Below are 288,358 nucleotides of genomic sequence, written 5' to 3'. Positions count from 1 at the left end.
ATTGCACTTTCAGAAGCTGGTATTGTCTAGTCTGGCAAAATTCATTTTCCCTATTTTAATAGCTGCTATGTATAGTGTACTTTAGACTAATTCAGACTGATTTTTTTAACACAAGGGAGCAGTCATTTTAGTTAGCAGTGTGCTTAAATCATGTAAAATTTCCAAAAGTACAATATCCAAAAGAAATATCATTCACATTACATTAATGTAGTATAGAGGTATGCCAACATTCTCTCCACTGTGCATGTTTTAAATGCGATCTACTTCACCTTACATACGTCACTCTCTCAAAAGTACATATTATCTGGTGAGCTCCACCATAAGGGCAAGTAATCTGTTTTCCACAGTTTCTGGCATGTCGTATCCACTTGCTTCGGGTGTCGCATAAGCAGTTTAACCAAAGCAAAGACTTTGTAGAACACAGATGGCTCATAAATGTATACATTTGTAGCGCCACATTAGATACACCGTGTTCTCGTGCATGAAATTCTTTCAGTTTACCAATGCACGAACTTTGGCGATATTAGACGATTCCTTCGAAGGATCGATATCACTGCGCTCGGTAAACTACTATCGAAATTTCCCACAATGACATTAAATGTCGACATCGGACAGACAATTTTGATGTACTTCCTCTTAACGGAAAGGCGTCCAAATATTGATTCTAGTACACTACGTAGAAAACCTGCAGGTGCTTGTTCTCATACTGTCTGGGCCGTTGTATCGTGCGTCCGGTATTTGGGGTAACGAAAATTACGAAAACGTCCTTCAGACAAGTAGTCATTCCAAGCGTTTTCGACATCTTATTTAATTTCACATCCTTGCAATCCTTGCACTGTCCTGTCCCTATTGTCATGCAAATGATATTTGGTCCCTGCAATCTCTGTACTGCACTGTCCGTATTGTCATGCAAATGATCTTTGGTCCCTGCAAGCTCTGTACTGCACTGTCCGTATTGTCATGCAATTGATATTTGGTCCCTGCAATACTTGTACTGCACTGTCCGTATTGTCATGCAAATGATATTTGGTCCCTGCAATCTCTGTACTGCACTGTCCGTATTGTCATGCAAATATCTTTGGTCCCTGCAATCTCTGTACTGCACTGTCCGTATTGTCATGCAATTGATATTTGGTCCCTGCAATACTTGTACTGCACTGTCCGTATTGTCATGCAAATGATATTTGGTCCCTGCAATCTCTGTACTGCACTGTCCGTATTGTCATGCAACTGATCTTTGGTCCCTGCAATCTCTCTACTGCACTGTCCGTATTGTCATGCAAATGATCTTTGGTCCCTGCAATCTCTGTACTGCACTGTCCGTATTGTCATGCAAATATCTTTGGTCCCTGCAATCCCTATACCGCACTGTCCGTATTGTCATGCAAATGATCTTTGGTCCCTGCAATCCCTGTACTGCACTTTCCGTATTGTCGAGCAAATGATCTTTGGTCCCTGCAATCCCTGTACTGCACTGTCCGTATTGTCATGCAAATGATCTTTGGTCCCTGCGATCCCTGTACTGCACTGTCCATATTGTCATGCAAATGACCTTCAGTTCATGCATTCACTGCAGTGTACTATCTGTATCGACATGCAAATGATATTTGGTCCGTTCGTGGCGACTTGCGAATATTCTGTTCTCTTTGTTGAAAAAGGCTTTTCAAAACCACCCATTCTTCGTACCCAGAGAGAGAAAGCGTACTTGTGACAGCTGCCGTAACGATCTAAATCTTCTTTTGTCCCAGTCGTCGGTGGGCTCAAAGACCCATTCAGTGAAATCGGTGACGAGTGTTGCCTCCACGAAATATCTTCTCTCCTCCGCCCGGGAGCAATTTTACAGTGACATAATACACGTTTCTTGTAAACTTTCGATATTAAAAAGAATGAATCCCACTCGATGATCTCGTTAATAATTGTTGTTATAATAGATTGTCCAAAACCATTTGTTCGTTGTTGTATTGCGAATCTAACACCGATAATCGAAGTCGATGACATGATAAAAGTTATTGATTGTTCCTGTCCTGGATATACATTAGCAGCAGCAGAGAGGGTGAACAGACCACTTAAGGGAAGGGTCACCCTTGTGTTTAGACCAAAAAAAATAGTGACCCTTCATAGAGGTCAATACCACGTCTACGATTATTGTTTGTCCCAAACAGAATTGTAGACGAACCCCCTCTGCTGCTATCAATCTTGGGAATCATCATCTGAATCATGGGAATCTTTTGTTTTGTTCTTCAAGTAATATTCAAGTTCTGATGGTGGTTTTTCTATTTTTGGATTTATGTTCTTTCTTTTTCTGTAATAGTTCGTTAAACTTCTGTATCGATCTCCAACGCAATTTTTGCAAATCTGATATAATCCTCTAACGCCGTTGCTACATCCAACACAACTTCGTGGACCAGCATGAGGATTTTTCTTTAAACTATAATTATGTTTTTTTACAATATTCTCCACGGCACCTTTTGTTGCATTTATTTGTTGTTCCTTGAACTAACCACGCACAGTTGTTCATTATAATAATGATATCTGTTTAATTAAATTTAATTTTATCATCCAAATATTTTATCAAGACCCACACGATATCTTGTTCTAGGATCATGTAAATTTATTGTTATAAATGCATGCGGAGTAGCTTGCGCTCGTAAAAAGAAGTTTCTGAATTTAATTATATCCGTGTCACCGCTGCACCAAGTTTGACGAATATTTCGCAGCGTGTGTGTGTCTACGCCATTAAACACAACTAAAATATTACAATTGTCCCTGATTATTTTTGGTATTTGTGTATATCGTTGAGTAACCTAGATAACATCTGCATTTTTATGTCTGCCGCGAGAAAATATCCTGGCTGGATTTGATTGTTTATCCAGCATCACATCATCATATACAACTAAATTATTAATAAATCCGTCTAAAGTATCAACGGACGGTGCTTCATCAAGATCTGTTATAAACTCCATAACATAATTATCTTCGTCCAGTAATCGCGCGTTTTCGTTAAAATCTTTTAATACTTCATAACATCGTTGATCATCAGCGGATGGTGCCACCAAATACAACTTATCCCATTTCAACCATCTCATTATTAAGTAATAACTGCGTCTTACCCGATCCAGATGGTCCTATGATAATCATTCTGATGGAATTAGGTAGCGCAGGATGATGCTTAACAGGTTCTCGCTGCCGAGTTGCTGAGAAATCAATTATATCCATATATATTATAACATGAATTTATATTGTTTACGCTGTAGAGTTAAAACTCCGACTACTGATTTAGCTACAGTTATAACAAAAAATAAAAAAATAGCGTATGGTGGAAAATGTTCTGTATGCGGTAGAAAGAAATTTTCGTTTTTACCTAATAAGCGCGGTGGTGATATTGCTAATTTGATGTCAAAGTTTCCAGGTACTCCATGGGCTAAATACCCAGGAGAAAAACATCTACCAGGATATAGTTATTGCGGTCCTGGTACTCGACTCGATATCAGGCTCGATAATCAAGATCAACCAAAACCAGGCGAGGACCAGTAAACGCTATTGATCGAGCTTGTCATATTCATGATGTAGCTTATAAAAGTAAAAATCTACAGGATAGGCATATTGCAGATGTGAAATGAATTCACGCGTTAAATTCCATAAAAAATAAAAATATCAGAGAATCATTAGCTAGTTGGTTAGTAAGATCTGCGATGAAAAGTAAATTAGCGTTTGGGGCTGGTAATATATAATGGAATTAATTTATTATTCACCAAGAGGATATTAGAGAGGCAAAGCAGCAATTGGTAAACTCGCTGATGCAGCAGCGGTTAAACATTCTACTTCTAGCGCGTGGTTATCCAAACAGGCAATATGGCAAATTTATCTACCACCACCGAAACGAATTCCATGTTAGTGTTCCTAATGAAGCTCATCAAGCTGATATTCTGTTTTTACCACATGATACTGTGCATGGAAAAACGTACAAGTACGCGTTAACTGTAGTTGATGTTGATGTTGCAAGTAGATATAAAGAGGCAGAGCCGCTATCAGCGAAAACATCATCTGAAGTAGCCGATGCGTTTGAACGAATTTATCAACGAGGTGGTGGACCACAAGGTGGACTGCGATGGCCACAGCTGCTACAGGTTGATCCTGGTAAGGAATTTCTTGGTCCAGGATCATCGTTGATGAAACGACATAATACCAAAATACGACGAGGTCATACTGCAATTCACCGTCATCAGGCAATTGTTGAGCGATTTAATCGAACACTTGCTGAGCAGTTATTTGGATATCAATATGCTAAGGAATTTATTCAAGATAAAAGATCTCGTGAATGGGTTGCAAGATTACCAAGTGTGATAGCTGCATTAAATAGCGAGATTACACGAACAACCAACATGAAACCCATTAGCGCAGTCACAAAAAAAAAATACCAATACAACGAAAGGATATTGAAAAACAAAAAATATTGGGTGATGTTACAGTTAGATATTTATATGAACCGGGTGAACTTGAAAGTGGTAGCGCGAGAGCGACTGATCCTATTTAGAGTGTTACCACACACAAAATATCCACCGTGACAAGATCGCCAGGTAGACCTGCAATCTACAGATTAGATTCGGCTGCTCCTCAACGTGGATTTACACGTGAACAACTACAAATAATCCCCACGGATACACAACTACCACCGCGATCACTTAACTAGCACTAGTGCCAGCACCCAAGGCACTGGCGCCTCTACGTCGATTACACTCAAGACAGGTCAACATGGTATTTTCTCGTGTATGACCGCGACTATTATCTTTTCTGTCTACGGTAAATTGTCTTGAATCATTACTCGAATACCTCCACAGCATTATACAATTGCAACTTGTGCAATGCTTATTCTGCTGCTGTTTTAACTCAATAATAAATTCAACATCAAGATCAAAGTCGCGTTTATTTTTTTTTATCGGATTGCTTGTATCCGATTAATTTTTTTCTTATATCATCATCAATGACGTTGAATTTATTAACGATTTCAGGAATTATAATTCTACGTAATTGAGATACATTTCTTACCCTCGATACCGCTAAATAAACTAAATTTGACCACTCGATGTGATCGTCTACAATCCAGACTCGTGTGTCAGAAATAGTTAATCCCTGAGACGAGTGGATCGTCTCTGATTATTTTTCTGCTTGCTACGATCAAATCGTTGGGTCTCCATAAATTCAAAAAATCACTCATTGAGGTCTCTGAGATCACTCCGCGTATTATTTCACACTGAATTTTGTTTGATTGTAATCTGATTAATTTTTTTAATTCCTTTAAATTTGCATCGAGAGCTCTATGATCATCATCTATTTCTTCGTAATAATCAACGAAATTTTTTAACTAATCATGTGGAGATGGTCCAACAAAAGGCGGCGGTTGATCATGATCGCCACACACCACCACAGCGGTATTTTTCGTCAGCAACCAATCAAGAAACAGTTTTAATGTATCCAATGACACCGTACATATCTCGTCCCAAATAATTATTTTAGGTATATACTTTTCTCCCATTCGTTCAGGAGTCCATGTATCCCCGCGCCACCGAAAGAATCTATGATACGTACACGATTGTACTTGCCGTTGTTTCATCTCGCGTGCAAGTCTATGTGTGGGTGTCAGCAGGATCATATCTGAATTTCTAAAAACATTAATCGCTCGAGCCGTCTTGCCGCATCCACCAGGTCCATTGAGATATACTGTCTTATATCTAGTTATTGGATCACTCAACGATGGCGCTTCCGACATTTCTGATATTTTATTACACTTACGATAAAAATGTCTCATCGGAACATCTGCTGATTCTGTATAATTGTGTAATATTTCCTTTTTTATTCTCCACGAACTCCATCGTTCATCATTACTTGTAAATTTCATAACAGACTCTAAATATTTAGTCGAAATATAAAACGAATCTGTTGCGACTCTGACTGCGGTTTCAGGAAATCTATTAATCATCGATAATAAATTTATAGAAACATAAGCCAACATGGAAGATCTCAGATGAGTATACTGTGGGGAGATATCATTTATGTAACTAACGATCGTACCCAATTTTGTTCCGTCGGATAAATAAACACTTTCTCGATTTACAAATATATTTCTCGCTGTTGTATCAGCGATTATAAAATCGTACTCGGCATCATCTAAAATTAATCGTGTGTGATGTCTTTTATGATCATATGCACCACCTTGAGTAAATTTACCTATAATTTTTCTACCGAGATCTTTTGCGGTTTTAAGTTTAATCTCGAGAATTTTAGGAGCTTCTTTGATAATATCATCTTCGGAAACATCAGGACATTTTTCCTTAAACTCGCTAATAACTTCATCAGCACTGATAGAATCTGACATGGGCAACCAAACTTCGGTCTGTGCATGATATGATATAATTGCCTCACTAACCACCAACGATGTCAGTACCGCACAATCTAGCATATATCGTAATAAAACTATAGGCGCCCAACGTGTTTCACAAAAATGTCTACCAAACCAAACATAACAAATCTTGTGAAGATTTTCCTTAAGCTCGAATGATTCAACACAAGCGAATCCAGTCAGATCAAAATCAGGTAATGGTCCATTAATTGCCACTCGCGTCATCTCGTTTGTAGGGTGACCGAATCTTTTAAAGTATACAGAACAATCTCCGTATCCTAGAAAACTTCCTGGATAACATGCAACCATATCAACCGAAATAACATCGTTGTAATTATACTTGGTATTCCACAATCCGCCATGTCCGTATTCGACGCAACTTGCGCGTACATCCTCGAGTAAATCAAATCGTGTTGGTTTACATGAATTTCTTTCTCTAGCGAAATGAGTAGCAACAGATGGAACGGTAAAACAATTGGTTAGTAATTTGTCAGTATTTTCCGCGGATTGCTTGCACTCTAAAAACTTCTCCACGAGATTTTTCATCTCGTCGTGGAGAGATTCTGTTCGATATATTTCACCGTTTGGTCTAACAAACTGATCAAATTCACCTTCCTCATTACTTTTAAATAACCATACCGATACAGGATCGTTTTTACTTATTTCGTTGATAAAATCAAACATATCTGCCCCAGAATTATCTGGGAGGTAAAATCTAACAGTTCGATCACGTGGAAATATTGTTACTGCGTTAGTCCATGCATGCGCGTTATGATCAATAATATTTATTGAAGCTCCTTTCGATTTATATTTCGATTCGTACAGTACTTCTCCCGTTATTGTCGCTACGGTTATTGGAAATTTTAATATTTTTCCTAACTCAGCAACATCTTTTATTGTAGCACCGGTATCCTTAACTGAATCAGCCCACGAGTTTATTTTTTTACGTCTTAAATCAGTTAATCCATTTCCACGCATCGCGTTTGTAAAGTGTTCTATTACTCGCTCGGCTACACAATTTAACCTTGAAAATTTCATGGGTGTCAGTTTATCAACGTTGGGTTTTTTATTTATCTCATAGATTCCATAAATAACCGCTGTTACAGGATACGCTCGCTCATAATACGGTTTGTCAATACCCGTCAATAGACCCGGTCTGGAATTTTTACTTAATATGGCACTTTTATTATTGCCAAGGACAGGATCATATTTGTCACGGATAATCCAACTACCTGTTTCTGTTAATACAATAAATTTTACTCAGAAGAAATATTTTTGATTGCCCTCATACTCAGCGATGTAGTTAATGATAGTTGCCGCTCGCTTGTCATTCATTGTGGCGTCCTTGACAGTATTGCGTATAATCTTGAACGTTGACCATGTATGAGATGCACCATCCGTGTAAAATTCTTTCTTGGCGTCGTGAATTTTATTGATCAAACTTTTATTTTTCGGATCAACCAGATCTCGTACTGGCAAGTCTGGAGATAATCTGTCGAGGTTGAATTTATATTTAGCAGGCCTAGTTTGGGATAATCTCTCAAACTCATTCATATAATTAAAACAAATATTTAAATAAAGAAAATTATATATATACAATGTCTCAATGCAGATGGTTGATGATCGGCTCAGTAAATCGATGCAACAAATCCTGCAGAAAGGAATTTTGTTGGATGCACTTACAAAGTATACGACGAGGAAGTCTAGGACCAATACCGTGTCTGCGATGTGGTATTGGAGTGCGAGGAAAAACAGAATTATGTGGAAAGTGCGGTAGAAAACGGTTCAGAGAACTTAAAAGATATTATGACAAAAAAATTAATAATAGTGAAAACGCTATAAAATCCGTGGAGGATTATATATCAAGATTTTAGACAAACAATGATTTAAACAAATAATATTATTGCATATATGGAGCAAAATATATTTGTCCCACTTCCCACAAGAACAAACTATGAATCAGATCGTAATGGCATGATCAAACACTGTAGGTTGAGGAGACCAGTTGGCCATGTCATTAATTCTGGTTATCTAGCGTTCACATTTGAGGGAGGAAAGAAAAGCTATCTCTGTCATCGATTCACGTATGAGTGTTTCTTCGGAGTGATCAATGACGGTCTTGTTATTGATCATGCTGACGGGGATCCTCAAAACAATAATTTATCCAACCTTCCTGTTGTCACACAAAGCGTGAACTCTGCATGTGGTAATACTGGAAGATGTAAAACAATCGGAAAGAGGACGGTAAATTCCACAAGCACAGAAACTGGCGAAGTAATTATATTTCGTTCGATACGTTCTGCTGCGAAATACTTTGATATTAATCCGTCTTCAGTACAAAGAGTATCAGAAAATATAACCAGATCTGCTTTCTCAAAAAAAATATAAGCAGAAAATCACCTTTCAGTACTGTTAACTATCATAACCACCTCGAATTATATTTATTTTTGGGGGGGTCAGAAATTGTCATTATTATACTACTTATTTTTTGACTCACGAAAGGGAGGTAATTTATGGTCATAATCATATACAACATCCAAGGTCTGTGATGCCTGGTGGATACAGAAAGGATTTATGATTTCTAACTTACAAAAATATACAGTTCGTGTATTTTTCTGCCCTATTAGAACAGCGCAACACATTGAATACATGTATATTTCATCTAACCTACAGAAAACCGACATGTATATTCCAGCCTACTGATTGGATAATCCAGCGTCTAGTCTGTATCGTGTGGCGGGTTAATTTTAGATCCAATGTACAATGTACTGACTCATAGGTCCACGATATTGTGTGGAATTAAAAATCAGTTGCATTTTCCTTGTTCAGTGCAGAAATATAATGCGAGATTGTGTATGTATGTGTGATTATTTATTTATCGAGTAAACTCCCTTTGACCAGTCTAGCAATTAGATGATCTAGACCGGATGTTCTATCATACATGGCGTGGTATAGTAAATAGGAAATTCCTTAATTTAGCTTTGTTTGGTGAAAATATATCATATAAACGTATTTCTTGAATTCAGAATTGTATTTTGAGTAAATATATTCGAAATTAGTTCCTTTTCAATGATTATTAGCTATATATCAACTTTCGAAATATATGTTTGTAACAAGATTTGATAGCTCAATCGGTATCGTATTGGACTGTGACGCTCGCGGTCCAGGATCGAATCCCCATGGCTGACAACATGTCGGTGGTGTGCGCATAATTGCGATTTTTATAATAATTGGGGGCTCCGCCAGATCCCCCCGCTCAGCAAAAATCAATCACGTATCAACCGGTGGTTGATACATATTTTCGTATCACCCACGGGCTTGATTATTGTGGGTGGGTTTTTTCTGAGCGTATATGTTTGTGCCGTCCTTTTTTCAATTATTCATTGTATATATTTCATAATGAACTTGCTAAAAAACTCGTTTCATAATATATGTTTGTAATGTCCTTCATTCATTGTACATACCCATTTCATTGATACTTAATGAACTTGCTAAAAAAACTCGTTTCATAATATATGTTTGTGCTGTCATTCATTGTATATACCCATTTCATTGTACATACCCATTTCATTGTGCATACCCATTTCATTGTACATACCCATTTCATTGTATATCTTCACCAAACACACCCTCTTGGGCCTCTAGACCGTTGTTTGACGGGTTAGGGGCTATCATAGCGGGGTAGTGTTTCGTGTACCTGTACCTTCAACTCGCTAAAGTCTCGATAGGGGTTCATATTACATAATTACATATATTATATAATGAACCATGAAAATATCAAAGACATTATTTCTGCTATTAAAAAACTAGAAGAAAACGGAATTAATATATCTGATGAACTGAATCCTGAAAAAATAATATCTGATTTTGAAACGTTAGAAGAACTTAAAAATGAAAATAAGTATGTTCTATCATCTCAATATAAGTTCATAAAGCGGATTCAGGCAGCTATGTTTCAGTCACTGGCTATGGTGAACGATGATCAAGAAAATGAATTTATTCCTCTTTCTGTTGCAATAGAAAAGATCAGGTCGGAATTATCCAGCGAATATGAAACAAAAAAAAAAAAAAAACAATCAGTAAGATACTTAAGAAAAATTATGTCAGCGGGTAACGACTGAGTAGTAGTATAATTTCCCTCACTGTATATCACATCAGAATTAATTTGCATAAAAAATAAAATATTTCAGAATAATAATAAAATATTTTTTGGAAAACTGATTGATTTCTATACTTTTAAGTACCAACATGAAACTGAATGATTTGTATACTTTTAAGTGGCAATCACCCTATCAGAATTAGCACACTAATTAATTTGTATACTTTTGAGCAGCAACCACCCCATCAGATTGATTCATAAAAAATAACATCTTTCAGAATAATAATAAAAATATTTCAGAATAATAATACAATATATTTTTTGTAGTATTTTTTGGAAAACTGATTAATTTGTATAATTTTCAGTACCAATTACCCCATCAGAATTAGCAAACTGATTGATTTGTATAATTTTCAGTACCAATTACCCCATCAGAATTAGCACACTGATTGATTTGTGTAATTTATCCCATCAGATTGTACAAAATTGATTAATTTATCCCATCAGTGATTATATTTATTTTTTTAAGTTGATCGACTTTAATACAGGAGTGTGTATAATTTAGAATCTGATCTCGATAATATGTTCTCGGCGGAGCTCATCTAACTGTTCTCGCTTCCGTATTCATCAATAACTAAATTAACGCTAAATTGCTCTGTGTTTTGAAAACACTGTTCTGATGGCGTTTTTCAAGTGTATAAAAAACAATCACGTGCTGGTACATTATATAACATTTGCTGGATTAATTAAGATTTCACATACAGATTTATCACAAGCTCTTCTCCACACATGTCAATTAAGCGATTAAGGTGGTCTGTGAGCTTAAAATTTATTCGTGTTAACATATTACTGTGACACCGCAGATACACAGGATTAGTTGGTTCTTGCACGATTAAACTTCCAGGGGAAACTTGTGGTGTAAATGTGTATAGGATGTATCCTTGTTGAGCCTGATTTGATTTTCCGAGGTCTATTTGATAGCTGCCATCCACTACGTCACAAACCAGATTGACCACAATCGTGCTGGTTATATTAACGATTCCCAGAGAAACGTGCCTGCCGCCGCCGTGTGGATCATTATTATGTCTGAGAACAGTTGGAGGTGGTGTTAGTTTTTTCCACGCATCGAGTATTTTAGGAAAATATTCATCAATGACATCACTGACAGATTTTCTCCAAGCGTCTGGGTCTGGGTCATAATCGGGAAATTTGAACGTCGGTATATCAGATTCCTTGATTTTATATTTATCAATTAAAAACTTTTTTGGAGCAGGAGATGATTTTAAAATTATGTCTATAATTTTGTTGTGAGTGCGTTCCATAGCTTTTGCGAGACAATTCAGAATTTCTATTTGTTTGATAATTTCCCCTCGTGTCTCGTGAGATGTTATATCGAAAAGATACTCAGTGAGACGTTCACGTAGTTTATTTAGTTGATCTTTAAGATCAAGATTGGAAACGTCAATAGTTCTTTCAATTTCGTGTTCATGAATATGGCCAGGGGTTTTATCTTCTGGTAAAGCTGAAAATATGTCACCACCATAACCAATTAAATAATCCAAACTATCATCCCAAGTTCGAGGTCCACGCCACCACCACCAAAGATCTCTCATTGTAACTTCGTGACGAGATCTATTTGTTGACGTAAAATCAGATTTTTCGGTTCTGGTGGTCCTTCATACACCGGGGGAACATCCGGCCAACCTAGTACGGATTTTATCGTGGATTGATAGATATCAACGGCATAATCAGGAGAATGTATCTCAACCGTCGAGGACAGCGTCGGTTCATGAACGTTAATTGATATTTTTGCTTCTTTTCCGGCTATTGATTTTATTCTACGTTGAAATTCCTCATTGATTTGTTCGATCTCATAACTACCAGTGGGTATTCCAACATCTATCCAGTCAGGAGTACCATCTGGTTTGTTCTTGTTAGCAAATACAAGCAAATTATTTGCTGGTGTACCATTAAATGATTTTGATCTGATATTTGGCCAGCTGTAATATTCCCGTAATTGAGCCAGTGCTATTTCTTTTACTGGAATTGCAGTAGGAAAGTTAATACTAAATTCAGGATTAGTTGAACTTACCGAGATCATCGTTATCTTTGGCGGAGTTGTGTATGCGACCGTCGCTGTATGCAATCTTATTATGTAATCGGATAATTTTTCATTTGTGCAGGTGCATATTTTTTTTGTGATGATATTGAGCACACCTACAATCGTTGTTGCTGCTGAAATACAAATAGTTACGGCTGCTGGTGCCATCATTGTCACCGCTGATAATATCACACCGGTTCCAGCAACAACAGCGGATACTGAATAAACAATCACATCAACGATAACTAATCGTCGTCGATATTTTTGTACTTTTACTGTATATTGTTCGACTCGATCTTTTAGCGCCGCCTGCCATTCACGCGCTTGATTGTATCTGTATTGTGCACCGTCCATATATTTTTATGCAGCAACCAGTTGAGGTGTTTCAGCTACAAATTCCAAACACCACCAGTAAGATGTTGCGGTTAATTTCTTATCATCTGCTTCCAGGATAAAAATTTCTTCGGTTCCGCTATTTAATATAACAGATACAAGTCCAGAAACTCTATCCGTTGAATGACGCCATAGATACTTTGTAAATATTTCAAATTTTGCACCACTGAACACAGACAACCTGTACACGCCAGTGACTGTTGCGGTATATTTGATGGTTTTATTTTCTGCGACCATGTTGCGAATCCCGATGATACAGTGCATACGATGTTTGTGATATGCCCAGAAGTTATTCCGGCTGGAATTTTAATCAAATTGGTTTTATTAACGATATCAGGAATCCCCGCTACGATGTTTTGCTGTGTTTGTTTGATCGTGTTGATGTTCGTCTTGATATCAGAAAGTTTCATGTCAACGGAGTGCGGAATGCCGAAGAATTCTTCTGCGGTTCTTTGATGGTTTCTGCGAAATCTTCCAAAAGCGCCCACGTGAACGTCATACTCGACCCGCAACGTGGATAATTTACTATCTACGGTGTCGACGTATTTTTTTGTTGCTGCATCTTCGTCGGATGTTGGATCTCTTAAAACTACTATTTTATTTCCGCTCATGCTGAGTTCACTCGTCATTGTGTCACCGGTATTTTTCACGCGATTAGCAACGCTTCTTGCAATTTCATCTCTGATGGTTGTAAATGATACACTTGAATCTCTGATTCTACCACCGTCAGTAAACACAGGAATATTATCTGTAGCTGCACCAAGTACTCGTCGAACTATATCATACCATCTGATATTGCTCGTTTTTAGTTTACCATATCGATCTTGAAAAATAACGACCTCATCTGGATCAACTCCAGCCAGGCTCATGATATCAGCGAGTTCATCTTTAGTCGCATACTTCGACAGATCAACATCGCCGGATTTTCTCTTAACGCGGGAAGATCTTCTTCCGTAAATATCAACCATTATATTTTAAGATCCAAGATCTATTTAAAACGCTTTACGCGCAACGAATCGGTTGCTTGTATAATCATGCACAACTTTATGTGGCGGTTTGGATGATTTTGATATAGCGTCGAGTACATTAATTACTTCACGTCCGCATATTGGCGGATCTATCATTGTTTGTGTGGGTAGCGTTGAATACCAAACTTGCGCGTGGAGTGGTGCGACATACTTGATAAATTCAGCAGGTGGAGCTAACCCGTACGAATCAAAATAAACGATTCCACGTGGATCAACCGCGTATGATACCCAATGAGTACCAGGTCCGGAACGTTCGTCGAGATTAATAATACCTGTTTCGAGTTTGTTTGGTTGTTTTGGTAATTGATCTCGCATAAAAACACCTCTAAAGGCTTTTATTTTTATTCGTTTATCAGCATCAAGTAAATAAAAATTTGATGCTGAAACATCTAACGTGGGAGCCTTAGACCGCTTCCCCAGCGATATCCCGGTAATCTTAGACCGCGTCCCTTTTTTTTTTTGCTATATCGTCCACCAGTTGCTTTCTTTAGAGCCATTCAGGCACCTGTTCCAACAGCACCTAACGCGGCTGCTTTTGCTACGGCTGGAGCGGCAGCGGCTATTAACGCTGGAATAGCCGCAAGAAGTGGAAATATACCACCCGTTTTAACCATGTCTTTGATGGCGCTCGGAGAAAGACGTAATTGAACTCCAGTTTTTGATTCTAGGGCTTTATTGAAATGCTTAATCTGATTATTTGTCAACGATAATTTGTTTGGACCACCACCCATCTGATCTCGTTTTAGTGATATTTTAGTTCCGCATTTGCTGGTGGTTTTTGATTAAAGCTTTTTGACCTGACCGGGAGTCAGAGTAACACTAACATGACTATACGACATTTTTATATAAATAATATTTTTCTGAATAATTAGAGATTTTCCACTGGTGCATCAAAGACTCTCATTCGACCACTACCACCTTCAAGTAACATGGCTTTTTCGCTGAATATGACCGCGATTGCTCTATAATTAGCACCACCTGTATTCAATATTGCTTTAAGATGTACATCAACGACAGATTGTTTTGATAGATCAAGATGTTCCAGTGAAAAATAATAAATCGGATACAAAGTTCTGAAATCATATTGTGATATTTGCAAACCGGTATCAACATTTTGATCACGTCCCATGAATGACATAAAACGATGATATGCACGTCCTATACGATTCTGTTCATAATTTAGTTGTACATTTTCTGTTGGTTCTTGTTGTCCGTTTATCCGTAAAGAAATATCTGTGATACCTAGTTTATCAAATATCATATGAGAGTGAACTTGTGAGCCTAATCGATTAGTTTCCTGAAACGCAACAAAAATATGTCGCAGTGCAGAAACACCCTGTTGTGATGCTATATGCCATGTAAACTGACCGTTAACGTTAGTTTGCATACTATCTGTGCTTGTTGTTAACCATGACAATAAGGATTTACCACCAGTGTCCATGAAAGAAATTAATTTTTGTTCTACTGCGATCGTTGGAGTCATTATCGGCATCCACAGTGAAAGTTTAGACAATATTACTTTACCAGCATCACCAACAGGTCTCCACAGAGCATCGTTATCATCACCTTTTCGCACAAGAACAACCGTGTGTCTAGCTCCAAAAATAACCTTTCTAAAATTTCTACAAAATCCAAAAATATGCGATAGTGGAATTGCACATGAAAGTCTTCTATTGTCTCCGAGTAACATACCTCTACGTGCTGCAAATCCCAAGTTGAAATTTTCGCTAGAACCATGAACCACTGGGGCCACATCAGCATCAGCGTTATTGGCAAAATTTCTTGGTCGTCTTATATTATACGGAAGTAGTGAAGGGAGGCACCCTACGGACAATGGGAATTAGCATTACAAAACCCCTTGGGCAAATCTACGGACAATGGAAATTTAACATGGAGAAAAATCGTGGGCAAATCTACGGACAAGGGGAATTAACATGGGAATAAATCGTGGGCCACTTTACGGACAAGGGGAATTTAACATGGCGATAAATCGTGGGTCACTCTACGGACAAGGGGAATTTAACATGGGATTTTTTTTTTAAAAATTTTTTTAAAAAAGGGGTAGGCAATTCAAAGACTATCTCTTTTCGAGAAATATGGCTGGCCCTGAAAAGGGCCTTTGGGTTTTCTTCTTCTAATTTCTTCTTTTCCTCCACCAAGTTCTTATTTTATCTCCTACACTCTTCTTCTCTTTCTTTTTTTCTTCTCCTCCTCCTCTTCTTTCTTCTTCTCTTCCTCCTCTTCTTTCTTCCTCTTTTCATTTTCTTCTTCTTTTTCAATTTTTTCGTTCCAATTGCGTATTCTTATTCTTTCCTCTTCATCCTCCTTCTCCTCCTTGATCTCTTTCATTACACCACTAATCTTGTCCTTTGCTTTCCTTAAGTTATTAATTTCCATCTTCACACGATGGGGACTATAGGAATAATGGTCTTCAACCAGTCTTAATAGCATCTGTTCCATTATTCCTAAGTTGTCTAAAACGTCTTGCAAGGTTTGTATTTTGTCCATTTGGTTTGACGCCATCTTCTTTTTATTCTTTGCAGAATGGTTTGAACGATGAATACTGTGGGTTATTATAGTGAAAGCGCGGACGTGATGGAAAACATCCCCTAAAAACATAAAATTAATCTTACCTAGATCATGACCCATCAACGCGCGTACGTGAAGGAAAACATCCCCCTACTTTTTCATTTCATATAATATAACCCCAACTATACTCTTCACATACTCTAAGAAACCCATAATCTACTATCCACACCAACCTACTTTATCACTTACAAACACAAACACACAATCACACAAACACATACCCTCACATTTTTATAAAAAAGAGTTAGTGTTTATATTCACACTACTCTACCTACATACATTGGCAAATTGATCGTTATTTCTTTTCTAGAGTATTGGGTAGCCCTGAAAAGGGCTGTTTTGTTTGGAACTTCATGGGCACCTGGTTAATGGTGGCACCTTCCAGGCCTGGCGCCACATACGCATCTTATCCCCCAGTTACTTTTTACCTTTTGGGGGGAGAGAGCAGAGGCAGGATATGTCGCTTCAGAATCCCAATTTTCGCTCTCTGGGATTTTGAAATTTCTTCTCTCCTTTTCCTCCTCCTCTTCTTTGTTTCTTCTTTCCTCTTTATATCTTCTCTCCTCCTCTTCTTTGTTTCTTCTTTCCTCCTCTCTTATCCTTCCCTCCTCGACAATGGCTTCCGCGGCCAGTTCATTTAATATGCGCCTGGCATATTCCAGATGCACATGAAGCTCCAACAGTTTCTCAAGTCTCGTGTTCATTTTTTTGGTGTTGATCAATCAACAAGGGTAGCTGGACTGCCGAACGAGTTTCAATTTATACTGAAAGCGCGGACGTGAAGGAAAACATCCCCCTAATAACATAAAATTCATCTTACCTAGATCATGACCAAAAAAAACAACAACGCGCGGACCTAAAAGAAACACTCACTCACTTTTTATGCTACCCATCACTATTTTAAAATTTTTTTATAAATCACTTCAATTGACTATCACATAAGCAAAGCAATCCAATCTAACCCCAAATATACACCTCAAACACCAAAAAGACATAATTTTAATCTACTATCCACACCAACCTACTTTATCACTTACAAACACACAAACACACAATCCTATACACAAACACATACCCTCACATTTTTTGAAAAAGAGTTAGTGTTTATTTTCACACTACTCTACCTACACACATTGGCAAATTGATGGTTATTTCTTTTCTAGAGTATTGGGTAGCCCTGAAAAGGGCTGTTTTTTGTTTGCTATGGCATTCTTTTTAGTTTCTAAGAATGCGATGTCCTCTGAGGATAGACTTTCTGGCGATAGGTCTGCTTCTTCGAAAAGAGAAGAAGAACTCTTTAGTGTCGATACGGCAATCGACAAAGCCTCTGTCAGCTTCAGGTTGTTGCTGCTGTTGCTGTTGCTGCTGCTGTTGCTGCTGTCTCTGAAGTCTGTACTTCTCTGTCCATTCTTCTTTTTCCCTGTTCATTTCTTCTCTGAAGAGCTCTTCTATCAGGTCTTCAGTGATTTTTAACATTCTCACATTCTCTATTTCTTCTGGCTTCGGTATCAGACTGTGTCTGACCCTATGCAAATTCACGTAGGCTTCATTGAGCTTAGCTAGTTTGGAGCACATCTTCGTAGGAGGATGAGTCGACAATGGATGGTTAGACTGGGAACAACCCGGTTCTTAAAGTCAAAGCGCGGACGTGAAGGAAAACATCCCCACACGGTTTTCGAGCCGCAACGTTTAGTGAGTGTCATGAGAGGGATAGTAAGAAATGAAAGAGCATCAATCCAATATTCTTATAGCTAAACAAAAGATAAAGGCATTTTTTCCAAACACAACATTTTTTTATTCAAAAATCACTTAACACTAAACAACAACATTTCTAACATTTTTAACAATAATCCAACACTATAACATCAAACAATTTTTTTCAAATCACAAACATTTTTTCTCAATCTACAATCTACTTTGAACAGGGCTGACAACGTTGTGAATGAAATTGTGATTTCCACTGTTGGAAATCATTAGGCCATTGATGGACACTACGTTTCCTAGCTTGAGACAAAAGATAAGCATAATGGTCACAAAACCATCGATCTACTTTCACATCGTTTCTAGCAGAAGAACGAGGATCGAAATGAGTCACTAAATGTTCTAAGGAATAGCCCAGGCTGCGATGATGCAGAAAATACACACAGTACTGTCCACACACCAAGGAATCTGTGCCTTGTAATTTCACGTTATTGAATCGGGTGGTTTGAGCATTTCTTCTCATAAAGTCGATGATATCGTCTTCCAAAGGGGGCAATCCGTACGAATCGAAATATTCCACACATCCTTCTTGAGGAAAGTAGACGGCTACCCAGTGGGTTCCTGGGAGATGACTGTCGTCCGTGTTGATCACGTAAGCTTGATGGTCTTTAGGTTTGCGATGAGGGAGTTCATCTTTAGCACAGACGACAGGATTCCAAGAAGCCGTATACGAACTGTGGTTCAAAAGGTAATAAAGTTCCCAGGTATCCATTTGTGTGGTTTTTTTCTTCTTCACAGGTAATAATACGTCGTCAATTCGATCCTGACTTTTTGCTTGAAAATGTCTGACGAATAAATGGTTATTCGTTCTGTTTCCTCACTCTGATTCAGGAGAGCTTCGATACGATGGATCTCTTGAGTGGTTAATGGTGGACAAGAATGTTCACGCAAGTCTTTATACCACTGGTGCAACACGTCTTTGTCCGAGATGAGACTCCAAGCTTCGTCCAGATACTCGTCCAATTTTTCTTCTTGACTCAACATCAGGCATTTATCGTGTTGAATTTGACTGGGATGATCGTTTTGACATCCATAGCAATTTTTCTTGATCAATTCCGTCATTTTGTCGACCAAGTGTTTGGCAAAACAGGAGACTAAATGGGCTTCTTGTTCTGGCCATCTCGATTTCATCATGATCACTTCTTCTTCTTTTTCCACGGTCTCCTCACATTCCATCTCCAAAGTTTCTCCACTAGGTAAAGAGGGATAACAGTCTTCCATGGCTTTCTAATAATCTAGAATGACTTCTCTCAAACTGTTGATTTCTATGGTATTATCGAATTCTGCATACAGGATGACGTTCACTGTCTGTTTCAGTGGTTCTGCAAACTGAAGTTCCACACGAATCTGGCCAGATTTTATAGGGTGGAAATGTCCCTCGTCGCTGCCTTGGTCTGGAGTGAAATCGAAAGCCCACAAAGCATAGCCTCCTGCATAATCTTCGTACTCAATGCCGTGACTGGTGTTGGTTCCTAACTGGCCGGTGGCTTCGTACAGGGACAAGTACGATCTCAAGTAATTGTTGTTGGTAAAGTCAGGTTCGAAAGGTCGGGTACACAAGGTCTTGCCATCCCGACTGACTTCGATTTTCTTCACGTTGAAGTGTTGAAAGTTGAAAGGATTTTCTTTGATGGCTCCGTTGAAGGCTGAATTCAGGACCATACCAAGGATTAAACGCTTGGGTAACTGTCCTTGGAACAGATGATCTTCGATCATGGATTGCTGTCCAGTAGGAATGGTGAACGTTTTCACTTCCACACGTCGTATGGGATACTTGGCGGTTGTTCTGCTCAACGTTTGACTGATGTCGTTACCTACTTTGGGTAACACTTCTACGCGTCGTACGTAGAGTTTGGCTTCTTGGATTATGCTTTTAGGAGCCTTAGCAATATCAGCAGCCTGCAAATGGAAAGTGGCACTGCTGCGATTCAGTCTCAAGCGGACATTGACCCCGTTGAGCAAATATTTCTCTTGCAACCACATGTCCAAATGCAAACGATCCATCAGTTCTAAACTCTTTTTACCTAGGATTTTGTTTTCTCTTGCCTCAAAGCCTTCATTGCTTGTATCTATTGTGTCGAACTTGTCCGGTGTGTCATCTACCCACAGCACACAGGCATTGAGATGACTTGTCTTGGCATCTGTTCCGTACGTCAAGAGATTTTCCAGGTAGGCACGGTAAGGGTAAGTATCCATGCTGCTGCTGACCAGTTTGTTATTCAAGTACAAGTCCACTGAGCTGAACAAGGAATGCATGAAATTGTTGACGGGAGCTATATCGTCATCGTCTTCTACTCCTTTATCATCTTTTTTTAGAACTTGGACTTTCAAGTACAAGTAACTGCTATTCAGATCGATGTAATCTTCGGGCTGTCCTTTGATTCAAACTCGATCGGAGCGGAATCGGTCAATGAGGAGACGGGATGAAATTCCACCCATTGGGATTCTTGCATGGTCATCATGGTGGGGGGCATGGCAAACAGATCCAGTTCCGTCTTGGAACAAGCGCAAGACTCTCGGTGCATCATTTTGTTCTGTGTTTCAATAATCGGAAACGTCTAAGTCTCGAACGGTTCTTCTTTTCTTGGCCTTTCTCGCTTGAAGTCTAGTGAAAGGGTGTTTTCTTCGTCGTCTCTTTCTGCCTTGTCCTTGCTGAATGCCTGATTCGGTAGCGTGCAGGGCATTTATAGGTGTGTCTCGTCGGCCCAAAATGTCTTTGCCCGTTTGCAGCAAGACATTTTTGCCTGCCCTCATGAAGGCTTCTTTAGGGTTTTGTTTGTCGATGATGACATTTTGGAGAAATTCTTTGCCTTGTGTCAGTGCCGCATCTTTCAAGGCGTGCAATCCTCGTGTCACCATCGGTTTCAACACTGGGGCCACCGAACGAAAGGCCGATTTTAACATGTCTCCTAAACCGTGTCCTCGTTGTCGAGCCACCCCTTGGTACACTGGATACATGACTTACTTACGAGTCGTGAGAGAACCGTTTTCGAAAATGGAGTTTCACCGTGACTTTTCCTTTGGTGAATGGAATATTTTGTCCCAAATCTCCTTTTATAGTAATGTTGACCGTGTCCAAATACGACTTGCTCACAGGCAAATAGTGAGGATGGACAAATTCGCGGTGGACGTGATAAGTGTTTCCACCTTCCTCGTCAGCGTTTGTGGCAGAATCCACTTTGAAAGGAATGACACGCAGTAACGGCACGGAGGTGTGTCCCACCACGTTGTATTCCACCACATCGGAGTACACGAAGATCAAATTCAGTCCTTGGTTCAGTTCTACCGGGAAACGAAAATACTTGGCAAAAGAGTCGTTGTCATAAATGACTGGTAATTCGGGGGATTTTTTTTGTTCTCCTATCTTCCTCATCTCCGTGTCACCGCCCAATATGTCAAACAATTCAGGACAAAATAAGAAAGACATGAATTTTTTGGACCCCTCAGAAAATTTCATCAGAAAGCGACGAGCTATTTTGTGGTATTCCAGGGTGACACTTTTTTGGACATTCCCCAAAGCTTTCAGAAACACGCCATTAAACTTGGAGGCTATGGCGCTGACCAAATGATGACCACTGAAATAATAGCCTGGGAGAATGGACAAGTTGTAGGTCCACGTTTTAGTTTTGTCATCATAGGTTTTATTGGTATATGTGCCAATCTTATCCAACTCATCTTGCAATTGTTTGTCATGAACTTCTACCTTAAAATAATTTTGATTGGGAATGACATTGTGGACTTGGGTTGGGTGAATCATTTCCACTAAAGCCACTTCCCAATGGGCTTCGTGATCTAAGGGGATGGCTTGATGTAATTTGGCCGTGTAACAGCACAACGTATTGTTGGGAAACACCTCCATGGAACTGTCACTGGGTAAGGTTAAGTAAAATTGGTTTTGGTGACTCATAATTCCAGAGTTCTGTGGCTGTCCGAGGGAATATTAGTGGATGTCAGAGGTGTGTCTCCGCCCAAAATGGGGTTCTGGTTGTGGTTGTTGTTGGAGTGGTGACTGGCACTGGCACTGGACACAACGTTCCCGTTCGAGGAGAATTTCAGGGAGGGATTGGGAAGCAGGTAACCGATGCAACTGCTCAATAAAATGGTCCACAATTGTTTGTCTCCTTGTTGCAAACTCAAATTGGCGATGGCTGCCCCGATGACACAATACACCACGAAGATTTGGCAGAAAAAGACGATTTGCGTTTTAGGCACACGTTCTCCACACCACACCCACAAGGGTTGTTTTTGTAAATCTTGCACAGAAGAACTAGGGGAAGAAGGACTGGTCGACGTAGCTGCGTCTGATGTGTGAAAGGGCATGATGGTCACTTCTTCTTTTTATAGTCGATGACTTGCGAAGCGTCGATCCAAGAATCGAAACTGGGTGGATATCCTTTCCAACGTACTTTGACTTCTTTGACACGTCGTTTGCCCACTTTACGGGTTCTGCGTTCGAGAATGCTTTCGATGTCGTACACGTCGTCTTCTTTTTTGGTGACACGTTGTAACTCGGGCAAATAAAACGTTCCTTTGAGCACTTCTCCGTTCATGTCTTCCAATTTATAGACGGCAGGATGACGGCCATGCACTCGTCCAGTGACGCGAAACAATTCGGTCGTCCAGTTAGGTAAGTAACCTTTGTCGAAAGTGCGTTTGGTTTTGCCAATGCGCACCCAATCTCCTACGGTCAACTCTCCACTTTTCTTGGGGACAGCCCTTGTCGGGGACGTACCGAACAGGCGCTCAAACACCAGCACTTCGTTGTCGGGAGTCACGTCTTGCGGGGCACGTCCGATGCTTCGATGGTAAGATTGGTTGTACGCTTGCACCAGGTGCGGTAAGATGTCGATGTACTTCAGAGTGTGGTGATGCGTAAAATATTTCCACATGCGTTCTTTCAAAGTGCGTTGAAAACGTTCCACGATGCTGGCTTTGGTTTCGGGATTCTCGGTGGTAAAAAAATGAATGTCACGTTTCTTTAATTCTTTTTGGAAAGCTTGGTTCAGAAATTCGGTGCCTTTGTCCGTTTGCCATCGAAGAGGGTGACGACCGCTTTGTTTCAACACTCGTTGCAGGGCTCGCACTAACTCGCTGCTGGATTTGGAAGTCAAGGGCACGACCCAGGCAAATTTGGAAAAGACGTCGATGACACAAAATAAATATTTGTAGCCGCGATTGTAGCTGGCCAAATGAGAGACATCGGCTAAATCGGCTTGCCATTGATGATCGATGCCTTCCACTCGGGTGCGACTTCTGGCAAACTTACGTCGAATGGGTTTGTGTAAAGTGTAGGTAGCTTGTTCTTGTAACCATCGTTGCACTTGAGGTAAACGGAGACTTTTCAGTCGCGTTTTGGCAGCACGATACAATTTTTGAACTCCTGCGTAACCTGCAGGATGCGAGGGATCGTAGTAAATGCTGGCTAAGACTTTTTCCATTTTTTGTGTTTGTGTGTTAATAAGGCACCCACTCTTGGAAGAGGCTACTCTTTTTCTCTTGGGGTATTTTCTTGGATTGCAAGGCTTTGCGTGTGCGACCGGCAATAGGTGTCGAAGAGGAGGATGTCTGAGCAGGGGATATCGGTTCTTGTTTCACTTCTGTCTTCACTTTCTTTTTCTCTTGTGATGAAGAAGGGGTGGCCATCATCTTTTTAATCCATCCAATTCTGGAGGTAGGTGGTGTTGTTAACTTGCGTACTTTTTCTGGTGGAGTTTGAAACCCTTCTTCTTCTTCTTTTCCTTTTTCTTTCTTGACCACTGGTACCGGTACTGGTACTGGTACTGGTGATGGTGCTGGACTTTTCATCAAGGTCTTAAAATCTTTCAAAGTGGGTAGAGCTGTTTCGTCTAAAGCTTTCTGGTGAAAGAGTTGCAGTCGTTGCAAGAGTTGACCGTACTTTTGCGATTTTTCTGTTTCGGACAAATCTTGGCGATCCATCAAGGACTGCAATTCGTGTTGTAACTGGGACATCTCGCTCAAATTGGGATTGGGAGGTAAATGCGGGGTGCGTTGTTCTTGCCACCGATGGTATTCCATCCATCGTTTGTAAGGCACTAAAGCTAGTTTTCGTCCTTCCATGGGGTTGTCAGGGGTGAATTCTGAGATCTTGGGACTTTCGAGGGCCTTTTTATCTTGCTCCCACTAGTCCTCCCAACATGGTTCCCAAGACTCCTTTCAGTATGGGGCCTAACAAGAGGGGCAAAATGCCTCCACGTTGCACTAACATCTTCTTTTTTTGACGAATGGGAATTTTCTTTCGAACCATTTGGCGAAGAACGTGACGATGTTTGCTTAAGCATTGTTTCTGGTGTTTGGACAAAGGGATCGTGCCTTTCAAAACGTTCAAACAACATTCGCACACGGTATCGATGACCTCTTTGGAGGCCGTTTGAATGAGTTTTTTTCGTAGGGGTGGAGAAGCTTTGGACAGGACAGATAACATGTCCCCATGTTTGGCTAAACGTGGTGGCAGTCCTTTCCTTTTCTTTCCTTGGGGTTTTCTGGAGGGTGACATCTTTGAGTCTTCAGGAGCACCAAAAAAACACTGATACCCTACTCGGTCACAGGCCTTTTTTATACTGGAACGCGTCGCCATTGATTGTCTTTACGGCGTATCAGTTTGAGGACAGGCATGACACGTCGTGCAGAGGTACGTAACGGACTAAATCGAGCCAGTTCTTGCTTGGACAAATCCAGTAAACTTTGTAACATGCCCGATCTTTCATGGACTTTGATTTTGGGAGAAGGTACTTTGTGAGCAGCAGCCACTGCCGCTAAATGGGAAGGTCCTGCCACTGGGGAAGTTCTTTTGGGGGTCATCAACGGAGAAGTTCTTGGTGTAATCAACGTCTCCAAGTACTCTTCAGTTCCTGGTGACATCAAAGGAGAAGTGGACAAACGTGAGGCTGTCGGAGACGCTGTGGCAGGTCGTGGTTTGCGAGTGTAAGGCTGCGTCCTGGCCGCAGTGCCTCTCTTGCGACTAGTTTTCTTCTGTGGACTTTTCTTTTTCTGAGGACTTTTTCTCTGTTTCTTTTTCTGGGGGCTTCTTTTCTTTTTTCGGGGTGGTGTCTGGTAAGAGGAGGGTCCCGCCACTGGAGAAGTTATTCTTCTTGGGGACCTGGTCTTTTTCTTTTTCTTCTTGGGGCTTCGTTGGACTTTTGTCTTGGGGATAACTTTGGGGGCATTAGGATCCCATCTTAAGAGTGAGCGAATGATGACCCCTCCTAGAGTACCGCTCCCTCCAGGTTTCAAAATGATTTGTTTTTTGGTTTGAGTGTCGATGCGGGGATTGGCCAGTTGGACCAAAGCGACTTTGTTTCGATCGAAAAAGCGTTTGGTTTGATGAGGAATCTGAATGATTCCTTGGAGTAATTGACGTGCCGTCACCGTGAACCATCGTAAGACTTCTTTGAGACTAGCTTCTAAGACACGAGCTCGTGTTTGTGGATCTTTTTCTCGACTGATGCCATACAAGGCACGAATCAATTTGACGGGAAGATGCGACTGAAGGGACGTCATGTTCGCACTGAGAGTGAGACAGACGAAAAAGGGTCTGAGGTTTTTATAGATTTTTTGATGGGGAGTGAAATGAAGTCGAGGACGGAGACGTGTACAGGACAGGCCCTCCGTCTTGGCACCAGTGGTGAAACAAGTGGGTACGAAATCGCAAATCCTCAGGAGTCGTAGGTTTCAAATCGACGAGTAAATAGGCGTGTGGCGTTTGAGTGGCATCGTCGTACGCCTGAGTCAGCCAAGGCGTTCCTAACTGTTTGGCTAAGACTTGCACTTGCGATTTATCTCGAGGGCTTTTAAACAAGACCACGTAATGCGCATTGAGACTGATGGTACGATGGGCTTTACTTTGTTGAAACAAATTTTGGGTGATGTAAACGACACTGGCATTACGGTGATGCCCTTTGCGCGTGAACCACAATTTAATTTCTTCTTCGTCTTCTCCTAACATGTCGTCGAAAATGACCAAATGGGTTAGACGGGAGAGTAGTATATGGGGCCACCCTAGCGACAATGGGAATTAGCATTACAAAACCCCTTGGGCCACTCTAGCGACAAGGGAAATTTAACATGGAGAAAAACCCTGGGTCACTCTAGTGACAAGGGGAATTGAACATGGAAATTGAACATGGGAATGTCACCTGGGGATCAGTGGGAATTAAACATTGGTAACGTCATAGGTTTATAGGGTCAAAACCTTTTATAGGGTGAAATGTATTTGTAGGGACAAAGGGTTGATAGGGACAAACATAGACATACAGAAACAAACAAATACACATTGAAACACACAGAAAAGAGGACAGAAATATTCTAAAGAAAGACTCACAGATAGAATAGAGACTCGATAAAGAAAAGTCTGTTGTATGGGTTCAAAACATTTATTCAAGTACATACATGGGCTCTCTGGCCTGTGCTTTGGTCTAAGCACTATCCATTAAATACATAAACATTTGAACATAAAAGAAACATATTTACGAGTTGTTTAGTTATTGACTCTAGTAAACTAATGTTTAAAATTAACGTTCACTCCTTTCTAAAATCACTTCGTATGCAACGAATTTACATTAAATGTTCGTTTATAAGAAAAAGTCAAAACAAAACAAGTAACAAACAATCAAATAAGAGAAAGTTCGTGTTTGTCTCTCTATCCGTTACACACGTTGTTTAATATCTGGTCAGCTACCACTTGTGTCCCAGCATAGATGTTTCCGATCTCGTATTCCCTGTCAGTCGTAAATCTGCTGTTACGTCCATCGTGCTAGGTACACTTATCGGTAAGCAGATCAAGAGCAGTGATCGTCTTCTTCCCATGGAGGTGCAACATATGCCATATGAATAGTCACTTTTCCATCGGTGATGTCAAATTTTTCTCTCACCGACCGCACGTCTTCAATAGCCCTCAAAAGTTTGGAAGAAGTTATTTCTGCAGGTGTGCTAAATCCGAGACATACAGGCGAGTTCAAACTGTCGTGATACATAGATAGGCTCAAACGACCTTCATCTTTGACTTGGCAATGACATTTGAATTCCTCTAACAGTGAGTCAAGTAGATCCGTAATGAAACCTGATACTTCCTCGGCTAAAACGTCAGACGCGAAGTCTTTAAATTTCATCGTGTAGGTGTAAGTTGTCGTTCTAAATTTTCTCGAGGTCGCTGTCTGGGTCATTTGGATGCTAAAATACTCCTTTAGGTCTATTGAATCCTTTCCCTTCTTGAACGCACTTTGCTGTGACGGTATGGTGGTGAAAGAGGTCAATGATGTTTGTTCCTTCTCTTTTTTCTTCTGCGTAGAGTTATTCATCTTTCTCGTCGCTTGTCCTCGCAATGAAGTGTCGTTCTTGGAAGTCGTCCCTTTTTATACTGGGTGATATCAGCATGTCCATAAGGTAAAGTTTTGTGGTCTGGAAGTTTCACTGGTTGCACGTAGTTTGTCATGGCATTAGTACATAACAACTAAGATGTGGTATTGCATTGGTGATGTGATCGTGAGGCATAGAATCACACCCGAGTTTCTCGTTGGACTTGAGTCTTACGCTCTATACTTGCTGTTTGAAAGGATTCATTTTTGTCGATTAGTCTTGGTAGTGACAATGAACTATTGGTCTTGGACGTTGTCCCTTTTTATATGCTGACCAATATCGATGTGACCGTACGGCAACGTAAAGTGATTGGGAAGTCTCACTCGCTTCTGGTACACGATTTGATAGATTTTTTCCAGGGGTCGATTGACGATGTGGTGAGTGGGTAAACGTACAATCTTGTTCGGTTGGTGAGTGGTCACTTTAAAGTTTCCATCCTCTCCCGATTGCAAGGCTTCTTTCAATACCCCAAAGTTGACCACTCGACTGGTACGATAATTCAGAGTCAGTCCTTTCACTTTGCACTCCGTGTGCACTTCTCCTTGTTTGTCCCGGTATTGGTAGCCGTAATTTTTAGGACCTCCACTCGCGAAACTTAGAATCTTGTCGTCGGGATGTTCGTCTGTCCAGGCTCCTAAACGATTTTCTTCGATGTTAGGGTGTTGCTGACCCGGTCGATCGATGTAGATGCAACTGTCCGTGTCAAAGTACAGGACGCGTTCCCCTAACAGTTCTAAAGCTTCGTACAATTTTAAGCGAGCATGAGCTGTCACGTAAGCCGCAATGATGACATTTCCAAAAGGGTCGTCTTGTACAAAGTCCAGATCTTCTTCGTAATTGATCAAGATCAAATTCTCTCGAACGACGTCCACGTGTTTCATGTATTTGGTTTTGTCGTGAATCATCTGGAAGTAGCGGGAAGGTTCTGTCAAATATTCCGTCTTGGGTAAACACGGTCGTTGTGCCATTTTACCCCACAAGCAATTTAACATCACTTTGGCAAACGATCGCCTGCCTTCGTTTTTCTAGATGTGGTCTAAAGAGATGCCTTCTTGTTCATAGTATTTCTCTTTGAATTGTATTTGGTCTTCGGGAGTGTGACACCAGGAAGGATAGCCGCTGGCTTCTTGTTTCAGTTTCAAAAAGGCATCCACGTAGTCAGCGAAAATGCCTTTCTGACTGGGATCACCCTTGTGGTATTGTTGTGTCTTGGGAAAGTGGCAAATTTCGTACACTTCTAACAGTTGGTATCCCATGTCCAGAGCTTTGAACAATTCTACGCTGACCCAGGTTCCCGTCAAGGCCCGTTCTTCCTGGCTGTGCTTACAAGGCTGATCTTGGTTGCACGTTTCGGCACAAGTACGGCACAAGGGAAACATCAATTTGCCTTGACAATGGTGAGGTAAGACGGGATGGTATAGGTTCGTGGGAGGCAAAACTTTACACTTGATCAAGCCTTCGTATTGTCGAATGTTTTTCAGGTCGATGTGTTCCGTTAACAATTGCGGGTGCCCTACAGGAAAGCGACAATATTTGCACACGTAGGGATACAGCGAACACACGTCCAAGTATTTGATTTCTTCTCCTTTCTCTTCGTCGGCTTGGTACAGCAAACAGGTGGCATTGGTCCTTCCTCCGTACAAACTATCCCTCGGGTTCAGCGGGTCCATGAACTGGTAACTTTCCACGAGGCGTTTAAACTCGGGATCGGTTTTCAAGCGGTGATCGTATTCGTGTTCCCACATTTCCACCACTTGGTATCCTTCCTGTTCCAACTTTAGGCGTCGCTGACAAGTGTCCTGGTACAAGTCTTCCATGGTTCGTTGTAAAAACTGATTTTTAGTGCTACGATCAGGGTAACAGACGGGACATCCGTGAAATAAGCAACCGTTAAACTCGTACACGATCTTGGGGTTTTCTAAGTCCCAGCCATCTACCGAATATGTTCCGATGGTCTTTTCACCCCCTCCGTTGCGGGCATGCTGAATCCATTTGTTTTCCTTGTCGCACAAGTAATGTAACCAACGTAGGGCTTTGACCGAGTATTGACGTTTGACAAAGTGGGTCGTTTGAGGGCTGATGACAGCCACGGTGTTTTCAGGCATGAATCGTTGTCGATACACTAAGGAACACGCTTTGGCAATGGTGCAAGCTTCTTTCAAAGGATCGACCCCTCCGTGTTCCATGAACAGTTCTCGAAATTTTCCACAGCAACGTCGTAAAATGTCCACGTCGGAACGACAATACTTTAGCATTTCTTCCTGAAAGTCGAAAGGGTCCGAGGCGTGAGCCTGGTACCAAGCGTAGAAAGCTTCTCGTTGTTCGGTACGCATGTTGTCGGGGTCGTAATAGTGAGCCTCAGGTAAATGGGGTAGAACAGCGTGTTGATTGGCTTCCGTATTGAAAAAGTGTGGAAAGTAGCCTTTAGCCATTTCTGTCATTCCAAACGTTTTAGGCATTCGACTCAAAGGCATGGCCAAATAGCTCATCGAATCTTTAAACTGTACTTGTCCCACTTGCATGAAAATGATTTTGGCTCCGTTCAAAGTCACTTTAGGACGTTCGGTGCCATGTTCCGTATAGTATCTGAGAAGAAACTGTCCATCGTATCCGGAGAAATTGTGAGCCATCACCGTGGCATGACGATGACAATCTCCGTAACGTTCGATGTCCTCTTGGCTCCACGTCTTGTCGATGGGGTCTAAGACCCATCGAGCGAAATCGGCTAGCGTGTTCGGTCCCCGAAAGATTTTTTCACGTCCTCCAGGAATCTTGCTGCAGTGAGGGCAATGACTGAAGATAGGTTCTTGAATGCACTTCTCGCACGCTAGATGAGCCACGCAGAAATTAGGAATGTGAATGCCAGTCTCTTGCATGCATTCGAAATCGAAAAAGATGAAATTGCTTTTCTTCTTGTGACCATCCTCTTTCTCTGATTGGGGTTGGTATTTTTGCACGTAGCATTGGTGTTTCAAGTCCACGATGTGATGACAAATGTGACATTTCTTTTTTCCTGAACATACGTGTGCCTTGGTACTATTGGTACGTATGCCTTGTCCACACGTAGGGCACAATCTCAGGAGTTGACAAGCACATTTCTGCTGTGAACCTTGCGTCTTCAGATGTTGTTGGTAACAGGCAGGGCTGATAAACGTGCGCAGACAAGCAGGACAATGCAATGGTTTTTGCCCTTCGCTCAGACAGGGTGGAGAGGCCAAACATCCTCGGCATTTCGATCCACAATGTTTGTGTTGCTCTCGATTATTATAACCACGGTCACATTTCTCACAGTAATATCTGTATCCCAGGAATCCGGGGATGGCGGTAATGGTATCGAAATGTTCATCGTGATAATAGACATGAATGTATTTTCCGTCCTTAAAGTCTTGGCCTCGAAACAACAGAGGTCCGCGCACTTCTTGAGGGTGCACTTTCAAGGTGTATCGTGGAGCTAGGGTATCTTGCAATTTTTGCATCTCAGGAATGCCACAGGGTGTGTCTTTGGACAGTCCGGCTTGTTGTAACAGGAGTTCTGCTTCATTTCGTTGTTTGGCTCGATCGGATCGTTGAATAGTTTTCCAGGTTCTTTTCCATTCTACCGTGTCGTTCTTGTTGGCATAGGTTCGTCCCACCACGATGGCACGGGCTAAACACATCTGGTCTTGAGGGTTGTTAATTCGGACGAGACTTGTTTTGGTGTTGCGAAGGTCGTCCACCAATAAGACCTTTTTGCGTCCAGTCCCTTGAGGAGGAGAGACGTGGGCCATTTTCAGTGTGGCTTTACCATCGGTGATGTCAAACTGATCATTAGATTGTTGTACGTGTTGAATCTTGTCCATGACTTTGGAAGGGGTTAGTTCTGCGGGTCTGCTAAACTCGATCCAAACAGGGGATTTCAAGCTGTCGTGATCTATGGATAGTGTCAAGAAATCGTCTTCTTTGGGTTGACATTGTTGCTTTAGTGTGGTGAGCAAAGAATCCCACATCTCGGTGATAAACCCTTCTGCTTTCTCCAATGGTACGTCGGACTTGAAATCTTTAAACTTCACCGTGTAAGTCGTGGTTCTAAATTTTCTAGAGGGTCGCTTTTCCGTCTCTCGAATGTGATAGTACTTTTCAGGGTTAACTGGTGGACTTTGGTTTGGAGTGGGCTCTCTATGTCTGGTCGCAGACGTGGAAGGTGTTGGTTCAGGTTTGCTCATGTCTTCGTTTTGAGCGAACACTTCTTTTCGTGTGTGAGGCGATACGTCACTTCGCTGCCTCTTACGTTCTTCTTCTCTCTCACTGAAATCGTGCGATCGTTTCATCTCGATTGCTGATTCAGAAATGATTTAACCAAGTTCATTCTCTCCATATATACCCTCTCTACCTCTTGTTGTCACAATGACTTGGTATATTTCACAAGGGCAAGTGAAAGCCAAGCATATAGGAGCCCAACGACAGCGGTGCGTCTTAAACACCTCATGCATCTTGATGACCCTTCGATTCAAACCCTACCACGAAAGAAAAAAGTTGCAAGAAAAAAACCCAGACAGTTGGTGTCTTCAAGAGAGCTAGAGACGCCGGCACTGTGTCGCTGGGACACGTACGTACTCCAGAAAACTACGCCACTCGACAACCTTGTCTCCTTCTCTCAGTCACTTCTACTTTGTCGCTGAATACATTCTACCAACCCTGTTTTAACACACGTTTCTTCATCTGATATTTTTAAAAAATATACTAAACGCATTTTTAAAAGAACTACCCTTTTTCGACAGCAGTGACGGCGTCTCCTGCTGCTGTTACCACTGTTGCTGCACAAAGATGATCTTTCCTTAAGATCAAAATATGAGACAGAGCAAGTAAGTTGTGAAGTTGAGCGGAGGTGTCTAAACAACAACTGTCAAGCCCCTATGTTCCATTTCTGTTTGTGATAATAACTTGTGATACTTCACATTTTCTAAAGTGGAAATCTTTACAAACCGTACAAAAGTTATATGACTTTGGCTTCTGACAGTTGTACAGACTCTTCACTTTATAAGTGTCACGAGAAAATAGTGTATCCAAGTTTTACCATTTTCCAAAACACCCACACACTTGCAACGTGACCAGAATCTGTACTTCTTTATTTGTGGATATCCAACAGACCCGTCCCAGCATATATAGCTGGTTAAGAACTGTAGGAATATCACCTCATTTTTTTTCCAGAAATATCAAAGCTTTTATGTGTATCTTCCCTGTTCCACCCTTTATTAGTGCTTAGGTATATTCCCTAAACAACACAAACAATTTGGAACAAAATTAAATTTTGAATTAAGGTTTCTCTCTGTTTATACATTTTTTTTCAAGTTGTTGGTACATGGCATATGACATCCAAATACTTTCTCAAACTGAGAGGCATTTCTACACATGTCATTGCCTTTGTTAAATTCGGTTTTGTTGGTTAGTCATCGTTAATCTTTAATTCTATTTTTATGATGTATTTCTTTTTTGCTAGAAGATTTAATTTATTTATGTTGTTTAGTCTGCTGCTGCAAAAAAGAAAATGCATGTATCTATAGCAAAGTGTTTCAGTTTGTTCAGTTTTTTATTTCAAGCTCTACAAAAGGTACCAAGTTTGTCTTGCAAGGGGATTGAAACTTTAAGTTACGCGGACGTGAAGGAAAACATACCTTTGTTACTACAATTTGCTGTCTTTGTATTCGTTCTAATCATGCTTGCCTTATATCTTTTTGTTTTAGGATCATATTTCTTCTGATGTAAATACATACATCAATGGATAGACAGCTTGGGTTATCATCCTTGAGGTTCACTGTACTTTTAGTTTCTTTACTTCATACAAACCCCAAAATCACTAGCTTGAAGGGAAAAAAATAACAAAAAACTGACACCTGGTACTGTAACACATCTGTCTCTGTTGATGTGAGTGTGCTTGACAAAATGTTTGAGTAAGATTAAAAATGTTTGTCAGTTTCAAAACTCGAACCAGTACTGTGGCCGTTTAATATTTTCATGTGGCAAGAAGAAATGGTACAATACGCAACAAAGGGATTGTACATTTACACTCCAATCTGTCTGCACTGCAATGGTAACAACGCTCTTGCGTTGACTTTTGCCACACTACCTAAGAGAAAACAATTCATCACTCATCATAAACGATTTCATTGGCTATACATATTTTCTTACCGCTTTCGCTTCGAATTGACTTCAGTACCTTTTCGCACAGTGACAAGATCGGACGTGTTTTTTGCTTTTTTTTTATTCTGCGGCTGGTCGCTACACTACTTGCTCTGAATTTACAACCAAACATTGTGTTACGCATTGTAAGTGACTTCATTGGGCCAACCGATATTTTACACTTCTGTCTCTATTCATATGAGTGTGCTTGTCAAAATGTTTGAGTAAGATTAAAAATGTTTGTCAGTTTCAAAACGCGAACCAGTACTGTGGCCGTTTAGTATTTGATCTGGCAAGAAGAAATGGTACAATACGCAACAAAGGGTTTGTACGTTTACACTCTTCAATCTGTCTGCACTGCAATGGTAACAACGCTCTTGCGTTGGCATTATTTTGCCACACTACCTAAGAAAAAAAAACAATCCATCACTCATCATAAACGATTTCATTGGCTATACTTATTTTCTTACCGCTTTCGCTTCGAATTGACTTCAGTACCGTTTCGCACAGTGACAAGATCGGACGTGTTTTTTTTATTTTTTATTCTGCGGCTGGTTGCTACTCTACTTGCCCTGAATTTACAACCAAACAATGTGTTGCACATTGTAAGTGACTTCATTGGTCAGTCGATATTTTCCACCACCTTAGCTTCAAATTGGTTTCACTTGTTATTCGCGATAATCAGACGCGTTTTTCTGTACCTGACCATTAGTCACTTCACAAACAATAAAACTAACACACAAATGATCACGCCATGGGCGACTCATGGAAATTATGTTAGTCATGTTACGAAATATATCACGACTTGTTTGGATGTACTTTTCTGTGGTCACTCTTTGATCACATGCGTCTTCAGTTCACTCTTGTCATGTTTTTTAAAGGGTGTATTTTTTCTATGGATGTGATTGTTATGTTCTATATGTTCTTTTATGTTTTCAGTGATTTTACTTTATATCTGTATTTTAATTTAGATGTATAGACTATGTAGTCTGAAATAAAGAATTCTTATCTTATCTTATGTAAGTGGAATGAGTGTTTCTTTGAAACTTTCATAAGGCAAATATACCGTAAAAAAACAAACGTACGTGTCGTGATATTTTTAAAGTAGGAATACATGCTTTCTCTCTCTCTCTCTCTCTCTGTGGTTTTGATTTATACCCTAATGAAATATGTTCCCGTTTGAAGATACCTCTCCAAAATTGTGATCAGTGGTCACCATAATTACGCAAACTGTTCCGTTTGTCATCTTATTTTTTTCAAAAGTTTACACTCTAAAAAATTGTAGAACGATTTTTTTTTCTTCCATCAGTAAATCTTTGGATAAAATAAAAGCTTGAGTTTGCACAATTCTGGTATCTTAACTTTATCCTATTTTGGAACTGAAACATGTCACGGAATTTTTTTTCTTCTAACATTAGATTTACAGTTTTTCAGAAAAAAAGACAATCACACGGCTTTTTCAAGAATGAAGCAAGCGACATTGCACTGTATAACACTGCCTATGGTTAACTCTGAATTCTAAAGTCTAAACATGGGTTCAGGAAAAAATGTAACAATGTTCGTCCTATCCTCCTAAGACGAACATTGTTACATTTTTTCCTGAACCCATGTTTAGACTTTAGAATTCAGAGTTAACCATAGGCAGTGTTATACAGTGCAATGTCGCTTGCTTCATTCTTGAAAAAGCCGTGTGATTGTCTTTTTTTCTGAAAAACTGTAAATCTAATGTTAGAAGAAAAAAAATTCCGTGACATGTTTCAGTTCCAAAATAGGATAAAGTTAAGATACCAGAATTGTGCAAACTCAAGCTTTTATTTTATCCAAAGATTTACTGATGGAAGAAAAAAAAATCGTTCTACAATTTTTTAGAGTGTAAACTTTTGAAAAAAATAAGATGACAAACGGAACAGTTTGCGTAATTATGGTGACCACTGATCACAATTTTGAAGAGGTATCTTCAAACGGGAACATATTTCATTAGGGTATAAATCAAAACCACAGAGAGAGAGAGAGAGAGAGAAAGCATGTATTCCTACTTTAAAAATATCACGACACGTACGTTTGTTTTTTTACGGTATATTTGCCTTATGAAAGTTTCAAAGAAACACTCATTCCACTTACATAAGATAAGATAAGAATTCTTTATTTCAGACTACATAGTCTATACATCTAAATTAAAATACAGATATAAAGTAAAATCACTGAAAACATAAAAGAACATATAGAACATAACAATCACATCCATAGAAAAATACACCCTTTAAAAAACATGACAAGAGTGAACTGAAGACGCATGTGATCAAAGAGTGACCACAGAAAAGTACATCCAAACAAGTCGTGATATATTTCGTAACATGACTAACATAATTTCCATGAGTCGCCCATGGCGTGATCATTTGTGTGTTAGTTTTATTGTTTGTGAAGTGACTAATGGTCAGGTACAGAAAAACGCGTCTGATTATCGCGAATAACAAGTGAAACCAATTTGAAGCTAAGGCGGTGGAAAATATCGACTGACCAATGAAGTCACTTACAATGTGCAACACATTGTTTGGTTGTAAATTCAGGGCAAGTAGAGTAGCAACCAGCCGCAGAATAAAAAATAAAAAAAACACGTCCGATCTTGTCACTGTGCGAAACGGTACTGAAGTCAATTCGAAGCGAAAGCGGTAAGAAAATAAGTATAGCCAATGAAATCGTTTATGATGAGTGATGGATTGTTTTTTTTTCTTAGGTAGTGTGGCAAAATAATGCCAACGCAAGAGCGTTGTTACCATTGCAGTGCAGACAGATTGAAGAGTGTAAACGTACAAACCCTTTGTTGCGTATTGTACCATTTCTTCTTGCCAGATCAAATACTAAACGGCCACAGTACTGGTTCGCGTTTTGAAACTGACAAACATTTTTAATCTTACTCAAACATTTTGACAAGCACACTCATATGAATAGAGACAGAAGTGTAAAATATCGGTTGGCCCAATGAAGTCACTTACAATGCGTAACACAATGTTTGGTTGTAAATTCAGAGCAAGTAGTGTAGCGACCAGCCGCAGAATAAAAAAAAAGCAAAAAACACGTCCGATCTTGTCACTGTGCGAAAAGGTACTGAAGTCAATTCGAAGCGAAAGCGGTAAGAAAATATGTATAGCCAATGAAATCGTTTATGATGAGTGATGAATTGTTTTCTCTTAGGTAGTGTGGCAAAAGTCAACGCAAGAGCGTTGTTACCATTGCAGTGCAGACAGATTGGAGTGTAAATGTACAATCCCTTTGTTGCGTATTGTACCATTTCTTCTTGCCACATGAAAATATTAAACGGCCACAGTACTGGTTCGAGTTTTGAAACTGACAAACATTTTTAATCTTACTCAAACATTTTGTCAAGCACACTCACATCAACAGAGACAGATGTGTTACAGTACCAGGTGTCAGTTTTTTGTTATTTTTTTCCCTTCAAGCTAGTGATTTTGGGGTTTGTATGAAGTAAAGAAACTAAAAGTACAGTGAACCTCAAGGATGATAACCCAAGCTGTCTATCCATTGATGTATGTATTTACATCAGAAGAAATATGATCCTAAAACAAAAAGATATAAGGCAAGCATGATTAGAACGAATACAAAGACAGCAAATTGTAGTAACAAAGGTATGTTTTCCTTCACGTCCGCGTAACTTAAAGTTTCAATCCCCTTGCAAGACAAACTTGGTACCTTTTGTAGAGCTTGAAATAAAAAACTGAACAAACTGAAACACTTTGCTATAGATACATGCATTTTCTTTTTTGCAGCAGCAGACTAAACAACATAAATAAATTAAATCTTCTAGCAAAAAAGAAATACATCATAAAAATAGAATTAAAGATTAACGATGACTAACCAACAAAACCGAATTTAACAAAGGCAATGACATGTGTAGAAATGCCTCTCAGTTTGAGAAAGTATTTGGATGTCATATGCCATGTACCAACAACTTGAAAAAAAATGTATAAACAGAGAGAAACCTTAATTCAAAATTTAATTTTGTTCCAAATTGTTTGTGTTGTTTAGGGAATATACCTAAGCACTAATAAAGGGTGGAACAGGGAAGATACACATAAAAGCTTTGATATTTCTGGAAAAAAAATGAGGTGATATTCCTACAGTTCTTAACCAGCTATATATGCTGGGACGGGTCTGTTGGATATCCACAAATAAAGAAGTACAGATTCTGGTCACGTTGCAAGTGTGTGGGTGTTTTGGAAAATGGTAAAACTTGGATACACTATTTTCTCGTGACACTTATAAAGTGAAGAGTCTGTACAACTGTCAGAAGCCAAAGTCATATAACTTTTGTACGGTTTGTAAAGATTTCCACTTTAGAAAATGTGAAGTATCACAAGTTATTATCACAAACAGAAATGGAACATAGGGGCTTGACAGTTGTTGTTTAGACACCTCCGCTCAACTTCACAACTTACTTGCTCTGTCTCATATTTTGATCTTAAGGAAAGATCATCTTTGTGCAGCAACAGTGGTAACAGCAGCAGGAGACGCCGTCACTGCTGTCGAAAAAGGGTAGTTCTTTTAAAAATGCGTTTAGTATATTTTTTAAAAATATCAGATGAAGAAACGTGTGTTAAAACAGGGTTGGTAGAATGTATTCAGCGACAAAGTAGAAGTGACTGAGAGAAGGAGACAAGGTTGTCGAGTGGCGTAGTTTTCTGGAGTACGTACGTGTCCCAGCGACACAGTGCCGGCGTCTCTAGCTCTCTTGAAGACACCAACTGTCTGGGTTTTTTTCTTGCAACTTTTTTCTTTCGTGGTAGGGTTTGAATCGAAGGGTCATCAAGATGCATGAGGTGTTTAAGACGCACCGCTGTCGTTGGGCTCCTATATGCTTGGCTTTCACTTGCCCTTGTGAAATATACCAAGTCATTGTGACAACAAGAGGTAGAGAGGGTATATATGGAGAGAATGAACTTGGTTAAATCATTTCTGAATCAGCAATCGAGATGAAACGATCGCACGATTTCAGTGAGAGAGAAGAAGAACGTAAGAGGCAGCGAAGTGACGTATCGCCTCACACACGAAAAGAAGTGTTCGCTCAAAACGAAGACATGAGCAAACCTGAACCAACACCTTCCACGTCTGCGACCAGACATAGAGAGCCCACTCCAAACCAAAGTCCACCAGTTAACCCTGAAAAGTACTATCACATTCGAGAGACGGAAAAGCGACCCTCTAGAAAATTTAGAACCACGACTTACACCTACACGGTGAAGTTTAAAGATTTCAAGTCCGACGTACCATTGGAGAAAGCAGAAGGGTTTATCACCGAGATGTGGGATTCTTTGCTCACCACACTAAAGCAACAATGTCAACCCAAAGAAGACGATTTCTTGACACTATCCATAGATCACGACAGCTTGAAATCCCCTGTTTGGATCGAGTTTAGCAGACCCGCAGAACTAACCCCTTCCAAAGTCATGGACAAGATTCAACACGTACAACAATCTAATGATCAGTTTGACATCACCGATGGTAAAGCCACACTGAAAATGGCCCACGTCTCTCCTCCTCAAGGGACTGGACGCAAAAAGGTCTTATTGGTGGACGACCTTCGCAACACCAAAACAAGTCTCGTCCGAATTAACAACCCTCAAGACCAGATGTGTTTAGCCCGTGCCATCGTGGTGGGACGAACCTATGCCAACAAGAACGACACGGTAGAATGGAAAAGAACCTGGAAAACTATTCAACGATCCGATCGAGCCAAACAACGAAATGAAGCAGAACTCCTGTTACAACAAGCCGGACTGTCCAAAGACACACCCTGTGGCATTCCTGAGATGCAAAAATTGCAAGATACCCTAGCTCCACGATACACCTTGAAAGTGCACCCTCAAGAAGTGCGCGGACCTCTGTTGTTTCGAGGCCAAGACTTTAAGGACGGAAAATACATTCATGTCTATTATCACGATGAACATTTCGATACCATTACCGCCATCCCCGGATTCCTGGGATACAGATATTACTGTGAGAAATGTGACCGTGGTTATAATAATCGAGAGCAACACAAACATTGTGGATCGAAATGCCGAGGATGTTTGGCCTCTCCACCCTGTCTGAGCGAAGGGCAAAAACCATTGCATTGTCCTGCTTGTCTGCGCACGTTTATCAGCCCTGCCTGTTACCAACAACATCTGAAGACGCAAGGTTCACAGCAGAAATGTGCTTGTCAACTCCTGAGATTGTGCCCTACGTGTGGACAAGGCATACGTACCAATAGTACCAAGGCACACGTATGTTCAGGAAAAAAGAAATGTCACATTTGTCATCACATCGTGGACTTGAAACACCAATGCTACGTGCAAAAATACCAACCCCAATCAGAGAAAGAGGATGGTCACAAGAAGAAAAGCAATTTCATCTTTTTCGATTTCGAATGCATGCAAGAGACTGGCATTCACATTCCTAATTTCTGCGTGGCTCATCTAGCGTGCGAGAAGTGCATTCAAGAACCTATCTTCAGTCATTGCCCTCACTGCAGCAAGATTCCTGGAGGACGTGAAAAAATCTTTCGGGGACCGAACACGCTAGCCGATTTCGCTCGATGGGTCTTAGACCCCATCGACAAGACGTGGAGCCAAGAGGACATCGAACGTTACGGAGATTGTCATCGTCATGCCACGGTGATGGCTCACAATTTCTCCGGATACGATGGACAGTTTCTTCTCAGATACTATACGGAACATGGCACCGAACGTCCTAAAGTGACTTTGAACGGAGCCAAAATCATTTTCATGCAAGTGGGACAAGTACAGTTTAAAGATTCGATGAGCTATTTGGCCATGCCTTTGAGTCGAATGCCTAAAACGTTTGGAATGACAGAAATGGCTAAAGGGTACTTTCCACACTTTTTCAATACGGAAGCCAATCAACACGCTGTTCTACCCCATTTACCTGAGGCTCACTATTACGACCCCGACAACATGCGTACCGAACAACGAGAAGCTTTCTACGCTTGGTACCAGGCTCACGCCTCGGACCCTTTCGACTTTCAGGAAGAAATGCTAAAGTATTGTCGTTCCGACGTGGACATTTTACGACGTTGCTGTGGAAAATTTCGAGAACTGTTCATGGAACACGGAGGGGTCGATCCTTTGAAAGAAGCTTGCACCATTGCCAAAGCGTGTTCCTTAGTGTATCGACAACGATTCATGCCTGAAAACACCGTGGCTGTCATCAGCCCTCAAACGACCCACTTTGTCAAACGTCAATACTCGGTCAAAGCCCTACGTTGGTTACATTACTTGTGCGACAAGGAAAACAAATGGATTCAGCATGCCCGCAACGGAGGGGGTGAAAAGACCATCGGAACATATTCGGTAGATGGCTGGGACTTAGAAAACCCCAAGATCGTGTACGAGTTTAACGGTTGCTTATTTCACGGATGTCCCGTCTGTTACCCTGATCGTAGCACTAAAAATCAGTTTTTACAACGAACCATGGAAGACTTGTACCAGGACACTTGTCAGCGACGCCTAAAGTTGGAACAGGAAGGATACCAAGTGGTGGAAATGTGGGAACACGAATACGATCACCGCTTGAAAACCGATCCCGAGTTTAAACGCCTCGTGGAAAGTTACCAGTTCATGGACCCGCTGAACCCGAGGGATAGTTTGTACGGAGGAAGGACCAATGCCACCTGTTTGCTGTACCAAGCCGACGAAGAGAAAGGAGAAGAAATCAAATACTTGGACGTGTGTTCGCTGTATCCCTACGTGTGCAAATATTGTCGCTTTCCTGTAGGGCACCCGCAATTGTTAACGGAACACATCGACCTGAAAAACATTCGACAATACGAAGGCTTGATCAAGTGTAAAGTTTTGCCTCCCACGAACCTATACCATCCCGTCTTACCTCACCATTGTCAAGGCAAATTGATGTTTCCCTTGTGCCGTACTTGTGCCGAAACGTGCAACCAAGATCAGCCTTGTAAGCACAGCCAGGAAGAACGGGCCTTGACGGGAACCTGGGTCAGCGTAGAATTGTTCAAAGCTCTGGACATGGGATACCAACTGTTAGAAGTGTACGAAATTTGCCACTTTCCCAAGACACAACAATACCACAAGGGTGATCCCAGTCAGAAAGGCATTTTCGCTGACTACGTGGATGCCTTTTTGAAACTGAAACAAGAAGCCAGCGGCTATCCTTCCTGGTGTCACACTCCCGAAGACCAAATACAATTCAAAGAGAAATACTATGAACAAGAAGGCATCTCTTTAGACCACATCTAGAAAAACGAAGGCAGGCGATCGTTTGCCAAAGTGATGTTAAATTGCTTGTGGGGTAAAATGGCACAACGACCGTGTTTACCCAAGACGGAATATTTGACAGAACCTTCCCGCTACTTCCAGATGATTCACGACAAAACCAAATACATGAAACACGTGGACGTCGTTCGAGAGAATTTGATCTTGATCAATTACGAAGAAGATCTGGACTTTGTACAAGACGACCCTTTTGGAAATGTCATCATTGCGGCTTACGTGACAGCTCATGCTCGCTTAAAATTGTACGAAGCTTTAGAACTGTTAGGGGAACGCGTCCTGTACTTTGACACGGACAGTTGCATCTACATCGATCGACCGGGTCAGCAACACCCTAACATCGAAGAAAATCGTTTAGGAGCCTGGACAGACGAACATCCCGACGACAAGATTCTAAGTTTCGCGAGTGGAGGTCCTAAAAATTACGGCTACCAATACCGGGACAAACAAGGAGAAGTGCACACGGAGTGCAAAGTGAAAGGACTGACTCTGAATTATCGTACCAGTCGAGTGGTCAACTTTGGGGTATTGAAAGAAGCCTTGCAATCGGGAGAGGATGGAAACTTTAAAGTGACCACTCACCAACCGAACAAGATTGTACGTTTACCCACTCACCACATCGTCAATCGACCCCTGGAAAAAATCTATCAAATCGTGTACCAGAAGCGAGTGAGACTTCCCAATCACTTTACGTTGCCGTACGGTCACATCGATATTGGTCAGCATATAAAAAGGGACAACGTCCAAGACCAATAGTTCATTGTCACTACCAAGACTAATCGACAAAAATGAATCCTTTCAAACAGCAAGTATAGAGCGTAAGACTCAAGTCCAACGAGAAACTCGGGTGTGATTCTATGCCTCACGATCACATCACCAATGCAATACCACATCTTAGTTGTTATGTACTAATGCCATGACAAACTACGTGCAACCAGTGAAACTTCCAGACCACAAAACTTTACCTTATGGACATGCTGATATCACCCAGTATAAAAAGGGACGACTTCCAAGAACGACACTTCATTGCGAGGACAAGCGACGAGAAAGATGAATAACTCTACGCAGAAGAAAAAAGAGAAGGAACAAACATCATTGACCTCTTTCACCACCATACCGTCACAGCAAAGTGCGTTCAAGAAGGGAAAGGATTCAATAGACCTAAAGGAGTATTTTAGCATCCAAATGACCCAGACAGCGACCTCGAGAAAATTTAGAACGACAACTTACACCTACACGATGAAATTTAAAGACTTCGCGTCTGACGTTTTAGCCGAGGAAGTATCAGGTTTCATTACGGATCTACTTGACTCACTGTTAGAGGAATTCAAATGTCATTGCCAAGTCAAAGATGAAGGTCGTTTGAGCCTATCTATGTATCACGACAGTTTGAACTCGCCTGTATGTCTCGGATTTAGCACACCTGCAGAAATAACTTCTTCCAAACTTTTGAGGGCTATTGAAGACGTGCGGTCGGTGAGAGAAAAATTTGACATCACCGATGGAAAAGTGACTATTCATATGGCATATGTTGCACCTCCATGGGAAGAAGACGATCACTGCTCTTGATCTGCTTACCGATAAGTGTACCTAGCACGATGGACGTAACAGCAGATTTACGACTGACAGGGAATACGAGATCGGAAACATCTATGCTGGGACACAAGTGGTAGCTGACCAGATATTAAACAACGTGTGTAACGGATAGAGAGACAAACACGAACTTTCTCTTATTTGATTGTTTGTTACTTGTTTTGTTTTGACTTTTTCTTATAAACGAACATTTAATGTAAATTCGTTGCATACGAAGTGATTTTAGAAAGGAGTGAACGTTAATTTTAAACATTAGTTTACTAGAGTCAATAACTAAACAACTCGTAAATATGTTTCTTTTATGTTCAAATGTTTATGTATTTAATGGATAGTGCTTAGACCAAAGCACAGGCCAGAGAGCCCATGTATGTACTTGAATAAATGTTTTGAACCCATACAACAGACTTTTCTTTATCGAGTCTCTATTCTATCTGTGAGTCTTTCTTTAGAATATTTCTGTCCTCTTTTCTGTGTGTTTCAATGTGTATTTGTTTGTTTCTGTATGTCTATGTTTGTCCCTATCAACCCTTTGTCCCTACAAATACATTTCACCCTATAAAAGGTTTTGACCCTATAAACCTATGACGTTACCAATGTTTAATTCCCACTGATCCCCAGGTGACATTCCCATGTTCAATTTCCATGTTCAATTCCCCTTGTCACTAGAGTGACCCAGGGTTTTTCTCCATGTTAAATTTCCCTTGTCGCTAGAGTGGCCCAAGGGGTTTTGTAATGCTAATTCCCATTGTCGCTAGGGTGGCCCCATATACTACTCGGGAGTCAGAGACGATGCCGTCGTCTTCTTTAGGAATGCCTTCCACAAACACGATGGAATCGCCTTGACTTTCTCGCAAGAGGTTGTACGCCGATTGCCACTCTTTGTAACACCACACGATCCGTTGAGGGGGTCGATCGATCAAATGATGTTTATGTTCGATCAAACGTTTGACGAATTCGGTTTTGCCTGAACCGCTAGGTCCAGCAATGAGCATGTTAAAGGGATGGCGAAGATACAAAGCCTCCCAACTGGCACGATCTAAGTGTTCGTCGATGACTTTGACAGTAGAGGAAGAGGGAGCAGAGACAGCAGAGGTAGCCATGGTGTGAGAAATGTCACTTGTGACACGAAAAACAAACAAGACAAGAGTTTATATACTTTTTCAGAACACGTTTATTGAATGTTTCAAATATGAACACGAAAGACAAAAATACATACAACCCAAATAGTGATGTACAGGAATATAAAACACAGCAAAGCGATCAAAGTGGAATATAAACAAGTGTCTGTACAACATGTTTTGGGTAACCAAGATGTCCTAGGGACAGTGTGTAATGTTCTTACAGTCTCTACATGAGGTATTGTCACACAAGTGTCCTCCCGGAATGACCTTTCAGGAATGTCCATGACAGTCCTGTCCTGAAGCGAGTGGTTGTTCTCGGTGACGGGTTCTTCTGGCACCGTCACTAACACAGGTTGAAAAGTAACTTTTTTCCTTGAACAACTCTTGTGCATACTGGGCCACTTCTTGGGTCCAAGCCTCAAAACCCCCCTTTTTCCAGTCACGAACATCTGTCCAATGAGGGTGTAAGTCACAAGCTACACACACATCGTCATACACGTCTTGGGTAGCTAAAAGTTGACGAATCTTTTTTTCCTGTTGAGGTCGAGAAGTATCCAGATGAAACCGCAAGGCTTTGAGCAAAAGGAGTTTTTCGTGACCATTTAAGGCCATGGAGGTGGTAAGTACTGATCGTAAAGAGTCCACAAAGAATCGGCTGGTAAACGAAATCCCAGAAAACAAGTCACTAAGACACACACCACTTGTCGTCCCAAATTGAATGGATACAGTTCTTGCAATAATCGATGGTGATGATCCACGGTTTGAATATGGTCATTGAGTTCCTTCCACGGAATCTGTTGGATTACATACGACATAAGTCGTGGCATAGCTGCCTGTTTTTATAGTCTCTTTGTTTCGAAAAGAATACACGTACTTTCTAGCCAGTGATCTTCGTTTTCCAGTGGGTAATGTAAATCTTGCATACTGTAACCGAAACGTCAGAGTTCGATTAGAAGTTTCCTCTTCCGCTAAGTAGATTCCACGTAAAATATGTTGGTAATCCTTTACCTCGTCTTCCTCAATGGGTTGCTCTAGGTGAATCTCGAAGTAACCAAAATGATCAACACGTGAATCATCGGGGGCCTGGAAGTATTGAACAAGGTCTGACCACTGAAACAATTTCTGACGAATCAGTTCTCTTATACCCTTCAGGTACCAGTGGTTAAAGATCTGGTGACGTAGCGGATGCAACTGTTCTTTACGTTTGACTTGTATTTTGACCAGCTCTCGGTAAATGCGTTCTCTCAACTCCACAGGCAAAGCACGAATGTTCTCTTGTAAAGTATCCATGAATAGGTCATACTAAATTCTCTTTGGTCTGACACAAGAAATGTACTCTTTGCACAAACATGGTTTTACTTCAGTGTCGAATTTAAATCGTTGAGTCACTAATCTACACATTACAATTCGTTCAGAAGTTTCCTCTTTCACCAAGTTGACATTGCGTTCAAGATGTTGGTAATTCGTTAACTCTTCCTCTGGAATTCGATGCAGTACGTTTACAATGATGTAGGTAGAATCGTCCATAACAAACCAATCCTTTTTAAAACTAGAGGATCGTTGATCAATGTCTGTTCGATGGAACACTTTCAATTGAATCAATCCTTGTATAGCTTTCAGGTACCAGTGGTTCAAACACCGGTGACGTAACGGATGCAATTGTTCTTTACGTTTCACTTGTATTTTGACCAGTTCTCAATGAATGCGTTCTCTCAACTCCACAGGCAAAGCACAAATGTTCTCTTGTAAAGTATCCATGAACAGATTATTATGGTAAGAAGTTACTTCAATGTCTCGGTCCCACTAAGGGTAAGTAATGACAATTCGGTGACCATCGAGCATGTTCTACGTAGGCCGAATCTTGCGGTTCCCAGTGGTGAAGTGACACACCGCAACTGAAGCACTTGACTTTATCTCCTTCGCCCAAGTAGAAAAATCCGGCTCTGGCTAATTCTTCGGGGGTCGGTCCTCCCAGATACTTTGGCCATTTTCCTTTGAACGATTGAAGACGATTTTCAAAGTCGCAGTATTCCGACAAACGCACAGGAAACGAATATTCGTCTTTCACAGGTTCGTTTCGATGAGGGTTGGGTGACATGAACAGGAGTTTGCTCAGGGCTGGATGACATCCGTAGGGAGGTAAACGTGAAGGTCGACATTCCCCTTTAAACCCGGTAAAATGTCTAAGAGGACGAGCGGCATCGCTTTCGCATCCCTCAGGTTTGACACGCACAGCATCACTTTCCATGATAGGGGCAGTGAGAACAAAGTTCCCATGATGCTTTACGGCATCGCTCAGGTCACAAGGTACAGCATCGTATCCATCGCAAGGCTCACAATCGCACTCGTCTGCAAACTCCGTTACGCAATTACAATGGTAACCACATGGACAATCGCAGTTTCCTTCCGGACATTTTCCGTCGCAAAGCATGGGTCTTATCCATCCAATATTAGTCACACTAGAGGAAGATACAACTTTTTTACAATCCCCAAACTGGAACGATGCCTCTTTCAAAGTATTCATCTTGTTCGCTCGGTCTTGGTAGTCACAATGAACTATCGATCTTGACCATAGCCCTTTTTATACTAGTCGCAATGCAGTCTCCAGCTTGTACATCTTTCCTTTTTTACGTTTTTTATGTCCTGTTCTGGAAGGTATCGTCTCTAAGGTACCGTCAACATTGTACCGTAGTGTGATGGGTGGAAAGGCCATAGAAAGGTAAGGGCAATGCGGAGACCATCGAGTATGCTCCAGAATAGCTGAATCTTTATAGATACATAGATCCATTCGTAACTTCAGTCCGCAAGCGAAACACTGTACCTCGTATCCCAATCCTGACTCAGGTCCCAAGTAGACAAATCCTGTTCTAGCTAAAACATGCGAAGAAGGTAATCCTTCCCTATCCGTAGGCCATTTTTGAAACGTGTCCAATCGACGGGCACAATCACAATAGTCAGGTAAGAAGACTGGAAAATGGTTGGGTTTGAACTTGGAGTTCTCATCGGGTTTCTCACTCGATTCTTGCTGTGGCGAAGTCATCTTTCGTGTGGGTGACTATGATCTTACAACCAATGTTTTATACCAACGTGTCCATACGGTAAGGTGAAATGATTGGGAAGTCGAACTCGCTTCTGGTATACAATTTGATAGACTTTTTCCAAGGGTCGACTGACGATGTGGTGAGTGGGTAAACGTACAATCTTGTTAGGTTGATAGGTGGTCACTTTAAAGTTTCCATCCTCTCCCGATTGCAAGGCTTCTTTCAATACCCCAAAGTTGACCACTCGACTGGTACGATGATTCAGAGTCAGTCCTTTCACTTTGCACGTCGTGTGCACTTCTCCTTGTTTGTCCCGGTATTCGTAGCCGTAATTTTTGGGACCGCCACTGACGAAATTTAGAACCTTGTCGTCAGGATGTTCGTCTGTCCAGGCTCCTAAACAGTCTCCTTCGATGTAAGGGTGATGTTGAATCGGGTGATGGACGTAAATGCAACTGTCCGTGTCAAAGTACAGGACGCGTTCTTCTAACAGTTCTAAAGCTTCGTACAATTTTAAGCGAGCATGAGCTGTCACGTAAGCCGCAATGATGACATTTCCAAAAGGGTCGTCTTGTACAAAGTCCAGATCTTCTTCGTAATTGACCAAGATCAAATTCTCTCGAACGACGTCCACGTGTTTCATGTATTTGGTTTTGTCGTGAATCATCTGGAAGTAGCGGGAAGGTTCTGTCAAATATTCCGTCTTGGGTAAACACGGTCGTTGTGCCATTTTACCCCACAAGCAATTTAACATCACTTTGGCAAACGATCGCCTGCCTTCGTTTTTTTCGATGTGGTCTAAAGTGATGCCTTCTTGTTCGTAGTATTTCTCTTTGAATTGTATTTGGTCTTCGGGAGTGTGACACCAGGACGGATAGCCGCTGGCTTCTTGCTTCAGTTTCAAAAAGGCATCCACGTAGTCTGCGAAAATGCCTTTCTGAGTAGGGTCACCCTTGTGGTATTGTTGTGTCTTGGGAAAATGGCAAATTTCGTACACTTCTAACAGTTGGTATCCCATGTCCAGAGCTTTGAACAATTCTACGCTGACCCAGGTTCCCGTCAAGGCACGTTCTTCCTGGGTATGCTGACAAGGTTGGTCTTGGTTGCACGTTTCGGCACAAGTACGGCACAATGGAAACATCAGTTTGCCTTGACAATGGTGAGGTAAGACGGGATGGTAGAGGTTCGTGGGAGGCAAAACTTTGCACTTGATCAAGCCTTCGTATTGTCGAATGTTGACCAGGTAAATGTGTTCCGTCAGCAATTGCGGGTGCCCTACAGGAAAGCGACAATATTTGCACACGTAGGGATACAGCGAACACACGTCCAAGTATTTGATTTCTTCTCCTTTCTCTTCGTCGGCTTGGTACAGCAAACAGGTGGCATTGGTCCTTCCTCCGTACAAACTATCCCTCGGGTTCAGCGGGTCCACGAACTGGTAACTTTCCACGAGGCGTTTAAACTCGGGATCGGTTTTCATACGGTGATCGTACTCGTGTTCCCACATTTCCACCACTTGGTATCCTTGCTGTTCTAACTTTAGGCGTCGCTGACAAGTGTCCTGGTACAAGTCTTCCATGGTTCGTTGCAAAAACTGATTTTTAGTACCACGATCAGGGTAACAAACAGGACATCCGTGAAATAAGCAACCGTTAAACTCGTACACGATCTTGGGGTTTTCTAAGTCCCAGCCATCGACCGAATACGTTCCGATGGTCTTTTCACCCCCTCCGTTGCGGGCATGCTGAATCCACTTGTCTTCCTTGTCGCACAAGTAATGTAACCAACGTAGGGCTTTGACCGAGTATTGACGCTTGACAAAGTGGGTCGTTTGAGGGCTGATGACAGCCACTGTGTTTTCAGGCATGAATCGTTGTCGATACACTAGGGAACACGCTTTGGCAATGGTGCAAGCTTCTTTCAAAGGATCCACCCCTCCGTGTTCCATGAACAGTTCTCGAAATTTTCCACAGCAACGCCGTAAAATGTCCACGTCGGAACGACAATACTTTAGCATTTCTTCCTGAAAGTCGAAAGGGTCTGAGGCGTGAATCTGGTACCAAGCGTAGAAAGCTTCTCGTTGTTCGGTACGCATGTTGTCGGGGTCGTAATAGTGAGCCTCAGGCAAATGGGGTAGAACGGCGTGTTGATTGGCTTCCGTATTGAAAAAGTGTGGAAAGTACCCTTTAGCCATTTCTGTCATTCCAAACGTTTTAGGCATTCGACTCAAAGGCATGGCCAAATAGCTCATCGAATCTTTAAACTGTACTTGTCCCACTTGCATGAAAATGATTTTGGCTCCGTTCAAAGTCACTTTAGGACGCTCGGTACCTTGTTCCGTATAGTGCCTCAAAAGAAACTGTCCATCGTATCCGGAGAAATTGTGAGCCATCACCGTGGCATGACGATGACAATCTCCGTAACGTTCGATGTCCTCTTGGCTCCACGTCTTGTCGATGGGGTCTAAGACCCATCGAGCGAAATCGGCTAGCGTGTTCGGCCCCCGAAAGATTTTTTCACGTCCTCCAGGAATCTTGCTGCAGTGAGGGCAATGACTAAAGATAGGTTCTTGAATGCACTTCTCGCACGCTCGATGAGCCACGCAGAAATTAGGAATGTGAATGCCGGTCTCTTGCATGCATTCGAAATCGAAAAAGATGAAATTGCCCTTCTTCTTGTGACCGTCCTCTTTCTCTGGTGGGGGTTGGTATTTTTGCACGTAACATTGGTGTTCCAAGTCCACGATGTGATGACAAATGTGACATTTTTTTTTTTTCTTTCCTGAACATACGTGTGCCTTGGTATTATTGGTACGTATGACTTGTTCACACGTAGAGCACAATCTCAGCAGTTGACAAGCGCATTTCTTCTGTGAACCTTGCGTCATCAAATGTTGTTGGTAACAGGTAGGGCTGACAAACGTGCGCAGACAAGTTGAACAAGGCACTGGTTCTTCGCTCAGACAGGGTGAAGAGGCCAAACATCCTGTGCATTTCGATCCACAATGCTTGTGTTGCTCTCGATTGTTATAACCATGGTCACATTTCTCACAGTAATAACTGTATCCCAGGAATCCAGTGATAGTGGCAATCGTATCGAAATGGTCATCGTGATAATAGACATGAATGTATTTTCCGTCCTTAAAGTCTTGCCCTCGAAACAATAGAGGTCCGCGCACTTCTTGAGGGTGCACTTTCAAGGTGTATCGTGGAGCTAGGACATCTTGCAATTTTTGCATCTCAGGAATGCCGCAGGGTGTGTCTTTGGGCAGTCCGGCTTGTTGTAACAGGAGTTCTGCTTCATTTCGTTGTTTGGCTCGGTCGGAACGTTGAATAGTGTCCCAGGTTCTTTTCCATTCTACCGTGTCGTTCTTGTTGGCATAGGTTCGTCCCACCACGATGGCACGGGCTAAGCACATCTGGTCATGAGGGTTGTCAATTCGGACGAGACTTGTTTTGGTGTTGCGAAGGTCGTCCACCAATAACATCTTTTTGCGTCCTGTCCCTTGAGGAGGAGAGACGTGGGTCATGTCCAGTGTGGCTTTACCATCGGTGATGTCAAACTGGTCATTAGATTGTTGTACGTGTTGAATCTTGTCCATGACTTTGGAAGCAGTCAATTCTGCAGGGGTGCTAAACTCGATCCAAACAGGGGATTTCAAACCGTCGTGTTGTATGGAAAGTCTCAAGCGATCGTCTTCTTTGGGTTGACATTGTCGCTTGAGTGAGGTGAGCAAAGAATCCCACACCTCGGTGATGAACACTTCTGCTTTCTCTAACGGCACTTCAGCCTTGAAATCTTTAAACTTCACCGTGTATTTGAAAGCCGTGGTTCTAAATTTTCTAGAGGAGCGCTTTTCCGTCTCTCGAATGGAATAGTACTTTTCAGGGTTGACAAAGGGTGGTGAACTTGGTTTAGAGGTTTCGGATTCTGGTTCACTCATGTCCTCTTCAAAATCACTGGCATGAATTTGTGCCAAGATTTCAGCCCTGGTACGAGGCGATAGATCACGTTTCTGCCTCTTACTTCTTTCTTCTTCTTTCTTCTCGAATGAATGGGATCGTTTCATCTTGAAAGCAAAAAGTCAAATGACTCAAGTTCAAACACCATAAACTACTTTATAGTCATAGCAGACCAGCGTATATAAAAGGGTGTGTGTCTTGTCCTTTCACTATTCATTTCACTCTCAAGCCGAGCACAACGATGGAAGAGACTAACCAGATGGAACGTTTCGTCAGAGCTTTGCGAGGGGTCATTAGAAAATTCTCTTCAGACCAGCCGACGGACTACTCTCCTTCCTTTAGAGATAAAAGTCAAGATACTTGCTATATCTGTCAGAAGAAAGGGCATTGGTCTTCAGAGTGTCCAGACCGTCAAAAAAGAACAAAAACAGGGACTAAAAAAGACAAAAGTCAAGACACCTGTTATTATTGTCAAGAAAAAGGACATTGGTCTCCAGACTGCCCAAAAAAGAAACAAGAGGAGTCAGAAGAAAAGAGGAATTCTTCAGAAGAAAAAGAGAGGGATTCTTCGGAGGAAGAGAGGGATTCTTCTGAGGAAGAAAGAAGACAGGTGAAGAAAAAGAAACAGGAGAAAAAGAGAAGAAGGGAAGAAAGCGAGGAGGAAGAAGAAGAGGAAAAGAGTGTGACGGTGAAGAAATTCAAAAAACAGAGAGACTAAACAAGGAGAAAAGAAGAAATCAATGAACTTTTAATTAAAGTGTTGAGTTGTGAATTGTGAATTGGATTGTAAAAAATGGAGAAAAGAATAAATGAATGATATAAGGTAAGAGTCTTTGAGTTTTGATTTTAAAATAAGAAGCTACACTCACGCACTCATACACAGACACGTACTATAAGGGTAAAATGGGTGGGTTTTTTTTGAGTTATTGGCAAATTGAAATTGTATTTCTTTTCGAGAAATGTGGGTGGCCCTGAAAAGGGCCTTTTTTCTTCATGGTGTAGGGGTGAGTTTAAGCAATCAACTTTAACTGCCTTATGCCTTTGCCACGGCGAAGGCCTACTTCTGGACTGCGTAATGTTGATGATGATTGGGTTGAAATCACTAAGGGTGGTACGGTAGGCTTAGTCACAGGGTTGACGTGTTTAGCTCGGGAAGGTCGTATTCTCTTCGGTCGTGATAAAGAAGTCTGATACATTTGTTTCAGACTTCTTAACTATGCTAAAATGTCCAACAGTACCGTGACCGTTTGATTTTCACCCTCTTGTTTCTTTGCTGCTACTTCTTCTTGCTGTTGCTGTTGTTGTTTTTTTCTTACCTCTTCTTCTTGTTGCTGTTGCTGTAGGAGAAAAGCCTGTTCCGCTTCCTTTTGTCGTTGTATAAATTTCTCCAATTCTTCTTTCTGTCTCTGTCTAAAATTTTCCACTTGCGGTAATGAAGAAGGTAACGAAGGTTCAGGAACAAATTCTTGCGAGGAGAGAAAATCCACAAAATCCCAATTCACCTCTTCTGAAAGTAAGTCCGAGTTCCCTTGGGCAGTCTCCCCTGCTGGTGCACCCCAATGGATCGTTTTCTGAGTTTCCGTCATGTTGAATCACTGTCGCATAGATTGACTGCACACAAGCGCTAGCGAATCTATATAGACTACGTGACGTCACAGACTGCTCTCTTCGGATTGGATGCGGGCTGACTGAATTCTGTAACGCGTGTTAGGATTGGTGAATGAACTCAATCCGTTTCAATCCTTCCTATCCCTATAAATAAGCGCCGTTCACTGCATTGATTCACCTATTCTCGGAGCCTCAACATGTGGACAGACGTTGAATCTTCAACCCTTGTGTCAACAATGATGTTCAGGACGGACATGCTCATGTATGTCCGATCCAAGTGGACCGTTGTCCACAGGACCAACAGCAGCCTGTGGATAAGAAGAGTCTATATAGAGAGACAAGGTTGCCTCAAGAGGACTCTGATGTATGGCCCTGCTGTAAGACGAAGTTTAAGGAAAAGAAGATGTCGCAAATGCCCTTTATGTTAAGGGCATATTAACATAAACCAAAGGCCCTTTTCAGGGCCAGCCATATTTCTCGAAAAGAGATAGTCTTTGAATTGCCTACCCCTTTTTTTAAAAAAATTTTTAAAAAAAAAATCCCATGTTAAATTCCCCTTGTCCGTAGAGTGACCCACGATTTATCGCCATGTTAAATTCCCCTTGTCCGTAAAGTGGCCCACGATTTATTCCCATGTTAATTCCCCTTGTCCGTAGATTTGCCCACGATTTTTCTCCATGTTAAATTTCCATTGTCCGTAGATTTCCCCAAGGGGTTTTGTAATGCTAATTCCCATTGTCCGTAGGGTGCCCCCCTTCACTACTTACGGATCGCTTTCAGGGTTATTGGAGTTGTCTTTCACAAACATCATTGTAGGACCTGCTGATTTTGTATAATCATCAGAATATCTTGCTAATCCTATTATTGTTGTAGCAACGTCTACATCTTTCTGAATCGATTCAATATTTGTTCCATCGATCATATAATTGGCGCTATCAAACAACGCCATAATCCCATTGTTGACAAAACCAGCTTTTACTGCACCTCCGTAATTAGTGTCATCCGTTTTTATAATTGTACCTTCTACCTCAAGAAAAGCCTCAGCGGGTAAAAAGTATCTACTTGTATCATGAACATGTAGTTCAGTTCTTCCACGTTGATCTGGTATTCGTGCCTCGTAAGAATAAAACTGATAATCACGTACCGATTCATCTTTAAGGACGGGTGCCTCCATATCAAATGCTTCATCGGATTCACGTTTAAACATTTTATTATAATTATTTTCGTCTAACACGAAAACCGTGTTTGGAAACTCCACTTCCTGATATCATGCTGGAAATATTATTTCCTGATTCACTGAGTCTTTGATCTGCTATCAAATTTGATGTTATATTTCTTTCTGCCTCTTTAGATAATTCCGCCAGTTTTTGATTTGCAGCCTGATTTATATTTTACTTACGTCTGCGGGCATAATTTCAGTACTTGCCAGTTTCACTGGTGGTTGTTGTTTTCGTCGCAATAATCGTGCTAGTCTTTCTTTGATTGCCGAAAACGCCTTACCAGCAACATTGACAAATTGCTCCAGGAGCTTTTTCACGAACAATATCGATAGCTTTCATCGATATTTGTTTTGCAATAGGTGCTGCTTTTGGAGCTATCCTTGTGAATAATCTCCGCACAACATCACTAAGTCCATCTCCGTAAGTAGCTTTGTAGATGGGTAATCGTGAGTTCACCGCTCTGACCTGTACAGGTTTACGATGATTATTATGTATGATCATCTTTTTTAATTTACCATTTATCTAACAATTAGTCATCAACAAGTTCATCGATAAGTTCTCGGTAAACTCCGATACAGAGGCGTAGCTGGGGGGGCAGGGGGGTACATATGTCCCCGGGCGCCAAGGTACAGGGGCGCCAAAATGAGGCTTACAACGTTACATTATAATAAGTAAACAAGGGTAATATTCAAAAATGTGATTAAACGGGGAGGGGGCTGGGGCGCCAGTTTTATAGTTCGTCCCCGGGCGCAAAATATCATAGCTACGCCTCTGCTCCGATACCCATGATACCACCTTGAAATAATCGCCGACAAATATCAGCTGCTTCATTAATTATTTCTGGTGAATTATTTCCGGTACGTTTTCCTGCTATGAGAACTTCTAACCGTGACACATCATTAAGGATATTATCAGGACATAAACCAGATCCTGTTTTAGGTTCATCTTGAGGTGTTTTAAATACTGGTGGTTGCATCACCAGATAAAGTACTTCAGTGGTGACCGGGGATATGCTAGGCGAGTCACTTATTCGAAATCCATGTGGTGAATCTGTCGGTGTAAATGTCATTACCGGCGCAGAAATTTTTTTACGTTGTAAAGGTGGAGGAAGCTGATACTGGGAGAGTTGTTCTTGTTCTTGTTCTAGTCTCTCTCTACGAAGTATTTCTACTTCTTTATAAAGATCTTTGTATTTCGAATCATCACTTTTAACCTGTCTTTTGTTTGCATGCATGCGATATATCCATTTAATAAGATCTTCATTTTTTGCTTTTTCATGACGGGGTTTTAAAATCCCAGATTTGTCAGATATATAATCTAATATTTTTTCGGGTAATTTTTCTATTTCAGTATTCCTAATTTCTTCAACAACCCCTTCCTTAAATTTTGAAATTAATTTTATATTTTCTTTTACTGGCTTGAATTTAGGTGCATGTTCTTTTTGCACGTCGGCGACTTCAGTACGAAGTTTTCCAATACTTTCAAGTATTTCCTCACCAACAGGTGGAGGTTGAGCCGCAGCTATTTCCCTGGCTATGCCAGGTGGAAGATCTCGTAAAATCTTCTTTGTCTGTTTAGTTCTTCTTGCTATTTTTTCAGTTTGTTCTGCTGTTTGTTTTGATACCGGAAGAAGATCTTCTTTGATGACAGCTGTAACCTTTTCAGTAGCTGCAGTGACGGGTTTAAACAGTTTTTTAGTTTCTTCGTACTCAACTTGTGCTTCTTGCTGCGCTTGTAGATTTTTTCTAAATGAGTCTCTGACAGGAAGAAATTTTTTAATTGCTTCTAATCGTTCTCGTGCTATTCTTGCAGTATGAGATTCTGGATGTACCATTATTTTAAATATAACAATTTTTTAATTAATAGCAGCAGAGAGGGTGTAAATTTAATTAAACAGATATCATTAATATAATGAACAACTGTGCGTGGTTAATTCAAGGAACAACAAATAAATGCAACAAAAGGTGCCGTGGAGAATATTGTAAAAAACATAATTATATTTTAAAGAAAAATCCTCATGCTGGTCCACGAAGTTGTGTTGGATGTAGCAACGGCGTTAGAGGATTATATCAGATTTGCAAAAATTGCGGTGGAGATCGATACAGAAGTTTAACGAACTATTACAGAAAAAGAAAGAACATAAATCCAAAAATAGAAAAACCACCATCAGAACTTGAATATTACTTGAAGAACAAAACAAAAGATTCCCATGATTCAGATGATGATTCCCAAGATTGATAGCAGCAGAGGGGGTTCGTCTACAATTCTGTTTGGGACAAACAATAATCGTAGACGTGGTATTGACCTCTATGAAGGGTCACTATTTTTTTTGGTCTAAACACAAGGGTGACCCTTCCCTTAAGTGGTCTGTTCACCCTCTCTGCTGCTACATTCAAGGTCTCGATTTGGAACGGAAGCTCTGTCCACATTTTTTTTGACAAACTTGTAATGTTTACAAGCGATCTTCCTTTGTTCGATTTGTTTCATTCGATGTCGGTCGTAACAAGACTGATGCACAAATATGTGGAACAATGAATATGTACTTTTACCTCGGGAAGACAAGGACTCGACGCCAAGCAGTGACGACGTCTGTCTGTCTGAATCTGGGATGTAAATGTTGCTCCCAGTTGTTTAATGCATTATCACATACTTCGTAATATTATAATTATCCAAGAAATCATTTAATATTGGTAATAAAGTCAATATGATTTTGGTTATGGTACACGTGGATGTATTTTATTTTCTTCCGTTCTAAGGATCGGGTACTCAAACCCAGAGATGTCCTTACATAACTTATGAACTTTTAAGGTATAGCGAGGGTATGAAACCTCTGGAATTTCATGCATCTCGTAACGATATCATTCGACCTCTTTAGAAATACCTGCTTATTCCAAAAGAGTCACTAATTCTTTACTTTGCTTGCACAAGTGCGAGTTTCTAACTCTCACCCATAATCATTATCATCCTGACGTATCGATTTTGTCTGCAACTGCTCCAGCAACCCCGATGTCGCTAGGCAAACATGTGTCGTCTTTGCCGTTGTCAATTTTGACTATACTTTCATTGCGGGTCGGAAGTTGATCAACCGGTGACGCTTTTCAACCATCGTCCCTTACCTAAGAAAGGCGACATGTGGATCAGAAACACTACCACTGTTCAATCAGTGATGTCAGACTTATCATTGGATTATTGCCCGTCTTGAATTTGTTGATCATCTTTGAAGCTGTTAATTCATCGGGACTGCTAAATTCGATCCATAAGGAAGATTTCAATCTGATATATGTGATACGATGTCGAAAACGATCTCTTTCTTTGGCCAAACACGGTCTTTTCAACACAAACAACGTTGAAGAAAACAAATCAGTGATAGAAACAAATGTTTTTTTTTTTTTTTTGTTTTTTTTTTGCGAAGATCTCTTAGAAGTCCTGAATCTGGGAATTTAAGTGTATGTTGTCGATGACATTTCCTGAAAATCACATTGCTTGCAGTTTAGATAAGGCGATAATCCTCAGTGCAAAAATATACGTTTTTTACTTAAACAACAATAACTCTCTCGATATGAGTAGTTGCAAATGGTTAGATTACACTTTTGCCAAGACTACCTACATTTTAGTCGGGTCACAAAGAACATTGTTGACGTCACCGTCGCTTCACTTCGAGCTTCTAGACAGAGTTATATGATAATTCCATAATGGCATTAGCCAAAAGGGCACGGTTTTATTCGACTGTTTTTTTTTTCTCTATATAAAGACCCAATGAAATAATGTTACACCTTTCAGTGCAGATGATGGTATGCAAGAACGAGTATTTGTATGTAAAAGTGTGATTTAGACATCTTACAATATCATGCCCTTGTTTTACAATACAATGGTTTGTAATGATGAGTGTCCGTTTGTAAGTATTTACGTTAGTTATCATGCCATAACATACAAAGAATATTGCTAAAATAAAGATATTTTAATTTCTTCCTCATTTCCCAGCTACGGATAAAATCATTATTTTTTTCACAAGTACAGACACTCGTCGCCTACCATTGTAATCTTTTGCTTGTTGTTTAAAAATAAAACTTTAAATATACAAAGAACTCGAAATATTACATTGAATTTGAATTTGTTACCTTGTTTTGCAAACGTGCAGTTTAAAAAGTTAAAATATTTCAACGCCAACAAAATCCATTGGGTGGATATTTTAATTTCCCTTTCTCCCCATTGTGGCTCTACCATGTCAAAGCCCTACTGTGCCCCACCCATTTTCATTGTCCTACAGGACCCCATAATAACCCGTCCATGATCAATTAAGAGAACCGGCCATAATGTTAAATTCATGTTAAGCTCCCAATGATGGTCATAGTGTTTCACTGTTAGCTGAATCATATGCATAAGAACCAAATCCGGGCCCAAGAACCATCAAGATTCCTTGTGGGGTCTGCAACAAAGCCTGTTGATCGACAACACTTTATGTGTGCTGCGACTCATGCGAAGTATTGTATCATCAAAAGTGAATGGTCATGCCAGATGCCGTGTTAAAATTATCTATAATGTAAGCTTGGATTGTATTCAATGTGGTTTGCCAAATTTCTTTGCTGGTATATGTGACACATTTCTCTTCGATATCAGTAACAGTTATCCCTGCAATAGCGACAGCACCCAAGCTGACATTGAGATAAGCTTCAGCAACCTAGTTGCTACTTCATCTCCACACAAGCGGCGAAGCACCTCTACAATACTTGGTCCCACTGGAATTAGAACTGACTTGCCAATGATAATCCTAGTCATCAACTACCAATCAACAAAGGGGCCTGGAGACAGAGATTACTGAGTAATGTTATCTCTACTCAAGCCACCGTTGTTATTTGTACGGAATGATGGCTAGACAGCAACATAAGTTCATCTTAAGTATTCCCAGCAAACTTCATGTCCTACCGCAAAGATTGTCCAGAGGGATCCCATTGGGTTAGTGTATTTGTCATCGTATCTGACCAGTATGCCAGCTGAAAGCCAGAATAACATAAAGCTGACAAAAACTTTGAGATAGTTTGGGGCAAAATCAAGGTTAAAGGGGCAACATACCTATACATGGGCGCCTTCTATAAACCTCCGTCCTGATCCAAACTAGCAAGAACACCATCACTCGTGCCTTACAAGAATCCCACGCGGTGCGCACCTATGGCTAGGAGGAGACTTTAACATAGCGGATACTGACTGGGAAAATATGTGTCCACTACCACAAGCCATAAACAACGCTCATTGCCAACAGCTATTAAATATCATAAAGGACTCATTCCTGAAACAGGTTGTAGATGCAGCAAAGCGGGTAACTGAATTTACCTCATATCTGTTTGATCTGTTCTTCACAACAACAAAGCATTAATCAACAAATCTAATGTTATACCAGGAACTGCTAACCATGAAGCAGTTTAGATATAGTCCAGTCTACGACCAATGAATACAGGAATTACTGACCATGAAGCAGTTTATATAGTGTCCAGTCTACGACCAATGAATACAAGAATGAAGACTATGACTAGATACATGAAGAAATGAAAACGTCACAAGAGTCATTCACACACGAAACAGATAACCGTTCTGCAAATGACACATGGAAACTTTTTGAGAAGATCAAACGGTTAATGAATAAATTTATACCATCCAAACCCATATCTGGAAACAAGACAGGAAACGCAAGAGATCGGAATCTATATCGTGATGCAAAAGCAAGACCCCAACACTTTCAACTTAAGGCCTGCTGGACATATATTGAAAACTTGATGGAAGTTGGAAATCCAAATCAAGAACAACAATCAAACAAACAGAAGAGATTTTGGAACTACGTAAAATCCTTACGTGGAGACAACTGTGGTGTGCTCTCCCCCCATCCCCAAGGAACACGGGGAAAATACATTCAGACGCATCCGACAAGGCCAAGATACTGAATAGTCAATACCAGTCAGTCTTCACACAAGAGGACAAGAGTGACCTACTCAGCCTTCATGGAGATGGTTACCCATCAATGCCTGACATCCAGCAATTATCGAACTGTCTTCAGTACAAGTATCTGCTTCAAAGTGCTTGAACACATCATAGACAACAACTTGATGCATTATCTATATCATTTCAACATCCTAACAAACTGCCAACACTGTCTTCGCGCCAGACGAAGCTTAAAAACGCAGCTCATAACCCTTATGGATGAGCTCACCAAATCCTTAGAGAAAAGCAGTATGACCTTGCGGTCCATGACTTTAGTAAGGCTTTCGAGCGTGTCCCCCATCAAGACTCCTTCGTACATTGGATCACTATGGCATCAGGGATAATACTCTGAAATGGATCACAGATTTCCTGACAGACTGATCGCAAATGCTTATCGTAGACTGAGCAACATCAGACCTCGCAACGGTTTGTTATCGGAGTACCTCAAGGGAGTGTTTTGGGACCCGTACTCTTCTTGGTGTTCATCAATGACATACATGTGAGTGTCAAATCCAACACAAGATTGTTTTCAGACGACTGTATAGTCTACATGGAATTTAATGCCCCCAAGGACGTCCAGATCGTACAAGAAGACTTGAGCTCTCTGGAATGAACTTGGAGTATATCCTTCCACCCAGAAATATGCAGCATTCCAAGCTTTTACAGGAAGAAATTATCAATCCTGTCTACATACACTCTTATGGGACACATGTTAGCTACTGGGCAGGCTGCAAAATATCTTTGGGTCGAATTCTCCAGAGACCTCTCTTGAAAAAGGCACACAGACAAGATAGTGAAAAACAGGAATAGTAACCTTGGTTTCCTGCGCCTCAACCTCTAAATCAACAACGAGGAAGTAAAAGGTGCAATAGGGACTTGCAATAAATTAACGTCAATAACTGCAGAAGCTCCAGACTTGGTATCCTACCAGCAGGTCCATTCCGAAGTTACATTCAAATTCTCAGTGCTGTGCAGGTTAAGGTTCTATCATTTCATCATCGCTTAGGTCAACGGATTGGTCTGAGGATGAAGGGACGTACACGTAGAATGACACTCTTTTACTCACTTCTGCCTTTTCTATAATTACTCTTATGTCTATTGCTACCTTCCTTCCTTTATTCTAGACTACGCACCTCCCAATGCTTAATAGTAAAGTGTGACTGCATTAGCATATTTATAGACAGAAGAAAACTAAAAGAAATTCAATACGCAGAGAATATACGATTTAGAGTGCCGGCTGAAGGCAGTAATTGTCCAACATATTCATAATTCAGGATACTGATCTTTCGTTTTATTTTTAAATATTTTGCCTCTTTGTTTGTTTATTTGGTTTAGAACTAAATGATGATCTGCATACAATTTTCGGACAAGTCGAGCATTTAAGTTGACTTTTCTGACAACTATAGCCAATACATTCCCGAAAATGAACGCTAGTTTTCATGCGGCTAAATGGTCACCAAATAATTAGTAGATAAAACTGGTCGATGATCAACATATATAATCAATTTAAAGAGGATGCTGAAAAATAACAATGTTGTTGCTATAATTTACGAATTCAGCAAATTTGGTCATCCAAGAAGCTAGTTCGTACATATTTTTCAAAAGCTTATCGTTACATCCTTTGCCATCTCTCTCTCTCTCTCTCTCACACACACACACACACACATCGAAGCAATTACGCTTCTGTCATTTAAGTTTTGTCTGATGTCCTAAAAACACTCTCATCGATCATTATCTTTAAAACATCTATGACACTAAAGAAGAAGAAAGGAAGAAATGAAAACATGATCAATATGATGACGATGACAACTATAACAAAACCTTAATCAACGATGACACGCAAATACATACAATTCTGGCAAAAGGATGTTGTCAATCAATTGTGGAAACTCTGGTGTGCTATTTTGCAAAAGGTTCATGGTAGTCCCTCGGTGTTATACTCTTTCTGTGTTTATTTGACCATGTCCGATTATAACGCTCTCCTGAAAATTGAAAAACAGCTAGGCTATTGACTATACCAGTATTTATCCATTAAAAAAAAAAAAAAAACTTTTATATTCCACAATCGTTCGAGGTAATCCATTCCATGTATCCTCTATTTTAAAGCAGAACGAGTATTTCCTGTTTACTTTCATGGTCTAAATTTATACAACTGTAAATTACGTCCCAGTCATGTGAAATGTTCCGACAGATGAAATGTTTGAGTTTTCTTTCTTTTACTTTACTGAAGATCGTGCATGCTTCTCTTTAACTAAAACTGTCTTAGGCAACTCTAATAGACTTGATTTCTTGCGGCTTGCCTTTGAATATTTTCAATCATGTAGAAAATGGTGTGTTTTGTACGGATTTCATGACGATGAATTTCGTCAGCAGTGCATTATGTACCAGTTTTCAGGTTTTATAGCGCTACTGTGACCAAGCGTCTATTCTACTCAGATCAATTGATCTTAATCAAACAAATTCTTACGAGGGAAACGTGTAAAATCAAAACACCAGTATTAATAATTAATCTGTCATGCTAAAGAGACAAACATTTGACATTTCCAGGTTTATTTAAAGGTACAGTTTATTTAAATGTTATGTATCCAAAGATGTTGTTTCTTTATTTATGACGTATATGTTGAATCCAATCTACTATTCTAATGCAGCACCAGTTTTCGATACATATTCAGAGAATTTGTATTATTTATTTGGAAGCTTGGACATTGCAGTGATATATTCTTGTCCAGAAACTATTAATTGCACAGCAATTTCAGAATCTCCTCTCTCTCTCTCTTTTTCTCTCTCTTAAACTCTATGTTCACCGGGGTCATAAGCAGTAAACAAAGTCCATTTTATTAACACTAACTCAGTTCCGCTGCGATAGGCAGCTGTGACTATGAGAAAGTGTGGTGAGCAGAGCCATTATTCAAATGAAGCCACAGCAAAATGTGTGCAGAGATAGTGGAAGGGCTTTTAATCCCTTCCTTTGCTCTCACTCTCACTATGATGAACTGTGCTGTTGAACAGTATTCTAAACAAGGTGTTGACGGTGCTTTGTGCAGCAAATGTTTTTTGAATTTTAGAATAAATACAAATGGAATGTTTTCTACATAATCCATGTGTGCTGATTCTAAAAATGAACTCATCTTCATGATATCTTTTCAGATAAATTCACAGGAATCATTCAGATACAGTTCACCGTTTGTCATATTGGTCTTGGTTACTTTTTGCAAAATCTTGACCTCATGTTATCTCAAGCTGACATTTGCATATTTCTTACATATGGTTATATAGCAATGGTCGATGAATATTCAGCTGTAAGAATAAATAGACCATTCCTACATTCAAAGTACTTCGGAAGCCTTCTATGCCTTATTATCAAGTGCCCCATCCCCATGCTTGTATGAAATACTATATTCTTGAGTCATACACATGTTGAAATGATATGTTGCTCTTAAAATTTAATGCTTTATGCATAATTTGTGTGTGCAGAATTCAAAATTGAACTCCTCTTTATGATATCTTTTCAAATAAATTCACAGCATGCATTGAAACAGTTGCACTGTCCACCACTTGAATATTCATCTTTGGTTACTTTTGCAAAATCTTGACTTCATGGTTATTTCAAGCTGAAATTTGCATATTTCTTACATATGGTAATATATAAATGTTTTGTGAATATTCAGCTTTAATAATAAATTGACTTTTTCATTGTTATGGGTACTTAAGCCTTTTAGTGCCTTTTTTAAACAGCCTCCCACAATCATTTCTCACAAAAATAAGATAATGACGAGTTGTACACAAATTATGTCTTACTCTCAGAATAGTTCATAATCGTTATAATATTCTTGTACATATATGTTGATCTGAAATCACAGTTTAGTAGACAACAGTTGCCACTTGAGAATTAAATTATTATAAGATATTTTGGTCAGTTTTCGTCTTTAAAACTAAAGACAAAATAAACAAACAGAAAAATAACTTACATTAAATACTTTCAAAATTCAACAATGTATGTCATTCACATGGACAGAATTCTTGAAAAATCCCTCATTCACTCTTTCATACTGTACAGGTTTTCCACTAATTTATTATTACAGCAAATCTGCATTTCTAAGGTGTAAACTGTGTATGTTGCAGCATTTAGTTTTGGATATCAAGTTTATTATATTAATAATTCTAATATATTTTGAGCACTATTATACAGTTCATGAAGTAGTATTAAATATTGAAAAGATAGAGCAAGAGAAGGAACTGGAACAAAATATTTATGATTTTTTATTGTTGTTTTTTTAAAAATAAAGTGATATGGTACAGATTGATTGCTTGTTCATTATAATGTCATTATTCAGAATAATTTATTTTCACAATGAGTTCCATGACTTGGTGTTCTTTTCTTCAAAATAATTAAAATTTTACATCTTTTTGCCTATAGTGAACATGAAAATTTTAAATTGAATTTGCCTACCAATGCCTCTTGGTATCACTCGTCATTTGTAAATAAAGTCCAAGTCACACCTTGAAAATACATTACACTACCAAACATTTTTAATACATTTAGTATAATGAATGAAAACGTGTATAATCTGATTATTTTTTTAATAAATGTCCACCTTATTATAATGAAGTTTTTGTGTTTTTTACTCAATTTATACTGTATTGTTACCATTGCTTACATTGTTATGGACCAACATGTTGGGAAGAGTTACTGTTCTTGCTAGCATGGCTAGCATGGGTGACTTATTAACAGACATAATTTAGGGGTTTTCCACAAATATTCACACAAAATGTAGCATTATTTTCGTAAAATGATCTCCAATGTATTTTAAAAGTAGGTGAAGGTCAGCTTATATATTTATTTATTTAGTTTTCCTTCATTTTGAAAAATAATGTTCTCATTTATTTCAACCGAATACGAAGGCCCAATATCAAATACACCAAATATAAGACAGTTGACTTTAAACCATGAATATATTTGGATGTAATAACGTCGGCTTTTTGCATAGAAAGAAGAGAAAGTTCCAGGGCTAATGAGGTTGCCATTTTGAGAAAATCTAAATACTGATTGCAGGCACTCTCTAGCATTGTCCCAGGTTGCTACTTTGAGGCATGACTACTCTGGCCTCTTCCTGTTGCATCTGTGAGCATCGAAGTGTTATGTCAAACCTTACTGGTTTTATTATTTGGGTATTAAACTTCCTCTCTGACATGGAATTGTAAAGTTTGTATAAGAAACATTCATCTTGTAATTGTCAGATTCTATAATATATCCTTTAAAGTTTTCATTTGATTTTAAAATTACTGATACACAGGTTTTGGGTCTGAGTAAGTTTTTTTTAAGGAATTAATCCATAAAATCTTAGACATACATATAGTTAAAGAAAGATGCCACTGCATACAAAGGGAGCTGCAGTAGCTCATTTGATAGAGTATTGGACTTGTAATCTGCAGTTGCAGGTTCGATATTGGCCTAGGCTAGCCAGAGTCGACTGCATTGGTTTGTGCTTGGGATACTGGCCTAGGCTAACCAGAGTCGACTGCATTGGATTGTGCCTGGGATACTGGCCTAGGCTAGCCAGTCGACTGCATTGGTTTGTGCTTGGGATGCTGGCCTAGGCTAGCCAGAGTCGACTGCATTGGTTTGTGCTTGGGAAAGGCACTTAGCTCCCATTTCCAAGTAAGACAGTTTTAGAGTCTCCGACTCTCATCGACTAACTGGTATGTGTCTTCTGCAGTCCTATTACTTAAAGTCAATAAGACTCATGCAGACATATTCTGTGCTGCAGGGTGTCTTGTTGCTTGCAGGAACTGATTGAAATATAGCTCAGTTCAGTTCAACATTTGATAATTGTAGCTGAGCACTGTGCTAGATATTTTGGCTGAACAACTTTTAAAACATTAACATCATTATTATTATTATTATCTTTCATGTTGATTGCCTGTATATAGAGATGGTTTCGTAGCATATTTCATTTGCATGACCACAGAACAGAAACATTGTGATATGATGCAGTATGCAGCATACTTATAATCAGATGTAGTCTTTTCTTAAAAGACTCTTTAGAGGCCAATAATAGACCCAGTCCCAGTGAAAATTATTTTAAAATCATGCGTGATTTGCTATTTTAGCAATATACTCATGATAAATGCTCTAATAATCAAGTTTTTTTTACAGGCTTACAATTACCCTGAGAAATCCTTGGGAATATGTTTGTTACATGTACTACATATTTTTCAGTAACGAAGAGATTTAAAATCAGTAAAATTTGTGAAAATACCGAGATGTATTAAGACTGTTTTATACTGATAATGTATATAGTTTTTTAGCATAACTTACTTTGTTCCTTTTTGATAGTATATAAAAAATAATGCATGTATTAATATGATAGATAATTTTCACCAAGTAAATATAAATCAGTAATGTAAAATTTTATATTTTCAGATCCTAGTGATTAGAATTACCTGCAAACATGGAAAATTTTGTTCTGTATGAAGAGCTTGGAAGGGGAGATCACTCAATAATTTATAAAGGAAGACGAAAAGGAACTATTAATTTTGTTGCCATTCACTGTATTGAAAAATGCAAGAGACCAGAAGTCACAAATACAGTAAGTTGTTCAATAATTTACATTTAGATTTGCCTTCTAATATATGATCCAGCAATGGTAAATTGCATGTTTATCCCCTAATTTTAGTCTTACGATTTTGCCTAGTTCTCAGCCTGTCTGTTCATCTGTCAGGGCTTGAAATTTGTCTTGAAATGTGAATTAAAATTGTTATTTCTGTGTCGGTCTTCTGTGCTATATATATATATATATATATATATATATATATATATATATATATATATATATATATATATATATATATGTATGTATATATATATGGTTAACTATATTTAAACAAAGACCTAGCAATGATTGGCATTACATGCAAGACCAGTCTGATTTTCACAGTTTACAAAAACAGGATCAAGAGTAAAGCTGTCATAATTTTAGAAAACTTCTACTGGGTACCTGTCGATCATAATGATTGGTCACCCGGATACCCAGTCAAAGGGAAATGGTATTAAATGTGTACAAACCTCAAGGTAAGTCCACATTTTTTAAATTCACAGTATCACTACCTAATGCATCTGGTGCAACATGCAAGGATTCAGCTTCATTGTCCGATAAAGTTCTAAAATCCTTCATGAACATCTAGTAAATTAATGGGGTCTAGTAGTAATAAATACCATCTGACTCCCTTTCCTTGGCCTCAGTGTTATGTGCGGATGCTTATTTTGTGACTGAGTTTTTGCTTTGTAAGTAACACTATGATCCTACAATTTGTGAAATCTATTAATGGTTGCAACTGAAAACGTCATCTGTGTGGCAAGATCAAATAACTACCCTATGTTACTTCCCACTGTACCACACTCATGAAAGAATTGTCAGTTGGGAGAACAAGCTGTGGGATTAAAGTCAACTATTTATAGCAAGAGGCAGACCTCTGCTTAGCACTGAAACATTACATGTATTTTGTGGCTCAATCACAGGATTGTCAAATTGAAAACAAAATGAGTGCAGCCTTTACAAGCACTGGCAGAAAAGTTGTTTACGGTAAATGGATACCTATGGCTCATTTTATTACCCGGGGTATTATCAACAGGTGGGTACCCAAGTACCCAGGATACCCATTTGAATTTTTAATCAAGGCTACCATGGATTATTGTCTTATGTTAAACTTACATAATAGAGAGCCATTATAATATTGATATATCTTATAATGGTCTCCACTCTTCCACCACCTACGATATTATAGACACACAATTTTGCTTATTTTCCTCCTAATGTACAAGGATTGTTTCCTGCAACTTTCTGTCATGTATCATCCCAAATTTTGACTGCATCCACTGGGCAAATTTTTTGGTGAAGACAAAATTGCCTTCTACTTTTCAATAATGCATTTCTTTCACTGTCTATCTTCGCTTTAGCAATGATCAAAGTTGCTAATGGCAATTAAAACTGTAAACTGGCAAATAATACCAATTTTAAACAAGATATTTGGGGATTTAAACTATCAGGGTTTATGGTATAGTCTGCTGACTTGCATTGTAAAGTCTTTGAAGGCCACAAGTGTATTATATTTTCAAGGATGAAAGCGCACCTATAGATACAAAGGTTTAATTTATTTCAAGGTTGAATTAATGAGAGAAGAGACTAAATTTATGCAAATATGCAATTTAATCACTGAATTACAAATTTTAAAAGAAAAGTAGTTCAGAAAAAAGTTGGTATATATTGAAGAAACACTAAATGAAAATGAGACCAAGATCCAAAGTGGAAAATTCCATGATGCAGCTTCTTTCAGGTGAATCAGATGTTCAAACATATTAATATTTTCATGTGTTACTTGAGCACATTATAAAACTTTTGTTACAATAATGTTAGTATCCACAGAAAAGATGATAGTAAAGTGCAGTCTGCAAAGTTATGGTGACAAAATTTCAGAGAAATAATATTATCTCATTGTGTTTTAGCAGTACTTGTGCATTAAGTACTGTGTAGCGTTTTCCATTGTCCCTTTGAAAAATGTTGTGTGTCCCCCAGATTTGAAAGACAGACAATGCAGTGTCCCCTGCCCCTGGGATCCTAGGCACAACACTGCTTCTTTTTCGCTTGAAATTTCACATATCTGCCTATTTTTTTCAGGTGCGGATGACCCATGATATTAATCACAATAACATGGTTAAATTCTATGAGTGGTATGAGACAAGTAACCATTTATGGCTAGTGGTGGAACTGTGTACAGGAGGAAGCCTGGACACCTTGATACAACAGGACAAGTTCTGTCCAGAAAGCTCAGTCCGAACATTTGGCCTTGACCTTGTTACTGGGCTTCACTACATACACTCTCTGGGTATTCTTTTCTGTGATTTACGACCATCAAAGGTAAGTTTCAGCTTGAGGGAACATCATAATTTTAAAAAAAATACATATAGGATTTAAAATGTAATGATTTAATAGTGAATTTATGAAATGATTTGAATAATTTCCATCTTTTACAAGCCATAGTGAGGAAAAATTGGAAATTGTGATCTTAAATCATTACTCATTTGAGATTCTGTTTATCACACATTTGATAATTTAAGATATAAACATAAAGAGATAGAAGAACAAATGAATTTCCAAAATATATATTGCTGCCTTAAACGTTATACATGCAAATTACAGTGCAAAGAAAAAATAGTCACAGGGATGATAAAGTACAGTGCAAAAAATAAAATAGTCCCAGGGATGACAAATTACAGTTCAAAGACAAAATAGTCTCAGGGATGACAAATTACAGTTCAAAGACAAAATAGTCCCAGGGATGACAAATTACAGTGCAAAGAAAAAATAGTCACAGGGATGATAAAGTACAGTGCAAAAAATAAAATAGTCCCAGGGATGACAAATTACAGTGCAAATCAGTTTCAGGGATGACAAAATTACAGTGCAAAGAAAAAATAGTCCCAAGAATGAGTTGATATTACATACTATTTAACAAATTAAACGATGCTTTCAAATAGCAGTTATTCAAAATAATACTTTAAGAAAGAAACTTTCTTTAATGTTCATTGAACAATTAACCAGGAAATGTTATTATAATGTCCAACACTTTCATGAGGATTTCCTGGATACACAACTTAGTTCAGACTGCCAGGTAAAGGACTTGTAGGGCCCTGTACATCTATATCAGTGTGACTTTTCATGAAAAATGTGTGTATTCCACCACAAACATTGACAGCAGTTACACTTATTGATAGATACAATTGCATTTTTCACTTTCGAGATATTGGAAGTTATGGGGTAGCCACTGAATGTGGAATGAAAGAGAGTTTGCTTGTGTTGGATTTTACTTTGGATGGTCATATTTATTGACTGATTAGTTTTTTTTAATGGCCAGATATCTGCATTATGTGATTTAGCAGTGATTAGTTTTTTTAATGGCCAGATATCTGCATTATGTGATTTAGCAGTGATTAGTTTTTTTAATGGTCAGATATCTGCATTATGTGATTTAGCAGTGATTAGTTTTTTTAATGGCCAGTGATCTGCATTATGTGATTTAGCAGTGATTAGTTTTTTTTTTGATGGCCAGATATCTGCATTATGTGATTTAGCAGTGATTAGTTTTTTTAATGGTCAGATATCTGCATTATGTGATTTAGCAGTGATTAGTTTTTTTAATGGCCAGATATCTGCATTATGTGATTTAGCAGTATGCAGCAGTCATTGATTTTTTAATTAAATGTTTCTTAGTGCTGTGGTTTTGCAAAATGTTTGCTGTGGAGAGACCAGGATTTACAGACACAATTTTTATCAGCATGTGAGTTTGTTTGATTGATCTTTGAAATATTTGATCAATATTGTATGCTACTAGCATTACAGATGCAGGATTTTCTTGGTTTACCCACATTTCTGGTTTAACTAGGCAAATGTCTCATGGGTTTACTCTTGTTTTAGTTTCAGATTATCATTTGGTGAACTTTTTGAAGAGTAAATGAGGAAATCTGACCTACATAACCTATGCTGTTTGTTTCTACAATAGTCACCAATGTTTTTTAATGTCCACTCGCTTATTGATTAGCAGTTGATTGTAATAGATTGCTTCAGGTAGGTAGAGTAATAGAAATTCCCATGGTCACGGTCAGTCACTAGTGAGGATAGTAAATTCCCATGGTCACGGTCAGTCACTAGTGAGAATACTGAATTCTCATGGTCTTGGTCAGTCAGTAGTGAGAATACTGAATTCCCATGGTCATGGTCAGTCGGTAGTAAGGATACTGAATTCCCATGGTCACGGTCAGTCAGTAGTAAGAATACTGGATTCAGATGGTCACGATCAGTCAGTAATGAGAATACAGAATAAGGATTGGCTTAATTTTAATTGGACCAATAAAATAATTCAGAGAAAGTGATATGTTTAACAGATTGAAAATAATAAGCCACAAACACCATATGTAAAGTGTACCAACATTGTGGTAAGCTATATTGAAAACGGATTTTCTTGGAATATTAAGTTGTTAATGAGGCCTATATGCAAATATTTGATCAACCTGGTATTCATGAGGCCTGGTATTATTAAGGTCTGGTATTTATGAGGCCTGGTATTTGTGAGGCCTGGTATTTGTGAGGCCTTGTATTAATAAGGTCTGGTATTGATGAGGCCTGGTATTAATGAGGCCTATATGCAAATATTTGATCAGCCGGGTATTCATGAAACCTGGTATTAATAAGGTCTGGTATTAATGAGGCCAGGTATTAATGAGGCCTAGATGCAAATATTTGATCAGCCTGGTATTCATGAGGCCTGTTATTAATAAGGTCTGGTATTGATGAAGCCTGATATTCATGAGGCCTGGTAACAACAAGACCTGGTATTAATGAGGCTTAGTTGCAAATATTTGATCAGCCTGGTATTCATGAGGCCTGGTATTAATAAGGTCTGGTATTGATGAGGCCTAGATGCAAATATTTGATCAGCCTGGTATTCATTGTTCAGGATTAAATTGCTGACATTGGGAATTGCATGCTGTTGAAATTGTTTATGTTGAGATTGGAACCCAATTACTTGTGGATTGGGATTATATTTAGCCCCTGAAGACAAACCTGTGGTGTAGGTTGGAACTGCTTGACACCACTGTGGTGTATGTTTGAACTGCTTGACACCTCTGTGGTGTAAAAAAGGTTTGACCATAATAAGCAGAAACAAAAATGAAAGGAATGTTGTTATAAAAACCAGTAGTTGTCAGTAGAACTTAAGCAATCAGAGTTACAATTTGGTAAAATGTTCAAATTTACACATATTGTGTTCGCTACTTGGCTTGTGTTCACTACTTCCCATGCATTGATTGCTTGCCCTGTATTCACTGCTTGCCCAATAATTACCACTTGCCCTGTATTTACTACTTCTCTGTATTCACTGCTTATCCTGTGTTCTCTAATTGTCCTGTATTGACTACTTGACCTGTATTGACTGCTTGCCTATAGATTATCACTTGGCCCTGTACTGACTACTTCCCTGTATTCACTGCTTACCCTGTATTCACTACTTGCCCTGTATTGACTGCTTGCCCATTAATTAGCACTTTGCCCTGCAATTGACTACTTCCCTGTATTCACTACTTACCCTGTATTCTCTACTTGCCCTGTATTCACTACTTGCCCATTAATTACCACTTCGCCCTGTAATGACTACTTCCCTGTATTCACTACTTACCCTGTATTCACTGCTTACCCTGTATTCATTACTTGCCCTGTATTGGCTGCTTGCCCATTAATGACCACTTACCCTGTATTCACAACTTGCCCTGTATAGATTACCACTTGGCCCTGTATTGACTACTTCCCTGTATTCACTACTTACCCTGTATTCACTGCTTACCTTGTATTCACAACTTGCCCTGTATAGATTACCACTTGGCCCTGTATTGACTAGTTCCCTGTATTTACTGCTTACTCTGTATTCACTACTTGCCCTGTAGTCACTGCTTGCCCATTAATTATCACTTGCCCTGTATTGACTACTTCTCTGTATTCACTGCTTGCCCTGTATTCACAACTTGCCCTGTATTGACTGTTTGCACAATAATTACCACTTGCCCTGGATTGATTACTTCCCTGTATTCACTGCTTACCCTGTATTCACTACTTGCCCTGTATTGACTGCTTTTAGATCTTGCTGGATGGACCAGGTATCCTGAAGTATGCAGACTTTGGTTTGTCAAAAGTTGAAGGAGAAAACCTTGAGGAACTCTTCCAAAAGTTTGCAGAGGCTGGGGAGACTTGGGCAACTGAGGCACAGATGGAGGATAGAAAACTAAAGACCACAGGTATTTCTATTGCACACAGATAGGAATGACATCTAGCTCTAGATTTGTTTGTATGTGTTTGTGTATGTATATGTGTGTTTGTGTGTGTGTGTTTTTTAACTTCAGAGCTTACTTCAGTTGGATATGATGCCAGCCTCTTAATATCATGTACCAGCCATCAGTTAAGTGGTAACATGTATTGTACAAGTATCTTTTTAGTAAATTTAACCTATTCTTGTGTAGAATCTTTATTAGTTGGATGTATTTGTTCATTCATATAATTATCCAAATTTGCACATGGTTTGTACATTTGCACATGTGCAAATTCACACTTATATATTAGCAAATTTGCACAGCATTCACATGCATTTTAATGTACCATTGGTAGCATCAGTATTGATAATGTGCCATTGATAGCATCACATTGATAATCTATCATTGATAGCATCAGTATTGATAATGTGCCATTGGTAGCATCAATATTGATAATGTGCCATTGGTAGCATCAGTATCGATAATGTGCCATTGGTGGCATCAGTATCGATAATGTGCCATTGGTGGCATCATTATTGATAATGTACCTTTGGTAGCATCAGTATTGATAATGTACCATTGGTAGCATCAGTATTGATAACGTGCTATTGGTAGCATCAGTATCGATAATGTGCCATTGGTGGCATCAGTATTGATAATGTGCCATTGGTGGGATCAGTATCGATAATGTGCCATTGGTGGCATCAGTATTGATAATGTGCCATTCATAGCATCGGTATTGATAATGTGCCATTGGTAGCATAAATGTTGATAATGTGCCATTGGTAGCATCAGTATTGATAATGTGCCATTGGTAGCATCAGTATCGATAATGTGCCATTGGTGGCATCAGTATTAATAATGTGCCATTCATAGCATCGGTATTGATAATGTGCCATTGGTAGTATGAATGTTGATAATGTGCCATTGGTAGTATCAGTATTGATAATGTGCCATTGGTAACATCAGTATGGATAATGTGCCATTGGTGGCATCAGTATTAATAATGTGCCATTCATAGCATCGGTATTGATAATGTGCCATTGGTAGTATAAATGCTGATAATGTGCCATTGGTAGCATCAGTATTGATAATGTGCCATTGGTAGCATCAGTATCGATAATGTGCCATTGGTGGCATCAGTATTGATAATGTGCCATTCATAGCATTGGTATTGATAATGTGCTATTGGTAGCATCAGTGTTGATAATGTGCCATTGGTAGCATCAGTGTTGATAATGTGCCATTGGTAGCATCAGTATTGATAATGTGCCATTGGTAACATCAGTATTGATAATGTACCATTGGTAACATTAGTATTGATAATGTGCCATTGGTAGCATCACTGTCGATAATCTGCTATTGGTAGCATCAATATTGATAATGTGCCATTGGTAACATCAGTATTGATAATGTACCAATGGTAACATCAGTATTGATAATGTACCATTGGTAACATCAGTATTGATAATGTACCATTGATAGCATCAGTATTGATAATGTACCATTGGTAGCATCAGTATTGATAATTTGCCATTGGTGACATCAGTATTGATAATGTACCATTGGTAGCATCAGTATTGATAACGTGCCATTGATAACATCAGTATTGATAATGTGCCATTGATAACATCAGTATCAATAATGTGCCATTGGTTGTTGTTGTTGTTGTTGTATGGTTTGACACCATTATTCAGCACACGATAGACTACATGGCAGCCAGTATTAATGGTGGAGGAAGAACCCAGGAAAACCCCGGGAAGAACCACCGACCCACGAGAAGCTTCTGGCAAGCTTTCTCACATGCCCACATGTGCCATTGGTAGCATCAGTATGCACAATGATCTCAATATTTTCTTTCCTTTTTTTAAAATGCTTATATGTAGTTCAAAATATCTCCTCAAAGTTTATTAAAAGTCTGAATGTAAGAAATAGATAACAGTTGTACAGACATTTCATAAATGGGAAAATCCCATTGAATCATGTAAGAAATTCTATCCAGATTGCTGTAGTACAATAATGCCAAAGCCTGAAAAATATTTCTGTGTTTGTCTACTGTTTTTGCTTTCATATTTGTATTATGGTCCAGTCTTCAGTTAAAAATAATATGAACATATTCTGGCTGTAAAAAGTTTGGTAATCTTTTGGCCATAAATTTTTTGTATCATTAAACATTTCTGGCTGAATAATTTACATTGCATATAATCAAGTCTTTTCCACATGATTGGACAATTTTTAAACAGCATAAGAGGATTTTTGCGATGTTAAACAAAAGCACCATATAAACAGAATCACATCAGTTATTTTTCAAACGGCATGTGGACATTCAGTACATTAACACAGTCTTCGATGTCTCACAAAATATAATATGTTCATGCTAGACATGTTTGTTTTAGAATTTGTTGATTTTTTAGGATCACTGAATTACTCTGCTCCTGAAGTGATCCAGGGAGGAGAAGTTACCATTATGAGTGACCTGTGGTCTCTTGGGTGTGTCTTCTATGAGATGTTCACAGGTACAAATAAATAATTTTGTATGTAGCATGTCATTTGAACAGGTTGGGTTCATGGGCTTGTATAGCTTAAATATTTGGGCTCCCATCTAGAATTAGCGAGGTTCATGCCCTGGTTTGACCATGCATTTTTCTCTGCAGTTACCAGCAATGAAAAGCATAATGAAAATAATAGAAAATTGTTTTCTGATTGCTCAGTTTTTAATCATAATGTGTTAATTTTTATAATTGTATCCATGTTATAAACTTACTATCTCACTTGTGCATAAAAAGGAGGTATAATTTAGATATACAAGCTAAGAATATAATTTGAAAGGAAAATCTGACACAAATCTTGGCAGTGGCGATTAGTGGAGGAGGTCCATGATCTGTAGAATACCACAATTTTTACATAATATTTAAACACTTTAAACAGTATCAACTTATTCTGAAAGCTATAATGGTTTTGCATTCAGTTAAATCATATTATATAGCACTTATTGATATTATGGAAATGTGAAAAGACATAACTCTCATAGAAAATCATACTGGGCTCTATATCCACAATATCTAATAGTAAAAGACATGGACTTTTGCAACAAAACCTACATGTCTATTTAAGAATCTTCTTTCTTTCTCATTGAAGCAAATCTAATGGTAAAATAGAAAAATACAGTCATAAAGACTCTATGAAGTAAAGATTTAATTTCCGTAGATGAGCACTGATCTTATACAATTAATCATTGTCTATGTTTCCTTTAAAAGGGCATCCCCCATTCCTTGCTGAATCTGAAGAACAGCTTAAGGATAAAATTCAGCACAAAGACTTTCCACCTCCTAAAGTCAAAGGTAATTTTTGTTCTAGAAACAATTAGCAGTGAAGGATATTTTATTGAGTCAAGGTCATTGCAAGTGCTTGTGTCATGGCTTTGATTCTTAATGATACATACTCTTTTGAATTTAGAATAGAAGTCAACCATTAGTACAGTTTTAATTTAGAATAGAAGTCAACCATTGGTACATTTTGAATTTAGAACAGAAGTCAGCCATTAGTACATTTTGAATTTAGAATAGAAGTCAACCATTAGTACATTTTGAATTAGAATAGAAGTCAACCAATTGTACATTTTGAATTTAGAATAGAAGTCAACCATTGGTACATTTTGAATTTGGAATAGAGGTCAACCATTGGTACATTTGGAATTTAGAATAGAAGTCAACCATTGGTATATTTTGAATTAGGATAGAAGTCAACCATTCGTACACTTTGAATTAGGATAGAAGTCAACCATTAGTACAATTTGAATTTAGAATAGAAGTCAGCTATTAGTACATTTTGAATTTAGAATAGAAGTCAACCATTAGTAAATTTTGAATTTAGAATAGAAATCAACCATTGGTACATTTTGAATTTAGAATAGAAGTCAACCATTGGTACATTTTGAATTTGGAATAGAGGTCAACCATTGGTACATTTTGAATTTAGAATAGAAGTCAACCATTAGTACATTTTGAATTTAGAATAGAAGTCAACCATTAGTATGTTTTGAATTTAGAATAGAAGTCAACCATTGGATCATTTTGAATATACAGTATAAGTCAACCATTAGTACATTTTGAATTTAGAATAGAAGTCAGCCATTGGTACATTTTGAATTAGGATAGAAGTCAACCATTCATACATTTTGAATTAGGATAGAAGTCAACCATTGTTACATTTTGAATTTAGAATAGAAGTCAACCATTAGTACATTTTGAATTTGGATAAAAGTCAACCTTCAGTACATTTATAGAGGTGAGTTAGATAACTATTTACAAATAATACAAATACTAATATACAGAATTGCATTTTTTGTGAAGGCCCACTCATTTATTATTTTTCAGAAATTACTTAGTTGTGCACATTAAAATTTGGGATTAAGTTTTAGAGTTTCTAAATAGGTCAGAACATAATGTGATGTGACTTTGTAGAAAATACATGTGATGCATCTTTATAGAAAGTACAGTGACTTAATGTGGTTTGTCTTTGTAGAATGTATAGTGACCTAATTTGATGTGTCTTTTGTAGAAAATACATGTGATGTATCTTTATAGAAAGTACAGTGACTTAATGCGATGTGTCTTTAGTTAAAAGTACAGTGACTTAATGTGATGTGTCTTTTGTAGAAAATACATGTGATGCATCTTTATAGAAAGTACAGTTACTTAATGTGATGTGTCTTTTGTAGAAAATACATGTGATGCATCTTTATAGAAAGTACAGTGACAATGTGATGTGTTTTTGTAGAAAGTACAGTGACTTAATGTGATGTGTCTTTTGTAGAAAATACATGTTATGCATCTTTATAGAAAGTACAGTGACAATATGATGTGTTTTTGTAGAAAGTACAGTGACTTAATGTGATGTATTTTTGTAGAAAGTACAGTGACTTAATGTGATGTGTCTTAGTAGAAAGTACAGTGACTTAATGTGATGTGTTTTTGTAGAAAGTGCAGTGACTTAATGTGATGTATCTTTGTAGAAAATACATGTGATGCATCTTTATAGAAAGTACAGTAACTAAATATCATGGGTCTTTGTAGAAAGTACAGTGACTAAATGTGATGGTTCTTTGTAGAAAGTACAGTAACTGTTGATGACAGGTCTTTTGCAAAAGTGTTCATGAATTGCATTTAAAATTCCCAAATGTGTTCATGGAACACAAATGACATGTCACAATGACTCAAACTGAAAACCATTGGGCAGACAGGCAGGTGGATGAAGAAGCATTAATACTTTTTATTCATTAAGGATGCGGCTTGAAAATGAAACATCCAGCCTAATTGTACTTAGCTTTATTGCATGTATAGTAAACCAAATACATTTTTTTAGGAGCAAGATTTTCAGCAAAGCCATCTCCAGATTTTCTCAGTTTGATTGAAGGTTTATTGACGAAGGATCCAAACAAAAGGTGAGTTTCTAGTTAACGTGGAATATATATTTCTTTTATACATTACATACACCATTCCCTCATTTTAGCACACCCAAATAACTCCTGGAGCTTCTTATGGTGGGTATGGATCCTATTTGTTCCTGATATTAAATGCCCCAAATAGGCCCCTTTTTGCTGAATGCCGATAAATCTCAATTTGACCAATTGTAACAGGATGATCAGGGTTGGGATTAGAATTATAAGAAAAATCAGGGTTGGAATTAGAATTATAAGAAAGATTATAGTTGGGATTAGAAGTGTAAGAAAGATCAGGGTTGGGATTAGAATTATAAAAAGACACTAAGACCAAATGTAACAGGATGATCAGGGTTGGGATTAGAATTATAAGAAAGAGACAGGGTTGGGATTAGAAGTATAAGAAAGGTCAGGGTTGGGATTAGAAGTATAAGAAAGACACTAAGACCAATTTTAACAGGATGGTCAGGTTTGGGAGTAGAATTATAAGAAAGATCAGGTTTGGGATTATAATTATAAGAAAGATCAGGGTTGGGGTTAGAATTATAAGAAAGATAAGGGTTGGGATTAGAAGTATAAGAAAGATCAGGGTTGGGATTAGAATTATAAGAAAGAGACAGGGTTGGGATTAGAAGTATAAGAAAGATCAGGGTTGGGGTTAGAATTTTAAGAAAGACACTAAGACCAATTGTAACAGGATGATCAGGGTTTGGATTAGAATTATAAGAAAGACATTAAGATAATTTCATAAATGAGATGTTAAATTGTTTAATTATAATGTGATTGAAAAAAGATTAAATCTGACACCAAACATATGCATAAATTCCAACAACAGATTTAACAGAGTGATGTGCACTGAGATAAACAACTGATGTAAGGAAAATGATATTGTTAATGACTTTAACAAATCATAGCATGTAACTTAAATGAGTAAATAACAAGAATTAATGAATAGAAGTTAAACAAGCATGATTTATTTATGTATCTGTCACCATGAGTGATCAATGTTTAGAAATTAAACAAAAGTAAACAGTTATTAATATACCACTTAGGGTAATCAAACTGTGGATTTACAAAGCTGTAAATAATATTTATCAAGGGTGAATGAAGTTTGGAATTTATAAAAATATGAATTATACTTGATCCACAAGTGGGGCATATACAGATATACATGATTTTCACTCAAATAGTGATACTGTTAAATTCAAAATAAGGAACACATAATTTGTGGCATCCAGTTGACAACCTCCAATTATCTTTTGTCCCATTGCTCTGTTGGATGATCAAAGAGCTATCATACATGGTCTGCTCCACCCAGTTTGTCTAAGGATTCATCAAGAGTTCTCATTGTTCACTGCAGACCATTTGTACTGAAGCATTGGTACCTCAACATGAAATAACCACTATTTTCCTCAGAGCCAGTGTCCTCAGGTTATACAACAATCCACTGAGTACCAACCTATTTTCCTCAGAGCTGAGTACCAACTTATTTTCCTCAGAGCCACTGTCCTCAGGTTATACAACAATTCACTGAGTACCAACCTACTTTCCTCAGAGCCAATGTCCTCAGTTATACAACAATTCACTGAGTACCAACCTATTTTCCTCAGAGCCAGTGTCCTCAGGTTATACAACAATCCACTGAGTACCAACCTATTTTCCTCAGAGCTGAGTACCAACTTATTTTCCTCAGAGCCACTGTCCTCAGGTTATACAACAATTCACTGAGTACCAACCTACTTTCCTCAGAGCCAATGTCCTCAGTTATACAACAATTCACTGAGTACCAACCTATTTTCCTCAGAGCCAGTGTCCTCAGGTTATACAACAATTCACTGAGTACCAACCTACTTTCCTCAGAGCCAGTGTCCTCAGGTTATACAACAATCCACTGAGTACCAACCTATTTTCCTCAGAGCCAATGTCCTCAGGTTATACAACAATCCACTGAGTACCAACCTGTTTTCCTCAGAGCCAATGTCCTCAGGTTATGCAACAATCCACTGAGTACCAACCTATTTTCCTCAGAGCCAATGTCCTCAGTTATACAACAATTCACTGAGTGCCAACCTATTTTCCTCAGAGCCAATGTCCTCAGGTTATACAACAATCCACTGAGTATCAACTTATTTTCCTCAGAGCCAATGTCCTCAGTTATACAACAATCCACTGAGTGCCAACCTGTTAGCTCTACAGCTAAAGTCACACCTCCAGCTTCCAGGCACATACAGATGGACAAACAGCTATACAGCTGCCAAATATAGACAGCATACACAGACAGCTTTACAGTTCTACAGTGGCCAAATAACCATCCTTACAGCCAAACACAGACAGCTAAACATATCAGATAGATCAAGACTTCCAAAGCAACCTGATGGACATCCTCTCCAAACAGTCAAACAGTACCTATTGGCTGAAAATATAATCACTAAAGCCATGTAGTATATGCAACATGGTCATGTGCAAAGGAAATGATGTATGTTATGCATGCATGTGATTCTGTGACAATACTTTCCACCTTAAAAAATGGTGGCAACACTTTTAGAAAATCCTGGTTTGTGAACAGAAACACACACTGTACATTATATTTACAGAAACACACACTACATTATATTTACAGAAACACACACTGTACATTATATTTACAGAAACACACACTACATTATAATTACAGAAACACACACTGTACATTATATTTACAGTACTAGAATTACATGGTAAAATGATCTACCAATCACATTCTACTTCTGACCCTCTGATCACTTTGATCCAGAAAGGGTATGTCTGTGTAATCTATTTCCAACACATCGGTCTCGAGTTTTGCTTTGTTTAATTACATGAGATCGTGATGGTCTATTTTGAAGGACCAATGCCCTCCCCAAAAATGTTCTTAATTCCCACACCAGTACAGACACTCCTTGTCAATCTTGGAGTAGTTTTGCATGCATGGCAGCAATTTTCTACCTGCAGTATGTTATGTATATTTGATTTAATTTATATTTGATTTAATTTAATTGTTTGTTAGTTTTAATTTTTTTTTATTCCATTACATGTTGTTGTAATGTAACTTTATTTACTGGATTTGACATTTTCCAGAAATTCAGTTCAGCTCTATTTGACCTGACTGTTTTTCGTAAACAACTAATAATAGAAACTTTGTATCTAATGTTGACCTAGTTCCTACCTTGATTTAGAATCAGTAAGAGTTGAATTAAACAACTTTTTAAATTTTTTAAAAAATTCTTTCTCAGAGTGAGATCATAAAGTGAAATTGAGACCATACTTGGAGTATGTGACAAATAATGTGTATCAGTTGGGTTGTTCCAGTGGATTAACCCACATCTGGGCATCTGTTTTGTGTTGTGGCTAGATTTATTATTGATGTTTTGAGATAGAATCATCATTACTTGCCTTAACACTGGAGATTTTATGTTGTGACCAGTTGTTTTGGCTAAATATTTTGTTTTGTTCAAATTATTTGGTTTCCATGAGATTATTTTTCCCTGGAAATACTTGTGCTCTAAATTAGTTATTGGACAAAGACAGTTATCAAAATTTACACAGAATTCAGTATTATTTTCTATGACTCAACAAAGAATGGCTGAAATAACAGTCCAATGCTGACCACAGCATAGGACTTCTACTTTTTAATTCTTGGATTATTCTTCGATTATTTTTTGGATTATTTTTTGATTTGATTCGTAAAACCATAAGTTCTTTTTTTCATTTTTACATTGTTTTTCTTGGGAAATAATTTATTTGTTAAAATTTTACAAAGCTTGTTGTCTTCACTCTTTTCTTGTTGCATTTTGTAAGAGCCTAAACTTAACAAGTAGCATTGGGTGACTTCTCCCCCTCTTGCTCCTATAGCAAAATTGCACTGATCAGTTTTCCTGTACGAGCATTAAAAGCATGAAACCCAAGATACTTTATTCACTGCCCTTTCCTAATTAAGTCTGTCAGTGGACTAGCTACAGCAGCTAAATTCGGAACAACTCTACTAAAGGGGAGTTTCTTTACTCTGGTCTATTTCCAGGTCATCTTTGGACTCTTCTATCACCGTGGTACATACTATGTTCAAAACTTTTTCAAGTTTTATCGTATATCACAGAATTGTGATATATTAGTAATTTGACCTTGTTAGTCATCCTTTTCCTACAAAGTGACTGAACCTACTGGATACATGCACTGTTCTAAGTACATGGTATCTGAATTTCTGGTGGACTTCAAGTTGAAAAAACTTTTTCCCTCCAGTGAGGTACTTGCCTATATATAAGCCCTTTATTTCACATGAATTTCAAGCTTGCGAGACTTTTACGATATTTCATGGTACAGAATTTTCTCAGTAGATGTACTCAAGGATGCACCAGCTGTCAGTACGCTTGCCTTGGGGGAAAAACAAGAGCCAGTCGATTGAATAGCATCATGACCAATCTGCATGTGTACTGTGGAGTTATATATCTTACTCACATTGTTGGAATTATCACACTGAAAATCATCTTTCAGTTTGCTCTTCAGGAGTGCCTGTCTGAGCATATCGTAATGTAGCACATTTATTATATTATGGACTGATTTTGTGGATCAGGCATCCCCATACCTGTCTCAACACAAATAATGGCACAATGACATGAAAAATAAAATGGCACTGTTTCATCAAAAACCAGACTGTGCCATACGTCTCAGATCATTACAAGTCACTCCCATGGTCAATCTTATCATGTAGTCAAAAGATGGAAGGTCTTTGTTTCAGATGTGAATCAAATATTTCCTAATCCATCTCAACACACTTAATGGCACAATATTATGAAAATAAACTGGTTCCATCGAAACTGGATTCTGCCACATATTTCAGATTGCAAGAGATCACTACCACAGTTGATCTTACAATTTAAGCCAAAAGACAGAAGGCACTTTTGTGGATCAGCCTGCTGATCAAGACACTGCATTCACAGGCCTTTGTCACTAAAAAGGAACACTTGCTTAGTGATCAGATCCCAGTAAGGATGTTCGGTGAGCATTTTCTTATCGGCTGATAATTTTCTTCTACTTTATCTCAGATTGCATCAGGATTCAGGATTGCCACATTCATGCAGACAGGACATAGTATGCTCACAAGCTCATCTCATTGACAATAGAAGACTGCTTCTGAGTGTCAGTCAAGGAATTCTTTTACTTTTTGGCACCAGAGTTTTTGCTCTTCTCCTTGTTTTGTTAATATGCTAATCAACAAACACCAACTGGCATTCAACTGTTTTCATTGTTGGGTCAAGTGACTGACTTAGAGAGCATTACAGACACATAACAGCCATTTGGATTGTGAAGCCATCATCAGTAAACACCTCAGATGCCATTTTGCACAGTGCAGTAGGACCAATTTTTTAGGGTATATATGCTAGAACTTGCATCAAGGAATTTGACAAAGTTGTGGAGGATACAATGGCCCTGTTCAGTAATAACAAATCTGATCTGGCCTAATTTGTTGAATTATAGGTCAGCTTATGTTAATCAACATCCTGTATGCTGTCCAGACATTATTGCACTGGCACTTTTTAAAGGCTGGGTCTACCCATAGTGCCACAATGCACCCAAGTCACTCCATGGCCAGTTGTGCTATAGTATCTACTTAATGTGGGTGGTTCTCAGGGGGAAAATGTCATGAAGGTCCAGTACACTTCAAGGCTATGGTTCTCAAGAATCATTGTTGATAAAAGCACAGAGAAGGGGATCGTTCCATTGTTGATAAAACTTAAAAGCACAGAGAAGGGGATTGTTCCATTGCAGATAAAAGCACAGAGAAGAGTATTATTCCATTGTTGCTAAAAGCACAGAGAAGGGGATAATTCCATTGTTGCTAAAAGTACAGAGAAGGGGATCGTTCCATTGTTGATAAAAGCACAGAGATGGGGATCATTCCATTGTTGATAAAATAACAGAGAAGGGGATCATTCTATTGTTGATAAAAGCACAGAGAAGGGGATCGTTCCATTGTTGATAAAAGCACAGAGAAGGGGATTGTTCCATTGTTGATAAAAGCACAGAGAAGGGGATCGTTCCATTGTTGATAAAAACACGCAGAAGCTGGTCATTCCATTGTTGATAAAAGCACAGAGAAAGGGATCGTTCCATTGTCATTAAAAACACAGAGAAGGATGTCATTGCATTGTTGATAAAAGCACAGAGAAGGGGATCATTCCATTGTTGATAAAAGCACAGAGAAGGGGATCGTTCCATTGTTGATAAAAGCACAGAGAAGTGGATCATTCCATTTCTCTCTATGCCATCAGATATAGATCACACAAAGTCAATATCATGAACCCAGTAGCTTTCAAATATGACTGCAGGGATGACTTACGATGATCTAATATCACTTATCCCATCCCTGCATCTGTACACAGACTCTCACTGGAGAATACATACATTTGGTGGAGACATAATGTATTGAACATGATGGTAACGTGCCATTCTTTGGCCACTTATCCTGACCTGAAGGCCTGGACAGTCAACTCTTTTTCCTTAGAATGGAATGGTTTAGATGTATATATGCTTACCCTCCAATACACCTTTTTCCAAATGTGATATGGAAAGCAAGAGAATTGGAGCATTGTTTTACCCTGATTGCTCCACTCAAGTTGGAAAAATCATGATTCAGTGACCTCATCAATATAACATCCAAAATCCCAAGGAAAATGAGACAAGATATTTCCTGATCTGTTCAAGCAGTCACGATAGCAAGCAATACATCCCAGACCAGAGTAACTGATCCCGCATTTCTGGATCATGTTAAACAAGCCGTCATTAACAAACAGTTCTCTTGCTAAGTGGTGGAGAAAGTAGATTGAGTGAGACAGCCCTATACTTGAAGTATACGAGAGAGATGGAGAATTTTGACACAGTGGTGTGAGCATAAACACATTGCACCACTGTGCACTTGCTTACATGATGGATTGAACCTGTAAAGGCAGTGGAGCTGTGCACTTGCTTATATGATGGATTGAAGGCAGTGGAGCTGTGCACTTGGATTAACTCATACATATCCACCAAAACCAATTTAGGAGCAAGGCACCTGCTTTCCAAGTTGACCTGAACTGCTTGCAGTTCCAAAAAGATGGGACTGTATAACTCATGATGGTCCCTGCTTTCACTGCCAAGAACAGGTTCATGGGGAAGCAGAATTTTTTGTGAAATCCCTGTCTACTCTGATGTCTTCATCTCACGGTCTTCTACAGGACCCAGTGCAAGCTCTGAAGCTATACTTAACAAGGACTGAATCAGTGCCTTGAGGGAGGTCATGCCTCTTCTTACCCCTCACAGAGGGAAAGGACATATTGACACATACACTTTTGTCCTGGATGCAATATGTTATACATTTGGCACACTGGGAAATAATCTCAAATCAAATGAATCTGCTATGCGTTTTGGTTATTGAAGTTAGGGCAGTTGTCACAAGCATTGAGAGAAACTGTTATCTAACTGATATTATCCATGCCACTGTCCACTTTTATCTCAAAGATTTTGTATCGCAAAAGGCTCAACTTGACTGTTTAGGAACTATAGCCATAGTGCAACAGGTTATTTTCCAATGTCATTCAACATCTTCATAAGTACATAGATTCAAGACTACCACTTTGTGTAAGGATAACAAATTTCAGTTCCAAAACTGCTCCCCAACAGATAGTTATCTTGAACCAAATTTTTCTAGTAAAATATGTTTCTTCAATAATACTTACCCAATCATAATACACATACACCCTCTTGGCCTCCCCGGTTACTTCCATGTAGAGAGCATGCCTCCTGTTCAATTAGTAACTGAAGTATTCATAGGATTTGTTGACATTTCTAGTATCAAGGGGAGATCACTCTAACTGCCTCTAACATTTAGCTTTTTAGTTTTAGACAGGGAGGGCAGGGTTGATCAGGTAGTAGTAGTTCTTCTAAAATATTATGATTGGATAAGTATTATTGAAGAAACATTTTACCGGCAACATTTGGTTTCTTCCATGTGTGATTGTTGTTTGCAATACCCTAATCAGTATTCAAGAGTTGACTTGACTCTTATGGTAGACATAATATCTTTACCTTAACTGCTATGTCAAAGCAACAAGATGGATTATTATGCATCATCTTTTCCATGTACGTTTTAGATTTTAGTAACTTGCTAAGAATAATGGCCAACAGGCAGTTCATTTAATTGATAAAGCATCTCAGTAATCAAACTATAAATCAAAACCATCAAAGTCTCATTGCCTGGTTGGGGTGTGACTTTGATATGCTTAGTTGTCAAAAGCTAAACTTCAATCATTCCAAGAGGCATGTGATTGGATTTTTTCACAAATATGCCAGTTATAAAACTGATTTAAGGAGCTCTTTGTTAATTTTGTAGATTAGGACAAGGATAAATCACAGAACTGTAGATTGGTGGCTAAAGTGTTTTTTGCACTTGCTTATATGATGGATTGAACCTGTAAAGGCAGTGGAGCTGTGCACTTGCTTATATGACAGATTGAAGGCAGTGGAGCTGTGCACTTGCTTATATGATGGATTGAAGGCAGTGGAGCTGTACACTTGCTTATATGATGGATTGAAGGCAGTGGAGCTGTGCACTTGCTTATATGACAGATTGAAGGCAGTGGAGCTGTGCACTTGCTTATATGATGGATTGAAGGCAGTGGAGCTGTACACTTGCTTATATGATGGACTGAAGGCAGTGGAGCTGTGCACTTGTTTATATGATGGATTGAACCTGTAAAGGCAGTGGAGCTGTGCACTTGCTTATATGATGGATTGAAGACAGTGGAGCTGTGCACTTGCTTATATGGCAGATTGAAGGCAGTGGAGCTGTGCACTTGCTTATATGACAGATTGAAGGCAGTGGAGCTGTGCACTTGCTTATATGATGGATTGAAGGCAGTGGAGCTGTACACTTGCTTATATGATGGATCGAAGGCAGTGGAGCTGTACACTTGCTTATATGAAGGATTGAAGGCAGTGGAGCTGTACACTTGCTTATATGATGGATTGAAGGCAGTGGAGCTGTGCACTTGCTTATATGATGGATTGAAGGCAGTGGAGCTGTGCACTTGCTTATATGATGGATTGAAGGCAGTGGAGCTGTGCACTTGCTTATATGATGGATTGAACCTGTAAAGGCAGTGGAGCTGTGCACTTGCTTATATGATGGATTGAAGGCAGTGGAGCTGTACACTTGCTTATATGATGGATTAAAGGCAGTGGAGCTGTGCACTTGCTTATATGATGGATTGAAGGCAGTGGAGCTGTGCACTTGCTTATATGATGGATTGAACCTGTAAAGGCATTAGAGCTGTGCACTTGCTTATATGATGGATTGAACCTGTAAAGGCATTAGAGCTGTGCACTTGCTTATATGATGGATTGAAGGCAGTGGAGCTGTGCACTTGGATTAACTCATACATATCCACCAAAACCAATTTAGGAGCAAAAGATAAATAAAAGAATAAATATATCATAGTATGTTCTAAAACACTAAAAATTGAAACACATGGGTTTGTGACAGAAAACAATTCTGATTTACAGAGTCATGCAAAATAGATGTTTACAAAAGATGTTTAAACTAATAACCCTTTGGCAGAATTTTTGACATATGTAATAGTAACTACTGATAACCAAATATTACCATGAAAGAAGCAGTGTTCTGTTAGATTTTTCTCATAGTAATGCAACTGATCATTATTTTTTCACTACAGGATGGGTTGGCCAAAACTAGTGACACATCCATTCTGGCAGGACAAACTGACACACCTGGCCAAAGATCTGATCATGTCGTCTGAGCTTCAGGGCAGTATGGTTACCACTGCACGAAGCAGTATATTTGTCGAGGGCACTGCCTCTACTTTTGGCAAAATCAAGACAGTGGAACTGCGCAGAAGTATGGAGCGACCAATGACAAATCTGGATGCTGTAGATGCTTCCGTATCTAGACCAGGTGTGTTGTATGTAAGGCAAATCTAGGCCAGATGTGTTGTGTGTAAGGCAAATCTAGGCCAGGTGTGTTGTATGTAAGGCAAATCTAGGCCAGGTGTATTGTATGTAAGGCAAATCTAGACCAGGTGTGTTGTATGTAAGGCAAATCCAGGCCAGGTGTATTGTATATAAGGTAAATCTAGGCCAGGTGTGTTGTATGTAAGTCAAATCTAGGCCAGGTGTGTTGTATGTAAGGCAAATCCAGGCCAGGTGTATTGTATATAAGGTAAATCTAGGCCAGGTGTGTTGTATGTAAGTCATATCTAGGCCAGGTGTGTTGTATGTAAGGCAAATCACTTTGATGGGAATTTAATTAAACAGAACAAATTTATTTTTTCATGATTTCACAGATTATTTTAATATAGGACTTAAAAGCTTGCAGTTTTGTGATTGATAAAACCAAAATCTTCTTTCTTTACTAAATTTTTATAGCACCATCATGTACGTTTGTGAGGTGTTTATAAGGTTCCAATAACTCACCTGATTTCTTATCACTAGTGAATCTTATAAGGTTTCATTTCTTTTGTTTCATTTGTTTGCCGATCTATCCATTCATTATCCAGACTTGTTTCCACTACAGAATCACAAAACCATTTTTGATATCTCTATAGTTTTGATACATATTTTAAACTGCTCGTATAAAAGTGCCATTTGCAGTGCATGTTCTTAAATGTCAATATTTTTTGTTTTAATCTGTGTTTATCCATCCATCACACTTTCATTTTCATAGCAGAACTCCCAAACCATTCAAGATATCTCTTTGACACTTGGTACACATACTAGCCTAGTGGCCATTCTTTGTAACTTTGGTACACATACCAGTTTGGTGGCCTTTATGTGCCTTTTACTATTCACAAGTCTTCATTGTCAATATATTTCATGTTTTTGTTCATTTGTCTTTCCATCCATCCATCCCTTTTCACACTTTTGTTTTGAGGTCAAAACTACAAAACTATATATAGTATCTCTGTATCATTCCAAGAAACATGACACTGGGATGTGGCCACATTGAATATTGTTTTGGTTGCTACAGAGATGTGTCATTCCCAGAAACATGATAATGTCATGTGACTACATTGAATATTGTTCTGGAATTGATAAAACCTGGTAGCAACTTCACCTGAAGTGAATAATTTTATATTGTTAACATCTGAAATTAATTGTTGAGATCAGAATAGACATCTATTGCATACGTTATGTTGGTCAAGGTATACATCGACTTTAGCTGAGAAGTAGAAATTTTTTTGGGCCCAGTATCAAGATACAGGAGCCTTGTCTGTCCATTCACATTTCTTGTAAATACCCAAGCTCTGCAACTTTTACAGCAAAATTTGATGCAATTTGGTAGGTGAATTGCAGACCTGCCAACTCTTATGATTTTGCTGTAATCTTACAAAAATTACCCTTAAAATACATACTTATGGCATACTAGCAAAATATACGGAAAAATGATCGTTGTCAAAAAATCCGGATATTTGGTTCATCCGTGTTTTATTTGGATCTGGGTTTCATTTTTGAATTAGTGAATTAGTCAGGGAACCAGACTAACTTTACAGCAGCACCCCAGATGCTTTAAACTGCACCTATTTGTTCATGCGAAGCGTCTGCATAATCATACTGTTGATTATAGAATTTTTAAAAATGGCATCCAGAAAGCAATGCATGTTTAAGGTGAAAGAGAAAATAAGCTTCTAGAAAAGAGTTAATAATCAACACAGAAGAATAAAAAGGAGTATTCAGATTCTTGTAAATAAAAGCAACAAGCCATTGAGTTGCATAGGGTTTGGAACTAGAGTTTGTGCAACTGTACTAGTGGTAAATAAAGTCTACGCATACGTTACAAACGTTTCAGTTGAACATAATGTTATCTTCAAATGCGTTGAACTTTTAATTACATTTTCCAGCTTTACAATAGCAGTTATTGATATTTTGTTACACCTTACTAAAACCTGGTCAATCTTACGAAAAAAATCAACTGGCTCACTGGGATGGACTCGCCAGGGTTGGCAGGTCTGGAATTGCCTGAAATAGGTAGGTGTGTGCCCTTTAAAGGTTTTGTCTTTTCAGGTCCAAATTTATGGAGTTATTGTCATTCTTCCATCAGTTTTAAATCTCCACTTTAGCAAATCATAGCAAGTGTCACAGGTCATGTATAATTCAGGATATTCTGAGTTTAGTTTTGCCTACTCCATTTTGGAAACAGTTATGTCCCTTGTCAAGCAATGTATTATTTTCACATGGAAACTTGAAATGTGTCTTTTATGGCTTTTGTCTCCATTGCACTGTTTGGGAAAGAGTCATGTCCCTTGTCATTTATCTTGTAGTCAGCATAGTTGAAGAACCTTTCAGCATATTTTGATGCTATTTGATGTGAACATAATTTCATGGACATATATGTGTCTCATCTACTCTCTTTTGGACAGATTTATGACTCTTGTCAATCAACTTCCATTCTGCCTTCATCTTCATTTAGTGGAGCAATTGCCCCCAAATGCCAATTTTCTCACAACTTTGGTTTCACCATAGAAGTCCTCTCTTTAAGACCCAAAGGAACAAACTGTAGTGAGCCAGGTCAATTGTAGCACACCCATTGTATGTAGTGAGCCAGACCAATTGTAGCACACCCATTGTGTGTAGTGAGCCAGGCCAGTTGTAGCACACCCGTTGTGTGTAGTGAGCCAGACCAATTGTAGCATACCCATTGTGTGTAGTGAGCCAGGCCAATTGTAGCACACCCATTGTATGTAGTGAGCCAGGCCAATTGTAGGATACCCATTGTTATTAGCTTTAGTTTTTCTTAAATATTTTGTATGATGGACCTTTTGGGAAGGCATATAACTGAGATGAAGAATCTTTTAAAACAAGTTTATTTTCAGCAGTCAGTATTTTCACCCAAGAAATATTACATCATATTGATAGAATAATTCTATAATCTGGGCTTATTTTTTATTAGTTTTTGGTAAAATTTGGTACATAAGCTTATGCCATTAATATCCATGCATATTAATGAGGTGATCTTGCATTTGATTGGCTGAACTTATGAATATTCAGATCAGATCTTGATTTAAGCTTACATCATTATGGTTTTGAGTGATATTTATTATGAACAGCATCTACACATATTAGTGACATGATCTTGCATCTTAAATTGCTGAACTTGCGAATACTCTAGTGATCCTATTTCCATTTTATTGCATTTGGGATGTAAGCTGCTTTAATCATCAGAATCTTCGATGGGCTCACTCATGAGTGAGACCATGCATATTATCTATCTGGTGATAAGACAATGCCTTAACCAGTGAACAGTTTCTAATTAATGAATTAGGACCTAGTCCCAGGGGCAGGGAGAAATCCAGGGGATAATGTTGGTTGAATAAATGACTTGTCCAATTTATGCAGAGAATGTGATCCTGTGTATATGGGGAAAGAAAGAGGATAATTTATTTCCCCTCAACAGTTTTAATACATGTGTGAATTTGCTTTCACAAACAGACATATGTCAGTTATCCGGATGAGTGATATCAGTCACACTTATGTTTCTTGTTTGTTCTTTATCTAAATTTGTGAAAATGTGTTTTTAAAATGTATGTGTAACAGGATCATATATTTTACATTATTAATGTTCATTTGTAAGTTAATATTTCTCTACATCATCTAGCACTGCCTATCAACTTTTATGTAATTTGGTAACACACTTAAAAAAGACATAAGAATTTTTGGTTATATTTTACAGGAACTGCTGTAGGTGAATTTCTCCGTCCAAAGACTGCCCCAGGGTCAGATGGTGGAGCTACACTTTTTACTCTGAGGTGAGTAATATATGGGATTTCTTTAATTCATAGAAAATTGTTCTCTTCCCATTTCTGGTGAAAAGTTTGAGACATAGTGTTGATGTCATCCTTATTCGACTCAGCTTGAACTTAGTATCCAGGTTTTTGTGCAAGCTCATAACTCAGCTTGAACTTAGTATCTAGGTTTTTGTGCAAGCTCATAACTCAGCTTGAACTTAGTATCCAGGTTTTTGTGCAAGCTCATAACTCAGCTTGAACTTAGTATCCAGGTTTTTGTGTAAGCTCATAACTCAGCTTGAACTTAGTATCCAGGTTTTTGTGCAAGCTCATAACTCAGCTTGAACTTAGTATCCAGGTTTTTGTGCAAGCTCATAACTCTGCTTGAACTTAGTATCTAGGTTTTTGTGCAATCTCATAACTCAGCTTGAACTTAGTATCCAGGTTTTTGTGCAATCTCATAACTCAGCTTGAATTTAGTATCCAGGTTTTTGTGCAATCTCATAACTCAGCTTGAACTTAGTATCCAGGTTTTTGTGCAAGCTCATAACTCAGCTTGAACTTAGTATCTAGGTTTTTGTGCAATCTCATAACTCAGCTTGAATTTAGTATCCAGGTTTTTGTGCAATCTCATAACTCAGCTTGAACTTAGTATCCAGGAGGTTTTTGTGCAATCTCATAACTCAGCTTGAACTTAGTATCCAGGTTTTTGTGCAAGCTCATAACTCAGCTTGAATTTAGTATCCATGTTTTTGTGCAAGCTCATAACTCAAGAAGAAAATGAAACAGTGACTTACAGAATCATTGTGATACTATGTTTGGTTATATGATTTATCTTTCAATCGTTTTTAACTGTTATGTGCTATTCCCATAATGTAATGGCTAATGTGCATAAAATTCTACGTTAGGTGAAAACTTGAGGGACTGTCTCATTTTTCTGTGTTTTAAGCAGGTGTCTGAGAAGACTGATCATTTTAAAACTTTTGTAGACCCGCCTTTGACATTTGTGGAATATTTAATTACACCTGGCTTGTATTAAATAAGTACCATCACTTCACTGCAGATTCAGGATATTTGGCTGTTAGCTGTATTAGATATGCTATTAAAAAAGAAATGTTAACCGCGTTTAGGGCGATAGCCATTTGGAAAATATGTGACATTATATTCACTCACCGAAGAAGGGCTCAGATATATTGTTGATAGACTATGTTAATATACCAATATTTGTTGAGAATTTGTCCTAGATGATATCTTTGTTTAGGTACATATGTTTTTGAAAGGTAAGTATTGTTTATCTCTCAGTCATTGTAGAAAACAGATTGCTGTCATGAAATTGTTTTGGAATGACACTGCAATTGTGGGGCCCCGAGTGGCCGAGTGGTCTAAAGCGCTGTCCGTTACGGATCACTGCCATATCACCTCTGTCTGCGTAGGTTCGAGTCTCCGATTCAGCCAATGTGGGTATGTGAGAAAGCTTGCCAGTAGCTTCTCGTGGGTCAGTGGTTCTTTCTGGGTTCTTCCTCCACCATTAATACTGGCCACCATGTATAGCCTATTGCATGCTGAAAAATGGCGTTAAACCTACAGCAACAACAACAACAACACTGCAATTGTGGATGTTATCTGCCACTGCAATCGTGGATGTTATCTGCCACTGCAATCGTGAATGTCATCTGCCAGATTAAAACTTACTATACAGGTTGTTGAAGAGTAGGCAAAGTTTTGTCATTGACCATTGATTTTTATGATTTGGCTAAAAACATTTGACCATTGCATGTGTTGTCTCCCTTGACAGTGCCAGACCACACACAGCTGTGCCACCAGATACCTCCCCTCACAAGGCCACACAGTCACCTCTCTCCACCAGGGAACCAGTTGGAACTGGCCAGTCAGAACCAGATGAAATGAAGAATGAGATTCTAGACCTAATCTACCATCCCAGTGATTTTACCATTACACCAATTGTTGATAATCCAAAGGTAGCTTCATGTGCTTTATGATTTTTGTCTTCAGCAAAATTTAGTCACTTATTACCAAAAACAATAGGTGCGCTGTAGGAGCAAAACTATATCATAATATGAAATAGACAAAGGATAGGAAGCAATTTCAGCTGAACTTTTCATTATGTTGTGTATGTTACCTTACATTGCATGATACTATAGAGATTTGTCACACTACCACAGATGCACATTTCTAGCCTGAACAAGGGACTCATCTGTCATTGCATGGAGTATCAGTTGATACATTTTCATTAGTGTACGTTTGTTGTACATTCAAAAATAGTGATCAGTTTATTCTGAGCTGATGGACTGGTTTCCAAAATAGGTATATGCTATTTGGTCACTGGAGAAGAAAACTGAGATCAGGCTAATTCATTTAATTCTGTGTTATTCTATTTTTGTGAAATACCAAGCACAGTTACAGTTTCATTTCACTGTAAGCAAACTTATGGTTGACAACAAATTTTCAAACCATCAACTCCTTAAAATCTGGTATGCATGATTTTAAAACCTCACTTCATTTCACTCATGTTGTGATGTGAATTTTGCCAATTGTTTCAAAATAAAATAAACATTCCTTACATTATTACCAGACACAAATCATACCAGATTGTAAACCTTAAGGATATAATTTTTTTTCTTATACACTCACCAGAAGCTGAAGCATGTTATTGTGTTGACCTTCTGTATCTTACCAATGTAATTTCTGCACAATAACTCAAGTTCTCTGTTGTCTACAATTACTAATATTTGTGGATAGCTTGCACTTGGGATAGGGAAGAATCATAGTAATTTAAGGGTGAAAAGGTTATGGGTCAAGGTAATTGACTGTAAGAAGAGAAGTGGTTACCATAAAATAACTTGGGTAATTTACCATCTACAGTTATCAAACTTTGTGGATGGCTTGCACTTGGGTAAGATAGAACCCTATAAAAAAAAATTGGGTTGAAGGTCAAGATCACAATGTCTGTAAGAAAAGGAATGGTTTCTGTACAGTATGATTAGTTCACCATTATATACCTAGAACAAACTTTGTTGACAACTTGCTCTTGGGGTAAGGAAGAACACATATGATTCAAATTAAAAAGGGCAAAGGTTAAGGACACTGTGACTGTGCATAATAATATCATTTTTCACCATGACCTAAATGTTTCTAAGAAAGATGCCAGTTGATTTTGGAGACAAAATGATCAAGGTCACGGCCACTTTGACTGTTCTTATAGAATAAAAAATACTTTGGCTAAGTTTATGCAGGGCTTGAACTTAAGGTATAGAAGATGCCTAATGATTTGGGGTCAGAAGCTAATAGGTCAAGGTCATTGTGGCTGAAAGAAAAATTGGTTTGGTTTCTGAGTAATATCCATGACCAAACTTTGTGGATGGCTTGCACTTAAGGTAATGAAAAACCTATAGATTCAGTGATCTGATCAGGTAAATAAGAAATTAATGGTTTGTGTATATTAAATTCAGTGAAAGACTGCATACCTTGATCAGAGATCAAGGTCATTACATTCCTTACAAATGCTTACATGGAGAACTGTTAAACTGTGATGAAAACCCAAGTCATCCATTTCTTACAAATGCTTACATGGTGGACTATTAAACTGTACTATATGATGAAAATCCAAGTCATCCATTTCTTACAAATGCTTACATGGTGGACTATTAAACTGTACTATATGATGAAAATCCAAGTCATCCATTTCTTACAAATGCTTACATGGTGGACTATTAAACTGTAATATATGATGAAAACCCAAGTCATCCATTTCTTACAAATGCTTACATGGTGGACTATTAAACTGTAATATATGATGAAATCCCAAGTCACCCATTCCTTACAGATGCTTACATGGAGGACTGTTAAACTGTACTATATGATGAAAATCCAAGTCACCCATTCCTTACAAATGCTTACAAGGAGGACTGTTAAACTGTACTATATGATGAAAACCCGAGTCACCCATTCCTTACAAATGCTTACATGGTGGACTATTAAACTGTAATATATGATGAAATCCCAAGTCACCCATTCCTTACAAATGCTTACATGGAGGATTGTTAAACTGTACTATATGATGAAAACCCAAGTCACCCATTCCTTACAAATGCTTACATGGAGGACTGTTAAACTATACTATATGATGAAAACCCATGTCACCCATTCCTTGCAAATGCTTACATGGAGGACTGTTAAACACAAAGTGGGTGTGCCATTCATTGGAGAACTGTTAAACACAAAGTGGGTGTGCCATTCATGGTACTCATGTTTTGAAAAAGGAATGATGAGATATTTGAGCAGTCCATTGTTTTCCTTGGTTAGACTTCAAATTTAGGTGATTAAAGTCACAATTATAATTCTCTAGGCTCCACATATAGATTTTGATCAAATCAGAAGGCAGAAAAACTGAGTTTTCTTTTTTGCTAAATCACCATTATTACTAGTTTCAAAATATGAATATGTTAGGTCTGAACTTAATTTTTCTATAACATTGTTTACATTCATGTTCATCACTTGTAAATCTATGAAAATAACTTGTGTCTAATGAGGATGAGTGATTGTGTGGTTTATTTAATTTGCTGGCTCTCAGGCCATAAGGCCAAGTGAGCTTATGGTATGGCCCTTGGTCCATCATGTGTTTGTCATTCAGCTCTCATCAACAATTGCTATTTTCAACAGCCAAACTAGTTTCAACTAAACTTGGCACAAAGAATCCTAGTATAAAGGGTTTTCACAAAGCATCCTGGTATAAAGGGTTTTCACAAAGTATCCTAGTATAAAGGATTTTCACCAAGCATCCTAGTATAAAGGGTTTTCACAAAACATCCTAGTATAAAGGGTTTTCACAAAGCATCCAAGTATAAAGGGTTTTCACAAAGCATGTTTGTATAAAGGGTTTTCACAAAGCATCCTAGTATAAAGGGTTTTCACAAAGCATCCTAGTATAAAGGGTTTTCACAAAGCATCCTAGTATAAAGGGTTTTCACAAAGCATCCTAGTATAAAGGGTTTTAAAATTCTTACAGATGATGTTGATCTTCCATTAAATGGCTGCAGTTGCTAAAAATAGAAAACCTTTTCAAATGACTTCTTTTCCAAAACCGCTTAAGAAAAGCATCCTAGAATGAAGGCGTTTTAAGTTGGTACAAAAGATTCTGATTCTTCTGAAAGTAAAATGAACTTTAAAAGGCTTATGCTTCAAAACTGCTGATTGATCTCAATCAAATTTGACATAAAGTGTTTGGGACTGAAGACCTTTAAAGTTTTAGAAATGATGCCATTCTCCTGTCAAATATGGCTGCCATTACCAAAATTAGAAAACCTTTCCATTGTCCATCATCAGTTGTTATTTTTAACTTCTTCTCAAAGCTTTCTGACCACTTTCAACCAAACTTGGCATAGAGCATCCTGGCATATGGGCCTTAACAGATTTATACAGTGATGCTGATCTACCAGCAAATATGACTACCATTACTAAAAGTAGACAAACCGCTAGAGATTTCTTCTCCAAATGTGCTAAACAGAATTAGATCCGATTTAACAGAAATCATCCTGGTATGAGTACCTTTAGGATTTATGCAACAAACGCCACCCCTATATCAAACATGATTGCCTTGCATTTTTCTAAAAACAAGAAACCCTTTAAATGACTTCTTCTCTAAAATCACTAAATAGAATTTTACCAACTTTGACTTAAAACATCCTGGCATAGGGGCCTTTCAATATTGGACAAATGATGCTGATGTCTGAACAAATATGAATGAAGATACAAATGCTAGAGAAATTTTAAAATGTTTACCACATGTGGAATTGACAGGGCTGGAGATATTTCAACAGAAAGCATTCTATTGACTCAGGTTTCTTGGTTAACTGCTGTTGCATTAGGCTATTCAGCAGATGTCAGTCAGGAGACAGTCTCAGTTCCACTTGGACCTCTTGTTTAAGTACATATAGTATGAGGAAGAAAACAAACAAACAATTAGATATCCAATCTGTAAAGTTTGGCAGTCATCTACTATGTCTGTTATGCATAAAAAACAATCGATATAAATTTTTGCTACTTTTTTCAGATACAGAAACTGTCATCAGCAAAGTATGATGCAAAAACTCTTCCTGTACCACCATTCTCAGGTATAAAACATATGCTTTCAGGATTAAATTTATATAGTCAGTGATTTTTGGCCTTAAGAGTTTATGTGATGGTCCATCCAGTATATGTTTGTTATTGTACTCATCCTAAACGTCCCAGAGGATTGTCACCTAACTCTACAGGCAAATTCATTCCAAAGTCTAGTTGGTCCTAAATGAAAATGGTGTACTTAGGATGTCTAATTTTGCTGCCACAGAAACCATTTTGAAAGTCTTATTATTTCTCCTGAACATGTTGCCATATTGAAATGGGGGTTTTCACTAAAATACTTCTTATGATGCTGAGCTGGACATAAAATAAAATTTTGCCAATCATTGCTACTTTTGATTGGAGGGTTGTGTGAACATGGGTGTTCACTAAAAGACATCTTAAGATATTTTGCTGGTTCTAAATGAAAATTGCTGCTTATCTGACCTCCAGTATGGCCACCTTGATGATCGTCTTAAAAATCTTGTTATCGCTACTCCTCCTGAACAGATGTGGATGGCATGCATTTGGAGTGAATAGGAAGCCTGTCGATTTTGAGGTGAGAAGGTGACAGGATAATGTAAATGACTAAAAGTAGTAAAATGGTTTGCTCATAGTAACTTTGAGTTCTCCATTTTCTGCAGTTATCAAACTGTGAATGACTTGCACTTTGGGTTAGGAAGAAGACTATTTGATTTTAGGCTCAAAAGTTTGGAAGTCACGGTGACTGTGACTGAAAGAATAACTATGATTTCCACACAATAACGTTAGTTGCACATCACATGCCAGGACCAAATTTAGTGGACAGCTGGCACTGGAGGTAAGGAAAATGTTTAGTGATTTTGATATCAGATGTGGCTGAAAAAAGAAAAATAATTTCTCTATAATAAGATTAGTTCTACATCACCAACCTTGACTAAGCTTCGCAGATGGCTTGCACTTGTAATAATGAAGATGACTATTGATTTGGGGGTAAAAGGGCAAGTTAACTGTGAGGTCTGGAAGAAAAATAAATGGACTCTGCGCAAAAATTTCAGGTATCTACATAGAGGACTTTTAAGCATTGGATTGGTGTATTATGTGTCAGTCATGGGACTCTTGTTTTTATTTGTCTTTTACTTTATGTGCAAAAATTAAAAATTGTTCTAAGCAGAAGCCACATTACTAATCAGTTAATTTTTGTTAGAATTTCTACATGCATATGTAGATGAAATAATTATAAATTAGTGCCACGTTAATTAATTTGTCAAGTTTATTACTTTACTAATTTTGTCATCCTTGTGTAATGTCTTATTATCATTATTAATGTACAGCCTTTGACTTTTTTGGTAGTGGTTGGGCTATATTATATTTTGCAAACACAAATCTATTTCATCTATCGCTTATTAGAAATGATTAGAATTACTGTATTGTTAAAATTCTTCAATTTCTATGTCTGTAGTTGAAAAGATCCACAGCCTTGCAGAAAAAGAACAGATCAAGCATCTGAAGTGTATTCTAGACACAGTGACAGTCGTAGAGAAAGGACCACCATCTCAAAAGCGGATTAATCTCCTACATTATATAGTCACTATCAGTACCAGTAGCCTTGTGTCCACTCATTTGGTCAAAAACAATGTGCTGATTGTACTGGCCAAACAGCTGAAAGATGTCACCCATGTGGAAGTGTAAGTCACTACATTTAGCATAATTTCTATATTATCTCTAATTATTCTTGCCCTACAATTCATTATGCATCATCCAAACATCAAAATCAATTACCATATTTACTGTATATATTGGGACATAACAAAATAATTATTGTTTTCCTGTCCCAGAACTTATGGTGAAACTTTTTCACCTAGGTCACATGTCCCAAAACTTATGAAATGATACAAGTGTTGAATTTACACTGCCCCCCCATTGCAATAAAATAAACAAAAACACTAATTTGATAATAAAATGGAAAAAAATAACATTGTATTGTTATCATTTATTCTTCTTTTTTTCATCATAAGCATTACAAAATTAAATATATCCATGAACTCCACTTATTGCAGAATGTTCAAATGTCTTGTTGCATGGTGAGTTTATGTGCCAAAGTCCACAATGACATATTATATGTGTCTCATTTGCATAACATGTTCATTGATTGCAATGTATGTGTGAAGTTATCTGAAGGATTTTAGTCCATGGTTTTGCAAGAAATCTTGGAGAGATATGTCAAGACATGGACAGTGGAAAGTGATATAACTTCCAATAGTGCTTTGGAGTTAAAGGGATAGTATCCTCCCTTGTTTTAGCAACCCAGCGTTCATAAGTTCACTGACATGTCAGAGCATGGCTTTAGGGCCAGCAAGTCCTGGCACATTGGGTCCCGGCCGTACAAAGCCATCCACCAGAATACTCCAGCCATATAGCTGGAAACCATCACTTCAGCAAACCATCCCATATACAAGCCAGCTGCATCATGGGAAAACAGCACTGTACAGAAATCTGGTTAGCTGATCTGCCTGTTTTGCTGCATGGTCCTATGAGATGGTAACAGAGCCAGCTAACCACTGGGATATCAGTCCATCTGCGAGCTAAGCCATCCATCCAGCTAGCAACAGTGCCATCCATTCAACCAATAGCTAAGCCATCCATCCAGCTGGCAACAGTGCCATCCATCCAACCAATAGCTAAGCCATCCATCCAGCTGGCAACAGGGCCATCCATCCAACAAATAGCTAAGCCATCCATCCAGCTGGCAACAGGGCCATCCATCCAACCAATAGCTAAGCCAGCCATCCAGCTGGCAGCAGGGCTATCCTTCCAACCAACAGCTAAGCCATCTGTCCAGCTGGCAACAGTGCCATCCATCCAACCAATAGCTGAGACAGCCATCCATTTCACTTACTGGCAAGAGAAACCATGGAACTTGTTATACTGTCAATGCAACCACCTGCTCAATTCATTACAGCATTGGGAAGATACCACTCTGTACACAGACCAATTATTCACAACATATCTCTTAGCTGTATACTGTGCTGCACTTGAAAAGTACCTAATGATGACATAGAAATAACCTCAGTCAGTATGTACTCTTATCTCATTATGGAGTGCAGAGATAACCTCAGTCAGTTCATATACTCCTGTCTCATAATGGAGTGTACGAAGTGCAGGGATAACCTCAATCAGTTCATGTACTCCTGTCTCCTGATTTTGGACAGGAGAGTGGAGAGATTAGATGCTCTCTTTTATGTAATCTTTGTTATGCCATTGCTGTTTGCCTGTAGAATCAATACATAAGAAGCAGTCAGCACAGGATCTGCTTTTCCAGTATATATATATATATATATATATATATATATATATATATATATATATATATATATATATATACACATCATCCATTTCTAGCATTGTGGTGTAATAAGTCTCAGCAGAAACATGGAGACAGTTGTAAGCAAAAAGAGATTAAACTCACACACCTAAGTAGCTGTTTTGACCTCATTCTAATTGCAGACAGCAATAGGCCTCTCAGTTCCTGAGGGACTTGAGTAAAGAGGATAGGAAACAAGATTTCAATTCCCAAAGCCTCTTAACAGTTGTCATTGATTTGCCACTCCAGCCGTCTGTCTATAATGTGCCTGTTGGCATCAGACTCTTTCATTTTCAGCACACTTGTACTTAACTTGACACTGTGAAGGACTTCATGATGACCCCACTACACCTCATCAAAATGATGTAAAAAGGCTGACTGCAACATTGACATCCTTTAATAAAAGGAATGAAGGGCTGCAGAGTTGCTGTTCTGCATTCTTCTGAGGTTCTGATTGAGACACAGATGCATCAACAGATAAAGAAAGTGAGGACACATTTGCTGGTCTTGGAACAGGTTTTATCTGTATGTCCATCACAAACCTTTAGGGATGGTTTGGAGTTGTTGATGGAGTGTCCCACTTATTTAGACAGCCCAGTACTATCAACATGACCTTCAGGCCTGTAAGTCTGGGCACATGGGTTGTTGGATCTAGATAAGCCATATCACCATTATTTCATGCCGTAAACCACAGCTCTGATTTCCAACCAGCCAGTCCAGCCTGTTCACATAAATATTGTCTAGCAGCCAGAGATCTGTGACTTTGGCAAGACATTGCTGCACATTGGTTGACAGTACTAGGGTATGTGGAAACACAGTGATCAGTTTGACTGAGATGACATTCCTGAGATGATGATCCACGCTGCCAACAGCCATGTATATTACAGCTGGCCACTGTGTTAACTATGCAGCTGGCCATCCATACCAGCAAGACATGCCATGACATTTATCCTGCTTTTGATTCTGTTATGTGTTTAGGATCGAATAAACAGTAACACAGAAAGAGTGAAAACAACAAGCTTTTTAAAATTTAACAAATAATTTATTTTCCTGGAAAAAGTCTGTAAAACTGAAAAAAAGGGGACTTACGGTTTCCAGAATCAAATCCAAAAATAATCTAAGAATAATCCACAAATTATTTTGCAAAAGTCCTAGTAACAAATTTTCTAATAATTTCAAGTTCGAATCCTGATGGAAAATCCAAGATGGATGATGATGACGTATGCTGTAGTCAGTACTCTGCTTGTCTACAGTTCCTTGTAGAAATACAAATAATAGCACTCCGGTGTTGGAATTCCAGATTAAATTTGTAAGCAATGTCTTTCCAAAATTTCTGTGTGAGCACTCCTCAAAATATTTCCAGAGAAAAAAGAATTAATCCTTTTGAAATCCAACTGATCTGAAGAAAATTATTACTCAGAATCTGGCTACAACAAAATAACTTGACATCAATATAGAAAGCTCCACACTGAGATCTCTCTCTCTCTCTAAAACAAAGGTTATATTGTATCATAAGACACAGTATTGAAATTCCCCCAAGTTGCAAAATCAGAAGGGGGGGTCATGTGATCATGTTTATATCACATACACAGAATATGCCCTTGATTAAACCAATAATTTCTCTAAGAAATAAAAATGTAAAAAAAGTTGTTTACATCTTAAACCCAAAGCTCCATCATGACCTTGACAACAACCAATCATTTTAAAATAAAAATAGAACTTTGTTTACTAATTTTGAATCAAGTTCTGCATCCAGGCCAACACTGGGTGTTTGTGAAAAGAATGATTCAGGTCAACCAATTTTCTGGAAAAATGTCATCTCCAGTAAATAAATTTACATTATAATAGCATATAATAGAATAAAAATTTAAAACTGACAAACAGTTAAATTAAATCAGATATGTGTAACAATTCAACCAGCAAGTAATTTGTTCATGGCCAGTCCATTCAAGGGATACTGTGACACATTTACAGATGATAGAAATGCCTTGTCCATGTTTCTTGGAATGTTCAACATAGACTTGAAGGTAGTGCCAGATGAGAACAACTTCCACAGTGAGTGTGAGGATAGCCTCAGTGACTTAGCAGGCTCCACAAAGGAATGAACTAAGTTGAGGAAATATATTGTAATTATGTCTTTTGAATAACCTCCAGCACCAGATTTAAGCTGACTTGAGAGGTGTAGAGAAATATCCTTTCTTCCATCTACTGCTGCATTCACTGAATATAAAAGAAGCATAAGAACCTTGAAATATTCTTTTCTGGAAGCCAGCAGCCTTTTCAGCATATTGGTATTGAAAACATATTGGACATGTTTACCACTGATCTTCAGACATTAGATCAAAACACTGTTTTATAAGGTGGATAAGAAAATTCTCCATGTCACCTATAAGCTCATACATAATATTGTGGCTAGATCTAGCTAGATCTTTTTGTGACAAGGTGGAATTACCTTTGCCTCTCCAGTCCCTGACAAAGTATCCTAGGCCTTATAAGTCAGTTTTTAGGGGTGTTACACATATACCTAGACCTGCAGACCCTTGGTACAGAAATCATAAAACAATTGAGGGGGCATAACTGCAAAGTGATGCTGATAGCCCCTCACAGTTGACAAGTCCTGGGTAAACAGTTTACTCATTCTAGTAATAGACTTTACCAGGAAATCCCAAGTCAGCTAAAACAGTTATGGTCACAGGTGTTTCATGCCTTCCCAGACACACTTCTCCTTCATGCCTGTTTCTTGTTGAGAGAGCCTTGCAAGGAAGGGAATCTGAGACTTTCATCATTGAACAAATTTCACAAACTAAGAAGGCCCTCCACTTTGAAGGCTTATGGGGGAAAGTAGCAAGTTTTTAGGGGCATGGTAAGGATGATTCAACTGGGCTTTATAATGAAGAATAGAGGCTGGGAAAGAGGCTTAAGGGGGTAGTATGCTTGGCATACTCTGAAGTCTCAGAAGATCAGATGTCTCAATGAAGATTTCAGTTCATGAGATTAGAGTGATCTCTGATTGTGACCTGAGACATAATGGAAGCTGTTGGTTGGAATGCACACAACCTTCTCAAGTGTGTGGATTTAGCACTTTCAGTGGATTCATTCAAAAAATTTATTGGTAAGAAAGATGAACATTTTTCATTTTTCAGTGATTGCTGAATTCAAGAGGTAGCAGAACTTTTTTTTGTTAATGTGATTGAGCAAGTATTCTCTGAGAAACATAATTGACAAAAGAATTTGCTGTTTTGAGATTTCAATTACTAATACATTTAACTGTATATGTGATATAAATCTGTAATATTGCGTTTGAAAAATAGTTTATTTCTTCTTTTAATACAGAGTATTTTGCAGTGTCATTTGAATGGGATTTTTCATATTTAAAGAATAAATACAAAATTTAAAGTAAATTGTTTTATTTCTGATGCACAGTCTGTATATAAGATGACAGGTGATGGCCATAAATGATTTGATTTTTTAAAAATTCACCTATATTTTAACTTAAAGTTCCCCAATATGTCCCTATTTTTTATTTTTCCTATATTTACCCTTATATTTTGCCAACAGTATAGTGGACACACTGAAGATGTCTTCAGTGTTATATAGATGTATTTTATAGATAATTAAAATAAGAATATTTAGATAATTTACTGGTATGGTAAAAAGATGAACATTTTTTCCCTTTTTTAGGAGGACAAAGATTGCTAGAGTGATAGGATTGTTAGCCAGCAATACAACGGAACTTGAGGAAACTTTAAACTTATCTGAGGTATCATCTTTTATATTGTTCTAATAGAAAGTAATTTCATTTATAGGAAAGCCACCCATCAGACACAGTTGCAATTTTATGGTGGCAGGGTGGTGGGGGAGGGGGCTAGTTTTCATGGTAGGGTTTCATAAACATACAATCAGTAACCTTTCTTTTCTTCTTTGACCTTCTCCTGCTGCTTGACAATATGCGATGCGAAGCAAAATTGTCAGCTTCTGTTTATTAAGTGACTAAAATGACTATATTTCAAGTGAAAGGTTTTATATGATAACATCTTTAATTTAGGAATGTTGTTTGTTGTGTCTGTTGTGATGACAAGTAACCCTACAGAGGAGAAAATATGCCCCATAATGTTTTGAATCTTTGAGTCTTGTACTTGAGAATAAAAAATGTCCTCTTAATTTTGCCACCATAACAAATGCATTTTTGTGTATGTACAAGCCAGTTCTCCTGTTTGAATTTTTTTATGTCTGTCAAAGTGGAACATATAAAATTATGATGTCCATTCATTCATACGTACTTAAATTAGTCTTATCTGTGCATCCAATTATCTGTTACATAACGTTGATTATATACTGTCTGCATTTACCTAACTTTACGAATGGCTTTTATTTATGACAAGAGAAAAGTCTATTTGATTTTGGAATTGAATGGTTCCAGGAACAAATCACTGTGACTGAAAGAAGAATAATGATTTCTGCACAGTAACATTAATGCTGCATCACACTTGTAGACCAAACTTTTGGGTTGGTTTGCATTTGAGGATAGGAACATTTTTGTCAATATTTTAATTAAAAGGTTAAAGATCAAGGTCACTGAAAGACAATAAATTGTTTTATTCAATAACTTAGGTTTCATTATAGATGTGGAGTAAACTTTGTGACTGGCTTGAATGTGGAATAAGAAAGAACCTTATTGATTCTGGGGTCTAAAGTCACACTCACATTGGCTGAAAAATGAAAAATGGTTTCTGCAGAAAAACTTCACTTTTCTCTCATGTGATTTCACTAATAATAGTTAAAGTTTGTAGATAGGTTGACCAAAAGTCAAGGTCATTGAGATCCAGTGGTTGTTAATTTCCATAGAGTTGACCATGCTGGCATATAATGCAGATCTCACTGTACTCTGGTTTTTTCTGTATTATAAAGTGGACATTTTTAATTGGGCATGTGCAACTTCTTACACAGTTCTTGCTGGATAAGCCATTTTTAAAGTCATGCTCTATGATTTAAATAAACAGATAAAACCAGGTTGTGGGCTGTAGTTTGCACATGCTTGCTTTAAATTATAAGCCTATTTACTGTAATAATCATTTATATATTCATGTAATATATTTTAGGTTCTTGCAATTTTAACTGAGGTAATTCGTGAAAATTTAAAAAACAGCAGGCTGAAGCAGGGACTTCTTCCAGCCATTGGGGAAATAATCTACCTTATAGCTGTACAGGTACATTATTGTTTTTCTGCTTAGTTAGCATATTGAATATGTAGATAGCTTTCTCTGATTCACATTATCATATATACTTAATTATAAGTTGGGTCCATATGATTTACATGTGACTGTATATGGTACACTTGAATTAAATTATTTGCATCTAATGTCATTTTCTGGCAAATTCATTTATTTTCAAGGGTGTCATTTTTTGTGATTTTGCAAAAAATAATTTTAAAAAATTTATTGATTGGAGGAGAGGTTTATTTGTCTTCACAGATGGATAAATTCATGGTTCTTTTAATTTATGGTTTGTAAAAAGCATGAAATCTATGTAAACTGGATACCATATGTATTAATTTATCATACATGGCAACTGCAAACTGCATATATTCAGATCGGCTGTTGCTTTATATGCTGGAAGATCTGGGTCTACATAGATAGGAGTAATCAGGAGAACAAGCAGTTCTTATGTATATTTGATTTAATTTATATTTGATTTAATTTAATTGTTTGTTTGTTAGTTTTAAATTTTTTATATTCCATTACATACTATTGTAATATAACTTTATTTACTGGATTTGACATTTTCCAGAAATTAGTTTGACCTGTTTTTTTCGTAAACACCTAATAATAAAAACTTTATACCTAAAGCTGACCTAGTTCCTGACCTTTATTCTGAATCAGTAAGAGTCACAGTAAACAGCTTTTTAAAATTGTTTAAAAATTCTTTCCCAGAGTAAAAATCATTGGTTTTAGTCAAGGCTATACTGGGAGTATGTGATGTTAGGGATGTAAAAAGCTTTTATGTTGTTCTACCGTTCCGGTGGCCTAGTGGTTAGAGCATCCGCCTCGGATGCAGGAGGTCGTGGGTTCGATCCCCGGCTAAGTCATACCAAAGAAATGGTACTAACAGCTCCCTCGCTTGGTGCTCAGCATTAAGAGGTTAGTGTTAGGACTGGTCAGCCTGGTGTCAGGATAATGTGACTGGGTGGGACATCATGCTACATGTCTGCGGCATGATGTCCTAGTGCTAGACATCACTATAAACTTCCACATTGCAGACATCATAGTGATATGACTGAAAAATTGTTAAAGCTATGTTAAAAATACAAATCACACACACACACATACGTATATTCATATACTTGTGAGGACCTTGACATATGACTACATTTTAAGGACCATAAGAAGGAATGAAAGTAATGTTAGAAATTTGAAGGGAATCTTAACTGTAAGCCAGGCAGTATCTGTATCACTTCATTTTTGCCGTATACTTCTTGAAACATTAAGAGGACTACTCTTTCTATACCATCATTGTGAGGACGTCATTGTGAGGACTAATTACACATAATCAGAGTCTACCATAAACCTGAGAACATGATTTTTTTAATTGCACCTGTCCTGCAAAAACATGAGAAGATATTTATTTAAAAACCTAGGAATTAAGTATACCAAAACACCCCTCACCCCCACTATGTTGTTCTGGAAACATAATCACATGACCCTCATACGGGAATCTGTTTTGTGTCTTAAATTAGTGTATAACTATATTCTATAGGAATTTATTCAGTCGGGCTTTAAACCATTGACACTTAAAAGTGCTTTGTTGTGACCAGTTTGAGTTGAATATTTTAATTTTTGTTCAGATTATTTGGATTTCAAGAGATTATTTTCCCTGGAAATACTTGTGCTCTAAATTAATTCTTGGACAAAGACAGTTATAGAAATTTGCACAGATTTCAAACACTGGAGTATTATTTTCTGATTCAACAAAGAACTATTGACCCATCAGTACGACACTGACCACAGCATATGTCATTGCCTGCCATTTTGAATTTCATTGGGATTTGAACTCAGTTTCATTAGGACTTTTTATTACTAGCACTTCTATTTATTAATTCTTGGATTATTTTTGGATTTTATTCATAGAACCATAAGTCCTTTTTCTCATTCTTACCTTGCTTTTCTAGGGAAATAAATTATTGGTTAAATCTTTTACAAAGCTTGTTGTCTTCGCTCTTTTCTTGTTGCTTTTTGTAAGAGCCTAAAATAACACAATATAGACTGATTTACTGATGCAGTATACAATGCCAGATCAGGGTCTATGTTGTTTGTAGCTGGATTCAACTTGTAAGCTAGTATATATGTTATACCACGAATGAAAGTGAATTTATAGTTTATAATATGCCTTTATTCACAATATGGTTTGATGTGTGATCCCTTTTTAATTATTATAGAAATTTTATTATTTAAATTATTCAGAGCAAAAAAAGTTATTCTTACACACATTTCATGTAATACGTAGTAAATAATATTTTATGAGACTGATTTACAGTTAAGCATTGATATAATTCAGTAATTGTATAGTAGCATTGTAATTATTAGACACCTTTGATTAGATTTGACATTACAACCTGATGAAGACAGTTCAACATCGTGAATAGTTTTGACTAACTTGGTAAAAATGTTGCAAGCTGCTAGATTACAGCAGTGATGCCAAGCATTTTTTCAGCACCATTACAAATGACTATGACTTTAGTTTGAACAGTGATTTTGGAATGTTGTATATGACAGTATGAAAATTCATTAGAATCTACTCTTAAAGTTCTACAGGGCCCATTATTTCATGCAGAATTTGTATTTTATCACAGGAGGAGAGGAAGAAATGCTGTGCTGTAGAAAATTGGAGTGTACCCTCAATGATTTATACTATCATAATGAGAAGCTGTCGAGATGGGGTAAGGATATCAAAAAGCTGACTAAGCATATCTAACTTGATGACTCATCAAATGATACAGGTCATATCAAACTTGATGGCTTATCAAATCATAGAGTTCATATCAAACTTGATGACTCATAAAATCATGCAGGTCATATCTAACTTGATGACTCAAAAAATCATGCATATCAAACTTGATGTCTCATAAAATCATTCAAGTCAGCTTACTTGATGACTCATAATCATACAGGTCATATCAAACTTGATGACTCAAAATCATACAGTTCATATCTAACTTGATGATTCATGAAATCATACAGGTTATATTTAACTTGATGACTCAAATTCAAACAGATCATATCTAACTTGATGACTCATAAAATCATACAGGTCATATCTTACTTGATGACTTATTAAATCATACAGGTCATATCGTACTTGATGACTTATAAAATCATTCAAATCAGCTAACTTGATGACTCATAAAATCATACAGTTCATATCTAACTTGATGACTCATAAAATCGTACAGGTCGTATCTAACTTGATGACTTATAAAATCTTGCAGTTCATATCTAACTTGATGACTTATAAAATCATGCAGTTCATATCTAACTTGATGACTTATAAAATCATGCAGTTCATATCTAACTTGATGACTCATAAAATCATACAGGTCATATCATACTTGATGACTTATAAAATCATACAGTTCATATCTAACTTGATGACTTATAAAATCATGCAGTTCATATCTAACATGATGACTTATAAAATCTTGCAGTTCATATCTAACTTGATTTATAAAATCACGCAGTTCATATCTAACTTGATGACTCATAAAATCATACAGGTTGTATCATACTTGATGACTTATTAAATCATACAGGTCATATCAAAAGAGTGTTTCATATTATATGAAACTGATCAAGTATATCACACTGACAGCAGAATGAAGAAACATAGCAATACAATTAATTTCAGCTTTAATAAGTAATAATTGTGTATGATGTAAATAAATAATAACAGTTATGATGTAAAAAAGTAATAGTTGTGTATGATGTAGATAAGTAATAATTGTGTATGATGTAGATAAGTAATAATTGTGTATGATGTAGATAAGTAATAATTGTTTAACTTGTAAATAAATAATAATTGTTTATCTTGTAAATAAATAATAATTGTTTATCATGTAAATAAATAATAATTGTTTATCTTGTAAATAAATAATAATTGTTTATCTTGTAAGTAAATAATAATTGTTTATCATCTAAATAAATAATAATAGTTTATCGGGTAAATAAATAATAATTCTTTATCACGTACCCATAATATGTTATAGTTATCTTGATACATACTTGGAATCCCAAATGATAAATTTGTGAATCATGAGTTTTCCTTGTGAAGTTAGAGTAGTTGAGTTAGTAAAGCATTAGATTCCTAATCCAAGGGTCTCAGGTTTGATACCCACCCTGACCAGCCTGAGTTGGCTTCCATGGTGTATCTTTGGAAAAAGTACTTTTCACCCATGTTCAGATCATGATATACCATGGCAGTAATTAATGTGATAAAGTGCCATTAAAACCAATCCAAACATAAATATTTCTTACTCAGTTTGCAACCTTGTGCCATATTTGCAGGAAGATCCTGTAGTCAATCACATTGCTGCCAAAATTGTTGAGAATGTAGCTACCACAAAAGGCCAGCATTCACAGGTAAATAATGGTAACATTTAAGTCATTATAACTAATAATGTATGTTTAAAGAATACCTGTACAACATTAATAAAAAGAAATTGTTTTTCCTTTATCTTGCCATATAGAGCAAGGGACATTGTTCCCATTTCTATCATAATTTGGGGTTGGTCTTTCCATGTTATAAATTTGTAAAAGGAATACTTGATGCCAGGTTCTGGTATTGTCTTTATTCTTTTTCAGACAAGATTATAAAATATAAATGACCAAAGATACTGAAGTCAAAGATCAACACCCAAAAAGTATTACATGTGCAGTGTAATTCATATCAATATTGCTTAATTCATTTTTAGCTCTAATAGTCATAGAACAGAAGAGCTTATAGGGTGGCCTGTGTCCATCCATGGTTCATCCATTGTCCATCCATTCATTAGCACAAGTTATTGCTACTCCTAAACTGTTTAAAGCATTGCCTTGAAACTTTACAGATACATTCATCCCATGGTCTGGTTGGTTCACATGAAAATGGTGGTGCTCAGGTGTCCATTGTGACCACCATTGTAGCCATCTTGAAAATCTTGTTATTGCTACTTCTCCTGAATTGATGATAATATCAGCATGGGGTTTTCTAAAAGACTTCTTAAAACGTCTTGTTGGTCATAAATTGAAATGGTGCTGATTTGATGTCTTGAAAATCTTGTTATTGCTACTTATCCTGAAACAGTGGTGATATCAGCATTGGGTTTTCACTAAAAGACTTCTAATGATGTTTAGTTGGTCCTGATGAAAATGGTGCCAATATGGCCACTGTGACAGCCATCTTGACTATCTTATTATTGCTACTCCTTAATGGGTGGTCACATCATCATGATCTTTTCACTTTTAGACTTCTTATTATGTCTAGCTGGGTCTATAAAAAAGTGGTCAATGTTGCATCCAATATGGCCACCATGGCAGCCATATTAATTTTTTTTTTAACATAACTCTACTTGAACAAAATATTATATTGACATGGAGTTTTAAGGAGAAGACTTCTTATGATGTTCAGTTGGTCTTAATGAGAATGGTGCAATCTAACTTCCAATATTGCCACCAGCCATGAGGAAAATCTTGTTATTGCAAATCTTCCTGAATGGAATGTAATATCTTTCATATAATGTTATCTCTACTCCTCTCCAAATGGATGGCTAAACCAACATGGGGTTTACACCAGTAGACTTTGTATGATATCAAGTTGGACCTAAATGAAAATGGTGTCTGTCCTATATCAAAAAGGACTGCCATGATGACTAGCTTAAAAATCTAGTTGTCACAAGAATTTCCACTTGACAAATAAAATATTTACTTAAGATAACATTTTTTAATTATATATTTTAATGGATGATGCAGTTTTCACTAAAACACTTCTAATGATGTCTACTTCATCCTAAATGAAAATGGTGCCAAGCTCACACCCACTATGTGCACTAAAGGAAGAAATGGTCTTATCTTGATTTCCTGGAAATTATTTTTGCCTAGTAGAGTGTCAGTCCCTTCTAGGGACACTTGTTTATATTTAGTTTTTGTTTGAACATCTTCTGCATGTAAAAAGTATACATTGAAGCTCATGATGGTTGCATTTATAAACTGCCATCATGTTTGCCATGTGTACTCATTTATAAATCTGGTCCAGCTGCTAACAACATGGACCCAGATCTTACATCACATTATGAGTTGGCAGATCAGGGTCTATGTTGTTTGTTCTACCACTGACAAGCTGCAAAGACCCAGATCTGCCAGTGCATTATGACCTATCTGAATCTTGCACTTGAACTCGACTTATATGCAGCTATAAATGGTATATGACATTTGTTAGACATTATGACAAAACAAGAGAATTAACAATAGTGTGTGCCCAACCACAAATATTTTAGGGCCTTATATGGAATTACCTTTGTTTGCAAAATGTATGTATGTCTATCTATAGCCAGTTTTGCAAATAGATCAGTTTCTCAGGTACAGTACAGGGGCATTTCTATTCTATTGACAAATTTCTTGCTCATTTAAAAAAAACACCAAAATATTTTACAGTTGAATCTACTTGAAATGAGCAGTAACTAACTGACAAATTTAGGAACTGAATCTTTTACTTTACCTGTGTTGCATAATGTAGTTTTTGATGACATGTTTTTGTAATTATTTTAAATTGAATATTGTAACATTCCAACAAACAAGAGTTGATAGTTTGATCAAGTGTTTTAATTTCTCCATTGAATACATTCCCTGGTCACATAAATTTTAGAAAAATATACTCCAATAAAGTCCAGCCTCGCATGGCAAGACAAAAATGTTGTCCTTCAAACCTACGTACCATAGGGAAGCAACTTTTACCCCATTATGTCCAATTATCACTGTTTGGTGGTTGCCTGTTAAGTGTACCAGTTTAAGCTTGACTTCTTGGGATCCAAGGATATTTTCATTATTTCTACCCATACATCTTGAAAGTGGGCATAGACTTGCGTAATAATGCATTTGCTGTGATTATTATTATTTTTGTGATTTTGGGGTCTATATTTATGCAGATTTTTCACACTTGTGGAGTTTACATTATTTTGATTTGTGCTCCAACATGGTATAATTGTTGCACATTGTTGGTTGTTTATTTAGGCACACTACTTGTAATTTTTGCTTGTTTATACAACAAGTGTTGCTATTGTTACAAGTATTGAACACTTTCAGGTTATTTTACAATATTTTTCTTGTTTTAGTCATTCATTTTCAGTAATATACATATATAAAATATACCATGTGCCTAAAATTAAAAGCCATTCAGGACACACATGAAATGTGCCTCTCTTACACACAGGAAATGTGCCTCTCCTACACACAGGAAATGTGCCTCTCTTACACACAGGAAATGTGCCTCTCTTACACACAGGAAATGTGCCTCTCTTACACAAAGCATTCATCAGCTTATAGCTGCTGTGTGTCTTTTGCATGGTCAGGGTTGGTACAAAGTTTTGCCAAAAACTTGAAGCGCAATGAGATGGTTAACGTGGATATGTGACATGTATGGAGTCCTCCCCCAAAGATATCATCACTTGCCAGTGTAGTGGGGATGCCATGATGGTCTCACCCCCTGTCCCCCTACCTTTCGAATAATTGATGTGTACAATGTCTGCTGTGTCTTTTATGTCTGGCCAACATGAAAAGATAAACAAGGGGTATTAGAGACTCTTCCCAGATGCAACTGGAATCACAGATATAAAGACTGGTACAATAAGCCATGACGCTGTGCTGGCCTTAGGGGAATGTATGTCCTTATGTTCATTGCACATCTCCACTGGTGGCTTGGAGTTAACAGGAGAGTGTCCTCCCTTTTATCAAGAGCACAGTGAATGTAAGTACCTTTAAATGCCTAGGCATGTCCTTTCGGTCTGTAAGTCTGGGCACAAATTGGTGTGCCATACTGCATATTTTCTGGCCATTCCATGATTTGCAGGGTTATTTGGGGATCCATTTTGCCTGTCCATCCATTTTCAGATTCAACCCAGGAACTTCCTGAGGTGACCAGTAATGTATGGCATATCCATTGGGTAGATACAATGGCAGACACATGGATGATGACACCAACTAATCATACCACAGGTATGTTCTAAGTGAAATGAAAATAAAACATTGGCCATCCAAGGAATCTACTATGTTTTGCCAATTTCTGAGTGCTGGCCACAGCTATCTATAAGCCAGACCTGTAAGGTTAAGACTTTGGTAGAATTTAAGATGAGAACCAACATCTTCCTTCCATCTATAGTCACAGTAAGTGATGATCAACAAGTTCTCCAGTTGTTTGCCTGACAAGATCCAGGACCCAAGAAACTCAAAGGATTTCTTTTAGAAATTCCAACTCACGGTGTCTTATTATGCTGGTACCACATTAATTTAGACACTACCAAGTTATGTACCTTGGACAAAACTATTGTGGCAGTTAAATTGGCAACACTGCTGTTGTATAAGGTGGATCAGAATATTTTCTGTGCCACATTAAATTTAGTGCAGCATATGGTGGCAAATTGTTTATTGCTTGATCTGGCATTTCTGGTGATTGTTTGCCTTGCTGAAATTTTGGCAGTGATTATACATGTTAGTTCATGGCCAATATTGACATGGTAATTACCAGGGCCATGTTACTTTATAGCTAAGGCTCTGATAGCTTCTACTTATATGGATCTGATGAGATGTCTGTCTTCTCGGAACACACATCATTTCTTGGCTATCAATGTATCTGTTCATTTAATATACATTTTATGAAATTGTAATGTTTATATTTTATATTTTATTCTCTAGTCCTTGATTTTACATTTTTCAGGAGGGTTTTTTGACCTACATTTTTGTGCAATTCATATTTTCATTTTTTTAACATTTGTTGGCACTATGTAGCCACTTTTGTGCTAAGTTGGTGTAAAACCATATTACATATATGCATACTAATCTAAAGTCATTGGTATGCCATTGCTGTTCAGCAGTAGAATTGAGAATGTATGACAGCAGGCAATACAAGAGCTGAATCAGTCTCAGCTGCAATAGAGAGACAATTGTTATCAAAAGAGAAGAACTGGAACACTGTCCAACAGCAACAGTTTTGACCTCAGTATAATTTCGGGTGACAAAAGAACCCTCAATTCTGGAGACATTTCAGGAAAGGGGATAGGAAGACCTACAGAAAATGAGGGGTCAGAACTCCAGAGTGATTGTGATGGCCTCTATGTCAGATGGGGCAAGTCCTGGGCAAATGATAAACTCAGTCTAGTAATAGAATATTCTGGTGAGGCCCAGCCTGCTCACATGGACACAGTTACAGGTGTTTCACCCTGTACAAGCTTCTTGTCCATGTCTGGCTTTTGTTAGGATTGCCATGTGTACAATGGAATTAAAAGCTTTCATACTGAGAATCTCATGAGCATGAAGGCTCTCCACTTTAAGGCTTACAAAGAAATGTGTCTGGTTTTCAAGGAGTGTACAAGGTCCTAGTACTATGGCTGAAGTAGGCAATAGACTGTGCATGCTGAGATCTCAAGAAATCATATACGCCTCTTGAAGATTTAAGCTCAGAACAGTCTCTGCAAGCCTTGTATTCAAATGTATTGTTTTGGTTAGAGACACAATAGAAACTGTTGACCAGAATGTAAAGTCAATCTTCTAATGTTTCCGGTGTGTCCAGTGTCAGCAGCCCAGATAACTATAGAGCCAAATTTGCATCATTCCAACCTCACAGTGGGTGTGTGCCTGGTTTGTTTCTTAGGAAGGAAGGTAATTTTTTCTTCTTATTTATGTATTGAGTTTATGGTTTTCCTTACATTTAGTTGTGATGTCATCTTGTTAAAAGAGCAGTTTGTCCTTCAAAGACTCCAGCCATTTCTCAATTGAAAGATGCCTGTGGTAGAGTTTGGGTGCTGAAGCATTTCCTCTTCCCATTTGTATTCAGTGGAGAAAGTGAATTGTTGGTAAATTATGTTTCTTCACAAATACTTACTTGATCTAGAGCGTGTATTCGCTCAGCTGCTTCAATGGGTAAACATCCAGTTGTTTGATCGCCACCTAGTGGAACAAGGCGGAGGTAATGCATAAGTTTCTTCCCTTATCTATATGGTATATAGGTAGGAAAGATGAAAATGTTGTCTTTCTAGGAAGGGCTGGATTCAAGAGGTATTGATGTTTCATTTGCTACTGTTAATGTGATTTAATAAGTATTCACAGAGAAACATAATTAACTAAAGGTCATTTATAATTATTGACTGGCCAATTTACTATTTTCTTCTTGCAGAAATTTGGTACAGCTGAAATGGGCCAGTCCCTCTGGTTTGTTTTCAAACATTCCACAGTAGATGCTCTCAGAATCACAGCACTTTCTGTAAGTACTTAAATGATATACATATTAATAGAGGATATCAAATAGGTAATATATCAGTGATATATTAATAGAGGATATCAGATAGGTAATATATCAATGATATACATATTAATAGAGGATATCAAATAGGTAATATATCAATGATATACATATCAATAAAGGATATCAAATAGGTAATATATCAATATATACATATTATTACAGGATATCAAATAGGTAATATATCAGTGATATACATATTAATAGAGGATATCAAAAAGGTAATATATCAATGGTATACATATTAACAGAGGATATCAAATAGGTGATGGTTGAATATTGAATTTATGAAATGAGTTGAATAATTTTCAGTTTTTGCAATCCTTGGCAAGCGAAGGCCAGAAATTATTCAACTCATTTCATAAATTAAAAATTAAATCGTTACCCATTTGAAATTCTGTTTATCATATAGTTTTAATTTTAGTGGAAAGGGTCTAGATAAATAGAACAGATGACTTTCAGTATTTCATTTTATTCTGGTTCATATACTGCGCTTTTCAATTCTTGCATGTCCAAAGATAATCCCAGATGTGACTCGAAGCAGTAATGCACAATTCAGTAAAGAGTAACAGTTGAAAGTAGAATTTATTTGTATATAAATTATAATTCAAAGAGCAAATGTCCCTCCAAATCAATAGAACATCTGACTCGGACAGTATAATTTTTCAACATGGGATCTCCAGTGGAAATTCCTGTGTGATGTCACATAGTTTAAGTAGGTCATGTCAGCTGGAGTAGTTGAGGTGCCATATACTTGGATTTCAATGAGACTGTTTACAATGTTTACACCAAAATGTGTCTCAATTACACCATGGACATTCACTACAGGATACAGCAGAAAATAAAGCATTCCACATGTTGGATATTCATGTTATGGGATGATTACAGAAATTGTAATAAATCTAGAAGAGTTGCTGAGTATAGAGGACATGTTGGATATTCATGTTATGGGATGATTACAGAAATTGTAATAAATCTAGAAGAGTTGCTGAGTATAGAGGACATGTTGGATATTCATGTTATGGGATGATTACAGAAATTGTAATAAATCTAGAAGAGTTGCTGAGTATAGAGGACATGTTGGATATTCATGTTATGGGATGATTACAGAAATTGTAATAAATCTAGAAGAGTTGCTGAGTATAGAGGACATGTTGGATATTCATGTTAAGGGATGATTGCAGAAATTGTAATAAATCTAGAAGAGTTGCTGAGTATAGAGGACATGTTGGATATTCATGTTATGGGATGATTACAGAAATTGTAATAAATCTAGAAGAGTTGCTGAGTATAGAGGACATGTTGGATATTCATGTTATGGGATGATTACAGAAATTGTAATAAATCTAGAAGAGTTGCTGAGTATAGAGGACAGGTTAAGCCATTTCTGATTTGTTTTCGTATGGTTCTAGTGATTCCTAGAATTAATGTTTTTGTGATTGGATATTTGCATTATATTATATGGATTATATTATATGGAAGAATACTGCTTTGGTTTGCTTGATCAACAGAGGATATGCTACAGTTCTGCTTGCACTTCTGCACTGCCTCCGTAATTCTTCTCCATTCAGTCTGTAGCTCCAGTATGGATGAGACTCATAATTCTTCTCCATTCAGTCTGTAGCTCCAGTTTGGATGAGACTCAATTCTTCTCCATTCAGTCTGTAGCTCCTGTATGGATGAGACTCATAATTCTTCTCCATTCAGTCTGTAGCTCCTGTATGGATGAGACTCATAATTCTTCTCCATTCAGTTTGTAGCTCCTGTATGGATGAGACTCATAATTCTTCTCCATTCAGTCTGTAGCTCCAGTCTGTAGCTCCTGTATGGATGAGACTCATAATTCTTCTCCATTCAGTCTGTAGCTCCAGCATGGATGAGACTGCACCAGGTGGAGTGATCTTGTTCAAGACCTTCACAAGACTCAAGGTCATTGTTGAAGTGTTTCATTGATGACTTGAGGGATTCTTTAAAGAGTTTCTTCTGACCACCTCATCTTTACAAGACTCAAAGTCATTGTTGAAGCGTTTCATTGATGACTTGAGGGATTCTTTAAAGAGTTTCTTCTGACCACCTCAGATTGCTTTTCTTCCAGCTTTCTGTCTAATATCTTTGATAGTGACTCTTCTGACATCCTGGTGATGTGGTCCGTCTATCTCAGCTGTGATTTGTTCAAAAGTGTTTGTATCCTTGGAATGTACAAACACTAAATGTAAAATATGCCTGCTATAAGATAATAATGTTTGTGTACTTTATAATATGGTTCTAACAGTAATAGCAACAGTTACTCAGAGGGGATCAGCCATTCATTTGGTGGCTATTTTGCACTGATCATTTGATACAATTTCCTTGTCACACCATAATTTGTTGTTCAAAAGCATAATACTCCTCACAGTAGAATAATGTTTATTAGTACATAATAATCAGAGATGGAAGTAACTTTTAATATTGTAATATTTTAATGTTATCTTGTAACTTGCATTTATTTGTAATAGAAATGTTCTTTAAGCTGTAGACATTAAATTTTCTCACTTAAGAGAAGAGGCAGTCTGTCAGATGAACAGACAGACAAACAGATGAATCATATTGGGAGGCAAATCCTGTCATTCTTAGTGTACATATTTGGTTTGACTCTAACGATCCTTATGTCTGATTTCCAGGCATTATGCAGAATCACATATCAGAACCCACATGTGTTCCAGGGAGTGATTGACACAGTTGGTCTCTCCACACTTCTGTCGACACTATCATTTGGTATCACTCGCATACAGCAGTCCATTATCACAATGTTTGGGGCTCTCATAGGCACAGGTGGACATCTCAACAGACTAATGCAAGACAAGGTATATTTAATGTAAAATTTCTTTTCTTTCTTGTTGAAGATTCTTTAAGATAAAATGTCACATGGGGTAGAACCGTTACCATCTGCAAAGATTTTAAAAATAGCACTAAGATAAAGCAAAAGGCCGTTATTGTTTGGACAAGCTTACAGTCATTTAGAAGTGTTATAATATTCTTACATCTTTGGTACAAAAAATATTTATAGTGCAATTATGAATAAGTACCCATTCTAGCATGATCTGTATTTGCATGAAATGATCTCTGAAGTATAGAAAAGGGAATAATGTCTTAGTCAGATTTTGTATTAGTCCCTGTTATATCATTTGATACTAATGGAAATGAAACATCACAAGTGACATATTCAACACAGATGGAAATTTCAGAGTTAAGGTCTGAATGTGGTCATTAGGATACAAGTACATCTCAAGGCATCATATTGTCAGACACCCTATTTGACATAAAACTTAACAGCATATTGTCAGACACCCTATTTGACATAAAACTTAACAGCATATTGTCAGACACCCTATTTGACATAAAACTTAACAGCATATTGTCAGACACCCTATTTGACATAAAACTTAACAGCATATTGTCAGACACCCTATTTGACATAAAACTTAACAGCATATTGTCAGACACCCTATTTGACATAAAACTTAACAGCATATTGTCAAACACCCTATTTGACATAAAACTTAACAGCATATTGTCAAACACCCTATTTGACATAAAACTTAACAGCATATATTGTCAGACACCCTATTACAGTGGTCCCCTTCTTATACATCTGCCCCTTCTACATCAGGAAAGTGGCCATATGAGACGGCTGGCCCTTCCAGAGGGGAACTATATTTGTGAAAAGAGTATGTGTGTGTATGTAGTAAGAAACCTAAATGTAATTTCAGAGCATTTAGTATCTTCATTTAAAAGTACATTAATTATTAAAAAGTTCTTCCTGTCTTAAGAATAGTCTTATTTCAAGTTAACATACATGAATAGTTCTTGTTCTTAAGCGTGAAATGCAAATGGGGTATTGTTGCCTTGCAAAACTATTCAAAAACATAATTTAAATCTTGTTGCATACATTGCTTGGCATTTAGAATAAAAAAATTTCCATTTACTCCATTTCCCACTGCTGGAGAGTATTCTCCTTGTCTGTTATGGTATTGTTTATTGAATCTTCCCAACATAAATTTCTTGGCAAGAATTCTTGAACTCTCCCCATTTTCATCAAGTTGAATAACTTTTACTTTTCTTTTTAAAGTATTAATTCTCCATTTACATGATGACATGTTCGAAGTTTGTAACGAATTATTCCTATGTAGTTTAACTATGTAGACAAAACTTTTTTAGATTAGATGAAATGCCTTGTTTATAAAGAAAGTGATACACATACTCTCACATTATTGTTTGGTCTTTGTCTGCTACTCTGTTTTGTTCAAGGTTAATTTCTGTCTGTTAATCCACAGAATCTATATTTTGCCATTGCTGACCATGTTATGATCTTGATAGTTATGTCCAGTCGTAATCATCAAAGAGAAGAACTCGACTGCTTTATCAAAGCTCAAAACAGTTTCACGCCATTGTTGACCCATTTCCTGTAAATTATGCCATTGGTAGACAATTATATAACATTCACTTTGGTAATACATTTACTTTAGCCAACAGTTCTTTCATTAACGAAAACTTGACATTAGGAAACAGACATATGTATAGATAATTGCATTACTTATCGCATGAAACAGATGTGTACATCGATATTGGGTGTAGCCAGGGGAGGTTGGGAAACAGTTAATTTAAAACTGTATAGGAACAATGCAGATTCTGATCTTTGACTGACTGGAGTTTATGGGTATGCTTTGACTCCATATTGATCAAACTTATAAAATTAAATATTTAGTTCTCATTAGTGAAGAAACTAGTTTACATATAAGAGATTTGAAAACTGATTTATTCTGTTGAATAGAAAGTAAGGTGGAATAAATTGGAATCAGAATTTGAATTTGGGTGTGCACTCAGGCTGAGAAGTTAATGTAGCCTATTTAGAGTTCATGAAATCTAGTATTCTCATATGTAACTGCACCTCTCCCTCGATAATTAGGGGGAAGTAACTACTACTATGCAGTTCACAGCTTTTCTTTAAAAGGTTTAATAAAGGCTAAACTCGAAAAGTCTTTAGGTCTTGAAATTTGTGACCATTTTGTTTTTTTAACCTGTGATGTTAATTTTACAAAGTTTGGCATGTTGATTCTTTGTTTCAGGATTTGTTACAGAAGATAATACGGTTACTGGAAAGTCCCTCTACAGTCATAAGGGCCAAGGGATTTGTAGTCCTGCATGAGGTCATCAAAAACAACCATGAAATGTTACTCAGCAGCTGTCAGCTTAGGTAGGTTACATGAGATGCTTACCAGAGCTGTAGATAAGCTGCATATTTGCATAATTTTAGGCAAATTTTTTATTCAGAATGCTTAAAGAATTGTTTTTGCATTTAATGTACACATAATAATTTGATTTTAAGTTTTTAATGCAACATTGTCATCATTGACAATGCGTCTTCCTCAGATGTTGTCAGCATATTTTTCCTGCTCTAAAGAGTCAGTGCTTCTTCCTCAGATGTTGTCAGCCTATTTTTCCTGCTGTAAGGATAGTCAAAGCTTCTTCAAATGTTGTCATTGTTATGTTTTAGGCGCTTTACAGTAACAAGAAAAGAGTGAAGACAACATGCTTTGTAAAATTTAACAAATAATTTATTTCCCTTGAAAAACAAGTTAAAAATACGAAAAAACTTATGCTTTTACGAATCAAATCCAAAAATAATACAAGAATTAAAAAAATAGAAGTCCTAATAATAAAAAGTCCTAAATGAATCTGAGTTGGAGTCCTGATAAAAAAATCCATGGAGGATGATGACGTATGCAGTAGTCAGTGTTGTCTTGATGAGTCAACTCTTCCTTGTTGAACCACATAAAGTAATATTCCAGTTTTAAATTCCGAATAAAATTTCAATAAATGTCTTTGTCCAAGAATTCTGTATGAGCACTTTAATATTTTCCAGGAAAAAGAATGAATAATTCCATAAAATAGAATTTCAACTCAAACTGGTCATAACAAAACACCTTTAAGTGTTAATGGTTTATAGCCCAACTGACTAAATTCTCTATAGAAAAAGGTTCTACACTAATTTAAGATGCAAAACAGATTCCCATATGAGGGTCACATGATCATGTTTCTAGAACAAGATAGACATTTTACATGCCTAACATCACATACTCCCAGTATGGCCTAAATTTCACTTTATGAATCTACACTAAGAAAGAATAACAAAATAAAATAAAAAAAGGAAGTTGTTTACCTCAACTTACTGAATCTGAATCAATGTCAGGAACTAGGTCAGCTTTTGATACAAAGTTTCTATTATTAGGTGTTTACGAGAAAACAGTCGGGTCAAACTAATTTCTGGAAAATGTCAAATCCAGTAAATAAAGTTACATTACAATAACATGTAATGGAATAAAAAAATTTTAAAACTAACAAACAAACAATTAAATTAAATCAAATATACATAACATCAGCATATTTTTCCTGCTCTTCAGATGTTGTCAGCTCTAAGTGCAGTCTGTTTTTTCTTTAAAATACATTACCTGATAATTACATAGCTTGCAAATCCAGCAAGCAAAGTACTTAAAGTTGTCTCTCTTGCTACAATTAAATCCGACATGGGTGATCCCACATTATACAGAGGTATTATTGGCAAATTCTGTCCATTCTGCAGTTAGGTTTTTTTAAAACCCCTATTTCAGATGTATTATGAATCAAGTCAAAATGATGAATTTTGAGAAAGCTAGCTTTTTGTAGTTGGTGTCCAGATCTCTAGATAGGCATCATATTTGTATATCTTACACACAGAAATTGACTGAAGTTGACATCTTTTTTCTCCCGCTTTAAGTACAGTCCATGTTGTGTGATGGCATGTTTGATTAACTATGCTGTAAGCTCAAGATCCAGAAGATAGTACTTGATTACTTTGAGAACATTGACTCAGATGGAGCAGTTCAATTAAAGACACCCAAGGGTATCATGGTTACAAGTCACATTCATAATGCTGAATCAGATTGGTATATTTAATATGTGTTAACCAATCAGCTTTTGTGTATCTTCATTGTTTTTCAACGTGCATGCTTAAGTAAAAGTGATGGACAAACATAAGCAAAAAGAGCCCTTCAAAGTTTCAGAACTGGCTACACCCAAGAATGACTCTATATTATAGCAATTTCCAATATCGTCTCATCCCAACATTTTTCCCACTTGAGTATCGCCTTAAAAACTCATGTAAACTGTGTCTGTATCCCTAAAAAATATGCACTTGGCAAACCTCTCCAAAGTCTCTACTAACTTCTCAAAGAATTACATTTCCGACCATGAACTTCTTTGCCTGTTGCTTTTCATTGGTGCAGCAATAGATTTAATCATCTTGGGTTGCTAGTTTATGGGACCAATGAAGCTGGTCGTATTTTTCATGCACAATGCCTGCATTATCAAGCTGTATGTTACATAGCATTTTCTAAAAGCGGCATCCAATAAACAAAACACAAGAACATGAAAAAGACAATAAGCCTGCTAGCAAGTTTAAACAATCAGCACATATGGAAAGGAATATTCATATTTTTGGGGAAAACAGGATAGGCAACAATTTGTTTATTGGTGTGTTATATATATTTAATTTAATTATTTGTCTTCTAGTTTTAAGATTTTTTATTTCATTATGTGTTATTGAATGGTAACATTGTTTGCTGGACTTGACCTTGTCCAGAATTGAGTTCAGTTCTGTTTGACCTGATTGACTTTTTTTTTATTTTTATTTTTTATATCATTGATGTAAACAACTAATAATAGCTTTTTATTATGTATGTTTAAGAGCCAACTATTATTCAGGTAAAGATGATTTTGGTCAGGGTTTTGGAGAATCCAAAGTCAGTTTTATAGGCTGTTATGTTTTAAATAAACAAGGCTCATTAAATCATGCTAGAAATGTATTTTTCGTTAAGTAATGGTTGTTTTTAGAAAATGCTAATTTGTGACCTGAGGTCAAATAGAGAACTATATTATCTTGTGATTGTCAGAATTCTACCACTTGTGCTTTAACATCTAGCACTGTAAGTTGTGTTATGTTGTGACCAGTTTGGGCTGAATTTTATTTTCATCAAATTATTGAATTCAAGTGATTACTTTCCCTGGAAATACAAAAGTGCTTTGACAAAATTCTTGGATAAAGACATTCAGTGGAATTTATACTGAATTCAAACCTGGAATAATATTTCTGTGATTCAAAAAGAGACTGTTGACACATCAGTACTATGCAGGCCATAACAGACACGCCATCACCTTCAAGTTTAAATCTCATATGGACTTGAAATGCGTTTTATTCAGGACTTTTTATTACTAGGACTTGTGTCTTTAATTCTTGGATTATTTTTGGATTTAATTCGTAATACTGTTAGTTCTTAATTTCTCTTTTTTCACTTTATATTAGGGGGAAATAAATTGTTTGTTAAATTTTACAAAGTTTGTTATCTTCTCTCTTTTCTGTTACTTATTTTAAGAGCACAGACTTGTAACAGAAAATTGGGTGCTCATCCTTGGGATATGAAATTTTGCTAAAATATTTCAGAAAACTGAAATTTAAATTCCCCTAGTTTCAGAATTTTTTCAATCCCATGTATTATTTCACAGTTTAGAAATCTTTAGTGAAATCAGCAAACTTTTTACAATGTCATCAAAAGTGGAGATCTTTATTTCAAATCCAGCCTAGGAGCAGTTTTACAGTTTGAAAAAAGATGAATTGCTTCAACTTGCCAGAAAATTGGGGTGCTGTTCTTTTAGATATATTAATTTTGGCTAAAATATTTCAGAAAACTGTTTTTTTAAAATTTAAATTCCCAAATCAACAGGCTTTTTTTTACAATGTCATCAAAAATGGAGTTTTTTCTATCAAATCCTACCCAGGAACAGTTAGACCTTTCGATAAAAGATGAACTGATTCAACTTGCCAGAAAATAAGATCTTTCTGAGGCAAAAGCTTCTTTAATGAAGCAAGAAATAAAAAATATTTTTGGTCCAGTATTTGATGGAAAAGAATGTTTTGGATAAAAGTGCTTTTGGTTTCTGTCAGTAAGTCTGTGTCAGACTCTGACATAAAAGTAAAGAAATTAAAATTACAATACAAGATAGAATTTGAGTTAAGAAAGCTTGAACTTCAGAAAGAAGAAAAACAGATGTAAAGGCAGCTAGAAGCAGAGAAAGAGGAGAGAGAGACAAATGCAGTTACCAAAACAACAAATGCAGTTACAGAAAGAAGAAAAACAAATGCAGTTGCAAGCGGAGAAAGAGGAGAGAGAGAGATGGATGCAAATGCAAATGCCAAAAATGAAGGAAGAGAGGGAATATCAATTTAGAATAAAAGAAATAGAGCTGGCAAGTGAAATGCACTTTCCCACTTCACATACAAATTCGGGTTTTTGATGTTACAGAGAATATTAGGTTAGTGCCCCCTTTTAGAGAAAAAGAAGTAGAAAATATCTTCCTTAATTTGAAAAAGTTGCTAAAAATTTAAAATGGCCAAGGGCGCATTGGACACAGTTATTACAGTGTGCACTTTTTGGCAAAGCCCAAGACATCTGTGCATCCCTGTCAGTGCAGCAGATTGCTGACTATGATCTGGTGAAGGAGTGCATCTTAAAGAGTTATGAGTTAGTCCCTGAGGCTTATCGGCAAAAATTCAGGAACTATAAAAAAGAAGCTGGACAAACTCATGTCAGATTTGCAAGAGAATAAGAGCAGTTATTTGATAGTTGGTACTTAGCCAAGAAAGTTGATCAAGATTATGAAAATCTCAGACAACGCGTATTACTTGAAGAGTTCAAGAACTCTGTCCATAGTGACATTAAGACTTATCTTGATGGGCATAACGTCAAAACCTTGGAAATGCTGCTCGTACTGCTGACGATTATTCCTTACCTCATACATTTTCTTTCATAACCAATCTTCCACTCAGCAGTCTTCTGGTAGAAAAGTATTTCAGCCTAGTACAAGCCTTTCTAAATTTCTATGTGACACAACTGTTAGCAATCAAGTTTCTGATAAGAATGATCAGAAATCCTTATCTCTTCCATCATGTACCTGTTGCAAGAAGAAAGAACACATTACTTCTGATTGCTACAAATTTAAAAATAAGCAGCAGAATCAAGACAGACCTATTCCAAATGCTCTTATTTCAAAGAGATCAAGGTCATGGTCATGTATTGAAAGCAATACATTTATTGGGTCTAATAAACCCCAGTCTGATTGTATTATGGGAAATTATGAACCATTTATGTCGAAGGGTTCTATATCAATCTTGGGTGATTTGGACAATCCCATCCCAGTTAAAATTTTAAGGGACATGGGAGCTTCTCAGTCTTTTATTATCAGGTACTTTGCCTTTTTCTGAGGAGTCTTCTTCTAATGAGAGTGTTCTTATTCAGGGAGTAGAGTGCGGCTTTGTTTATGTTTCTCCCCATTGTGTCAATTTGTCATCAGACTTAGTCTCAGGACCCGTGACAGTCAGAACAGTGTCTTCTTCACCCATGGAGGGCATTCGTTTATTATTAGGCAATGACCTAGCTGGAGATAAGGTTGTGGTTAATCCACTTGTAACTGACAAGCCTTGTTTGGATCAGAATGTTGATCCTATTGAAAGAAAATTCACTGATTTATACCCAGCTTGTGCAGTTACTAGAGCTATGGCAAAGAAAGCTCTTGAGAATGATGTTGACAAGGAAAGTATTCCTTTGGCTGACACATGTATTGGTCAGGCTTTTGATGAGGTCACTTTCACTCCTTGTTTGTGTCATTCAAAAGGTATTGATCACAATGGTCCTCTTTTAATGACTCATTCTCTTTATTCTAATCAGGGTGACAAATGACAATCACTTGTCGTTGAACAGGAAAAAGATCCTGAGATCTCCTGTTTGTTTCAAAGACCATTAGTGAAACTGAAGCCACAGAAGTACCTGTTTGTTATTTCATTAAAAATGGGATTCTGATGAGAAAATGGAGACCTCCTGAGGTACCTGTTGGTGATGAGTGGTCAGTGAACTATCAAATTGTAGTTCCAAAATCATACAGACAGGAAATACTTAGTCTGGTCCATGAAACTCCTTTGGCTGGTCATTTAGAGATTAATAAGACTTATCACAAGATCTAGAATCACTTTTTGTGGACACAAATTAAAACTGATGTTTGTAAATGCTGCAGATCTTGTCATACTTGTCAAATGGTAGGAAAACCCAGTCAGAAGATACCTAAGGCTCATCTGCAACCTATTCCTGCATTTAACGAACCATTTAGCAGAGTAATGGTATATTGTGTTGGTCCCTTACCTAAGACCAGGTCAGGTAATAAATACTTGTTGACCAAAATGTATGCGTCAACAAGATTCCCAGAGGCAATTCCTTTGAGGAATATTAAAACTAAAACAATAGTAAAAGCCTTGATAAAGATTTTTTACTCAATTTGTCATTACCAAATCTGTCCAATCTGATCAAGGGTCAAATTTTATGTTTGTAATTTTCCAGTTAATGCTTGAATCTGGCATTCAGCAATTCAAGTCAGCAGTGAAATTATGGTTTGACAGAACTACAATGGAGAGAACTTTTGAGTCTGGTGATACAGTTCTGTCTCTCTTGCTCATTCATCAAAATTTTCTTCAGATTAGGTATTATGGCCTTTACAAAGTTAAGAAGAAAATCAATGAGTTAAAGTATAATAATAGTACTCCTGGGGTCTAAATAAATTAAAGGAGTACCAATATGTTGAGAGAGATAATCAGGTTAATCATGCAATTATTTTATTTGTACCTGTCCCACTTACTGCAGATTTAAGCAAAGGAGTGCTTTCAGACTCAATTGATTTTGGAGTGACAAATCTTAAGAATTCTGAAATTATTTTAATCTTGACCAGAAACTTTAACATTTGCAACAGCAAGAAAGGAGTGAACTTAACCAGTTTTTACTTGAATATGAGCACTTATTTCCAGATGTTCCCACAAGAAGAAACAAAATCTACCATGACGTTGAAATATTAAATTCCACACCTGTGAAACAACATCCATACAGGATGAGTGCTCTCAAACAGGAATACTTGAAAAGAGAAATTCAGTATTTGCTGGAGAATGATTTCATAGAACCGAGTAAAAGTGGCTGGAGTTCACCATGTATACTTGTTTGGAAACCAGATAAAACTTTCCGCACTGATTTTAGAAAGGTTAACAGTGTGATTAAAACAGATTTATTTCCTTTACCAAAAATCGATGACTGCATTGATAAAATTGGAAATGCAAAGTATATCACCAAATTTGACCTTCTGAAAGGATTTTGGCAAATTCCACTGATGACAAGGGCAAAGGAAATTTTGGCATTCGTGACTCCAGCTGGACTTTATCAATATAAAGTGCTGCCTTTTGGGATGAAGGGTTTGCCAAGTACTTTTCAACATTTAATGAACATGATTAGGTCTGGTCTAGATAACTGTGATGCTTACATCGATGATGTCATCATTTGCAACTACACCTGGAAAGAACAATTAGCGACAGTTCTGATATTCTTTGACAGACTCACTGATGCAAGTTTGACAATCAATATTTCCAAAAGTGAGTTTTGCCGTGCTAGTGTAACTTTTCTAGGACATATCATGGGACATGGACAAGTTAAACCTATAGATGCTAAGGTCAAGGCTATCTCTGAATTCCCTGTGCCTATCTGTAAAAAGCAACTGATGTGATTTTTGGGTACGGCTGGATACTGTCGAAAATTTTGTTCCAATTTTTCCATAATTGCTGAACCCCTGACAAATTTATTGAGCAAGAAAATGAAGTTTCATTGGACTGAAAATTGTCAAGAGACTTTTGATAAGTTAAAGGCCATACTTAAGAGTGCACCAGTTCTTACAGCTCCAAATTTTAGTCAATCATTTAAATTGTCTGTTGATGCAAGTGAGGTTTGGGTTGGAGCAGTATTGATTCAAGAAGATAAAAATGGTGTTGATCATCCAGTGTGCTATTTTTCTAAGAAGTTAAATAAGCACCAAAGAAATTATTCAACAATCGAGAGGGAATGTTTGGCTTTGATATTGGCATTACAACATTTTGAAGTTTACATTAGTTCAGCTTCTTCATCAATTATTGTGTTTAGTGATCACAACCCCCTTACTTTCATCGTCAAGATGAAAAACAAAAATCAGAGATTGTTAAGGTGGAGTTTGTTGTTACATCAAGGCAAAAGACAACTGAATAGAAATATATTATTTCATGTATACTTTTTATCATTCATAAGATTTCTTTTTGTTATTTTTTTCTAAACCACCTGTATAATTAACCTATTATATAAATCTTTCTGTTTCTTATATGGTGGAAGTTTTATATATATTTAAATTAATTATTTGTCTGTTAGTTTTAAAATATTTTTTATTCCATTGCATGTTCTTGTAATGTAATATTGTTTACCGGACTTAATTTTTTTTTCAGAATTAATTTCAGTTCTGTTTGACCTGATTGACTTTTTTAATTATTTATTTCATTGAGGTAAATACCTAATAGAAACATTGTGTCTAGTTGCTGACCTTAAAATTAGTGACAGTTTTGGTAAACAACTTTTTTATATTTTTTTAAAATTCTTTCTCAGAGTAAGAATCATTTAGTTGAGTCTATGTCATGCCTGGTCTATGTGATGTGAAACACGTGTTAATTCATAAACAAACTTCAATTTTTTCCAGAAAGATGAACTCTTGACCCCCATCCAGGAATTTGTTTTGCGTTTTGGTTAGTTTTATAGATGATGTTATAGTTATGATACGAATTCTATCAGTCATGCCATAACATTTGAGATATCAAGATTGTTTTATGTTGGGTCCAGATTGGGGCTGAATTTTTATTTTCTTCAAATTATTGAATTTCAAGTGATTGTTTTCCCTGGAAATACTAAAGTGCTCTGATAATTCTTGGACAAAGATCTTTACCAGAATATATACAGAATTCAAAAACTGGAATAACATTTTCTGTGATTCAACAAGAGACTGTTGACACATCAGTACAATGCTGACCATTGCATACGTCATTACCTTCCATTTTGGATTTTCATTTGGATTCGAACTGTGCTTCATCTGGAACTGTTCATTGATAGGACTTGTGTTTTTTATTTCATGGATTACATTGTGGATTTTATTCGCAATACCATAAGTTCTTTTTCTTATCTTTTTACTTTGTAGTCTATTGAAATAAATTGTTTGTTGTCTTCACTCTTTTCTGTTACTTATTTTAAGAGCATAGACTCGTAAAAGTTAGGACTGGTCAGACTGGTGTCAGGATAATGTGACTGGGTGGCACATCATGCTACATGTCTGTAGCATGATGCCCCAGTGCTGGACATCATTATAAACTGCACCACAGCAGACATCTTAGCAATACACACACACACACACACAGACACACACGCACACACACACACACACTGACACACACACACACACACAGAGTGTATCTTACTAGCCAATATGCTTAAGCATAAAATAAAACTTAGCATTGAGATATAATTTTCATTGGATTTTTCTTTACCCCAGGTTGGTGATGTATCTAGAGAGGGACAGTCGAAGACAGACTCCACGCGTTACAAAGGGAGACAGCACTGATGATTGGGACTATCTTGGTCGATGTTTAGATCTGTTGATCAGTTATATTGCTGATGCTGTTCCAAATATATTTAGTAGGTATTGTTGTAATAGATTGACTTTGATATGCTGCTATTCCAAATATATTTAGTAGGTATTGTAGTAATAGATTGCTTTTGATATCCTGCTATTCCAAATATATTTAGTAGGTATTGTAGTGATAGATTGCTTTTGATATCCTGCTATTCCAAATATATTTAGTAGGTATTGTAGTAATAGATTGCTTTTGATATCCTGCTATTCCAAATATAAGTAGTAGGTATTGTAGTAATAGATTGACTTTGATATGCTGCTATTCCAAATATTAGTAGATATTGCTTTTGATATCCTGCTATTCCAAATATATTTAGTAGGTATTGTAGTGATAGATTGCTTTTGATATCCTGCTATTCCAAATATATTTAGTAGGTATTGTAGTAATAGATTGCTTTTGATATCCTGCTATTCCAAATAGAAGTAGTAGGTATTGTAGTAATAGATTGACTTTGATATGCTGCTATTCCAAATATATTTAGTAGGTATTTTAGTAATAGATTGTTTTTGATATCCTGCTATTCCAAATATATTTAGTAGGTATTGTAGTAATAGATTGTTTTTGATATCCTGCTATTTAGTAGGTATTTTAGTAATATATTGACTTTGATATGCTGCTATTCCAAATATATTTAGTAGGTATTGTAGTAATAGATTGTTTTTGATGTCCTGCTATTTAGTAGGTATTGTAGTAATAGATTGACTTTGATATCCTGCTATTCTAAATATATTTAGTAGGTATTGTAATAATAGATTGACTTTGATATGCTGCATGGCGTTAATCTTGATCCTATGTCCGTATCAAAGAATAAATAAATTTGTAACTGCTACATTTTATATTTTCTGCTCATTTTTGCATACAAATTAATCAAATGGAGCACCAGAAAATTGCAAGACCTTTAAATTAACCTGCACAACATACTTTAAGTTTTTTAATTCATTTTTCAAGAGCTATAAAAGTATTATTGATTGATAATTCACTAATGAAAACATTGCAGTGCAAATCAGGTCTTCATTCATAAAAAAAGAAAATTTAATCTAAAATTTATTTTGAGTCTTAAATGCTTACCTTTAAAATGGAGTTTTAATCTTTGTTTCATTCAGATATAAAAGAAATTAAAATATCTTGTTTAGTATAATGTCCTATCTTCCTGGCAGTTTTGTACCCCTTGTCCCCATTTTTGAAATGAGAAGCTTCAAGGATATAAACAATGGATAAAACTTACTTATATTATTAATCAATATATAATTTCTAGCCTGGTTGTTGCCATCTCTAACACTGTCATCTTGTTCATGTTTCAAACCAAATGGGAGCTTTTAAAAAACACACCTGCCATATTTGCACGGTCAAATGTATTTTTTTGAGACAGCAGGAGTTCATTGTCTTCTATAAGGTTTGAAAAATTCCCTAAATGTTCATAACTTAGGCTGTTACATCCATTGGATTCCATGTATGAAAGACTTAACACTGTTTGTCCTATTATTTTGTTTAGTTTATTTGAGAAATATTAAAACTATACGTCACAAATATGGGCTGCAGACAACAGTTTTTTAACTTTTTCTGTATCACTGAAAATAAACTTTTCCAGGAGCCAGAAAAGGACAGCAAATAGGCTGCTTATTTACCGTGAAAACTTTGTTTAGCTTGAAAAGCAATCAAAATGAAAGTGTTAGGGATTCCCTAGCAACAGTCAGGTTAGAAGTTATAAATTTATAAATGAAATGACTAACTTAGTGACATTGTTTGTACCTTTGATACTTTTTGTTTTAAAATCACAAGGAGTACAAAGTGCCAGTGTGATAGGCACATATTTGGCAGGCTGTTCGATTTTTAGATTCTGTGGCTAGTTCATGTTAAAGTAGCAGATTGTAGCAAAATTAGGATTATAGAGTAGTGTTGTGGGCCCATAATTTTGCTTTGAGTTTTCAGTTTTGTTCATGTTTTGGAGTTGGAATCAAGAGAAGGCAAATATGTCTGGGCTAAGCAAGTTTTCATGGTGAAGTGAAGAGTTTGATTGATTGATTTCTTCTCCGAATACATTCCCCCATCACATTATCCTTCTGAAATAAGTTCTGCTACTTCTTGAATCCAGCCCACCCAGAAAGAAAACATGCTGTATTTCCCATCTCCGTATACCATTACCTACCCTTACCACTTGTTAGTTGGCTACCTGTCAACTGGATGTTTACCAGTTTAAGATTTTGCTAGGTAGTATCAGCATCATCCTGTTGCTAAGTAGTATCAGCATCATCCTGTTGCTAGGAAGTATCAGCATCATCCTGTTGCTAGGTAGTATCAGCATCATCCTGTTGCTAGGTAGTATCAGCATCATCCTGTTGCTAGGTAGTATCAGCAGCATCCTGTTGCTAGGTAGTATCAGCAGCATCCTGTTGCTAGGTAGTATCAGCATCATCCTGTTGCTAGGTAGTATCAGCATCATCCTGTTGTTATGTAGTATCAACATCATCCTGTTGTTAGGTAGTATCAGCATCATCCTGTTGTTAGGAGGTATCAGCATCATCCTGTTGCTAGGTAGTATCAGCATCATCCTGTTGTTAGGTAGTATCAGCATCATCCTGTTGCTAGGTAGTATCAGCGTCATCCTGTTGCTAGGTAGTATCAGCGTCATCCTGTTGCTAGGTGTATCAGCATCATCCTGTTACTAGGTAGTATCAGCAGCATCCTGTTGCTAGGTAGTATCAGCATCATCCTGTTGCTATGTAGTATCAACATCATCCTGTTGGTAGGTAGTATCAGCATCATCCTGTTGCTAGGTAGTATCAGCATCATCCTGTTGCTAGGTAGTATCAGCATCATCCTGTTGTTAGGTAGTATCAGCATCATCCTGTTGCTAGGTAGTATCAGCGTCATCCTGTTGCTAGGTAGTATCAGCATCATCCTGTTGCTAGGTGTATCAGCATCATCCTGTTACTAGGTAGTATCAGCATCATCCTGTTGCTAGGTAGTATCAGCATCATCCTGTTGCTATGTAGTATCAACATCATCCTGTTGTTAGGTAGTATCAGCATCATCCTGTTGCTAGGTAGTATCAGCATCATCCTGTTGTTAGGTAGCATCAGCATCATCCTGTTGCTAGGTAGTATCAGCATCATCCTGTTGCTAGGTAGTATCAACGTCATCCTGTTGCTAGGTAGTATGAGCGTCATCCTGTTGCTAGATAGTATCAGCATCATCCTGTTGCTAGATAGTATCAGCATCATCCTGTTGCCAGGTAATATCAGCGTCATCCTGTTGCTTTTGATATAGATTAAAATAAGCATTATATCTACTGATCCATTTTGAAAGTCAGTATAGTTATTCTTTATGAATGCATTTGACACATGTTGGTCTTCAGTATTATTATTTTTTTATCTGTCTTTGTGCAATTTTTTTGCAGTTTGTGGGCTTAAGTTTTTTAAAACATTTTGTTTATCATTGGTGCTAATTGTCGTTTGCTTCGTCCTGCTTTTAGCCCCTTCTTTTATTAGTAACAAGTGTTATAAGTGTTTTATGTGAACACTTATAGGTTCACTTCCATTGTTTTTGTTGTTCATGTGGTTTCATTTATGACAACAAAATGTTCAAAGTTGACAAGATTCAAAGTCAGCAAGGATACACATTACATGTGTCGTGTACACTAAGTGTTTATCTACTTCACCATGCATTGTCTGCTCAGAGTGGTCAGAAGGAGTTGAATCCACAGTTCTGAACAAGAGCTTAAAGAGAATAGATTGATGGATGAAGTTAAAATCAACAGAAAGCAACATCTTGAGCCTTGCCCTGAAGAGGTGGATGAAGTCAAAATTGACAGAAAGCAACATCTTGAGCCTTGCCCTGAAGAGGTTGTCCATAGCAAACATGAGGAACACTATTATGGTCCCTCTTATCCTTTGAAGATTGTGTGTACAATGTCCACTGCGACTGTTGTATTGATAGCTTGAATTGGAGGGGTAGTGTGCTTCAGAGATGCTGCATCATTCCCAGATGCTGCTTGAGTCACAAAGGCAGAGACTTTTGCAGGAAATTATCCAGTTGCCTTGGGTGAATTTCTGTCCCACTGCTTTTTCACTTGCAGTCAAATCTGCCACTAATGGCCACTTGTTGTTGTTGTTGCGGGGTTTAACACCATTTTTCAGCACATGATAGGCTATGCATGGCTGGCCCATAGTAATGGTGGAGGAAGAACCCAGGAAAACCCCGGGAAGAACCACCGACCCACAAGAAGCTACTGGCAAGCTTTCTCACATACCCACATTAGCCGAATCTTAGACTCAAACGCACGAAGACAGAGGTGAGATGGCAGTGATCTGTAATGGAGAGTGCTTTAGACCACTCAGGGCTCCCTCTAATGTCCACTCATGGGAAAAGATAAAACAGGCTGTTGCACAAAGGTGACTGCTGTACACAGCTACACCTTTTAAAATTGGTTCTTCAACAAATACCATTCATTAAATATCAACATTATTATTATTATTATTGTTATTATTATTATTATTATAATATTATCAAGATCGTTTTATGTGCACTGTACAACAAAATCATTATTACAGGTGTATCTTGTTCTCTCCCAAATTTATGTTCCACTCAAGTTTATCATCAATATCAAAAGACAGTAGGCTTATGTAAGAAGTTTGTGATGAACAGAAAATCAAAAGAAGCCATATATGGCTATTTGTTATGACCAGTGAACTGACACTTCACCTGCTTTTACAGATATGTTTTGAATATTGAATGACCCCTGACCATAATGAAAAGGGATGTTGCTTGTATCACTTCGCAAAGATGCACTTTTTTATTTAGAGAGAGATAGTTTTATTTCAGATAGTTGAAAATATCTGACTACATGATTAGGGTGACTTCCATTTCCATTGCAATAACACAACTTCTTTTCCCACCTGTGACCTAGCAAACAAATTGCTTCCATGCTCTATCCTAACAACTGCTTTACTTTTGAATTTGACATATTGACACCTTTGAGTTACTCTAACATGACTGGAGTTACAAGTACAGGTCAGATATGAAATGGTTGAACATCAATTCACATCATTTTTCTTTATTTAAACAATGCCTTCCTCAGGAATCAGACATTAAGTTTGCATACATAAACTAAATGGACAGTGTTGATTTGCTCTAGTGACCACTTATAGCAGTGTTGATATGCTCTAGTGACCACTTATAGCAGGGAGAAACCAATGTTTGGTTAGGAAACACTTTGCCGCTGACTGCAGAAGGCAAGTGATTATTACATATACGACATATGTGTAGGAAATTTGGGGGAGGGGAATAGCCATTGTGAACAGGTAACTTTTGAGTAAAGGTGACCATTGGGACAGGTTTGATTGCATAATGGCATGGAGTTGATGGAAAGGTGACCATTGGGACAGGTTTGACTATATAATGGCATGGAGTTGATGGAAAGGTGACCATTGGGACAGGTTTGACTGTATAATGGCATGGAGTTGATGGAAAAGTGACCATTGGGACAGGTTTAACTGTATAATGGCATGGAGTTGATGGAAAGGTGACCATTGGGACAGGTTTGACTGTATAATGGCATGGAGTTGATGGAAAGGTATCCTCCAATTGCCCAGTGAGGACAAGTCCCTTTCACTCTGCAAGCCAGCCAACCAGTCCAGCTGCCTGTCTAACCATGTCTTCTCATTAGTGACCAAATATCCATTATGTCAGTGGGCCATGCCACATACTGGCCAGCCGTTGTGCTGTATACAGAGTTTTACAGGGACCTGTCAAACCAGTCTGTCAACTTTGCCACCTATACCAGTTGTCAAGCCAACAGTCCAACCAGTGTCTGAACCAACCATCCATCTACCCATCCAGAACACTTTTCGGCTACCCATGTAACTGGCCATATTGGCTGTGTCGCTTGCCCAGTAGCCAGTTCAACCAGCGGGGAGGCTTATCTGGTGGGTGGATACAGTGCCACACACAGAGATGATGGCACTGCTTCATCTGTATTGCCGGTCTGATCTGTGCAGACATAGAAGTAATGCCAAAAGAAGACAGCCCTCGCAGTGAGTGGGTGAACAGCCTCAATCAATAGGTTAGTCCAACCCACACTGGAGCATATGGTGTTCAGCTTCATTGGACAAATTTACAGGATTGTTACACTCTCAGAGTGTCAATCACTGCCATATGTGAGCTAAGCCTATAAGTTTAAAGCTTTGGTAGAAATGAAAGAAGAGAACAAAATCCCTTCTTCCATCTACTGCCACTTAGCGATCTCTTATTGTCTGTCACAGTCCGTGGAAAATGGAATCCAGAGGAGAAATCACTCCACATCAAAATCATTTGGAGATGAAGGCTGTAGTGAATGCATTTGATTTGGAAGCATCAACTTTGCAGGAGAGTGCTCCTCATAGTTATTAGTGGTGGTGTCCTAATTACTTTAATATCAGGGGAAGAAATCGCCCAACCTATGCCTTTAGGTCTGACAATTCCTGTGTTCCATGTTTGTAGCTAAAGATCACATTTCAGATCAGATACATTCCTGGCAGACTCAGTTTTCCTAGTTGACTTGTTATTGAGATGGGGTCAGACTATTCAAACCAGGTGGTCCATTCACATGTCAGTCTTTCAGCAGATTTGTGCACTTTGATTGGGTGTCCCTTGATAAATTGTTTTGTGATGAGGCAGAACCAAAATCTGCCCACCTTCATTTCTCCAGTCCTGGATCCCAAAGTCTGGTCAATGGATACTCTTTCAATCTGTTGCAAGATGGTTGGAGGCTATGCCTACCCACATGTTCTGGTTGTTAGGGACTGGTACAAAACAACATTTCTTTGAACCCTCAGCTGGTTAACTTTTTTCTCTAGCATCTTGAGGTAAAAAGCTTTGTCTTATTACTGTGAGATATGATTTCTCCATTATTCCAACACATTCATGCACTTTGGTTGAGAGAATATAAAGATCTGTCAGAATCGCTTTTATAGGCTTTGACTTGCTAAACTCCTATCAGTTTGAGCCTTTAGCTACAATCTTCCTGAAGCTACTATCATATAAAATACAATTTTCCTGAAGCTACTGTCATATAAAATACAATCTTCCTGAAGCTACTATCATATAAAAGCCTTTAGCTACAATCTTCCTGAAGCTACTATCATATAAAAAGCTTTTAGCTACAATCTTCCTGAAGCTACTGTCATATAAAATACAATCTTCTTGAAGCTACTATCATATAAAATACAATCTTCTTGAAGCTACTGTCATATAAAATACAATCTTCTTGAAGCTACTGTCATATAAAATACAATCTTCCAGAAGCTACTGTCATATAAAATATGTTTTCTGACAGTCTTATGTTCCACGTGCATGGTGAGCAAGTTGCATGCCTTTTCAATGAACCTCCATTTCAGATAGAATGGCTTTATGGTCCTAATCCTTATGAAAATTCAAGCTTGTGAGATTAGAGCATTTTTGTTAATGTACCAGTCTGCAAACTGGTAAACATCACATGGATGCATTGTTATCTTGCAAGAACTAAGGGGAGGTAATGGATAAGAAATTATTTCCTTTTGTCTATTTTCATGTTTTATGTGGGATGGAAATAAGAGGTAGTGGAGCTATTTTCCTTACATTAAGGAGATCAAATAAGAATTCTCAGAGAAACATAATATACTAAAATTAATTTATTTTCTGGTTATTGAAGTTTTAATGTATTAGTTATATAACTCCTTAGCATGATTTATTTGGTAAGTATAAATTGTTGTATTTGATAAAGAGGGGGGCTTTAAAAACTTATATCACGCTGCATGTGTGAAAGAAAAACTATATAATTACCTTATCCAACCAAAGGTCACATTTGAATATTTTTATTCTGCACTGACTTCTTTCTCTTGGAATCATTGTTATTATTGTTTTAAAATGTGTTATTATTATTATCTTCATCATTACTGCATTCTCCATTCCTACTGGGGGCCACAAGGGGCTGAGAGGTCTAAAGCGCTCTCCATTACGGATCACTGCCATCTCACCTCTGTCTGCGCCGGTTCGATTTTCAGATTCAGCCAATGTGGGTATGTGAGAAAGCTTGCCAGTAGCTTCTCGTGGGTCAGTAGTTGTTTCCACCATTAATACTGGCCACCATGTATAGCCTATCGTGTGCTGAAAAATGGTGTTAAACCCCACAACAACAACAACCATTCCTGCTGCAGTTATAAAGTAGCATCATTAGCCTTACACTGTGTATGCTATAACACATCTTCAGGACTTAATGCCCTCATTTTAGGCTATTTCAGGAAGACTGGATATGAAATCCTGGAGATCTAGGATGTTTATAAAGTTTCCATATGATTGCTTTGGAACAAATATATCACTAGATATTTATTTCATTGGGATAATTTTATTTAAAGAACAAATGTTGCAGATATTGCAGACGTGAACATTGGTTGGTCAGTGAATAGTACTTCGACATCTAGGAAAAACTGTATTAGACACCTGTACACTGAGAATAAAATCTGAATTTACACTTTAGTTATATCATTGTTTATCTAATTATGATTACAATTTATCTTTGTAGGTGAGATCTTGTCTTCATTGGATGCTGTTAATGGAAGAAAACATCCCAATGCAGTTCAGTCAAAGCAGTTAAAGAGTTCCCTCCCTTTAATTCACATATTTCTTCATCTAGTCACTAGTCAGGTAGCTACATTTACTTCATAGTCTATATGACATAAATTTAGTGTTATATTAAGGATTGAACTCTCATATATTTCAATCCTGGAGATGCTCTTTATTTTCATGTATTTAGAATCTCTTGGTCCCCTGTTTTAGAAGTTAAGTTTATCACTAAAGCCTTTAGAAACAAGAACCAGTCTAGAAATCTTATGGAGTGTGTGTACATGATCTGGAAGTGGGATAGAGTGATTATAATAAATGAGTACCATGATCATAAAATATATAAGTTCATTTCAGTTTTGAAACTCATACAAATGTTGTGTATGAATTTGAATTGAGTACACAGTCTAGCAAACCATGTTGGTTGAAAATGAATATTAAGTTTAGCTGTAATCTGACATGTCAAATGTAATGACTTTAAGCTTTGTAAAGTTCAGGATCACAATTGCAGTCTTTTTAATGACTGTAAAGTATGTGAACTATTGAGAGATGTAGTAGGCAATGATTATTTTCACAATGATAAATAATATTATAAAATGCCAATTTGTGATAAATAACATTATAAAATGGCAAGAATTGAATTTATGATAAATAACATTATAAAAGGCTAAGCATGGAATTTATGATAAATAACATTATAAAATGCCAAGCATGGAATTTATGATAAATAACATTATAAAATGGCAAGAGTTGAATTTACGATAAATAACATTATAAAATGGCAAGAATTGAATTTATGACAGATAACATTATAAAATGGCAAGAATTGAATTTATGTTAAATAACATTATAACTGCAACTTCTGTAAGTGTAGAAAGATAGTTTTTGTGAATATGTTGGCAAATTTTCTGATTTCTTTTGATTCTAATAAGAATTGTACAGATACAAACACCAGTGAGGATGTCATCACTTCTCTGGCAATTATTATGTTCACCGTAACTGGCTTGTACGGAGTGAAACTTGGCAGCATCAATAATCTGAGCCTGGACTATCACGTAAAAGGAGTTTCACCATGGAAATTTAGTGGCAGCCTAAAACTAATAAATTTTCAAATTCACTCATGAAATGCATTTGCAATTTGTTCTGTTTTTGTATGTAATTATTCCTTCTGCATTTTGTATTCTCACCCTCAGTTTTCTTCAAAAGACATTCATCTTTTCATTTGTGTTTGTTGAGCATTTCATTTGCATTCATTCATTATTTCATTTACATTCATTCATTATTTCATTTGCATTCAACTATTATTTCATTTGCATTCATTCATTATTTCATTTACATTCATTCATTATTTCATTTGTATTCAACCATTATTTCATTTGCATTCATTCATTATTTCATTTGCATTCAATGATTTTTTCATTTCCATTCAACCATTATTTCATTTGCATTTGCATTCAACCATTATTTCATTTGCCTTCATTCAGTATTTCAGTTGCATTCATTCTGTATTATGTTTGCATTCCACTTTCATTTTTGCAGGCAAAGTTATCTGTTTTAGTGTTTGTAATTCTAAGTTCCTTTCACCCTTGTTTGCATTGGAAAATCTTTCCAGTTAGGTACAAATGTTAAAAAATATTTATTTTGCAGATTTATTTTTATTATCTGTTTTCATTGTTTTTCATGGATATTAGTTCATTGGTTTTGAAGAAAGAAGAAGTTTTCATACCTCCCATCCCAGTATTTTATATAAATCTCTATAAAATTCTTGTTTTTGGGTTACTTTTGATGATCCCTATATTTTTCTCCTACAGTTTTCCCAAATTCTTGTAATATCTCAATACTTGAGGGGGTTGGTGGTGGTGGGGGGCACATGCCAGTTTTATTACATCTTTCTCTGGAAAAGGATTAAAAGATGGAGAATAATTTGTTATGTTAGATTTACTTAGTACTTGTAAATTTGTGAGTTCTAATATGTAATTTTGAATTATTTTATCAGTGATATTTGGTTCTGTTTTCTTTTGAGATTTTCCGTCCCCGCATTGTGAATGAGGACTTTGTCCGCAATTTAGCCACTCTTCTGACACATGTGAATTGCATAGAGTTAGGGGAGACCAATATTGACACAGCTAGTGGTAGGTACAAACCAGATTTTACTTCTTTCCTTTTATTGTTGCTAAATACTGAAAATCTATATTTTTTTAATGTGAAATGTTTTCCATCACATATGCTGTTATTTTGTTCTTACAAATCTGTTATAGTAATCAACTATATATACTCGCTTATAAGTTGATTTTAACTTCAAACAACATTTACCCGGATCTGCTGTTGCATTATCTGCCAGTAGATCAGGGTGTATGTTGTTTGTTCTGATGATTACTCGTAAGAAACTGCAAAAACCTAGATATGTCACCACTTAATATGATGAAAGATCTGGATCTTGGCAGTTTGCAATTGGACTAGACTTGTAAGTGAGTATGTATGGTAATTTGGCAGTTTGCAATTGGACTAGACTTGTAAGTATGTATGGTAATGTTGACTAGAGTTGTATGTATGGTAATGTTGACTAGACTTGTAAGTGAGTATGTGTGGTAATGTTGACTAGACTTGTAAGTGTGTATGTGTGGTAATGTTGACTAGACTTGTAAGTGTGTATGTATGGTAATGATTTTTTAAAGAACTGTGTAGTATAATTCTCTGAAAGAAGTGTCTGAAGATTGTCTAAATATGTATATACATGTAGTATTGTTTGCTATATATATACATGTAGTAAGTGTTTATAATATATATATATACTGTATATATATAGTAATGTTTGCTCTATATACATGTAGTAATGTTTACTATTTGTAGATGTAGTAATGTTTACATTATATGCATGTAATAATATTTACTATATATACATGTGGTAATGTTTTCTATATATACATGTAGTGTTGTTTATCTGAGCATAGAAACAGAGGCATTTGTGTAATATAATATATTTTTTATTATGTCAACTAACTTGTTCCCTGTATTGAGTTATCTTGTATTCCACTAGAAACACCAAATAAAAAAAATTGAATCCCTCTGTAGTGGAATACATGTAGCACTGCATTAATGAATGCATTATTTGTATGCTGTTTAAATATATATATGTCTGTATGTGACTAACTTGTTTAATGAATTTTGCTTTTCCTGTGACAGAGAAAGCCAAAGGTATTACTTTGACAGCTTGTACCTTCTGCTACAATCTACAGATGCATTCAGCATATCACATGTGTATCTGCTTAAAGTGCCACCTTTCCTGCTTGCCAATTCCAGCATGCTTTTTATGTCCCTGCCATCTGTCTGGAGGGGGCATTTAGTTTTATCTACGTCTTTCCTTCTCTTTATGGCATATCCCATCTCACCCATCACATATTTTTTTTCCACACATTGGCTTTTGAAGAACTTATTAAATTGAAAAAAATTATATTTCTTTACCTTGTAAAGACCTAGGTCTGGTTCAGTTTTCACAGCATTTGGAACAATTCAACATAGTTTTGGCAACTGTTAAATATTAGAGCTTTGACTTCATTTAATTTCTGTTTAGGAACATTTAAATTAGTTTGTGTATTGAAATCAAGTTCAGTATGAGGGTTTACATCAAGAACACCTACATCAGGTCCAGTTTTCACCATTTGCCAGCAAGATTTAACAGAGGTTTAGCCCATTTTTTATTCAGATCTTGCCTTTTTCAATTTTGTTTCTGCTAATAACTCTTGATGGTCTTCAAAGACTGAAATCAAATTTATTATGCATGAAGACTTGGGTCTAATTTGATTTTCTCCAGTGAATATATTCCCTAGTCACAGTATTGAAAGGGAAGTAAATTCTGTTACCTCTAAAATTAAGCAATCTTGAAAAGATGTAAATTTTGACTGCGCATCTCTATCTCTCTCACTCTCTCTCTCTCTCTATATATATATATATTATAAGAAGAAGAAGGAGAAACTCACATTCATTACCTTCCCTTACCACTGTTTGTTAGCTATCCATCAACTGGATGTTGACCAGTTTAAGCAACCTTTAACCTTCTGCTCATGTGCAAGCAACATAACCAATGGAAAACGATGTTTCTAATACAACTAGGCATTAGTCTCATGGAAAATCTGATTAAAGCCGATGTATTATGATGTATTCAGAAATAGCCCCCAAAATGTCTTTCCTACTCGCATTTCAGGCGAAAATGACAAAAAACCTTTGGGGCCAAATGAGTTTTGTATTTGATACTTGTTGCAGTCATTATTTTTTAAAATTATTATTTGTGTGAATTATTTTTTAATTGTTCAGATAAATAGCTACTAGCGTTGTTCTTCTAATGCTTGTACTGCTATGTATAGTGCCCATTTATGAGCCTGGTATCTCACTCAGTCTGAGTTATGGACCTGATATATCACTCAGCTTGACATGTATAATTTTCTGAGTTAGGGACCTGGTACCACACTCAGTCTGACATGTATAGTACTGAGTTAGGGACCTGGTACCACACTCAGTCTGACATGTATAGTACTGAGTTAGGGACCTGGTATCTCACTCAGTCTGACATGTATAGTACCAAGTTATGGACCTGGTGTCTCACTCAGTCTGACATGTATAGTACCAAATTATGGACCTGGTGTCTCATTCAGTCTGACATGTATAGTGCTGAGTTATGGACCTGGTACCACAGTCAGTCTGACATGTTAAGTACCAAGTTATGGACCTGGTACCAAGCTCAGTCTGATGTGTATAGTACTGAGTTATGGACCTGGTACCACACTCAGTCTGACATGTATAGTACCGAGTTAAGGACCTGGTACTGCACTCAGTCTGACAAGTATAGTACCAAGTTATGGACTTGGTGCCACACTCAGTCTGACATGTATAGCACGGAGTTATGGACCTGGTACCACACTCAGTCTGACAAGTATAGTACCAAGTTATGGACCTGGTATCACGCTCAGTCTGACATATATAGTACCGAGTTATGGACTTGCTACCACACTCAGTCTGACAAGTATAGAATCGAGTCATGGACCTGGTACTGCACTCAGTCTGACATGTATAGTGCTGAGTTATGGACCTGGTGCCACACTCAGTCTGACATGTATAGTATTGAGTTGTGGACCTGGTACTGCACTTTGTCTGACATGTACTGAACGGAGTTATGGACCTTGGACAAGAACATTTAAGTGGTTAACATGTCACCTCCAATTTAGTGCGAAATATAGTGGCAACTTCTCTGATGCTTGTTCTGGCCTTACTAGGAACTTTTTTACCTTGCCAAAAAATTGTGCAGTGATCATGCATGGGAGTCTGTGGCCTGCATAGCTAAGGTAGTTAACAGGGCTGCCTACCACTTGATGGCTAATGCCCTGACAGTTTTGGCAAGGTGCCCATCTCCATTCATCTTTACTGAAGTTGTATCATTCCTTGGCATTCTCTTCTCTGTTTTTTTTGTACGACATTGCTATTTGGCTTTAGAATTAAGGATATTCAGAAGCAGGCAGTACAAGAACTGCCTCTCCAGCTTGCCTTGTCTCCAGCTTGCCATGTCACCAGTTTCATCACTTAAACTGAATCAGTCTCAGCTGCAGTGGAGAGCCCACTGTCAGCAGATAGAGAGGAAGGAGGCTGAACACTACAACAGCAACAGTTTCAATCTCAGTTGAATTTCAGTCAGTAACATGCTACTCAGTTCTGGAGGCAGTTTAGTAGGGAGGATAGGAAACAGGGTTTCTTTTTTCCCGAAGCCTTTCATTAAGCATTGCTGACTTTCCACTGCAGCAGAATATAGACATCCTGCTGTAGACTCTTCACATCGAGTGGTCTGTTCATCCATCGGTCTTTCAGCTGATTTGCATTCTTTTGTGAAATCCTGATGATAGATCTTTTTTTTTTTGCAACCATGAAATTCAGGGGTCAGAATGGCAAAGTAAATCTAATAGCCCCTATCATGTGAGACAAGTCCTTGTAAATCTAATAGCCCCTATCATGTGGGACAAGTCCTTGGTGAATGATGTGCTTAATCTAGTAATATATGTCCCCAGGAAAATCCTGCTGAAGCCCAACCTGCTTAAAAAACAGCCACAGTTGCTGGTGTTCACCCCTGCCTGCAGTTAGCTCTTTTCTCTATCATTTTGAGAAGAAAATGTTAGCCCCAATTACTGTCAAAGGCTACCACTTCATGATCTCTGACACTTTCAGGCATCATGATAGATGGGAATTAGTCAGAGTAAGGATCTTTCAGACATGCTGGCTATATTTTAGTGGAATAGACCAAAATCTCTCACCATTTGCTAGATGAAATCTTTGTGGGTTTTGACATTGCTCAACACAGATCAGTTTGAACCTTTAGCCAGAACGTCACTGAAGCTGCCATCATACAAAACATGCTTTCTAATAGCTGTAGCCCTGGCATGCCCTTTCAGTGGACCTCAACTATCTCATGCTTTCTGATAGATGTAGCCCTGGCATGCAGGGTGAGTGAGCTGCATGCCCTGTCAGTGGACCTGAGCTATATTATGCTTTCTGATAGATGTAGCCCTGGAATATAGGGTGAGTGAGCTGCATGCCCTGTCAGTGGACCTGAACTATCTCATGCTTTCTGATAGATGTAGCCCTGGCATGCAGGGTGAGTGAGCTGCATGCCCTGTCAGTGGACCTGAACTATATTATGCTTTCTGATAGATGTAGCCCTGGAATATAGGGTGAGTGAGCTGCATGCCCTGTCAGTGGACCTGAACTATCTCATGCTTTCTGATAGATGTAGCCCTGGCATGCAGGGTGAGTGAGCTGCATGCCCTGTCAGTGGACCTGAACTATATTATGCTTTCTGATAGATGTAGCCCTGGAATATAGGGTGAGTGAGCTGCATGCCCTGTCAGTGGACCTGAACTATCTCATGCTTTCTGATAGATGTAGCCCTGGCATGCAGGGTGAGTGAGCTGCATGCCCTGTCAGTGGACCTGAGCTATATTATGCTTTCTGATAGATGTAGCCCTGGAATATAGGGTGAGTGAGCTGCATGCCCTGTCAGTGGACCTGAACTATCTCATGCTTTCTGATAGATGTAGCCCTGGCATGCAGGGTGAGTGAGCTGCATGCCCTGTCAGTGGACCTGAACTATATTATGCTTTCTGATAGATGTAGCCCTGGAATATAGGGTGAGTGAGCTGCATGCCCTGTCAGTGGACCTGAACTATCTCATGCTTTCTGATAGATGTAGCCCTGGCATGCAGGGTGAGTGAGCTGCATGCCCTGTCAGTGGACCTGAACTATATTATGCTTTCTGATAGATGTAGCCCTGGAATATAGGGTGAGTGAGCTGCATGCCCTGTCAGTGGACCTGAACTATCTCATGCTTTCTGATAGATGTAGCCCTGGCATGCAGGGTGAGTGAGCTGCATGCCCTGTCAGTGGACCTGAACTATATTATGCTTTCTGATAGATGTAGCCCTGGAATATAGGGTGAGTGAGCTGCATGCCCTGTCAGTGGACCTGAACTATCTCATGCTTTCTGATAGATGTAGCCCTGGCATGCAGGGTGAGTGAGCTGCATGCCCTGTCAGTGGACCTGAACTATATTATGCTTTCTGATAGATGTAGCCCTGGAATATAGGGTGAGTGAGCTGCATGCCCTGTCAGTGGACCTGAACTATCTCATGCTTTCTGATAGATGTAGCCCTGGCATGCAGGGTGAGTGAGCTGCATGCCCTGTCAGTGGACCTGAACTATATTATGCTTTCTGATAGATGTAGCCCTGGAATATAGGGTGAGTGAGCTGCATGCCCTGTCAGTGGACCTGAACTATCTCATGCTTTCTGATAGATGTAGCCCTGGCATGCAGGGTGAGTGAGTTGCATGCCATTTCAGTGGACCTGACCTATCACAGTTCAGATCAGCTGGTTCCATGGTCCTAATGACATAACCGGGCTTTGTAGCTAAGTATAGGTTCCCACAGGAAAGATAAAAATTTTATTTCTGGGATTGCTGGATTTGAGAGGTAGCAGAGTTTATTTCCTAATGTGAATGTGAATTTCTCAAAGAAGCACAATTTATATTTTTTCTAAATTACTTTTCCTGGTAAAATTTGACTAAGAGCCTACTTTTGACATAGAACTTTCCCTTTCCACATTAAGTTTTGAAGGATTTGAAAGATTTAAATCAAATTTGATATGAGGCTTTATATTTTGAATGCATACGTCAAGTAATTTGATTTGAATTTTTAAAAAAATTTCTGCCAAATTTTATATGATACTTTATATTTAGAACACATTGGTCAAGTTATGATTTAAAAAAAAAAAATTCTGGCAAATTTTATATGGTACTTTATATTTAGAATGCATGGGTCAAGTTATAATTTTTAAAAAAAATGTTTTCTGGCAAGTTTTATATGGGATTTTATATTTAGAGTTCATAGGTTCAAGTAATAGACTGATTTTTTTCTTCTTTTCTTCAATGTTTTCTGGCAGCTTTTATGAAGCTCTAGCTTAGAACTTGAATTTCATGATATTAATATGGGTATACATGGTGTATGGACACATTTTCTGGTCCGATTTACAATATTTGTAAACATAGAGAACATTTCTGAAGTTATATAAGTAATATATATTTTACTGAGTCAATCAAATAAGAACAATAGTATTTTAATCACCAATTCAGCATTTCTGATAAATTCATTTACATTTACATTTTTGAAATAGAGTTAAATTATGTTCATTTTGGTTTCCAAACCTGAAGGTTTATGTTTTTTTTGTTTTTTTTGGAATGCCAGTTATTTTTTTAATTTATGCAAAATTAGATCTTAGATTTTTGTTTTTATTGACTGCCTTTATAGTGTTTTGTTTTATGAAATACACTTGATGGCAGTGTGAAACTTGATTCCTACTTTCACTCTGCATGTATTAAGTAAACACAGGTACACAAGGTGGTCTGTTTTGTACAACATTGCAAATTAATTTTAAGAATAATGAATTTATATACTATTTAGCTAGGATGCTAAATTTTCATGCTACTGGTAGTCAGTCTGTTTGCTAGTGTGCTAATTTTTCATGCTTTTGGTAGTCATTCTAATTTTATAGGATGCAAATTTTTCGAGCTATTGGTAGTCATTTTGTTTGCTAGGATACTACATTGTCATGCTATTGGTAGTCACTGTTTGCTAATATGCTAATTTTTCATGCTATTGGTAGTCATTTTGTTACTAGGATACTACATTGTCATGCTATTGGTAGTCACTCTGTTTGCTAATATGCTGATTTTTCATGCTTTTGGTAGTCATTCTGTTTTTATAGGATGCTAATTTTTCATACTTTTGATAGTTATTCTGTTTACTAGAATACATTTTCATGCATTCTTTTACCAATTTGTACATTTTTTAAAATTTTGATATAACCATTAAAAAATTTACTTGTTTTTTTTCTCAATAAAAATATATATCAGCGTTTATGTAAAACCATTTAAACATATACTTGTGTTTTGTTTTTTTCTCTGTAAAAATGTATATCAGTGTTTATGTAAAACCATTAAAACATATACTTGTGTTGTTGTTTTTTCCTCTATAAAAATGTATATCAGCGTTTATGTACAGTAGTTACTAACACAGTAAACAGCTATATATTTAATGATGATATTTAACTCTTAACATCTTCTAATTTTCTATCCATTTTTTACGCAAGAGAGAGAGGACATGGAACTAAAAATTAAACAGTAGAGTGTTTACTTAACATTGATCTTTGTTTAAATATACCTATTTAAGGTTGAACATATTATGCTATAATATTTACGGCCAATCAACACATTGGAGTGTCAGACTTGATATCTAAATGTCATGGTTTCATTACCTGCCCAGGCCATCCTGTTGGCTGCCGCTGTGTGATTGGTACAAGTCACTAGCTCCCATTTCATTGGCATGATATAACGTGTTAAAAGTACCATTAAAACAAAGAAAACTCCCGAAAAAACTGTCCATCTGTCCGTTATCAGTTTAATTTCTGCACAAGAACTTGAGTTAACAAGTTATGAAAACAACAGTGTAGTTCAAGGTACTGATCAGTTCATTTTAAAAATGTTTTACTGCAACATATTTTAAGATTTGGCATACCATATATACTTACTAATAAGTTAGGTCCAACTTCAAGCAACACAAACCCTGATCGGTCATTGCATGATGCACCAACAGATCAGGGTGTATGTTGTTTGCCCTACTGATTTTGCCTAACAAACTGCAGAGACACAGATCTGCCAGCGCATTATGTGATGGCAAATATGGGTCTGTGTAGTTTGTAGTTGGACCTGGCATAAGTGAGTACATATAGTTGTACATGATTTAGTGTGATGATGATTTTGACTCCCATTGAGATGACATATATTAGATGTGTGAAAAATACTACAGTATTTTGACTCCCATTGAGATAACTTGTATGTTGGATGTGAAAAATACTACAATATTTTGACTCCCATTGAGATGACTTGTATATTAGATGTCTGAAAAATACTACAGTATTTTGACTTCCATTGAGATGACATATATTAGATGTGTGAAAAATACTACAGTATTTTGACTCCCATTGAGATAACTTGTATATTGGATGTGAAAAATACTACAATATTTTGACTCCCATTGAGATGACTTGTATATTAGATGTCTGAAAAATACTACAGTATTTGAATGTATATGTAGAAGGAACAAAAACAAGTAAAATATGCAGTAAAAAGTATAAACAGAACAAGACAAGCTAGATTTTGGTTGCTGTTGAGAATAATTTTTGCTGTATTAATGATAATTGCAGTGAATAAAATTGGCTATTAATTTTTGACAAATGGCTTCAGATGTGGCAGTAATAATAATCCAAATAATCTTGTAGCATTCTGATTGGTTGAAAAGCATTTATGAATGAAATATTATTTACACATGACATTTTGCTGCTGCTGTAGCATGTTTTACAAAGAGGACAGTTTAATTATCTCATTTGCTAGGAGATATGAAATTAAATACTGAAGTCATTAGCTATCTGTAATCCTTTTTTACACAGATATGAAATTAAATACTTTAGTCCCCAGTATCTGTAATCCTTTTTACACAGATATTAAATTAAATACTGAAGTCCCCAGTATCTGTAATCCTTTTTACACCAGCCTTTTGTCAGTAATACTGTATTGTTTTATAACTTTGCACTCTTTGATTTTTAGTACACCTTAAATCCATATAAAATCAAAATTACTTTTATCATCAGTATATTTGTACAAACAAATATTTGTTTTACTGAAAATTTAAATTTGTTAGGTATTTCAGAAAATTTGAATTACATGTTTATCCTGTAATTAATAGTATGTGTGAAAAAATTAATAAAATATGTGTGGAAAATCACAGAATAATGTTATATTTTTGTACATATTTTTATATAATTATTTAAAAAAATATTTTTACTTATAATTTTTGGTAATTAGATTTTTTTCTATTAAAATTATGCAAATTTTCATGCAGTAGAAAATTTTAATATTTTTAGATTTGGTTTTGTATACAAAAATTATTTAATAAAACTTTACAAAATTTAGAGAATTTATTATTCTCCACAGCTGTCTGATAGCATAATTACAGGTAAAGATAAGGTGCAAAGGAAAGGAGGACTTTATTAACAATATGTTTCTTCTCAAATATTTTTGGGTGCAGACCAGCTGGCACGTTTGTTGGTCACTGCCATTTTTTCTGTACATGTAAATTCAGTACCTCATACTTCCTTATTATCATTGATTATATTTGTGTACATTTATATATTTTCTCTAGGTATTAAATTCTTTTCTAAAGAAGTCAGAAGTCCAAGTTAATTATGTATTAAGGCATGTATACAGTAATATGAATGACTGGTCCTTCATTCCACCATGTTGGATTACAAAAAAATCCATGCTACCAGCAAAAATGTTAGAAGTTAGTAATGTCAACATGTTTCTCATTTCAGCTGCAATATCAACCCCTGAGTTTGTCAACACAGTGATGTCTGTGGTAGAGGGAATTTCTCAACATCCTGCTTTGCTGATGGAGTACAGTCAGGTTGTAATGTCAGCCATATTGCCTACACTTGCCGCTCTGGTGGCCAGCCAGAATGGTAAATTTTTTAAATGTGACTTTTACTTATTTGCATATTCTCTTCAGGGGGCATATTGAGTTCCCATATCCTTCCATTCTGTACATGCACATTTCCTATATGTATGTATGCCTGCATGCCAGTACATAACCAATTCTGTTTACATTCCACAACATTTGAAGACTGGAACCAGAATTTGGAATGTAGCTCTGTATGAAAAAGACCTTGATAAAGCTCAGTTGTGACCTTTTTCACATAAATATTTGGCACAGTTGTGACCTTTTTCACATAAATATTTGGCACAGTTGTGGCCCCTGCTTTTTAGAAGCTTGACCTTCCGTCATCAATTTTGTTTGTGCTAATTTTTGGAGGGCTTCATCAAGTTGAGTCAGATTGGTATACAGGTTTGTTCAGTCTACATCTATTCCATGAAAATTTGTCTGCTTTGTAGGCCGTTCTGTGTTTCCATGTTCATCATGAATTTTGGTTTAGCTGGGTAACATTTGAAAGAAACATGTTATTCAGCCAAATTTACCAAAGATGATCAAGTTCTATTTCTGTTTTGACTGAGTTATTGCCCTTGTTTGACCTATAAGTTTGTTCATACATTATGAAGAAAGATTTCTTCAGTTTATTTTGTTGTTTTTTTAGTAAACTTGTTCATAGTCAGTACTCTTATATTGATCTCAGGGTCTAAGGTCCTAACTTGAATTTTCATCTCTAATGGCAGCATGACAGTTTTTGTTTTGAATCCTATGATAACACAAAAAGCACGAATGGATTTTATCAAACACTATTTGTGGATATATATAATGAATACCTCTAATGATACCATTACCTGTTTTAAAAAAATGTAGGTATTTTAAATTTAAATACTGTAACAGCATTTTTAGCATATGGATATTGCCTGACAAGTTCATTGATAGCAGGTTGAAAGTCAAAGGCCACAACAATACTTCTGTACTGCCCTTTATCTCTTAAACATAACTCAAACAAATTTTGTATTTTGGCATTTCTCAAGAATGAAATAGATGATTTAAATACTCAGCAATTAAAAACAAGAAAATGAGAAATGTCTTGTGAATTTCTTTGCAAATTCTAATTTTGACTATTTGAGTGTTAAACCCTTTAAGGGTCTATTGTTGTGGATATTGTTATTGCAACAAACCAAAACTTCCATTAGCAACTGTCTTTTTAATGAATGTTATTTATATCAGAGGCATTTATATATTTAAATACAAATCTAAACAATACAGTTTCTTAAGGTCATTGATAAATGATGTCCATGAAAATACATTAATTTATGCAGTCTTGATTTTCTAATAAAAAAAAGGTTATTGTAACCCAGTATTATTGTGGATTTAGGATCAGACAGTTTTTGTTTTGAATCCTACCATGGCTATTGCTTTGGTCCCTTTAAGTAGACAGTTTTTGTTTTGAATCCTACCATGGCTTTTGCTTTGGTCCCTTTAAGCAGACGGTTTTTGTTTTGAATCCTACCATGGCTTTTGCTTTGGTCCCTTTAAGCAGATGGTTTTTGTTTTGAATCCTACCATGGCTATTGTTTTGGTCCCTTCAAGCAAGACACTTAACCTTTCTTACTGCAGATTAGCCAGATGTAAATGAGTACCAGCATTTGCTGCATTTAAAATCATGTGTTTAATGTGTGTTAGATTCAGTTACTTCATTTCCATGGAAACCAGTGTAAGCTGTAGCTGTACCATAATTCTTTTGTTATAATTCCATGTTTTATTATAAGACTGACCCCAAATTTTATTTAAAACATATTCAACATACTTCTATTTTAGAAACCTTTCTGCTGATGATGGGCTTACCCCACAATCCAACATTTTAGCAAGCAGGCTTGAGATGACTTTGATCTCAACCCCTTTTACTCTACAGCAACATTCTTTTTCATCATAAATCTTATAATAAAAGAAGTTTGAAGGTGGTTAGCACAACATTCCATTGAACTAACATTAAAACAATTATTCACAAATTGTATATTTCAGGTGACACAAGAGCCATGTCATTACGTCTGTTCTCTGAGATAGCTTCAGCGTTCCTGACCCAGGAGACAGTGTCTGGCACAGACACCAAAGTGGACACCAAGAAACTTCATATTATCATAGGAGAACAGTTGCTGCCTCAGTATGTAGTAATGTCCTCAGTATGTAGGAATGTCCTCAGTATGTAGCAATGTCCTTGGTATGTATCAATGTCCTCAGTATGTAGCAATGTCCTTGGTATGTATCAATGTCCTCGGTATGTATCAATGTCCTCAGTATGTAGCAATGTCCTCAGTATGTAGCAATGTCCTCGGTATGTAGCAATGTCCTCGGTATGTAGCAATGTCCTCAGTATGTAGCAATGTCCTCGGTATGTAGCAATGTCCTCGGTATGTAGCAATGTAGCAATGTCCTCGGTATGTAGCAATGTCCTCGGTATGTAGCAATGTCTTCGGTATGTAGTAATGTCCTCAGTATGTAGTAATGTCCTCAGTATGTAGTACTGTCCTCAGCATGCAGCAATGTCATCAGTATGTAACAATGTCCTCAGTAAGCAGCAATGTCTTCAGTATGTAGTAATGTCATCAGTATGCATTAATGTACTCATCTCCACACCCATTCTGTCTAATTTACACTTGAGGACCATCTCCACACCCTTTCAGTCTATTTCACACTTTAGGACCATCTCCACACCCATTCTGTCTAATTTACACTTTAGGACCATCTCCACCGCCTTTCAGTCTAATTCACACTTTTCAACCATCTCCACACCCTTTCAGTCCAGTTCACACTTTAGGACCATCTCCACACCCTTTCAGTCTATTTCACACTTTAGGACCATCTCCACACCCTTTCAGTCTAATTTACACTTTAGGACCATCTCCACACCCATTCTGTCTAATTTACACTTTAGGACCATCTCCACACTCTTTCAGTCCAGTTCACACTTTAGGACCATCTCCACACCCATTCTGTCTAATTTACACTTTAGGACCATCTCCACACCCTTTCAGTCTAATTCACACTTTAGGACCATCTCCACACCCTTTCAGTCTAATTCACACTTTAGGACCATCTCCACACCCTTTCAGTCTAATTCACACTTTAGGACCATCTCCACACCCTTTCAGTCTAATTCACACTTTAGGACCATCTCCACACCCTTTCTGTCTATTTCACACTTTAGGACCATCTCCACACCCTTTCAGTCTATTTCACACTTTAGGACCATCTCCACACCCTTTCAGTCTAATTCACACTTTAGGACCATCTCCACACCCTTTCAGTCTATTTCACACTTTAGGACCATCCATCTCCACATCCTTTCAGTCTAATTCACACTTTAGGACCATCTCCACACCCTTTCAGTCTAATTCACACTTTAGGACCATCCATCTCCACACCCTTTCAGTCTAATTCACACTTTAGGACCATCCATCTCCACACCCTTTCAGTCTAATTCACACTTTAGGATCATCCATCTCCACACCCTTTCAGTCTAATTCACACTTTAGGACCATCTCCACACCCTTTCAGTCTTATTCACACTTTAGGACCATCTCCACACCCTTTCAGTCTAATTCACACTTTAGGACCATCTCCACACCGTTTCAGTCTAATTCACACTTTAGGATCATCCATCTCCACACCCTTTCAGTCTAATTCACACTTTAGGACCATCTCCACACCCTTTCAGTCTAATTCACACTTTAGGACCATCTCCACACCCTTTCAGTCTAATTCACACTTTAGGACCATCTCCACACCCTTTCAGTCTAATTCACACTTTAGGACCATCTCCACACCCTTTCAGTCTAATTCACACTTTAGGACCATCTCCACACCCTTTCAGTCTAATTCACACTTTAGGACCATCTCCACACCCTTTGTCTAATTCACACTTTAGGACCATCTCCACACTCTTTCAGTCTAATTCACACTTTAGGACCATCTCCACACCCTTTCAGTCTAATTCACACTTTAGGACCATGTCCACACCCTTTCAGTCTAATTCACACTTTGGGACCATCTCCACACCCTTTCTGTCTAATTCACACTTTAGGACCATCTCCACACCCTTTCTGTCTAATTCACACTTTAGGACCATCTCCACATCCTTTCTGTCTATTTCACACTTTAGGACCATCTCCACACCCTTTCAGTCCATTTCACACTTTAGGACCATCTCCACACCCTTTCAGTCTAATTCACACTTTAGGACCATCTTCACACCCTTTCTGTCTAATTCACACTTTAGGACCATCCATCTCCACACCCTTTCAGTCTAATTCACACTTTAGGACCATCTGCATACCCTTTCAGTCTATTTCACACTTTAGGACCATCTGCACACCCTTTCAGTCTATTTCACACTTTAGGACCATCTCCACACCCTTTCAGTCTATTTCACACTTTAGGACCCTCTCCACACCCTTTCAGTCTAATTCACACTTTAGGACTATCTGCACAGCCTTTCAGTCTATTTCACACTTTAGGACCATCTCCACACCCTTTCAGTCTATTTCACACTTTAGGACCATCTCCACACCCTTTCAGTCTAATTCACACTTTAGGACCATCTCCACACCTTTTCAGTCTAATTCACACTTTAGGACCATCTCCACACCCTTTCTGTCTAATTCAAACTTTTGGACCATCTCCAAATTCTTGAGTCTGCGTGGGTTCAAGTCCAAGGCTCAGCTAGCATAGGTACGTGGGAAAGCCTGTCAGTAGTTTCTTGTGGGTCGGTGGTTCTTCCCTGGGTTTTCCAGGGTTCTTCCTCCACCAGTTATACTGGCCGCCATGTATTGCCTATCTTGTACTGAAAAATGGCGTTAAACCCTACAACAACAACAACAACCACATTCCTGACATCAACATATCTGGATGATGGATCACAAAATTGGCAGCTTTTTCACAAAGACATAAATTCATTACTCTCTCTTTCCTGACCTCAGATTTCTTATCAACAAGGCAAATTAGTCCATTCCAGCATGGGCATGGAAAAAACCCTCACAAAGTCAAGTTTGCCTTCCTCACCAACACACCTTGGAGATTGTCTCCGTGGTGTCTTCTGTCCATTTGGAGAGTAAATTTCTGCCTTCAAATTACTTCACCACTTGGGTCTTTGAGTGTAATCATGAATCTCCTCATTTTGTACCACTTGGAGCTGATCCTTCTGTCTCCATGATGATTGAAACCTTGCATATTATATCACATGATCATTGTTTTGGATTACTCAAGGTTCCTTCTTAACAATAAATTGGAAGAACCTCTCATGGCATATGACAGACATCCCACTTAAGGATCAACCTCAGGAAATCCCACTTTGCATGGACGCCAATATAACTGGCTGGGATTCCCACTTTGCATGGATGCCAATATAACTGGCTGGGATTCCCATCACCAGCTCAAGGTCAACCATGGCCAGCAAGTGCCTAAACAGTACTTTTAAATAAGGAGTAGATACATAATGTGTTTCTCTCATTGAAAATAAAATGTGTTTATTCAAGAATACTTACCAGTACTCAGTTTTAATATGGACACTTTGTCCCAAACCCTATCCATGGTTTCATCCCTGCTGGATGAATACGGGATTTGGTGTCACTACCTCGATCCAAGGGAAGAAACTCAATCTGATTTCCATCTCAGTAAGTGGATGATTTCCTGACACTTGTAGTGCTAAAATAGGCAAAAAGACCTTGTTTGCCTTTCTTTTGTGGCTTAGTAGAGTTGGATTTGAGCCAACACAGAACGATTCCTTGTGAATTACTGTATGATTGATTAGGCATATTATTGTAGAAACTTATTTTTCTTTAAAATATAATTAGTATTCAAGTTAAGTGCAGAATGAATATAAAGCACTTGAATCGTACAAAAGAACCAATTTTACCAAATGCACCTAGACTCCAAGAATGGGTTAGTATATTAGTTAAAGTGCACTATTTCCCAGTGGTTTACATAAAATAAGAGTTTGCACTATTTCCAGATGGGTTAGGTATAATAATGTGTACTATTTCAGATGGGTTTGGTGTATTATTTAATGTACACTATTTCCAGATGGGTTAGGTATAATAATGTGTACTATTTCAGATGGGTGTGGTGTATTATTTAATGTACACTATTTCCAGATGGGTTAGGTATAATAATGTGTACTATTTCAGGTGGGTTTGGTGTATTATTTAATGTACACTATTTCCAGATGGGTTAGGTATAATAATGTGTACTATTTCAGATGGGTTTGGTGTATTATTTAATGTACACTATTTCCAGATGGGTTAGGTATAATAATGTGTACTATTTCAGGTGGGTTTGGTGTATTATTTAATGTACACTATTTCCAGATAGTTGGGTGTAATAATGTGTACTATTTCAGGTGGGTTTGGTGTATTATTTAATGTACACTATTTCCAGATGGGTTAGGTATAATAATGTGTACTATTTCAGATGGGTTTGGTGTATTATTTAATGTACACTATTTCCAGATAGTTGGGTGTAATAATGTGTACTATTTCAGGTGGGTTTGATGTATTATTTAATGTACACTATTTCCAGATAGTTGGGTGTAATAATGTGTACTATTTCAGGTGGGTTTGGTGTATTATTTAATGTACACTATTTCCAGATAGTTGGGTGTAATAATGTGTACTATTTCAGGTGGGTTTGATGTATTATTTAATGTACATTATTTCCAGATAGTTGGGTGTAATAATGTGTACTATTTCAGGTGGGTTTGGTGTATTATTTAATGTACACTATTTCCAGATAGTTGGGTGTAATAATGTGTACTATTTCAGGTGGGTTTGGTGTATTATTTAATGTACACTATTTCCAGATGGGTTAGGTATAATAATGTGTACTATTTCAGGTGGGTTTGGTGTATTATTTAATGTACACTATTTCCAGATGGGTTAGGTATAATAATGTGTACTATTTCAGGTGGGTTTGGTGTATTATTTAATGTACACTATTTCCAGATAGTTGGGTGTAATAATGTGTACTATTTCAGATGGGTTTGGTGTATTATTTAATGTACACTATTTCCAGATGGGTTAGGTATAATAATGTGTACTATTTCAGGTGGGTTTGGTGTATTATTTAATGTACACTATTTCCAGATGGGTTAGGTATAATAATATGTACTATTTCAGGTGGGTTTGGTGTATTATTTAATGTACACTATTTCCAGATAGTTGGGTGTAATAATGTGTACTATTTCAGGTGGGTTTGGTGTATTATTTAATGTACACTATTTCCAGATGGGTTAGGTATAATAATGTGTACTATTTCAGATGGGTTTGGTGTATTATTTAATGTACACTATTTCCAGATAGTTGGGTGTAATAATGTGTACTATTTCAGGTGGGTTTGATGTATTATTTAATGTACACTATTTCCAGATAGTTGGGTGTAATAATGTGTACTATTTCAGGTGGGTTTGGTGTATTATTTAATGTACACTATTTCCAGATAGTTGGGTGTAATAATGTGTACTATTTCAGGTGGGTTTGGTGTATTATTTAATGTACACTATTTCCAGATAGTTGGGTGTAATAATGTGTACTATTTCAGGTGGGTTTGGTGTATTATTTAATGTACACTATTTCCAGATGGGTTAGGTATAATAATGTGTACTATTTCAGGTGGGTTTGGTGTATTATTTAATGTACACTATTTCCAGATGGGTTAGGTATAATAATGTGTACTATTTCAGGTGGGTTTGGTGTATTATTTAATGTACACTATTTCCAGATAGTTGGGTGTAATAATGTGTACTATTTCAGATGGGTTTGGTGTATTATTTAATGTACACTATTTCCAGATGGGTTAGGTATAATAATGTGTACTATTTCAGGTGGGTTTGGTGTATTATTTAATGTACACCATTTCCAGATAGTTGGGTGTAATAATGTGTACTGTTTCAGATGGGTTTGGTGTATTATTTAATGTACACTATTTCCAGATGGGTTAGGTATAATAATGTGTACTATTTCAGGTGGGTTTGGTGTATTATTTAATGTACACTATTTCCAGATAGTTGGGTGTAATAATGTGTACTATTTCAGGTGGGTTTGGTGTATTATTTAATGTACACTATTTCCAGATAGTTGGGTGTAATAATGTGTACTATTTCAGGTGGGTTTGGTGTATTATTTAATGTACACTATTTCCAGATGGGTTAGGTATAATAATGTGTACTATTTCAGGTGGGTTTGGTGTACTATTTAATGTACACTATTTCCAGATGGGTTAGGTATAATAATGTGTACTATTTCAGATGGGTTTGGTGTATTATTTAATGTACACTATTTCCAGATAGTTGGGTGTAATAATGTGTACTATTTCAGATGGGTTTGGTGTATTATTTAATGTACACTATTTCCAGATGGGTTAGGTATAATAATGTGTACTATTTCAGGTGGGTTTGGTGTATTATTTAATGTACACTATTTCCAGATGGGTTAGGTATAATAATGTGTACTATTTCAGGTGGGTTTGGTATATTATTTAATGTACACTATTTCCAGATAGTTGGGTGTAATAATGTGTACTATTTCAGGTGGGTTTGGTGTATTATTTAATGTACACTATTTCCAGATAGTTGGGTGTAATAATGTGTACTATTTCAGGTGGGTTTGGTGTATTATTTAATGTACACTATTTCCAGATAGTTGGGTGTAATAATGTGTACTATTTCAGGTGGGTTTGGTGTATTATTTAATGTACACTATTTCCAGATAGTTGGGTGTAATAATGTGTACTATTTCAGGTGGGTTTGGTGTATTATTTAATGTACACTATTTCCAGATAGTTGGGTGTAATAATGTGTACTATTTCAGGTGGGTTTGGTGTATTATTTAATGTACACTATTTCCAGATAGTTGGGTGTAATAATGTGTACTATTTCAGGTGGGTTTGGTGTATTATTTAATGTACACTATTTCCAGATAGTTGGGTGTAATAATGTGTACTATTTCAGGTGGGTTTGATGTATTATTTAATGTACACTATTTCCAGATAGTTAGGTGTAATAATGTGTACTATTTCAGGTGGGTTTGGTGTATTATTTAATGTACACTATTTCCAGATAGTTGGGTGTAATAATGTGTACTATTTCAGGTGGGTTTGATGTATTATTTAATGTACACTATTTCCAGATAGTTGGGTATAATAATGTGTACTATTTCAGATGGGTTTGGTGTATTATTTAATGTACACTATTTCCAGATAGTTGGGTGTAATAATGTGTACTATTTCAGATGGGTTTGGTGTATTATTTAATGTACACTATTTCCAGATATTTGGGTGTAATAATGTGTACTATTTCAGATGGGTTTGGTGTATTATTTAATGTACACTATTTCCAGATAGTTGGGTGTAATAATGTGTACTATTTCATATGGGTTTGGTGTATTATTTAATGTACACTATTTCCAGATAGTTGGGTGTAATAATGTGTACTATTTCAGATGGGTTTGGTGTATTATTTAATGTACACTATTTCCAGATAGTTGGGTGTAATAATGTGTACTATTTCAGGTGGGTTTGGTGTATTATTTAATGTACACTATTTCCAGATAGTTGGGTGTAATAATGTGTACTATTTCAGGTGGGTTTGGTGTATTATTTAATGTACACTATTTCCAGATAGTTGGGTGTAATAATGTGTACTATTTCAGGTGGGTTTGATATATTATTTAATGTACACTATTTCCAGATAGTTGGGTGTAATAATGTGTACTATTTCAGGTGGGTTTGGTGTATTATTTAATGTACACTATTTCCAGATAGTTGGGTGTAATAATGTGTACTATTTCAGGTGGGTTTGGTGTATTATTTAATGTACACTATTTCCAGATAGTTGGGTGTAATAATGTGTACTATTTCAGGTGGGTTTGGTGTGTTATTTAATGTACACTATTTCCAGATAGTTGGGTGTAATAATGTGTACTATTTCAGGTGGGTTTGATATATTATTTAATGTACACTATTTCCAGATAGTGAGTTAGCTATAATGGTTTGTTTGTATTATTTCCATTTTTGTAAAATAATAGTCTGTATTGACTATTTCCAGGAAAAAATGGTACATCATAAGGTTATTGACAGTTTGCACATATCCTTGTATTTGTAACAACATGTTTACTGTACCACCATTATTTTTTATTTTTCTCTCTTTCAACATATCTCTCTGTTGGCAAATAATAGGTGTTTTTTCCCCATTTATACATTAACGACCTTTCTTGATCCAGTCAGCCAAACCTAAGCAGTACTGTTTAGCTACAGTTCTTATTTTTGTTCTTTGTCATTGCAAAATATGAAATTGATAGATCTTTCATTTAAACTTATCATTTTTGTTTGGTTCAGGAATTTTTTCTACAGTTTATCACACTTTTATAACACATGTGAATATCAGCTAGTACTGCAGTTACACGATTTTGATATATTCTTCAAATTTTATTCAAAGTGTTTTTCTAGTTAAAAACTCAAATTTTTCTTACAGTTGTGAACAGATACTCTTGGACCAGGACCCCCTCCCCAGCTATGGCCTGAAACTTCTCTTAGCCCTTCTAGAGCAGAACGGCCATTTTATTAAACAGTTTGAGCAGCTGGGACTGGTATCAGTCATGTTTCAAGTACTTCTAGTAAGTGCAGTTGTCCATTGAGCTCTTAATATACATAACCTATTGTACCAGTCTGTAATTGATAGACTTTCAAATCAAATCCTAGTGCTACAAAGACGTAGTCCTTCCAGTACTCACTTTTAGGCATGTCAAACTGTAGACAACAAGGATCCTGATCTGCCATAGCATAATGCACTTGCCAATCAGGGTCTGTGTTTTTTGTTCTGCTGATTATTTCTAACAAACTGCAGACTTGGATCTGCTGGCACATTATGCATTGGCAGATCTGGGTCTGTGCAGTTTGTAGTTGGGCTTGTCTTATAGGTGAGTATATATTGTAGACGCTTCTGCTGAATTTCTGATTGCCATAATTTATCAAAAGTAAATAAGGTATGATGTCGTGGACATGTTCAACACCCAGGATATCATTAGCCTGAATTTTTTAATTGTTTTTTCATTTTGACATATTGCACTTCTGTGACATCACCTTTTCTTAGATATTGGAATTTCATGTCCAGCATGAGTACAGTGTTTTATTTTTTTTAAAACTCTTTTTGTTAGATCAACTGACCACATGGATGAGTGAGCTTATGACATGACCACATGGATGAGTGAGCTTATGACATGACCATATGGCTCAGTGAGCTTATGACATGACCATATGGCTCTGTGAGCTTATGACATGACCATATGGCTCAGTGAGCTTATGACATGACCATATGGCTCAGTTAGCTTATGACATGAGCATATGGCTCAGTGAGCTTATGACATGAGCATATGGCTCAGTGAGCTTATGACATGAGCATATGGCTCAGTGAGCTTATGACATGAGCATATGGCTCAGTGAGCTTATGACATGAGCATATGGCTCAGTGAGCTTATGACATGAGCATATGGCTCAGTGAGCTTATGACATGACCATATGGCTCAGTGAGCTTATGACATGACCATATGGCTCAGTGAGCTTATGACATGACCATATGGCTCAGTGAGCTTATGACATGACCATATGGCTCAGTGAGCTTATGACATGACCATATGGCTGAGTGAGCTTATGACATGACCATATGGCTGAGTGAGCTTATGACATGACCATATGGCTGAGTGAGCTTATGACATGACCATAATGCTGAGTGAGCTTATAACATGACCATATGGCTCAGTGAGCTAATAACATGACCGTATGGCTCAGTGAGCTTATGACATGATCATATGGCTCAGTTTGCTTATGACATGATCATATGGCTCAGTTTGCTTATGACATGATCATATGGCTGAGTGAGCTTATGACATGACCATAAGGCTGAGTGAGCTTATGACATGACCACATGGTTCAGTGAGCTTATGACATGACCATATGGTTCAGTGAGCTTATGACATGATCATATGGCTGAGTGAGCTTATGACATGACCATGTGGTTCAGTGAGCTTATGACATGACCATATGGTTCAGTGAGCTTATGACATGACCATAATGCTGAGTGAGCTTATGACATGACCATAAGGCTGAGTGAGCTTATAACATGACCATATGGTTCAGTGAGCTTATGACATGACCATGTGGTTCAGTGAGCTTATGACATGACCTTATGGTTCATTGAGCTTATGACATGACCTTATGGTTCATTGAGCTTATGACATGACCTTATGGTTCAGTGAGCTTATAACATGACCACATGGTTCAGTGAGCTTATGACATGATCATATGGCTGAGTGAGCTTATGACATGACCATAAGGCTGAATGAGCTTATAACATGACCATATGGTTCAGTGAGCTTATGACATGACCATATGGTTCAGTGAGCTTATGACATGACCATAATGCTGAGTGAGCTTATGACATAACCATATGGCTCAGTGAGCTTATGACATGACCATAAGGCTGAGTGAGCTTATAACATGACCATATGGTTCAGTGAGCTTATGACATGACCATATGGTTCAGTGAGCTTATGACATGACCATATGGTTCAGTGAGCTTATGACATGACCATGTGGTTCAGTGAACTTATGACATGACCATATGGTTCAGTGAGCTTATGACATGACCATAATGCTGAGTGAGCTTATGACATAACCATATGGCTCAGTGAGCTTATGACATGACCATAAGGCTGAGTGAGCTTATAACATGACCATATGGTTCAGTGAGCTTATGACATGACCATATGGTTCAGTGAGCTTATGACATGACCATAATGCTGAGTGAGCTTATGATATGACCATATGGTTCAGTGAGCTTATAACATGACCATATGGTTCAGTGAGCTTATGACATGACCATATGGTTCAGTGAGCTTATGACATGACCCTAATGCTGAGTGAGCTTATGACATGACCATAATGCTGAGTGAGCTTATGATATGACCATATGGCTCAGTGAGCTTATGACATGACCATATGGCTCAGTGAGCTTATGACATGACCAGAAGAACATTCTGCCATGAAGGGCTTTCATGCTTTTACAAATGATGCCAACACATCCTCAAATTTGACTGCCATTATTAAAATTGTAAAAACCTTTAAACAGCTTCTCTAAAACTGCTTGGTAGAATTTGTCAAAATTTACAGAATGCATCCTAGCATAAACGGTTTTCAAGTTAATTCCATTGACAGAAATAATTCTGGCATTCAGAGGGGCTTTCATTTTTGTACAAAAGATGCTTATCCACCTCAAACATGGTTCTGTTACTGAAATTAGAAAACCCTTTGAAATACTTCTCAAAAACTTGGTAGCATAATTTGACCAAAAGTTACAATGCATTCTGAAATAAAGGCCTGTTAGGTTGTTTTTAAAAAAAAAAAAAATACTGATCTGTCATTAGATATTGCATATTTCTAGATAACTAGAAGCTATCTCCCTCCAACTTGTTCTGTGTTATCTAAATTTAGTATGCCCTTGATATTAATGAGATCTCAGATGATTTGCATTTCCAGCTTGTCTTCCTGATACTGAATATTTAATAACACTAAAGTTTTGAATGAGTAGCCTTGACATTTGAAGAAACATAAATACTTTATCTCCATTAGTGAATGGCAGGCAGAATCAGCAAAATACATGCTCTCTTGACTCAGACTACATGCATTTCTGATGTGATGGGATAGTATGACTTATGAAGGCCCCTGCTTTCATTGCCAAGAACAGGCTCCCTTCTTTTGGGAGTCAGATTCATAATGAAATTCTGTCCACTCTGGATTCTACAACTTAAGGTCATCTTGCTCCAAATTTGTACTTTAGAAGTACCAATCCCAAGCATTTAGGGAGATCATGCTTCTTATCCCTCACAGAAGACACAGACCCTTTTGTTCTGGATAAAGTAGGTTATTCAGTTCCCTTCCATATTGAAAAATAACCCAAGACCAAATGGATCGGCTTCACATCTCGGCTCACAAAGGTTGGACAGTTGCCATAAACATTGCATTTGAGCAAAACTGTTTAATTGATATTGTCCATGCCATGAGATCTGAATTGACTTCTCCAACATTTATCTCAGAGATCTTTCATTCTAAAAGGCTCGACTCAGTCTGGTGGGTCTTACAGCTGTGGTACAAAAGGTTACCATTCTGGGTCATTCAAAAGTTTCATAAGGATGTGGCTTCATGATTTCCACTGGATTTGCAGGAAGGAAAATATTTCCCTTTTGAAGCTGACATGTAGAGTCTATGTTCCAGTTGGGTTATCTCCCTCCACCTCATACTTATTCTAATAAGGTATTATGATTGAGTAACATATTTGAAGAAACTAATTTTTTTCTTGTAAGATAAGTTTCTTCAGTAATACTCAGTCATAATACCATCCCAGTTACATCCATATAGAGAGCATGCCTTCTACCCCAGTAGTAACTGAATTATTCACAGAATTTGGCACCAATCCCTGTATCAAAAGGAGACACCTCTAATTGACACCTAGGTGGGCTGATAACTTTTAGCTTTCTTGCTGACAAGTTTAGTCTGGGAGGGCTGGATTTGTCAGGTAGTATTAGTTCTTCTAAGGTATCATGATCAGATAACTATTAATGAAGAAACATGTTTTACTAGAAAAATTTGGTTTTCTATGTCAGGACCACCAAAACAACCCTCTGAGTAGTGCCATGCAGTCCATCGCAGGGATTCTCAATGTTCTGATCAGTCACAAGGAGACCAACATGAAAGAACTGTATGACCAAGGTAAATGGAATAACACTTTTTAAAAAGTTGGGACTTAATTTCAGATTGATGTAAATTTCTTGAAAAAAACAAAACAAGAACATCAGCATGCACTTAGCAAAATAGTATGCTTTGCAAATGGAATGAATGAGGACAGCAATATATAATTAAAACTCTGATGTGTCCTTGCATAAATTTTTAGGGGAAACATGAAAAAGTTTGGATCGGTGATTATTTTGTAAACATTGCACAATTGGAGGACATGCTGTCGGTTTAGGAAACTATAATCCACATAAACATTGTAAGATAGAAGGATATGATGTGGGTTTAGCAAACTATAATCCACATAAACATTGTAAGATAGAAGGATATGCTGTGGGTTTAGCAAACTATAATCAACACAAACATTGTAAGATGGGATATGCTGCTGTGGGTTTAGCAAACTATAACTCACATAAACATTGTAAGATAGGAGGATATGCTGTGGGTTTAGCAAACTATAATCAACACAAACATTGTAAGATAGAAGGATATGCTGTGGGTTTAGCAAGCTATAATCCACATAAACATTGTAAGATTGGAGGATATGCTCTGGATTTAGCAAACTATAATCAGCACAAACATTGTAAGATAGAAGGATATGCTGTGGGTTTAGCAAACTATAATCCACATAAACATTGTAAGATTGGAGGATATGCTGTGGGTTTAGCAAACTATAATCAGCACAAACATTGTAAGATAGGAGGATATGCTGTGGCTTTAGGAAACTATAATCCACATAAACATTGTAAGATAGAAGGATATGCTGTGGATTTAGCAAACTATAATCAACACAAACATTGTAAGATAGGATTATATGCTCTGGGTTTAGCAACCTATAGTCCACATAAACATTGTAAGATAGGAGGATATGCTGTGGATTTAATTGATAAACCATGACCCTTTGTTTATGACTCAGACATGTTACCAGCCAAGCTACTGTGGCTTCTTCTGTTCATGATCAGACCACATGAAAAGAATGGAGATTGCAGGAAGCTAAAAGTTTGCTTACTAAGCACATTTTAAGAATGCATTTAATACATAATTTAGCACTGTTGGAAATGGGTAGAATGCTCCCTAGTCCTCCTACCCCCACCTGCATTTAGATATTACCCATAATGCTGTGTAACTGTTACTGTTTAATAGCAATATTAACCTGAAACAAACTATGAGATAAGAATAATTTTCAGTAGAAATATAATCTGTATTCATTTACTGTTTTTCAAATGATCATACTTTCAACAGTATTTGTGTTTGTTGATTAAATAAACAGTGTGCCAATTCCTGTGGAAGGGTTTGATTGTTACTTGGGTCTTTAAAGTCATGGTAACCACAGAATCCATGAAATGTAATTTGATTGTTACTTGGGTCTTTAAAATCATGGTAACCACAAAATCCATGAAAAGTAATTTGATTGTTACTTGGGTCTTTAAAGTCATTGTAACCACAAAATCCATGAAAAGTAGTATCCCACCCAAAAAGTAAATTCACAGAAGATATTATAATTCTATCCATTGGTAAATAACCTGCCTTGTCAAACAACTAGATGTAGCTGGACCAATAGGAAAGTGTCATATTAGATTTCACCATCCCATTTGTAGTACTAGACATTGTGCATAAATTGAAAACATTATAATTCTGTCCATTGGTAAATAACCTGTCTTGTCAAACAACTAGATGTAGCTGGACCAATAGGAAAGTGTCATCTTAGATTTCACCATCCCATTTGTAGTACTAGACATTGTGCATAAATTGCTGTTACTAACCTGGAAGAGGATCAAATATAGCTGGGTTATTTACGGAGGGAAACAATTTGGAAATTATATCACTTTCACCATTATATCGCTCTCACTATTATATCATTCCCACCATTTTGTCACTCTCTCTGTTATATCACTATCACCATTATATAATTTTCACCATTATATAATTTTCACCATTATTTCACTCTTACCATTATATCAATCTCACCATTAAATCACTCTTTCCATTATAACATTTTCACCATTATATCACTCTCACCATTAGATTATTTTCACCATTATATCACTCTCACCATTATATCATTTTGACCATATCACCCTCACAATTACATCACTCTCACTATTATATCACTCTCACCAGTATATCACTCATTCCAGACAAGGTTGATATAAGATTCCATAGGCAAGGTGCTGTCACAAACCGTATATTGCCAGGAATTGTATTTTCTGAAACATTATTTCACTCTCATATGCCCACACAAGGTTTATATAAGATTCCACAGGTGACTACTAATATCTAAATATTTAGAGTATACATCTGCAGTCAAGTATGAGTGTTTTATTTTATGATGTCCAGTTGGTCTTAAATGAAAATGATGCCAATATGATGTCCAGTAAGGCCACCACATCAGCCACCTTGAAAATCATGTTATCACTGCTCTTTCTGAATAGATGGCTGTATCACCATGGACTTGTCACTGGAGTACTTCTAATGCAGCCTAGTTGGTCCTAAGTGAAAATGGTGCTGATCTGATATCTAATATGGCCACAACAGCAACCAGCATGAAAATCTTATAATCACCGCTCCACCTGAACAGAAAGTCAGGTTTTAACCAGAAGACTTCTTATGATGCGTTGTTAGTCCTAAGTGAAAATGGTGCTAATGTGACATAATTTGGCTTCTGCAGTGGAAAGCTGGAAAATCTTGTTATCACTACTTCTCCAGAATGAATGGTCATGTGTATATTGCCTAAAAACTTTCTCAGTGTGTTGTTGATCATAAATTAAAACTGTGCTGATCTAATGTCCAATTTGTGGCCATCTTGAAAATCTTGTTTTCTCTACTGTTCTTAAATGGAAAGTCATTTTGACATTGGTTTTCTCATCAGAAGAGTTCTTGTAGTGCAAGGAAAATGAATAACTCTCATTATGGCCATAATGGGTGGATATCTTGAAAATATCTTTATCTCAACTCCTCTACCACCATTACTCTCCAGTATCCTTCTTATGATGTCTTGTTTGTCCTCAATGAAAATGGTATCAATTGTACATCAGTATGGCAGCCATGACTTCTGTTTGAAAGTCTTCTTGCCTCTACCTGAATGGATGATCATTATCACATAGGGTTTTCACCAAAAGACTAATAATGATCTCTACTTGCCCTAAATGAAAATGTTGCCAATCTGACATCCTGTATATCCACCACATCACTCTGCTAAATTGAAACTCTTGTTATTGCTGAATATCAGGGTACTCTTGTCACACTCTTTTTTTATCTGATTGCAACTTTTTTACACTTTATTACAATAGATCTCTCACATACATTAGTGGCATATTAATTCAAGTTTTGCAGGACCCTTTATCAAATAATGTTTGTCCATTTGTTAAAAATTTGTATGTATCAACTTTTATGTCAGTGAGTCAAAGATCAAATGTTATTAGGTCAAAAATCAAGGTTGCTTAATAATTCTAATAAGTTCACTTAATTAGTGTTTGCAGCATTATACAGAGCTACACTTTACTTATTTTTCAGTCTAGCCATGCATCCCTATGCCCTAATTAATATGGGCTAATTATTTTTCAGTCTAGCCATGCATCCCTATGCCTTAATTAATATGGGCTAATTATTTTTCAGTCTAGCCATGCATCCCTTTGCCCTAATTAATATGGGCTAATTATTTTCAGTCTAGCCATATATCCCTTTGTCCTAATAAATATACTGAACAGTGGGGCCAATTATTTTCAGTCTAGCCATGCATCCGTTTGCCCTAATTAATATGGGCTAATTATTTTCAGTCTAGCCATGCATCCCTTTGCCCTAATTAATATGGACTAATTATTTTCAGTCTAGCCATGCATCCCTTTGCCCTAATTAATATGGGCTAATTATTTTCAGTCTAGCCATGCATCCCTTTGCCCTAATACATATGGGCTAATTATTTTCAGTCTAGCCATGCATCCCTTTGCCCTAATTAATATACTAAACAGTGGGGCCAATTATTTTCAGTCTAGCTATGCTTCCCTTTGCTCTAATTAATATGGGCTAATTATTTTAAGTCTAGCTATGCATCCCTTTGTCCTAATTAATATACTAAATAGTGTGGCCAATTATTTTCAGTCTAGCCATGCATCCCTTTGCCCTAATTAATAAGGGCTGATTATTTTCAGTCTAGCTATGCATCCCTTTGTCCTAATTACTATACTGAACAGTGGGGCTAATTATTATGCAGCAGCATGGCTAGTTACATATTTATAGACAGTCACATGACACTGGCAGCAAATCAGCTCTCAAGAATAGGCAACCTTAGATGACATTTTGAGTTGGGAGACCATGGTGTTGAAAATAATATGTGTGTAGCCTCAGTTATTGAGCCAAAGTCTTAAAAGTCTTCATTTAATTGAATGCAATGACTTTGAAATAGTCTGAATATGAAACTAGTGACATCAGTCACCAAGACTTTGTTGTGATTTCAATGCAATGACTTTGAAATAGGCTGAATATGAAACTAGTGACATCAGTCACCAAGACTGTTGTGATAGATACACCAGTCTGATTTTGATTTTGAACATATTTCTACATTGCCACAATGATGGTCCAGTAGACCCCAAACTTGGACAGTCAGTAAACTTACATGAGTGAATTAAATTCAGTTGGGATTCTTGCATCTGTGTGATGAAAAAGTCAGTTGTTATTCAGCTGTATACAGACAACTCTTAAAGGAGATTGTTCATTCCTCCATTGGGTACATTTGTACATTCCTTCATTGGGTACATTTGCCCTGGATTTAACTGACTGATGCCTAGGATATTAATTTTATGGCAGCCAAAACCACAATGCTATGGAAATATAGCAGCTCAAACAGGAATTTATAGATTGAAGGATGGCATTTACCCCCTTGTTAAGTGATGGCTTCAGGAGTTGCCACAACTGGTCACAACTCTTATTCAACAAATATGCCCTGGGATTTTCACACTTTCCATTACATTGTTTAACATCACTAAGAGTTTGTCTGGGAACAAATTCCTGCAGAAGTCAACAATCAGCTGTTATTGAAACTACATATATCAGGTAAATGCATGTGAGTCAAATCATCTCAGGTAAATGCATGTTACAGCACTTGCCTTCTACTCATAGAATAGATGCTACAAGTCCAGTATTAGTTATAAAATTGGGTTTTATTGTGCATTGAGGTTGATAAGTGGAGATAAATACATTTCTCCTGCTTTGTTACACCCTGCAAATACCATAAAAATACATTTACTACAACTTTAAATAATACCGTCATCAGTGCGTTATTGTTCTGCATGTATAAATTGATTTTGTGTACAGTACATTCAATACAAATAACTTGCTACACAATATATTTATTAATTATCCATCTAGAGAGATAGTGGACCAAATAAACCTAAACACAACAATCATTGTGCAGAGCAAAAGTCGAGAGCAGACAGACAGACAATCATATGGACAGAATGATAGGCTGATAAAAGAATATGCAGGTTGATAACCTATTAAAGGTACTAAAATACATCAACATACATTCTAGAGAAATATACAGAGTACATATAAAATAGACTGTTATATTAACCATATTATAAATCTATTTACCTTATTGAATGGGACAAAGGTCAAGTCACATTTTCCTTGAAGCAAAAGAACCATCAGGCACTTTTCTTAATGCAATGCCATGACCAACACCCTTCAGAAGCTAATATGCTGTTCATATTATGTTGTTTATACAGACAAGTAGCAAACTGACCAATCAGAAAGTTACTTACCACTTGTCATACATTAGAACAACCCAGCATGAACAGTAATCAGGGTAGCTTCATTGCTAAGTGAACAAAACTCTAACAGGTAATCATGGTTCAAGGTTGCCTAAATGGCTAAATATGTGTAAAATGAGAGTAACACAATAATTGCAACTGATGACTTTATTTCACTCATTAATAAACATTAACTACATAAAATAATAAAATACCTACTTCTGCCTAATTAAAACATGAATATATAAAATTATAAAATATATGCTCCTGCTCCATGCATATCAGGTAAATCATCTCAGGTAAATCATCTCAGGTAAATCATATCAGGTAGATCATATCAGGTAAATCATCTCAGGTAAATCATATCAGGTATATCATATCAGGTAAATGCATACACTTTATCTTGCATTTTAATTTTAATGAAGAGCCACAAGGTTCCCAAACAATTGAAACTAGATCACAATATTATAATTAGACACCACAGGGACAGGGTGATGCATAGTCATTCTTTTTGAACTTCTGTTTCCTAGGGCTTATGGACTACTTCACAACCCTGTTCTTTGAGGTATCTGCAGCCAGTTTTGAGGGAGATGAAGGTGGTGGTGACACGAAGACTGCCACATCCATGCTTCAAGTCTTGCTGGAAACGCTACATGGCATTTTTAAATATGTCTCAGAAATTGTCAGGAAGGCATTACAGGTACATTTCAAACACTTGTGGCCATGTTAGAAATGCCTCAGTTAATGAAAACTAACAGTACAGTCACCAGAGCCAAGAGAACTGTCTTTATTTACCTGTAATTTTCTATAAAATAAAAGTTTAAAAGTTTATTATTTCTCAGAAATGTATGGCACCAATATTGATTGCATTAAAGGTTTCTGCATTTTCAAAATGTAGTAGTTTTTATAGCTGTTTTGTGACCAAACCATTCCTATTAATCTAGTATATGTGCAATGCATTTGGTAGAAGTATGTGTAGGAAGTATATAATTATGCATTAGAATTTGTTCAAAGCTATATTAAATCAATTCATTTCAAAGATATAAGAAATAAATTCAATTCAAAGTCATATAAAATCAATTTAGTTCAAAGCTACATTAAATTAGTTCAATTCAAAGTCATATGAAATCAATTCAATTCAATGCTATATTAAATCAGTTCATTTTAAAGTAATATGAAATCAATTCAATTCAATGCTATATTAAATCAATTCAATTCAATGCTATATTAAATCAGTTCAATTCAATGTTATATGAAATCAATCCAGTTGAAAGTTATGTGAAATCAATTCAATTCAAAGTTATTTGAAGTCAGTTCAATTCAAAAGTATGTTAAATCAGTTAAATCCTGTATAAAGTAAATGAATTCTGAAACTTTTTAATTTTTTTTTATCTCATGTTGAACATACAACAATTTCATAAAATTTCTATCACTTACTGTCCATGGCTGTGAAGTTTGAATGAGGTGGACTGTGAGGGTGAAAATATAAAACATGGACTGGTAACTTTTTATAAAGTTTTTCCTGATGGGTAAAACCTAGCCTCTTGTCTTACAACTTTACTCAAAACATCATTTAATAAATGGTAAATCCTGATTTGAAAATATTATTCTAAATATACAGATGCAGCCTCCTTATTGATCAAACAATATGAATGTATAATTGCAGTGTTCTGATTGGTCAAACAGTATGAAATTACATATGCAGTGTTCTGATTGGTCAAACAGTATGAAATTACATATGCAGTGTTCTGATTGGTCAGACGAGTTGTCTCCTAACTTTATAGATCTATCTAGACAGGGTCACTCACTCTTAACCTTAGAGAGCTATCTGGACAGGCTGTCTCTTAACCTGTTAGACCTAACTAGACAGGCTGTCTCATTCTTAACTGTATAGACCTAATAGACAGGCTGTCTCGTAAGCTTATAGATCTATCTTTAAGGCAGGATGTCTAACTCTTAACTGTATAGATCTATTTAGACAGGCTGTCTCACTTTTAACCTTATAGACACATCTAGATAAGCTGTTGCTCTTATAATCTGATAGACCTATGTAGACTTGGCCTCTCGCTCTTAACCTTATAGACCTATCTAGACAGGTTGTCTCAACCTTTTAGACCTATCTAGACAGGCTATATCTTAACCTAATAAAACTGTCTAGATAAGCTGTCTCACTCATAATTTTATAGACCTATCTAGACATGGTCTCTTACTCTTCATCTTATAGACCCATATGGACAGGATATCTCAGTCTTAACAAGCATGAGAACTCCATATGCATGATCTTTTTATCATTCATAACCATATAGACCTATATAAATAGGTTGTCCCATTCATAACCATATAGACCTATCTAGATAGGTTGTCTCATTCGTATCCATATAGACCCATCTAGATAGGTTGTCTCATTTGTATCCATATAGACCCATCTAGATAGTTTGTCTCAATCATAAACTTATAGACCCATCTAGATAGGTTGTCTCATTCATATCCATATAGACCATTCTTAATGAGATCCTCATGAATAATAATGTATCGCGGAAACGAGGCTAAGATAGGCAGATCGAGAAAAAATATGGCATCCTACTGTACATCTAGTAATGATCTAAGCTGTTTGCCAGATATTTATTTTGTATTCATTGAGAATTTCATCACGGGTGTCTCCAGAATAAAAAAATCAACTATGAATTAATTGCAATAATTAGTTGTCAAAAAAAATCAAAGTATTTTTTCAGTACAGGCCATTCAAATTATATCACTGTAGTAAAAAAATAGAGACAAAATATGCAAGAACAAAGGTAAGAAAAAAATCACATATATTTGCTTCCCTTTTGGGGTGGAGTGGGGTGTATTTATCTGACATTAACTTACTACAATGATATAATTTCAGTGGCCTGTGATATAAGTGTGTGACACATATCAATAGGTTTTATCAATAGTTTTGTTAATTTTTATACAGTCACGTTCTCTCTCTCTCTCTCTCTCTCTCAATTTTATTCAACTTGTCCTTTCATCGTTTTCATTTTACTGGTGCTATATCTCTTCTCTATCGTGGTCATTTTTATTCTACTGTTTCTATTTATTTTTTTCAACTAGATAACAAAATTCACTTTTTCTGTAATTACTACTCGTATGTCAACTCATAATCGCTAAGATGGATGTACTGTGTGGAGGTACGCAGAGATTTCGATGACCCTGTTTTTTGGAATGGGACTAGGGGTTACAGTTTTAGAAACCTACCATTATATAACACAAATACATACACTCATTTGCTTCAACGACAGAACCTATTTTGCGTTTTGATTTCTCTTTATTACATCATTGAGAAGAAAAAATAAATACACCAACATTCATCCAGTTTATTATCTTAACATTCGGCCCCTCATCACGACGTATTGCAACAATCCATTTTCTATGACGCTCCATCTCCTTCACTGATGGAATATAGTGGAAGCTTAAATCTATGTGAATTCTACAATTGCCATTGAACAACGGAACACAAAAATATTCGTCACTATTTTTTCCCTTGCCAGTATCAATTATAGCAGCCATGGTTGCGAGGTAAAATGAAGCTGGTGCCTAGCTTAGCCTCATTTGGATTCGTTGACCCAGGGTCACATGAATACATGAATATATTCTGAGAATGGTCTATAGACCCATCTAGATAGGTTGGCTCATTCATATCCATATAGACTCATATAGATAGGTTGTCTCATTCATAACCATATAGACCTATCTAGATAGGTTGTCTCATTCATAACCATGTAGACCCATCTAGATAGGTTGTCTCATTCATATCCTTATAAACCCATCTAGATAGGTTATCTCACTTGTAAACCATATAGACCTATCTAGATAGGTTATCTCACTCGTAAACCTTATAGACCCATTTAGATAGGTTATCTCACTTATAAACCTTATAGACCTATATAGATAGGCTGTCTCATTATTCAGGACCATGAACTGTCCAATTGCGTTTTGATCATTCATATCCTTATAGATCTATTCAGACAGGTTTCCCCACTTTTAACAAGCATGCAAAATCCATGTGCATGATCTCTCAATGAACCTAATAACTCTATCTAAACTTGACACTGGAACCTCCACAACTCTGTCTAAACTTGACACTGGGACCTCCATAACTCTCTCTAAACTTGACACTGGGACCTCCATAACTGTGACTAGAGACTTTATGGAGTGAATCATATGAGCTGTTTTCCTTGGCCAGTTACTGTGATATCTAAACATGTATGGACTGTATATAAGTATACCAGCATTGGCTAAATGTATGGACTGTATATAAGTATACCAGCATTGGCTAAATGTATGGACTGTATGTAAGTATACCACCATTGGCTAAATGTATGGACTGTATGTAAGTATACCACCACTAGCTAAATGTATGGACTGTATATAAGTATACCACCACTAGCTAAATGTATGGACTGTATGTAAGTAAATGTATACAACTGATAAATTACTCTTTATCATGCAGCAATTATACATCAAATACTATAAAGTTTTATAAAATACTTCATGAATATTAGTCCAGTGTGGTCATTGAGATGCAGAAAACCTCCAGTCTTTGAGGAGTGAGTATATGTCCTTGCATGTGCTGGAAAACTGGATCAAGCCAGAGACTGTAGAGTTACAAAGCAAGTGTATTATTATTGCACACTTTAGGTCCATTCATTTTTGTATATCCTTCTAGACCAAGAAAGCAGGAGGTGAGTCAGCCACCAAGGACACGGAAGATGCAGAAAATTTGCTGCTGATGAACAAACCACTGACAGACCTCACTAGCCTGTTGACACACATGGTAATGAGTTATATTTTGTTATACTTGCATCAGGAATTCAGATGTATACATTGGAGGATTGAACAAGTATTTTATAGCAATCCTTTGAGAACCCCAGAAACTTGTTGCAAGAATTCTGTGTAAAAATGGAGATAAAGGCAAGTCGAGTTTGGCTTTGAAAAACACTTGCCATTTGTACTCACAAGTCGAGTAAAAACTGCAAACAACAAAGATCCTGATCTGCCATAGCAAATGCACCTGCAGACCAGGGTCTATGTTGTTTGTTCTACTCATTACTCCTAACAAACTGTAACAACCCAGTTCTGCCAGCACATTATGCGACAGCAGATCTAGGTCTGTGCAATTTGAAGTTGGACTCGACTTGTAAGTGAGTAAATATGGTTATTCCCTTTTTTCTGTCCATTGAAAACTGAACATAGTTGAATTTAACCTGGGTCTGTTGAAATAATAATTGTTTAACAAAGGTTGATTGCTTCAGTTTGTGGAGGATATGCAGTTTTAATTTACTACTAATTTTTTTATTTTGATTGTCCAGTAAGTTTCTTTAACTGCATATTTTTGTTGCATTCAGTTGATTTTTAAGGATGATAAAACCACCAACTTAGAAAAGTGACTGCTTATCCTGATATAGTCGGAAAGCAGAATTTGAATTTAGGATTGCAGAGATGCAAAATTAGGTTTCAACCATTATACTGCAAGTAAAATACATGTGAACACTTTTTAAAAAATCCATTTACTCCATTTTAAATGTAGAAGATATACTGTTACACTTATCTATCCCTCTGGTAAAGTTTTATATCTAAGTCAGTTTTCAGGCACTTCAGTTGAGTATTATTTTCAGGATTCCCATGTCCTCCTGATTTTTAAGGAGGCCCTGGAATACAACTGGAATTTGAATTCAATGAAAATATCCTGGAAACCTCCTTGAAAATTACTTTTTGTTATAAAATGTCCTTAAATCTGATATTAAAAAGCTCAAACTTTTTGTTAGGGAAAATATGTTATTTTTCCACTGCTTTGAATGATTTGCAAAAATGTTCATATTACATTTTGTTTGATTTATAGAATAATTTTATTACATAATCCTGGATTATATATAATTTTATTACTTAATCCTGGATTATATATAATTTTATTACTTAATCCTGGATTATATATATTTTTTATTACTTAATCCTGGATTATATATAATTGTATTACTTAACCCTGGATTATATATATTTTTATTACTTAATCCTGGATTATATATATATGTATTACTTAATCCTGGATTATATATAATTTTATTACTTAATCCTGGATTATATATATATTTTTATTACTTAATCCTGGATTATATTTATTTGTATTACTTAATCCTGGATTATATATAATTTTATTGCTTAATCCTGGATTATATATTTTTTATTAATCCTGGATTATATTTATTTTTATTACTTAATCCTGGATTATATATAATTTTATTACTTAATCCTGGATTATATATATTTGTATTACTTAATCCTGGATTATATTTATTTTTATTACTTAATCCTGAATTATATTTTTATAAGAAAAGTTACCTTTAACTGGAGTATTGTGTCTATAATCAAAGTATCAGACTTTAAAAATGACTCCTGAAATTTGTCATTTTTTTCATTTAAGTGAAGGAATCCTGTTTATTCTATATACTGTAGTGTTACATTTATCTGCCCCTCTGGTAAAGTTTTGTGTCTAGGTTACTTTTCAATCACTGTAGTATTGTATTATATTCCATGAACACATTTCTGGTTTTATGTTTTGTATCTGCATGCTGACCAATGACAGTAATTTTAAATTTCTTTGCAGCTATGTCACGAGGATGGAGACATTCAGGATCTGTCATGCAAAAGCCTGTCTCTACTTGTACAGCTGTTTGGTGGGGAGAACAAAGAGGCAATGTCACCAGAAAACATGGTAAGGCACAGTTACACAGATTCTCTTCCAAATTTCGTAGTGCCACAAAAAAGTAACGTTATATAATGATGTCCTCTAAGCCTGGTCTGTGTATAACAAGTACATAATTGTGTAGCAAACATTATGCTGTATACGCTGTTGTACATGAAGTCGCTTCATGAAAATTTAAACAAAAGCAAATGATTGAAAAGTTAGAATGTTGTGAGAAATGTATGCATCATTAATTTTGTTTATGGATTAAATAGTTATTGAAGATAAACTTTGAACTTTTTCCATCATAGTCTTTTCTAATGTTTATTCAGAAATATTTATTCATTGATGCAAACTAATTGTATGAACCTGAAGGTGAAGTAATTTGTATTTATCTGATAATGAAAAGATAGGTAACAAATGTACTTATCTGACAATGAAAAGATAGGTAACAAATGTATTTATCTGAAAATGAAAAGATAGGTAACAAATGTACTTATCTGATAATGAAAAGATAGGTAACAAATGTACTTATCTGACAATGAAAAGATAGGTAACAAATGTATTTATCTGATAATGAAAAGATAGGTAACAAATGTACTTATCTGACAATGAAAAGATAGGTAACAAATGTACTTATCTGACAATGAAAAGATAGGTAACAAATGTACTTATCTGACAATGAAAAGATAGGTAACAAATGTACGTATCTGATAATGAAAAGATAGGTAACAAATGTACTTATCTGACAATGAAAAGATAGGTAACAAATTTACTTATCTGACAATGAAAAGATAGGTAACAAATGTATTTATTGGACAATGAAAAGATAGGTAACAAATCTAAAATAATTGAGTAATGCTGCAACTATTAGTGTCTGTATTTGCTGCATTAAAATTTCCTTCATGGAAGAACTCAGATGCCTATTGCCAAGCTAAAGTGTCACTTGGTTTCATTATTCCAGGAATTTTACAGCAAGGCACTGAGTAAGTCGGACATCAAAAAGCAGAAGATTCTTCTGAGAGTTATCAAGAGGCTGGTAAGATTTCTTTAAATAGAACAAAATATTCATCTATAAAATTTACAAATATATTTTGCCTAAATAAATGATATATTTAAATCACTGTGCAAATTAGGCAGAAATAGAAAAGCAAGAATTTTTTTCTGTAGGTGTCAGTCCACAATGAAGAGCAGAAAATCCTCAAGATCCAGCCACTGTTTGATGTAATATACCAGCAACAGCATGTCTGTTAGGATGTTCAAAAAGATAAACAACAACATCATGTCTGTTAGAATGTTCAAAAAGATAAACAACAACAGCATGTATGTTAGGATGTTCAAAAAGATAAAACAACAACACCATGTCAGGATGTTCATAAAGATATAATAATAATAATAATAATGAGGACTTTGTATAGCGCCTAATCTTTAGAAGCTCTAAGCGCTTTACAACTTTAGACAACACCTATAAGATAAGAAACATAATAATATTATTACAAAAACAAACAACATGAAATTAGAAAAACATTAAAAAAAAAAAAAAAACGTGCTGAGAATATTTCAGGTAGGAAACATTATTAGGTCTTTAAGTTTGTTCTTGCTGTCGAAGTAAGTGAGTTTTGAGGGCCCTCTTGAATGTGATCACTGTGTCTTTGTGTCTAAGTTCAGTGGGCAATTCATTCCACGTTGCTGGGCCCTGGTATGCAAAAGAACGCTGTCCATATGACTTTGTTTTCATACTTGGAATAATGAGTATACGATTGTCAGAAGAGGAGCGTAAGTATCTTGCTGGTTTGTACACATGGGTGAGGTCAGATAGGTACGTTGGACTAGAGTCTGACAGTGAAACGTAGCACAGAGAACAAATTTTGTGTTTGATTCTGGATGAAATAACAACAACAGCATGTATGTTAGGATGTTCAAAAAGATAAACAACAACAGCATGTCTTAGGATGTTCAAAAAGATAAAACAACAACAGCATGTCTGTTAGAATGTTCAAAAAGATAAACAACAACAGCATGTCTGTTAGGATGTTCAAAAAGATAACATCATGTCTGTTAGGATGTTCAAAAAGATAAACAACAACAGCATGTCTGTTAGGATGTTCAAAAACATAAACAACAACAGCGTGTCTTAGGATGTTCAAAAAGATAAAACGACAACAGCATGTCTGTTAGAATGTTCAAAAACATAACAACAGCATGTCTGTTAGAATGTTCAAAAAAATAAACAACAACATCATATCTGTTAGGATGTTCAAAAAGATAACATCATGTCTGTTAGGATGTTAGAAAAGATAAAACAACAACAGCATGTCTATTAGGATGCTAAGAAAGATAAACAACAACATCATGTCTGTTAGGAAGTTCAAAAAGATAACAACATCATGTCTGTTAGGATGTTCAAAAGATATAAACAGTAGCATGTCTGTTAGGATGTTCAAAAAGATATAAACAACAGCATGTCTGTTAGGATGTTCAAAAAGATAAACAACAACATCATGTCTGTTAGGATGTTCGAAAAGATAAAACAACAACAGCATGTCTGTTAGAATGTTCAAAAAGATAAACAACAAAATCATGTCTGTTAGGATGTTCAAAAAGATAAAACAACAACAGCCTGTCTGTTAGAATGTTCAAAAAGATAAACAACAACATCATGTCTGTTAGAATGTTCAAAAAGATAACAACAGTCTGTCTGTTAGGATGTTCAAAAAGATAAAACAGCGACAGCATGTCTGTTAGAATGTTCAAAAAGATAAAACAGCAACAGCATGTCTGTTAGAATTTTCAAAAAGATAACAACAGCATGTCTGTTAGGATGTTCAAAAAGATAAAACAGCAACAGCATGTATGTTAGAATGTTCAAAAAGATAAAACAGCAACATCATGTCTGTTAGAATGTTCAAAAAGATAAACAACAACATCATGTCTGTTAGAATGTTCAAAAAGATAACAGCATGTCTGTTAGAATGTTCAAAAAGATAAAACAGCAACAGCATGTATGTTAGAATGTTCAAAAAGATAAAGCAACAACAGCATGTCTGTTAGAATGTTGAAAAAGATAAAACAGCAACAGCATGTCTGTTAGAATGTTCAAAAAGATAAACAACAAAATCATATCTGTTAGGATGTTCAAAAAGATAAACAACAACAGCCTGTCTGTTAGAATGTTCAAAAAGATAACAACAGCCTGTCTGTTAGGATGTTCAAAAAGATAAAACAGCAACAGCATGTCTGTTAGAATGTTCAAAAAGATAAAACAGCAACAGCATGTCTGTTAGAATGATCAAAAAGATAAACAACAACAGCCTGTCTGTTAGAATGTTCAAAAAGATAACAACAGCATGTCAGGATGTTCAAAAAGATAAACAACAAAATCATGTCTGTTAGGATGTTCAAAAAGATAAACAACAACAGCATGTCTGTTAGGATGTTCAAAAAGATAAACAACAACAGCCTGTCTGTTAGAATGTTCAAAAAGATAAACAACAACAGCATGTCTGTTAGGATATTAAAAAAAGATAAATCAACAACAACAGCATGTCTATTAGGATCTTCAAAAAGATATAAACAACAGCATGTCTGTTAGGATGTTCAAAAAGATAAACAACAACATCATGTCTGTTAGGATGTTCGAAAAGAAACAACAACATCATGTCTGTTAGGATGTTCAAAAAGATAAACAACAACATCATGTCTGTTAGGATGTTCGAAAAGATAAAACAACAACAGCATGTCTGTTAGAATGTTCAAAAAGATAAACAACAAAATCATGTCTGTTAGGATGTTCAAAAAGATAAAACAACAACAGCCTGTCTGTTAGAATGTTCAAAAAGATAAACAACAACATCATGTCTGTTAGAATGTTCAAAAAGATAACAACAGCCTGTCTGTTAGGATGTTCAAAAAGATAAAACAGCAACAGCATGTCTGTTAGAATGTTCAAAAAGGTAACAACAGCATGTCTGTTAGGATGTTCAAAAAGATAAAACAGCAACAGCATGTATGTTAGAATGTTCAAAAAGATAAAACAGCAACATCATGTCTGTTAGAATGTTCAAAAAAATAAACAACAACATCATGTCTGTTAGAATGTTCAAAAAGATAACAGCATGTCTGTTAGGATGTTCAAAAAGATAAAACAGCAACAGCATGTATGTTAGAATGTTCAAAAAGATAAAGCAACAACAGCATGTCTGTTAAAATGTTCTAAAGGATAAAACAGCAACAGCATGTCTGTTAGGATGTTCAAAAAGATAAACAACAACAGCATGTCTGTTAGGATATTAAAAAAAGATAAATCAACAACAACAGCATGTCTATTAGGATCTTCAAAAAGATATAAACAACAGCATGTCTGTTAGGATGTTCAAAAAGATAAACAACAACATCATGTCTGTTAGGATGTTCGAAAAGATAAAACAACAACAGCATGTCTGTTAGAATGTTCAAAAAGATAAACAACAAAATCATGTCTGTTAGGATGTTCAAAAAGATAAAACAACAACAGCCTGTCTGTTAGAATGTTCAAAAAGATAACAACAGCCTGTCTGTTAGGATGTTCAAAAAGATAAAACAGCAACAGCATGTCTGTTAGAATGTTCAAAAAGATAACAACAGCATGTCTGTTAGGATGTTCAAAAAGATAAAACAGCAACAGCATGTATGTTAGAATGTTCAAAAAGATAAAACAGCAACATCATGTCTGTTAGAATGTTCAAAAAGATAAACAACAACATCATGTCTGTTAGAATGTTCAAAAAGATAACAGCATGTCTGTTAGGATGTTCAAAAAGATAAAACAGCAACAGCATGTATGTTAGAATGTTCAAAAAGATAAACAACAACATCATGTCTGTTAGAATGTTCAAAAAGATAACAGCATGTCTGTTAGGATGTTCAAAAAGATAAAACAGCAACAGCATGTATGTTAGAATGTTCAAAAAGATAAAGCAACAACAGCATGTCTGTTAAAATGTTCAAAAGGATAAAACAGCAACAGCATGTCTGTTAGAATGTTCAAAAAGATAAACAACAAAATCATGTCTGTTAGGATGTTCAAAAAGATAACCAACAACAGCCTGTCTGTTAGAATGTTCAAAAAGATAACAACAGCCTGTCTGTTAGGATGTTCAAAAAGATAAAACAGCAACAGCATGTCTGTTAGAATGTTCAAAAAGATAAAACAGCAACAGCATGTCTGTTAGAATGTTCAAAAAGATAACAACAGCCTGTCTGTTAGAATGTTCAAAAAGATAACAACAGCATGTCAGGATGTTCAAAAAGATAAACAACAAAATCATGTCTGTTAGGATGTTCAAAAAGATAAACAACAACAGCATGTCTGTTAGGATGTTCAAAAAGATAAACAACAACAGCCTGTCTGTTAGAATGTTCAAAAAGATAAACAACAGCAGCATGTCTGTTAGGATATTAAAAAAAGATAACAACAACAGCATGTCTGTTAGGATGTTCAAAAAGATAAAACAACAACAGGATGTCTGTTAGGATGTTCAAAAAGATAACAACAGCATGTTTTTTAGAATGTTCAAAATGATAAACAACAACAGCATGTCTGTTAGAATGTTCAAAAAGATAATACAACAACAGCATGTCTGTTAGGATCTTCAAAAAGATAAACAACAACAGCATGTTTGTTAGAATGTTCGAAATGATAAACAACAACAGCATGTCTGTTAGGATATTAAAAAAAGATAAAAACAACAACAGCATGTCTGTTAGGATGTTCGAAAAGATAAAACAACAACAGCATGTCTGTTAGGATGTTCAAAAAGATAAATAACAACAGCATGTTTGTTAGAATGTTCAAAATGATAAACAACAACAGCATGTCTGTTAGAATGTTCAAAAAGTTAAACAACAGCAGCATGTCTGTTAGAATGTTTGAAAAGATAAACAACAACAGCATATCTGTTAGAATGTTCAAAAAGATAAACAACAACAGCATGTCTGTTAGAATGTTCAAAAAAATAAACAATAGCATATACAATGTTGTCTGGCATTTCTGCGCACCTGAGGTTTCCTTCTCCAATACTGAAGCAAGATGCATACCGAATTCGACTGGTTGACGAAAATAAAATTAAGCAATGCTTACCATTTGAAAAGAGGCAATTGTCACCAGAATGTTCTATTCAAAATAATATTCATTTTGGACACAGGGGATACAACCCCCGTGTTCCCCTGACTCGTGATATGTCGGCCTATTCTGTGCACAGCTTTAAAAAAGATGTAATGTTTATCTATCGGGCTATAGAAATGAAACACATTACTTTGAACTGTTTCTGTCAGCAGTTCAGTCAAGTAATTGGGTCAGGTTTGTAGCTAGTTTTACAAAATTCAATGTAAAAATACCAATATATGGCAAAAGATATAAAGCCAATTTAACTAATCATTTAAAAATGTTAGTAAAGTTCAACATTTTGTATAAAAAGCTATTACATGGAAGAGAAACAACAATGAATAGGATGCACTGTGTTTACAACGTCTTGTTCATGGGGAAAAATTACTAGAGAACTTAGAAACAGACTATACGCTGGGAAATTTTCTTGAGAATTTATGTTCTAGCAGCAAGTTGACACGTTGGGTAGCAGACGATTTTGTATGTTTGGGACAACTTCTTGCAAAATTGGGAACTTGTATTGTTTTAAGTTATACATTTCCATCCTTTTTGTAATGTATTTTTTTTTGTATGATTCTAAAAAATACGTAGTAAATAGGATTTTCAGGGTTACCGTTTCAAGAATGTCATTGAGCGCATCTTCATGTTGACATTTCAAAATCACATTTTCATGTGCATTTCAAGTTGAAATGTGGGGTATTTTTGTACACTTTATGAATGTCACTTTCCATGATTAAAGTAAAATCGTTCTTTCTTGATACAAAATGGATTTTCAACCAAAATAACACGTGATCTAATGTTTACAGAAATGATGTATCATTGCGCAGAATTACCTGATGCGCAGATTTGGCCGACATGGTGGTAAATTTGGATGATCGCTTAGAAATAAATTATAACATATCTATTAAGATGTTCAAACAAAAAAAGAAACAATAGCACATCTGTCAGGATGTCCAAACAGAATAAACTAGTATATCAGGATGTCCAAACAGAATAAACAGTAGTATATCAGGATGTCCAAACAAATTATACAGTAGTATATCAGGATGTCCAAACAGAATAAACAGTAGTATATCAGGATGTCCAGACAGATTATACAGTAGTATATCAAGATGTCCAGACAGATTAAACAGTAGTATATCAGGATGTCCAAACAGAATAAACAGTAGTATATCAGGATGTCCAAACAGATTATACAGTAGTATATCAGGATGTCCAGACTGAATAAACAGTAGTATATCAGGATGTCCAAGCAGAATAAACAGTGGTATATCAGGATGTCCAGACTGAATAAATAGTAGTATATCAGGATGTCCAAACAGATTATACAGTAGTATATCAGGATGTCCAGACAGATTAAACAGTAGTATATCAGGATGTCCAAACAGAATAAACAGTAGTATGTCCAAACAGATTAAACAGTAGTATATCAGGATGTTCAGACCGAATAAACAATACTATATTGGGATGTTCAGACAGAATAAACAGTAGTATATCAGGATGTCCAGACTGAATAAACAGTAGTATATCAGGATGTCCAGACTGAATAAACAGTAGTATATCAGGATGTCCAAGCAGAATAAACAGTGGTATATCAGGATGTCCAGACTGAATAAATAGTAGTATATCAGGATGTCCAAACAGATTATACAGTAGTATATCAGGATGTCCAGACAGATTAAACAGTAGTATATCAGGATGTCCAAACAGAATAAACAGTAGTTTATCAGGATGTCCAAACAGAAAAGAATAATAGCATTTCAATTTAATGTTCAAACAGAAGAAAAAAATAAGAGCTTATTTATTAGGATGTCATATCTATCAGGGTGTTGATACAGATAAAAAAATCAACTAATGAACTTATTTAATGCATTACTTGTCTTCTTACTTGTTCATTGTCACTATAACGTTTATTTATGTGTTGTCATCTTGTTGTTTATTATTATTATTATTATTATTGTTTATTATTAACTGTTCTGGTGGCCTAGTGGTTAGAGCATCCGCCTTGGATGCGGGAGGTCATTGGTTTGATCCTTTGCCGAGTCATACCAAAGACTTACAAAAATGTTACTAACAACTGCCTCGCTTGGTGCTCAGCCTTAAGAGGTTAGTGTTAGGACTGGTCGGCTTGGTGTTAGGATAATGTGACTGGGTGGAACATCATGCTACGTGTCTGCGGCACGATGCCCCAGTGCTAGACATCATAGTGATATAACTGAAATATTGTTAAAGCTATGTTAAAATTGCATGTCACACACACACACACACACACACACACACACAATCATCTTGTTTATTACTGGATATAATATGAACAATAAATATAAAGGAAGCAACTTAGTATACCCAAACTGATATTATTCACAATTAATTTCTGCATGTATTATGGATTATGAATACAAGGGAAGTAATGAGGTATGCCCATTATGACATTGCTATATTCTGTTAATTACTGAACATCCTACAAATTATGAATGTAAGGGAAGCAACTGAGTATGCCCACACTGACATTACTTTGTACTATTAATTAGCAAATATACTATGGACTGTGAAGACAAAGGAAGCAACTGAGTATGCCCAACTGACATTGGTATATTCTATTAATTATTGAACATACTGTGGACTGTGAAGACAAGGGAAGCAACTGAGTATGCCCACACTGACATTACTTTGTGCTATTAATTACCAAACATACTATGGACTGTGAAGACAAGGGAAGCAACTGAGTAAGCCCGACTGACATTGGTGTATTCTATTTATTATTGAATATACTATGGACTGTGAAGACGAGAGAAGCAACTGAGTATGCCCACACCGACATTGGTATATTTTATTAAGAATCATAGTATACCAAGAAAGTAACTGGAGAAAATTAACCCAAGAAAATTTACTGAATCAACTTTTAAGGAAGGTTTAAGACATGAATAGTTTTGATATATTATTGTTAACAAAATATTTTTTTATATATACATTGTTCCTAATTACGAAATGGTCACTTAGAATTGACTAATTTTATATATACCCAAACATGAATATGATCAACATACCATGGTATACACATGTGACCATACTTACTAATTTTATGTATAATCAAACATGAATATAATCAACATACCATGCTATACACATGTGACTATACTTACTGATTTTATATATAATCAAACATGAATATGATCAACATACCACATGTGACAATACTTACTAATTTTATATATAATCAAACATGAATATAATCAATATACCATGCTATACACATGTGACCATACTTACTAATTTTATATATAATCAAACATGAATATGATCAACATACCAGGGTATACACATGTGACAATACATACTAATTTTATATATAATCAGACATGAATATGATCAACATACCACATGTGACCATACTTACTAATTTTATATATAACCAAACATGAATATAATCAACATACCATGCTACCATGCAAACATTTGTCCAATGACATTTCAGTCACTATGGTGATAAAGTATTACATTTTTTTCATTAGGTTTTTTAAGTCAGCATTACATTTAATGTAAAATTTATATACTTCCTAATATTTGACCTTAAGAAAAGAAAACAACATAATATTCATTGGATCAGAAAAATTGCAGAAAATGGTTTTCTAAATAAATAAACACGAATTGTGTGCAACCAAAGACTTCTTTTGTGCAGTCAATTTTTGGGTAAAAACTATACAGGTTGCTCATTTAGAGCAGTGAAATACTTTTTAACTGCCAGAAATTTATTCAGCTGTTTATGTTCAGGTTAGGAGTGGTAGCAAATTATGCTAAATTATCTAAGATAAAGACTGTCAGATATAAATTATATGTATTGTGTATACCATCCGTAGTTCTTACAATGCTTTAATAATGCAGACTTTTATGAATCTTTACAAGTGTTACCAGAGTGACACTTAAATTTATAAGTCATTTAAGGAAGAACAGTTTCCATTGCTTTACAGAAGGGGGTTGGTTAAGGGGGCTTACAAATGGCATTTGTTGAACAATGCAAGTAGCTAATTCCTTGGCATGTCATGGCAAATCCTAATGCTTTTTTTCTAGTCCACATTTGTAAGACATAACTGTGACTGTCATTTCTCCAATGGCATTGGCAGCAACAGTTAGTAAAGGTTGTGGTTATAGCTCTTCATTTGCATATATTTCCCAAAAGCCCCTTAATAGATCCTCATATATTTCCCAAAAGCCCTTAATAGATCCTCATATTACTTTGTATAAATTAAGTCACTGACATGCTCTTTTGCACATGTGACTTTAAGGTCAAGGTTATGATAAAGGTTTTAGTTAAAGTTGTTTTATTTGTTTGTATTTCGTTTATTTCTTGATGGATTTTGTTCATGCATGGCACACGAAGCTAAGACTATTCATTGTATGACGTGTGTGTTTGCCCCTTTAACTTTGAGGTCAAGGGCTCAATCATACAAATATTGCATCAATATTTTGGTTAAAGTATTTTCATTTATTTTTATTTCCTAAACTCCTTGATGGATCTTGTTCATACTTGGGATCAATCATTATGACACTAAGTTCATTTAACGAAATGCTCATTTGCCCGTTTCACCTTGGATTCAAGGTCTGAGTCATTGAAAATTGTTGTTACAGTTTTGTTTGTATTTATTAAACCTCTTGATGGATATTTTTCATGCTTAGGGTGAATTATTAAGGTTAGACAATTCATCTTGTGAGATGCTCGCTTGCCTCTTTCACAATAGGGTCAAGATCACAGTCATAGAAGATTTGCCTTACATATTTCTATCCCCACCCCACCACAAACTAAACTCTACCCCTCTCAAGAATGGTTACTATATTTACTTGCTTATAAGAAGAGTCCAACTGCAAACTGCACAGACCCATATTGAATGTCACATAATGGTTAGACTGAACATTAATTTTTTCTGGATTTTTATTTACTAAACCAATAATAATTAGAACTGAAATGTAAATATGTTCTTGATGTAAAATTTCTCTCAGAAGGCCACCTGCTGATTGGTTCTCTTCTTTTTTCAGGTCACAACTGACAAAGTTCATTCCGACTCCATGAGGCAACAGGGAGAAGGTTTGGCTAAGACTATCCAAAACTTGGTGAAAACTGCCAGGTAAGAATGAATCATATATGTTAATAAAGTTTGTCACCTTTTTAAATATCAAACTTTTTCAGAAAGAAAAATTTCTTGTCCTTAAGTAGTACGTAAGGTTTCTTTACCCATGTCCAAGTTTCGATCATTTTTATCACTGTTGATGTGAGTCTTCTTTGTTGTCATAATAATCATAATTGTCCAGTCTTTCAGATGGTCATTTGTAGAAATTTGTTGTCGAAAATATTGCACAGGTTTCAACCCCTGCTAGACTAGCTCAGATCAACTGTACTCAGATCAACTGTACTCGGGTCAACTGTACACATATCAACTGTACTCAGATCAAATGTACTCAGATCAACTGTACTTGGGTCAACTGTATTCAGATCAATTATGCTCAGATCAACTGTACTGGTGTGTTTCTGGGCAAGAGACTATACTTCCTTTGCCAGGCACTAAATAGAAGTTGATGTGGTGCTAACAGAGTCAATGAAATGAATTAATTTTGCATTATTTTCAGACTTTGTAAAAAAACTTTTTTTTTATCCAGTCAGGTTATTACATAAGATTCTGATATGTGAGGTGAAATGAATAACTTTTCTACCTTTTAATTACAAAAATGAAGTATTCTTTTTTATTTTCAGTTCACATGCTGATGTATCTCTGACATCATTGGCAGCAGAAATACTGAAACACACAGGGCACATGAAGTGATTTGTCTTTTCTCAAGAGAAATAATTAACTCTGTTATGCCAAGTTGTGATCAGCAAGACTTACCTCTCTTTCCTTGAAATGCCACATATTGCAAATACACCACAAGCTGTCTTGAGAAAATAACTCTTCTGCTTACAAGAAGTGGTTGCTCAAGATAGGTTGCCTCTAACAATAGGCCTGTGTAGTAGGGCCATTTTTCAAGGTGGAAGTTCATCTGGGAGTAAGAAAGAAAAGTACTCATAATTGCTATAGTTTAATTTTGTTCTTTATTCATAGTTTTTGTTAAAAAGAATGGCTTGTTTTCATCAGATTTATTTTATATAGTAATAACAATCCATTGATCATAAAAAAATTTTTTTACGTGATGTTCATATGCAGTCTGTGGGCGTTATGGTATATGCAAGGTTATATACATTGCAATTTTTAGGTAACACTGAAATCTTCTGTAAATTGTCAAGACAGGTATGACAACACTTACTGAAGCATGTTCCATTTTTGTATGCAATGAGGTTCTCAGTGGTTGGTTGACGGTAAGGTCATAGGCATGTCAGGGGTGAATAGACCTATCTGCAAACTGAATGAGCACCTTTTGTGAAATGATGGAAGTTATGCCTTTGCTTCATTGTGATTCAGTCGACTCAATAATAGAAAAGCAAATTTAGGCAAGCCCAGCAATAATGTTATACAAATGTAAAGAGAACTTGTAGTGCACAACCCTACCATGTTCCTGCCAAATAAATTCTAAAAATGGAACCTTTGACTTAATAATACAGGTATAGTGGCGATAATCAACCCAGTCATTGCAAATGTCTCTTGTAGTTCATGAATGGTACCAAAGTACCAAAAGGTTAAACTACTGACTTTATTTTCATTAATGAGAAAAACTGAAAATATGGTATATACATGCTTATAAATCCTGTCTAATTGCAAACTTCATAGATCCAGATCTGCCATCACATAATGTGTGGGCAGATCTGGGTCTCTAGTTTGTAAGAAATAACAAGTAAAACAAGCAACTTCGACCCTGATTTGCTAGTGTATTATACAATGACAGATAAGGGTCTATGGTGTTTGCAGTAGGACTAATACTGATAAGCAAGTATATATCATAATATTGATGAAGATTTGACTTCATTGAGATGAAAAACATTTTCAGTTGGAATATTTCTTAGCAAATTTTTATTAAACAGCATGAACCATACCATACAAGATAAAGATATTTAATATAAGGCAATAATTAAGATTATATTGGTAGATAGGATGAACATTGCACTCATTTTCCTTTGTCAGTGCAGTTGAGTCACAATTGTGAATGTCTGCATTCCCTGTGTTTACAGAAGTGTTGATGTCATGATTCATTTGTACTATTTGCCCTTGAGCTAAAGAGCTAATGTGGTCACCTAAGTGGTGAGTTGAAGTGCACTGTAGAGTGTTTGTGTTTGAAGTCAGCTTGTATTCAGTACCTTTCCTGATTTATGTTAAAATCAATAACAAAAGAAACCTAAACTTTTCTCCTCCATTATATATTTTGTGAACGTATGATAATGATAATGCCAGTTAAAAGACCTCTTGCTGGTACTCCTAGTTAACCTTTAGTTACCCTTTACTCCTAGTTAAGCTTTAGTTAAACTTTACTTTACTCCTAGCTAACCTTTAATTACCCTTTACTCCTAGTTAACCTTTAGTTACCATTTACTCCTAGTTAACCTTTAGTTAAACTTTACTCTTAGTTAACATTGAGTTAAACTTTACTCCTAGTTAACCTTTAGTTACCATTTACTCCTAGTTAACCTTTAGTTAAACTTTACTCTTAGTTAACATTGAGTTAAACTTTACTTTACTCCTAGTTAACCTTTAGTTAACCTTTACTCCTAGTTAACCTTTTTTTTAAATTTTAAAGTATAAAAAATAGGCAAATGAAATATATTTTTAGGTTAAAATTAGCAGCAAGGAATCAGTCTTGTAACTTAGGTTAGCTATAATACTGTACTTTTGAAAAGCAGTGTATATTTTTTGCCATTCCTATTTTAAATTAAGATTTAATGATTTTCTAATGTCAGCGTTTCCTCTCCATTATATTTATTTATGATTAATGTATGTGGCATGCATATTTTGTAAAGCGGTTTCTGAAAAAAACAAAGTGCAAATTTTCTATGCAAATTCAAAATTCATTGTTTAACTCTTTATTTCCAAAAACTTTGCTTAAATGTCTAGATTACATCAGTGCACTCCCACATCTTGCACCCCCAAAAGGATACCATTGTTTCTTCTGTTAATGATGAAATATAGGAGTATCGAGGTTAAGAAGATATGTACCATGAATGAGTTCTCAAGCAATTCCACCATATCATCTTACAGTACCCTTGATTCTTTCAAGAAAACAAGTAATTTTGAATATTTTAAAAGTGTTATTGTGTCAAAAGTCACAGACTGTATTCTTGCACTTGAGAAAATAAACCTGTGTATTTTTATTTTTGAACAGCACTTTGTTAGTATTTTTGTAGTAACATCTGAAATTTGAAACAAATTGGAAATTTTAAAAAGGGACATAAAAATGGAACCAGTTATTTTGATCTTACTAAGCAAACATCATCTAGCAAATGAAAATATATTTTCTATTGAATTTGAGGGTTTAGAAATTGTCAGTTTTCCATAGCCAAGAGTTTCAATAAAAGGAAACGTTAGATTCTCATGCAGTGAAAATCTATCAAGTATTTATTTACTTTTTATAAGACACATGTATTGGAAATGTATCAAGCATGTATTGACTTTTTCAAAAGTAAATTTGAGATATGGAATCAGTGAGTTTATTTGCTGAATGTTGTAAGTTTTGTACCTTGTATGGTATTTGAACAAAATTTGTATTCTGGAAAGATGTATAATCAAAAATATTTAGAATAAAGGATATTTTTTGGTATAAAATATAAAGATTTGCAAATTAGTGTCTATTCAGACTGTTTGCATGGGAAGGGGGTAGAATTGGACTGTGAACTGAACATGAATGAAATGTTGCAGTTTACACCTTGAGGAGGCTGTAATCTTTATGTGTAGAACATGTATGCATGCATATTTATGTGTAATAAAGCAGTAATTAAAGTAAATATTTATAAAAAATCTGATATGCAAATGAGATTTTAGCATTTTCAAGGAAAATCAATAAAAAAATCTTAAAACACATGATAGCATGTCTGTAGGATATTTTTAAAAATATCCAAAACTTGTGTTTGAATTCATTGTGTCTTTTTTCTAGGTATTGATGTGAGACGATCCATCCAGCATAAATATCATTGTCATTTCTACCTGTTGTCTATCAGTGTCTATGTTTTTGTAAAAAGAATCATTGAAATAAAAAATACAATGATTTTTTGCATTTTATGTTTGGCTTCCACTACTTTCTACCCTAAGTCTTTTAACCTCTCAGAATAGAAGACAAATTGCGTATCAAGGTAAAATATCTTGAATTACCTTGAAAAGAATTTTTCTTATAACTGAAGAAATGAAATATATCCTTAAATTTGAGGACTTCCTCAGCTATTTTAAGAATGAGACTATTCACTAGTGTTCAGTTTTGAAAATATAGATATATTTTGTGTCCTTTTTACTACATCATCACACACACACACTTCTTCAAATATGCTACTTGATCATAGTACCATACGAGAACTACTACTACCTCTCAATTCCAGCCCTCACAGACTAAACCTTTATAGCCAAAAAGCTAGCAGTGATCTGCCCATCTAGGTGGCAGTTAGAGTGATCTTCACTTGATACAGGGATTTTTGCCAAATGCAGTGAATTCATTAGTTATTGCTTCCCCATGTGCCAAGTAGCACACTTTCTACATACAGAGAGGCCTCACAATCAGCAAATAAGCATTTTGGGCGTTTTCTTCCTAAAAGTAAGTTTGAAGAGTGTTCTCTTTGAAGGGAACTACACTCCATCTTTAAATTACTGTTCTTTCTTTCTTTCTTTCTTTCTTTGGCAACAAAGTTTATGGCTTTTTTAGGGCCATAACTTTACCATCCTCACACACTTGGGTACCCTTGGTACATACCTGCACATTTCATGATGGTGTCCCATCACATTGCCACAGTTTTATAGGTGCAGGTCTGGTGTGTGATATACAAAATTCGTATAATATTGCTGTATAATTTCCACTACAGTCGGGTACACAGATATAAGTTTTCTATATTAATCTAGTCCTAGTGTCCACTTCATATGTGATGCTCTGCTGATTTTACCTTTTATAAGCCATCATCCTAAAGGTAACATTGTCGTACAGTTGCTATTATAGTGTCCACTTCATAAGTATTAATAATGAGGCTTCAGTGAGTTTTTAAGTGCATGTATTTTGTGTACTAATGAACAATCAAGTATATATACTTAGAGACAGCTTGGTAGTCACACATCTGATTCATGACATGCTGCGTGTATAGTACCACCATCCTTGACATTCTTTTCCAGTTACTTCGTAGGTAGCACAAGAGAAGCTGGCTTCACCACCTTTTTCCAAAGAATATGAACGTCCTCTCATCATTATTAGATCTTACTATGACTCAGCCTTATGTGTGTAAATGGAAGTTTTCTGCCTTCTGCCACTTTTGTCCTCCTCCCTCTATAACATCGGCCTGGTGTGCAATTCTGGCATCAGTTGATTATTGACTAAAGAAAAAATATATTTTCAATTACTTCCACAGTCTGGTTGAGTTACTAACATTCTGGGCTGTTTAAATTGTCAGCTACAGGTTTTAGGTGTCAACCGACTTTTTCTCGCAGACACCTTCCTCGAGCTTTAGTCAACGGTTCTACAAGTCACACACTTAACAGTTTACCATTTTGGATACCCAACAGTCGACCGAGCTATCACATTTTTGGTGATGTTAAAGCAGTCCTCTGTATGGATGGGTTGGAAGCCTTGTAATGACACAAAGTAGTTGGTGTGAAACGTCGTGATGATGGGCTTGATGTTAGATCTAGAATCTTTGGCAGTCTTTCAACAGGCAGAACACAGTTTATCTTTGACCACCCCAAATCACAGAACATGCGTAGGAGTCTGTTTCAAGAATAACCCACATCTTAAACAGAGCACTCCACCATACTATGGCCAATGCCAATGCATACAAAGACTACATTCTACAAAATCATCACGTGATTTATATCTTAGAGCATGACATATAACTTTTGTTACTCCTCTTCTCAACCCCAGATTCCTTGTCAACAATGACATATCGGATCTCATACCATCTCAAGATTTTTGTTATCTAGGTATGAAGCTCAACACTCAAGTAAACATATAGTATGTCTCAAGCAGGAACGAACATTGAAATCATATATTTGTGGCTTCCTTGTTTATATAGGGCAATCCACCCTTACGGAAAGAAAGGACGACGTATCAGCACATACACTTTCGTCCTATGTAAAGTGTGTTATTAATTCCGTATGTTGGAAAACAACTCCAAACCAAATGAATTTGCTTCGCATCGCTTTTCACGAAGTTATGGTAGTCGCCGTAAACATTGTGAGCGACACCGCTCATTTATGATCCATGCTGTGGGATGGAATTTCAAGTCCACAGCTCAAGATTTTATCTCATAGGTCTTTCATCCTAAAAGCTCAGCTTCATCTGGTCGGACCTTTAGCCGTAGCTGGATTTGCGGGAAGGAAAATTTTCGCCATTCTGTTCTCCATTCGGATTATCTAGAAGCTGTTTCACATACCTTACTGGACCAGAGATGGTCTTTCCTGGGTAAGGTGGTGTATTTCCTTCCACCTCTTACTTATTGTCCTAAGATGTTATGATCAGGTAACGTTTTTGAAGAAGAAACCAATTTGTTTTCTAGTAACATATTTCTTCAGTAATACCCAGTCTTGATACACATACACCCTCCAAGCCTCTCTACAGTTACACCCATATAGACAGCGTGCATCCGTTTAATGAATAACTTAATAATTTGCGGAATTGGGCGCCGATCTTGGTACACCTTTCCCGTTATAACGCTGAAGTCGGGGTCCATAACTGCCAACCGCATAATGTACCGAACAGCGGTATAGCGAAAATGGTCAAAAATTGGAGTCTACTTGTGTGTTGGGCAGGGTAAACAAAATGCCATCCAAATATAGTGTACATTTACTAGTTTATTTTTTTTTAAATATATAAAAACCTCGTTTTAATAAATAAAATTGCCAGTTATTGTTTGTCATCAAGTGATTAAATAGTTGTAATCACTTGCAAAGAAAAAATGATTGCATTTAGGATGCTCTTGAGGCCAAATTAGCCTGACGTTAAAAACTTAATTCTGTTTTAATTAGGTGCTCACAATCACATAATTACCATTTCTACACATATTTTGCAATGAAATAAGCGAACGTCTGTCTGTAACAAGTGCAGTGAATAATGCCAAGTAAAAAAATTATCAATAAAATGTCTCGTTTTCAGTTCAGAATTTCAGCTACATATGATTATTAGCGACTCCGTGACGTCACATCATGTGCATCACATTTTTAGCGATTCCAGGACACGGATTAACAGAAAAGAATAACAATTTTACATACATGTATGTATTCCATTTGAAATCGAAGCAAACACATTTTCGTTCACAAAAAGTACTAATCCTAATAGAATAAACACTATTCACTTGCATGCTGTGCATTTCATACTAGAAGTATTTCGGGAGTTTAGGTTGTTTCAGACCGGATCGGGGTCGTTCCTGTTTTGCTTTGCTCTTTTGTTTTCCTTGGAGGGTGTGTGTGTGTGTGTGTGTGTGTTATAGAGTGCTCTTAAAACTCACTTATTTCGACTGCAAGAACAAACTTAAAGACCTAATAATGTTCCCTACCTTAAATATTTACAGCATGTTTTTATGTTTTCTAATTTCATGGTGTTTGTTTTCTGTAATAATATCATTATATATGTTTTTTATGCTATAGGTGTTGTCTAATGTTGTAAAGCGCTTAGAGTTTCTAAAGATTAGGCGCTATACAAAGTCATTATTATTATTATTATTATTATTATAGCAAAGTCAACGATATTTCCGAGGTGCATAATTCTCAAGCGATCAATGTCCTGATTTGATAGCCACTTCAGTCCCTTCAAGTTAGTGTTGATAGTAGATCCTACTTCCTGTTGATCGGATCTAACTTTTCTCTTTCGGCGTCTATCAAGAACTGGATGATGTCAGCATCAGTCTTGCATCAATTGTGATCCAGTGTGAAATAAAGTCACATGAATTAAAATGTTTCACAGCTTTAGCCTCTCCAGTATCCTCCCTTAAAATCCCAATCCTATTCACAAAAAAGCTTTACTTTTTTGGAGGTCTTTATTCTGAGATTAAGTGTCTTAATTCACTCGTAAATACTTTTAAGACTGAACTCACTTTTAAATCTGATTTCACTGTAAAGTGGAGCTTAATTGTTTGGATAGACCTTATTTGTACTGTAGCCACATTATGCAAATGAACATCTGTCTCATCTAGGAAGCGCTGCAACAGATTACTGAGAGCGGCGTCAAGTTATGTGATCTGTTGCCATCCACATGGCAATTTACATGTTAGACAATGAGCTGGTCTTCTGTATAACGAGTGATCTGTGTTTGCAGAGATCAGGTCACTAATGTTCTGGAGTGGCTTTAGTGCTAAGGGAACATTCGGCAGTCATATGTACTTTAGAGACGGACCAATGACAATTCTGGCTTATTAGAGACATGGGTAATTTCGGGCGTTAATAGCCTGTTAGGAATAGTGTTACCTTGCCTGAATACAATAGTGGCTGTGTAAAATTAGGTTCTAGTAATGTTCAAATCAAGTAGAATAGTTTTTGAAGTAAAGGTTTCAGCTCATATACGTCGAAAATTTTTTTTTTTAATTTTGATTTTTATAAATTTGATTGTGGGGTTGATAGCGCTGCCGCGTTGTATCCGGAATCTCATTATAGCGAATCGCGTTAGAACGGGGAAGACGTTATCTTGGGGAGATTACTCTAACAGACAAATATGTGTCGTGGGCAGATAACTTATAGCATTTTAGCTAATAATTTTCAGCCGGCGGGGGGGGGGGGGGCTAGTTTGCGATGTATTAGTAACTCTGATAAGGGAGTAAGATGGGGAAATTATGTTTGAAACAACATATTTTACTAAAAAAAATTGGTTTCTTTTTACTGTCATACAAAACTCCCAATAATTCTGAAATATCATAATAATGACAATGTAAAAATCTCAGGGTTCTATTTAGCTCTATTGCCAGAGCAGTTATAGCAACGCCATACTCATTTGTGTCGGACACAAATCAAAGTATTTTATGCTGACACTTTACAGCTCGAATTTGTGGTAATGGTTGCTGCATACAGAAAATTTCATGAAAAACAGAATTTGTGAAGGATAGATAGCAGCAGTTAGATAGGTGACGGATATTAGGCCTAAAAATCCATCAAGCTGCCAATGTGCCTATAAAAACACGTGAAGCTCACACCTGTACGAGCAATACCATTGGTTGGTGGTCTATATGTACTGGCACGCTTTAAGGCTTGAGTGACATCTGACAATATGGTTGTTGACAGGCCGCCAGAAGTAACATAACTCCTTATAATTATCATACAATTATCCGTAAACTAAAGTTTTTTTTCAAAAATTGTCCCACTTCATTATATATTTATTTGTGGTTGATACTATATATACTCATATGTCGAGTCCTGGACTGAAAACAACAAAGATCCTGATCGGCCGTATTCGCCTGCAGATCAGGGTCTATGTTGTTATGCCCTTAACTCCTAACAAACTGCACAGACCCAGATATGCCGGCGCATTATGCGTCGGTAGATCTGGGCCGGTGCAGTTTGCAGTTGAACTCAACTTACATGTGAGTATACACAGTAATGAAAATATTATGCCATGATGATCAAAATTAATGAAATTATGAAGTATGGAATTTATACATGTCACAAATAACAAATTGTCCAGGTGAATTAGGCTTTGAGCAGGTGTCTTCTTAGACAGGTTTAAGACCACATGTTTAATTACATGATGGAGCGCATCTTGTTTGGGACAAGATTGATTTCCAATCCAATGGAATTTTGAAAATTCTAATAAAAAACAATTTGACTGACAGCAGGTGATAGATAAGTACAGTTTGGGAATTATTTAGGTTGGACAACAGGAGGAATGCATGAATGTTTGATCCATACAGCACAATATGCTAGTGTTAAGTTTATATTAATTTGTTGAAGTTCGTCGTGTAATATTGATTATTTTCCAACGATATAACATCGGAGAGATTCTGGCATTACTTTTACCATAGATCCTTCCTAGTCAGATTGTTTTGTTTTCAAATCCTTTAATGTATTAGAGCATTGCATTAATGTATTAGAGCATTGCATTAATGTATTAGAGCATTGAGTTAATGTATTAAAGCATTGTATTAATGTATTAGAGCATTGAGTTAATGTATTAGAGCACTGAGTTAATGTATTAGAGCATTGTATTAATGTATTAGAACATTGTATTAATGTATTAGAGCATTGAGTTAATGTAATAGAGCATTGCTTTAATGTATTAGAGCATTGCATTAATGTATTAGAGCATTGAGTTAATGTATTAGAGCATTGGACTTGCAATTCAAGTCTCGAAACTTTCTCAAACTGCGAATCAAACCTACACAGACAGAGGTGAGATGTCAATGATCTGTAAAGCGAGTGCCTTAGACAACTCGGCCACATGGGGCCTTAGACAACTCGGCCACCTGGGACCTTAGACAACTCGGCCACTAGGGGCCTTAGACGACTCGGCCACTAGGGGCCCCCAAATTAAAGGAATACCCAGTGCTTGTGGTGTAGAAGATGGCACAGACCTCAGATTTTGATTGCAAGATTTTAGGAATAACAAAGAAAATATCGATGGTTGTGATACGTGTGCTCTATTAAGGTTGATAGGAAAGTAACAAGCAGTTCTTGAACTGTATAAGGTATATTAATTGATATGCTTAAACAAACAAACCCCAAGAAAAATAAGTTAGATGGAAGGGAAGAAGCTGGAAGATCATATGCAGGGATCAAAGCAGTGAGCAAATAGGGTATTTACATTGATTACAACTACAAAGTGAAGCAAAAGGCATTGATGCCATTTGGCACTTTGGCAGATCGTTCAGATATTTCGGTGCTTCGGGTCTGTGAATTTCATTCGATGCGGCGACGACAAGCCACTGCATCCAATCAGAGTCAAGTTGTTCAGATTTGAACACTGTTCCTACAAGATCGAGACCAAATGGAGCACACAACTGGAATGGACTCATAAATAAACAATTTTTTTATAGCCGGCCCGTGTATGTACAAATAATCCTTTCCCTTAAATACACACGTAATTGCGTGTCTGGTATATAGTATAATTTCGATGTTAAACTTACAAAGTATCCTTTTAAAATCAATTCCTTCCATCATTTTCAGACGACGTACAAAGCACCGCTGTTACACGCTTTTGGTTAGTTGGCATTACATACTAAGGGATACAACTCATGAAATCCAATAGATGTCACTAGGTCAGAGCTCTGAAATATCTGTATGATCCACTAACGTATTGTTACACGCACACGGGTATTTACTTGACCGAGCGGTTGTCAAACCCTGGCGCGATTCTCGCTAGAAGTCATAAGTTTCCCCGACTTTCCAAAGACTTCCATACAACCTCAGTTGTAAATCAGAAAGCCCGACGTGTCCATTCTATACCTAAATTTTCCTCTAATTAATGCTAGACCACAGATAAACCAAACTGCCAACTATCTAGCAACCGTACATCTGCGTGTTTTGGCTTCATTATGTTTCCGTACCACCAACCGTTCACGCCTTAGAACATATATGAGTACTCCCTAACAATGAGAACTATTTTAACTCCGCCACCTTAGGCCAGTCAATGTATGCTTTCCAGGCACATTTCGCCGATATAACTGCACCATATTCGCCCACAAGGCGACATAAAGGGTGTCTGTCAAGTCCCTTTTTATTTATTCCCTTGTGTAATTTACCGGTTTAATACCGTAAGTACTGTCCTTGCAGTCACGCTACCAATGTATACCACTAGATTTTAATATGTACTATTTTTCGACAGGGACATTCATTCGGTTTTGGTCGGAATTCACTACTAGTGAACCGGGACATCATGAAAACGCACTAACACTTCACTCCGTGACGTTTGCTCCTATTCATTAGCTCATTAGTTCGGGCCAGGAATATTTCCATGGCGCCGAATTCCAATAATCAAACAAGTAATCACACAAATCTAAGAATTGCTTAAAACGGGACACTACAACCAAGTGCACATACTCTAAATTTACTACAGTATAGATAGGGTTAGCACATCGGAACCTAGGCTAGCAAAGATGCAGAACAATTACTGAAATAGTAACCCTGCGGTGACACTGTTTAGATTTCGGTTTATGCAAGTAATCCACCTGCCTGTAGATAAGTATTCAGGTTTACTAAAGACAGGCTGGCCAAAGGAATTAGTTTACATAAATCAGCGGATGACCCAAATTTATGGTTTTGATGAATTTCTTAATTCGCAATGTCCCAGCCCCTCCACTATTTTAAATGTCTCCCTCCAGCAATATAATGAAATATAAACCAAGCGAAATATGACATGCATAAAGCATTGGACTTGGACCTGCACTATTCGATTTGCTTTCTGATTTAATCGTCAGTTTTAGAGTGACTTTACAAGTTGTGTCTTAATTCGGAACAAAGTCCACTTGCGTGATTGGTTGAGAATGTGATAACAAGTTTTTCCTATTCCCACAAAGGACAATCAATTCTATATCTGATATACTACCGGCCCATAAAAAGTTACAGAGATAAATAGTAATTTAGCTTTCACCAAATATATGAACAAGAAAGGCTTTTGTCAAAGAAAACAATGAATGCAGTTAGTCCTGCAGGATTAATCACAGACCTCTGAAAATCATTGAAGATGTATGTATGTATGTATGTATGTATATATATATATATATATATATATATATATATATATATATATATATATATATATATATATATATATATATATATATATATATATGTGTGTGTGTGTGTGTGTGTGTGTGTGTGTGTGTGTAATGAGAAAGAAATATGTTGAAGAAAAGGGTATTTGCAATTAAAGTTATGTAAGCATGACATCTAAAAACTGTCACATGCATAATAAATTACCACATTTACTTGCTTGTAAGTCGACTATAACTGCAAACTGAATGTATCCAAATATGTTATGACATGATACATTGGATTAGCTGGGTCTATGCAGTTTGTATGGAGCAATTAGTAGAACGAACAACATAGACCTAGATCTGGTGATGCATTATGGGATAGCAGATCTGAGTTGCTGCTCTTTACATTTGGACTTATAAGCAAATCTAGATGGAATGCAGACATTTTCATAGGTAAATAAATGACAATCTGTGAATGAGAATGAAAGCATTTCCTCTTTAAAAATCAGCCAATGATATACTATTTCCACTTTAAAAATCAGCCAATGATATACTATTTCCTCTTTAAAAATCAGCCAATGATATACTATCAGCGCAAATACGAGTTGCGAGCAAATGTCAATCATATAATGACAGAATAGTTACTTGCAATGTAAAGTTATCTAATTGTGCCATCCTGAGATGAAAGTACCTTGCTGGAATCAGGAGAAAATGAGCTTTCTGACCAATAGCTGTTGTTGTTGTTGTTGTTGTTATAGCTCAACTGGTCATTCATCAGAAAAGCTTTTGCGATGGCATGTTGTCACATACATTCATCCCAATGTTTAGTTTGGGCCTACATGAAAATGATGTAGCTGGGATATGAAATATGTTCGTTTTGAAAATTTTTGAATTGCTACTTTTCCTCAATGGATGGTCATTTTCAACAGAAGGCATCGTAAGCCGACTAGTTCGTCCTTAGTGAAAATGGTGCCGATCTGACATCAAATACGGCTACAGTCTTGTGTTAAGGATGGCCATATCCGTGCTAAGGATGGTCATATTAAGATTGAGTTTTCAATACAGAAAACTTCTTATGACATCTAGTTGGTCATAAATGAAAATGGTAAAAACTGTCTCGGCCGTCTTGTAAATTTTGTTAATGTTTTTCAGTAGACGACTTATCGATATGGTTGTTTTCACTGAAGGACTTTTTATGATGTGTAATTGGTCCTAAATTAAAATTTTCTCCATGGGAGCTAATATAGTCGCCATGGAGGCCATCTTGAAAACCTTGTTATCACTCCTCCGCCTGAATGAATGGTCGTATTCACATAGGGTTTTGACTAAAAGACATTATATGACTGGTCTTTTATTGATACTCCTCCTGTGCATGTGGTCATATAAGGATGGGGGTTTCACTGGAATACTTCTTATCATGTGTAGTTTGTTCCAAATGAAAATGTTTCTGATATGACATCCGTGGCCAATGCAGTTTTATTTAAAATCTTGATAACATTACTACACTAGAATGGATGATCGTATGGACAGTGAGTTTTAACTAAAATTCTTCTTATGATGTCTAATGTGTGCTAAGTGCAAATTCTGCCTCTCATTATATCCAGTAAGACTTCTTATAATATGTTTTGTTGGTCTTAAATGGCAGTTGTATTAAGCCAAGTTTATGGGCATGGAGGTCAGCTTTTTAATCTTGGTATCACTACGTGTCCAGAAGGATCTTCACTGTGCGATTTTCACTAAAGACTGCATATGATTTGTTGTTGGTACTAAATGAAAATGATACATCTCAGATACATTATCGTTGCTTTAGTATTGAAATCTTGGGATAGCTGATTTTTTTGTATATAATGGAAATTAGACGTGTTTTTCACTGAGAAACTTCTTACAATGACTAGTCGGTCTTAAATAAACAATGGTGCTGAACAATAGTTGTCCTCTTGAAAATCGTGTGATCACTACTCGACCTGAAGTAAAGGTCATATCTACTTCTGGGCTTTTACTAAAACACTTCTCGCTAAATGTTGTTGTTGTTGTTGTTGTAGAGTTTATCGCCATTTGTCAGCGCAAGATAGACTATACATGTCGGCCAGTATAAATGGTGGAGGAAGAACCCGGGAAAACCCCAGAAAGAATCACTGACCCACGAGAAGCTACTGGCAAGCTTTCTCACATACCCACATTGGCCGAATCCGAGATTCGAACCCACGCAGAAAGAGGTGAGATGGCACTGATTCGTAACGGTGAGCGCTTTAGACCACTCTGCCACTAGTGGTCCCCTCGCTAAATGTAGTTGGTCCTAAATGAAAATGATAACAATGAATTTGAAATCTCTAGCAACAGCGTCTTCTAAATGGATAGACCGACATGTTACTTTTAAAGTCCGCATTTCATCGTATCGAAAAGTTGGCCAGCCAGATAACAATAAATAGCAATTAAACCTTTTCAACAGTGCCTTTAAACCTTGAGAGTGGTATTATTTTCAGAAAGTTGGACCTATTATTTCTTTGTGTTTAAGTCCGACACAGAGTAATACTAGAAAATTAAAAACTAAAAATTGCAAATCTTAAGATCAGCAACTTTGCAGCAATTTGAAAATTACTAGACTAGTAAGACTGTTTAGACACTCAGTACAGCATGAACAAAGCAAATCACTAATTTGCCATTTGTGTGGGGGTGGGGTACCAATATAGATAGTGGCACAAAAGCAGTAGCATACTAACGGGTGGGGTGAGGTGGATGAGGCGGTTGACCAGACGCCACAGGTCTTGGGGCGCCTTAATGACATTCATGCTTAAAAAGGAACTTGATTGTCTTTTGTGAATGAAAGAATTTCGATGCCAGGAAAAGCCACCAAATAGTATTAAATTGTAGGAAAACCATTGATGGCCAGGGCTTCGCCCCAGGTCTCGCTAGCGGAGCTCATAGCGCTCCCCCAAACCCGCTAACTGGTGAAAAGGGTACCCGCCTCCTCCCCAACAACAACAACATCCCTCGCCCTGCTTCGGTACTCTGGGCCTCGTATTCTGGCCATTTGGATCTAATCTATTTCACCGTCTGTTTCAGTGGTATCAGACACCTAAATAAATATATGCTTTTGATAGTGAAAATCATTTTGTTACCACATGGTTATGTTAATGGGTAGATTTACAGAATTCCAGTGTCCTGTTTAAAATCAGACTTAACCCTACCATTAATACCATTGTAAAAAACGACATTCTGATAAACAATCTTTCACGGTATGACAAGAAATTGTAGAGGACAAAAAGAAGACAAAGTAACAATTAGGCAGAGAAGAAGAAATGTGATGATGAGGTTCTCCAAAACAATTCCCTTTTGGCAAAAATAGTCTAACAGTCACATATACTAATATGTGCCGTCCGCGCAGATGAAGAGCAAAATCAGATACTCGGACCTTCAAATGATATATACAATTTAAAAATGTAATTTTAAAAATTGCACTCCACCCCCCGTAAAAAGAAAGCATACATAATTAAATAAAGACCCATTTTACGATACTTCTTGCATAAATTGCTTTAGTTTACTTTTTGGAAATGAGTTATGAATGTTTAATTCTGCTAGATTCATTGTTCATAGTTTTGATCAACATGCAAATAACAAATCTATTAATGCGAAAACACGTTTTATGTGTGATCAAACGGAAAATAAATATTTGGCCAGCACTTTAAAATAACAAACTTATCATTCTACCAGCAATACTAAGTATTGCTACTGCTACCATTTGTGCTATCTAAAATAATTAGCAGTAGTGAAGGGGGTCACCCTACGGACAATGGGAATTAGCATTACAGGGACCCCTGGGTCACTCTACGGACAATGGAAATTTAACATGGCGAAAAATCGTGGGTCACTCTACGGACAAGGGGAATTTAACATGGGAATAAATCGTGGGTCACTCTACGGACAAGGGGAATTTAACATGGGAATAAATCGTGGGTCACTCTACGGACAAGGGGAATTTAACATGGCAATAAATCGTGGGTCACTCTACGGACAAGGGGAATTTAACATGGGATTTTTTTTTAAAATTTTTTTTAAAAAAAGGGGTAGGCAATTCAAAGACTATCTCTTTTCGAGAAATATGGCTGGCCCTGAAAAGGGCCTTTGGGTTGTCTTCTTCTGCTTCTAATTTCTTCTTTTCCTCCACCAACTTCTTATTTTATCTCCAACACTCTTTCTCTTCTTTTCTTTCTTTTTTTTCTCCTCCTCTTCTTCTTTCTTCTCTTCCTCCTCTTCTTTCTTCCTCTTCTCATTTTCTTCTTCTTTTTCAATTTTTTCGTTCCATGTTCTTATTCTTATCTTTTCCTCTTCATCCTCCTTCTCCTCCTTTATTTCCTTCATCACACCACTAATCTTCTCCTTTGCTTTTCTTAAGTTGTTAATTTCCATTTTTACTCTATGCGGACTATAAGAATAGTGGTCTTCAACTAGTCCTACGAGCATTTGTTCTATCATGCCCAAATTGTCAAGGACGTCTTGCAATGATTGAAACTTATCCAGGTGGTTTGAAGCCATCTTCTATGTAGAATGGTTTGAACGACGAATACCGTGGGTTCTTATACTTAAAGCGCGTACGTGAAGGAAAACACCCCCTAAAAACATACAATGGATCTTACCTAGATCATGACCAAACAACGCGCCTACGTGAAGGAAAACATCCCCCTACTTTTTCATTTCATATAATATAACCCATCACATTTGCTTAGAAACAATAAAGAAACCCATAATCTACTATTCTCACTAACATACCTTTACTCTTACTAACACAAACACACAAACACATACTCTCACATTTTTATAAAAGAGTTAGTGTTTATATTCACACTACTCTACCTACACATTGGCAAATTGATGGTTATTTCTTTTCTTGAGTATTGGGTAGCCCTGAAAAGGGCTGTTTTTTTAAAACTTCAGAGACCCCTGGTTAATGGTGGCACCTTCCGGGTCTGGCACCACAGACACAACGTCTACTCCAATCATTAGTCCAATTCACATGACTTGTTTGAAGAGCAGACGGTGGGTGATTGGCTTCACTATCCCACTCCTCCGTTTGCGGAATAGTGAACACTTCTTCCCTCTGTCTTCTTTGTCTTTGTCTTTGTTGTGATTGTGGTTCAGCTCTCTTTCTTTCATTCTCTTCTTTCATTTTTCTCTCCTTCTCCTCTTGTTCTATTCTCACTTCTTCCACAAGGGCCTCCGCAGTCAGCTTGTTCAATAGGTATCTGGCATACTCCAGATGCATCTGAAGTTCCATCAATTTAGTCAGTCTGTTGCTCATTTTTACTGTTGATCAATCAACAAGGGTAGCTGGACTGCCGAACGAGTTTCAATTTATAGTGAAAGCGCGGACGTGATGGAAAACATCCCCTAATAACATAAAATTGATCTTACCTAGATCATGACCAAAAAACAACAACAACGCGCGGACCTAAAAGAAACACTCGCTCACTTTTTTATGCTACCCATCACTTCAATAGACTATCCACATACGCAAAGCAATCCAATCTAACCCAAAATATACATCTCAAACAGCCCAAAAAACAAACATCATTTTAATCTACTATCCACACCAACCTACTTTATCACTTACAAACACAATCACACAAACTCATACCCTCACATTTTTAAGAGAGAGTTAGTGTTTATTTTCACACTACTCTACCTACACATTGGCAAATTAATAGTTATTTCTTTTCTAGAGTATTGGGTAGCCCTGAAAAGGGCTGTTTTTTGTTTTGCTATGGCATTCTTTTTTCAGTTTCTAAGAATGCGGTGTCCTCTGAGGATAGACTTTCTGGCAATAGGTCTGCTTCTTCGGAAAGAGAAGAAGAATTCTTTGGTGTCGATACGACAATCGACAAAGCCTCTGTCAGCTTCAGGTTGCTGCTGCTGCTGTTGCTGTTGTTGCTGCTGTTGCTGCTGTCTCTGAAGTCTGTACTTCTCTGTCCATTCTTCTTTCTCCCTGTTCATTTCTTCTCTGAAGAGCTCTTCTATCAGGTCTTCAGTGATTTTTAACATTCTCACATTCTCTATTTCTTCTGGTTTCGGTATCAGACTGTGTCTGACCCTATGCAAATTCACGTAGGCTTCGTTGAGCTTAGCTAGTTTGGAGCACATCTTCGTAGGAGGATGAGTCGACAATGGATGGTTTGACTGGGAACAAACCGGTTCTTAAAGTGAAAGCGCGGACGTGAAGGAAAACATCCCCCACACGGTTTTTTTCGAGCCGCAACGTTCATGAGAGGGATAGTAAGAAATGAAAGAGCATCAATCCAACATTCTTCTAGCTAAACAAAAGACAAAGACATTTTTTCAAAACACAACATTTTTTATTCATAAATCACTTAATACTAAACAACAACTCTAACATTTTTTAACAATAATCCAACATTATAACATTAAACAATTTTTTTCAAATCACAAACATTTTTTTTCTTCAAATACAGTCTACTTTAAGCAAGGCTGACAACGTTGTGAATGAAATCGTGATTTCCACTGTTGGAAATCATTAGGCCATTGATGGACACTACGTTTCCTAGCTTGAGACAAAAGATAAGCATAATGGTCACAAAACCATCGATCTACTTTCACATCATTTCTAGCAGAAGAACGAGGATCGAAATGAGTCACTAAATGTTCTAAGGAATAGCCCAGGCTGCGATGATGCAGAAAATACACACAGTACTGTCCACACACCAAGGAATCTGTGCCTTGTAATTTCACATTATTGAATCGGGTGGTTTGAGCATTTCTTTTCATAAAGTCGATGATATCGTCTTCCAAAGGGGGTAATCCATACGAATCGAAATATTCCACACATCCTTCTTGAGGAAAGTAGACGGCTACCCAGTGGGTTCCTGGGAGATGACTCTCGTCCGTGTTGATCACGTAAGCTTGATGGCCTTTAGGTTTGCGATGAGGGAGTTCATCTTTAGCACAGACGACAGGATTTCAAGAAGCCGTATACGAACTGTGGTTCAAAAGGTAATGAAGTTCCCAGGTATCCATGTTTTTTTCTTCTTCACAGGTAATAATAAGTCGTCAATTCGATCCTGACTTTTTGCTTGAAAATGTCTGACGAATAAACGGTTATTCGTTCTGTTTCCTCACTCTGATTCAGGAGAGCTTCGATACGATGGATCTCGTGAGTGGTTAATGGTGGACAAGAATGTTCACGCAAGTCTTTATACCACTGGTGCAACACGTCTTTGTTTGAGATGAGACTCCAAGCTTCGTCCAGATACTCGTCCAATTTTTCTTCTTGACTCAACATCAGGCATTTATCGTGTTGAATTTGACTGGGATGATCGTTTTGACATCCATAACAATTTTTCTTGATCAATTCCGTCATTTTGTCGACCAAGTGTTTGGCAAAACAGGAGACTAAATGGGCTTCTTGTTCTGGCCATCTCGACTTCATCATGACAATTTCTTCGTCTTTGTCTTGGGATTCTCCTTCCACGGTCTCCTCACATTTCATGTCCAAAGTTTCTTCACTAGGTAAAGAGGGATAACAGTCTTCCATGGCTTCTAGTAATCTAGAATGACTTCTCTCAAACTGTTGATTTCTATCGTATTGTCAAATTCTGCATACAGGATCACGTTCAACGTTGGATCAGCAGGGTCTCGATTTGCAAACTGAATTTCCACACGAATCTGGCCAGATTTTATAGGGTGGAAATGTCCCTCGTCGCTGCCTTGGTCTGGAGTGAAATCGAAAGCCCACAAAGCGTAGCCTCCTGCATAATCTTCGTACGTAATACCGTGACTGGCATTGGTTCCTAACTGTCCGGTGGCTTCGTACAGGGACAAGTACGATCTCAAGTAATTGTTCTGGGCAAAGTTAGGCTCAAAGGGTCGTGTACACAAGGTCTTGCCGTCACGACTGACTTCGATTTTGGACACGCTAGAGTGTCGAAACTCAAAAGGATTTTCGTTATGAAGTCCATTGAAAGCTGAATTCCTGACGATACCAACGATCAAACGCTTGGGTAACTGTCCTTGGAACAGATGATCTTCGATCATGGATCGCTGTCCAACAGGAATGGTGAACGTTTTCACTTCCACACGTCTTATGGGATACTTGGCGGTCGTTCTGCTCAACGTCTGACTGATGTCGTTTCCCACTTTAGGTAACACTTCCACACGGCGTACGTAAAGTCTGGCTTCTTGGATAACAGTTTTGTATTCGTTGGCATGGGCCATCAAATGGAAAGCGGCAGTGCTACGATTCAGTCTCAGGCGAATATCAACTGCGTTCAGTAAATACTTTTCTTGTAACCACATGTCCAAATGCAAACGATCCATCAGTTCTAAACTACGTCCTTGCAAAATTTTAGTTCTACGTGTGTTAAACCCCACATTGTGAGGATTGTCATCTTCTGTCAGGGCTGTGTCGCTAAACGTGCCTGCACCTGCCGTGTCAGGTTTCCATACCACGCAAGCATCCAGATGAGTATTCTTGGCTTCTTTTCCGTACGTCAAGAGATTTTCCAAGTAGGCACGATATGGGTAAGTATCCATGCTGCTGCTGACCAGTTTGTTATTCAAGTACAAGTCCACTTCGCTGAACAAGGAATGCATGAAATTGTTGACGGGCGCTACCCTATCATTGGCTCCAGGATTGGTGTTGTCAGTTTTGATCACTTTGACTTTCAAATACAGGTAACTGCTATTCAGATCGATGTAATCTTCGGGTTGTCCTTTGATTTCGAACTCGATGGGAGCGGAATCCGTCAAAGAGGAGACGGGATGAAATTCCACCCACTGGGATTCTTGCATCGTCATCATGGTGGGGGGCATGGCAAACATATCCAGTTCCGTCTTGGAACAAGCACATGACTCTCGGTGCATCATTTTTTTCTGTGTCTCAATAATCGAAAACGTCTAAGTCTCGAACGGTTCTTCTTTTCTTGGCTTTTCTAGCTTGAAGTCTGGTGAAAGGGTGTTTTCTTCTTCGTCTCTTTCTGCCTTGTCCTTGCTGAATGCCTGACTCGGTAGCGTGCAGGGCATTTATAGGTGTGTCTCGTCGGCCTAAAATGTCTTTACCCGTTTGCAGCAGGACATTTTTGCCTGCCCTCATGAAGGCTTCTTTAGGGTTTTGTTTGTCGATGATGACATTTTGGAGAAATTCTTTGCCTTGCGTCAGTGCCGCATCTTTCAAGGCGTGCAATCCGCGTGTCACCATCGGTTTCAACACCGGGGCCACCGAACGAAAGGCCGATTTTAACATGTCTCCTAAACCGTGTCCTCGCTGTCGTGCAACCCCTTGGTACACTGGATACATGACTTACTTACGAATCGTGAGAGAACCGTTTTCGAAAATGGAGTTTCACCGTGACTTTTCCTTTGGTGAATGGAATATTTTGTCCCAAATCTCCTTTTATAGTAATGTTGACCGTGTCCAAATACGACTTGCTGACCGGCAAATAATGAGGATGGACAAATTCGCGGTGAACGTGGTAAGTGTTTCCACCTTCCTCGTCAGCGTTTGCGGCAGAATCCACTTTGAAAGGAATGACACGCAGTAACGGTACGGAGGTGTGTCCCACCACGTTGTATTCCACCACATCGGAGTACACGAACATCAAATTCAGTCCTTGGTTCAGTTCTACTGGGGTACGAAATAATTTGCTAAAAGACTCGTTGTCGTAAACGATGGGTAATTCGTTGTTCTTGAGTATGCTCATTCTCAGGTTCATGTCTCCGCCCAACATGTCAAACAATTCAGGACAAAATAAAATGGACATGATTTTACTCCGCTCAGATCTCATCGAGAAGCGACGAGCTACTTTGTGGTACTCCATGGTGACACTTATTTTGGCATGCTCCAAAGCTTTCCCAAACACGCCATTAAACTTGGCAGCTATGACGTTGACCAAATGTTGACCACTGAAATAATAACCTGGGGGAATTAAAAAGTGGTAGGTCCATTTTTGAGTTTTCTCATTATAGATTTTATTGTCATACGTGACTTTCTTATTCAACTCCTGTTGCAATGACTCGTCATGAACTTCCACATTAAAAAAATTTTGATTGGGAATGACATTGAGGACTTGGGTTGGGTGAATGATTTCCACTAAAGCCACTTCCCAATGGGCTTCGTGATCTAAGGGGATGGCCTGAGGTAATTTGGCCGTGTAACAGCACAACGTGTTGTGGGGAAACACCTCCATGGAACTGTCACTGGGTAAGGTTAAGTAAAATTGGTTTCGGTGACTCATAATTCCAGAGTTCTGTGGCTGTCCGAGGGAATATTAGTGGATGTCAGAGGTGTGTCTCCGCCCAAAATGGGGTTCTGGTTGTGGTTGTTGGAGTGGTGACTGGCACTGGCACTGGACACAACGTTCCCGTTCGAGGAGAATTTCAGGGAGGGATTGGGAAGCAGGTAACCGATGCAACTGCTCAATAAAATGGTCCACAATTGTTTGTCTCCTTGTTGCAAACTCAAATTGGCGATGGCTGCCCCGATGACTCAATACACCACGAAGATTTGGCAGAAAAAGACGATTTGCGTTTTAGGCACACGTTCTCCACACCACACCCACAAGGGTTGTTTTTGTAAATCTTGCACAGAAGAACTAGGGGAAGAAGGACTGGTCGACGTAGCTGCGTCTGCTGCTGTGTGAAAGGGCATGATGGTCACTTCTTCTTTTTATAGTCGATGACTTGCGAAGCGTCGATCCAAGAATCGAAACTGGGTGGATATCCTTTCCAACGTACTTTGACTTCTTTGACAGGTCGTTTGCCCACTTTACGGGTTCTGCGTTTGAGAATGCTTTCGATGTCGTACACGTCGTCTTCTTTTTTGGTGACACGTTGTAACTCGGGCAAATAAAACGTTCCTTTGAGTAATTCTCCGTTCATGTCTTCCAATTTATAGACGGCAGGATGACGGCCATGTACTCGTCCAGTGACGCGAAACAGTTCGGTCGTCCAGTTAGGTAAGTAACCTTTGTCGAAAGTGCGTTTGGTTTTGCCAATGCGCACCCAATCTCCCACGGTCAACTCTCCACTTTTCTTGGGGACAGCCCTCGTCGGGGACGTACCGAACAGGCGCTCGAACACCAGCACTTCGTTGTCGGGAGTCACGTCTTGCGGGGCACGTCCGATGCTTCGATGGTAAGATTGGTTGTACGCTTGCACCAGGTGCGGTAAGATGTCGATGTACTTCAGAGTGTGGTGATGCGTAAAATATTTCCACATGCGTTCTTTCAAAGTACGTTGAAAACGTTCCACGATACTGGCTTTGGTTTCGGGATTCTCGGTGGTAAAAAAATGAATGTCACGTTTCTTTAATTCTTTTTGGAAAGCTTGGTTCAGAAATTCGGTGCCTTTGTCCGTTTGCCATCGAAGAGGGCGACGACCGCTTTGTTTCAACACCCGTTGCAGGGCTCGCACTAACTCGCTGCTCGATTTGGAAGTCAAGGGCACGACCCAGGCAAATTTGGAAAAGACGTCGATGACACAAAACAAATATTTGTAGCCGCGATTGTAGCTGGCCAAATGAGAGACATCGGCTAAATCGGCTTGCCATTGATGATCGATGCCTTCCACTCGGGTGCGACTTCTGGCAAACTTGCGTCGAATGGGTTTGTGTAAAGTGTAGGTAGCTTGTTCTTGTAACCATCGTTGCACTTGAGGTAAACGGAGACTTTTCAGTCGAGTTTTGGCAGCACGATACAATTTTTGAACTCCTGCGTAACCTGCAGGATGGGAGGGATCGTAGTAAATGCTGGCTAAGACTTTTTCCATTTTTTGTGTTGGTTGATGTGTTAATAAGGCACCCACTCTTGGAAGAGGCTACTCTTTTTCTCTTGGGGTATTTTCTTGGATTGCAAGGCTTTGCGTGTGCGACCGGCAATAGGTGTCGAAGAGGAGGAGGATTTCTGTGCAGGGGATATCTGTTCTTGTTTCACTTCTGTCTTCACTTTCTTTTTCTCTTGTGATGAAGAAGGGGTGGCCATCATCTTTTTAATCCATCCAATTCTGGAGGTAGGTGGTGTTGTTAACTTGCGTACTTTTTCTGGTGGAGTTAGAAACCCTTCCTCTTCTTCTTCTCCTTTTTCTGTCTTGACCACTGGTACTGGTACTGGTACTGGTGATGGTGCTGGACTTTTCATCAAGGTCTTAAAATCTTTCAGAGTGGGTAGAGCTGTTTCGTCTAAAGCTTTCTGGTGAAAGAGTTGCAATCGTTGCAAGAGTTGACCGTACTTTTGCGATTTTTCTGTTTCGGACAAATCTTGGCGATCCATCAAGGACTGCAATTCGTGTTGTAACTGGGACATTTCGCTCAAATTGGGATTGGGAGGTAAATGCGGGGTGCGTTGTTCTTGCCACCGATGGTATTCCATCCATCGTTTGTAAGGCACTAAAGCTAGTTTTCGTCCTTCCATGGGGTTGTCAGGGATGAATTCTGAGATCTTGGGACTTCCGAAGGCCTTTTTATCTTGCTCCCATCAGTCCTCCCAACATGGTTCCCAAGACTCCTTTTAGTATGGGGCCTAACAAGAGAGGTAAAATGCCTCCACGTTGGACCAACATCTTCTTTTTTTGACGAATGGGAATTTTCTTTCGAACCATTTTCCGAAGAACGTGACGATGTTTGCCTAAGCATTGTTTCTGGTGTTTGGACAAAGGGATCGTGCCTTTCAAAACGTTCAAACAACATTCGCACACGGTATCGATGACCTCTTTGGAGGCCGTTTGAATGAGTTTTTTTCGTAGGGGTGGAGAAGCTTTGGACAGAACAGATAACAGGTCCCCATGTTTGGCTAAACGTGGTGGCAGTCCTTTCCTTTTCTTTCCTTGGGGTTTTCTGGAGGGTGACATTTTTGCTTGTGGGTTCCGGGACATTCACCGAACAGACACTAACGTCGATGACTTAACGCACACCCTTTTATCTTTTTTTGGGACTATCGCTTTGTCATAAAGGTGACAATGTTTTTCCCAAAATCGCCGAGGAATCCTCCCCTTTGTTGACGCCTCTTTTTCTTGGAACGACTGTGTCTTTTCTTAGGGTAATGTCGATGCTTGGCTAAGCGCTTTGTCGGATGACGCATCTGCCTTTGTCTCTTTCTTTTGTGGCTTCTTGGAGGTGACATCTTTTTTACAAGTTCACTGATACCCCGACTTGGTCACAGGCTCTTTTTATACTGGAACACGTCGCCACTGATTGTCTTTACGTTTTATCAGTTTGAGGACAGGCATGACACGTCGTGCAGGGGTACGCAACGGACTAAATCGAGCCAGTTCTTGCTTGGACAAATCCAGTAAACTTTGTAACATGCCCGATCTTTCTTGGACTTTGATTTTGGGAGAAGGTACTTTGTGAGCAGCAGCCACTACCGCTAAATTGGAAGGTCCTGCCACTGGGGAAGTTCTTTTGGGGGTCATCAACGGAGAAGTTCTTGGTGTAATCAACGTCTCCAAGTACTCTTCAGTTCCTGGTGACATCAACGGAGAAGTGGACAAACGTGAGGCTGCCGGAGACGCAGTCACCGCTGTGGCAGGTCGTGGTTTGCGAGTGTAAGGTTGCGTCCTGGCCGAAGTGCCTCTCTTGCGACTAGTTTTCTTCTGTGGACTTTTCTTTTTCTGGGGACTTTTTCTCTGTTTCTTTTTCTGGGGGCTTCTTTTCTTTTTCCGGGGTGGTGGTGTCTGGTAAGAGGAGGGTCCTGCCACTGGAGAAGTTATTCTTCTTGGGGACCTGGTCTTTTTCTTTTTCTTCTTGGGGCTTCCTTGGACTTTCGTCTTGGGGATAACTTTGGGGGCATTAGGATCCCATCTTAAGAGTGAGCGAATGATGACCCCTCCTAGAGTACCGCTCCCTCCAGGTTTCAAAATGATTTGTTTTTTGGTTTGAGTGTCGATGCGGGGATCGGCCAGTTGGACCAAAGCGACTTTGTTTCGATCGAAAAAGCGTTGGGTTTGATGAGGAATCTGAATGATTCCTTGGAGTAATTGACGTGCCGTCACCGTGAACCATCGTAAGACTTCTTTGAGACTAGCTTCTAAGACACGGGCTCGTGTTTGTGGATCTTTTTCTCGGCTGATGCCATACAAGGCACGAATCAATTTGACGGGAAGATGCGACTGAAGGGACGTCATGTTCACACTGTGTGAGACAGACGAAAAAGGGTCTGAGGTTTTTATAGATTTTTTTCATGGGGAGTGAAATGAAGTCGAGGACGGAGACGTGTACAGGACAGGCCCTCCGTCTTGGCACCAGTGGTGAAACAAGTGGGTACGAAATCGCAAATCCTCGGGGGTCGTAGGTTTCAAATCGACGAGTAAATAGGCGTGTGGAGTTTGAGTGGCATCTTCGTACGCCTGAGTCAGCCAAGGCGTTCCTAACTGTTTGGCTAAGACTTGCACTTGCGATTTATCTCGAGGGCTTTTAAACAAGACCACGTAATGCGCATTGAGACTGATGGTGCGATGGGCTTTACTTTGTTGAAACAAATTTTGGGTGATGTAAACGACACTGGCATTACGGTGATGCCCTTTGCGCGTGAACCACAATTTAATTTCTTCTTCGTCTTCTCCTAACATGTCGTCGAAAATGACCAAATGGGTTAGACGGGAGTCAGAGACGATGCCATCGTCTTCTTTAGGAATGCCTTCCACAAACACGATGGAATCGCCTTGACTTTCTCGCAAGAGGTTGTACGCCGATTGCCACTCTTTGTAACACCACACGATCCGTTGAGGGGGCCGATCGATCAAATGATGTTTATGTTCGATCAAACGTTTGACGAATTCGGTTTTGCCTGAACCGCTAGGTCCAGCAATGAGCATGTTAAAGGGATGGCGAAGATACAAAGCCTCCCAACTGGCACGATCTAAGTGTTCGTCGATGACTTTGACAGTAGAGGAAGAGGGAGCAGAGACAGCAGAGGTAGCCATGGTATGAGAAATGTCACTTGTGACACGAAAAAACAAACAAGACAAGAGTTTATATACTTTTTCAGAACACGTTTATTGAATGTTTCAAATATTAACACGAAAGACAAAAATACATACAACCCAAATAGTGATGTACAGGAATATAAAACACAGCAAAGCGATCAAAGTGGAATATAAACAAGTGTCTGTACAACATGTTTTGGTTAACCAAGATGTCCTAGGGACAGTGTGTAATGTTCTTACAGTCTCTACATGAGGTATTGTCACACAAGTGTCCTCCCGGAATGACCTTTCAGGCATGTCCATGACAGTCCTGTCCTGAAGCGAGTGGTTGTTCTCGGTGACGGGTTCTTCTGGCACCGTCACTAACACGGGTTGAAAAGTAACTTTTTTCCTTGAACAACTCTTGTGCATACTGGGCCACTTCTTGGGTCCAAGCCTCAAAACCCCCCTTTTTCCAATCACGAACATCTGTCCAATGAGGGTGTAAGTCACAAGCTACACACACATCGTCATACACGTCTTGGGTCGCTAAAAGTTGACGAATCTTTTTTTCCTGTTGAGGTCGAGAAGTATCCAGATGAAACCGCAAGGCTTTGAGCAAAAGGAGTTTTTCGTGACCATTTAAGGCCATGGAGGTGGTAAGTACTGATCGTAAAGAGTCCACAAAGAATCGGCTGGTAAACGAAATCCCAGAAAACAAGTCACTAAGACACACACCACTTGTCGTCCCAAATTGAATGGATACAATTCTTGTAATAATCGATGGTAATGATCCACGGTTTGAATATGGTCATTGAGTTCCTTCCACGGAATCTGTTGAATGATATGTGACATAATCCGTGGCATGGCAACTTGATTTTATAGTGTCTTTGTTTCGGAAGCAATAAAGGTAATTTCTAACCAAACACGTTCGTTCTCCAGTAGGGAATTTAAATGTTACATACTGTAACTGAAACGTCAGAGTTTGTCTAGATGTTTCGTCTTTTTCTAAGCATATTCCATGTAACAAATGTTGGTAATCCTTTAACTCGTCTTCCTCAATACGTTGCAGTAAGTGAATCTCCAAGTAACCAAAATTACGAACGTCTAGCCCATCATCATTCATATACTGAAAGTATTCAACAAGGTCTGACCAGTGAAAAAATTTCTGACGAATCAGTCCTCTTATACCCTTCAGGTACCAGTGGTTAAAGATCTGGTGACGTAACGGATGCAATTGTTCTTTACGTTTCACTTGTATTTTCACCAGCTCTCGGTAAATCCTTTCTCTCAACTCCACAGGCAAAGCACGAATGTTCTCTTGTAAAGTATCCATGAATAGGTCATTGAGTTCCTTCCACGGAATCTGCTGGATGACATGTGACATAAACCGTGGCATGGCAGCCTCTTTTTATATTCTCTTTTTTTCGGATGCAATAGACGTACTTTCTAGCCAGAGATCTTCGTTCTCCAGTAGGGAATCTAAATCTTGCATACTGTAACCGAAACGTCAGAGTTCGTTTAGGTGTTTCCTCTTCCTCTAAGTAGATTCCACGTAAAATATGTTGGTAATCCTTTAACTTGTCTTCCTCAATGCATTGCACTAGGTGAATCTCGAAGTAACCATAATTATGAACATGTCGATCATTAGCGACCTCAAAGTTTTGAACAATGTCTGACCATTGAAAGAATTTCTGACGAATCAGTTCTCTTATACCATTCAAGTACCAGTGGTTAAAGATCTGGTGACGTATCGGATGCAATTGTTCTTTACGTTTCACTTGTATTTTGACCAGCTCTCGGTAAATCCTTTCTCTCAACTCCACAGGCAAAGCACGAATGTTCTCTTGTAAAGTATCCATGAATAGGTCATACTAAATCCTCTTTGGTCTGACACAAGAAATGTACTCTTTGCACAAACATGGTTTCACTTCAGTGTCGAATTTAAATCGTTGAGTCACTAATCTACACATTACAATTCGTTCAGAAGTTTCCTCTTTCACCAAGTTGACATTGTGTTCAAGATGTTGGTAATTCGTTAACTCTTCCTCTGGAATTCGATGCAGTACGTTTACAATGTAGTAGATAGAATCGTCAATACCAAACCATTCCTTTTTATAACCAGGAGGTCGTTGATCAATGTCTGTCCAATGGAACACTTTCAACTCAATCAGTCCTTGTATAGCCTTCAGGTACCAGTGGTTCAAACACCGGTGACGTAACGGATGCAATTGTTCTTTACGTTTCACTTGTATTTTGACCAGCTCTCGGTAAATGCGTTCTCTCAACTCCACAGGCAAAGCACAAATGTTCTCTTGTAAAGTATCCATGAACAGATGATTATGGTAAGAAGTTACTTCAATGTCTCGGTCCCACTAAGGGTAAGTAATGACAATTCGGTGACCATCGAGCATGTTCTACGTAGGCCGAATCTTGCGGTTCCCAGTGGTGAAGTGTCACATCGCAACTGAAGCACCTGACTTTATCTCCTTCGCCCAAGTAGAAAAATCCGGCTCTGGCTAATTCTTCGGGGGTCGGTCCTCCCAGATACTTTGGCCATTTTCCTTTGAACGATTGAAGACGATTTTCAAAGTCGCAGTATTCCGACAAACGCACAGGAAACGAATATTCGTCTTTCACAGGTTCGTTTCGATAAGGGTTGGGTGACATGAACAGGAGTTTGCTCAGGGCTGGATGACATCCGTAGGGAGGTAAACGTGAAGGTGGACATTCCCCTTTAAACCCGGTAAAATGTCTAAGAGGACGAGCGGCATCGCTTTCGCATCCCTCAGGTTTGACACGCACAGCATCACTTTCCATGACAGGGGCAGTGAGAACAAAGTTCCCATGATGCTTTACGGCATCGCTCAGGTCACAACGTGCAGCATCGTACCCATCGCAAGGCTCACAATCGCACTCGTCTGCAAACTCCGTTACGCAATTACAATGGTAACCACATGGACAATCGCAGTTTCCTTCCGGACATTTTCCGTCGCAATGCCTGGGTCTTATCCATCCAGTATTAGTCACACTAGAGGAAGATACAACTTTTTTACAATCCCCAAACTGGAACGATGTCTTTTTCAAAGTATTCATCTTGTTCGCTCGGTCTTGGTAGTCACAATGAACTATCGATCTTGCCTAGGGTTCCTTTTTTATATACAGATCAATACCGACGTGACCGTACGGTAAGGTGAAATGATTGGGAAGTCGAACTCGCTTCTGGTACACGATTTGATAGACTTTTTCCAAGGGCCGACTGACGATGTGGTGAGTGGGTAAACGTACAATCTTGTTCGGTTGGTGAGTGGTCACTTTAAAGTTTCCATCCTCTCCCGATTGCAAGGCTTCTTTCAATACCCCAAAGTTGACCACTCGACTGGTACGATAATTCAGAGTCAGTCCTTTCACTTTGCACGTCGTGTGCACTTCTCCTTGTTTGTCCCGGTATTGGTAGCCGTAATTTTTGGGACCGCCACTGACAAAACTTAGAATCTTGTCGTCGGGATGCTCGTCTGTCCAGGCTCCTAAACGGTCTCCTTCGATGCTAGGGTGATGTTGAATCGGGTGATGGATGTAGATGCAACTGTCCGTGTCAAAGTACAGGACGCGTTCTTGTAACAGTTCTAAAGCTTCGTACAATTTTAAGCGAGCATGGGCTGTCACGTAAGCCGCAATGATGACATTTCCAAAAGGGTCGTCTTGTACAAAGTCCAGATCTTCTTCGTAATTGACCAAGATCAAATTCTCTCGAACGACGTCCACGTGTTTCATGTATTTGGTTTTGTCGTGAATCATCTGGAAGTAGCGGGAAGGTTCTGTCAAATATTCCGTCTTGGGTAAACACGGTCGTTGTGCCATTTTACCCCACAAGCAATTTAACATCACTTTGGCAAACGATCGCCTGCCTTCGTTTTTCTCGATGTGGTCTAAAGTGATGCCTTCTTGTTCGTAATATTTCTCTTTGAATTTTATTTGGTCTTCGGGAGTGTGACACCAGGAAGGATAGCCGCTAGCTTCTTGCTTCAGTTTCAAAAAGGCATCCACGTAGTCTGCGAAAATGCCTTTCTGCGTGGGGTCACCCTTGCGATACTGTTGTGTCTTGGGAAAGTGGCAAATTTCGTACACTTCTAACAGTTGGTATCCCATGTCCAGAGCTTTGAACAATTCCACGCTGACCCAGGTTCCCGTCAAGGCCCGTTCTTCCTGGGTGTGCTGACAAGGCTGGTCTTGGTTGCACGTTTCGGCACAAGTACGGCACAAGGGAAACATCAGTTTGCCTTGACAATGGTGAGGTAAGACGGGATGGTATAGGTTCGTGGGAGGCAAAACTTTGCACTTGATCAAGCCTTCGTATTGTCGAATGTTTTTCAGGTCGATGTGTTCCGTCAGCAATTGCGGGTGCCCTACGGGAAAGCGACAATATTTGCACACGTAGGGATACAGCGAACACACGTCCAAGTATTTGATTTCTTCTCCTTTCTCTTCGTCGGCTTGGTACAGCAAACAGGTGGCATTGGTCCTTCCTCCGTACAAACTATCCCTCGGATTTAGCGGGTCCACGAACTGGTAACTTTCCACGAGGCGTTTAAACTCGGGATCGGTTTTCATACGGTGATCGTACTCGTGTTCCCACATTTCCACCACTTGGTATCCTTCCTGTTCTAACTTTAGGCGTCGCTGACAAGTGTCCTGGTACAAGTCTTCCATGGTTCGTTGCAAAAACTGATTTTTAGTACCACGGTCAGGGTAACAGACGGGACATCCGTGAAATAAGCAACCGTTAAACTCGTACACGATCTTGGGGTTTTCTAAGTCCCAGCCATCGACCGAATACGTTCCGATGGTCTTTTCGCCCCCTCCGTTGCGGGCATGCTGAATCCACTTGTCTTCCTTGTCGCACAAGTAATGTAACCAACGTAGGGCTTTGACCGAGTATTGACGCTTGACAAAGTGGGTCGTTTGAGGACTGATGACAGCCACGGTCTTTTCAGGCATGAATCGTTGGCGGTACACTAAGGAACACGCTTTGGCAATGGTGCAAGCTTCTTTCAAAGGATCGACCCCTCCGTGTTCCATGAACAGTTCTCGAAATTTTCCACAGCAACGTCGTAAAATGTCCACGTCGGAACGACAATACTTTAGCATTTCTTCCTGAAAGTCGAAAGGGTCCGAGGCGTGAGCCTGGTACCAAGCGTAGAAAGCTTCTCGTTGTTCGGTACGCATGTTGTCGGGGTCGTAATAGTGAGCCTCGGGTAAATGGGGTAGAACGGCGTGTTGATTGGCTTCCGTATTGAAAAAGTGTGGAAAGTACCCTTTAGCCATTTCTGTCATTCCAAACGTTTTAGGCATTCGACTCAAAGGCATGGCCAAGTAACTCATCGAATCTTTAAACTGCACTTGTCCCACTTGCATGAAAATGATTTTGGCTCCGTTCAAAGTCACTTTAGGACGCTCGGTGCCTTGTTCCGTATAGTATCTCAAAAGAAACTGTCCATCGTATCCGGAGAAATTGTGAGCCATCACCGTGGCATGACGATGACAATCTCCGTAACGTTCGATGTCTTCTTGGCTCCACGTCTTGTCGACGGGGTCTAAGACCCATTGGGCAAAATCGGCTAACGTGTTTGGTCCCCGAAAGATTTTTTCACGCCCTCCAGGAATCTTGCTGCAGTGAGGACAATGACTGAAGATAGGTTCTTGAATGCACTTCTCGCACGCTCGATGAGCCACGCAGAAATTAGGGATGTGAATGCCAGTCTCTTGCATGCATTCGAAATCGAAAAAGATGAAATTGCCTTTCTTCTTGTGACCGTCCTCTTTCTCTGGTGGGGGTTGGTATTTTTGCACGTAACATTGGTGTTCCAAGTCCACGATGTGGTGACAAATGTGACATTTTTTCTTTCCTGAACATACGTGTGCCTTGGTATTATTGGTACGTATGACTTGTTCACACGTAGGGCACAATCTCAGCAGTTGACAAGCGCATTTATGCTGTGAACCTTGCGTCTTCAAATGTTGTTGGTAACATTTAGGGCTGACAAACGTGCGCAGACAAGTGGAACAAGGCACTGGTTCTTCGCTCAGACAGGGTGGAGAGGCCAAACATCCTGAGCATTTCCATCCACAATGTTTGTGTTGCTCTCGATTATTACAACCATGGTCACATTTCTCACAATAATAAACATATCTCAGGAATCCAGTGATACTGGTAATGGTATCGAAATGGTCATCGTGATGATAAAGGTGAATGTATTTTCCGTCCTTAAAGTCTTGGCCTCGAAACAACAGAGGTCCGCGCACTTCTTGAGGGTGCACTTTCAAGGTGTATCGTGGAGCTAGGGCATCTTGCAATTTTTGCATCTCTGGAATGCCACAGGGTGTGTCTTTGGGCAATCCGGCTTGTTGTAACAGGAGTTCTGCTTCATTTCGTTGTTTGGCTCGGTCGGAACGTTGAATAGTGTCCCAGGTTCTTTTCCATTCTACCGTGTCGTTCTTGTTGGCATAGGTTCGTCCCACCACGATGGCACGGGCTAAACACATCTGGTCATGAGGGTTGTTAATTCGGACGAGACTCGTTTTGGTGTTGCGAAGGTCGTCCACCAATAACATCTTTTTGCGTCCTGTCCCTTGAGGAGGAGAGACGTGGGTCATGTCCAGTGTGGCTTTACCATCGGTGATGTCAAACTGATCATTAGATTGTTGTACGTGTTGAATCTTGTCCATGACTTTGGAAGCAGTCAATTCTGCAGGGGTGCTAAACTCGATCCAAACAGGGGATTTCAAACCGTCGTGTTGTATGGAAAGTCTCAAGCGATCGTCTTCTTTGGGTTGACATTGCTGCTTGAGTGAAGTGAGCAAAGAATCCCACACCTCGGTGATGAACACTTCTGCTTTCTCTAACGGCACTTCAGCCTTGAAATCTTTAAACTTCACAGTGTATTTGTAAGCCGTGGTTCTAAATTTTCTAGAGGAGCGCTTTTCCGTCTCTCGAATGGAATAGTACTTTTCAGGGTTGACTAAGGGTGGTGAACTTGGTTTAGAGGGTTGGGATTCTGGTTCACTCATGTCCTCTTCAAAATCACTGGCATGAATTTGTGCCAAGATTTCAGCCCTGGTACGAGGCGATAGATCACGTTTCTGCCTCTTACTTTCTTCTTCTTTCTTCTCGAATGAATGGGATCGTTTCATCTTGAAAGCAAAAAGTCAAATGACTCAAGTTCAAACACCATAAACTACTTTATAGTCATAGCAAACCAGCGTATATAAAAGGGTGTGTGTCTTGTCCTTTCACTATTCATTTCACTCTCAAACCAAGCACAACGATGGAAGAGACTGACCAGATGGAACGTTTCGTCAGAGCTTTGCGAGGGGTCATTAGAAAATTCTCTTCAGACCAGCCTACGGACTACTCTCCTTCCTTTAGAGATAAAAGTCAAGATACTTGCTATATCTGTCAAAAGAAAGGGCATTGGTCTTCAGAGTGTCCAGACCGTCAAAAAAGAAAAAAAACAGGGGATAACAGAGACAAAAGTCAAGATACCTGTTATTATTGTAAAGAAAAAGGACATTGGTCTCCAGATTGCCCAAAAAAGAAACAAGAGGAGTCAGAAGAAAAGAGGAATTCTTCAGAAGAAGAGAGGGATTGTTCAGAGGAAGAGAGGGATTCTTCTGACGAAGAAAGAAGACAGGTGAAGAAAAAGAAACAGGAGAAAAAAAGAAGAAGGGAAGAAAGCGAGGAGGAAGAAGAGGAAAAGAGTGTGACGGTGAAGAAATTCAAAAAACCGAGAGACTAAACAAGGAGAAAAGAAGAAATCAATGAACTTTTCATTAAAGTGTTGTGTTGTGAATTGTGAATTGGATTGTAAAAAATGGAGAAAAGAATAAATGAATGATATAAGGTAAGTGTCTTTGAGTTGTGATTTTAAAATAAGAAGCTACACTCACGCACTCATACACAGACACGTATCATAAGGGTAAAATGGGTGAGTTTTTTGAGTTAGTGGCAAATTGAAATTGTATTTCTTTTCGAGAAATGTGGGTGGCCCTGAAAAGGGCCTTTTTCTTCATGGTGAAGGGGTGAGTTTAAGCAATCAACTTTAACTGCCTTATGCCTTTGCCACGGCCAAGGCCTACTTCTGGACTGCGTAATGTTGATGATGATGATAATGATTGGGTTGAAATCACTAAGGGTGGTACGGTAGGCTTAGTCACAGGGTTGACGTGTTTAGCTCGGGAAGGTCGTATTCTCTTCGGTCGTGATAAAGAAGTCTGATACATTTGTTTAAGACTTCTTAACTCTGCTAAAATGTCCAACAGGACCGTGACCGTTTGATTTTCACCCTCTTGTTTCTTTGCTGCTACTTCTTCTTGCTGTTGCTGCTGTTGTTTTTTTCTTACCTCTTCTTCTTGTTGCTGTTGCTGTAGGAGAAAAGCCTGTTCCGCTTCCTTTTGTCGTTGTATAAATTTCTCCAATTCTTCTTTCTGTCTCTGTCTAAAATTTTCCACTTGCGGTAATGAAGAAGGTAACGAAGGTTCCGGAACAAATTCTTGCGAGGAGAGAAAATCCACAAAATCCCAATTCACCTCTTCTGAAAGTAAGTCGGAGTTCCCTTGGGCAGTCTCCCCTGCTGGTGCACCCCAATGGATCGTTTTCTGAGTTTCCGTCATGTTGAATCACTGTCGCATAGATTGACTGCACACAAGCGCTAGCGAATCTAAATAGACTACGTGACGTCACAGACTGCTCTCTTCGGATTGGATGCGAGCTGACTGAATTCTGTAACGCGTGTTCGGATTGGTAAATGAACTCAATCCGTTTCAATCCTTCCTCCGCCTATAAATAAGCGCCGTTCAATGCATTGATTCACCTGTTCTCGTCGCTTCAAGATGTGGACTACAGTTGAGTCATCCACCCTTGTGTCTTCCATGATGTTCAGGACGGACATGCTCATGTATGTCCGATCCAAGTGGACCGTTGTCCACAGGACCAACACCAGCCTGTGGATACGTAGGATCTACGTCGAAAGACAAGGATGCCTGAAAAGAGTGCTGATGTACGGACCAACAGTAAGACGCAGCCTAAGGACAAGAAGAAGACCAATGCGGTGCCATTTATGTTAATGAATACATTAACATAAAAACCAAAGGCCCTTTTCAGGGCCAGCCATATTTCTCGAAAAGAGATAGTCTTTGAATTGCCTACCCCTTTTTTTAAAAAAAATTTTAAAAAAAAATCCCATGTTAAATTCCCCTTGTCCGTAGAGTGACCCACGATTTATTGCCATGTTAAATTCCCCTTGTCCGTAGAGTGACCCACGATTTATTCCCATGTTAAATTCCCCTTGTCCGTAGAGTGACCCACGATTTATTCCCATGTTAAATTCCCCTTGTCCGTAGAGTGACCCACGATTTTTCGCCATGTTAAATTTCCATTGTCCGTAGAGTGACCCAGGGGTCCCTGTAATGCTAATTCCCATTGTCCGTAGGGTGACCCCCTTCACTACTATTAGCTAAATTTCTCAAGACATTTTGTTTTGTTGATCTCCTTGGCTTAGGAGGAGGGAGGTTGAGATGGAACATAGAAATAACAACGTTGTTATAGATAGACCAATGAGTCATTGCTATCACTGTAGCCGTAGAAGTTATCATCATACATATATCTTTAAACAACCGGATTAGTCTTTCATCTAACGGTATTTTAAATCTTACTGTCTCCTTAATCGCTCCAGTATTCTCTAAGAATTTCTCTCCAACTGTATTAGATGTCCATTTCCAAGAGTTTTATGGTATCAGTGCATTCCAATCATTTTTGCAACACACCACATTTGTTTGAATTTTATTCTTTGCTATTGCCCTTTTTAATTTTTTTAATCAGGTTATCATATTTTCAATAACAGATTGCCTAGATTATATTGTTAATTTGATAACTTATGCATCATTTATATAATCCTGTACTTATCTTTCTTGTATAGCGAATAATCCCTTCACGGCAGATGGAATTTCTCCACTTTCTATTTTGCTGTGGTATTCATTAATTATAAACTCAACTTTTCGTGCAGTTCATCAAACGGCTCATTAGTGTCTGTTGTTTGCATCTCTTTATTCTCAAAGAATGGTACTGGTTTCTTTTGCATATCAGCAGGTATTTCAGTTGCGTCTTCCATTAAACATGTAAATTAATTTATCGCCTTGTTTTATCGAGCCCATTTCACCAGCAACGCGTTTTTTTTATTTTATTTTAACTGATTTACTATCTGGTTTTTCATAATACAGTATTTTGCTTTGTATTTGTAAGTTTGTTTTCTCCAAATAGCATTATAATTCATTCATCCAAATACCTTCATTTATGTTTTTCTTATACAGGTTGATAATGAATGTCAGTAGTAAGGTGGGATACATTAGCGACAATGGGAATTAGCATTACAGACCCCCCTGGGTCAGATTAGCGACAATGGAAATTTAACATTTCGAAAAATCGTGGGTCAGATTAGCGACAAGGGAAATTAACATGGGGAATAAATCGTGGGTCACTCTAGCGACAAGGGGAATTTAACATGGAACTATAGTGTGGGTCTGTCTAGCGACAAGGGGAAATTAACATGGGGAATAGAGTTTGGACTTTTGGGATTTTTTTTTTTTTTAAATTTTTTTTAAAAAAGGGGTAGGCAATTGAAAGGCTATCTCTTTTCGAGAAATATGGCTGGCCCTGAAAAGGGCCTTTGGGTTTTTCTTCTTCTTCTTTTAACTTCTTAACTTCTTCCACCATCCTCTTATTTTGTCCATCATTCCTTTCTTCTTCTTCTTTTCTGTTTCCGGCAACCAGTCCGGGTGGCCCATGGCCCGGAACTTCTCTTGGATTTTCATCCAGTTTGCGTTCAGTTTTTCTAGTTCATCCTTTTTTTCTATTTTCTTCTTCTTTTCTTTCCTTTGACCACTTTTCTTTTATTATCTTGACTTGTTCTCTCATCACTTTCCTCATCATCTCTGCTTTCATCATTTGGTTTAAACCCCATTTCACATAGGACCACTCAGTCCACTCCAAAATATCTTTTAAAAAACACCTCACTTCAATAGCATAATCAAGGGCCTCTTTCAGTTTACCTACTTTCACATAGTCAAGTTTTATGAAGCCTCTTAACTTTTTAACTTCCTCTTCAATCATGTCCACAATCAGATCCCTGGCAAGTTTTAGACTCGTCACTTGACTTTTGACAAAGTCCTTAGTAACTTCATGCATCCACTCCTTCTCTAGCCTTTCCACCACATAGGCTGCATATGTCATCCAGTACCAACTATCCTTTAGCTCATTAAATAGTTCAATACTCATTTTCTTGGGTTCTTCCGTAGAATGGTTCCAACGACAAACTTGGTGGGTTCTTATAGTGAAAGCGCGGACGTGATGGAAAACATCCCCTAAAAAACATAAAATTGATCTTACCTAGTTCATGACCAAACAACGCGCGGACGTGAAGGAAAACATCCCCTACTTTCTCATTTCATATAATAAAACCCAAACTATACTCTCCACATACGCTAAGAAACAATAAACAAAATCCATAATCTACTATCCACACAATCGTACGTGAGCGGTTACAAAACCCAAACTATATTCTCCACATACGCTAAGAAACAATAAACATAATCCATAATCTACTATCCACACAATCGTACGTGAGCAGTTACAAACACAAACACACAAACACATACCCTCGCACTATGAAAAAAGAGTTCGTGTTTATAATCACACTACTCTACCTACACACACACACACACACACACACATTGGCAAATCGATAGTTATTTCTTTTCTAGAGTATTGGGTAGCCCTTAAAAGGGCTGTTTTTTTTTTTAACTCCAGATGCACCTATCTAATGGTTGCACCTTCCTGGCCTGGCGCCACACACGCATCTTCTTCCCCAGTCTCCTTTCACCTTTCTTCTGGGGAGCGCAGAGGGCGGATGATTCGCTTCAACACCCCAATCCTCTGTCTCAGGAATATTGTACGACATCCTCTCTTCTAGTTTCTTTTCCTCCTCTTCCCTCTGTCTTCTCTCCTCCTCTTCGTTCTTCATTCTTTCCTCTTCTACTATAGCCTCCGCGGCCAGTTCATTTAACAGGCGCCTGACATATTCCAGATGTATCTGGAGTTCAAGAAGTTTGCTTATTCTGCTATTCATTCTTGTGTTGATCAATCAACAAGGGTAGCTAGACTGCCCAGCGAGTTTCAATTTATAGTGAAAGCGCGGACGTGATGGAAAACATCCCCCTAAAAACATAAAATTGATCTTACCTAGATCATAACCAAAAAAAAAACAACAACGCGCGGACCTAAAAGAAACACTCACTCACATTTTTATGCTACCCATCACTATTTTAAAATTTTTTATAAATCACTTCAATAGACTATCCACATACGCAAAGCAATCCAATCTAACCCCAAATATACACCTCAAACACCAAAAAAGACATCATTTTAATCTACTATCCATACCAACTTACTTAAAGACTTACAAACACAAACACACAAACACATACCCTCACATTTTTGAAAAAAAGAGTTAGTGTTTATTTTCACACTACTCTACCTACACACATTGGCAAATCGATCGTTATTTCTTTTCTAGAGTATTGGGGTAGCCCTGAAAAGGGCTGTTTTTTTTTGTTTGCTTTGGCATTCTTTTTTAGTTTCTAAGAATGCGATGTCCTCTGAGGATAGACTTTCTGGCGATAGGTCTGCTTCTTCGGAAAGAGAAGAAGAACTCTTTGATGTCGATACGACAATCGACAAAGCCTCTGTCAGCTTCAGGTTGCTGCTGTTGCTGTTGTTGCTGCTGTTGCTGCTGTTGTTGCTGTCTCTGAAGTCTGTACTTCTCTGTCCATTCTTGTTTCTCCCTGTTCACTTCTTCTCTGAAGAGCTCTTCTATCAGGTCTTCAGTGATTTTTAGCATTCTCACATTCTATATTTCTTCTGACTTCGGTATCAGACTGTGTCTGACCCTATGCAAATTCACGTAGGCTTCGTTAAGCTTAGCTAGTTTGGAGCACATCTTCGTAGGAGGATGAGTCGACAATGGATGGTTAGACTGGAAAGAACCCGGTTGTTAAAGTCAAAGCGCGGACGTGAAGGAAAACATCCCCCACACGGTTTTTGAGTCGCAACGTTTAGTGAGTGTCATGAGAGGGATAGTAAGAAATGAAAGAGCATCAATCCAACATTCTTATAGCTAAACAAAAGACAAAGGCATTTTTTTCAAAACACAACATTTTTTATTCAAAAATCACTTAACACTAAACAACAACTCTAACATTTTTAACAATAATCCAACAATATAACATCAAACAATTTTTTCAAAACACAACATTTTTTATTCAAAAATCACTTAACACTAAACAACAACTCTAACATTTTTAACAATAATCCAACAATATAACATCAAACAATTTTTTCAAAACACAACATTTTTTATTCAAAAATCACTTAACACTAAACAACAACAACTCTAACATTTTTTAACAATAATCCAACACTAAAAGTTTCTCCACTAGGTAAAGAGGGATAACAGTCTTCCATGGTTTCTAGTAATCTAGGATGACTTCTCTCAAACTGTTGATTTCTATGGTATTATCGAATTCTGCATACAGGATGACGTTCACCGTTTCATCAGGGTCTCGGTCTTTAAACTGAATTTCCACACGAATCTGGCCGGATTTTATAGGGTGGAAATGTCCCTCGTCGCTGCCTTGGTCTGGAGTGAAATCAAAAGCCCACAAAGCGTAGCCTCCTGCATAATCCTCGTACGTAATACCGTGACTGGTATTGGTTCCTAACTGTCCGGTGGCTTCGTACAGGGACAAGTACGATCTCAAGTAATTCTTCTTGGTAAAGTCAGGTTCGAAAGGTCGGGTACACAAGGTCTTGCCATCGCGACTGACTTCGATCTTGGACACGCCAAAGTGTTGAAAGTAGAAAGGATTTTTTTCGGCAGGTCCGTTGAAGGCTGTATTCTCGACGATACCAACGATCAAACGTTTGGGTAACTGTCCTTGGAACAGATGATCTTCGATCATGGATCGCTGTCCCTTGGGAATGGTGAAGGTTTTCACTTCCACGCGTCGTATGGGATACTTGGCGGTCGTTCTGCTCAACGTCTGACTGATGTCGTTTCCCACTTTAGGTAACACTTCCACACGGCGTACGTAGAGTCTAGCTTCTTGGATTTTGGTTTTGTAACCGTCACTATCAGCCAATAAATGGAAAGCGGTACTGCTACGATTCAGTCTCAGGCGGACATCCACCCCGTTCAGCAAATACTTTTCTTGCAACCACATGTCCAAATGCAAACGATCCATCAGTTCTAAACTTGTGTCGACTCCCGTGATTCTCTTTCTTCGTTCTAGAAATCCTTCATTGTTGTCTTTCTTTTCATCAGTTTCCAATATTTCAAACTTGGTAGGTTCGTCAGCTTCCCATACCACACAGGCATTGAGATGAGTGTTCTTGGCATCTATTCCGTACGTCAAGAGATTCTCCAGGTAGGCACGATAAGGGTAAGTATCCATGCTGCTACTGACCAGTTTGTTATTCAAGTACAAGTCCACTCCACTGAACAAGGAATGCATGAAATTGTTGACGGGAGCTACTGCTTCATAGTCTATAGGACCTCCAGTCTTATCTAGAATTTTGACTTTCAGGTACAAGTAACTGCTATTCAGATCGATGTAATCTTCGGGCTGTCCTTTGATTTCAAACTCGATGGGAGCGGAATCGGTCAGTGAGGAGACGGGGTGAAATTCCACCCACTGGGATTCTTGCATGGTCATCATGGTAGGGGGCATGGCAAACAGATCCAGTTCCGACTTGGAACAAGCGCAAGACTCTCGTTGGCCTAAAATGTCTTTGCCCGTTTGCAGCAAGACATTTTTGCCTGCCCTCATGAAGGCTTCTTTAGGGTTTTGTTTGTCGATGATGACATTTTGGAGAAATTCTTTGCCTTGCGTCAGTGCCGCATCTTTCAAGGCGTGCAATCCGCGTGTCACCATCGGTTTCAACACCGGGGCCACCGAACGAAAGGCCGATTTTAACATATCTCCTAAGCCGTGTCCTCGCTGTCGAGCAACCCCTCGGTACACTGGATACATGACTTAAGAGTCGTGAGAGAACCGTTTTCGAAAATGGAGTTTCACAGTGACTTTTCCTTTGGTGAATGAAATATTTTGTCCCAGATCTACTTTTATAGCAATGTTGACCGTGTCCAAATACGACTTGCTGACCGGCAAATAGTGAGGATGGACAAATTTGCGGTGGACGTGGTAAGTGTTTCCACCTTCCTCGTCAGCGTTCGTGGCAGAATCTACTTTGAAAGGAATGACAAGCAGGAACGGCACGGAGGTGTGTCCCACCACGTTGTACTCCACCACATCGGAGTACACAAACATCAAATTCAGTCCTTGGTTCAGTTCTACCGGGGCACGAAATAACTTGCTAAAAGACTCGTTGTCGTAAACGATGGGTAATTCGTTTTTCTTGAGCATGGCCTTTCTCATGTCCATGTCTCCGCCCAACATGTCAAACAATTCAGGACAAAATAAAATGGACATGATTTTACTTCGTTCAAATTTCATCAAGAAGCGACGAGCTGCTTTGTGGTACTCCATGGTGACACTTTCGTTGACATGCTCCAAAGCTTTCAGAAACACGACATTAAACCTGGAGGTTATGGTGCTGACCAAATGTTGACCACTAAAATAATAGCCTGGGGGAATGAACAAGTGATAGGTGGTGTACTTTTGTGTACGGGTTTTCTTGTCATATTTGACATTGCTATCCATCCACTGTTGCATTTGCTCGTCATGAACTTCCACATCAAAAAAATTTTGATTGGGAAGGACATTGAGGACTTGGGTCGGGTGAATCATTTCTACTAAAGCCACTTCCCAATGGGCTTCGTGATCTAAGGGGATGGCCTGAGGTAATTTGGCCGTGTAACAGCACAACGTGTTCTTTGGAAACACCTCCATGGAACTGTCACTGGGTAAAGTTAAGTAAAATTGGTTTTGGTGACTCATAATTCCAGAGTTCTGTGGCTGTCCGAGGGGTTACTGGACGTCAGAGGCGTGTCTCCGTCTAAAATGGGGTTCTGGTTGTGATTGAAGTGGTGACTGGCACTGGCACTGGACACAAGGTTCCCGGGGTTCCCGTTCGAGGTGAATTTCAGGGAGGGATTAGGAAGCAGGTAACCGATGCAACTGCTCAATAAAATGGTCGACAATTGTTTGTCTCCTTGTTGCAAACTCAAATTGGCGATGGCTGCCCCGATGACACAATACACCACGAAGATTTGGCAGAAAAAGACGATTTGCGTTTTAGGCACACGTTCTCCACACCACACCCACAAGGGTTGTTTTTGTAAATCTTGCACAGAAGAACTAGGTGAAGGAGGAGTGGTCGACGTAGCTGCGTCTGCTGTGTGAAAGGGCATGATGGTCACTTCTTTTTATAGTCGATGACTTGCGAAGCGTCGATCCAAGAATCAAAACTGGGTGGATATCCTTTCCAACGTACTTTGACTTCTTTGACACGTCGTTTGCCCACTTTACGGGTTCTGCGTTCGAGAATACTTTCGATGTCGTACACGTCGTCTTCTTTTTTGGTGACACGTTGTAACTCGGGCAAATAAAACGTTCCTTTGAGCACTTCTCCGTTCATGTCTTCCAATTTATAGACGGCAGGATGACGGCCATGCACGCGTCCAGTGACGCGAAACAGTTCGGTCGTCCAGTTAGCTAAATAACCTTTGTCGAAATTGCGTTTGGTTTTGCCAATGCGCACCCAATCTCCTACGGCCAAGTCTCCACTTTTCTTGGGAACAGCCCTCGTCGGGGACGTACCAAACAGGCGCTCAAACAACCAACACTTCGTTGTCGGGAGTCACGTCTTGCGGGGCACGTCCAATGCCTCGATGGTAAGATTGGTTGTACGCTTGCACCAGGTGCGGTAAGATGTCGATGTACTTCAGAATGTGGTGATGCGTAAAATATTTCCACATGCGTTCTTTCAAAGTGCGTTGAAAACGTTCCACGATGCTGGCTTTGGTTTCGGGATTCTCGGTGGTAAAAAAATGAATGTCACGTTTCTTTAATTCTTTTTGGAAAGCTTGGTTCAGAAATTCGGTACCTTTGTCCGTTTGCCATCGAAGAGGGTGACGACCGCTTTGTTTCAACACCCGTTGCAGGGCTCGCACTAACTCGCTGCTCGATTTGGAAGTCAAGGGTACGACCCAAGCAAATTTGGAAAAGACGTCGATGACACAAAACAAATATTTGTAGCCACGATTGTAGCTGGCCAAATGAGAGACATCGGCTAAATCGGCTTGCCATTGATGATCGATGCCTTCCACTCGGGTGCGACTTCTGGCAAACTTGCGTCGAATGGGTTTGTGTAAAGTGTAGGTAGCTTGTTCTTGTAATCATCGTTGCACTTGAGGTAAACGGAGACTTTTCAGTCGCGTTTTGGCAGCACGATACAATTTTTGAATTCCTGCGTAACCTGCAGGATGGGAGGGATCGTAGTAAATGCTGGCTAAGACTTTTTCCAATTTTTTGTGTTGGTTGGTGTGTTAATAAGGCACCCACTCTTGGAGGATGCTACTCTTTTTCTCTTGGGGTATTTTCTTGGATTGCAATGCTTTGCGTGTGCGACCGGCAATAGGTGTTTAAGAGGAGAAGGATGTTTGAGCGGGGGATATCGGTTCTTGTTTCACTTCTGTCTTCACTTTCTTTTTCTCTTGTGATGAAGAAGGGGTGGCCATCATCTTTTTAATCCATCCAATTCTGGAGGTAGGTGGTGTTGTTAACTTGCGTACTTTTTCTGGTGGAGTGTGAAACCCTTCTTCTTTTCCTTTTTCTGTCTTGGTCACTGGTACTGGTGGTACTGGTACTGGTACTGGTGATGGTGCTGGACTTTTCATCAAGGTCTTAAAATCTTTCAGAGTGGGTAGAGCTGTTTCGTCTAAAGCTTTCTGGTGAAAGAGTTGCAGTCGTTGCAAGAGTTGACCGTACTTTTGCGATTTTTCTGTTTCGGACAAATCTTGGCGATCCATCAAGGACTGCAATTCTTGTTGTAACTGGGACATCTCGCTCAAATTGGGATTGGGAGGTAAATGCGGGGTGTGTTGTTCTTGCCACCGATGGTATTCCATCCATCGTTTGTAAGGCACTAAAGCTAGTTTTCGTCCTTCCATGGGGTTGTCAAGGGTCGATTCTGAGATCTTGGAACTTCCGAGGCCTTTTTATCTTGCTCCCACCAGTCCTCCCAACATGGTTCCCAAGACTCCTTTCAGTATGGGGCCTAACAAGAGAGGTAAAATACCTCCACGTTGCACTAACATCTTCTTTTTTTGACGAATGGGAATTTTCTTTTGAACCATTTGGCGAAGAACGTGACGATGTTTGCCTAAGCATTGTTTCTGGTGTTTGGACAAAGGGATCGTGCCTTTCAAAACGTTCAAACAACATTCGCACACGGTATCGATGACCTCTTTGGAGGCTGTTTGAATGAGTTTTTTTCGTAGGGGTGGAGAAGCTTTGGACAGGACAGATAACATGTCCCCATGTTTGGCTAAACGTGGTGGCAGTCCTTTCCTTTTCTTTCCTTGGGGTTTTCTGGAGGGTGACATCTTTGAGTCTTCAGGAGCACCAAAAAACACTGATACCCGACTTGGTCACAGGCCTTTTTTATACTGGAACGCGTCGCCACTGATTGTCTTTACGTCGTATTAGTTTGAGGACAGGCATGACACGTCGTGCAGGGGTACGTAACGGACTAAATCGAGCCAGTTATTGCTTGGACAAATCCAGTAAACTTTGTAACATGCCCGATCTTTCTTGAACTTTGATTTTGGGAGAAGGTACTTTGTGAGCAGCAGCCACTGCCACTAAATTGGAGGGTCCTGCCATTGGGGAAGTTCTTTTGGGGGTCATCAACGGAGAAGTTCTTGGTGTGATCAACGTCTCCAAGTACTCTTCATTTCCTGGTGTCATCAACGGAGAAGTGGACAAACGTGAGGCTGCCGTAGACGCAGTCACCGCCGTGGCAGGTCGTGGTTTGCGAGTGTAAGGTTGCGTCCTGGCCGAAGTGCCTCTCTTGCGACTAGTTTTCTTCTGTGGACTTTTCTTTTTCTGGGGACTTTTTCTCTGTTCCTTTTTCTGGGGGCTTCTTTTCTTTTTCCGGGGTGGTGGTGTCTGGTCAGAGGAGGGTCCTGCCACTGGAGAAGTTCTCCTTGGGGACCTGGTCTTTTTCTTCTTGGGGCTTCGTTGGACTTTTGTCTTGGGGATAACTTTGGGGGCATTAGGATCCCATCTTAAGAGTGAGCGAATGATGACCCCTCCTAGAGTACCGCTCCCTCCAGGTTTCAAAATGATTTGTTTTTTGGTTTGAGCGTCGATGCGGGGATCGGCCAGTTGGACCAAAGAGACTTTGTTTCGATCGAAAAAGCGTTTGGTTTGATGAGGAATCTGAATGATTCCTTGGAGTAATTGACGTGCCGTCACCGTGAACCATCGTAAGACTTCTTTGAGACTAGCTTCTAAGACACGAGCTCGTGTTTGTGGATCTTTTTCTCGACTGATGCCATACAAGGCACGAATCAATTTGACGGGAAGATGCGACTGAAGGGACGTCATGTTCGCACTGAGAGTGAGACAGACGAAAAAGGGTCTGAGGTTTTTATAGATTTTTTTATGTGGAGTGAAATGAAGTCGAGGACGGAGACGTGTACAGGACAGGCCCTCCGTCTTGGCACCAGTGGTGAAACAAGTGGGTACGAAATCGCAAATCCTCGGGAGTCGTAGGTTTCAAATCGACGAGTAAATAGGCGTGTGGAGTTTGAGTGGCATCGTCGTACGCCTGAGTCAGCCAAGGCGTTCCTAACTGTTTGACTAAGACTTGCACTTGCGATTTATCTCGAGGGCTTTTAAACAAGACCACGTAATGCGCATTGAGACTGATGGTGCGATGGGCTTTACTTTGTTGAAACAAATTTTGGGTGATGTAAACGACACTGGCATTACGGTGATGCCCTTTGCGCGTGAACCACAGTTTAATTTCTTCTTCGTCTTCTCCTAACATGTCGTCAAAAATGACCAAATGGGTTAGACGGGAGTCAGAGACGATGCCGTCGTCTTCTTTAGGAATGCCTTCCACAAACACGATGGAATCGCCTTGACTTTCTCGCAAGAGGCTGTACGCCGATTGCCATTCTTTGTAACACCACACGATTCGTTGAGGGGGTCTATCGATCAAATGATGTTTATGTTCGATCAAACGTTTGACGAATTCGGTTTTGCCTGAACCGCTAGGTCCAGCAATGAGCATGTTAAAGGGATGGCGAAGATACAAAGCCTCCCAACTGGCACGATCTAAGTGTTCGTCGATGACTTTGACAGTAGAGGAAGAGGGAGCAGAGACAGTAGAGGTAGCCATGGTGTGAGGAATGTCACTTGTGACACGAAAAAACAAACAAGACAAGAGTTTATATACTTTTTCAGAACACGTTTATTGAATATTTTTTTCAAACATGAATACGAAAGACAAAAATACATAAAAGCCAAAGGCTTAAGTACAAGAATAAAAGGCACATGAACGTGGAATAAAAAACAAGTGTCTGTACAACAACCACATGTTTTGGGTAAAGTTCTAACCAGTTCTATAGTAGGGGGTAAGGTCACACAAGTGTCCTCCCGAAAGGGTCTTTCAGGCCTGTCCACGACAGTCCTGTCCTGGGTGACAGGTTCTTCTGGCACCGTCACTAACACAGGTTGAAAAGTAATTTTTTTCCTTGAATAACTCTCGTGCATACTGGGCTTCCTCTTGTGTCCAAGCCTCAAAACCCTGGTCTCGGTGATGTCCAACATTTGACTCCTAACCAATCTGGTTTCTTCTTCGTCAACGACATGGTAAGTTACTTCAATGAACAATGAACTATCGATCTTGCCTAGGGTTCATTTTTATATACAGACCAATACCGACGTGACCGTACGGCAACGTAAAGTGACTGGGAAGTCGCACTCGCTTCTGGTATACAATTTGATAGACTTTTTCCAAGGGTCGACTGACGATGTGGTGAGTGGGTAAACGTACAATCTTGTTCGGTTGATAGGTGGTCACTTTAAAGTTTCCATCCTCTCCCGATTGCAAGGCTTCTTTCAATACCCCAAAGTTGACCACTCGACTGGTACGATGATTCAGAGTCAGTCCTTTCACTTTGTACGTCGTGTGCACTTCTCCTTGTTTGTCCCGGTATTTGTAGCCGTAATTTTTGGGGCCGCCACTGACGAAACTTAGAATCTTGTCGTCGGGATGCTCGTCTGTCCAGGCTCCTAAACGGTCTCTTTCGATGTCAGGGTGATGTTGACTCGGGTGATGGATGTAAATGCAACTGTCCGTGTCAAAGTACAGGACGCGTTCTTCTAACAGTTCTAAAGCTTCGTACAATTTTAAGCGAGCATGAGCTGTCACGTAAGTCGCAATGATGACATTTCCAAAAGGGTCGTTTTGTACAAAGTCCAGATCTTCTTCGTAATTGACCAAGATCAAATCCTCTCGAACGACGTCCACGTGTTTCATGTATTTGGTTTTGTCGTGAATCATCTGGAAGTAGCGGGAAGGTTCTGTCAAATATTCCGTCTTGGGTAAACACGGTCGTTGTGCCATTTTACCCCACAAGCAATTTAACATCACTTTGGCAAACGATCGCCTGCCTTCGTTTTTTTCGATTTGGTCTAAAGAGATGCCTTCTTGTTCGTAGTATTTCTCTTTGAATTGTAGTTGGTCTTCGGGAGTGTGACACCAGGAAGGATAGCCGCTGGCTTCTTGTTTCAGTTTCAAAAAGGCATCCACGTAGTCGGCGAAAATGCCTTTCTGAGTAGGGTCACCGTTGTGGTACTGTTGTGTCTTGGGAAAGTGGCAAATTTCGTACACTTCTAACAGTTGGTATCCCATGTCCAGAGCTTTGAACAATTCCACGCTGACCCAGGTTCCCGTCAAGGCACGTTCTTCCTGGCTGTGATGGCAAGGTTGGTCCTGGTTGCACGTTTCGGCACAAGTACGGCACAAGGGAAACATCAGTTTGCCTTGACAATGGTGAGGTAAGACGGGATGGTATAGGTTCGTGGGAGGCAAAACTTTACACTTGATCAAGCCTTCGTATTGTCGAATGTTTTTCAGGTCGATGTGTTCCGTCAGCAATCGCGGGTGCCCTACGGGAAAGCGACAATATTTGCACACGTAGGGATACAGCGAACACACGTCCAAGTATTTGATTTCTTCTCCTTTCTCTTCGTCGGCTTGGTACAGCAAACAGGTGGCATTGGTCCTTCCTCCGTACAAACTATCCCTCGGGTTCAACGGGTCCATGAACTAGTAACTTTCCACGAGGCGTTTAAACTCGGGATCGGTTTCCAAACGGTGATCGTACTCGTGTTCCCACATTTCCACCACTTGGTATCCTTGCTGTTCTAACTTTAGGCGTCGCTGACAAGTGTCCTGGTACAAGTCTTCCATGGTTCGTTGCAAAAACTGATTTTTAGTGTCACGGTCAGGGTAACAGACGGGACATCCGTGAAATAAGCAACCGTTAAACTCGTACACGATCTTGGGGTTTTCTAAGTCCCAGCCATCGACCGAATACGTTCCGATGGTCTTTTCGCCTCCTCCGTTGCGGGCATGCTGAATCCATTTGTCTTCCTTGTCGCACAAGTAATGTAACCAGCGTAGGGCTTTGACCGAGTATTGACGTTTGACAAAGTGGGTCGTTTGAGGACTGATGACAGCCACGGTGTTTTCAGGCATGAATCGTTGGCGGTACACTAAGGAACACGCTTTGGCAATGGTGCAAGCTTCTTTCAAAGGATCGACCCCTCCGTGTTCCATGAACAGTTCTCGAAATTTTCCACAGCAACGTCGTAAAATGTCCACGTCGGAACGACAATACTTTAGCATTTCTTCCTGAAAGTCGAAAGGGTCCGAGGCGTGAGCCTGGTACCAAGCGTAGAAAGCTTCTCGTTGTTTGGTACGCATGTTGTCGGGGTCGTAATACTGTGCCTCAGGCAAATGGGGTAGAACGGCATGTTGATTGGCTTCCGTATTGAAAAAGTGTGGAAAGTACCCTTTAGCCATTTCTGTCATTCCAAACGTTTTAGGCATTCGACTCAAAGGCATGGCCAAGTAACTCATCGAATCTTTAAACTGTACTTGTCCCACTTGCATGAAAATGATTTTGGCTCCGTTCAAAGTGACTTTAGGACGTTCGGTGCCTTGTTCCGTATAGTATCTCAAAAGAAACTGTCCATCGTATCCGGAAAAATTGTGAGCCATCACCGTGGCATGACGATGACAATCTCCGTAACGTTCGATGTCCTCTTGGCTCCACGTCTTGTCGATGGGGTCTAAGACCCATTGGGCAAAATCGGCTAACGTGTTCGGTCCCCGAAAGATTTTTTCACGCCCTCCAGGAATCTTGCTGCAGTGAGGGCAATGACTGAAGATAGGTTCTTGAATGCACTTCTCGCACGCTCGATGAGCCACGCAAAAATTAGGAATGTGAATGCCGGTCTCTTGCATGCATTCGAAATCGAAAAAGATGAAATTGCCTTTCTTCTTGTGACCGTCCTCTTTCTCTGGTGGGGGTTGGTATTTTTGCACGTAACATTGGTGTTCCAAGTCCACGATGTGATGACAAATGTGACATTTTTTCTTTCCTCGACATACGTGTGCCTTGGCATTATTGGTAAGTATGCCTTGTCCACACGTAGGACACAATCTCAGGAGTTGACAAGCACATTTCTTCTGTGAACCTTGTGTTTTCAAATGTTGTTGGTAACAGGTAGGACTGACAAACGTGCGCAAACAAGTTGAACAAGGCACTGGTCCTTCGCTCAGACAGGGTGGAGAGGCCAAACATCCTGGGCATTTCATTCCACAATGCTTGTGTTGCTCTCGATTGTTATAACCATAGTCACATTTCTCACAATAATAACCGTATCCCAGGAATCCAGTGATACTGGTAATGGTATCGAAGTGTTCATCGTGATGATAAAGGTGAATGTATTTTCCGTCCTTAAAATCTTGGCCTCGAAACAACAGAGTTCCACGCATTTCTTGAGGGTGCACTTTCAAGGTGTAGCGTGGAGCTAGGGCATCTTGCAATTTTTGCATCTCAGGAATGCCACAGGGTGTGTCTTTGGACAGTCCGGCTTGTTGTAACAGGAGTTCTGCTTCGTTTCGTTGTTTGGCTCGATCGCATCGTTGAATAGTTTTCCAGGTTCTTTTCCATTCTACCGTGTCGTTCTTGTTGGCATAGGTTCGTCCCACCACGATGGCACGGGCTAAACACATCTGGTCATGAGGGTTGTTAATTCGGACGAGACTCGTTTTGGTGTTGCGAAGGTCGTCCACCAATAACATCTTTTTGCGTCCTGTCCCTTGAGGAGGAAAGACGTGGGTCATGTCCAGTGTGGCTTTACCATCGGTGATGTCAAACTGATCATTAGATTGTTGTACGTGTTGAATCTTGTCCATGACTTTGGAAGGGGTTAGTTCTGCGGGTCTGCTAAACTCGATCCAAAGAGGGGATTTCAAACCGTCGTGATCTATGGATAGTGTCAAGCGATCGTCTTCTTTGGCTTGACATTGTCGCTTGAGTGCGGTGAGCAAAGAATCCCACATCTCGGTGATAAACCCTTCTGCTTTCTCCAAGGGTACGTCGGACTTGAAATCTTTAAACTTCACCGTGTAGGTGTAAGCCGTGGTTCTAAATTTTCTAGAGGAGCGCTTTTCCGTCTCTCGAATGGAATAGTATTTTTCAGGATTGACTAAGGGTGGTGAACTTGGTTTAGAGGTTTCAAATTCTGGTTCACTCATGTCCTCTTCAAAATCACTGGCATGAATTTGTGCCAAGATTTCAGCCCTGGTACGAGGCGGTAGATCACGTTTCTGCCTCTTACTTTCTTCTTCTTCTTTCTTCTCAAATGAATAGGATCGTTTCATCTTATGTGAAAAACGTCAAATGACTCAAGTTCAAACACCATAGACTAATTTATAGTCATGGCAAACCAGCGTATATAAAAAGGGTGTGTGTCTTGTCATTTCACTCTCAAGCCGAGCACAACGATGGAAGAGACTACCCAGATGGAACGTTTCGTCAGAGCTTTGCGAGGGGTCATTAGAAAATTCTCTTTAGACCAGCCGACGGACTACTCTCTTTCCTTTCGAGATAAAAGTCAAGATACTTGCTATATCTGTCAGAAGAAAGGGCATTGGTCTTCAGAGTGTCCAGACCGTCAAAAAAAAAAAAAAAACAGGGGCTAAAAAAGACAAAAGTCAAGATACCTGTCATTATTGTAAAGAAAAAGGACATTGGTCTCCAGATTGCCCAAAAAAGAAACAAGAGGAGTCAGAAGAAAAGAAGGATTCTTCAGAAGAAGAGAGGGATTCTTCGGAAGAAGAGAGGGATTCTTCGAAAGAAGAGAGGGATTCTTCAGAGGAAGAAGAGGAAGAAAGAAAACAATTCTATTTAAAAGAAGCAAAGAAACAGGAGAAGAAAAGAAGAAGGGAAGAAAATGAGGAAAAAACGGTGAAGAAATTCAAAACACAGAGAGACTAAACAAGGAGAAAGAAGAAGTCAATGAACTTTTAATTAAAGTGTTCTGTGGTGAATTGTGAATTGGATTGTAAAAAATGGATAAAAGAATACAAGAATGAAATAAGGTAAGTGTCTTTAAGTTTTGATTATAAAATAAGAAGCTACACTCACGCACTCATACACAGACACGTACTATAAGGGTAAAATGGGTTGTTTATTTGTTTTTTTTTTTGAGTTATTGGCAATTGAAATTGTATTTCTTTTCGAGAAATGTGGGTGGCCCTGAAAAGGGCCTTTTTATTTTGGTGTAGGGGGTGAGTTTAACCAATCAACTTTAAGTACCTTAAGCCTTTGCCACGGCCAAGGCCTACTTCTGATGATTGGGTTGAAATCACTAAGGGTGGTACGATAGGCTTAGTCACAGGGTTGGCGTGTTTAGCTCGGGAAGGTCGTATTCTCTTCGGTCGTGATAAAGAAGTCTGATACATTTGTTTCAGACTTCTTAACTCCGCTAAAATGTCCAACAGTACCGTAGCCGTTTGATTTTCACCCTCTTGTTTCTTTGCTGCTACTTCTTCTTGTTGTTGTTTTTTTCTTACCTCTTCTTGTTGCTGTTGCTGTTGCTGTAGGAGAAAAGCTTGTTCCGCTTCCTTTTGTCGTTGCATAAATTTCTCCAATTCTTCTTTCTGTCTCTGTCTAAAATTCTCCACTTGCGGTAATGAAGAAGGTAACGAAGGTTCCGGAACAAATTCTTGCGAGGTAAGAAAATCCACAAAATCCCAATGTACCTCTTCTGAAAGTAAGTCCGGGTTCCCTTGGGCAGTCTCCCCTGCTGGTGCACCTCAATGGATCGTTTTCTGAGTTTCCGTCATGTTGAATCACTGTCGCATAGATTGACTGCACACAAGCGCTAACGAATCTATATAGACCACGTGACGTCACAGACTGCTCTCTTCGGATTGGATGCGAGCTGACTGAATTTTGTAACGCGTGTTCGGATTGGTGAATGAATTCAATCCGTTTCAATCCTTCCCGTACCTATAAATAAGCGCAGTTCACTGCATTGATTCACCTATTCTCGTCGCTTCAAGATGTGGACCACAGTTGAGTCATCCACCCTTGTGTCTTCCATGATGTTTAGGACGGACATGCTCATGTATGTCAGGTCCAAGTGGACTGTTGTTGATAGGACAGATACTAGTCAATGGATGGGGAGAGTTTACATAGAAAGACAAGGATGTCTCAAGAGGGTACTTGTGTATGGACCGGCAGTTAGAAGGAGTTTAAGAAGAAGAAGAAGAAGATGTGACAGATGCCATCTATGTTAATATTAATATTAACATAAACCCAAAGGCCCTTTTCAGGGCCAGCCATATTTCTCGAAAAGAGATAGCCTTTCAATTGTTTACCCCTTTTTTAAAAAAAAATTTAAAAAAAAAAAAATCCCAAAAGCCCAAACTCTATTCCCCATGTTAATTTCCCCTTGTCGCTAGACAGACCCACACTATAGTTCCATGTTAAATTCCCCTTGTCGCTAGAGTGACCCACGATTTATTCCCAATGTTAATTTCCCTTGTCGCTAATCTGACCCACGATTTTTCGAAATGTTAAATTTCCATTGTCGCTAATCTGACCCAGGGGGTCTGTAATGCTAATTCCCATTGTCGCTAATGTATCCCACCTTACTACTAAGGTCTAGAATTTGCGTGACATTATCAAAAGTCCGATACTTCTCTGCTAAACCATTTTGTAGTACAGTCAGCTACTATGTGAAATAAGGCATATACATTTTTGTCTCCTAATTTTTGTCCTATAGATTTTGACCATGGGCGAGACCAGTCTGACAACCACTCTATATGTGTAGTTTTTTTATGGCTGTCATTCCTTGTATACATGTCAGACTTGCATATTATGGGCGGCAATTCTATATGTACTGAGGGGAAGACGCAGAAGCATTCCTTGAGGGACGAAAACATCATCAGCACACGGGCTCATAACCATATCATTTATTGGGGAGAAAGATGGATACCAACAGCCTCAGTTATAGTCTTGCATATATGAAGTATGCACTACCTTGATCTAAAAATGACGAAATTTGGCTATGAAGTTCCGTCGTCCTTGTTCAATCTTACTATGATGAGCGACGCTCAAGTCTTGCAAGCTTGGACTGAAGACGTTTTCCGCCCACTTCCATCAAAGTTATATTCGCATTCCTTTATACCACCAGTCTCGTCTACTCTTTTAATACTGGTGTTTATTAACTTTGGACCAATTTACTTTCATTTGCTTCCACAATCTGAAAAAAAGTTACTGACATTTTGGGCTGCTTACATCATCAGTTACAATTCTTAAGCGTCTACGGACTTTCCCTCAAATTGCTGTCGGTGGTTTTACAAGCCCCACACACAGTTTTCAATTTGGATACCCATCAGATGATTTGTAACGTCGTGAACATGGGATCAAAGTCGTATATAATATCTATCACGATCTTTCAGTAGGCGGAACACAGATAACCTTCTCCCAAAACAAATGTCACTTTGCATACTTGGGAGTATATAGAATGACCCACTTCATCAACATAGAGGCCCAACCAACGCACTATGGTCATGTCCGTAAAAGCATATGTGAGCTTACAACAGGTGGAACTTGATGTAATGCTCTCTACCTCTTCATTTCTTAAAGACCATCATAGGCCATGCTACACTCTCATTCTTACTCATCTAATCTTCCATTTAATGACCAGATTCACGGAATTCGCAACAAGCCACCAACGATAAATTCTTTACATCCTACACAGTCTCACCTACAGCGGAGAGATTTGCAAGGCAAACAACAAAAGCTCGCATGGACTTCCCTAGAGCACAGGCCACTGGGAAGCCGTTCTACCGAATTTACTGTCGTCAAAACAAAGCAAAAATCAATGTTCTCCCGAACTAACGTGGAAAAGACGAAAAGAGAGGCAATCCTTTTCGGCAGCGCTTCCACGAGATCTTCTCTATCTCAAATATCATACTTTCACACCTTCTTACCCAAGTTTTCGTTGCCAAATCAGGGAGATTTACTATGACGGCATTAATATCCGAAAATTCTCCTTTGCCCTGAGTTCCTTCAGCTACAAATGCAGCACTCATCATTTGGTCGTCAACCTAAGCGCAGTCAATCAACTATTTTACGCTCTTGGGTTCACGATAGAATGTGACAACGGTTTCTAAATGTAGTCCAGTTGGGAGACTATAAATCATTGTAGAGTTGCAAGAGGCGTAACTTCACGGCCCCACTTCTTCGACAAGTTCTGTGGGCTTCCATTGCAATAATTTTGGGGTCCAAATGGAGGCCAGACCTGTGATCATTTGACCAACTTTCACAATCTGATCAATATGACTTTGCATCTCTAAGGCAGGGAAATTCCAATGGACTCACATCGGAGAAAACTCTGCAAGTATAACCTGATGAAATTACGGTCAGTATGTATACGAATAGAGAGAACTGGGGAGAGCAAGTCTCCTACCATTTCGAGATGCCAGAGAAGCCTGGACCCCTCAGGATGGTTATTTACCTTTCAACATTCTGGAGATGAAAACGTTTTGAAAGCATTTCATTTGTGGCAAGTGAACCTACAGATGAATGGATTTCGCATTCTCTCTCTCCAACTCCACTTATCCCAAACAGCACGGCAAAACCTCAGACCTTTCTATTTTTGTTTAGGATTTTCTGAAGTGGTGTCCTGAACGTCAAATGCACGTTCAAATTCAACGTACCCTAGGCTTCTTGATGTATTAGCAGAATCATTGTTCCTCAAGAACAAACTAGTACAAAACTGAATGGTTTCTTATTACCTCGGTTTTCACTCAATATATGCCCGATAGGATCGACATATGATGGCCCCGTTGGCACCAGTCCTAGATTCAAAGGATTTGGATAATCAATGCCCTTTCTATAGATTGGGACAGCCAAATGTATACACTCCTCGTCTAGTTCAGATGGTGAATACAAGACGTAAAAGAATTGATAAATAATCCCTCAAGTGAAATGGCCTTTCCACCTTATAGGCGTACGAAGACAATGGAATATATTCTCAGTGGTCCGCACAAGTTGACTTCATACCACTTCCGGCATTCTTACCTCAACAGCCAACTTCCTGTGGCTCTTCGACGAGAAACAGTTAGCACCAAACACAATTAAAACAACATTCCATGATCACGAGCAAACTGCGTTATCATGGAAGAGTGCATATCTGATAAAGCCTTGACCTATTCGATATTCTGTTCAGTTTGTATGTCACCTGTCCAATGACACTAAACCCTTGTTCAAGTGGAATTTATCATGAGTACTAACCTGGCTCATCAAGACACCATTTGAACTGCTCTCGAGAGCTTCATTGATTCACCTCATATAAATCCTACTTCCTCGCCGCCTTGGCGAACAGTATGCCGAATCAGTGAATGTATGTCCTATTGGTGAACCCATCTACGTACAGTATGCCGAATCAGTGAATGTATGTCCTATTGGTGAACCCATCTACGTACAGTATGCCGAATCAGTGAATGTATGTCCTATTGGTGAACCCATCTACGTACAGTATGCCGAATCAGTGAATGTATGTCCTATTGGTGAACCCATCTACGTACAGTATGCCGAATCAGTGAATGTATGTCCTATTGGTGAACCCATCTACGTACAGTATGCAGAATCAGTGAATGTATGTCCTATTGGTGAACCCATCTACGTACAGTTCCGACAAGATGAATCATTATCACTCATGACTCTTAAGGTGTTATCATTATCACTCATGACTCTTAAGGTGTTATCATTGTCACTCATAACTCTTAAGGTGTTATCATTGGGAAAATGTGGTTTTCACTCAGGCTACAGTCGACTACCTTACTGCACATTTACATAGTAATATGTAACTTAAATTCTTCAATACTGATTTTTGTTTTACGTTGGATTAGAGGTGACAACCAATGCATTGCATTAAATTCTATCATTACTGATATGTTGTACGATTATTTGGTTGATTAGGGGTGTCCAGCAAGTTATTTCTTTTCCTGGTGAATATTTTTTGGCAATATTTGGTTTGATATTTGCAGCTCTGATTAGAGGTATAAATAAAACAAACAGATTTCGCGAAGCTTGTTACAAACGGTAAAAAAACGGCCTATGCAATCAATTGTATCAATATAAATCATTTTATTTTTTGATTTCATGGTCATAGTTTTCTGTTTTTTTCACGATCTATATTGTTTTTGATATTCATAAATTATCATGTGTCACCTTAACGTCCAAATATTGGTTGGTACTAGTAATGTTTTATGAACGGGCTGCATAATCCTTACAGTAGGAACATTATCATCATAATCCTTGTTCTCGATACTTTTGTACCTGTCTTCTTTGTTTTGCGTTGAATCTATTCACTACAGTCTTTATGGTACAATGATATATTTGTTTATGAGTCTTTTGATTAGTGAGTATCTCTGTCCCTTTAAATAGTAGGTTAACCCAACTTAAACAAGAATGTAAATTCTTGTATTAAATGATACTACCCTTTTGATTGATAATCAAGTCACTTGGTAAAAATATACCAATATCCCATCAACACCATATTTTCTCTTTTGAATATGTTATGTATTATATCAAGAGTCAAGGGCGATTGCATCCACGTACTATATAGATATATATAAAAAGATTTTACCATAATGGTTCCATCTGTGCTGTAACAATACTCTCCAACACTATTAAAACAAATCCCATTACATTGAAAGGACACTTTAAGCTCTTTGCTTGTCTTCATCATGTCCAGACAATGGGAGCTAAGTGCCTTTCCCGAGGTCATCCCAAGGTGAAAGATCAGGATGTATATTGAACCTGCAACCTTTGGATTAGGGCTAAATATGATGATCTCCCAACAGAATTACCATGTGAGTGGGGGGGGGGGAGGAGGGAAATAAACATATAGCATATTCACTACAACTTTTATTGTCACGATTTAAAGATGTTACAAATAGTATTGTCTCTTGCTTTTAACATTCAAGAGAACATAAAACATTAAATAGTTAGCCTTTTATCAATAAACTTCGTAATAAATACCTTTTTATTTTCCATATCAGACGGATAGTAAATTTGACACTTGAAATTATGTACAGTTTAGTAAGTCGATATATAAAATATCAGTTGTTTATGCCTTTTTGCTATTTATCACCGTATTATATCAACAATACTGAGCAACAAAGCACTTAATTTTATTATAATAAGACCTTTTCATGCAATATATGGGAACATGCCTAATTCAAAGTTCCAAATCTCAATGATCAGACTGGGTTAATGTTTCAATTTCTCATAAGTGTTGGAGTCATTTAAAGTGTTAAAAAAAATGAGACTGTGGGGTGTCCTTTGCATTTACCATGGTTCAACAGACCAAGTGACAGAAACAACTGGTGGTATTAGTCTCAACCAGTTATCTGAAGTATCTCTGTTGAGATGAAAGACGTAATAGCCGATCGGAATGATTCCCCAATGAGCTTCGAACACAAAACGATGACGATACATTGCCGCCTTCACTCCGTTGACAAACACTCGCACGATGAAAAGCCGGTCATGCTTAACCTCACAACATTCCTGATTTTCGTGCGTACGCTCCTCACCTCAACTTCCTCGTAACGACTAATGTACTTTCCACCGGTTTTCCTGCTCCATTCTTTATCTTAGCCAAAAACTCGTTGAAAATGGGTTTCTGAGTCGTTCTGGCTTTTTCAAAATAATATTTAATCTGTCTGGTGTTTCTACCACCGCAGCGCTGTTACATTTGAAGTTGACCTCGAACTCCTTCCTGACATCCCAAACAAGGTTTCATCCCTGGACTTCTACGCTAAATCAGAGCATAATGCTGAGCGCAGTACACTCTGGTGCAAGACCTCTTGCACTTTTCCGTACTACCCCGAGTCAACCATACACACTTTTGTGCCCCACACATAGGCATTGTGCTATATAATACACATTAAATTTGTATGTCAAAAATGACCAAAGCAGTTAGATAAATGAAATACAGGACTATATATATAGCATCTCTATCGTTGCAATGATAGACCAAAATATTGTCCTAAGTAACAATGTGAAGAGGAATTCTACTTCAGGTTGGTGCTGAACCAGGAAGAGATTTTATCCTTTGCCATGATCTCGCTCAGAGAATTTGGAGCGTCGCTCAGTCGATGTCACGTACTCCATAAAACTAATCTAAAGTCGAATGCCGCTCTGCATGAACTCCTCCAACGCGTCCCAAGAGATCTCAAAGTGATGCAACACAGTAAGCTTGTTAATGAGTACAAGAAGATCGCTGGACGAGAGATCCTCGCTACTCAGCAGTACACGAAGCAACTGAGAGAAAAATACAAAGCGCTCACGGGAAAAAACCGCTCCAAAAGATGAACTTCTTCGACTTCAGCACTACGTCCTCAGTCGATCCTGTCGAACTACTATCGAGAAAACACCCCAAAATCGAACCACAAGTCCTTTAGCGGCAACACGCGTCTACCACCTCCTCAACGTACTGAAAAAGCGTACTGGGGCCTCACAAAGGATTTATTTACGATCATTCCCACATAATCCAGCACGAAGTCGACCCAATCCTCCGGCAGCACATTCTGCATCCTACCATCCAAGAAGAACTACGCACATACACAACCATCAAACTCGGAGTCGCCTTCAACATTCATCTAGTCAAGGAACACAAGAGCATCGACCCGTGGATCATATCCAAATCTCTCATCGTGTATCTCAGCGATGATTACAGTCACATCTTCGACATCGCCTGGTCGTTTACACAGCGTCGCATCGAAGATTATTAACAGCCAGGATCAGCTTAGATCTTTGCCGAAGTATATTCTTTCTCGTTTCAGACTTCTAAACGAACAAGCACTTCTAAACGAACAAGCAAGTACGTACCAATTCCCAAGCAAATCTTAGCTACCAAAGCCTGCGTCAATGTCAAAAACAACAACGACCACTGCATCGTGTGGGCTATCCTCTCCGTGCTACATCCCGCACAGGACAATGCCAATCGCGTCCCCAAGTACAGGCTACATTTTGATACACTTAAAACGAACGACATCACCTTTTCAGCAGCAGTAAAAGATGTCTCCAAACTAGAAACACTCAACGAGGAACTCTTCATCAATGTCTTCGGACTCGATGATAAGAAAGCAGGAGATAAATATTTGGTGGTCTATCCACTGATGATCTCCAAAACAGCCTCACAACATATCATCAATTTACTGCATTGCCAAAACTATTTTTCTTGCACATCAAAGACTTCAGCCGGTTATGTCGATCACAGCACACGCAGCATAAGAATCATGGGTATTTCTGCTATCCATGCTTAAAATGATATCCTCAGTCCTAAAAAATCCAATATCACGTATCGTCGGGATACTGCCAAGAACTACAGACCGTTCAGATGCCACGAGAGGGACCACTACAGTTCGAACATCACCACAAAAAATACGCGCGTACGTTTTACATCATCTTTTACTGAGAAGCCATCCTCGAAAAAGTACAAGGACCTTCCCCAGATTCCATCCATTCTTTAACTCAAGTGGAACATAAGCACATCCCCTACGCCATCGGCTACAAAACATGCTGATCTGCAGATGAACATTTGTCTTTGTCGTATCAAACAGCAGCGAGTAGAGGACTGCATCGTCTTGTTCTTTGAACAACTCGTTACGGAATGGAAACGTATCTGTGGACTCCGAAAAATCCAACGCCATTCACTCCACTCACCTTTTTACAACGAAGACAACACACCTCAGCACAGCAATGCCACATTTGCGAAGAGTACTTTGAACCTCATGATCCAAAAGTCAGAGATCACTGTCATATCACTGGTCCCTATCGAGGAGTTGCTCACGCCGATTGTAATCTATGCTTCAAAGATCCAGACTTTCTTCCATTCATCGCTCATAATCTACGAGGATATGATGGACACTTTATCATTGCAGTACTCAGCCATCCACTAGTCAAGGCTCTTCTCAGTCAACTGGGTTCCTGCCCTAAAATGCATCCCCAACAATTTCGAAAAATATGTCGTTTTCCATTGGCCCCTTTCGTTTCATCGATTTGTTTCAGTTTAAGGAGCCGTCGCTAGAAGAACTCCTTCACACCTGTCCCAAGTTTATGCATCTCGAAAAGGAATTTGGAGATCTTGCTCCTCTCCATCAACGAAAAGGAGTTTATCCCTACGAGTACATCGATGCATGGTCCAGATTCGATTAAACCTCCTTGCCCTCTCTGGAGACCTTCTGTTCTCAACTCCATCTCTCCCACATCACAGAGAAAGAGCATTAGTACGCAAACCAAATATGAAATAAACTAGGTTGTTACACTCTCGGAGATTATCACGACCTGTATCTGAAGACAGTCGTGCTTCTGCTTATGGATGTGTTCGAAAATGTCAGATACATGTGTCTAGATCACTATCAACTAGATCCACTCTGATATTTGACCTCACCAGGTATCTCATGTTATGTCCTCCTCAAGACGAGTCAAGTGCAATTTGAACACTTTCAAGATCCAGACATGTTCATGTTCATGTTCAAGGAGAGCATGATTCGAGGAGGCATATGCACCATCAGCCAAAAATACGCCGTCGCCAATAACAAATACATGTCCAACTACGATCCAACTCAACCCTCAACCTACATCCTATAGCTAGGACCCAATAATCTCTATGGTTAGGCCATGTCGCAATCCCGGTAGGAAATTTTCACTGGATCAGCGGAAAACAATTCCTCCAAAAAGACAAATAGGATATCAGAAAGACTGGGGATATTTTGAAGACGTTGATCTGGAATATCCACCCCATCTCTACGATACTCATAACGATTATCCATTTGCACAGAACCACTCCTCATCACACCATCCATGATTTCACCTCAACAACTCAGCAAAAACACAATTCGGAATCGGAGATGCCAAAATCAAAAAGCTCGTTCCAAATCTCCGTCACAAAACCCACTACAAGATAGATTATCGACTACAAGCTCTTTACCATGGACTCGTTATTAAACAAGTTCATCTAGCACTCAAGTTTAAACAATCCCCATGGATGAAATCTTATGTCGACTTCAATACCCAAGAACGCGCTAAAACCTCCATGGACTTCAGTAAAAATTTCTTTAAACTCATGAAAAATAGCGTCTTCGGAAAAACATGAAAAATATCAGACGCAGAAAAAAAATAGAAATCGGCAATAACTCATAATGACAAGATAAGCTCGTAGCCAACGATGCCTTGGTCAGCATGAAAATCTTTGACGAAGAACTCGTCGCCATCGAATCCAGAATAACCAATCCCCTTCTCGATCAAGCTATCTACGTTGGTCCATCCATTCTCGATCTCTCCAAGATGCTCATGCTCGAGTTTCATTATTCTTCATTCAACGATACTACGGAGATAAAGCCAGATTACTCATGACTGATACAGACTCGCTCGTCTACATAACTAACACCGATGATGTCTACGAAGATCTTTATCAACATCGACATCTCTTCGACCTATGCAATTATCCAGAAACAAGCCCATTTCACTGTAAAGACAATAAAAAGAAACGTGGAAAGTTCAAAGATGAAATTTGTGGCATATCCATCACATAATTCATAGGACTTCTAACCAAAATGTACTGCATCATGCTCGAGGATCATACCATCAAGAAAAAAGCCAAAGGAGTATATAAAAAAAACAGTCATCGGTCACATTGCCACTATCGACCATTACAAAGACAGTCCTTACAGGGACATCTACAATACTGCTCCATGAGAATCTTCCGACCACAACTCTCCACCATACTCATCAACGAAAAAAGGACTATGCTCCTTCGACGATAATCGATACTCCACAGATGGTATTCACACCCTAGTTCATGGACATTATCTCACGCAGTGACACTTTTAAAAGTCCTACCACGCAGGTCTCAGCGACCCCCCTAATGAACAAGTGAGCAAGCAGCACACAGACATATCCAACTACTGAGATCACACAGTGATTAAAGTGAGCCAGAACCCCCATAACACATTAGTAGAATTTCATGAGACCCATTCATCACGCAATAATGAAAGTGAGCCAGAACCCCCATGTCACTATAGGAAACTTTTTACCCATTACCCAGTAGTAGAATTCTATGAGGGTTCCCCACTCACCCAGACTACGTAGAGGGCTGGGGTGAGCCATAACCCCCATTTTCTTCTACTATTTATGTCATTCATCTCAAATTGAGGTGTTGTCTCTGATGATTATATCAGTCATCTCAGAGGGAGTTATTGTCTCTCATGAATTTATCAGTAATCTCAGATAGAGGTGTTGACTTTCATGAATATTTCAGTCATCTCAGATGGAGGTGTTGTCTCTCATGAATGGCTCAGTCATTTCAGATGTAGGTTTTGTTTCATAAATGTGTCAGTCATCTCAGACAGAGATGTTTTCTCTCATGAATGTCTCAGTCATATCAGATGGAGGTGTTGTCTCAGATGAATATGTCAGTCTTCTCAGAGGTGTTTTCTCTCATGAATGTCTCAGACATTTCAGATGGAGGTGTTATCTCATGAATGTCTCAGACATTTCAGATGGAGGTGTTGTCTGTCATGAATGTCTCAAATATGTAAAGGCATCATATAATCAGCTGATCTCAACTGTGAAATTATTCATCAAATTCTTTCCATTTCTCATGTATATGCATTTCATCGTTCCTCGTTTTAGTTTTCAAAAACTTGTCAATTTCGTATAGGTCATCATGTTTGTCTTACAGAACTAACTGTTGTTTCTAAATGTATGCTGTATGTATTCTCCCTCCATACGTGCTCCATTCTGTAAACGACTGGATCGCCTAAAATTACCTGCCTGTTTTTAACTATTTTCTGTGAAGTTAGCAAGTTATTCATTCGAAAAATGTTTTCTATATCGAGTTTCAGGCTGTTTTGGCGAGTTTAAATCTAGGCGTTCGAAACGTATCAGTTGTCAAATACCTTAATAGACTCATCAATGTCTTAATCGGGTTTCTCCCTTGCCTACTTCAACACTATTCGTGCATTTTGATAAACGAGGAGTAATAATGAAAAACATCAATTAATTTGGTAAAAGCTCTTACAGAAACATTATTGCTGTTTTCAACAAATTGTTGTAGACTAACGTTTAATGCAATTTACAAATTGAACTGTAAAGTTATGTTTCAGACATTTTGTATATTTACTTACGTACAATACGTAATTTATGCCTTCCTCCTATTGCACGGTATCAAGCATCTGCTGTTGCTAGTAATCTATGTCTTATCAGTGTTACTAATATCTATGTCTTATCAGTGTTACTAATATCTATGTCTTATCATTGTTACTAATATTTATGTCTTATCATTGTTACTAATATCCATGTCTTATCATTGTTACTAATATCTATGTCTTATCAGTGTTACTAATATCTATGTCTTATCAGTGTTACTAATATCTATGTCTTATCAGTGTTACTAATATCTATGTCTTATCATTATTACTAATATTTATGTCTTATCATTGTTACTAATATCTATGTCTTATCAGTGTTACTAATGTCTATGTCTTATCATTGTTACTAATATCCATGTCTTATCATTGTTACTAATATTTATGTCTTATCATTGTTACTAATATCTATGTCTTATCAGTGTTACTAATATCTATGTCTTATCAGTGTTACTAATATCTATGTCTTATCAGTGTTACTAATGTCTATGTCTTATCATTGTTACTAATATCCATGTCTTATCATTGTTACTAATATTTATGTCTTATCATTGTTACTAATATCTATGTCTTATCAGTGTTACTAATATCTATGTCTTATCATTGTTACTAATATCTATGTCTTATCCGTGTTACTAATATCTATGTCTTATCAGTGTTACTAATATCTATGTCTTATCAGTGTTACTAATATCTATGTCTTATCAGTGTTACTAATATCTATGTCTTATCAGTGTTACTAATATCTATGTCTTATCAGTGTTACTAATAATCGAGGAATTTTTATCTTCAATGAAATATCTATGCATATTTGTTTCGAGTTTGAAATCAATGTTATTTTGTAGCGTACCTGCTTTATACTACACTTTTGTCCCGTCCAACCTTGTAAAAATGTCATAATTTGTTGATGCTAGCATTGTTGGTTTCATATTAAGCATATTACATATTTTTTTTCGTTTATTTGAGAAAAAAAAATCATTTTATTTGGGACACTTTTACCCAAATTTACCGGGAATATTGAGGGTTAAACATTTGTAACGTGCCAATTCCTGAGTTTTGTCACGCACGCAGTCTATTCCAAGTCAGAATAACTTTGCATACTGATATCAATGCATATATATGTGTGTGTGGTAAAGTAAAGTATTTCTAATTTAAAAGAAAAAAAAATCTGACTGATGTATTATCAACGTGTGTATGTGTTATATACAAGTAGTATATGGGGTCACCCTAGCGTCAAGTGGACTTACCATGCAAAAACAGTCGATTCACTCTGGCGTCAAGGGGAATTTAACATGGGAAATTTTAACATGGATGGAACTGTAGAGCGTCAAGGGGAATTGAACATGGAAATTGAACAGGACCGGTACTTTAACGTCAATGGGACTTTAACGTTAAAATATGGGGTTTGCACTTTGTCGTAAATGGAAATTGAACATGGGAATGTCACCTGGATGTCAATGGGAATTGAACTTTGGGTGACGTCATGAGGTTTATAGGGTCAAAACATTTTATAGGGATTTTAATGTATTTGTAAGGACAAAGGGTAGATAGGGACAAACATACAAATACACATTTAAACACACAGAAAAGACGACAGAAATGTTCTAAAACAAACCTCACAGAGAGAATAATGGCTCAAAAAAGAAAAGTCTATTGTATGGGTTCAAAACATTTATTCAAGTATATACATGGGCTCTCTGGCCTGTGCTTTGGTCTAAGCACTATCCATTTAATGCATAAACATTTCTACATCAAACAAACCTATTTACTAGTTATTTAGTTCTTGGCTCTAGTAAACCTGTTTACATTTAATGTTCATTTATAAGAAAAAGCTAACATAAAACAAGTAACATGCAATCAAATAGGACAAAGTTCATGTTTCTCTCTCTCTATTCGTCTCACACGTTGTTAAAAATCTGGTCAGCTAGCACTTGTGTCCCAGCGTAGATATTTCCCATCACTTAATCCGTTTCATTCATAAATCGGCTGTTATATCCATCGTGCTAGGTACACTTATCAGTAAGCAGATCAAGTGCAGTCATCGTCTTCTTCCCATGGAGGTACAATGTATACCATATGAATGGTTACTTTTCCTTCGTTGATGTCAAATTTTCCTCTCATCGACTGCACGTCTTCAATAGCCCTGAAAAGTTTGGACGAAGTTATTTCTGCAGGTGTGCTAAATCCGAGACATACAGGTGAGTTCAAACTGTCGCGATACATAGATAGGCTCAAACGACCTCGATCTTTGACTTGGCAATGACATTTGAGTTCCTCTAACAGTGAGTCAAGTAGGTCCGTAATGAAACCTGCTACTTCCTCGGCTGAAATGTCAGACGCGAAGTCTCTAAATTTCACCGTGTAGGCGTAAGTTGTCGTTCTAAATTTTCTTGAGGTCGCTGTCTGAGTCATTTGGATGATAAAATACTCCTGTAGGTCTACTGAATCCTTTCCCTTCTTGGACGCACTTTGCTGTGACGGTATGGTAGTGAAAGAGGTCAGTGATGTTTGTTCCTTCTCTTTTTTCATCTGCGTAGAGTGATTCATCTTTCTCGTTGCTTGTCCTCGCAATGAAGTGTCGTTCTTGGAAGTCGTCCCTTTTTATACTGGGTGATATCAGTATGTCCATAAGGTAAAGTTTTGTGGTCTGGAAGTTTCACTAGCTGCACGTAGTTTGTCATGGCGTTAGTACATAAATAACTAAGATGTGTTACTGCATTGGTGATGTGATAGTGAGGCAAAGAATCACACCCGAGTTTCTCGTTGGACTTGAGTCTTACGCTCTATACTTGCTGTTTGAAGGGATTCATTTTTTCTCAATTGGTCTTAGTAGTGACAATGAACTGTTGGTCTTGGACGTTGTCCTTTTTTATATGCTGACCAATATTGATGTGACCGTACGGCAAAGTAAAGTGGTTGGGAAGTCGCACTCGCTTCTGGTACACGATTTGATAGACTTTTTCCAAGGGTCGACTGACGATGTGGTGAGTGGGTAAACGTACAATCTTGTTCGGCTGGTAGGTGGTCACTTTAAAGTTTGCATCCTCTCCAGACTGCAATGCTTCTTTCAATACGCCAAAGTTGACCACACGACTGGTACGATAATTCAGAGTCAATCCTTTCACTTTACACTCTGTGTGCACTTCTCCTTGTGGGTCCCGGTATTCGTAGCCGTAATTTTTAGGACCGCCACTCGCGAAACTTAGAATCTTGTCGTCAGGATGTTCGTCTGTCCAGGCTCCTAAACGGTCTCCTTCGATGTTAGGGTGTTGCTGACCCGGTCGATCGATGTAGATGCAACTGTCCGTGTCAAAGTACAGGACGCGATCCCCTAACAGTTCTAAAGCTTCGTACAATTTTAAGCGAGCATGAGCTGTCACGTAAGCCGCAATGATGACATTTCCAAAAGGGTCGTCTTGTACAAAGTCCAGATCTTCTTCGTAATTGACCAAGATTAAATCCTCTCGAACGACGTCCACGTGTTTCATGTATTTGGTTTTGTCGTGAATCATCTGGAAGTAGCGGGAAGGTTCTGTCAAATATTCCGTCTTGGGTAAACACGGTCGTTGTGCCATTTTACCCCACAAGCAATTTAACATCACTTTGGCAAACGATCGCCTGCCTTCGTTTTTCTCGATGTGGTCTAAAGTGATGCCTTCTTGTTCCCGGTATTTCTCTTTGAATTTTATTTGGTCTTCGGGAGTGTGACACCAGGAAGGATAGCCGCTGGCTTCTTGCTTCAGTTTCAAAAAGACATCCACGTAGTCTGCGAAAATGCCTTTCTGAGTAGGGTCACCCTTGTGGTATTGTTGTGTCTTGGGAAAGTGGCAAATTTCGTACACTTCTAACAGTTGGTATCCCATGTCCAGAGCTTTGAACAATTCTACGCTGACCCAGGTTCCCGTCAAGGCCCGTTCTTCCTGGGTGTGCTGACAAGGCTGATCTTGGTTGCACGTTTCGGCACAAGTACGGCACAAGGGAAACATCAGTTTGCCTTGACAATGGTGAGGTAAGACGGGATGGTATAGGTTCGTGGGAGGCAAAACTTTGCACTTGATCAAGCCTTCGTATTGTCGAATGTTGACCAGGTCGATGTGTTCCGTCAGCAATTGCGGGTGCCCTGTAGGAAAGTGACAATATTTGCACACGTAGGGATACAGCGAACACACATCCAAGTATTTGATTTCTTCTCCTTTCTCTTCGTCGGCTTGGTACAGCAAACAGGTGGCATTGGTCCTTCCTCCGTACAAACTATCCCTCGGGTTCAGGGGGTCCATCAGCTTGTAACTTTCCACGACACGTTTAAACTCGGGATCGATTTTCAAACGGTGATCGTATTCGTGTTCCCACATTTCCACCACTTGGTATCCTTGCTGTTCTAACTTCAAGCGTCGCTGACAAGTGTCCTGGTACAGGTCTTCCATGGTCCGTTGTAAAAACTGATTTTTAGTGTCACGGTCAGGGTAGCAGACGGGACATCCGTGAAATAAGCAACCGTTAAACTCATACACGATCTTGGGGTTTTTTAAGTCCCAGCCATCGACCGAATACGTTCCGATGGTCCTTTCGCCTCCTCCGTTGCGGGCATGCTGAATCCATTTGCCTTCCTTGTCGCACAAGTAATGTAACCAGCGTAGGGCTTTGACCGAGTATTGACGCTTGACATAGTTGGTCGTTTGAGGACTGATGACAGCCACGGTCTTTTGAGGCATGAATCGTTGGCGGTACACTAAGGAACACGCTTTGGCAATGGTGCAAGCTTCTTTCAAAGGATCGACCCCTCCGTGTTCCATGAACAGTTCTCGAAATTTTCCACAGCAACGTCGTAAAATGTCCACGTCGGAACGACAATACTTTAACATTTCTTCCTGAAAGTCGAAGGGGTCAGAGGCATGAGCCTGGTACCAAGCGTAGAAATCTTCTCGTTGTTCGGTACGCATGTTGTCGGAGTCGTAATAGTGAGCCTCAGGCAAATGGGGTAGAACGGCATGTTGATTGGCTTCTGTATTGAAAAAGTGTGGAAAGTACCCTTTAGCCATTTCTGTTATTCCAAACGTTTTAGGCATTCGACTCAAAGGCATGGCCAAGTAACTCATCGAATCTTTAAACTGCACTTGTCCCACTTGCATGAAAATGATTTTGGCTCCGTTCAAAGTGACTTTAGGACGTTCGGTGCCATGTTCCGTATAGTACCTCAAAAGAAACTGTCCATCGTATCCGGAGAAATTGTGAGCCATCACTGTGGCATGGCGATGACAATCTCGGTAACGTTCGATGTCCTCTTTGCTCCATGTCTTGTCGATGGGGTCTAAGACCCATTTGGCAAAATCGTCTAGCGTCTTTGGTCCTCGAAAGATTTTTTCACGCCCTCCAGGAATTTTGCTGCAGTGAGGGCAATAACTGAAGATAGGTTCTTGAATACACTTCTCGCACGCTCGATGAGCCACGCAGAAATTAGGAATGTGAATGCCAGTCTCTTGCATGCATTCGAAATCGAAAAAGATGAAATTGCCTTTCTTCTTGTGACCGTCCTCTTTCTCTGGTGGGGGTTGGTATTTTTGCACGTAACATTGGTGTTCCAAGTCCACAATGTGGTGACAAATGTGACATTTTTTCTTTCCTGAACATACGTGTGCCTTGACACTATTGGTACGTATGCCTTGTCCACACGCGGGGCACAATCTCAGCAGTTGACAAGCGCATTTCTTCTGTGAACCTTGCGTCTTCAAATGTTGTTGGTAACAGGTAGGGCTGACAAACGTGCGCAGACAAGTTGAACAAGGCACTGGTTCTTCGCTCAGACAGGGTTGAGAGGCCAAACATCCTGAGCATTTCCATCCACAATGTTTGTGTTGCTCTCGATTATTATAACCACAGTCACATTTCTCACAATAATAAACATATCCCAGGAATCCAGTGATACTGGTAATGGTATCGAAATGTTCATCGTGATGATAAAGGTGAATGTATTTTCCGTCCTTAAAATGTTGGCCTCGAAACAACAGAGGCCCGCGCATTTCTTGAGGGTGCACTTTCAAGGTGTAGCGTGGAGCTAGGGCATCTTGCAGTTTTTGCATCTCAGGAATGCCACAGGGTGTGTCTTTGGACAGTCCGGCTTGTTGTAACAGGAGTTCTGCTTCATTTCGTTGTTTGGCTCGGTCGGATTGTTGAATAGTTTTCCAGGTTCTTTTCCATTCTACCGTGTCGTTCTTGTTGGCATAGGTTCGTCCCACCACGATGGCACGGGCTAAACACATCTGGTCATGAGGGTTGTTAATTCGGACGAGACTTGTTTTGGTGTTGCGAAGGACGTCCACCAATAAGACCTTTTTGCGTCCTGTCCCTTGAGGAAGAGAGACGTGAGCCATTTTCAGTGTGGCTTTACCATCGGTGATGTCAAACTTGTCATTGGATTGTTGCACCTGTTGTATCTTGTCCATGACTTTGGAAGGAGTCAGTTCTGCGGGTCTGCTAAACTCGATCCAAACAGGGGATTTCAAGCTGTCGTGTTGTATGGATAGTGTCAAGCGATCGTCTTCTTTGGGTTGACATTGTCGCTTGAGTGCGGTGAGCAAAGAATCCCACATCTCGGTGATGAACCCTTCTGCTTTCTCCAACGGTACGTCGGACTTGAAATCTTTAAACTTCACCGTGTAGGTGTAAGCCGTGGTTCTAAATTTTCTAGAGGAGCGCTTTTCCGTCTCTCGAATGTGATAGTACTTTTCAGGGTTGACTGGTGAACTTTGGTTTGGAGTAGACTCTCTCTGTCTGGTCGCAGACGTGGAAGGTGTTGGTTCAGGTTCGCTCATGTCTTCTATTTGAGCGAACACTTCTTTTCGTGTGTGAGGCGATACGTCACTTCGCTGCCTCTTACGTTCTTCTTCTCTCTCACTGAAATCGTGCGATCGTTTCATCTCGATTGCTGATTCAGAAATGATTTAACCAAGTTCATTCTTTCCATATATACCCTCTCTACCTCTCGTTGTGACAATGACTTGGTATATTTCACAAGGCAAGTGAAAGCCAAGCATATAGGAACCCAACGACAGCGTTGCGTCTTAAACACCTCATGCATCTTGACGACCCTTCGATTCAAACCCTACCACGAAAGAAAATAGTTGCAAGAAAAATAAAACAGACAGTTGGTGTCTTCAAGAGAGCTAGAGACGGCACTGTGTCGCTGGGACACGTACGTACGTACTCCAGAAAACTACGCTACTCGACAACGTGAGTGTGCTTGTCAAAATGTTTGAATAAGATTAAAAATGCTTGTCAGTTTCAAAACGCGAACCAGTACTGTGGCCGTTTAATATTTGATGTGGCAAGAAGAAATGGTACAATACGCAACAAAGGGTTTGTACGTTTACACTCCAATCTGTCTGTACTGCAATGGTAACAGCGCTCTTGCGTTGGCATTATTTTGCCACACTACCTTTTAAATAAAACAATGCATCACTCATCATAAACGATTTCATTGGCTATACTTATTTTCTTACCGCTTTCGCTTCGAATTGACTTCAGTACCTTTTCGCACAGCGACAAGATCGGACGTGTTTTTTTATTCTGCGGCTGGTCGCTACGCTACTTGCCCTGAATTTACAACCAAACAATGTGTTACACATTGTAATTGACTTCATTGGCTAACCGATATTTTACACTTCTGTCTCTGTTGATGTGAGTGTGCTTGTCAAAATGTTTGAGTAAGATTAAAAATGTTTGTTAGTTTCAAAACGCGAACCAGTACTGTGGTCGTTTAATATTTGATGTGGCAAGAAGAAATGGTACAATACGCAACAAAGGGTTTGTATGTTTACACTCCAATCTGTCTGTACTGCAATGGTAACAGCGCTCTTGCGTTGGCATTATTTTGCCACACTACCTTAAAAAAAAAACCAATGCATCACTCATCATAAACGATTTCATTGGCTAAACTTATTTTCTTACCGCTTTCGCTTCGAATTGACTTCAGTACCTTTTTGCACAGCGACAAGATCGGACGTGTTTTTTTTATTCTGCGGCTGGTCGCTACACTACTGTAAACAAGCCCCGAATTTACAACCAAACAATGTGTTACACATTGTAAGTGACTTCATTGGCTAACCGATATTTTACAATTCTGTCTCTATTGATGTGAGTGTGCTTGTCGAAATGTTTGAGTAAGATTAAAAATGTTTGTCAGTTTCAAAACGCGAACCAGTACTGTGGCCGTTTAATATTTGACGTGGCAAGAAGAAATGGTACAATACGCAACAAAGGGTTTGTACGTTTACACTCCAATCTGTCTGCGCTGCAATGGTAATAGCACACTTGCGTTGGTATTATTTTGCCACACTACCTTTAATAAAACCCCAATGCATCACTCATCATAAACGATTTCATTGGCTATACTTATTTTCTTACCGCTTTCGCTTCGAATTGACTTCAGTACCTTTTCGCACAGCGACAAGATCGGACGTGTTTTTTTATTCTGCGGCTGGTCGCTACTCTACTTGCCCTGAATTTACAATCAAACAATGTGTTACACATTGTAAGTGACTTCATTGGTCAGTCGATATTTTCCACCGCCTTAGCTTCAAATTGGTTTCACATGTTATTCGCACCGTGAGATGATGAGACACGTTTTTCTGTACCTGACCATTAGTCACTTCACAAACAATAAAACTAAAACACAAATGATCACGCCATGAGCGGCTCATGGAAATTATGTTAGTCATGTTACGAAATATAGCACGACTTGTTTGGAAGTACTTTTCTGTGGTCACTCTTTAATTACATGCGTCTTCAGTTCACTCTTGTGATATTTTTTGTAAAGGGTGTATTTTTTCTTTGGATGTGATTGTGTTATGTTCTATATGTTCTTTTATGTTTTCAGTGATTTTACTTTATATCTATATTTTAATTTAGATGTATATACTATGTAGTCTGAAATAAAGAATTCTTATCTTATCTTATGTAAATGGAATTATGTGTTTCTTTGAAACTTTCATAAGGAAAATGTGCCATAAAAATAAACGTACGTGTCGTCATATTTTTAAAGTAGGAATACATGATCTCTCTCTCTCTCTCTCATTGTAGTTTTGATTTATACCCTAATGGAATATGTTCCCGTTTGAAGATACCTCTCCAAAATTGTGATCAGTAGTCACCATAATTACGTGAACTGTTCGTCATGTCATTTTTTTCAAAAGTTTACACTCTAAAAAATTGTAGAACGATTTTTTTTCTTCCATCAGTAAATCTTTGTATGAAATAAAAGCTTGAGTTTGCACAATTCTGGTATCTTAACTTTATCCGGTTTTTCGAACTGCAATATGTCACGCAATTTTTTTCGTTTAACGTTAGATTTACAGTTTTTCAGAAAAAAGACAATCACACGGCTTTTTTAAGAATGAAACAAATGACATTGCACTGTATAACCCTGCCTATGGTTAACTCTGAATTCTAAAGTCAAAACATGGGTTCAGGAAAAAATGTAACAATGTTCGTCCTATATTCTCTCAGTTTACACTGAGGATAGGACGAACATTGTTACATTTTTTCCTGAACCCATGTTTTGACTTTAGAATTCAGAGTTAACCATAGGCAGGGTTATACAGTGCAATGTCATTTGTTTCATTCTTAAAAAAGCCGTGTGATTGTCTTTTTTCTGAAAAACTGTAAATCTAACGTTAAAAGAAAAAAATTGCGTGACATATTGCAGTTCCAAAACCGGATAAAGTTAAGATACCAGAATTGTGTAAACTCAAGCTTTTATTTCATACAAAGATTTACTGATGGAAGAAAAAAAAATCGTTCTACAATTTTTTAGAGTGTAAACTTTTGAAAAAAATGACATGACGAACAGTTCACGTAATTATGGTGACTACTGATCACAATTTTGGAGAGATATCTTCAAACGGGAACATATTCCATTAGGGTATAAATCAAAACTACAATGAGAGAGAGAGAGAGAGAGATCATGTATTCCTACTTTAAAAATATGACGACACGTACGTTTATTTTTATGGCACATTTTCCTTATGAAAGTTTCAAAGAAACACATAATTCCATTTACATAAGATAAGATAAGAATTCTTTATTTCAGACTACATAGTCTATACATCTAAATTAAAATATAGATATAAAGTAAAATCACTGAAAACATAAAAGAACATATAGAACATAACACAATCACATCCAAAGAAAAAATACACCCTTTACAAAAAATATCACAAGAGTGAACTGAAGACGCATGTAATTAAAGAGTGACCACAGAAAAGTACTTCCAAACAAGTCGTGCTATATTTCGTAACATGACTAACATAATTTCCATGAGCCGCTCATGGCGTGATCATTTGTGTTTTAGTTTTATTGTTTGTGAAGTGACTAATGGTCAGGTACAGAAAAACGTGTCTCATCATCTCACGGTGCGAATAACATGTGAAACCAATTTGAAGCTAAGGCGGTGGAAAATATCGACTGACCAATGAAGTCACTTACAATGTGTAACACATTGTTTGATTGTAAATTCAGGGCAAGTAGAGTAGCGACCAGCCGCAGAATAAAAAAACACGTCCGATCTTGTCGCTGTGCGAAAAGGTACTGAAGTCAATTCGAAGCGAAAGCGGTAAGAAAATAAGTATAGCCAATGAAATCGTTTATGATGAGTGATGCATTGGGGTTTTATTAAAGGTAGTGTGGCAAAATAATACCAACGCAAGTGTGCTATTACCATTGCAGTGCAGACAGATTGGAGTGTAAACGTACAAACCCTTTGTTGCGTATTGTACCATTTCTTCTTGCCACGTCAAATATTAAACGGCCACAGTACTGGTTCGCGTTTTGAAACTGACAAACATTTTTAATCTTACTCAAACATTTCGACAAGCACACTCACATCAATAGAGACAGAATTGTAAAATATCGGTTAGCCAATGAAGTCACTTACAATGTGTAACACATTGTTTGGTTGTAAATTCGGGGCTTGTTTACAGTAGTGTAGCGACCAGCCGCAGAATAAAAAAAACACGTCCGATCTTGTCGCTGTGCAAAAAGGTACTGAAGTCAATTCGAAGCGAAAGCGGTAAGAAAATAAGTTTAGCCAATGAAATCGTTTATGATGAGTGATGCATTGGTTTTTTTTTTAAGGTAGTGTGGCAAAATAATGCCAACGCAAGAGCGCTGTTACCATTGCAGTACAGACAGATTGGAGTGTAAACATACAAACCCTTTGTTGCGTATTGTACCATTTCTTCTTGCCACATCAAATATTAAACGACCACAGTACTGGTTCGCGTTTTGAAACTAACAAACATTTTTAATCTTACTCAAACATTTTGACAAGCACACTCACATCAACAGAGACAGAAGTGTAAAATATCGGTTAGCCAATGAAGTCAATTACAATGTGTAACACATTGTTTGGTTGTAAATTCAGGGCAAGTAGCGTAGCGACCAGCCGCAGAATAAAAAAACACGTCCGATCTTGTCGCTGTGCGAAAAGGTACTGAAGTCAATTCGAAGCGAAAGCGGTAAGAAAATAAGTATAGCCAATGAAATCGTTTATGATGAGTGATGCATTGTTTTATTTAAAAGGTAGTGTGGCAAAATAATGCAAACGCAAGAGCGCTGTTACCATTGCAGTACAGACAGATTGGAGTGTAAACGTACAAACCCTTTGTTGCGTATTGTACCATTTCTTCTTGCCACATCAAATATTAAACGGCCACAGTACTGGTTCGCGTTTTGAAACTGACAAGCATTTTTAATCTTATTCAAACATTTTGACAAGCACACTCACGTTGTCGAGTAGCGTAGTTTTCTGGAGTACGTACGTACGTGTCCCAGCGACACAGTGCCGTCTCTAGCTCTCTTGAAGACACCAACTGTCTGTTTTATTTTTCTTGCAACTATTTTCTTTCGTGGTAGGGTTTGAATCGAAGGGTCGTCAAGATGCATGAGGTGTTTAAGACGCAACGCTGTCGTTGGGTTCCTATATGCTTGGCTTTCACTTGCCTTGTGAAATATACCAAGTCATTGTCACAACGAGAGGTAGAGAGGGTATATATGGAAAGAATGAACTTGGTTAAATCATTTCTGAATCAGCAATCGAGATGAAACGATCGCACGATTTCAGTGAGAGAGAAGAAGAACGTAAGAGGCAGCGAAGTGACGTATCGCCTCACACACGAAAAGAAGTGTTCGCTCAAATAGAAGACATGAGCGAACCTGAACCAACACCTTCCACGTCTGCGACCAGACAGAGAGAGTCTACTCCAAACCAAAGTTCACCAGTCAACCCTGAAAAGTACTATCACATTCGAGAGACGGAAAAGCGCTCCTCTAGAAAATTTAGAACCACGGCTTACACCTACACGGTGAAGTTTAAAGATTTCAAGTCCGACGTACCGTTGGAGAAAGCAGAAGGGTTCATCACCGAGATGTGGGATTCTTTGCTCACCGCACTCAAGCGACAATGTCAACCCAAAGAAGACGATCGCTTGACACTATCCATACAACACGACAGCTTGAAATCCCCTGTTTGGATCGAGTTTAGCAGACCCGCAGAACTGACTCCTTCCAAAGTCATGGACAAGATACAACAGGTGCAACAATCCAATGACAAGTTTGACATCACCGATGGTAAAGCCACACTGAAAATGGCTCACGTCTCTCTTCCTCAAGGGACAGGACGCAAAAAGGTCTTATTGGTGGACGTCCTTCGCAACACCAAAACAAGTCTCGTCCGAATTAACAACCCTCATGACCAGATGTGTTTAGCCCGTGCCATCGTGGTGGGACGAACCTATGCCAACAAGAACGACACGGTAGAATGGAAAAGAACCTGGAAAACTATTCAACAATCCGACCGAGCCAAACAACGAAATGAAGCAGAACTCCTGTTACAACAAGCCGGACTGTCCAAAGACACACCCTGTGGCATTCCTGAGATGCAAAAACTGCAAGATGCCCTAGCTCCACGCTACACCTTGAAAGTGCACCCTCAAGAAATGCGCGGGCCTCTGTTGTTTCGAGGCCAACATTTTAAGGACGGAAAATACATTCACCTTTATCATCACGATGAACATTTCGATACCATTACCAGTATCACTGGATTCCTGGGATATGTTTATTATTGTGAGAAATGTGACTGTGGTTATAATAATCGAGAGCAACACAAACATTGTGGATGGAAATGCTCAGGATGTTTGGCCTCTCAACCCTGTCTGAGCGAAGAACCAGTGCCTTGTTCAACTTGTCTGCGCACGTTTGTCAGCCCTACCTGTTACCAACAACATTTGAAGACGCAAGGTTCACAGAAGAAATGCGCTTGTCAACTGCTGAGATTGTGCCCCGCGTGTGGACAAGGCATACGTACCAATAGTGTCAAGGCACACGTATGTTCAGGAAAGAAAAAATGTCACATTTGTCACCACATTGTGGACTTGGAACACCAATGTTACGTGCAAAAATACCAACCCCCACCAGAGAAAGAGGACGGTCACAAGAAGAAAGGCAATTTCATCTTTTTCGATTTCGAATGCATGCAAGAGACTGGCATTCACATTCCTAATTTCTGCGTGGCTCATCGAGCGTGCGAGAAGTGTATTCAAGAACCTATCTTCAGTTATTGCCCTCACTGCAGCAAAATTCCTGGAGGGCGTGAAAAAATCTTTCGAGGACCAAAGACGCTAGACGATTTTGCCAAATGGGTCTTAGACCCCATCGACAAGACATGGAGCAAAGAGGACATCGAACGTTACCGAGATTGTCATCGCCATGCCACAGTGATGGCTCACAATTTCTCCGGATACGATGGACAGTTTCTTTTGAGGTACTATACGGAACATGGCACCGAACGTCCTAAAGTCACTTTGAACGGAGCCAAAATCATTTTCATGCAAGTGGGACAAGTGCAGTTTAAAGATTCGATGAGTTACTTGGCCATGCCTTTGAGTCGAATGCCTAAAACGTTTGGAATGACAGAAATGGCTAAAGGGTACTTTCCACACTTTTTCAATACGGAACCCAATCAACATGCCGTTCTACCCCATTTGCCTGAGGCTCACTATTACGACCCCGACAACATGCGTACCGAACAACGAGAAGATTTCTACGCTTGGTACCAGGCTCATGCCTCTGACCCCTTCGACTTTCAGGAAGAAATGTTAAAGTATTGTCGTTCCGACGTGGACATTTTACGACGTTGCTGTGGAAAATTTCGAGAACTGTTCATGGAACACGGAGGGGTCGATCCTTTGAAAGAAGCTTGCACCATTGCCAAAGCGTGTTCCTTAGTGTACCGCCAACGATTCATGCCTCAAAAGACCGTGGCTGTCATCAGTCCTCAAACGACCAACTATGTCAAGCGTCAATACTCGGTCAAAGCCCTACGCTGGTTACATTACTTGTGCGACAAGGAAGGCAAATGGATTCAGCATGCCCGCAACGGAGGAGGCGAAAGGACCATCGGAACGTATTCGGTCGATGGCTGGGACTTAAAAAACCCCAAGATCGTGTATGAGTTTAACGGTTGCTTATTTCACGGATGTCCCGTCTGCTACCCTGACCGTGACACTAAAAATCAGTTTTTACAACGGACCATGGAAGACCTGTACCAGGACACTTGTCAGCGACGCTTGAAGTTAGAACAGCAAGGATACCAAGTGGTGGAAATGTGGGAACACGAATACGATCACCGTTTGAAAATCGATCCCGAGTTTAAACGTGTCGTGGAAAGTTACAAGCTGATGGACCCCCTGAACCCGAGGGATAGTTTGTACGGAGGAAGGACCAATGCCACCTGTTTGCTGTACCAAGCCGACGAAGAGAAAGGAGAAGAAATCAAATACTTGGATGTGTGTTCGCTGTATCCCTACGTGTGCAAATATTGTCACTTTCCTACAGGGCACCCGCAATTGCTGACGGAACACATCGACCTGGTCAACATTCGACAATACGAAGGCTTGATCAAGTGCAAAGTTTTGCCTCCCACGAACCTATACCATCCCGTCTTACCTCACCATTGTCAAGGCAAACTGATGTTTCCCTTGTGCCGTACTTGTGCCGAAACGTGCAACCAAGATCAGCCTTGTCAGCACACCCAGGAAGAACGGGCCTTGACGGGAACCTGGGTCAGCGTAGAATTGTTCAAAGCTCTGGACTTGGGATACCAACTGTTAGAAGTGTACGAAATTTGCCACTTTCCCAAGACACAACAATACCACAAGGGTGACCCTACTCAGAAAGGCATTTTCGCAGACTACGTGGATGCCTTTTTGAAACTGAAGCAAGAAGCCAGCGGCTATCCTTCCTGGTGTCACACTCCCGAAGACCAAATAAAATTCAAAGAGAAATACCGGGAACAAGAAGGCATCACTTTAGACCACATCGAGAAAAACGAAGGCAGGCGATCGTTTGCCAAAGTGATGTTAAATTGCTTGTGGGGTAAAATGGCACAACGACCGTGTTTACCCAAGACGGAATATTTGACAGAACCTTCCCGCTACTTCCAGATGATTCACGACAAAACCAAATACATGAAACACGTGGACGTCGTTCGAGAGGATTTAATCTTGGTCAATTACGAAGAAGATCTGGACTTTGTACAAGACGACCCTTTTGGAAATGTCATCATTGCGGCTTACGTGACAGCTCATGCTCGCTTAAAATTGTACGAAGCTTTAGAACTGTTAGGGGATCGCGTCCTGTACTTTGACACGGACAGTTGCATCTACATCGATCGACCGGGTCAGCAACACCCTAACATCGAAGGAGACCGTTTAGGAGCCTGGACAGACGAACATCCTGACGACAAGATTCTAAGTTTCGCGAGTGGCGGTCCTAAAAATTACGGCTACGAATACCGGGACCCACAAGGAGAAGTGCACACAGAGTGTAAAGTGAAAGGATTGACTCTGAATTATCGTACCAGTCGTGTGGTCAACTTTGGCGTATTGAAAGAAGCATTGCAGTCTGGAGAGGATGCAAACTTTAAAGTGACCACCTACCAGCCGAACAAGATTGTACGTTTACCCACTCACCACATCGTCAGTCGACCCTTGGAAAAAGTCTATCAAATCGTGTACCAGAAGCGAGTGCGACTTCCCAACCACTTTACTTTGCCGTACGGTCACATCAATATTGGTCAGCATATAAAAAAGGACAACGTCCAAGACCAACAGTTCATTGTCACTACTAAGACCAATTGAGAAAAAATGAATCCCTTCAAACAGCAAGTATAGAGCGTAAGACTCAAGTCCAACGAGAAACTCGGGTGTGATTCTTTGCCTCACTATCACATCACCAATGCAGTAACACATCTTAGTTATTTATGTACTAACGCCATGACAAACTACGTGCAGCTAGTGAAACTTCCAGACCACAAAACTTTACCTTATGGACATACTGATATCACCCAGTATAAAAAGGGACGACTTCCAAGAACGACACTTCATTGCGAGGACAAGCAACGAGAAAGATGAATCACTCTACGCAGATGAAAAAAGAGAAGGAACAAACATCACTGACCTCTTTCACTACCATACCGTCACAGCAAAGTGCGTCCAAGAAGGGAAAGGATTCAGTAGACCTACAGGAGTATTTTATCATCCAAATGACTCAGACAGCGACCTCAAGAAAATTTAGAACGACAACTTACACCTACACGGTGAAATTTAGAGACTTCGCGTCTGACATTTCAGCCGAGGAAGTAGCAGGTTTCATTACGGACCTACTTGACTCACTGTTAGAGGAACTCAAATGTCATTGCCAAGTCAAAGATCGAGGTCGTTTGAGCCTATCTATGTATCGCGACAGTTTGAACTCACCTGTATGTCTCGGATTTAGCACACCTGCAGAAATAACTTCGTCCAAACTTTTCAGGGCTATTGAAGACGTGCAGTCGATGAGAGGAAAATTTGACATCAACGAAGGAAAAGTAACCATTCATATGGTATACATTGTACCTCCATGGGAAGAAGACGATGACTGCACTTGATCTGCTTACTGATAAGTGTACCTAGCACGATGGATATAACAGCCGATTTATGAATGAAACGGATTAAGTGATGGGAAATATCTACGCTGGGACACAAGTGCTAGCTGACCAGATTTTTAACAACGTGTGAGACGAATAGAGAGAGAGAAACATGAACTTTGTCCTATTTGATTGCATGTTACTTGTTTTATGTTAGCTTTTTCTTATAAATGAACATTAAATGTAAACAGGTTTACTAGAGCCAAGAACTAAATAACTAGTAAATAGGTTTGTTTGATGTAGAAATGTTTATGCATTAAATGGATAGTGCTTAGACCAAAGCACAGGCCAGAGAGCCCATGTATATACTTGAATAAATGTTTTGAACCCATACAATAGACTTTTCTTTTTTGAGCCATTATTCTCTCTGTGAGGTTTGTTTTAGAACATTTCTGTCGTCTTTTCTGTGTGTTTAAATGTGTATTTGTATGTTTGTCCCTATCTACCCTTTGTCCTTACAAATACATTAAAATCCCTATAAAATGTTTTGACCCTATAAACCTCATGACGTCACCCAAAGTTCAATTCCCATTGACATCCAGGTGACATTCCCATGTTCAATTTCCATTTACGACAAAGTGCAAACCCCATATTTTAACGTTAAAGTCCCATTGACGTTAAAGTACCGGTCCTGTTCAATTTCCATGTTCAATTCCCCTTGACGCTCTACAGTTCCATCCATGTTAAAATTTCCCATGTTAAATTCCCCTTGACGCCAGAGTGAATCGACTGTTTTTGCATGGTAAGTCCACTTGACGCTAGGGTGACCCCATATACTACTTATACAGAAAATGCCACATTTTCATTTTAATTTAATACAGAAAAAGAGTTACTTAAGATGAGAAGTCATATACATGTGCCAGCTAGAGAACTCTATGACATACAGAACGATTTAACCAAGACATACATTTTTATGAATAAGTTGGTATTATATAATACTGGTGAATTTAAGCTCAAGAAACAGGCAAAGAGAAACACGCGCAAAAAGATAAAGATGAGATCATTTGATAATATAGTACCTATCCTTTCCTAAAGCTGTTAAGGTTTTTTTGTTGCTTTTGTTTGTGTATATTCAGTAAGATAGTGAAAGAAATTTGAAAGACATGTATATAAAATTATTAAGGATCGCCGCTACAGTTATCCCAAAACTTGCATTAGTTTCTACACCTTTTTATTTATCTTCTCTGTCCTATTGTTATGCGAAACGACCAAACTATGACAGACTTTCTTCTTACTCGTAGATTATAACATTCTGATGCTGAGTTTGAAACTGAGCTATATTTATTAGCCAGTCATGCGTAATCTTTTAAAACTAAAGTCCCTTCTGATTGGTTACCACAAAATCTCAAGCTTAACTTGAAGGTCAAAGGTTTTGTTGTCTCAAGGCTAGAAGTCGTACGAGACATCACCGTAGAATGAAACAGTCTTAGTTATAAAGTATGATTGAAAAAGATTCAACAAAATGAATCTGGTTGTGTATTATGAGAAACAACAAAACATAATGAATTGTGACACCATTTCGAGACAAATCGGTCAAAATATAATTTCCGTCTCAAGTCCGCACAAGTAACAAACGAGAATCCATCGAATTGATAGATGCCTACTGGCCAGAAAGAACAAAAGTGAAGTCCGTTTCTTCCTCTCCTTTTTCTATTTTTAAATACTGAGTACTGAATCCGTCTGAGATATTACTGTGAAACCTCGCAATATCAAATTTGTTAAAAATATTTTCTTTGAATTAAGACATTTACAAGGTAAATGCATTGATTTTTTTTATTCATATCCTTTGACCTAGATTATAATATCAGGAAGTGAAGATTATCGAACCCATCTCGAATATTGCCTTAATATGACCATTTGCTAAGCTTGGTTAATATCCGTAATTTTTTTTGTGTGGTTTATTTGCATTATTCGCAAATGTGCAAAATCACTCTAAGGTTTCTACCACTGAACTGGCATTCATACAAAATAGTCTTCTGGTATATTTACAAACCAGGTTTGATTTTTCTAAAAATTCATCTCTACCTCTTTGTATCATCATTCGCACAATCAATTACAGATAGAAACGTGTGCCACAAACGTTGACTATACAATCAATTACAGATAAAAACCTGTGCCACAAACATTGACAATACAGTAATTTACAGATAAAACATGTGCCACAAATATTGACCATACAATCATTTATAGATAAAATCCTGTGCCACAAACATTGACCATACAATCATTTATAGATAAAATCCTGTGCCACAAACATTGACCATACAATAAATTAGCGATAACAAAACATTGTGCCACAAACATCGACCATACAATAAATTACAGATAAAAAACTGTGCCACAAACATTGACCATACAGTCATTTATAGATAAAATCAAGTGCTACAAACATTGACCATACAATCAATTACAGATACAAACAAGTGCCACAAACAGACCATACAACCAATTACAGATAAAATCCTGTGCCACAAACATTGACCATACAATCAATTACAGATAAAAACCTGTGCCACAAATATTGACCATATAAACAATTACAGATAAAAACGTGTCACACAAACATTGACCATACAATCAATTACAGATATAAACCTGTGCCACAAACATTGACAATACAGTAATTTACAGATAAAACCTGTGCCACAAACATTGACCATACAATCATTTATAGATAAAATCCTGTGCCACAAACATTGACCATACAATAAATTAGCGAAAAAAAAAACATGTGCCACAAACATCGACCATACAATAAATTACAGATAAAAAAAAACTGTTCCACAAACATTGACCATACAATCAATTACAGATAAAAACTTGTGCCACAAACAGACAATACAACCAATTACAGATAAAAACCTGTGCCACAAACATTGACCATACAATCAATTACAGATAAAAACCTGTGCTATAAACTTTGACCATACTATCAGTTACAGATAAAAACCTGTACCACAAACATTGACCATACAATGAATTACAGATAAAAACTTGTGCCACAAACTTTGACCATACAATCAAAACTGTTCCACAAACATTGACCATACAATCAATTACAGATAAAAACTTGTGCCACAAACAGACCATACAACCAATTACAGATAAAAACCTGTGCTATAAACTTTGACCAAACTATCAATTACAGATAAAAACCTGTACCACAAACATTGACCATACAATGAATTACAGATAAAAACTTGTGCCACAAACTTTGACCATGCAATCAATTACAGATAAAACTTGTGCCACAAACTTTGACCATACAATCAATAACAGATAAATCATGTGCCACAAACATTGACCATACAAACAATTACAGACAAAAACCTGAGCCACAAACTTTGACCATACAATCAATTACAGATACAAACCTGTGCCCTAAACTTTTACTATGCAATCAATTACAGATAAAAACCTGTGCCATAAACTTTGACCATACAATCAATTGCAGATAAAAACATCTGCTACAAACATTGACCATGCAATCAATTACAGATAAAAACCTGTACCACAAACATTGACCATACAATCAATTACAGCTAAAAGCCTGTGCCACAAACATTGACCATACAATCAATTACAGATAAATACTTGTGCCACAAACTTTGACCATATAATCAATAATAGATAGATCATGTGCCACAAACATTGACCATACAATCAGTTAGAGATAAAAACCTGTGCTACAAACATTAACCATACAATAAATTACAGATAAAAACCTGTGCCACAAACATTGATTATCCAATCAATCACAGATAAAAACCTGTGGCACAAACATTGACCATACAATAAATTACAGATAAAACCCTGAGCAACAAACTTTGGCCATGCAATCAATTACAGATAAAAATTGCGCCACAAACTTTGACCATACAATCAATTACAGATAAAAACCTGTGCCACAAACATTGACCTTCCAACAATTACAGAACAAAACCTGTGCCACAGACTTTGACCATACAATCAATTAAATATAAAAACTGTGTCGGAAACATTGACCATACAATAAATTACAGATAAAAACCTGTGCCACAAACTTTGACTATACAATCAATTACAGATAAGAACCTGTGCCACAAACTTTGGCCATACAGTCATTTACAGATAAAATCCTGTGCCACAAACTTTGACCATACAATAAATTAGAGATAAAAAAAATGTGCCACAAACATTGACCATACAATAAATTACAGATTAAAACCTGTGCCACAATCATTGACCATACAGTCCTTTACAGATAAAATCCTGTGCCACTAACTTTGACCATACAATAAATTACAGATAAAAACATGTTCCAGAAGCATTGACCATACAATCAATTACAGATTAAATCATGTGCCACAAACATTGATCATACAGTCGTTTACAGATAAAACCTGTGCCACAATTATTGACCATACAGTCAATTATAAATAAAATATTGTGCCACAAACTTTGACCATATAATCTATGCTGACTATCCTGATGTTTGTTACAATAACTAAATACTAGGTCTGTTTAAAGTCTGTTTATGTGTGTACAAGTTATTGTTTATATATGTACAAAAACACTGGAATAAATATTTCATCTTGACCCAAGGTCAGCTATAACAGGATATTAAACATATTCACACAGGTACTGAGATATACCGCCATATATAGTATTACAAATCTATTCTTATTTAGGAAAGTTATACTATTCACAAGCCACTTCAAATTAAGTGGCAAAACTACATGTTTACATGATTCAGGTGGAGAAAGAACACGATTTTCAAGATGATAACGTGGTACCCACGGTGGATGCCAGGATAAAACATTTTGTTAAAAGTGTTTTTCGTAAAAACCCGATGTCAGTATTAACCATTCCTTCGAGTGGAGCAACGAAAAAGATATAAAGATGTCCATCGTGAGGGATGTGTTTGAGGTCAGGCCATAGTTTTCATTTAGAACTACTTCATTTTATAATAATTCCGTCTCGTTAACATGCTGTTCCGAAAGAGCCGACATAACAATTTTGTTAACTGGCCTACACTAGCCATTGTGGGAGCCCCCGGCGGCAGAGTGGTCTAAAACGCTCTCCTTTACCGATCACTGCTATCTCAACCTTGTCCGCGTGGGTTTGAATCTCGGGCTCGGCCGATGTAGGTATGGGAGAAAGCTGCCAGTAGATTCTCCTTCGTCAGTGGTTCTCACCGGGGTTTTCCCCGGGCTCTTCCTACACCACTTAGACTGGCCGCCATGTATGCGATATCAAAGCGCTGATAAATGGCGTTATACCCAAAACAGCAACAGCTACACAGAGCCAATTTGCGCAGTTTTCATTCGGTATAAACTACATGCTATATGAATTATGTATGTGACGATAATAAACCAGTACGACCATCTGCTCAGAAAATGTAACAATAACTAGAATTTATACATAGCTTATGTAGGGACCCTATTGGCTGTTACATAGCGACATTTCATTTTAGGATCAACTGTGGCGGCCGTGTCAGATATCTGAGGAGAGCTATTTTCATTTAAAACAGCTTGACCTTGGTATGACACCTTTATGACTGGTATCCACGTAACATAGAAGGTGTGGAGATGACAAACAACTTCTAACAGACGCCAGACGACAGATGAGGTACAACGGACGTATTACCAGCACATACACTCTTCTCGTCTTTGACCGGTAGTGCTGAAAATTCAGTAATTTGTAGAAAATCATTGGTCCTTTTATAAGTTTTATGATTAAATTATGAAATTGTGATTTTGAAACGCGGTTAATCGTCTACTGGAAAAAAGAAATATGATTATTTTTTTCCAGACATGAGAAACATTTTTTTAATTAAAAAAATTGAAATACCCTAAATAATATTACTATAGGAGTCAATGATAGGGAGCAAGCCATTACCGTTTGATCGCCATATTTGGTAAATAGTTTACTACTACAGGGTAAACAAACAACAGGAATATTGCGAGATTTAAAAAATAAAAAGCAAAGCGGTACTTTGAGTAATGCTATATTTTTCAACTGTCATTACCACAGTTTAGTCCGATAAGTGTACATATTCACTCAAAAATGCTCGTGGAATTTATTTTTTTCCTTTTACTTTTAAGGATTGTGATATTAGACAAAGAACATAAAACTATAATAAATATGAAACTTTAACACTATTTTATATAAATAAAATCGTCCATTGCATTCAAGTAATGTTGTATTCATTAATTATTTTACACGATTATTTACAGCAGTTAAACTATATCGAGCAGCAAGCAAAAATGTTAATTTTAGATTAATATTTCTCAAGTATGGGAATTTAGCTGTAGGTATAAACGTGGGCGATTTTTCAACCGCTTAAATCATCACTGAACATTAGCAATAAAGCAAAGTGTTACTTGCGTTGCAGTGTGTAACATATAAGATAAAACATCTGGAATTTGACTGAGTGTAAAGTATCCCTGGAGAATGCAGTAATTTATATTAAGGTGAATATGACTCCGTTTGGCAATAATTTAGCGAATTGCATTCCATATACTTGAGTAAAACACTAACCCGAATGGATTATAAGACTTTGTGGACAGACTGTGAATTTATGACAATAAAATACAATATTATCTGTGGTATTTTCAGTGATAGAACGGCAAAGTATCGAACGAAACTCAGTACTTCATAATCCAGGTGCAAATAAACGTCTGAACTCGCACATCTATCCCACATTGCCTGAGTCGTGTGGTAGCTCGCCTTAATATATATGAGATATGATAATTAAGGTAGCAAACGTCTGAAAACACACCAGAACTTCACTAACTGCTTGCTTCTTGCTCTTTAGGATTGTATTTCTTCTTCATAATCAATGAAATGTTAAACATTTAATGTAGAGAACATTTTTTGTATAAAAAAAAAAACACATTGTGGACCATAATGCATACGTTTGACCTATGCTGCATATTCCACGGTTAGAACATATTCTATTTCAGTGACTGATTGAAACTCTTTTAAAGTATAATTTAGTCTACCAGTAACATATTCCAAACCAGTGCGCATTAACCTGATTATTGTGTACGTTTACCTGTTATAGCGTTCTACTTTTTTGTGGCTCTTCATTTTTCATTATAGTGGGTGATTTTATGTCAAACAAAATTCTTGAAATGTTGCAGACTCTCAAAAATAAAAAGGATCCTGAATTTACATTTGACTTAAAAATAAAACTTAGTTTGTCCAATTTCCACCTTTTTTTTTTCAAGCCGCAAAACGGCTTTTCTATTATATTTTAGATGCTTACTTTTATCACGCGATATTTATTCAATATTTCTCTTTATGATTACCAAGAAGGCTCCATGGCGGCTTTGAACAAGTTTTTTTGTTATGCATTCACCCATAAGGTCACTCAATTTCTGTGTGTGAAATGTAGTTCTGTTAACATTCTTTAGTTGCACGCAACTCAGATTAATATCAGTATATCCCATTATTCTGTGTAGCTATTTTCTTTCGTTGCGGGTGATGTTTTGAAAGGATTGGATATACAAGTGAACAATAAAATTGTTTACATTACTGCATGTATCACTACCCATCAAAAGCATACGTCTGCTGTAACTATTAAACATGCACCCAACCTTAATATTCCCCATCCGCCTTTAAAATATGACTGATATACAGTCGGTTTAATTAAAACCTTACGCGATCTGTGTCTCACGAACTAAACACATTTGTCAAATGTGTAATGGTTACCAAGTCTGCAATTCTCCCTTTCATTTTGCGGTGGAAAAAAAGCACAAATTACAGGTATCATGATGATTGGGTATACTGTTTCTATCCAATATCAATTATAGTTTGCCAGTTTAATTGCTTCTCTTTTCACTACGAAGACTGTTTGAGAGTTGTTGTTGTTGTTGTTGGGTTTAACGCCATTTTTCAGCACACGATAGGCTATACAGGGCGGCCAGTATTAATGGCGGAGGAAGAACCCGGGAAAACCCCGGAAAGAACCACCGACCCACGAGAAGCTACTGGCAAGCTTTCTCACATACCAACATTGGCCTAATCCAAGACTCGAACCCACGCAGACAGAGGTGAGATGGCAGTGATCCGTAACGGAGAGCGCTTTAGACCACTCGGCCACTCGGGGCCCCACTGTTTGAGAGAGAGAGAGAGAGAGAGAGAGATTATAGCATGCATTACAATGTCAAGGTTCGTTTGTACTTTTGAAGTTGATAATCAAGAAAGGAAAAGCAATGCAACTTCAGAGAGTGACCGAAAGATTTGCAAATTGGGGTAACGCAATTAATGACAATGAAATGCCTCATTCGTAAAGCATATTATCAATAAAGAATTTGCCTCGAGTGGCATACTATATGACATCATTGCATCAGCCATGAGTTAACATACTTTAGAACAAGGGAAATATCAGAGGAGAAAGCCGTTGTCGTACAATATTAAACTGTAATTCTACACTCTGACAAGCTCAAATTGTAAATACTGTAATTTTACACTCTGACAAGCTCAAATTGTAAATTGTATGGGTTTTCTCCACATTAAAAGCATCTTCAGTGTCACATGATATTTACCAAAAAGGGTAAAAGATATTACAGAATAACATCAAGAAAACCCAGTGGAGCATTAGTTAATCCCTTTAATCCTACAAAAGCATTGGGTTCCAGTGATTAGAGTGAATGAGAGTTTGACATTCCCTCATCCCCCTTTTCAGTATTTGCTTTATTACCCCATTAAGAACAGCTGTGGTCATTATAAATAGGAGATGGCTTAACCAAGATTTTGTGCTGCAGAACATGTTATTATTCACAGGTGGTCATATTAAGCAGGACTTTTCTTAGCATAAATCGGTACTTCATTTCATTTCATTTCTATTTTAGAATCCTTTTACATACATACATACATACATACATGCATGCATGCATGTATGCATACATCCATGCATGCATGCATGCATGCTTACATACATACATACATACATACATACATACATACACTTTATTAGTTGATTTATTGCTGACATTTATTTTTATCAGCATGCTTTTATCAAGGAACGATCACCGGTGTACCATCTTCTAAGGTTGTTTTTTTATCCGAGTTTAAAACTCGGACCTCAATTCATAATACCCAAAGCCGCTAGAAGAACTGGAAAGTAGCCAGAGTGGGAGAAAAGCATTCGTCTTGTCAAACTCATCCAAGCACATTTTTTGGTAATACTATTGTCGTGTCCTTTCGATATTTGATGGGGAAATTATAAATAAAGGGGGTATTATTTAGCAAAATTCACGATTGTGTTGTAAAAGCTCTTTCTGTGCATAAGGATAATAGAGATCTTCCAAATGTTGAGACATACGATCGTATTTGTATTATCTATATTCTCTGAAGTCAATTAAAATCATTCCACTGAAAAGCAAAATACTTTTGTAAAAATAGTGATTTTGTTCTTAATGCTTTTAGGGACAAGTCTTAAGCTTTCTCTTCAAAAATCTACACACAAAAAATCTAACCCCTTCCCCTTTACGAATTGTCTAATAAAAATCTTTATTTCTCAGGTTGTCTCAGTTCTTATGATATGCTTGGCCAAAACTGTTGATAGAAAACATGCAATAGATGCTAATCAAAATCATGCAATGGATGTGTGATTTCCATGATCAAAACAGTTAATGGAAATCGTGCAGTGGATTTGTGATTTGCGTGATCAAAATAGTTCATGGAAACCGTACAATGGATTTGTGATTTGCATGATAAAAACAGTTAATGGAAATCGTGCAGTTGATGTATGATTTACATGATCAAAACAGCTATTGGAAATCGTGCAATGGATTTGTGATTTGCATGATCAAAACAGCTAATGGAAATCATGCAATAGACGTGTGGCTTGCATGACAAAAACTGCTAGTGGAAATCATGCAATAGACGTGTGGCTTGCATAACAAAAAATGCTAGTGGAAATCATGCAATAGACGTGTGGCTTGCATGATCAAAACAGCTCATGGAAATCATACAATAAACGTGTGGCTTGCATGATCAAAACAGCTAATGGAAATCATGCAATAGACGTGTGGCTTGCATGACAAAAACTGCTAGTGGAAATCATGTAATGGATGACTTACATGACAAAACCTGCTTTACATGATTTGTATTCATTTGCATACAGACAGACAGAGACATGTGAAGAGAGCATCGTTTATTTTTCCGATGACCCTTTATAGCTATGTAACTATTCCTCCTTATTTATCTAGGTTTCATAGTTTAATAAAAAAATTTAAACCATATGTGACGAGTTGAACACAACTGATCATGAATTAACATGTTTAATTCAACAGACTTAGAACAAATTCAAATGTAGTGATCGGTCTAGGATATGGTGGGATTTTCCCCTCTCACAATCCACAATTGATTCTACCTGTGATCTGCCGATAATGTAATTCCTGGCATCGCTGTATTGTCAATTTAGAATGACAACCAATATTTGGACAGAAGAGGCTTTCAGACTATGCTAATGCCATAATTTAATCACCTGAAATAGATACATGTGCTAGGAAAAGTTTATATTTACGTCTGCATGGCAGGGGAGCGCAGAGCAATAGTTCTCATGCACATAGTGTCATGTAGCATATATCTGACATTCGCATAAATTATTAGGAACGTCGACTGGCAAGGTTAACAAAGTATGCATAAAAGAGAAAACATCCCACTAGGGCTATTGCTTCAAGAAAAGCACCTGCTAACATGTTTTGCAATAATTTATCAGAAAAGCCCCTTCTGTCTCTTTACTGTTTTTCTTTAATCTTTTTATAGACTCTGAAAGATGTAAAATCGAAATTCCACGGCTTGAATCAGCATTTTCAGCTTGTCATTCACAATATTTCCACTTATTTCATCATCCAAATAGAAAGCAAATATTTCATCATCCAAATAGAAAGCAAATATAAAACTGACGGCAACCCCAGAACAAGATGGACCCTGGGTTCCAGCAGTCCGAGTAGGCAGTATTGTTGTCGAACGACACCATCTGGATAAGAGTCCGATATAAACGATGTTGCAAAAAAATGCTGGTCATTCCCACCAAGTAAAGATATATGTCGAGTGCGAAATAGATTTTACAAACAGATATACATATTGGTAATCTTTATCTCATTTTTCAAAAATGTATCATTTATATCGGATCAATTCATTCGTGTCAATAAAACTATATGATATTTACCGGGAATGTAAACTGTATCTGGACAAATATGTGCGTGATATAGAAAAATATGAATTTGTCAATTTCTTAGCTTTGCTGTATACACAATCGATTAACAAAGTTTGTATTTGTTTGCACAGAAGATACAAGAAAGGAACATTGAGACATAAATATATATGTGGTAGGACACATCCTTTGTGCAGCGGTGCTCAACTAATAGGAAAAAATAAATTATCATATTTAAGAAGGAAAAAAATATTTTAATTACCCCTTTACAGTGCATGTTGGGATTAATTATATGTTAAATTACTTCTGAATGATTTGTACAAGAATAATTATATGTTAAATTACTTCTGAATGATTTCGACATAATTAATTATATGTTAAATTACTTCTGAATGATTTGGACCAAATTATGACATTTACGCGTTCGACCTCCTGATGCTGAAAAACTCGTACAACTTGCCACCTTAAAAATGACCTTATGTGACTTGTACATAGCAAGAGAGAAAGCCGCAAAGAGGTGACAGTACAGAACCAAGAATTGACTATTTCAGCTTGTTGTATTTCGGTTTCACATTAATATACGACCCTGATTATAGTCTTCAGAACTCTCTGTAAAAAATGCACGGAGTACATTAAAATGATCATATATCCTTTCTCTGAGAATATTCATGGGTTTGTGGGACAGACACTCAACCCCTACCCCGGCGCGAATCTTCCACGACGTCTGCGTTTAATCTTTTGCAGGGCATAATTTTGAACATCTAACTGTAAATAAATAACATGCTCTAGAAAGTGTTCCAGTTGTTGGCCTACTGTTGTTGGCCTACAGTTGTTGGCCTACTGTTACGCGTCTATGCTCTTATAAAAAGTAACGTAAAAGAGTTGTTGGTTTTGTTGTAGGATTTACCGCCATTTTCAGCACACGATAGGCTGTACATGGCGGCCAGTATTAATGGTGGAGGAAGAATCCGGGAAAAACCCAGGCTTTCTCACATACCCACATTGGCTGAATAACATAAAAGAGTGAAGACAACAAGCTTTGCAAAATTTAACAAATAATTTATTTCCCTAGAATAAAAAGTGGAACAAAATGAGAATAAAGAACTCACAGTGTTGCGAATTAAATCCAAAAATAATCCTAGAATCAAAACACAAGTCCTATCAATGAAAAGTCCTATGTTCAAATCCCGATGAAAGTCCAAAATGGAAGGCGATGGCATCTGTAATAGTCAGCGTTGTACTGATGTATCAAGAGCCTCTTGCTGAATCACAGAAATATTATTCCAGTTTATTTTTAAAACTCCGTAGGGAAAAGAATCACTTGAATTCATTAATTTGAAGAAAATAAAAATGCAATCCAAATTGGACACAACATAAAACAACTTGACGTATCAAGTGTTAAAGCACGACTGATAGAATTCTTATCATAAGTAATAATACTAACAAAACGCAAAACAGATTCCCGGATGGGGGTTAAGAGTTCGTCCTTCTGGAAAAAAATAGAAGTTTGTTTATCAATTAACACATGCTTGATTTCACGTATTTCAAGTATGACCTTGATTCAACTTAATATTCTTACTCTGAAAAGGATAATAAAAAAATTGTTTACTAAAATTTTGAAACAAGGTCAGCAACTAGATACAATGTTTCTATTATTAGTTGTTTGCGTGGAAAATAAAAAACAAATTAAAACAATTCAGTGAAAACTGAACTCTGTTCTGAACAATATAAAATCCAGTAAACAATATTACAATACATGTAATAGAATAATTTAAAAAAAACTAACAGACAATTAATTAAATTACATATACATAACACTACACCCCCTCCATCAGGCCCTGGAGACATTCCTTGCACTAACATGCCTGCAAGTATCAGCTTGCTAAGACGTCTGATATTTCATCGATTAAATCCTCTCTGTACAATTCCGTTTGGGGTTATTACTTTATTAAATTACATATACATAACAATTCCCCCATAAAAGAAAAAGAAAGATTTATATAATAAAGCTTTCTTTATACCATAGGTCAATTATACATGTGTTTAATATATAAAGATAACATAAGAAGATATCTTATGAATTATAGAAAGTATACATGAAATAATGCATTTATATATACGGGAAAGTGCATCTTCTATTAAATTATCTTTCCATTGAATTCAATATTATATTCATCTAACAGCAAACTCCACCTTAATAATCTCTGATTTTTGTACTTCATCTTGCCGATGAAAGTAAGGGGATTGTGATCACTAAACACAATAATCGGAGAAGGAGCTGAACTAATATAAACCTCAAAATGTTGTAATGCCAATATCAAAACCAAACATCCTTCTTGATTGCTGAATAGTTTCTTTGGTGCTTATTTAATTTCTTAGAAAAATAGCACACTGGATGATCAAAACCATTTTTATCTTCTTAAATCAATACTGCCCCAATCTCAACATCACTTGCATCAAAACACAGTTTAAAGGATTGACTGAAACTTGGAGCTGTAAGAACTGATGCACTGTTAAGTATGGCCTTTAACTTATCAAAAGCCTCCTTACATTTTTCCGTCCAATGTGTGGAATTTACAAATTCAACGTCATGGAAAATTGTATTTGCACTTGTAAGAACATCTGGAAATAAGTGCTCATATTCAAGTAATAACTGTTTAAATTAATGTCTTTCTTGTTGTTGCATATGTGAAAGTTTCTGGTCCAGATTATTCATAATTTCGGAATTATAAAGATTTGTTACACTACAATCAGTATAATCCGATTGCATTTCTTCGCTTAAATCCTCAGGGACAACTAAATTAATTGCATGATTAACCTGGTTATCTCTTTCAATATACTGGTACTCCTTTAATTTATTTACATCCCATAAGTACTAATATTATAATTTAACTCATTCATTGTCTTCTTAACTTTGTAAGGGCCGTAATAGCTAATCTAAAGAAATTTTTGAAGAATGAACAAGATAGACAGAACTCTATTACCAGACTCAAATGTTCTCTCCATTGTAGTTCTGTCAAACCATAATTTCACTTTTGACTTGAATTGCTGAATGCCAAATTTAAGCATAATTAGTTGGAAAATTTTAAATCTA

At 38.0% G+C, this 288,358-nt stretch overlaps 1 protein-coding gene across 2 annotated transcripts; it reads left to right on the top strand.

Moving 5' to 3' along the window:
* Positions 1–63,161: 63,161 nt before the first annotated feature.
* LOC149784842 (inactive serine/threonine-protein kinase ULK4-like) lies at positions 63,162–195,704 on the top strand. 2 transcript variants are annotated; one of them, XM_089978407.1, is made up of 32 exons: positions 63,162–63,267; positions 67,145–67,310; positions 69,396–69,635; positions 73,405–73,561; positions 75,988–76,089; positions 76,831–76,914; positions 78,938–79,016; positions 88,736–88,974; positions 92,746–92,821; positions 94,596–94,779; positions 98,871–98,931; positions 100,359–100,584; positions 105,942–106,020; positions 107,360–107,467; positions 110,107–110,193; positions 111,815–111,889; positions 117,669–117,755; positions 120,455–120,637; positions 122,900–123,027; positions 132,291–132,433; positions 140,969–141,090; positions 143,030–143,138; positions 152,967–153,113; positions 155,105–155,243; positions 163,602–163,743; positions 167,785–167,890; positions 174,189–174,358; positions 178,367–178,474; positions 180,302–180,409; positions 181,344–181,418; positions 191,553–191,641; positions 192,265–195,704. In XM_089978407.1, exons 2-32 carry the CDS (start codon positions 67,173–67,175, stop codon positions 192,332–192,334), a joined length of 3,861 nt encoding a protein of 1,286 aa, XP_089834533.1. In that variant the 5' UTR covers positions 63,162–63,267; positions 67,145–67,172; the 3' UTR covers positions 192,335–195,704. The 2 variants fall into 2 exon arrangements, with proteins under 2 accessions (XP_089834533.1, XP_089834532.1); XM_089978406.1 differs by having other exon boundaries at positions 63,172–63,279.
* The last annotated feature ends 92,654 nt before the right edge of the window (positions 195,705–288,358 follow it).

This window comes from Sinohyriopsis cumingii, chromosome 13 (assembly GCF_028554795.1).
Source record: "Sinohyriopsis cumingii isolate HCF-2022 chromosome 13, ASM2855479v2, whole genome shotgun sequence".
Classification (NCBI taxonomy): Eukaryota; Metazoa; Mollusca; class Bivalvia; order Unionida; family Unionidae; genus Sinohyriopsis; species Sinohyriopsis cumingii.
Note: the sequence above shows the minus strand (reverse complement) of the source record. Positions and strands in the feature narration are given on the sequence as shown.

Excerpts from the sequence above, each read along its gene's own strand:
- LOC149784842 (XM_089978407.1), top strand. The coding sequence starts at position 67,173 with ATGGAAAATTTTGTTCTGTATGAAGAGCTTGGAAGGGGAGATCACTCA. Across the intron at positions 120,638-122,899 it reads ACAGACTAATGCAAGACAAG|GATTTGTTACAGAAGATAAT; the intron begins GTATATTTAATG and ends TCTTTGTTTCAG. Across the intron at positions 181,419-191,552 it reads TGAGAGTTATCAAGAGGCTG|GTCACAACTGACAAAGTTCA; the intron begins GTAAGATTTCTT and ends TTCTTTTTTCAG.